The sequence below is a fragment of the Macaca mulatta genome, chromosome 13 (genome assembly GCF_049350105.2).
Source record: "Macaca mulatta isolate MMU2019108-1 chromosome 13, T2T-MMU8v2.0, whole genome shotgun sequence".
NCBI lineage: Eukaryota > Metazoa > Chordata > Mammalia > Primates > Cercopithecidae > Macaca > Macaca mulatta.
Genome location: NC_133418.1, coordinates 69,190,380 through 69,478,737, shown reverse-complemented (window position 1 = coordinate 69,478,737; position 288,358 = coordinate 69,190,380). Strand labels below are relative to the sequence as shown.

Genomic DNA, 288,358 nt, shown 5'->3' with positions numbered 1-288,358 from the left:
ACTAGGGCAAAGTTAACAGCTTCCAGATAAGTGTTATTGCCAGAAAACTGGGCCTTCTGGAAGCAGCAGGACAGAAACCCAATCCTCAATGCCCCCGCCTCTATTCTTCTGAACAAGTGGGTCACATGGCATAAAAGGAGACTTGCTGTATCTTCAAAGTACAAGAGGGGAGAGGGACCTGGGTATGCAGTGAGTCTGCCCCAGACAAAGTCTTTCCTTTTCTAGCCTTGTTGTCCTCTAGGCTGCTGGGAACCAGAAACATTGCAGGTTTCTACACGAAAAAAGGGTGAGTTCAGTTTCAGATGGTATTTCAGTCAAAGGCGGAGGCTAGGAAAGAAAGGGCACTGTGCTGTACTCACCACAACCAGCCTAAGTACACCTTGAGGTTAGTGTTGGTACCAGTGCTCAACACCAAGGGCTCTGCAGCCACCTTTTCTGCTAGGAGCCACCTTCTCTGGGCAGATTCCACTGATTTGCCCTCAGTTATCTGAGACAGGTGGCCAGGAGCCAGTGGAGTTTTGTGAAAGGGAATGGCTTTGGAGCCAGGTGAGCCTGGCTTACAATCTGGCTCTACCACTTATTAGCTAGAGCTTGCCAACGGCCCCAGCTCATCTCCCACAGCACATGCTCTGACACCATCCTCTGTCAATCCTTCCTCTCTTAGTTGTGTCTGGTTCCCATGGGAGTGAGCAGGAGCACAAAAAGACTAAATCCCACAGCACACCTTCCTCCATATGGCCTTCTGAACTCAACCAACAGTGACCCTCCCTGCCCCATGGGGAACTGTGTCCACTCCAAACATCTGTCTATCCCTCAAATCCTGGCTCTTGCATCACCATCGCCAGTTCTGGGGAAAGGTGTGTTACCTTTCTTCTCAGTAGGCTAATTCAGATGAGATTCGCTGAGCCTGGGTCAAGAACAGGCAGAGTGCTCCTGCTTGTTGTGTAAAAGGGACCAGCTTCATCAGAGCTGAGCCAGTTTCCACCACCTTGCAGGACTCCACATTGGGTCTTGTTCTCCACTTTGCGGATTATTCTCCCACCTCTCCTAGTTGAATGCCTCTGGATACCCAGCTCTGGACAAGGGCCTTTTCTTCTGAGACTTGATAGCCTCACAAAGTCCTGAGGGGGATGACGCTGCCAGAAATAACTGAAGAATTTGCTTGTCTCTGTGTCCTTCCCGTATGTGGACAGTTAATACTTCCATTGGAAGATCTAGGGTCTGGAATTCCTTGTTCATTTAGCTGGATAGTGCCTGATGTTGAACGTTAGTAGGATAGTACAAGTGTGGCTTTTGTGAGTAGACATTTGGTTTTGTGCCAGCAGAGCGACTTGAACATAGTAGGGACAAAAGTATGTGTTGAATGAATGTTCATTTTATTGGCACTCCTAACCTCTTATATCATGTCTGGCTGTTTTTAAAATTGTACCTTGAGTGAGAATATACCAACTTTTATAAATACAAGTTCAAATTAAGTTGCTTTAGAAAAGCCATTAGAATTTAGCCATGCTCAGGAGAGCAAATGCAAGGACCAAAATTATCCATCTCATTAGTAACTTTTCCTTGTAAAATAGCACAGAGCTCTGTCAACTGTTATTCCATTTCAGAGACCACAGGCATTCCTCTGTATTCAGGGAGAGGAAACCAAAGCAATTTTTTGGGACAAGTTCAAAAAGCCAAAGAATTTACCAAGCTAGAAAGGTCTCCACAGGCCTATAAGACTTTGCTGCCACAGTCACTAAGACATTAGCAACATAACAAGTATTGGGCGCATCAGCCCAGGATGCAGGATTGCTATTAAAATACATTCATGCTTGAACCCTGATTTCTTTTCTTTCCACTTTTGCTGGCTAATTCTACCGCAGCAATTCAGAAGCTCTGTAACACAGAACTGCTCACTCTCTCTGCACATTCCTCATGCCAATCCTCTTTGTAAATGTTTGCTTTAAACATAATCTGCAGCTTTACTAAGATTATGTCCTGAGCACACATTTTTTTAGTCATCTGAATCTCTGGGATGGGAGAGCTGACACTTTCCTGCACCCTGGAGTTTTGCCTCCAGCTTTATTCCTTAGACTTCTTCCAGGCTTTTCTGCTTTGATGGGGGCATTTCATAGTCAAAGACCTACAGAATTCTTGAGGACAAAGATCACTTGTTACCCTTTCTTCGTGTCTGCTATGTGCCTCGCACATGGAAGGTGCTTGGAAAGTATTTTTAGCAAACCAGTCTACTCGTTGCTTCTTGAATTCATTAAGCACATTCCCGTCTCAGAGCCCTTGCTGAAGCTTTTTCTCCTGCCAAGAATGTACTCACTCCCTGCTCCTTTCCATTTATGCAAATCCTGACTGTCTCTCAGGACCAAAATCAAGCCCTCTGAGATCTTACAGAACACTGTTCTTTTGGCAATTCACATGCTATTTAAAAAAGAAACAAAACATTGGTCCTGTGTCTAGGTCTTGTCTCTTCAATTAGACTGAAGCCCTGTATTCTCAATGTCAGCCCAAGCAATTTGCCAGGAGCCAAACCAGGAGTCTGGCCAAGGTAAGAGAGGGGCCCCAAGCCTAGCCTCAGAGAGTGATATCAGGGGTCTAAGTCAGACACTAAGATAACAAAAGAAAGGCCCATGTGGAGAAGGGATCTGTGAAAATGAGTTGGATTCAAAGGCAGGAACAAAAAAACAGAGCAGGTACAGAAGCTGAGGTTAGGAAGTGGTCAGTCCAGAATGATGCCCTTGGACAAGGTTTATTTGTCCTGATACTGGTATTGAAAGTCCAGTCCCTGCTCCTTCAGGTGGCATAGCTTGAAGGTGCTCCCCAACTCTGGCACTGACAGCCCTGTATAGAAACTGTTGAATCCCTTACTGGAACACATTAATCCCCACCCAGAACCTAGCACAGTGTTATACAAATAGTAGGCTTTCAATTAGGAAGGGAAGCAAGGAGGCAAGAAGAGAGACATGTTGTTAATCTAATCCCTTCTGCTAGTTCGAAGGCCAAAGTGAGCCCAGGGAAAATGCCATCCTCAGAGCCACCCACACACCTAGTTGTTTTGTAACAACTGCCACATCTTTCATGCTTTGGGGATTATTTTAATCTCTGGTAGATCTTCAGGTCCATATGCACAGAGACTCGATCTGCTTTTTTTATATCTGCCACTGAGGAGTGGGTACTGATTCCAGCTTCCAAGCTGGACATGGAGGTCTCACTGCATTGCTCACCAGGGACTCTGGGCAAGATTCTGCTTCCAGTTTAGCAAAGGTGGCTGGGAGCCCTCTCTGGGTTTAGTCATTCTGCTTTGTCTCTTGTTTACCACAGTTATCCCTTTCTCCACCTCCATCCCAAACACCGAAAGCCAACCACGCCAAGAGGGGAGCAGGGTCCCCTCCTACAAGCCTTCTCCCAGCCCCTGCTTATTCTAGTGAGAGTGGGTGGCAACTGTGCCCTCAAGACTATTCCCATAGCCATCAGCAGAGGGATCAGGGCCCATGTTTATGACGCTGTCTGTCCTGCCAAATTCACCACTAATAGAGTGCACCAAAGAACAGGGATGATAGAAGCGTGACTTTGACTGTAAGACTAGGCCTGTCCCTTCCCACTTCTTACTATTTTTCAAGGCAGAAACACACACAGGAGAAGGGAAAGTGTCCTTCATACTGTTGTTCTTACTATGGCCTCTCCCTCTAATTACAAGCAAAGTTGGAAACGCAGAACATCAGGTAAATTCTGAACAGTAAAAACAAAATAAAGATTAAGAAACAAAACCAAACCCACACCTCTCATAAACAAAAGAGTGGGAAATTCTGCTTCGTTAGGTAAAATCCTATTTCAGATCAACCGATTGTGGAAAGAGAGAAAAACCCGTAAGACAGAATGATGAATTAAAGCAGCCAAGCAAAACCCAAACAGCAGAGCAGGGAATTGCATGGTTATTCTTAAAATCAATGTGAAAGAGAGGCAGGGCTTGGGGAAGAGAGGCTGATCCAGTTGGAGCCGCAGAAAGGAAGCTCTATGTGAGGCTGGCCGGGGCTTACCTTTCCGGTTCCAGGCCCTGAGTGCATGTGTTATCTCTGAGCCAGCACAAGCTTATCTCTTATTAGTTTGAGAAGTGTAACGAGGGCACCTCACCCAGCACTGAATGTATGCAAAGGCTACCTCTCTCGACCTACACTATAAACCCGTGAGAAGGCAGGACAAGGGCTGTTGCAGCCATTACACAGATGAAAAAGCCAAGTCTCAGGAAGATTTGCTCCAGGCCCTGCAGACTGGAAATAACATTTGACTCTTCTATTGCCAAGCTTGGAGCTCCCAGCCTTGGGCTGCCGCAAGAAGGGAAGACATCAGCAGGGTAGCCAGTGAAGCTCCTCAGGTTTCTTTCCTCTTGTAATCAGGGACTGCACAGACCCCTGGGCCACCACCACTCCTCTATCACTTCAGTTAACCCCCAGGCGCCATGGCCATACATTCCTTGGCTGCAAACTGGCCCTAGGGCCACAGGTATCCATTCAGCCACACTCTTTTTTATTTTTTAATTTTTTTTGAGATGGAGTTTAACTCTTGTTGCCCAGGCTGGAGTGCAGTGGCGTGATCTCGGCTCACCGCAACCTCCGCTCACTGCAACCTCCGCCTCCCGGGTTCAAGCAATTCTCCTGCCTCAGCCTCCCGAGTAGCTGGGATTACAGGCACCTGCAAGCACGCCCAGCTAAGTTTTGTATTTTTAGTAGAGACGGGATTTCTCCATGTTGGTCAGGCTGGTCTCCAGCTCCCAACCTCAGGTGATCCACCCGCCTCGGCCTCCCAAAGTGCTGGGATTACAGGTGTAAGCCACCATGCCTGGCCAAGCTCCACTCTTTTTTGCCAAAGTTTCTTCTGGTAAAACAAACCTATAAAGAGAGATTTATACTAAGGAGGCCCCCACCCAGCTCAGCCGAATGAAGAGAATGGGTGGGTGCTGAGGCTTCCTATTTGGGAAATCAGTCAGTTCTCTATCAGCAGAGCCTGGCCCTCTGGCTAACAAGTCCTTGGAGAGAGGGAGAGCAATGAGTCAGGGGCAGCTTTAGAGAACTCCAGGGAGAGGGCAGCCTCAGCCCCCTGAGCACAGGCTAAAGTGACACCACTATGACCTTGCCGCCTCCACTTCCACTGGGCAGGGACCTGCTTCCCATGTGTGGCACTGAGCCCACTGGGGAAGGGATTGAGGGGGTACTGCCTCTCCCCACAACAAGGTGGGAGGGAGAACAGGCCCAGATCTATCCTCTGCTCCGATTTCCTCCTCAGACAGGAAGAGGCGGCTCCACGCAGCAGCTGTGTGACCCTCAGCAGTTTGTCATCTGTAAAAAAGTGACAGCAACACCTGCTTCGTAGAATATGGTGCTGATTCATTGAGATGATGTCTGTGAAGCACCTAACATGCACTGGGTACTCAGCTAAGGGAAGAAGTGTCCCTTCCTCCCAGCAGCAATTCATGAATTCTCATGGAGCATCAGCCTCTCATACATCTTGTTCTGCACCATCAGTGACAACCTTCCCTAAACCCCAAATAGAGTTCTCGCTACACCAGCTGCATATTCCTATCTGCAGCTCCTCCAGTCCCATTCTGGCCCTTGTTTCTGCTGTATATTTTATTATACAAAATATATATTATATTATATACTTATATAGTATTTACCACATACCCAGGACTCTTCTAAGACCTTTGTATCTGTTTCTTAAAAGCACAACCTTTTCTTTTTTTTTTTTTTTTTTGAGACAGAGTCTTGCTCTGTCACACAGGCTGGAGTGCGGTGGCCGGATCTCAGCTCACTGCAAGCTCCGCCTCCCGGGTTCACGCCATTCTCCTGCCTCAGCCTCCCGAGTAGCTGGGACTATAGGCGCCCGCCACCTCGCCCGGCTAGTTTTTATATTTTTTAGTAGAGACGGGGTTTCACCGTGTTAGCCAGGATGGAAAGCACAACCTTTTCTTTCTTTCCTTCTTTCTTTCTTTTCTTTCTTTCTTTCCTTCTTTCTTTCTTTCTTTTTTCTTTCTTTCTTTTTCTTTCTTTTCTTTCCTTCCTTCCTTCCTTCTTTCCTTCCTTCCTTCCTTTCTCTCTCTCTCTCTCTCTCTCTCTCTCTCTCTTTGTTTCTTTTTTTTTGTGAAATAAAGTCTCACAGTCACTTGGGCTGGAGTGCAGTAGCACAATCATAGCTCACGGCCATGTGACAGTGAGCCTCAGACTCCTGAGCTCAAGCATTCCTCCTGCCTCAGCCTCCTGAGTAGTTGGGACCACAGGTGTGCGTCACCACACTGGTTAAGCCTGGCTAATTTTTTTTAAGTTTTTAGTAGAGGCAAGGTCTTGTGATGTAGCCCAGGCTGGAACCCCTTTCGCTTAATCATCAAATGCCCCCAACAGTATGGTTGAGGTGCTAATTTTGCAAAGAAAAACTTGGCCACTAATCCTTATTTTTATTTCCAAATACAGTATATTTCTTCTAACCAGGGTATTTTCAAACTCTTACTCTGCAGGTTTCTGATGTAAATGCATGATCTTTCTTTAAGAACTTGCCTCGGCTCAGCCCCTTCTCATTCCAAAACTAAAGCAACTTTAAGAGCTGAAGCCAAGCTGCTGTGCCTAGCAAATCATCAGCATCGATGCCCTTCTCAGACCTTTCCAAATGAGCCAGTAGGAAGAATGTCAGTGACAAGTTGGGAACCCCAGGAGACCTGGCAGGGCCAGTCAAGGAAGAGAGAACCAGCACCTTCCAAAGAACAAACGTTTCAAGTTAAAAGGCCTGCCCAGGCCCTGGGCCAGTGCAGCATAATGCAGTGTGATTACAGGAGCAATCTAAAAATCAATACCGACTGGGCAGCCAACACAGCACCTATGGAAATAGCCAACCAATGGGTCCTCTCCTCCGAGAACCTGGCAGCCACCATCTCCTGCAGCACAAACAAGCAAACTCTCTAAACCCAAGTAGTATCCTGGGTCTGAGAAACTGAAAAGACAAACCCCCCCAGAGCTCTGGGAGGGTCTCTATAAAGTCCTAATGCACCTCTGCAAACAGAAGCTGAAACAAGAGAAATCCCCTGAAGGGCTGTCAGTCGTCATCATCATGTGGCCCCTCTTAGGTAATGATAGTGACGAGAGGGAGGCTATTGTACCTTCCTCCTCAGCCAACATCAGCCCTGCTTAACCACTAGACTTGGCTCCTACACAGCCACCTGGCCTGCCTGCAGGTAGATGAGGCAAATAAAGAGACCAGATGTGTTTAAAGATGTTGCTGTGGGGATGACAAGAATGCAGGATAAAAGGAGAGCAGTGTAGAAGCACGAATTACTAGCAGATAAGGCTCACTCCGAGGTATTTGAGACTCCACAGAGTCCTTGGCCTTCCTCTGGGAAAAATTAGGTGGTGGGGGGGCCCACAGCAAGGACTTTGCTTCTGTCTCCCTCACCAAGTCGCAGGATCCTTGAGTTGGGGCATTTTTTAAAGTACCAAGGCACATCAAGTTCCCAAGACCCTGCCCTACATTTCTTTCCCTTTTCTGTTACAGTAAGGACACTATTTTATGCTTATTTAGTGAAACTTTGCAGACAACTTTCTTCTGGATTAGGGCTACTTTCATCAGATAATCCAGGCATATACTAGGCGCCCACCAACATGTTTTACCAGGATATGAATGAGGTAGGAGGACTGATTTACTGACTAGAGAAAGAAACAGCAAAATATTACCTACCCAGAAGCAATGGGTCTGGGACATGGGGGAAGTGGGTGGTTTATCCAGGACCTGCTCAAACGGGTTCCCCTTCAAGACAAGCAGGATTCCTGAACTGCCCCACCAGGGGAAAGCCATCTACTCCTTTGATTCTTGCTCAAAGACAAACATCCTGACAGGACATCCTGGCATTTCATAACCCAAGCTAGACATGTGTGCCTTTATCCATGCTAGGGCCCGGCATCCCAAGTTCCCAACAAGCAGAGCTGCCATTGAAAGTGACAAGTCCCCACTGAGGAATGCATCCCTACTGACAGCACCCTGTCTGAGCTGTATCCATCACGCTGACCTCCCTTCCCCTTTTCTCCACCTCACAGAGTGGGAAAGGGTTTCTTTCTTTCCTTCTTCTTCTTCTTCTTCTTTTTTTTTTTTTTTTTTTTGCTGAGCCCACAGCTGATGAGCTTCAAGGTACAACCTGACATGAACTCCCTGGTGGCAGACCTGTGTGGTTGCCATGGTGCCCTGCAGTGCCATTCAAGTCCTTGCTCCCTATGCAGACCCAGCCTGCAGCTCCTTAGCAAAAAGGCAGAATGCCAATGAGGCTGGAGGTAATGAGAAGCGGGTGTTGAAATCTCATTTCCGCCAACATATTTCCCGTCACTCCTTGACAAGCATTCTACTTTCTTCTATACTCCCCATCAACCCTAGACAGCAGAGGTTAACATGAAACCTCTAAAGTTCAGGCTGGGTGAGTGGAAAAGAATATACAAAGAACTCTGCCAATCCAATAAGGCAGAAAATAAGCCCTTGGCATATGGCACGTGCTCAATAAATACCTGTTAAATGAATGAATCAAAGAAGCTCAGCTATGGTTTAGACCTCCTGAGGGACATTTTCTGAAAAGACATGGTCAGTTTGTTACGATATTTTCTGCCTTCGAAAATGCTTTCACGTGTTATCGTATTTGATCTTTCTGAAAAGAAAAGAAGTCCTGAAAGGAAAACCCAGCCCCTGTCTCCTGACCCACCCCTTTCCCACCTTCTCTAATGGCTCAGCCCCAGCCCCGCTGGGGTCACTGGACATCGGAGAGGAGGCAGAGGACTCGGGCATGCACCAAAGCCCTGTCCCTGCATCAGCTCAGAGGGGACTTGAATGATAAAATATTTATTTGGTGATAAGACCTTGTGTTCCAGATCAAATGTCCACTCTTGCCTGGATTACCTTACATTAAAGTAGACCTAATGACAGTGTCTGCTGCCTGCTGTCCCCAAATCGCTGGAGGGTCACTCACACCAGCTTGCACAGAAGCCATTCCAGCCTCTCAGTTGTGGAAACAGACCAATCAGCGGAGATCCATGTCTTCGATAAGCCACGCACCCCACGTACCCGGCCCACACGTGCTGTTCAGGACCACCAGGCTTTAGGCCTTTCTGCTTCTCTTTCCTTCCTCAGTGATAACACCAGTGATGGCGGGGTACCTCTCCTCCTCACCCCTATCTTTCTTTGGTGCCCTATCTCTGACAGTCCCTGCATCCCTGCCCTGCATGGTGACAGCTCCCACAGAGTCCCCTTCTCAGAGCTCTAGCTCTTCCTGGTTCTGTTACTGTGATTTCCTTCCTCCTCATGCCCTATCTCCATGGGAGGTAATGGTTCCTGACTGAGGCAGCCTCTGGGTACTCAACATTCCTTAGTGGTTCTCTTAACCTTGCCCAAATCTCTCGTAATGATCTCTTTATTAAAGTCTTTTTATTTGAACCCTTATGGATAAATTCTATTTTCCTGTAAGGCGGGCCCTGACTGATATATATACTCGGAGATACCCATGTCTGCATCTAATCAGCTGAAAAGGCCAGCCATATCCTCATTCGTCAGCAGGAGCAGAGACAGCAGTGCCCGGTGCTGGTTCACTCATCTTCAACACAGAGCTTCCACATTCCAAGCAAGTCAAGCTTGCCCTTCCTTCCTCCCTCATCTCTCTAGAGGCAGTGGCCTAGCTGCACATTCTCATAAAGCAGCTCAGCGTGGGCTGCCAGCAATCTAACATCAGGATGGAAGAAAACAGAGGCCTTAGAGGTTCGGCATTTTCTGGAATCTAATGATTCTGCTGATTCTCCCGCGTTTAGCAATAGCCGTTTCAATTTCAGGATGCTTAAATCACTTCTTTGTTCTTTCTGGCATGTAACTACAGCATTACCGTGAGTCTGGGGGAATTCCTGTCTGGGGGTAGGCCTTTTTTAAGGTGTTATTTTGGTTTTTGCCTTGTTCTGAAGAAGTCAGTCCATGTACTTGGTAGAAGGTCAAGTTTGTTTGTGATTTTCTCCTGCAGCGTGTCTACAGCTGACCTCTACTTCAAATGGTGCCGCTCTGTCCCTCAGGCTCTGATGTAACTCCCTCCTCTCACTTCAGGGTATGTGTCTAAGTCTGGGATCCAAAACCTCTCCTTCTCTTTTGTATTTACCGGTCTCCAACTTCCAGGTTGCTTCCAGGTTCACCGCCAAGTCACTCAGCAGGTTACTCCAATGCTCATTCATTACCCATTTATTTACTGAAGGCCTGCCATATGCCAAGGAAAACAATAGTGACCAAAAACTTATCCCGGCTCTTTAGGACCTCAGAGTCTCGCCAGGAGGGGAAGACAAGCAAACAAGATGTTTCGGATTCTGCTGCTTCTGCAGGTAATTAAAGAGGTGAAATGGAAGGTCTTGGGAGTGGGGTCCCTGCTGGGCTCTGCCTCCTGACCATGAGCATTCTAGGCCAGAGATCAGGTTCACAGGTAGCCTATTTTCCACACCTCATAAGAAATGTGTTTCGTAAATAAGTAACCACACCTGAGTTACTATGCAAATAAGCTCAGCTCTGCCCTCTGAACAGTCAAGTTCACTTTTCCACTAACCTTTTCTCTCCTGCTTCTACCTCCTCTATCTTTAACCTGTGCCGCTCATTTCTCAGTCTGTCACTACTGAATGAGACACCCAGCCTGGAATAGAAAGGACAGTTTGAAGGGGGTCTCTATCCGGTATCTGAGCCGAGTTCCTTCTAAGGGCCAGTGTTTACAATGGCTCCGCCTCATGCCTTAAAAAAAAAAAAAAAAAATTCGCTACAGAAAATACCGACACTGATAGCTAAATTCAGTTAAATTAAGATTAATAAAAGGGGAGGGAGGCCAGTAGAATGAAGCCAGCAGGAAACCTCTCTTGCTGCAGTGTGCTGCTCCGTGCATTTCAAATGCAGCCCAACACAAGTCCTGATTCACCTTCACTTACCCTTCCACAGGAGCCTCCCAGACAGGCTAGGTGCAGCTGCAAGATGAGCTGCTAAGAACTTGCTGATTTCGATACAGACTGGTTTCCAAGACGTTCTGGGGTTTTAAAACTTTCACTCCCCCAAACACTTCAGGCTATGCCATAACTAATCCCACATCTTGCATTTATTTGGGAAAAGAGACTTTGGTATTCTGTGTGGGTGAGATAAGCAGCAAAGAATCTGGCATCTCTTTTGTTGCCATTTCCTGTTGTGAAAATCCTTCAAATCAAAATATTATTGAATGCTGGAGTTAGAAGGAGATCACTTGGTTCTATGGCCTCTGCCTGTTTTGGAGAACTAATGGAGGAAACAGGCCTTGACTGAGCTCCTACAAATGACTGCTTCAGCTAACGCAGGCTGCAGTCCAGCATTCTGTTGACTGCACTACTGCGCTGGGATTCATCCACAAGGTGTTTGCAAAGGACAGAGAGGGAATTCACAGCCATGAAAGGGAGAATGGAAACTCTCCAAAGAGGAATAAATCAGCTTGACATTTAGCTTGCCATCTAGGCTGGCTGTCACAAGGCCATGAATCTGCCTGATGAGAGGTGAAAGAGAGAAATGAAGAAGATGAGAAAAGAGGGAGGGAGGAATACATTTCAGAATAAACAGAATCTGTGGCTCTGCACTCACTCCCTGTACTGGGGTGGCAAAGGGTTTGGTAGGAATGAGGGGAAGGGAAATATGTTCCTGGAGGAAAAGGCTTCTTATGTAAAGAGTGAAGGAAAGACTCAGACCCAAGAAGAAGCCAGGGAAAGCTGCTGTGGTGGACGCTGTGATGCTCCCAGATCCCCTTTCGTGAATGAAGAGTTATTCCCCCACATGGTCAAAAAGCTGCTAGAGCAAGATCCTTGGCCATCAGCACTCTTAGGGACTCCCTGGGCTGAAGGAAACTACCCTGCCCAAGTCATGCCTACTTCCAGTGGCAGCCCCTTATCCAGTGACTCATCCACAGGAGTCTAAAGGCCTGGCTCCACACACCAACTGGGGATACCTCAGAAGAGCCCTCCCAGCTTCAGTGCATTCCAAGTGGTCAGCTGAGCTCTTTGCTGGGACTGCTTCAGAGCTTAGCTTCTCCCTCTGCCCAACCCTGCTTTCTTCTCTTCCCTTCCACAGTGTGGATATGGAGAGCCCTTCCTAATGAACAGCCTGCACACAAACCTCTGTCTCAGAGTCAGCTTTTCGGGGAGCCCTACCCACAACACTGCTTGTGAAGTCAATGTGCAGAGCCCTGCTGAAGGCAGAGAGAAGATTGTCATCTGCTGAGTCTGGTCAGGTAACTCACACCGTGAAGAACAGTGCCCAAGTCCTTATTTAGAGAATTAAGTTTGGTGCCACCTCACGGTCAACCACAACATGTGTATTGGGCCATCAAAACATCAGAGCAGGGGGACTGAAAAGGTGATCCCTTCCCTTACAGGACCTGCCCTTCCTCAACCCATCAGTCAGATATAGGTACAGCCACTTCTTAAAACCTTTAAAGGCCGGGCGCGGTGGCTCAAGCCTGTAATCCCAGCACTTTGGGAGGCCGAGGCGGGTGGATCACGAGGTCAGGAGATCGAGACTATCCTGGCTAACACGGTGAAACCCCGTCTCTACTAAAAATACAAAAAACTAGCTGGGCGTGGTGGCGGGCGCCTGTAGTCTCAGCTACTCAGGAGGCTGAGGCGGGAGAATGGCAGGAACCCGGGAGGCGGAGCTTGCAGTGAGCCGAGATCGTGCCACTGCACTCCAGCCTGGGAGACACAGCGAGACTCCGTCTCAAAAAAAAAAAAAAAAAAAAAAAAAAAACCTTTAAAGAGCGCTCCAAACCCACCCTCGGTACTGTCACCCCTATAAAGTTCATAAACCCTAACTCTCAAAAATGCCTCCCTGCAATAATTTAAAGTTTTAATTTCAATTAAATTCCTGTGTTAATTTCTTTTTGTTGTCTCAAGCAGAAGTAGAAAACATGTATAAGGTTCTCCATTCAGTAATCCTTTATGGTTAATCTTTAATATTTCTTCAAGGTTAATGATCCTATTTCCCACTAGCTTTCTGGCAAAAGGTCATGTTTTCAATCCTATCATCTCTGTAGCTTTCTGTAATAAAGCTTGGTTTGAATGTCAGTCAGTTTAATGGCTATGCCAATTTCTCACCTATTAGAGCCACCTTTATCATCCTCTGTGGCAAATGGCACAAGTGGATGCAATAACAAATCACATTCTAAAGCCACTGAGGGCACTTTGGTTCCCACTCTTCCAAGCAAGCATTTCCACAGCCTGGAGACTCTGACTGGGCTCCTAGCTGAAGACATAAAGGGATCAAGAGGTGGGAAGAAGAAAGGTTAAACCTAGGAACAGAGAAGCCAACGTGCCCCAGAGAACGGAAGAGGCGGTCTGCAGAGTTCGGAAGGCAGGCAGCTCATGCTTGAAGGTGATATGCTTCTGCCTACAAGAGAAATCTGAGCACATCAGTTACTTCTGTCTTAGCAAGAATCCCTGACATACTTAGATTTCTGAGTTGAAAGTGAGATAAGGCCTGTTTTGTTTCGTTTGTTTGTTTGTTTCCACGTACAAAGCTCAAGATGTGGCCGGGCGTAGTGGCTCAAGCCTGTAATCCCAGCACTTTGGGAGGCCAAGGCGGGCGGATCACGAGGTCGGGAGATTGAGACCATCCTGGCTAACACGGTGAAACCCCCCGTCTCTACTAAAAATACAAAAGAATTAGCGGGGCCTGGTGGCGGGCGCCTGTAGTCCCAGCTACTCGGGAGTCTGAGGCAGGAGAATGGCGTGAACCCGGGAGGCGGATCTTGCAGTGAGCTGAGATCCGGCCACTGCACTCCAGCCTGGGTGAAAGAGTGAGACTCCGTCTCAAAAATAAAAAAGAAAAAAAAGCTCAAGATGTTTTCTGGGCCAGGTGCGGTAGCTCACTCCTTTAATCCCAGCACTTTGGGAGGCTGAGGTGGGTGGATCATGAGGTCAGGAGATTGAGACCATCCTGGCCAATATGGTGAAACACTGTCTCTACTAAAAATACAAAAATTAGTAGGGCGCCGTGGTGTGTGCCCCTAATTCCAGCTACTCAAGAGGCTGAGGCAGGAGAATCGCTTGAACCAGGGAGTCGGAGGTTGGGTGAACCCAGATGGCGCCACTGCACTCCAGCCTGGCGACAGAGCAAGACTCCATCTCAAAAAAAAAAAAAAAAAAAAAAAAAAAAAGATGCCTTCTGGATCTGCAATGATAAGTAGTAATTTATGTTGGAGAAAGAAATAATGGAGGTCCAGGCCCTTTGCAATCTCTGACCCTCTTTACAGAAGACCCACCCAGTAATTATGACATTTAACTGTGGAATGGTAGAGTTTTTATACTCATGAGGAAAACTCACACTAGTGGTGCTAAACCACTGGGCATGGCCTCACACCATTTCTGATAGCCAGGGGAACTGGGGTGGGGAAGGGTGATTATTGGCATCTAGTGTCCTGTATCTACAAGGTCACAGGACAACCTCACATAACAAAGAATTATCCCGTCCAAACTATCAATAGTGCTGAGGTTGAGAAACCCTGACTTACAAATAATTCTCTGTCCTCCTAAATGTATTCAACTACTCAGGAATCTTCAGGCCTTGTTTCTCCTTCTCTAGACACTCAGCTGACCTGGGAAAATTACAAGCCGCTTGACCAACAAGCTCATTATCTTGTTTTTGATGGAGACAGAGCTGAGGAACAAAGACAACAAAGAAAACCCCAACTGTGGGGTGAAAGAAGACTTAACCTTGGCTTACAGTCTCCCTTCAAAAGCTATGTGGTATGTGGGGATCCGTGAGCTGGCAGTTCTGGTCAGAAAATAATAAAGAAGTCTCAGAATTACTTCCTAGGCTAGGGTCTGCTTCAGAGGCATACAGAGATGCCTCTTGCTTTCACCTCTGTACTAATCTCACTGCTCCACTTTGAATCAAGGCTTGAGCACTGTGCAAGCAGAATAACCAGGCACTCTCTTCAGTTAGTTTTGAAACCATCTCAATGATTTTGGGAGAACAAACTCCCCACGATCTGGCAACAAGTTGTCCGGCTTGGGTTATTTTCAAGTCTACATTTCTTAGTTTCCTGAAGAATACACTGAGCATGCCAGAAGGTTTCAAAGCTACAGTTACGGCATCAGCAACAACTCTTCAACTAGCCTGTGCTTCAACCCAAAGCAGCACAAACAGAAAAGTCAGCCAAGCCACGAGGGGCCTGGTCAAGCGTCTAACAGTGTAGGATTGCTGCATAACGAGCAGGATCCTACTACAATACAGCCTTTGAAGTGCCTTGAAAATAAATTCTATGTTTAGAAAACAAAGCCCTCTCTCCAGGCCTGGACTCACCCCACTCACCCCACCCTCATCCCTATTTCACTGAAAAGCTAAATATTAAAAAGTGCTTGGATGTTTACATATTTTCTTTTTTTTTTTTTTTTTTTTTTTTTTGAGACGGAGTCTCGCTGTGTCGCCCAGGCTGGAGTGCAGTGGCCGGATCTCAGCTCACTGCAAGCTCCGCCTCCCGGGTTTGCGCCATTCTCCTGCCTCAGCCTCCCGAGTAGCTGGGACTACAGGCGCCCGCCACCTCGCCCGGCTAGTTTTTTTGTATTTTTAGTAGAGACGGGGTTTCACCATGTTAGCCAGGATGGTCTCGATCTCCTGACCTTGTGATCCGCCCGTCTCGGCCTCCCAAAGTGCTGGGATTACAGGCTTGAGCCACCGCGCCCGGCCTGTTTACATATTTTCATATAGAGTAACTTTTTTCTTTAAAGGGCTATCTTCTTAAGAACACAAATCCCCCAAGAATGGTCCTCGAGCTGCTCAAGCTTTCCAACCAGAAAATATGACTGTATTGAAAAATGTGACTAGAAACAATAGGACCAGCCTCACTTCTTCCCCATAGAAACAATTCAAATCACTGAAGGTCTTGCTGGCATCTCTGCTGCCATCTACTGAGTCAAACTGGCACATATTCTAGTAAATCCTAACCAAGAAAGGTCATTGTTCTGTAAATGTTTCCATTTTAACTCTACCATGTTGTATTACAATTGTTTATGTACAACTTTACTTCTAGATTGCAAGTACCCACGAGATAGACAGGATGTCTTATTCATCTTTTAGTAGGTAATCAGGAAATGGTTGTTGGATTAAGTAATTTTGAGTGTTGCACAAGTCTTCTCAAAAAAGATCATCTCAAGAATTTTCTTAAGGACTCCTCCAAAACCCAGAAACTACCATAATTATATCAAACGGAAGAGAGCAACTCATTTATTTTTTAAGACCTTCAGAGTAGCTCCTTCTACAACTTTCTTTATTCACCCAATATCAGCCTTCACGATCTCCACCATCAGCAAATTATTGTGTCAAATAAAAATTGTTTATTATTTAGTTCTGTGGCTCATGTGGCTTAGAGTTGGTTGTCTCCTTAATGTGAAGGCTTTTGGACACTCAAAGGCAGAACTGTTCTTTTCTTCCCAGATTGAATAACCCCATTCCTCCAACTTTTCTTTCTACATCTCCATGATCTATACATGCTCAAAATTAGTAATAGTTTTTTTTCTTTTTCTTTTTTTTTGAGACGGAGTCTTGCTCTGTCGCCCAGGCTGGAGTGCAGTGGCCGGATCTCAGCTCACTGCAAGCTCCGCCTTCCGGGTTTATGCCATTCTCCTGCCTCAGCCTCCCGAGTAGCTGGAACTACAGGCGCCCGCCACCTCGCCCGGCTAGTTTTTTGTATTTTTTAGTAGAGACGAGGTTTCACGGTGTTAGCCAGGATGGTCTCGATCTCCTGACCTCGTGATCCGCCCATCTCGGCCTCCCAAAGTGCTGGGATTACAGGCTTGAGCCACCGCGTCCAGCCCAGTAATAGTTTTCTTAATGTGAAGCCTCAAAACTAGTTTCAATATTCTATTTAGCATTTAAGCAAAGATGATTTTAACAAGTGCTTGTGGTGCCTGCTATTATCCCTATCAATGGGATACCTTGCATTAGGCAAAGCTAACATTTATCAGGCAGATAAATTAGGAATTGGCGATTCATTTAACAGAGCATTCCCAGGAAAATTTCTTCAAAATAACTATTTCAGTCCTATTTCATTTAGGAAATATTCATTTTGTGAGCAATTTTTCATGGATTACAAATCACAGAATAGGAGTAGCTGTAATCTTATTGATATCTAATTTATGTGTCACTTGGGTTTAAGATAACGCACCTTTTTCTGGTATTTGCTACTGGTGTTATGAGCTCTTCAAGACCTCTTGTTCCTTACAGAAATGGTCAGCATGAAAATCATCTCTTAGAAAATATTATCATGTTCATTTGACACCTGAAAAAGCATACCCAGAGGGTAGAGGAATCTTGGAGACTATTTATATACACAAATAGCATAAAGGAGTTTTCCCCATCTCTAAGGGACCAACCTGGGCAAAGGAATAGAAGGAATAGCCTTGGCAATTATTCTCCCTGTCCCTGCACCCTCATGAAAACAGGGAGAGTCACATTCTCTGATGCCAAGATTAAAGCTCTGATGCAAGCAGGGTCTCTGCACTGCAATCTGGAAGGCCACTGGAATCTCTCTGCCAATGCTTTTCCCATCCTTATTATTGATCCTAGTAGCAGCACAAACCTGTTTCTTGATGTTGTGTTCAGAAGCTGATCAATATTAAGTACTCACCTCAGGAAGGCTGGCCAAAAACAGCATGAAGACTTTTCAAGCTGACTTTTTAAACTGACTTTTTAAACTCTTTGGATTGGTCAGGGCCTGCAATCAAAACTCATGATCGTTAATTCATAAACGCCTAACTCTTCAAGCAATTTGGCAAAAATCTTTGACAATTCAGTCCCACTGCTGGGGGCTGCTTCCAAAATGTACATTTTCAAAATGTGTGAGCAGGCCGGGCATGGTGACTCATGCCTGTAATCCCAGCACTTTGGGAGGCCGAGGCGGGCAGATCACCTGAGGTCAGGAGTTTGAGACCAGTCTGGACAACATGGTGAAACTCCATCTCTACTAAAAATACAAAAATTAGCCAGGCATGGTGGGGGGCGCCTGTAGTCTCAGCTACTCAGGAGGCTGAGGCAAGAGAATCACTTGAACCCGGAAGGCGGAGGTTGCAGTGAGCCGAGATCGCGCCACTGCCCTCCAGCCTGAGCGACAGAGGGAAACTCCACCTCAAACAACAACAGCAACAACAACAACATAGTCAAAATGTGTGAGCAGTATGAGGTGAAGGAAGAGTTCCAGGAGAAAATGGATGGGAATGTGTTGTTACACATTCTGATCTGTGTACAACCAAAGTGGTGGAAGGGTGACATGCCCTTCCTGTTAAGCACAAACTCACCTAAAGCTCACTCTATTTATGATAGTATCTTTATTATCTGACCTAATAAAACAAGAAAACAGAATTTAGCCCACACAACTGTTCCTTGAGTGGAAAAGGTGGATCCTTCTCAGTGTGGCCCTAACACATTAATACACATGGGAGTTTAAAGGTAGAGTTTGCACCCAATGGAGAGCTAAAAATGCTTGGTGGTGATTATTGCTGCAGTTTATATACAACATGATAATGGAAACCCCCCCACAGCCACAGTGGAATTTCCACTGAAGAGCTAACTGGATAGAGACAAGGATCCATATAGGCAAATCTTCAAAATGTAATTTTGTAGCCTCTATTTTAAAACTATACTACTACTTCTTAACCAAGCTTATGGCATACAGTAGGGGAAGAATACTATAGATTAATTTTTTAGAGTGGGGTTGGGGGAAGTCAAAATTACTTAAGGACTCTGTACCTTTTTCTCTTTCTACACACAGATTGCATCTATGTTATCTTACACGTTCCTCTGCATTAGAAACCAAAATGGCCTCCATACTGGATTGGCTTCCACATAGTAGCTCTATCCTTTATCCTCCCTTCTGCTTCTGTTACATCAGTAAATTGGGTATTCTGCAGCAGGCTTTTCCAAATGAGAAAAAAAGGTAATTTTTTTTTTTTTTTTTTTTTTTTTTTTGAGACGGAGCTTGCTCTGTCGCCCAGGCTGGAGTACAGTGGCGCAATCTGGGCTCACAGCAAGCTCCACCTCCCGGGTTCATGCCATTCTCCTGCCTCAGCCTCCTGAGTAGCTGGGACTACAGGCACCTGCCACGATGCCCTGCTAATTTTTTGTATTTTTAGTAGAGACAGGGTTTCACCATGTTAGCCAGGATAGTCTCGATCTCCTGATCTCGTGATCCACCTGCTTCAGCCTCCGAAAGTGCTGGGATTACAGGCATGAGCCACCGTGCCCGGCACCAAATGAGAAAATATGGTAATTCTTTACTATCTTTATCCACTCAAAAAGCTTCATTTAAAGTTGATGGAGGCCAGGCATGGCGGCTCACGCCTGTAATCCCAGCACTTTGGAAGGCCGAAGCAGATGGATCACTTGAGGTCAGGAGTTTGAGACCAGCCTGGCCAACATGGTGAAATCCCATTTCTACTAAAAATACAAAAATTATCTGGGTGTGGTGGTGGGCACCTGTAATCTCAGCTACTCAGGAGGCTGAGGCAGGAGAATCGCTTGAACTTAGGAGACGGAGGTTGTAGTGAGCTGAGATTGCGTCACTGTACTCCAGCCTGGGTGACAGAGCAAGACTGTCTCAATAAATAAATAAATAAATAAAAATAAAGTTGATGGAAACAAGAAATCAAATCTAGCCTCAGTTTAGGACAGAGGTTTCAAATGAGTGACCTGCAGGTCAAGTCTGGTCTGCTGATGTGTTTTCTTTGGCCCACACAGTATTCTGAAAAATCAGGACTGCTTACATCAAATCTACATTTCCAGCCTCCCAGAAGGTAACACCGAGTCCACAGTCCTGCATAATAAAAGTTGTGTGGAATTTATCACAATCGTCCCATTCAAAAAGTCCTCAGATCCTCCTTTCCCTGACTGTGATACATTTCAATCATTTACAGTAGTGCCAGACCTCTATAGGTAGACACAGATCCTCTAGGTAGGGAGGGTACCTGTAGATAATTATCAATTTAAAAAAATGAAAAAAATTATATAAAAAATAGTGTCTTTTTTATGTATCCAATATATTTTTATTCAAGAACACAACACATTATAACTACTAGCAAATTGACAGTTTTATATTTTCAGTAGTGCTACACCGAACATTTGTTAAATGCTGTTTTTTTCTGAGAAAGAATGGAAGAAACGTACGAGCTTTCTATGAAATGCACAAAGTTAAAAAAAAAAAATAAGGCCTCTGCTATGATTTTTGACTTAACATATGCTTTAGGAATCCAACAGAATTCCAGGCACCTAAAAAGTATCAGTTTTTCATCTTTTAAAGTTAAAAAAGTGGGCCGGGCGCGGTGGCTCAAGCCTGTAATCCCAGCACTTTGGGAGGCCGAGACGGGCGGATCACGAGGTCAGGAGATCGAGACCATCCTGGCTAACACGGTGAAACCCCGTCTCTATTAAGAAATACAAAAAACTAGCCAGGCGAGGCGGCGGGCGCCTGTAGTCCCAGCTACTCGGGAGGCTGAGGCTGGAGAATGGCGTGAACCCGGGAGGCGGAGCTTGCAGTGAGCTGAGATCCGGCCACTGCACTCCAGCCTGGGTGACAGAGCGAGACTCCGTCTCAAAAAAAAAAAAAAAAAAAAAGTTAAAAAAGTGATTAATTTAATGGTTCATTTCTTAGTTAATTCAGGATTTAGGAAAAGTTCTAAATATTAAGAAAATTTTTTTCATTAGATTAGATTTCTGTTTCAGAACGTCTCTAAACCTTTCCAAATGAATGAATTTAATAGAAATTCATTCTGATACATGCATGACTACAATAAACAAAAATGTAACTAGTTACAATTAAATCTTGGAAAAAATACCTTCCTTTCCTCAATGGTGTGGTAGAAAGAAAACCTAATGTGAAATCAGAGAAACTTACTTCATCATGGCTCTTGCTATGCAACTGCTATGTAAAGCAATCAATGGCAAGAAGAAAAAAAGAGAGAAGACACGCTCAAGACAGCAAGACCTAATGGAACACACGAACGTTGGTTAAATCTTCATTGGAACAATTCAAATGTTAAAAGGCATTTTTAAGCAACTGGTGAAATTTGAATATGGACTATTAGATAATGCTAAGGAATTATTAGTAGTAACTTTTAAAATATGCTGTGTGTTTCCATTGAAGTTGAAATCTTGCTAGCAGAAATTGTATGCAAAATAGGTATTCAGTAGATGTTGTTGATGCTGATTTTGAATTGTAGTATTTCAAATTTAGGCTGAAGGTCAAGAAGCATTGGGAAATAATTTGTACCTTTTCAGAATTACTGAATTTTAGAGGTGGAAATGACAAGAGGAGTTATCTACTCAAAATAAATTTATCTTAAGCATGAGGAAAAGGACACGTAGCTAGACAGTGGTGGGGCTGGTCTAGAATGCAGGTTTCTGTGCTGAGGCCCAGATGATACCTCCTTCAGTGTAGCTTACACGGAGGCTCTGACAGCTTCAAAGCCCTCTGTAGCTCACAACTCAATTCTTTCTCCTTTCTCATTTAACTTTATAATCTTGCTCTTCCTCCCAACTCCATTTTCCATCACCAGGCATTTTAATTTATATTCACTTAACAACTTTCACTTTCCTTGGGAAAGCTGCCAACGGCAATGCTAGCTGAGAAGGAGTAATAATGAGCAAAGGAAAAACAAGGCAAAATTAGAAATGAAGAACAACAACGGCTGTTTAAGCTTTCTCTAGATTTATATACTTACTTCATCCTCCCGGCTTTCATGGAGACATGTTTTTTCTAAGCTCTGTCAACGGACACATAATAGCTTTCTATCAATCATATAGGTCTCAAAGAAAAAAAAAAAAAAAGGTTTTAAGTCATTGGTACACAAAGAACCAGTGCTGCTGAAATACTTCTCCCTTTCCATTCCTTTTTTCCATCCTTTATCTGCTCTTTTCAACAGCTAGCATGAAGGCCAAAAATCAAAATATTATTTTGATAAGTCTTTTAGTAATAAATTGCTTTTTAAACTATGCACATGTATTACTTTAAAAATGCTATGTTTTAGAAAGCTGAATTATAATTATCCAGTACTCTGTTTAGCACCAAATGGAAAAATTAAAAACTCAGCTTGAATGCTTCTGAATTTATAAAATAAGCCAGGCAACCCTAATACGAGTGTGGACAGATAATATCAGCAGTAAGTTGTACCAATATATCAAATACTTTAAAGAAGGATAAACATATAAATACAAATGAATAGACATATGGGATTTAGTAAGTACAAACTAAGTAGAGAAATGTGTGTTTCTGGGGCCTATTACAAAGGAATTATAGCTATCTTTTACTAAGTTCCTCTATCATGTTATACACTTACACTACACATATATTATCACTAATCCTCACAACAAGCCTAAGGGAGGACTGCCCATATTTTATAAATGAGTAAGAGGTAGGACCAGAATTTTAATATGAAGCTGTCTGACTCCCTGTTCATCTTCTTTCCACTATAACATAAAAATACATATGCAATTTAAGTTTAGGAGGGGAAAAGTTATGCTCTTTGCTCTTATTCTAATAGCAGCTCATTTTCATTTTTTACTTGAAAATTTTTTTTCTTTTTTTAATAACAGAGACGGGATCTCAGTGTGTTACCTAGCTGGTCTCAAACTCCTGGGCTCAAGTGATCCTCCTGCGTCAACCTCCCAAAGTGCTGGCATTACAGACATGAGCTACCCCGCCCAGCCAGCAGCTCATTTTAACCATGTTCCATGGTCCAGGCTAACATTTAGCTAGTATGCTCTGGTGTGGCATAAGGGCTAAAGGCTGTTCTGATTAATCAGGTATCTGTTCTGTTCGATTTGTGCCCATGCCATACTAATCATTAAATATTTTAAATATTACAACAGTCCACGGCACAGAACTTTCAGAATTTTCAATCAAATACTTATTCAGATACTTGAAATCATCCAAAACCACTTCTTATGACATATTTTCCATACCTATAGGTATCACAGGTCTACTTCTATGCAAAATTCGACTGGTCCTCTCTTTAAGTAATAATATGCCAAGATTCCCAGCTTTTATACTAGAAGCTTAAGCTTTGCCATATTTATATATATCAAAGCATGGGGCACATCTTTAAATCAGCAATACAAAATTACTGTACTCCAGGTTTTTGCCAGCAAGTCCAACCTTGAAATGATATCCTGCTTTTCTTGTCAAGTCAGGCTTGTAGCATTTCACATTTGGGAAGACAGTCTAATATACAGGATACTACCTGCACCTTCTTTAGTTCTTGCTATCATATTACATCATCAGAAAGTAATATATCTGGACATTAGCTTATGTCCTTAGATAAAAATGCCTACACTGTTTCGCACAAAGTTATAATCTTGGATTTTATCAAGATTCAATATAAGAAATGACCATATGGGAAAAAGGAAGCAATGGTATAAATATTTCAAAGACAAATCCAAATGTCATCATAACAAAAGTGTGATTTATTTCTGAGAGCTTACTCTAAATTTATTTATAAGTTAGTTATGTTAAAATCAGTTTGCCCAACCAGCATACATAAAGTGTTGTACAAGCTCCCTCAGCTGGTTAAGACATAGAACTACCAAAACACATGTTCCATTAGGTTAACTGCGTCATCCTCTTCAGAAATTTCTGTAACTGCAGCCTGAGATCGAAGAATAGACATGATGTCATTAGATAATTTGTCAAAGCCATTCTGTGAACATATATTTGCCACTTCTTGCCACCTTTCTGTGGAGCAAAATGAATCATTTATCATAAGACTTTCTACTGCATCTGTGGGGAAAAAAATACAATATTACAGTATGGCACTTATTTGATAATCCATACTTTAGTGATTTTTCAAAAATAGAAAAGGATATAATCTCAACTCAGTTACTGTTAAACTCTACCTGATTCCCCTAAGACTAATGATATAACATGCAGTGCTCAGTCTAGCTCATGGTAAGTATTCATGTTAGTTCCTTCTCCTCCTCCCTTATCATTAACCTCTTGATGTCTCAATTCAACCCTTTACCACTTCTCACATTGCACGTCTCCACTCATTGCCTTCTTGTTATGGTAGCAGATGTTGAAGGCTATAAGGCAGGAGCTCAGAAAGTGATGAATGTGGGCTCATTCTTATTCAAAGAGTCTATAAGGCACCACTAGAAACTATCAAATAACTGTGGACCTATAGGTGAAGTTTTCATGATTTCAAACACTTATATAAATGCCTTAGTGCTGCTAACCCAAGGACTTAAGAAACTCTTTGACAAACTCTTCATCCTGTCTCTAGATGGAGACCTCTTAATGATGGGGCTTCTATAACAAATATTTTTCTTAAGGAAATAAAATCATTTTGTTAAAGAAATTTAATATTATTTACTTTTAAAAATATCTTAGTGATCTATCAGTTTATGGAACTCATTTCTTATCTATTACCTGCATTACTTATGGTACTTCATAAAAGAGGATCACTTTTTAGAACACTGTCATCACTATAATTTTATTTCTACCATAATTATCATTTTTCTACAAAAATATTTTAGTTGATATTTGTAATGATAATTTCAAAATATAGTTATCTTCCAAAATATGTTTTCAAGTAATTTAAAATCAAGTTGTCTGCTCAACTTCCTATATTAAATTAATGAAAAGAAAATAAAAGTGAGTTTTAATTATTCTCTCTCTCTCTTTTTTTTTTTTGAGGCAGGGAGTACAGTGGCACAATCACGGTTCACTGTAGCCTTGAGCTCCCTGGGCTCAGGCGATCCTTCCACCTCTGCCTCTTGAGTAGCTGGGACTACAGGTGCATGCCACCACACCTGGCTAGTTTTTGTATTTTTTTCATAGAGACAGGGTTTTGCCATGTCACCCAGGCTGGTCTTGAACTCCTGAGCTCAAGCGATCCACCCACCTCAGCCTCCCAAAGTGCTGGGATTACAGGGGTGAGCCACCACACCCAGCCTAATCAGTTATTCTCTAATCCACAGCAGAGTTAGGTTCAGAGTGAATATCATATGTGAACACACAGACATTTGGTTTAGGAATTAAAACATATAGTTTATATCTACATAACATTTAAAATACATATAAAAGATAGCTAAATATACACATGTCAATATATATAAAGTTTTTAGTGTTAGTGATTACAATTATTGTAACATCTCCCTCAGGCTTCATAAAGATTATCTCTTCATTTTAATTCTCTCAAGAAACATATCCTATTGCCAACGGATTATTATTTACATGGCAATCTTTATATTTATAAACTCCTAAAGTTAACTCTTGCTAAGAAGGAACTCTTAGGGAAATTTGAGTTAACTCATGCATAATCATCTTGAAACTCTCCCTAAATAACCCACTACTATTTCTTCCACAACATTTTACTCTACTTACCTATCCCACCTTTATTTATTTCTTGAAGTAGCTTAATGCCAATTTTTTTCTTATCTACAGAGAACAGATGAAGTATGGCAAGACCAAAAGATAAAGATGTTTGTTTCTCATTCAACTCTTTAGTGAGACACTGAATTAATTCAATTTGGGGACATGACATTAATAGCTGCAACAGGTCATCTGAAGGCAAAAATGAAAGAACTTTATCTCAACATCCTAACATGATAAATCAACTAGAAACTAGGACTAGCTAATGTCTATACCTGCCAATCAACAGTTTTTCTAATCCTTTCAAAGCCCTCAATGACCCACTCCAACCTAAACTCAACAGTACTATCCCCTAGCCCCCCCCTAAAAAAAATCATGCTCAGCATAGCAAAAAACAAAGGAAAACTACCCATAAGAGTCTCCAAAATACAATCAAATAATTATAACGAAAAGAAATGTGGTATAATAAAAATATAGATTGGCTATCAGGAAACCTGAATTCTAATCATAGCTCCATCAGTCACTTACTCTTTTGGAACTCAGTTTTCACATCTGAAAAGCGCTAGAATTGGATATAATTTCTTTTTTTTTTTTTTTTTTGAGACAGTCTCACTGTCGCCCAGGCTGGAGTGCAGTGGTGTGATCTTGGCTCACTGCGAACTCCGCCTCCCGGATTCACGCCATTCTCCTGTCTCAGCCTCCCAAGTAGCCGGGACTACAGGTGCCCGCCACCATGCCTGGCTAATATTTTGTATTTTTAGTAGAGACGGGGTTTCACCATGTTAGCCAGGATGGTCTCGATCTCCTGACTTGTGATCTGCCCGCCTCGGCTTCCTGAAGTGCTGGGATTACAGACGTGAGCCACCGTGCCCGGCCGAAGTGGAGATAATTTCGAAGGTTCCATCTAATACTACAGTTTGTTTGTCTATATCTTGTTGCTCATATTTGGACCAAATTCTGGTGAGTATAATGTCTTTCTGTGCCTTGCACAGAAAATGCAATTCAGTAATTTTTTTCCTAAAACTATCAAGTATTTAGAAATTCAAAAATGAAAACTTTAAGAAGCCATTAGCTATTTCAAGTAGCTAGAGGTGGAGCCATATGAAGTTGCCTATATTTGACCACAAAAAAAAAAAAAAAACCAATTCCATATGGGTTAATCTACTAGTTAACCACTGAGGTAATCTAAAGCTACAATTATGAATTGTATTCTTAAATTTTTTCAAAACAAAGTCTCACTGTGCTGCCCAGGCTGGAGTGCATCACTCATCATAGGCATAATGGTTGTGTACTATATCCTCAAACTCCTGGGCTCAAGCAGTCTCCCGCCTCAGCCTTCCCAATAGCTGAGACTACAGGCATGCACCACCGTGCCCCACTCTATTTTTTTTTTTTTTTTTTTTTGAGACGGAGTCTCGCTCTGTCGCCCAGGCCGGAGTGCAGTGGCCAGATCTCAGCTCACTGCAAGCTCCGCCTCCCGGGTTCACGCCATTCTCCTGCCTCAGCCTCCCAAGTAGCTGGGACTACAGGCGCCCGCCACCGCACCCGGCTAGTTTTTTGTACTTTTCAGTAGAGACGGGGTTTCACCGTATTAACCAGGATGGTCTCGATCTCCTGACCTCGTGATTCGCCCGTCTCGGCCTCCCAAAGTGCTGGGATTACAGGCTTGAGCCACCGCGCCCGGCCCGTGCCCCACTCTATAGTCTCAAATTTGTAAACTTTGTATTAACTTCCTAAATTTTTTTAAGTAAAAATATTATTTTGGGGCCACAATAGAGGTAATTTTCAGAATAACTTTGAGAGCCTTTCAAGAACTACCATAAACATAATTTAACTCTGAAAGCCTTGGGTTTTTAAAATGTATTTAATATATAGAGACAGGGTCCCACTATGTTGCCCCAGGCTGGTCTTGAATTCCTCATATCCCTTTCGCTTACTACATTTCAAAATCCATTTTCTTTTTAAAAAATTATTATTATTATTATGGGATAAGGTCTCACTCTTGCCTAGGCAGGAATGCAGTGCCACAATCACAGCTCACTGCAGCCTAGAATGTCTGGGTTCAAGCGATCTTCCCATCTCAGCCTCCTGAGTGGCTGGGACTACAGATCCTATCCCTAAAATTTTTAAATTCTAAAAGTAATTAAAATCTATATCCCATGTCTAAACATTAACTAATATAATTCTTACCTATGGAAAAATAATAGTTAACAACACAGAAACTGAAACTGTATACTTAGGTAATGGAATATTAACTAATACCTACTATGCCAGATTCTGTCCTGTCACTACACAACCAAATCACTTACCTCTAGCTGTGCCTTAGCCTCTGTATGGAAACATACTATTTTTTTCATCTATAAAATGGGACAATAACAAAATCTACCTCATAGAGTCAAAATAAGGATTAAGTGAGATAATCCATGGAAAAAAGCCTAGCTATTATTACAATAATAGTATAGGGCATGCTGCTATTAACGAAGAAATTTGTAACTTAAAAAAAATATAGATTCTAAGAAAAAGTCAATTAATTGCTTGAAAATGACCAGATTCAACAACCACTAAAACTCCTTTTTCCTGGAAGAATGTGACCTAAAACAGCTATGTTTGGTTCCATTTTGCATCTTCTTAGAACTGGGATACACAGCCTGCAAATCAGGACGGGCAGTGGCCTGGGAGATGGGGAGATGTCAGCAATGCCTGTACTCAGAGTTATTGCCAAACTAGATCCAGAGTAAGAGATCTACTCATCCAGCTAGGGTCACCCTAAGGTCCACAGTTCTCTTAGATGACTGCTCAATTGTAATCTCAGATTACTGCTCAATTGTGTTTTAAAATTTTGAACTAAATTAGAAATTCTTCATTTCTAATGCTTATATTACACTTCAAATATATCACAGGCTGGGCGCGGTGGCTCACGCCTGTAATCCCAGCACTTTGGGAGGCCAAGGTGGGCAGATCACGAGGTCAGGAGATAGAGAACATCCTGGCTAACACAATGAAACCCCATCTCTACTAAAAATACAAAATATTAGCCAGGTGTGGTGGCGGGTGCCTGTAGTCCCAGCTACTTGGGAGGCTGAGGCAGGAGAATGGCGTGAACCCAGTAGATGGAGCATGCAGTGAGCCAAGATTACGCCACTGCACTCCAGCCTGGCAACAGAGTGAGACTCTGTCTCAAAAAATAAATAAATAAAAAATAAAATAAAATATTACAAATAAGTTATTTTTAAAAATCACATATGTAGTATTCTACTCTGTATAAATTTATCTTTAAAACTGTATATTTCCAGGACTATCTGGTTTATTAAATGTTTTTATTTTGAGGAAATACATAATATTTTTGAACATCTAGCATGAAAGCCAATCAGCTCCAGCTTACCTGTGTTCATGAAAAATTACAAAACAAATTTCCCACTTACTGGTATATATAAAATTGATTTTATAACGTAAGTTTAAAGTAGTGCCTGCTATCATGGGTAATTTTACAATTAAAGTCCAGAATTCAAATGTATACAAATGGCAGACATTTTAACTTACCGGTAGTAAAGTCCTTGAACTGCTGTATGTACTCCATGACCCTATGAGTCTGACCCTGTTTACACAAGCAAAGAATAGCTTTCTTGTGCAGGCCACATTCACTGTAGATAATCTGAGCTAAAGCCAGGCACTTGGCCTTGTTATAAGTATCCTGCTCCCCATAATCACAAATCACATCCCCAGCCTCCTCAGAAAATGTCAGTCTAGAACAAGCAGATCAATAAGACATACGTTAGAAAATTCCTGATGAGTGGCTGAGGCTGAAATATTTGAAAATTCAGCACAGTAGAACTGGATTTTCTACTGCCTGCAAGAATTCCAAGTTACAATTTAATAGGCCATTGATTATGTAGGAGAAATTAAACATATCTGAGATTTAACAACAACAACAACAAAAAATCAGTGTGTATTCCCTTGGAGGAAGACATTTTGGCTCCTCAAAAGCTCAAGTTTCAAAAAAAACCACAAACAAGATTAAAACTCTCCTAAAAAGACTGATAGGTCTAAAAATTACGAGGTAAACAAAAATGCTCTCATAATTGGGGGTCTTAATATTCTCAAGCAGTTATCGAGATTCTAAACCCTATGGAATATAAAAGCTTATTAAATATTGGTTATAGATAGTGACAGCAATTTCAGCTCATAGAGGTAGATATTGCAAGCATTTTTACCAAAAGTAAAACAGAAAGTGTGACAGCACTGTTATTTTTTAAATTTGTTATAGATTTATAAGAGGCAAGAGGGGAAAATGGACATAATTGTGCCTATTAGGAAAGACCGAAGAAGCAGTTCTTTTGAAATGGGTCAACAGAATAGATTTCACTTGTCCTATTTTAGTGTACCACCTTTATACACAACTGAAGTTAATCATCTGTTGTACTATCAGAGTAAATTCCCTAGAAACTATAAGCATAGCCAAAAGAACATCTGTGCATGATTAAAGATATCACTTCTAATTACTAATGGTATGAAAATTATACTTTATATTTTTAATTAATAGCTACAAAATAACGGCAATCGTATGATATTGGTGTCTGTATACATCTAAAAATGCTGGTAACATTAAAATGAAATCCTGAACCCCCTACACGATGTCTCTTTACTGAAAATTCAGTAAATAAAGCCTTCTGTGTTTATTGGGGTGGGCAGCAGAGGGGGGAGTCTAAATCAAAAGGCAGCTTGAGTACAAATCAATTATTTAATTAAGCAGTTCTCTGATTTCCACACTTTAATACCAAAATAAAGGTTTTAGTAGCTACAGTTGCGACAATTCCTGAGGCTGAACAAGTTAATTATTTCAGTCTATGTAGTGACTGAAATACTGTAGCAAAATCATAACGCCAGTATTTTAGTATTTATTTATCTTACTAATGCCATTTTTTTTAAGGGTCACCACCTCAGAGAAGGCCAGGGCTGGGAAGGGGGCCAGGGAAGTTCCCTCCCCCTTTTTCCCTCCAATCACCTCATCATACCCTCTTTCTGTTTTCCTAAAGTCCCCTTGTTGGGTTTTCTCACCCTTACTCCTAACTCAAAGAGGACTGTTTCTGGGACTTCTGAAAGTGGATCTGAGACCAGGCTAGCTCTGGAGAATATGAACAGCTAATAAATAAAATAAAATATGCTTAACCCCACAGTAATCTAAGACATATTGGATTATAAATTTGGTTTAAAAATTTTTAATGTCGGCCGGGCGCGGTGGCTCAAGCCTGTAATCCCAGCACTTTGGGAGGCCGAGACGGGCGGATCACGAGGTCAGGAGATGGAGACCATCCTGGCTAACACAGTGAAACCCCGTCTCTACTAAAAAATACAAAAAACTAGCCGGGCGCGGTGGCGGGCGCCTGTAGTCCCAGCTACTCCGGAGGCTGAGGCAGGAGAATGGCGTGAACCCGGGAGGCGGAGCTTGCAGTGAGCTGAGATCCGGCCACTGCACTCCAGCCTGGGCGGCAGAGCGAGACTCCGTCTCAAAAAAAAAAAAAAAATAAAATAAAATAAAAATAAAAAAAAATAAAAAATTTAAAAAAAAATAAAAAAAATTTTAATGTAAAAATAAAGGTAATATACAATCTCTAAATCCATGCATAAAATTTATTTACTGTTACTTTCTAGGATTGAGTTTGCAAAGTTAAAATTTCAGAGGATATTTATCTTCTGGGAGCAATGTCTGCAATTAAGAGAAGTAATACCAGTAAAGGATGGTTCCTTAACATTTAGACTTTGTAGACCAAGTGATTAGACTTTTCACAGGTAAGAATGACTAAGAGAGCCATGATTAGCCCATTAGGCAGGCTGCTAAAGGGCTAGCTCTATGCTGAGCTTCTGGGAATGAACTGGAAGGCTTTTTAAGGTAGCTATGTGATAGAGGCCAGATAATCAGAGGCAGAAGCCAGGAAACAGAGACTAAGTATGAAGAATGTGAATTGCCTTTAATATTCCCTGTTATATTATCTCAGGATCCTTAAAACTAGTGGCATTTCCGGCCGGGCGCGGTGGCTCAAGCCTGTAATCCCAGCACTTTGGGAGGCCGAGACGGGCGGATCACGAGGTCAGGAGATCGAGACCATCCTGGCTAACACGGTGAAACCCCGTCTCTACTAAAAAATACAAAAATCTAGCCGGGCGAGGTGGCAGGCGCCTGTAGTCCCAGCTACTCGGGAGGCTGAGGCAGGAGAATGGCGTAAACCCGGGAGGCGGAGCTTGCAGTGAGCTGAGATCCGGCCACTGCAGTCCAGACTGGGCAACAGAGCGAGACTCTGTCTCAAAAAAAAAAAAAAAAAAAAAAAAAAACTAGTGGCATTTCCTCAATGCATGTAGTCACAGAACTGCATAGTTATTAAAGAATTTAAATTCTTACAACTAAGAGGTAGAATGGGTCAAGAACCATCACTATGTGTAAGAAACTTAGTCTTATCTGAAGTGTCTTTGCACTAGAACTTTTTAAAACAGGTTTTGGTAAAGAACATACACTTTCTGATGATGTCATCAAGTCCAAACCATTTCCAGTGCTCCCTGATAAGTACTTTTTGTGGAGGGTGTAGAAACATGATCAGGCAGAGAAAGAGAGAAGGGCGCAAAGAGAGAAAAGAAGGGCATACATATGAAGAAGAAATCTCCTAAAGCAAAATTAACAGGCCAGTCACTGTGGGTCACGCCTGTAATCCCCAGCACTTTGGGAGGCCGAGGCGGGTGGATCACCTGAGGTCGGGAGTTTGAGACCAGCCTGACCAACATGGAGAAACCCCGTTGCTAGTAAAAATACAAAAAATTAGCCAGGCATAGTGGCGCATGCCTGTAATTCCAGCTAATCAGGAGGCTAATACAGGAGAATCGCTTGAAGCCGAGAATCAGAGGTTGCGGTGAGCCGAGATTGCACCACTATGCTCCAGCCTGGACAACAAAAGTGAAATTCCATCTCAAAAAAAAAAAAAAAAGTTAACTATTATGTGGACAGTAAATGAAGGTCATAATAAGAATGGGTGGGAGAAACACTTTGCACTGGTAAATAGTGCCATCAACATAGCTTTATCAAGTTGTAGAGGGGAAATGGTGGATTTGAAATGAGTGGTAGTAGGTAGTAGTATGCAAACCTACCATTTTTATGTTTGGGACATTTCTAAGTCATGACTTTATTTAGGAAGTGCTTGCTTACTAATGTCCATTTATCTCTTTATGATACCCTTCTTAAAGATGAGAGCTCTTCATTATTCCCTAGTATGTGTTCTACATCCCTATGCATTCAGAGCCAAGTAAGCACAGCCCTTATGCTGCCAGCAGCAGGCTATAACTACTAGACAGATGACAGGGAGGCCTTTCCCTACTCTGCCTTCCAATATGCACAGCCCAGCCCATCTTCACAAAGACACAGTACAAGCAGCTGCTATCTATTCTCTGACAGATCTTCGTAAGTTGTTTCGTTGTTATGGTAGACACTGTTCTGGTGCCTCATCCAGGTCCCATTTACTGAACTGGTGCCCCTTCTCCAGCTGACTACTAAGAGCTCACAGTTGCCCCCTTCTCTGAAGAATTGTCCTCAGGTGTCTGTAGCCTCCTCACCTAGAAAATTATGCCTATCCACAACCCCCAGTAGTCTACACTCAACCCCCAGGGACTGACTGATAGGGGTTACAAAAGGCCAGCCTCTTAATAAAAGGAAAGAACTCTGTGTAATGTCTATGCTCTATAACCCTCTCCCTGTGATAATGGCTAATACCAGACTTGAACTGAGTTCACATCCTGCTTGGCTCTTTTCTAAGTCCTATCCTATTTCACTCCCCTTAAAAATTTTCCTGAGGAGTAGTTTATTAGTAAATGATCTGCACCCTAATCTAAGTCTTAAGTTCTCTTCAAGGAAATAGGGGACCTGAGTGCCAAAAATATTCCTTTCTGCTCCATTATATAGCAACAGTCCTACCTGTTTATGATAATCAAGTCAGTCAAAACTTCCTGACTCACAAACACTAAAGTTGCAGACATGGGAAGCACACATTTCCTGGGATGGTTAATTTTATGCGTCAACTTGACTGGGCCAGAGGGTGCCCAAATATTTGGTTGAATATTACTCTGGGTGTGTCTGTGGGGTATTTTGGGATGAGATTAACTTTTTCTTTTTAGTTTGGAAGTATTTGTTTTCAAATTGTAATGTCAATTTTAACAGTACTAAAAAAGAGATTACACTTATTATAATGAGTTACGTAGTTTGTCAATTTTTTTGTTGAGATGACAATGTTAATATATATACTTTTATTCATCTGATAAAGATGTCATTCACACATTCTATAAAGTTTCATTTTAATTAATGGTTTCCTTCTCTGACATTAGTGCTATTACCAGAACAGGAAATTAGAAAGTATGTCAAAAGCAATGCAAGCTTTTACTCTGTGGCAACTGGCTCTGTTGTGTAGGTAATACTTAACATTCCACACTTATTTTATTCTTACACTGGGAAAAACATTCCAGTGTTTTTTGTGAGAAATCAATGAGGGAGGGGCTGAAGACTATATAAAAATCTGATTTATTATAACAGCAATTTTAAATGACCACTCTAACACAGTACATGACCTATAAGTGGTACTAGAAACTACTGATAGACTTTCAAAATAAATTTAACATAATTCGTTTAATAATTTTCTCATTTTCCCTAGTGTATACTTTTGTTGTTGTTGTTTGTTTTTTGAGACAATATCTAATTCTGTTGCCCAGGCTGGAGTGCGGTGGCATGCTCAAGTTCACTGAAGCCTTGATCTCCCAGGTTCAAGTGATTTTCCCACCTCAGCCTCCTAAGTAGCTGGGACTACAGGCATGTGCCACCACGTCTGGGTTATTTTGTTTTATTTTATTTTTTTTATAGAGATGAGGTCTCCTATGTTGCCCAGGTTAATCTTGAACCCCTAAGCTCAAGCAATCCTCCTGCCCTGGCCTCCCAAAGTGTTGAGATTACAGGCATGAGCCACCATGACCAGCCTTCAAATTTTCTTTATAAGCTAACAAAACTGATTTTCTTGTTTTGTTCAAGGCTTAACAAATTCAAAACATTTCTAAATAAAAAGTCAATGTCTGAATAAAGTGTATAATTTTGCCAAACATGGTAATTTTAGGTGCATGGGAATAGGCTCTCAGGCCCTAAGATGGGTTCTTCTTCTTCTTTTCTTTTTTTTTTTTTTTTTTGAGATGGAATTTCGCTCTTGCTGCCCAGTCTGAAGTGCAATGGTACAATCTCGGCTCACCACAACCTCTGAGTTCAAACGATTCTCCTGCCTCAGCCTCCCAAGTAGCTGGGATTACGGGCAGGCGTCACCACATCCAGTTAACTTTGTATTTTTAGTAGAGACAAGGTTTCTCCATGTTGGTCAGGCTGGTCTCCACCTCCCAACCTCAGGTGATCCGTCCGCCTTGGCTTCCCAAAGTGCTGGGATTACAGACCTGGGCTGCTGCAACCAGCCAAGATGTGGTTCTTCTTTGTGTGAAAATTGAAGACTGACTCTGCCCTACCCCAAGGTATTCACACAGGAATGTTCTATGAAAGGTCTTTACTTGCTCCCAAGCTTATAATTGTGATAGATATGTATATGAATATGTATATCCCCAGTGTCAGTGTGTACTTACAATCATTCCTACAATTGCTTTATGGTTTGCTCATAATTATGAAAAGCCAGCAGGCGGCCGGGCGCGGTGGCTCAAGCCTGTAATCCCAGCACTTTGGGAGGCCGAGGCGGGTGGATCACGAGGTCAGGAGATCAAGACCATCCTGGCTAACATGGTGAAACCCCGTCTCTACTAAAAAAATACAAAAAACTAGCCGGGCGTGGTGGCGGGCGCCTGTAGTCCCAGCTACTCGGAGGCTGAGGCAGGAGAATGGCGTGAACCTGGGAGGCGGAGCTTGCAGTGAGCCGAGATCGCGCCACTGCACTCCAGCCTGGGTGACACAGCGCGAGACTCCGTCTCAAAAAAAAAAAAAAAGAAAAGAAAAGCCAGCAGGCATAGCGATTGTTCTACTTATAGCCAGAAGTATCCACGAGGAGAAAAAAAGCTCACAGGAAAACCTAGGATTCATTTCTTAATGACCTGATAGGATTTTCACCCTTTGCAGCTGTGTAACTAGTGAGGAAAGTTCATAGACCAGAAAAGCCAAACATTTGGTTGAAATGATGCTGTTCTGTTCTCTGCTCTAGATGGGAGCCATCTTCCCGCAAATGTTACTTTAAAGGATCTCCTCTCCTTTGCCTATGTCTATTGATAACTCTTGTCAATTTCTATCACCCCGATAATAGTCAATATGAAAATAAAGTTATTTGGAATGTAGTTGTGTATTTGCTAAGAAAATTAGATTTCTACAGGAAACTAAATGCATATATATATATATATTTTAGACTGAGTCTCGCTTTGTCACCCAGGCTGGAGTGCAGTGGCGCGATCTCGTCTCACTGAAACCTCTGCCTCCCTGATTCACATGATTCTCCTACCTCAGCTTCCCGAGTAGCTAGGACTACAGCCGTGTGCCACCATACCTGGCTAATTTTTGTATTTTTAGTAGAGATGGGGTTTCATCATGTTGGCCAGGTTGGTCTTGAACTCCTGACCTCAAGTCATCTGCCCACCTTGGACTCCCAAAATGCTGGGGTTGCAGGCATGAGCTGCTGCACCTGGCCACCATGCCTGGCTAATTTTTGTATTTTCAGTAGAGACAGGGTTTCACCATGTTGGCCAAGCTGGTCTTGAACTCCTGACCTCAAGCCATCCTCCCAAAGTGTTGGGATTAGCGGCATAGGCCACCATGCCCGACCACTAAACACTTTCTGATTAATTGCATAGGGACCTGAAGTAAATGTTCAAGTAACATATTGATAAAACTATTAATATTTTTAGAACAAACAACTTTATTAACCAAATGTCAAAATTAAGTTAAAAGCTTAATTTTGCTTACCTTTGCTGTGTAACCCAATTGATAACTAAATCTAACCGTTTTTCCGATAATCCACATTTGATTCCTTCCAGGGTTAGAGCTGCATCAACAGGACATCGAAAAGCATGACTTGTGATAAAGAGGGCCTCAAAAAATAAGAGTAATGGAAGAGGCTTTCCTCTAATTTTTCCAACAGCTACAGAAAGGAGAAAATTTTCTGAGTCAAATACTTTAAGAAATAGTTTGCTTTTTCTTATTTCATATTACTATTTTCGTGCCTTTGCTTTTCTAAAACTTTAACAATCTAAAATTGCACATTTATAATTTTTAACTCATGCTTATAGATTAAACTTTATATTCTGGATAATGACTAAATATCATGGGCCATGTGAAGATGGAGGCAGAGATTGGAATGATCTGCTACAAGCCAAGGGAGGCTAAAAATCGCTGACAACCACCAGAAGCTAGGAGAGAGGCATGAAATGGAATCTTCCTTAGAGCCTCCAGAAAGAATGAACCCTTGACACCATGATTTCAGACTTCTGGCCTCCAGAACTGTGAGATAATATATTTTTCTTTTAAGTCATAGGGTTCTCCTGTTAATGAGGCCAATTTACCTCATTCTTTGGTCATAACCAAAGAAAACAAAAGGTGCAGCTGCAGATACACTGAGGATAAAATTCCTAATGCAAACTAACCTGCTCTAATGACCAATCACATGAGGCAAATATAAAACTGGACATTTAAAGGTATATACTTAGACTAACATAACCTAACTTGGAAAATAATTCAATGAGAATGACAAATTAGGATCCTGAAATTTACATGTAGATTCAGCCAGTGACCAAATAAAGTATGCCAATCCCAAATCAGCATGACTACAATTCATTTTTTATTAAGCTGTATGTACACTCAGTGTTTGAACTTGCAGGGGAGGAAGACTGTTAATTTGAATTCTTAATCCATTAGATTATTTTCCTTTTTGTGAGCAGAAAATAAATTTACCACCATATCTTATTTCCTAGATTTTTATTTAGTTCTCCTCCTCAAAGTCAAGTGAGACAGTTTAGAGAGAACAACTGGATATGGATGTCTTGGAATTTAGAGAACAAAAAGACCAGAGCCTGATATTTGCCTGGAAAGTGTAAAGGTGAAAGGCTAGAGTGAGTAAAGAGAATTAAAGTACAAGCAAATTCTACTTCCACAAGATTGCATGTTCCTCCAGGGTGAAGGAGATTCCATGAAAGGCAGGTAGGCTGGTTGTCTTGAAAAGGCTCTCTTGGAGAGGTCAGATAACCCCACCTGAGAGTCTTTGGGGGTACACACCACCAGAAGTAGCTAAAGGGGAGTCATAAGCAGCCAGCTAAAGTAATACCTCCTGAATCAATAAAAGGCACCACGGAAAGTCCCCAGTGAGGGAAGGCCCTAAAAAGCAAAGACTAAAGCAGTCAACTAGGAGCCATCATTGGGCATCTACCACACCCAAGAAACATCAAAGCCAAATGACCACTGCACCAGTTGAGTAAGACCTTTCCTGTCCCTTATATAACCCCACTGTAAAGCTGCCTAGTGATTAGAAGAGGAGGGAGCAGCAGAGTAAAGAAGAAGCAAACATGTCTCCTGAGCTTCAACAGGTTCTAGAGCCAAACCAGAGCCAAACCAGGGTAAGGGGAAAATTTTTAGATTAAACAAGAGACTGCAGTTTCTATTTAGTTTAGACTAGACTTTTCGGTACCTAAACATAAAACTATTAATATCTGAAAGTGAGTGAAAAAAAGCTATGTGACATGACCAAGATATTATCCAATAAAATAAATAGGAACGTCAACACAGTCCTTTTAAAGGGCAATGGTGAGGAAGAAAAAAGTTGTTTCTTGCTTTGTACTCTATCAAGTCTAGCTTGAACTTTAGACTCTATCATGTCTAACTGATCTATGATCCAGTTTTATAGATATCAAAGCTGGTAAAACCAGAATAAAAATTGATTCTGCATCTGATTGAGGGTCTACTAATGAAATGTATGGATTTTCACAAGATAATATATAATATCTATTTTTTAATTGTTCACAGACTTTTTAAACTTATTTCTCAACTCTCAGATATACTGTATTGTAAATAAAATTAATTCTGAATAAGTGGTGTGGTGCTAAAAATCCCTAAAGCTTGTATAGTGCTTTGAAATTATCAACTGGTCTTAACCAATAACTCTAATAAGGTGGGTATCATTAAAATTCTTAGTTTTCTTTTCTTTCTTTCTTTCTTTTTTTTTGTCTTTGAGATAGAGTCTCACTCTGTTGCTAGGCGGGAATGCAATGGTGCAATCTCAGCTCAATGCAACCTCTGCCTCCTGGGTTCAAGCGATTCTCCTGCCTCAGCCTCCCATTTAGTTGGTGCATGCTACCACACCTGGCTAATTTTTATATTTTTAGTAGAGACGGAGTTTCACCATGTTGGCCAGGATGGTCTCGATCTCTTGACCTGGTGATCCGCCTTCCTCAGCCTCCCAAAGTGCTGGGATTACAGCCATGAGCTACCACGCTCGGCCTGTTTTCTTTCTTTTCTTTTCTTCTTCTTTTTGTTTTTTCAGACAGGGTCTCACTCTGTCGCCCAGGCTGGAGTGCAGTGGTACGATCATGGCTCACTGTAGTCTTAACTTCTCAGGTTCAGGTGATCCTCCCACTTCAGCCTCCTGGGTAGCTGGGACTATAGTCATGTGCCACCACGGCTGGCTAATTTTTTTGTATTTTTTGCAGTGACAGAGTTTTGCCATGTTGCCCAGGCTGGTCTTGAACTTCTGGGCCAAGCAATCTGCCTACCCCAGCCTCCCAAAGTGTTGCTATTACAGGCACGAGCCACCACACCTGGCCAACATTCCTGTTTTTCAAGTAATAAAACTGAATTTCAAGTAGATAAAGTAGCTTGCTCAAAGAACACAATGCAAGTGTATACTAAAGATAAAATTGAAACAAAGGTATTGTGCCTCCTACCCAACATTTTATAACATTCTATCCTCTTCATGTTTTGTGATAAGTTAAATATATATACATTTACACACACATATGATGGCAGAAGATTTCTTAGGCCAGGCATGGTGGCTCAAACCTGTAATCTCAGCACTCTGGTAGGACGAGGCAGGCAGATCACAAGGTCAGGAGTTCGAGACCGGTCTGACCAACATGGTGAAACCCTATCTCTACTAAAAATACAAAAATTAGCTGGGCGTGGTGGCACGTGCCTTTAATCTCACCTACTCAGAAGGCTGAGGCAGGAGAATCGCTTGAACCCAGGAGGTGGAGGTTGCAGTGAGCTGAGATCGCGCCACTGCACTCCAGCCTGGGCGGCAGAGTGAGATCCGTCTCAAAAAAAAAAAAAAAAAAAAAAAAAAGATTTCCTATACCTACTATAGATTAACAAGATTAAGGGCAATTCAATTAGACTTTCAGGTAAAGATGGCAGACTGAACACACACATTCAATTCTAGTTCATTAAAATCATTAAAATAATAGTAAAGGGATTTCATAAGAACAAATTTAAAAGGAAATAACAAACAAAATTCTGAAAACCAGAAAATAGAGAGTGGAAACTAGCATAGGAGAGCCTTAAAAGTTTGATTCCTGGCTGGGAGCGGTGGCTCACACCTGTATTCCCAACACTCTGGGAGGCCGAGGCCGGCAGATCACAGGGTCAGGAGACGGAGACCATCCTGGCTAACACGGTGAAACCCTGTCTCTACTAAAATTACATAAAATTAGCCTCTACTAAAAATGCATAAAATTAGCCGGGCGTGGTGACAGGCACCTGTAGTCCCAGCTACTTGGGAGGCTGAGGCAGGAAAACTGCATGAATCTGGGAGGCGGAGCTTGCAGTGAGCCAAGATTGCACCACTGCACTCCAGCCTGGACGACAGATGGAGACTCTGTCTCAAAAAAAAAGTTTGATTCTTAAACTACCAATAAGGAAAACCAAGAAGAAGCAATCCAGTTCACACCAAACAACACAGAAAGCCTCAGGAATTGCCAGCACCAGGAACCTCTGTAATGAAATGAGCTGAAACTAGAAATCTTGGCTGAAAGGCTGTTTAAAAAGCTACCCCTCACCCAGTCAGATGATACCCCCTTCCAGTACCTAGAAAAAGCTGAGGATTATTCTCTGAAAAAAATAAAACAAAAGGTGTCTACATGAAGACAGCAGACACAGTTGAGGGTAGAAATGCCAAACTATTAATACGCCTTTTTTGAATTTCCAGAGAACTTTCTTCATATTACTAGAATCACACTACATATAAGCTCCATGATGCAAATCATTTTTGCAGGTTTTATTTTCTGCTACATCCACAGCACCTAGAACAATGCCCAGCGTATATTAGATAATCAATTTTGTTGAATGAAGAGTAAATGAATAAACAAATGAATGAGTTGGTTCCACACTTGTCTGTCTCTTTATCTCTCTTCCCAGTAAGTCCTTTATCTCATTGAAAGGATTAGGTCTTACTAATCTTTGTATCTTAATACCTAGGTCATAACAGTTTAAGCTACAGTTAAAAATAGTCTATTTATTAAAATTTTCTGAAAATGTTATAGGAATGTACTTCTGTGAACATTATTTTATTGGAAGCTCTGCTTCTACCAATGATATCTTTGAGCTTTAATATGTCTTAAAAACTAGGTTTTATACAAACTTTTAAAAACAGAAAGCAACTGTCTAAAAAATAAGTATTTTAAGATTTAAGTAATTTTAATCGATTCTAAGCTATCAAACTTCGGATGGGCCTTTAAAGATCTAAGACTCTGAAAACGTGACAGTGTGGCTCACATGGACTACTATTCCTGGCTATATCTTTCCCTCTCCTTAGATAAAATAAAACAACCTACATCCACATGGGAATGAAGTTTGAATTTCAGTTATGTATGTGATTCAGGAAGCCAAAGCCAAGAAATTAACGAAGATCAGTTTAAGGCTGTGAAACATCAGAGACCAGGCAGAGACAAACATAAAGCCTTTCCAGAGAATACATAGTAATCCCACAGTGGGGGAGAAATTACGTTCACAATATTATCAATGTAAAAAGCTTACAATATTATAAATAAAAATTATCAGTCACACAAATCAAAGCGCATCCATGAGCAAGAGTTAGGATACCCAATAATCTGGATAATTTATATACTTCAGAACTACACACAACTGACTATAAAAGAAAGTATAAAATATCTATGTTTGGCTGAGCACAGTGGTTCACGCCTATAATTCCAACACTTCAGGAGGCCAAGGTGGGAGGAATGCTTGATTGAGCCCAGAAGTTTGAGACCTGCCTGGACAACACTGTGAGATGTCATCTCTACAAAAACAACAACAACAACAACAACAAAACACATTAACCAGGCATGGTGGGAGTGCCTATACTCCCAGCTACTTGGGAGGCTGAGGTGGGAGGATCACTTGAGCCTAGGAGGTCAAGGTTGCAGTGAGCTGTGATCACACCACTGCACTCCCACCTGGATGATAGACTGAGACCCTGTCTCAAAAAAAAATTATATATTTAAAATTATTAGAAATATAAAGGTAGAAATGGAAGCCATAATAAAGAGGAACAGATTTTTAAAACAAGCAGATTTGAAATTTTCTAGAAACAAAAGATATGATCATTGAGGTGGCACTACAAATTAGTGGAGAAAGTACAGACTTTACATAAATAGTACTAAAATAGAGAAACTATATGTTTAAAAAAATAAGGCTGGGGGCAGGGGCTCACGCCTGTAATCTCAATACTTTGGGAGGCTGAGGTGGGCGGATCATCTGAGGTCAGGAGTTTGAGACCAACCTGGCTAACATGGTGAAACCCCGTTTCTACTAAAAACAAAAAAACAATAATAAAAGAAATTAGCCAGGCATGGTGGCATGCTCCTGTACTCCCAACTACTCCTGAGGCAGGAGAATCGCTTGAACCCGGGAAGCGGAGATTGCAATGGGCTGAGATCATGCCATTGCACTCCAGCTTGGGCAACAAGAGTGAAACTCTGTCTCAAATAAAATAAAGTAAAACTGGGCCTGGCACAGTGGCTCACGCTTGTAATCCCAGCACTTTGGGAGGCCAAGGCAGGAAGATCACTTAGACTCAGGAGTTCCGGACTAGCCTGGCCAACATGGCGAAACCCCATCTCTACCAAAAATACAAAAATTAACTGGGTGTGGTGGTGCATGCCTGTAGTCTCAGCTACTCAGTGGTTGGGGCATGACAATCACTTGAACCTGGGAGGAGGACGTTGCAGTGAGCTAAGATCGAGCTACTGCACTCCAGCTCAGGCGACAGAGCAAGACTCTGTCTCAAAAAAAAAAAAAAAAAAAAATTACTATTAAAGAAAACAACTGAACTCCCAAATCATACTGAACACAAAAACAAGTTTCAGGTAGCTTAAAAACCTAAATGTAAACAGCAAAACTATGATATTTTCAGACGAGAAAAAAGAAAAATGAAAAATGACTTAGGGTAGGGAAGGACTTTTACATAATACATAAAAATAATTAACCTAAGAGGAAAAGACTGATAAATTCCACTACATTAAAATTAAAAACTTCTGTTCATCTTAAGATATCATAATAAGAAAAGATTTTTGTAACTCATTTTAACTAACAAAAGATTAATATTTACAATACGTAGGTAACTCCTAAAAATCATTGAGAAAAATATAGACAATTCACTAGCAAAATGGGCAAAAGATCTTAAGTACTTCATAAAACAGGAAATCCAAATACAAAAATATATATGAGCTGAGTGCAGGGGCTCACACCTGTAATCCCAGCACTTTGGGAGGCCAGCATGGGAGGAGGGCTTAAGGCCGGGAGTTTGAGACCAGCCTGGGCAACATAGCAAGTCTCCATCTCTACAAAAGAATTTTAAAAATTAGCCAGGCATGGTGGCTCACAGCTGTAGTCCCAACTACTTGAGACACTGAAGTGGGAGGATCACTTGAGCCCAGGAGGTTGAGGCTGCAGTGAGCCATGTTTGTACCACTGCACTCCAGCCTAGGTGAGAGAGCAAGACCCTGTCTTAACAAAAGGGTATATGCGTACACATATATATGAAAAGATACTCAATTTCACTGGTAATGAGGCAAGTTCATATTAAAACCATAATAAATTTACATGACCACAAGAATGATAAACATTTAAAGGTCTAACACTACCAACTATTATCAAAGATATGGAACATAGTTTCAAAATCGTATACATTACCATTGAGAATATAAATTAATACAGACACTTTGGGAAAATGTTTGTCATTATATTCAAAAGCTGAAGATATGCATACCTTATGACTCAGAAAGTTCAATCTTAGATACATATCCCAGAGAACTTTACATACATGCACCAGGATATATTTTCTTTTTTTTTTTGAGACGGAGTCTGGCTCTGTCGCCCAGGCTGGAGTGCAGTGGCCGGATCTCAGCTCACTGCAAGCTCCGCCTCCCGGGTTTGCGCCATTCTCCTGCCTCAGCCTCCCAAGTAGCTGGGACTACAGGCGCCCGCCACCTCGCCCGGCTATTTTTTTGTATTTTTTAGTAGAGACGGGGTTTCACTGTGTTAGCCAGGATGGTCTCGATCTCCTGACCTCGTGTTCCGCCCGTCTCGGCCTCCCAAAGTGCTGGGATTACAGGCTTGAGCCACCACGCCCGGCCAGGATATATTTTCATAGCAAAACTGTTTATAATAGCCCCAAACTAGAAACCATCTCAATGTCCATCCACCACAGAACAGATAAATACATTGTAGTATATTTCATTCTAGAAGATTTAAAATAAACACAGCTACATGTAGAAACAAGGCTAAATTTCACAACTAATGTTGAGTGAAAAAAAGACATAAAACAATATAATTATAAGCAATAGTACAATTCAGGAACACATGCAGTATTAAAGAACATATACAGTATAATTCAATTCACATTTAAGTGGAGTGGATTACAAGGATGTGATCCAGCTGCCTACCTCAGTAAATATAAAAGACATATTTTTATTTTCATAGTTTCCTTAAGACACAAGTGAATATTTAAGGCAAAAATAGTAACAATGTATATGATAATAGCACAAAAGAAGAAAGATGATGGTAAGGTTCATGCATTATATGTAGAGTAGTAAATTATTAATTCAAGGTAGATTCTGGCAAGCAGTGAATATTATAATCCTTAGAACAACAACTAAAACAATAGTACAAAGAAGTGTAGCCAAAAAGCCAAGATAGGACAAAAGAGGGAATTTTTAAAAACTACTCAATTCACACAATATAAAATTGAAAAGAAGAAACTAAGGAACAAAGAACTGATGAAAATAATTGGAAAAAATATAGCAAAATGATAGGCTTAAGACCAAATATATCAATGCTTTTGTTAAATAGTTATTATGTTAATTATGTTTAGTTACAGCAAATGAACTAAACATTCCATGTTTAGTTGAGGACTAAACTCAATTCATGAGGACTAAACATGAATTGAGGACATGGAGCTGGAAGTCTGGTGAGGTCGATGTAGATAAAGATCACAGGGCAGACTACCAGAAGGAAGAGCGCTGCCTCGGGTAAGAGCTTCAAAGACCTGCACAGAGTCCCCCACAGGTCATCAGCTGAGTACTGATTAGCACATGCAGGTGAGGAAGCTACCTAAGGCCAGGGAAAGAACTATTCAGAAGGATTAGAGGGACTAATCCCTAGAGCTTAGAAAGAGCTGAGAATAACTCTTCCACCAGAATGGGAAACTTCATAATCCTCAAGTATGAGGTAGAATATTCAGAAAGGTTTTGCCTCAAACCAAACACTGCTCCAGTCCTGCCTAACAAAACTTGAAAACAAGCTCCAGAAGGATCACATTGTTTCCAAGTAACTTACCTATATCCCAGAACAAAGGTTAAGAAGAATTTACCAAAATCCAGCACCATTATGGTAAAATTCTTTTTTTTTTTTTTCTTTTTGAGATGGAGTCTCGCTCTGTTGCCCAGGCTGGAGTGCAGTGGCGTGATCTCAGCTCACTGCAAGCTCCGCCTCCCGGGTTCATGCCATTCTGCTGCCTCAGCCTCCCGAGCAGCTGGCACTACAGGCGTCTGCCACCACACCCAGCTAATTTTTTTTGTATTTTTTTAGTAGAGACGGGGTTTCACTGTGTTAGCCAGGAAGGTCTCGATCTCCTGACCTCGTGATCTGCCTGCCTCGACCTCCCAAGTGCTGGGATTACAGGCATGAGCCACCGCTCCTGGCATAAAATTCTTAATGTCTTGCATCCAATCAAAAATGAAACTTGCAAAAAAGCAAGAAAATATTACTCATAATGAGAAAAAATGTAATAAATCAAAATTGACATGATAGAATTTGTAGAAAAGGATATTAAAAGTTATTATAACTATATTATTTCATATTTATGAGGGAGAGAAAAGATGGAATATGTTAAGTAGAACATGAGCTGTATAAGAGAAACTCAAATCAAAGTTACAGAGATGAAAACTACAATGTCGGCCAGGCGCGGTGGCTCAAGCCTGTAATCCCAGCACTTTGGGAGGCCGAGACGGGCGGATCACGAGGTCAGGAGATCGAGACCATCCTGGGTAACACAGTGAAACCCCGTCTCTATTAAAAATACAAAAACTTAGCCGGGCGAGGTGGCAGGCGCCTGTAGTCCCAGCTACTCGGGAGGCTGAGGCAGGAGAATGGCGCAAACCCGGGAGGCGGAGCTTGCAGTGAGCTGAGATCCGGCCACTGCACTCCAGCCTGGGTGACAGAGCGAGACTCCGTCTCAAAAAAAAAAAAAAAAAAAAAAAAAAAAGAAAACTACAATGTCTGAAATGAAAAATACACTGGATGGGATTAACTGCAGATTAGATATTGAAGATTAGTGAATTTAAAGACAGCAATAGAAAATATCCAAAATAAAACATAAAAGACTAAAACTTGGACAAAGAATAAATGAGCTGTAGGACAACTTCAAGCATATAATTGATGTCCCTGAATGGTGAGTGGGGAGAAGGGAGGCGGGGGCAGAAACATATTTGAAAAATAATGGCTATGTATTTTCATATATGAGGAAAATCATAACCCACAGATCCAAGAATCTCAATGGACTCTAAGCATAAGAAGCATGAAAATAAAACTATACTAATGCTCATAATCAAATTGCCAAAAAAAAGTAAAAATGAGAAAATCTTAAAAGTAGTAATAGAGAAAAGATACATATGTACAGAAGAACAAAGATAAAGATGAAATAACATTTCTCAGCAGAAATAATGCAAACCAGAAGACAGTGAAACAAAAATCCTTTAAGTATAGAAAGAAAAAAAAGTCTATCTAGAATTCTTTTTTTTTTTTTTTTTTTTGAGGCGGAGTCTCGCTCTGCCGCCCAGGCTGGAGTGCAGTGGCCGGATCTCGGCTCACTGCAAGCTCTGCCTCCCGGGTTCCCGCCATTCTCCTGCCTCAGCCTCCTGAGTAGCTGGGACTACAGGCGCCCGCCACCTCGCCCGGCTAGTTTTTTGTATTTTTCAGTAGAGACGGGGTATCACCGTGTTAGCCAGGATGGTCTTGATCTCCTGACCTCGTGATCGGCCCGTCTCGGCCTCCCAAAGTGCTGGGATTATAGGCTTGAGCCACCGCGCCCGGCCCTATCTACAATTCTTTTTTTTTTTTTTTTTTTTGAGACGGAGTCTCACGCTGTTGCCCAGGCTGGAGTGCAGTGGCGCGATCTCGGCTCACTGCAAGCTCCGCCTCCTGGGTTCACGCCATTCTCCTGCCTCAGCCTCCTGAGTAGCTAGGACTACAGGCGCCCGCCACCGCGCCCGGCTAATTTTTTGTATTTTTAGTAGAGACGGGGTTTCACTGTGGTCTCGATCTCCTGACCTTGTGATCCGCCCGCCTCGGCCTCCCAAAGTGCTGGGATTACAGGCTTGAGCCACCGCGCCTGGCCGGCCCTATCTAGAATTCTATACCCAGTAAAAATACCTTTCAAAAGTGAAGGTAAAATGCAGAATTTAAAAGCTGAATGAATGTAACACAAGCCAATCTGCACTAAAAGATTAAAGGTAGCTTTTCAAGCAGAAGTAAAATGATACCAGATGGAAATATATATATATATATATATATATATATAATTTATATATAATTTTTTTTTTTTTTTTGAGACAGAGTCTCTCTCTGTCACCCAGTCTGGAAAGCAGTGATCTCAGCTCACTGCACCTCTGCCTCCTGGATTCTGGTGATTCTCCTGCCTCAGCCTCTCAAATAGCTGGGATTACAGGTGCATGCCACCATGCATGGCTAATTTTTGTATTTTTAGTAGAGACAGGGTTTCACCTTGTTGGCCAGGCTGGTCTCAAACTCCTGACCTTGTGATCCGCCCACCTCGGCCTCCCAAAGTGCTGGGATTACAGGCATGAGCCACTGCGCCCGGCCGGAAAAATAGATTTTCACAAAGAAATGAAGACTAGATGTGGTATATGCTATGAATGTAAGTATTTAGATGTGTAGTGTTTTTATTCTATACATCAAGTGGTATAATATCACTTGAGAATAGAATAGGGTAAGTTAAAGATATCATCTATAAAACCTACAGCACAACCAAAATAAGACAATAATGAGTTATACAGCTCCTAAGTCAACAAAGGAGAAAAATATTCAATTAATCCAAAAGAAGCCAGAAAAAGCAGAAAAAAGGTTAAAAAAAAAAAAAGAAGAAGAAGAAGAGACAAGAAAAATGGAAACAAAACACACCAGCAAAGTGTGGTGGTGTGTTGGTGCACACCTGTACTCCCAGTTACTCTAGAGGCTGAGGCAGGAGGACACCTTAAGTCCAGAAGTTTGGGTTGTAATGCACTATGACTGTGCCTGTGAATAGCCACTGCACTCCAGCCTGGGCAACATAGCAAAATCCTGACTCTAAAAACAAATAAATAAAAACAAAACATAACATGTCAACAACAACATTACATGTAAATAATCTAAGCACCCCAACTAAAAGGCAAAGATTGTCAGATTGTTGTTGTTGTTGTTGTTATTTTGAGATGGACTCTTGCTCTGTCACCCAGGCTGGAGTGCAGTAGTGTGATCTTGGCTCACTGCAACCTCTGCCTCCCAGGTTCATGCGATTCTCCTGCCTCAGCCTCCTGAATACCTGGGATTACAGGTACCCATCACCATGCCCAGCTAATTTTTGTATTTTTAGTAGAGACAGGGTTTCACCATGTTGGCCACACTGGTCTCGAATTCCTGACCTCAAGTGATCCACCCACCTTGGCCTAAAGTGCTGGGATTACAGGCGTGAGCCACTGCATCTGGCCTCAAATTGTATTTTTGAAAAGTAGGATCCAAGTACACATTGCTTAGAAGAAACTGACCTTATATATGAAGACACTAATAGATTAAAAGTTAGAGGACTGAAGAAGATAAACCATGCTAATACTAATCTAAAGAAAGAAGGAATCACTCTTCTGATTTCAAAACTTACTACTAAGCTACAGTAATCAAGATAGTATACTACTGGCATGGGGTAGACATCCCATCTTGCAATGGGATAGAACTGAAAGTCAAGAAATAAACTCTAAATATTTATAGTCAATTGATTTTTGACAAAGAGGCCAAAATTCAATGGATTCAAAGTATTTTCCCAACATGGTGCTGGAAAAACCGGATTATTCATAGGCAAAAGAATGAAACTGGACCCCACCTCACACCCTACACAAAAATTAACCAAAAGTAGATCATGTATCTGAATGTGTAAAACTCTTAGAAGAAAACAGGAGTAGATATCTGTGATCTTAAGTTAGGCAAAGATCTCATAGCTACAACACAAAAGGCAAAGCCATAAAAGAGAAAACTCATAAGTGGAACTTATCAAAATTAAAAACTTTTAATTTCAAAAGAAACCAGTGAAACACTTTTTTTTTTATTAAAAAGAGTGAAAAGATAACCCACAGATGGGGAAAAAATTTGCAAATCAAATAGGGTTTTAATTCAGACTATACAAGGAACTCCTAAAACTCAATAATAAAAACACAAAAAACACAATTGACAAATTATTGGGGGAAACCCCACCCCCGATATTCAACGTGTGTTCTTTTCTATTTCCCTATGTGTCAGCTGGTTTGAGAAATAAAGGGAAAGAGTACAAAAGAGAGAAATTTTTAAGCCAGGTGTCTGGGGGAAACATCACATGTCGGCATGTTCCGCGATGCTCCCTGAGCTGTAAAACCAGCAAGTTTTTATTAGTGATTTTCAAAGGGGAGGGAGTGCACAAATAGGGTGTGGGTCACAGAGATCACATGCTTCAAGGGCGACAACAGATCACAAGGCAGAAGATCAGGGCGAAACTAGAATCACTAATGAACCTCCATGTCCCGCTGTGCACAAATTGTCAGGGTTCAAGAGGAGAGAACCAGTCTGACTAGAATTCGCCAGGCTGGAATTTCCTAATCCTAGCAAGCCTGGGGGCGCTGCAGGAGACTAGGGCGTGTTTCATCCCTATCTACATCTGCATGAGGCAGACACTCCCAGGGTGGCCATTTTAGAGGCTCTGCCCTGGGAATGCATTCTTTTCCCAGGGCTGTTAATTATTAATATTCCTTACTGGGGAAAGAATTCAGCGATATTTGTCTTACCCATTTTTGGTAATAAGAGAAATATGGCTCTGCTCCACCCAGCCCACAGACAGTCAGACTTTAAAGTTATCTCCCTTGTTCCCTGAAAATCGCTGTTATTCTGTTCTTAAGGTGCTCAGATTTCATATTGTTCAAATACACATGCTCTACAAACAATTTATGCAGTTAACTCAATCATCACAGGGCCCTGAGGTGACATTCATCCCTAGCTTATGAAGATGATGGGGTTAAGAGATTAAAGTAAAGACAGGCATAGGAAATAACAAGAGTATTGATTGGGGAAGTGATAAATGTTCATGAAATCTTCACAATTTATGTTCAGAGACTGCAGTAAAGACAGGCATAAGAAATTATAAAAGTATTAATTTGAGGAACTAATAAATGTCCATGAAATCTTCACAATTTATGTTCTTCTGCTATGGCTTCAGCCAGTCTCTCCGTTTGGGGTCACTGACTTCCCGCAACACAAATGACCAAAGGATAGACATTTCTCCAAAGAAGATATACAAATGGCCAAGAGACAAGTCAAAAGATGCCCAACATTATTGGTCATTATGGATGTGTAAATAAAAACCACAATGAGATACTGCTTCACACTTTGAGAAAGTCTATAATCAAAAGATAGGTAAAAACACATCCTGTTCATAAGGAACCCTTATACATTGCTAGCAGGAATGGAAAATGGTGCAACCAAACAGATAAGCAGTTCCTCAAAGTGTTAATACAGAGCTACCACATAATTTAGCTCAGCAATTTCACTCCTAAGTCTCTACCTAAAAGAAATAAAAACATGTAACCACACAAAAACTTGTATACAAATGTTCATAGCAGCATTATTCATAATAGCTGAAAAGTGGGAAAAGCCCAATGACCATCAACTGATGAATGTATAGACAAATGCAGTACATTCATACAATGGAATATTATTTAGCCATATAAAGAAATGATACATACTACAGCATGAGCAAACCTCAAAAACATTATGCTAAGTGAAAGAAGCCTGTACTAAAAAGACCACATAGTACATGATCCTATTTACACAAAAGGACCAAAACAGGTAAATCTATACTGACAGCAAATAGATGAGTGGTTCCCTACAGTTTGGAGAGGAAGAAGAGATCAGGGAATGAGGAATTAATGGGTACAAAGTTTATTTTTGTAATGATGAAAATGTTCTAAAATTAGGTTATGGTGATGGTTTCACAACTCTGTATTAGAGTAAAATCACTGAATTTTGTGGAGATTTTCCCACAAAGGCAACATATCCATTATACTAATAGAAAAGAACAAAACTAACATAATCATCTCAATAAATGTAAAAAAGTATTTGACAAATCTAATATCCATTTCTGATTCTCAGCAACCACGAATACAAGATAATTTCTTCAACCTCTTAAAGGGCATCTATGAAAAACCTATAGCTAATAATTAATGATGAAAAACTAAATGCTTTATCCCTAAGATCATGAACAAGGCAGAAATATCTGCTTTTATCACTTCTATTCAAAACTGTATTGGAGGATTTAGCCAGTACAATAAAGCAAGAAAAAAAAAAAAGTGATCCAGATTCAAAAAGAAGTAAAACTGTCTTTATTAGCTGATGACATGATCACTTATATAGAACATTCTAAGAAAGCCACAAAAGTACTAGAACTAACAAAGATTTAGCAAAGTCACAGGATACAAGACCAATATACAAAAGTCAACTGAATTTTTTAAAATTTCTTTTTTAAAAATAAAAACGGTATATCTGTATATATTTAAGGTCTACAACATGAAGTTTGATATACATACTGAAATGATTAATACGTCAAGCTACTCAACATATCCACTACTTCTGTGTGTGTGTGTGCATGTGTGTGTTGAGAACACTTACACTCCACTCTCTTAGCAACTTTTTTTTTTTTTTTTTTTTTTTTTTTTTTTTGAGATGGGGTATCATTCTGTTGCTGGTCTGGAGTACAGTGGTGTGATCATAGCTCACTGCAGCCTCAAATTCCTGGGCTCAAGCAATCCTCCTGCCTCAGCCTTCCAACTAGCTGGTACTACAGGTATGTGCCACCATGCTCAGCTATGCAATTTCAATTTTGCAGTATAGTATTATTAACTGTAGTCAACATGCTGTACATTTATCCTACATAACTCAAACTTTGTATCCTCTGACCAACATTTCCCTATTTCCCCCACCTACCCTGTCCTTAGTTACCACCATTCCACTCTCTGCTTCTATGAATTTGACTTTTTTGGATTCCACATATAAATGAGATCATGTACTATTTGTGTTTCTGTGCCTGGTTTAGTTCACTTAGTGTAATGTGCTCCAGGTTTATCCATATTGTTGTATTTGATGAAAGAAATTAAAGAAGACACAAATAAATGGAGAGATATACCATGCTATGAATTGGAAGAATTAATACTGTTAAAATATCCAGGAAGGCAGAGCAAGATGGCTGAATAGAAGCCTCCACTGATTGCCCTCCCCACAGGAACAACAAATTTAACTGTCCATATGGCTGGGCATGGTGGTTCATGCCTATAATCCCAGCACTTTGGGAGGCAGGCAGATCACTTGAGGTCAGGAATTCGAGACCAGCCTGGCCAACATGGTGAAACCCCATCTCTACTAAAAATACAAAAATTACCTAGGCATGGTGGCAGGCACTTATAATCCCAGCTACTGGGGAGTCTGAGGCAGGAGAATCACTTGAACCTGGGAGGCGGAGGATGCAGTGAGCCATCGCACCACTGCACTCCAGCCTGGGTGACAGAGTGAGACTCTGTCTCAAAAACAAACAAACAAACAAAAAACAAAAACAAAAAAACTATCTACACAAAAAAGCACCTTCATAAGAACCAAAAGTCAGTTGTGTAATCACAGCACCTCATTATACCTTCATGTTACTGAAAGAGGCACTGAAAAGGGTAGGAAAGACAGTACTGAACTGCCAACTCACCACTCCCCCATCCTTTGGCAGTGGTCATGTGCCATGGAGAACCTGTGCTTCGGGGAAGGAGAGTGCAGTGATTGTAGGAGTTTGCATTGGAACTCAGTTCTGCCCTTCCACAGTGGAAAGCGACATCAGGCAGAACTCAGCCAATTCTCATGTGGGAAGCAGTTAGACCAGCCCTAGCCAGAAGAGAATCATCTATCCCAGCAGGTTGGAATTTGAGTTCTGGCAAGCCTCACCACTACACCCTCAACTGCTTTGGGGTCCTAAATAAACTTGAAAGGCAGTCTACACCACAAGGACTGCAACTCCTAGGTAAGTACTAGTGCTGTGCTGGACTCACAGCCAGTGGACTTGGAGGGCATATTACCTAGTAAGAAATCAGATGACGTGACCGAAGGAGTGTTTGTGCCACCACTCCCCCAAACCAGGGAGTACAGCTCACAGCTGTGAAAGAGAGTCCTTCCTTCCACTTGAGAAGAGGAGATGGAAGAGTAGAGGACTTTGTCTTGCAATTTGGATACCAGTTCAGCCATAATAGGATAGGAAACCAGGGAGAGTCATGAGGCCCCTATTCTAGGCCCCCCAAGCTCCTGGACAACATTTCTAGACACACACTGGTCAGAAGGGAAGCCATTGTCTTGAAAGGAAGGACCCAATCCTGGCAGGACTCATTACCTGCTGACTAAACAGCCCTTGGGCCCCGAATAATCAGAAGCAGTAGCCAGGTAGTACATGCTGTGTGCTTTGAGTAAGACTCTGAGATATACTGGCTTCAGGTGTGACCCAGCACATTCCCAGCTGTGATGGCTATGAGGAGAGACTCCTTCTTCTTGAGAAAAGCAGAAGAGTAAAAAAGACTGTCTTGCAGCTTAGGTACCAGCTTGGCCATAGTGAGGTAGGGCACCAAGCAAGCTCTTGGGGTCCCCAGTTCCAGCACTTGGTTCTTGGACAGCATTTATGGACCTACCCTGAACCAGAGGGGAGCCCACTGCCCTGAGGGGTGAGTTTCAGGACTGGTAGCATTCACCACTAGCTGACTGAAGAGCCTTTGGGTGAACATTGGTGGTAGCCTGGCAGTACTTCCTGTGGGCCTGTGGCAGTGGTATCCATAGGGAGAGACTCCTCTGCCTGTGGGAAGGAGAGGAAAAAATGGGAAGGACTTTGTGTTATGGTCTGGGTACAAGCTCAGCCACAATAGCATATAGTGCCAGGTAGATTCCTAAAGTTTCCAACTCTAAGCCCTGGCTCCCGATGGTATCTCTGGAGCCACCCAGGCCCAGGGAACTTGCTACCATGGAGGGAAAAAAACAAGCCTGGATGGCTTCACCACCTGTTGATGTAGAGCCCTAGGCCTTCAGCAAACTAGGAGGTAGCCATGTAGTGGTTACAGTGGGCCTTGGACAAGACCCAGTGCTGTGCTGGCTTCAGGTCTGACCTAGTATACTCCCAGAGCTGGTGACCACAGTGGTGCTAGTGTTCCACCCCTTCTCCAGCTCCAGGGAGCTCAGCACGGATCTGAGGCAGTCTAGCTCACAAGGACCGCAACTTGGAGAGACTCCATTTTGGGGGAGAAAGTAATGGAAAAGAACAAGAATTATCTGGCAATCCAGAGAATTCTTCTGGATCTTATCCAAAACCACAAAGGTGGTACCTCTAATGCAGATATAGTTGCAGTAACCAAAAACTTAGATCACAACACCCAAGTATCCCTGAATATCTGAAAAGCCTTCCCAAAAAGGACAGGTACAAACAAGCTCAGACTGAAGACTACAATAAATACCCAATTCTTCAATGCCCAGAAACAGATAAACATCCACAAGCACCAAGACCAACCAGGAAAACATGATCTTACCAAACGAACTAAATAAGGTAACAGGGACCAATCCCAGAAAGACAAAGTTATGTGACCTTTCAGGCAGAGAATTCAAAATAGCTGTTTTGAGGAAACTCAACAAAATTTAAGATAACACAGACAAGGAATCCAGAATTCTATCAGATAAATTTAACAAAGAGATTGAAATAATTAAAAAGAGACAAGCATAAATTCTGGAGTCGAAAAATGCAATTGACATGCTGAAGAATGCATCAGGCCGGGCGCGGTGGCTCAAGCCTGTAATCCCAGCACTTTGGGAGGCCGAGACGGGCGGATCACGAGGTCGGGAGATCGAGACCATCCTGGCTAACACGGTGAAACCCCGTCTCTACTAAAAAATACAAAAAAAAAAACTAGCCGGGCGAGGTGGCGGGCGCCTGTAGTCCCAGCTACTCGGGAGGCTGAGGCAGGAGAATGGCATAAACCCGGGAGGCGGAGCTTGCAGTGAGCCGAGATCGCGCCACTGCACTCCAGCCTGGGTGACAGAGCCAGACTCCGTCTCAAAACAAAAACAAAAACAAAACAAAACAAAACCAAAAAAAGAATGCATCAAAGTCTCTTAGCAGCAGAATTAATCAAGCAGAAGATTAGTGATCTTGAAGTCAGACTATCTGAAAATACACAGTGAGAGGAGACAAAAGAAAAAAGAATAAATAAGAATAAGGCACATATTCAAGATCTAGAAAATAACCTCAAAAGTGCAAATCAAGGAGGTATTGGTCTTAAAGAGGAGGTAGAAAGAGAGAGATGGGGTAGAAAGTTTATTCAAAGGGATAACACCTGGCCGGGTGCGGTGGCTCACACCTGTAATCCCAACACTTTGGGAGGCCGAGGAGGGCGGATCACCTGAGGTCAGTAGTGTGAGACAAGCTGGGCCAACATGGCAAAACCAAGTCTCTACTAAAAAATACAAAAATCAGCTGGGTGTGGTGGTGCACCTGTAGTTTCAGCTACTCAGGAGGCTGAGCCAGAAGAATTGCTTGAACCCAGGAGGCAGAGGTTGCAGTGAGCTGAGATCATGCCACTGCACTCGAGCCTGGGTGACAGAGCGTGACTCTGTCTCAAAATATTCAAAAGAAACAAAAGGGATAATACCAGAGAACTTTCCAAACCTAGAGAAAGCTATCATTATTCAAGTACAAGAGGTTATAGAACACCAAGCAGATGTAACCCAAAGAAGACTACCTCAAGGCATTTAATAATCAAACTCCCAAAGGTCAAGGATAAAGAAAAGATCCTAAAAGCAGCAAGAGAAAATAAATGACATACAATGGAGTTCCAATATGTCTGGCAGCAGACATTTTAGTGGAAACCTCTCAGGCCAGGAGAGAGTGGCAGGACATGTTTAAAGTGTTGAAGAAAAAAAAAAAACGTTTACCCTAGAATAATATATCTGGCAAAAAATATCCTTCAAACATGAAAGAGAAATAAAGACTACCCCAGACAAACAAGCTGAGAGATTTCATCAACATCATACTTGTCCCTTAAGAAATGCTGAGGTGGCCAGGTGCAGTGGCTCACACCTGTATTCCAGCACTTTGGGAGGCTGAGGCGGGAGCATTGCCTGAGCTCAGTAGTTCGCAACCAGCCTGGGCAACATGGTGAAACCCCCTCTCTACTAAAATACAAAAAAACTAGCTGGATGTGCCAATGTGCACCTGTAGTCCCACCTATTTGGGAGGCTGAAGCAGGAGAACTGCTTGAACCCAGAAGGTGGAGGTTGCAGTGAGCCGAGATCATGCCACTGCACTCCAGCCTGGACAACAGAGCGAGACTCCATCTCAAAAACAAAAGGAAGAAGGAAAAAAAGAAATGCTGAGGGGAGTACTTCAATTAGAAAGAAAAGGATATTAATAAGCAATAAGAAAGTATCTAAAGGTACAAAACTCACTGGTAATAGTAAGTTCACACAAAAAAGACAGTATTATAACACTGTAATTGTGTGTGAATTACTCATATCTTAAGTAGAAAGTCTAAAAGATGAACTGATCAAAAATAATTACTATAAAAACTTTTTAAGACATTGACAGTACAATAAGAAATAAACAGAAACAACAAAAAAATTAAAAAGCTAGGGGACAAAGTTAAAGTGTAGAGTTTTTATTAGTTTTCTCTTTGTTTTTTGTTACTTTTTTGTTTGTTTATGCAATCAGTGTTAAGTTGTCATCAGTTTACAATAATGGGTTATAAGATATTATTTGCAAGTCTCATGATAACCTCAAATCAAAAAACATACAACGGACACTCAAAAAATAAGAAGCAAGAAATTCAAACATACCACCAGAAAAAAATCATCTTCACTAAAAGAAAGTCAGAAAGGAAGAGAAGACCATAAAACAACCAGAAAATAACAAAATGACAGGAGTGAGTCCTTACTTAACAATATCAAGTGAATGTTAACAGACTAAACTTTCCAATCAAAAGACATAGGGTGGGCCAGACACAGTGGCTCACATCTGTAATCTCAGCACTTTGGGAGGCCAAGGCAGGAGGATCACCTGAACCCAGGAGTTCATGGCCAGCCCAGGCAACATGGCGAGATCCTGTCTCCACAAAAATTTTAAAAATTAGCCAAGTGTGGTGGTGCATGCCTGTGGTCCTAGCTACTTGAGAGGGTGAGATGGTAGGATCACTTGAGCCCAGGAGGTTGAGACTGAAGTGTGCTGTGTTTACACCACTGCACTAAAGCCTGGGTGACAGAAAAAGATTGTCTTAAAAAAAAAAAAAAGTGATTGAATGGATAAAAAAAATAAGACCCAATGATCTGTTGCTTACAAGAAACACTTCATCTTTAAAGACACATATAAACTGAAAATAAAGGAATGGAAAAAGATATTCCATGCAAATGGAAACCAAAAAAGAGCAGGAGTAGACAAAATAGATTTCAAGATAAAAACGATAAAAATAGACAAAGAAAGTCATTATATAATGATAAAGGGTTAAATTCAACAAGAGGACCTCTTGTTGAATTGCATATATATTCAACCATTATAAATATATATGCCCCTAACACTGGAGCACCCAGCTACATAAAGCAAATGTTATTACAGCTAAAGAGAGAAATAGACCCCAATACAATACTAGTTGAAGACTTCAACACCCTCACTTTCAGCATTGGACAGATCATCAAGACAGAAAATCAATGCAGAATCATCAGACTTAATCTGCACTATAGACAAAATGGACCTAATAGATATTTACAGAACATATCACCCAACAGCTGAAAAATACACATTCTTCTTCTTAGCACATGGATCATTCTCAAGGAAAGATCATATGTTAGTCCACAAAGCAAGTATTAAAACATTCAAAAAATTGAAATAATATCAAGCATCTTCTCTGATCACAGTGAAATAAAACTAGAAATCAATAATAAGAGGAATTTTTGAAACTATACAAATATGGGAACTAAACAATATGCTCCTGAGTGACCGGTGGCTCAATGAAGAGATTAAGAAAGAAATTTAAAGATTTCTTGAAACAAACAACAATGGAAACACAACCTACCAAAACCTATGGGATAACAATGAAAGCCGTACTAAGAAAAAAGTTTATAGCTATAAGTGCTTACATCAAAAAAGAAGAAAAACTTCAAATAAACACCCTAATGATGCATCTTAAAGAACCAGAAAAGCAAAAGCAAACCAAACCCAAAGTTTTCAGAAGAAAAGAAACAATAAAGATCAGAGCAGAAATAAATGAAATTGAAATGATGAAAACAATTATAAAAATCAATGAAGAGTTTTAAAAAAAAAGTTGACAAGGCCGGGCGCGGTGGCTCAAGCCTGTAATCCCAGCACTTTGGGAGGCCGAGACGGGTGGATCACGAGGTCAGGAGTTCGAGACCATCCTGGCTAACACGGCGAAACCCCGTCTCTACTAAAAAATACAAAAAACTAGCCGGGCGAGGTGGTGGGCGCCTGTAGTCCCAGCTACTCGGGAGGCTGAGCCAGGAGAATGGCGTAAAAACCCAGGAGGTGGAGCTTGCAGTGAGCTGAGATCCGGCCACTGCACTCCAGCCCGGCGACAGAGCGAGACTCCGTCTCAAAAAAAAAAAAAAAAAAAAAAAAAAAGTCGACAAACCCTTAGCCAAACTGAGTAAGATAAAAAGAGAGAAGACCCGAATAAATAAAATCAGAGATGAAAAAGGAGACGTTACAACCAATACCACAGAAATTCAAAGGAGCATTATAGGTTACTATGAGCAACTATATGCCAATAAATTGGAAAACCTAGAAGAAATGAATAAATTCTTAGACACATACAACCCACCAATACTGAACCATGAAGAAATCCAAAACCTGAACAGACCAATAAGTAATGAGACTGAAGCTATAATATAAAGTTTCCCAGAAAAGAAAAGCCCAGGACCTGATGGCTTTACTACTGACTCTACCAAACATCTAAAAAAGAACTAATACGAATCCTACTCAAGCTATTCCAAAAAATAGAGGCAGAGGAAATACTTCTAAACTCATTCTACAAGGCCAGTATTACCCTAATACGAAAACCAGACAAAGATATATCAAAAAAGAAAACTCCATGTCAATAATTCTGATAAACATTGATGCAAAAATCATCAACAAAATACTAGTAAACCAAATCCAGTAACACATTAAAAAAATCATTCATCATGACCAAGTGGGATTTATCCTGGGGATGCAAGGATGGTTCAACATACAGAAATGAATCAATGCAATGTATCATATATCAACAGAATGAAGGACAAAAATTATATGATAATTTCAAGTGATGCTGAAAAAGCATTTAATAAAATTCAACATCCTTCATGATAAAACCCATAAAAATATCTGGGGATAGAAGGAATATATCTCAACATAATAAAAGCCATATATGACAGAACCACAGCTAGAATCATACTGAATGGGAGGAAACTGAAAGCCCTTCCTGTAAGATCTGGAACACAACAAAGATGCCCACTTTCACCACTGGTATTCAACATAGTACTGAAAGTCCTACTTAGAGCAATCAGACAAGAAAAAGAAATAAAGGGCATCCAAATTGGAAAGGAAGAAGTTAAATTATCTTTGTTTTCTGATGACATAACCTTATATTTGAAAAAAAATCTAGCCAGGCAAGGTGGCTCATGCCTGTAATCTCACCACTTTGGAAGGCCAAGGCATGTGAATCACCTGAGGTCAAGAGTTTGAGACCAGCCTGACCAACATGGTGAAACCCTGTCTCTACTAAAAATACAAAAATTAGCTGGGCGTGGTGGCAGGTGCCTGTAATCCCAGTTACTCGGGAGGCTGAGGCAGGTGAATTGCTGGAACCCAGGAGGCGGAGGGTGCAGTGAGCTAAGATTGCACCATTGCACTCCAGCCTGGGGGACAAGAGCAAGACTTCATCTCAAAAAAGAAAAAAAAGTGAAAGAAAAAAATCTAGAGACTCCACCAAAAAACTATTAGAGGCCAAGCATGGTGGCTAATGCATGTAATCCCAACACTTTGGGAGGACACAGCAGGCCAATCACTTGAGGTCAGGAGTTCAAGACCAGACTGGCCAACATGGCTAAACTCCGTCTCTACTAATAATACAAAAAAATTAGTTGGGCCTGGTGGTATGCGCCCATTGTCCCAGTGACTCAGGAGGCTGAGGCAGGAGAATCACTTGAACCTGGAGGCGGAGGTTGCAGTGAGCTGAGATTGCACCACTGCATTCCAGCCTGTGTGATGGAGTGAGACTCTGTCTCCAAAAAAAAACCTATGAGAACTGATAAACTCAGTAAAGTTGAAAGATACAAAATCAACATATAAAAATCATTGCATTTCTATATGCCAACAACAAACAATCTGAAAAGGAAATTTTAAAAAGTAATCCTGCTTATCATAGCCACAAATTAAATACCTAGAATTAACCAAAGCATTGAAAGAGATCTATAATTAAAACTATAAAACATTGATGAAAGAAATTGAAGAGGACACACAAAAAATGGAAAGATATTCCATGTTCATGGATTGGAAGAATCAGTACTGTTAAAATATCTATACTACCCAAAGCAATCTACAGATTTAATGCAATCCCTATCAAAATACCATGAAGTTCTTCGCAGAAATAGAAGAAACAACCCCCAAAATTATATGGAACCACAAAGACCCAGAATAGCCAAAAACCATCCTAAGCAAAAAGAACAAAACTGGAAGAATCACATTAGCTAACTTCAAATTATACTACAGAGCTATAGTAACCAAAACAGCATGGTAATGGAATAAAAACAGATGCACAGACCAATGGAACAGAATAGAGAACCCAGAAACAAATCCACCCACCTATAGTGAACTCACTTTTGACAAACGTGCCAAGAACATACACTGGGGAAAAGACAGTCTTTTCAGTAAATGGTGGCAGGAAAACTGAATATCCATATGCAGAAAAATGAAACTAGGCCCCTATCTCTTGTCATATAAAACAATCAAATCAAAATGGATTAAAGATTTAAATATAAGACCTCAAATTATGAAACCACTACAAGAAAACATTGGGGAAATTCTCTAGGACATTGGTCTGGGTAAAAATTTCTGGCATAATACTCCACAAGCACAGGCAATTGAAGAAAAAAAATGGACAAATGGGATCACATCAAGGTAAAACGCTTCTGCACAGAAAGGATACAATCAACAAAGTGAAGAGACAACCCACAGAATGGGAGAAAATATGTGCAAACTACCCATCTAACAAGGAATTAATAACCAGAATACATAAGGGACTCAAACAATTCCATAGGAAAAAAATCTAATAATCTGATTAAAAATAGGCAAAAGATGGCCAGGCACAGTGGCTCATGCCTGTAATCCCAGCACTTTGGGAGGCCAAGGTGGGTGGATCACCTAAGGTTGGGAGTTCGAGACCAACCTGACCAACATGGTAAAACCCCATCTCCACTAAATATACAAAATTAGCCAGGCGTGGTGGCGCATGCTTGTAATCCCAGTTACTAGGGAGGTTGAGGTAGGAGAACCACTTGAACCTGGGAGGCAGAGGTTGCAGTGAGCTGAGATCGTGCCATTGCATTCCAGCCTGGGCAACAAGAGAGAAACTCTGTCAAAAAAAAAACAAAACAAAACACTTGATCATTAAAAAGTCAGGAAACAACAGGTGCTGGAGAGGATGTGGAGAAATAGGAAGACTTTTACACTGTTGGTGGGACTATAAACTAGTCAACCATTGTGGAAAACAGTGTGGCAATTCCTCAAGGATCTAGAACTAGAAATACCATTTGACCCAGCTATCCTACTGGATATATACCCAAAGGATTATAAATCGTGCTGCTATAAAGACACATGCACAAGTATGTTTACTGCGGCACTATTCACAATAGCAAAGACTTGGAACCAACCCAAATGTTCATCAATGATAGACTGGATTAAGAAAATGTGGCACATATACACCACGGAATACTATGCAGCCATAAAAAAAGATGAATTCATGTCCTTTGTAGGGACATGGATGAAGCTGGAAACCATCATTCTCAGCAAACTATCGCAAGGACAAAAAAACCAAACACTGCATGTTCTCACTCATAGGTGGGAATTGAACAACGAGAACACTTCGACACAGGAAGGGGAATATCACTGTTGTGGGGTCGGGGGAGTGGGGAGGGATAGCATTAGGAGATATACCTAATGTAAATGACGAGTTAATGGGTGCAGCACACCAACATGGCACATATACACATATGTAACAAACCTGCACATTGTGCACATGTACCCTAGAACTTAAAGTATAATAAAAAAAATTTTTTTTTAATTAAAAAAAGGGTAAAATAAATGGCAAAAGATTTGAATAGACATTTCTCAAAAGAAGACATACAAATGGCAAACAGGCATATGAAAAGGTGCTCCACATCATTGATCATTAGAGACATGCAAATCAAAACTACAGTGAGATATCACCTCAGCCCAGTTAAAACAGCTTTTACCCAAGAGTCAGGCAATAAGAAATGCTGGCAACGATGTGGAGCAAAGGGAACCCCTGTACACTGTTGGTGGAAATGTAAAGTAGTACAACCACTATGGAAAACAGTTTGGAGGTTCCTCAAAAAGCGAAAAATTGGGCTACCATACGATCCAGCAATCTTATGATTAATGCAACGCTATTCACAATATCCAAGATTAGGAAGCAACCTAAGTGTCCATCAACAGACAAATGGATAAAGAAAATGTGGTACGTATAGGCAATGGAGTACTATTTAGTCATAAAAAAGAATGAGATCCTATCATTTGCAACAACATGGATGGAACTGGTGGTCATTATGTTAAGTGAAATAAGCCAGGCACTGAAAGACAAACCTCACATGCTCTCATTTATTTGTGGAGTTAAAAATAAAAACAATTGAACTCATGAACATAGTAGATGGATGGTTACCAGAGGCTATGAAGGGTAGTAGGAGAGTTGGGTGGGGGAGGTGGGGCTATTTAATGGGTTAAAAAAAATAGTTAAATTGTTAAAATGGCCATACTGCCCAAAGCAGAGAAATCTACAAAGCAGGGAACTACAAAACCACAATGACATACCATCTTACACCAATCAGAATGGCTATTAATAAAAAGTCAAAAAACAACAGATGTTGGAGAGGATGTGGAGAAAAGGGAATGCTTATACATTTTTAGTGGGAATGTAAATTAGTACAATCTCTATGGAATACAGTATGGAAATTTCTCAAAGAGCTAAAAATAGAACTACCATTCAATCCAGCAATTCCACTACTGGGTATCTACCCAAAGGAAAAGAAACCATTATATGAAAAAGACACCTGCACTCGTTATGTTTATCATAGCACTATTCACAATAGCAAAGTCAGAGAATCAACCTAAGTGTCCATCAAGGGATGACTGGATAAAGAAAACACATACACACACAGAAACACACACACACACACCACCGAACACTACTCAGCCATAAAATAAAACTGAACGCCATTATCCTAAGTAAAATAACTTAGGACAAGAAAAGGATGAGAGAACTAGGAAGTAGTGGGAAGAGAGGGATACTGAGGGGCATGAGGGAACTTTTGAGTGATAATCTCATGGGTGTATGCATATGTCAAAGGTTATCAAATTGAGCCGGGCGCGATGGCTCATGCCTGTAATCCCAGTACTTTGGGAGGCCAAAGTGGGCAGATTGCCTAAGGTCAGGAGTTTGAGACCAGACTGGCCAACGTGGTGAAACCCTGTCTCAACTAAAAGTACAAAACATTTAGCTGGTTGTGGTGGCACACACCTGTAATCCCAGCTATTCGGGAGGCTGAGGCGGGAGAATCACTTGAGCCCGGGAGGCAGAAGTGGCAGTGAGCCAAGATTGCACACTGCACTCCAGCCTGGACGGTAAGAGTGAAACTCTGTCTCACAAAAAAAAAAAAAAAAAAAAAAAAAAAAAAACTTACCAAATTGTGTACTTTAATATGTACAATTTGTTGTATTATGTCAATTTACCACAAGGAAGCTGTGTTTTAAAATAATGTGGAGCAAATTTGACAAAATATTAACATTTATTAAATCTTGACAGTGAGTACGTTGGTGTTAATGTTTCTCCATACTTTTCTATATACTTAAAATCGTTCATAATATAATTTAGAAAATCTAATCAAACCCCTAATGTTACTGCTAAGCAAACTGAGTAAATGGTAGAGAGAGGGCTGGGGCCTAGACCTCTAGACTCCCAGTTTAATGCTTTTTTCATTTTATGAGAGAAAAAGTAGTAAATTTGCATACATATATAAGGTTCAGAGAGAAATGCTTACCCTTAAATGTATTCATTGTGCCAATGTTTCGAAGAATTCTTCTAGGACTGTTTGCTGCATAACAAGCTGCCTTTTCATATTCACCAAGTGAGATTAACTCATTAAATCTATAGGCATCACATTTTATAATGTGTTATAATGACACAAAAAGAGAAAAAACTGATTAGAAATGTTTAATACAGACCAAATATAGTGGCATAAAGATATGGAAAAACAAAAAGGAATTCTAATAAACTGTAACTAGAATCATTCACCCTGTAAGATGTTCTCTGAAATCTTTCTCTAATATTCTGTTGGGTTTTTTTTAAGTCTCAGAATAAAACTCCCACCTGCTAGCTAACTTTGAACATGATCCTAAACTTTATTCCTATAGCACTTACAGCAAGCCATAGAGAATGGAAGAAAGAACTTGAATTTATTATGAACTCAGATTTTTTTCCCCGCATATCATTTCCACATGAAAAAGTACTGGTATCAGAGGAAAGAAGGGCAATCTACTTAGAAATGCCACCTGAAGGAAATACTAATTGAAGACAGAAGCTGCTAAATTGGGCCGGGCGTGGTGGCTCACGCCTGTAATCCCAGCACTTTGGGAGGCCGAGGCGGAGGGGATCATGAGGTCAGGAGATCGAGACCATCCTGGCTAACATGGTGAAACCCCGTCTCTACTAAAAATATTTAAAAAAAAAAAAATTAGCCAGGTATGGTGGCATGTGCCTGTAGTTCCATCTGCTCAGGAGGCTGAGGCAGGAGAATCACTTGAACCCAGGAGGCGGAGCTTGCAGTGAGCCGAGATTGCACCACTGCACTCCAGCCTGGGCCACAGAGCTAGACTCCATCTAAAAAAAAAAAAAAAAAAAAAGAAGCTGCCAAATTGGAGATCAAGAGGTGTCCTTGGTATTCAGAAGCCTATGTTGTTCTGCCAGGCAACAGGCTCCCAGTCAAAGATTAACACAAGAAGGAAAGATAATAGTTAAGATAACTTAAGCCTCTACTCCTCTTCCTATGGCAAAAGGTCTTCAAATCAGTCCTTACCTCACAATTAATAAAACTAGGATAAACAGAAGTTACATAGTGCTGCAAATGAATGTAGAGCCCCAGGCGGAAAACCTACTAAAGTAATATTAAGCAAAATACATAAAACTTTCAATCTCAATGAGGGTTTTTCTCTCATATCAAACTGTCAGACTTAGAGAAGCATTACAGTGTAAGGAAATAACATGAGCTTTTGTGCTCTCCCCAAAATTATCTTTACCCCCTTCTTTTTACCATACCAACCTTCCAATTAACAGTTGAAAACTGTTTAACATATAAAGACCAGGAATATTACATAGGTTCATTACAGATAAGCCTTATAGCCTGTGAATTAACCTCTTAAAGAATATAGTCTTACTATGTATTAAAAATGTTTAAAAATGCACGTGCATGTTAAACACCAAGGGAGCAGCTGTGTGGGGAAAAAAGGAGGGAAAAGGAATTGAAGACAGGAGGAATGATACACAGCGGGATGTTAACTATAACAAACTTCTACAAAAACAGCTGAAGCAAATACTGCAAAATGTTAACTTCTTGCTAAATTGGTACACAGAATAACATTTTGTTAATGTTATTCTCTGTATTTTTATGAATACTTGAAAAGATTTGATAAAAGTAATATTTGATAAAAAGTAAACAAAGTATAAAAAAGGATACAGTCTTAAATCTCTTTAATTTTCTATTATATACTATATATAATAACTTAAGTATTAGGGAGAAATATGCCTTCTTAATAAGTCATGGGATAGAAATAATGAGAAAGAAAGGACTGAATTGGCTAGAATAATCTGAATCAGGAAGACATTCTCAAAAACATTTTGTAACATCAGGTTGATAGCTAGGAAATGTAAGAAAAATACAGGTTGAGATTCCCTTATCCTAAATGCTTGGGACCAGAAATGTTTTGGATTTCAGATTTTTTCATATTTTAGAATATATGCATATACATAATGAGATATCTTGGGGATGAGACCCAAGTCTAAACACAAAATTTATATTTCATATATACCATATACACATAGCCTGAAGGTAATTTTGTGTAATACTTTTTTTTTTTTTTTTTGAGTCTTGCACCATTGCTTGGGCTAGAGTGTGCAGTGGCACAATCTCAGCTCACTGCAACCTCTGCCTCCCAGGTTCAAGCAATTCTCCTGCCTCATTCTCCCTAGTAGCTGGCATTACAGGCATCCGCCACCACGCCCAGCTAATTTTTTGTATTTTTAGTAGAGATGGGGTTTCACCATGTTGGCCAGGCTGGTCTCGAACTCCTGACCTTGTGATTCACCCGCCTCAGCCTCCCAAAGCATTGGGATTACAGGCGTGAGCCACTGTGCCCAGCCGGTAATTTTATATAATACTTCTAATAATTTTGTGCATGAAACAAAGTTTGCATACATTGATTCATCAGAAAACACAGGTATCACTATCTCATGTCAGTGCTCAAAATTTTTTGGATTTTGGAGCATTTCAGATTTCAAATTTTCGGATTAGGAATGCTTAACCTGTATAAATAAAACATATCAACATTATAATCCTCTTATCTCCTCTGAAAAACCTCCTAGATTCCCAATGTGGTATTTTATTCGCAAAGAATCTATGAAAAAATATAATTCTGAAAAATTAAAGCTTTTAAAATAGTTGCCTTTCAATGTAGTGAAGCATAATTTCAGCTTCTTTTGCCCTGTGTGGATCATCTTCCATTAGTTCTTCAACAATGCCTTGGTCACCTGTAAATATTGAAAGTACCACTGGAAGATATTTAAGGTTACTTATCAATAGAAAACAATAAACATACATGTGTTTAATACCAACAACTTATTGCTATAGATCCTAACAGCATCAACCTCTTCCAAAACTTAGTGGCCTCCTCCTCCCTTTCCTCTTTATGTTGATGTACATTTTCAGGCATTCTGTCTTTGGCTCACCAAGTCTATTCTTTACTAATTACCTGTTAGTTAGCTGTTGAAGGAAGGAACCCATAGGGTAACAGAGAACTAGCTGAAGTATGTTTTTGCTTTTTTTTAACTCGGCCTAAGAAAACCCCATTCTAACTTTCTAGGGGAAAAAAATGTCTTCCATTATTGCTACTAATTTAAAAATATAGATAATCTACCTTGTAAATATTTGGTTTTCTGAATTTGCTCCACAAAGTCTTGAAATGGGCTGCTCATATCAGATTTTACCCATGAAGTAAGTGCCTGTGAAATTATCTGCAGTCTTTGATGACTATAAAGATAAAAAACGTCAATAACATACTGAGCCTAAAATCAAATGGTGGAATATTAGAATAAACACAAATAAAACTCCAAACTTCAAAAACCTATGATCAACTTCCATACCAAAACTGTAACTTTCTGTTCAGATTTTCAGCTACATCTCGCCGTTTTAATAACACAATCATTTCTTCATCTAAATCAGACTTCCTCTGAGCTGGCACATATTTTATCAACATAGCTTGTTTAATTTCTGCATATTTATCTTCAAGATGTTTCATATATTTAGTGAGAGCATCTAGATTCATGGATTCTTGGAGAGTCATGCCTATGGGAAAAGGGAACAAATCAAACAGGCCAAGCCATGTGTGGGACGTCTGTGTTCAAAGAGCAAGTCTTAGAAAGACAGTTCACTATGTTAAGAAACAATTTAGAAATGATAGTATGTACTTACAGCTTACTGAACATAGGTAAAATTAGCATAAACTTGTAAATGGCTAGCAGGTTATTATTGATTGATTGATTGATTGTATAGAGACAGTCTAGTCTTAAACTCCTGGGCTCAAGCAATCTGCCCACTTCAGCCTTCCAAAGCGCTGGGATTAAAGGCGTGAGCCACTGTGCCAGGCCAGGCTAGCAGTTTTATTTTAATTTATTTTATTTTTATTTTTTTTGAGACAGAGTCTCACTCTGCTGCCCAGGCTGGAGTGCAGTGATGTAATCTTGGCTCACTGCAATATCCGTCTCCCAGTTCAAGCGATTCTCCTGCCTCAACTTCCTGTAGTAGCTGGGACTATAGGCGCGTGCCACCATGCCCGGCTAATTTTTGTATTTTTAGTAGAGACGGGGTTTCACCATGTTGGCCAGGATGGTCTTGAACTCCTGACCTCAGGTGATTCACTCACCTCGGCCTCCCAAAGTGCTGGGATTACAGGCATGAGCCACCACACCCGGCCTCAGGCTAGCAGTTTTAAACATTATCAATGAAGACTCAGTGAAGACTGAGAACACACAAACCTTAGCATCTGAAAAAAATTTTTTTAGTGATTTCATTAACATACCCTGAAGACCCCTAAATATCACTCTTACTCAGTAACACCAAGAGCTTCTGCCTAACAATTCAGGATTTGTCAACTGATTTCTCTCTAAACAAATCTCTCATTACCCTATTATAGCGAACCCCAGAGTAATCAGTTTATTATTCCCAACACAAATATAAATGCCTGCCAAATCTTCAGTCCTCTCTCTCACTGTCCCCTCTACTTATTATTCCTCTCTCTCTTTCTCTTCAAATGCCTTTGAGAGAGAGAGAGAGAGACTCTCACAGGGTCTACCCAGGCTGGTCTCAAACTCCTGGGCTCAAGAGATCCTCTCACTTCAGCATCCCAAAGTAATTACAGGCATGAGCCACTGTGCCCAGCCCTAAATAATCTTCCTTTCTCATCTGGGCCAATTGTTGACTTCAGTACATATCACAAAATACTCCTCCTCCAAAAACTTACCTGAATTGATTCTACTTGATTTTAACCAGTCCCTTACCCAGAATCTTCTCAGCACTTAGTCGCAATTTGCCAGTTATACCGTACTTATTAATGTGTATCTTATTCATCATTTGCTAGTCACAATTTTATATTTGAAAGTGAATCTAGGCCGGGCACGGTGGCTCACGCCTGTAATCCCAACACTTTGGGAGGGCAAGGCGGGTGGATCACAAGGTCAGGAGATCGAGACCATCCTGGCTAACACAGTGAAACCCCGTCTCTACTAAAAACACAAAGAAATTAGCCAGGTGTGGTGGCAGGCACCTGTAGTCCCAGTTACTCGGGAGGCTGAGGCAGGAGAATGGTGTGAACCCAGGAGGCGGAGCTCGCAGTGAGCCGAGATCGGGCCACTGCACTCCAGCCTGGGTGACAGAGCGAAACTCCGTCTCAAAAAAAAAAGAAAGTGAATCTAGTCCCCACTTTTATGAAACACAAGATGATTATTCAACCTCAGTTGAAATCCTCTAGTATAGAGTAGCTCATTACTTCAAGACATAGCTTCTTCCACCGAGACCAAATCTGGCTTCCTAAAATTCTACCTATTAATCCTGCCTCAGAATAAACACTAGCCAAAATCTTTAAAAGTTTGGAATACCATTATGTATTCTCAAAGTCTTTCTTTTTTCCAGGATGAATATTTGTAATTCCTCTATCCACTCATCGTAAAAACCTCTCCATATCCTAGATGAATTCCAGGATATACTACAATTTCTTAAAATATGGCAACAGTATTATGCTGAAAATGTGGAAGCAGTGAATGCTGACATCAACATGAATCAACAATATCCACCAGAACTTAATACACTACAGTTTACTTTATATTATACCAATGGTTCTCAAACTTTAGAGTGCATCAAAAAAACCTGAAGTGGCTGGGCACAGTGGCTCACGCCTTTAATCCCAGCACTTTGGGAGGCTGAGGCGGGTGGATCGCTTGAGCCCAGGAGTTTGAGACCAGCGTGGACAACATGATGAAACCTCGTCTCTACTAAAAACACAAAAATTAGCTGGGCATAGTGGCACACACCTGTAATCCCAGCTACTTGGGAGGCCAAGGCACAAGAATCGCTTGAACCCTGGAGAGGGAAGTTGCTATGGGCCGAGATCACACCACTGCACGCCCAGCCTGGGTGCCTGAGAGAGACTAGGTGTCAAAAAAAAAAAAAAAAAAAAAAAAGAAAAGAAAAAGAAAAGAAAATCCTGAAGGACTTGTTAAGACACTGCTGAGGCCGGGCGCGGTGGCTCAAGCCTGTAATCCCAGCACTTTGGGAGGCCGAGGCGGGCGGATCACAAGGTCAGGAGATCGAGACCACAGTGAAACCCCGTCTCTACTAAAAATACAAAAAATTAGCCGGGCGCGGTGGCGGGCGCCTGTAGTCCCAGCTACTCAGGAGGCTGAGGCAGGAGAATGGCGGGAACCCGGGAGGCGGAGCTTGCAGTGAGCCGAGATCGCGCCACTGCACTCCAGCCTGGGCAATAGCATGAGACTCCGTCTCAAAAAAAAAAAAAAAAAAAAAAAGACACTGCTGAACTCCACCCATCGAGTTTCTGACACAGTGAAGTCTCTGATCTGATGGGAACCATGAATTTGCATTTCTAAGAGGTCTTTAGGTGATGCTGACATTGATACAGGAACCACACTTCAGGAGCCACTGCATTACACTTTATATAACCCAGCTGACTGAAACTCAATCTTTTACAGTTTGTTTTTCCATTCCCTTGAATCTACCTAGAGTCCTGACTAAAATTGTGTACAACACACATGTGCAAGATGCACATACATCAGCACATTTATAATAATGCGTGGCTTAGGTAAAAAATTGGAAATAATCAGGATTTCTCTCAAATATTTTAAACAAAATACAATACCTGGAATAGGTTTTGAAGGATCTTTGGAGAAAGTACAATATTTTACTTCTTTCGTGTCATACGCTGCCCTAGACTGCTTGATTTGATCTATTTGAGATTGAATCTTCGAGGAATTATTTTCAATAATCCTCATTCTGGAAAACAGAAAGGCTTTATTATGTCTTTCAACTAACTTAATTCTTGAACCACAAAACCTCAAGTAAAACAGTTTAAATCATTACTTTATTTTGAACCATTATGGACTAGGTGAAATGCCCTGAAAAAGTTATCTAGCCTCACAAATGAGGAACAATTTTCTTTCTGAGCATCAATAAAATCTCATACTACGATTCTGAACCCTACTGGAAATTCATAAGTGCTAATCACAATAATATGGCCACAAACTATTCTCTTTAGCAGAAAATTACTTTTATAATTTAAAAATTCTTTTGGTAGGTAATTATATTAATTTCCTGTGGCAACTGTAACAAATTACCACTAACTTGGTGACTTCAAACAACAGAAATTTATTCTCTTACAATTCTGGAAGCCAGAAATTCAAAATCAGTATCACCGGACCAAAATCAAAGTGTTGGCAGAGCCATGCTTCCTTCAGAATCTGTTCCTTACCTTTTCCAGCCTTGGGGCTGCAGGCATTCTGACTTTATCACTTCAGTCTCTGCCTCTGTGGTCATACTGCCTTCTCCTCTGCCTGTGGCAAAGCTCCTATTTCCCTCTTATTAGGACATTTATGATCATATTTAGGGCTTACTTTTATAACCTCCCTGTATCAAAAACTTTAATTACATCTGCAAAGACCCTTTGTCCAAATAAGGTTAACATTTAGGGGTTCTAGAGAGTAGGACCTGATGTCTTTGAGAACTGTTATTCAGCCCACTACAGTAATTTTGACCCTAGAGCTAGAGGAAGGACAGCACTTCCCTGAGATAAAACTAAGTTTACCTAGAAATGAAAATTTTGAATACCAAAAGGTAGTATAAACTTTTCTTAAGCATTATTTGAAGTTTTCTTCCTAGTTACGTTGGCCCAAGGGAGAAATAACATATTAAAATACACACAGAAAAATTATTTTTGACACTTGTTAAAGCATGGTAAGGAAGACTTTTTTCAAGAGGGGCCATGCCAATAGGTACAGGAACCACTGCAACGGAGAATGATTGGATTCAATCTGAATATGACATGGTAAGTGGGAATTTATAGCTAAGGAGCAAGGTGGGGTCAGTGGATGACAAATTACTAAAAGAAAACATGAGATGTGAGGAGAGATTCTGGATCAATGGACCTAAGAGGATTCCTGTTGAAGGCAGGCCACGGTAATTAGACATCACCTGGAGGATGGTTCGGGGATCACATGTCATGGATGGGGAGTTCTGGCTAAACTTACTTTACAGGATTCTTGCTAAAACGGAATGGTGCAGAGATGAATGTAGAAGTCCAAAAGTCGGGCCTAGTTGAAAAGGGTTCAGGGAAGCCTGAGTAAAATTTGATCAGGAAGATAATTTTTGTCAATATATAAATGTCACAGTGTTTTTGGCAAATTAAAAACAAGTTTGGGCCAGGCTCGGTGGTTCACACCTGTAATCCCAACACTTTGGGAGGCCGAGGCAGGCAGATCATGAGGTCAGGAGTTTGAGACCAGCCTGACCGACATGGTGAAACCCCATCTCTACTAAGAATACAACAGTTAGCTGGGTGTGATGGTGGGCACCTGTAATCCGAGCTACTTGAAAGGCTGAGGCAGGAGAATAATTTGAACCTGGAAGGTGGAGGTCGCAGTGAGCTGAGATCATGCCATTGCACTCCAGCCTGGATGACAGGGCAAGACTACGTCTCAAAAATAAAAAATAAAATAAAAAACAAGTTTGTCAGTAGATACTGCTGGCTGCTGCTTCTGATTATTATATAGTGTTCTTGGTAACTATTGATGGCTCAGAGTAAGAGCTTGCAGTATTAATGAAAGGATTGTGGGAATAAAATATCCACTGGCTTTATTCCAAATTGATTTGTGCTTATAAACGAAAGATATGTTAAAAAAAAAAAAAAGGCAGGTTTTCAAAAGAAACTGAAAGCAGATACTTGTACATGAATTTTCAGAGTGGCATTATTCACATAGACAAAAATGGAAACAATCCAAGTGTTGAAAAACAGATGAATGGATAAACAAAATGTAGTACATACATACAATGGAGTATTATTCAGCCATAAAAAGGAATTAAATTCTAATACATGTTATCACATGGATGAGAAAGTATCTAACTGTTGCTCCCTTCTATGCTAATTTTATGATCTCTTTTTTTGACAACTTCACTAAGATGAACCTAGTTGAGTATTTCTTAGTATTTATCATGCTTGGGATTCTTTGGGTTTGTTGAATCTGTGAATCCGTATCTTTCACATATTTTCAGTGTTACATTTGGTAAATGATGGATACATTATTTTTATAGATAATTTTAAGTCAACTTGGAAAACTATGCAAAGTTTGACCTCCATCTCTGGTAATATGACTGGCTAGATGCTGAGATAGATCTTCCTATTGGGAAAAAGTACTACATAATATATTTTTAAAAAATCTTTCCAAAAGAAAGTCAAAATCAGGGCAAAATCTAACAGAAGACAGAAAACTCGTAGCCATTATTTCTTCAAATATTGTCTGTGTCCCATATTCTCTTCATTGTAGAGCTGTGATTAGACATAATAATATGACCTTCTCACTCTGTCCTCCATATCGTTTTATAATAGCTTTATTGAGATATAGTTCACACACCTTAAGAATCATCCTTGTAAAGTATACATAATTCAAGGAATTTTAGTATAGTTGTGCAACCACAACCACTATTTAATTCCAGAACATTTCATTGGCCCAAAATAAACTATATACCCATCAGCAATCAGCTGAGTAAAGGGCAATTTTCCCTGCATTCCCAGGGTTGGAGCAGTTTACCTCTGGTTCACCCTACGATGGTATACCTAGCCTTTTACCATCCAGCTTTATATGGTGAGTGTTTCCCAATAGACTATACCATGTGGAGCGATCCTGGGCTTTGGTTTTTATTCTGCATGCGATAGTAAAAACTGAAAATTATGGTGACTAGTTTTGTAAAAAGTGTTCTCGGGGTCAAAGCAGTTTTAGTGCTCCACTTATCTTTTGTCTTCTGTTAGATTATGCCTTGATTCTGACTTTCTGATGCTTTTGGAAAGATTTTTGAAAAAATATATTATGTAGTGTTTTTCCCCAGTAGAAAGGTCTATCTCAACATCTAGCCAGCCATATTACCAGAAATAGAGGTCAAACTTTGCATAGTTTTCCAAGTTGATTTAAAATTATCTATAAAAGGCTGGGCACAGTGGCTCATGCCTGTAATCCCAGCACTTTGGGAGGCTGAGGTGGGCGGATCACCTGAGGTCAGGAGTTCAAGACCAGCCTGGCCAACATGGTGAAACCCCATCTCTACTAAAAATACAAAAAGAAAAATTAGACGGGCGTGGTGGCGGGAACCTGTAATCCCAGCTACTTGGGACACTGAGGCAGGAGAATCGGTTGAATCTGGGAGACGGAGGTTGCAGTGAGCCATGAGCCAAGATCACGCCATTGCATTCCAGCCTGGACAAGAGCAAAACTCCATCTCAAAAAAAAAAAAAAAAATTATCTATAAAAATAATTTATCCATCATTGACCAAATGTAATACTGAAAATATAAGACTACTCAACAAGATTGAGCATCTTATCCTCTCCCAGTAGGTTATTTACCTTTGTGAATAACAGGATTAAGTGCTCTAATTCAGATAGTAATTATGAAATTATACTATTAAATCTTCCATGGAGGAAATTACCTGGAGCAATTACCTGTATCCCTTATTTATTTTATTTTAGTCCTTTTTTTTTTTTCCCTTGAGATGGGTTCTCACTCTGTCACCCAGGCTGGAGTGCAGTGGTGCAATCGTGGCTCACTTGTCTCCATCTCTCAGGCTTAACCAATCCTCCCACCTCAGCCTTCCAACCAACTGGGACCACACCCAGCTAATTTTTTTTTGAACTTGTAAAGACAGGGACTCACCATGTTGCCCAGGCTGATCTCAAACTCCTGGGCTCAGGCAATCCTCCTACCTCGGCCTCCCAAAGTGCTGGGATTACAGGTGATGAGCCACCCTATGTGGACCCTCATTTTATGATACGACAATGTGCTTTCAATTATACTAAGAGGGGCAGGAGTGGTGGCTCATGCCTGTAATCCCAGCACTTTGGGAGGCCAAGGCATGCAGATCACTTGAGCTCACAAGTTGGAGACCAACCTGGGCAACATGGCAAGACCCCATCTCTACAGAAAATACAAAAATTAGCCTGACATAGCAAAACTCCACCTCTACAGAAAAAAAAAAAATACAAAAATTAGCCAGGTATGGTAGCTTTTGCCTGTACTCCCAGCTACTTGGGAGGCTGAGGTGGGAGGATCACTTGTGCCTGGGAGGCAGAGGTTGCAAGATCAAGCTACTGCATTCCAGCCTGGGCAACAAGAATGAAACCCTGCCTCAAAAAAAAAAAAAAAAAAAAAAAATATATATATATATATATATATACACACTGAGGTACTATAAGTTCTCAAACAAAAGTAATATTTTTAAATTGAAGTAAATAATACAGTAACTTTAAGTTACTAGGAGAAGGTAACATAAAAATGTGTCTTTTAAGTAAAATTGAAAAATAAGACTAAGAGCCACCGGCTAGAGTTACACTGCTAGTTATTATAATCAAGCAAGAACTACTATCTTTTGGGCTAGTTACTAAAATACTTACTTTGCTTCAAGTTGGATTGTTCTTTTCCTGTGATATACCAAAGCTGTAGGCTCTGCTGCCAAACCTTTAAGTTTTCCATGAAGACAAAATGCAGTTCTTCGGCCTTTCTTTATTGTCTCAATAAAGGCATCATATTCTTTTTTGATTGAAGTAAGAATGGATTTGTATGCAGTGACATGCTCTATTACCTGAAATATTATTTTTCTGCCTATGGTATTGATATTTTTTTCTAAAAGACTATGGATTGAAATTCTCACAAATAACATTATAGATTATTTTTAAAATGAAATATGATTAGCAATTAGAAATCTAAACTTTACAGCAAGCTCAAACATAATTGGACACTAAAGGCAATATTTACTAAATATGTGCTCTTTGTGGAACATTATGGTAGATAATGTGGAGTTTAAATATGAGAGGAAAAAATGACCACATTTTTGTTCTACTTGGTATGAACACATACATTATATGATTTCAGTTAAAACTAATACTAGTTCTAATTTTCCCAATTCTGAATCTTTTAAATATAATTCTGTATCTTCTCTTACTCCCTCCAAATCTAGTCTCTAACTTCATTTAAACCTTAAAATCCTAGATTCTCTTCACCTTCTTATTTTTCTAACCCATCAGCTCCTATTGGCTCATCAATATTCTCAATATCTAATTGCATTTCTAATCCCAGGATGTCATGTGCAACTGTGAAAAATCCCTCATCACTATACATTCATGGCTTCAAATGGTGTTTAGGCACAGAAAATCTCTGGAAGGATAACAGAAGAAAACAGAAACAGTGGGTGCCTGCAGAGAAGGACTGGAGAAGTAGAATCTGTGATGAGAAGGGCCAGACTTTCCATTGTACAATCTCCTGTACTGGTTTATTTATTCATTTTTTGTTAATATTATATATGCATTACCCATGCAAAAATAAAGAAATATTTTTAAATAAGTCAAAAAATAAAAATAGAAAAGTTATAAATAATGTATGGTTTCCAAGTTCTGCACATGAGGATTTCAGAGGGATTGATGAATACAGAGAATAGACAGGCTCAATCCCTAATTTTCTCAGAAAGCTGCAATTATGCTTCCTATTCCTTCTACATCTCTAGCCGCTGGTATCCCCCACTGGCTTTCTTTACCTAGGCAATATCTAGAAAAAATTATCTAGGAAGGCATCTGGTCTATCAGCAAATGATACAAGGAGATTATTGATCTCCTGGCAAGTGCCATGGAGATGACTACACTACCTATCCACCCATATCAAGAATCTTTAATAAAACGGAGGTCATCAATCTGTGGCTTTCCAAATTAAGTACCCTGTTGCTCCTGGCCATCTGCTTCATACACTCCTCTGATATGCTCCAACAATCCAAGACAGCTCATATACATTAATGAGTAGATAATAAATATGTAGTGGTATCATGATCAGCTCCCAAGTCTGTTTGCTAGAAGAAACAGATTTCAGAAGAGCACTCATGGGAACCTTTATGAATGCACAGAAAATACACTAAAGTAGAATATGCAAACTGGCACACCACAGGTTGAATACAGCTGGCAATTTTGCTTAACCAACAAAATATTTTAAAATTTAGGAAATTTCACCCCAAAACCACATTTTCAGCTTCTCTTGCAAACTCTGAAAAATCTACCTCCATGGAACCCCTATTCCTTAATGGCAATAATAGCTGGAGTTTTCGATTAGGTTGGTTTTTCATTTTACCACAATCCCCACCACTCCTTATTCTCTTATAGCCAGCCCACTTAACTCTTTTATATTACCTTGGTGGCCTCTGCAGGCATTTAAGTTTGAGAACCCTGCATTAAGGCTGCTACTAAATCCAAGAAAATAACCATAGCTATACTTACCAGTTACAGGGGTCTGAGGGAGAAGAGGTATGGTTTTCATTCCCCCTCAGCTCCTACATACGGATCTGAACTATTTGTACAATATGCTACAGGAACACAAAAGGTCAGCCACTTTACAGAGTCCAGCTACCTCCACAGCCCCGCTCCCCTTTTCTTTTTTGGTAGAGACAGAGTCTTGCTATGTTGCCCAGGCTGGTCTGAAACTCCTGGCCTCAAGCGATGCTCCTACCAATCCTCTCAAAGTTCTAGGATTACAGACACGAGCTCTTGCACCCAGCCGAGTAAGTCATCCATTTCTAAAAAAGCTCATTCTTCCAAGCTTTGGTCTTCTTTGCTTACTAGGTTTTTCATTCACCCTGCAATCCACCCCCAACTCTTGGTATGAGTTTCAAGTCCTCCTTGCTTTGATTCAGGCATGATTCTCCAGGTCAAACCATCTATCTTTGATTTTAAACACAATTTGGTATTTGTTCCCTGGTTCAAAGTACCCAGAGAGGCAAGCTGACACTTTTATCTTCTGCCCAACTAGTTCCTTTTAAGAGGGTAGGAAGATCAAAGAAGACAGTCATTAATAGTTCATTAATAATCAAAGGTGCTAAAATAATGTGAAAATGAAAAAGGTGGCCGGGCGCGGTGGCTCAAGCCTGTAATCCCAGCACTTTGGGAGGCCGAGGCGGGCGGATCACAAGGTCAGGAGATCGAGACCACAGTGAAACCCCGTCTCTACTAAAAATACAAAAAATTAGCCGGGCGCGGTGGCGGGCGCCTGTAGTCCCAGCTACTCAGGAGGCTGAGGCAGGAGAATGGCGGGAACCCGGGAGGCGGAGCTTGCAGTGAGCCGAGATCGCGCCACTGCACTCCAGCCTGGGCAACAGCGTGAGACTCCGTCTCAAAAAAAAAAAAAAAGAAAATGAAAAAGGTAAATTATCTGTTATCAAGAAGCTAGAAGAAAAGTTTCTCAAAGTACCAAATGACTTCCATTTCTAGATCCCCTCTCAGTCCTGAAGAACAGAATTCTTTACAAGGTAAAATTTACAATTATGTAATGTGCAAATAGTACAAATGGAAATCTTTTCTCCTCACTAGGAGAAAAGAAACAGGGACTAGAGACGTCAATATTATTTTCTATTTAACACTGTATGTTTTCTCTAGGAATTAAAGTTACCAACAATACCTCCAAAATGACTTCACTATAACTACATTAATGCAAAGCAAAGAGCTCTTCATGTAAGAAAAATTCTGACAAGTGTTAGCACTCGGGCATGCAAAGATACACGTTACAGTTATGACTTTGCTAATTTCACACAGTAGAGTCGCAGCATGACTCTTGATATTTATAAAACCTATTCAATACGTTATCTTTATTTAAACATCCATTCAATACATTCCTTGATAACTAAAACACCAAGAGCAGTACCATTGATCATAACGCATATAAAATGAAGCTAACCTGCCGATGTACCAATTCTAAAAGATAGATTTTCTGTATGATATAAAAGGAAGGAAAGGCCGGGCACGGTGGCTCACGACTGTAATCCCAGCACTTTGGGAGGCCTAGGCGGGCGGATCACAAGGTCAGGAGATCGAGACCATCCTGGCTAACACGGTGAAACCCGGTCTCTACTAAAAATACAAAAAATTAGCCGGGCGTGGTGGCGGGCGTCTGTAGTCCCAGCTACTTGGGAGGCTGAGGCAGGAGAATGGTGTGAAGCCGGGAGGCGGAGCTTGCAGTGAGCCGAAATCGCCTGATTGCGCCACTGCGCTCTAGCCTGGGCCACAGAGTGAGACTCCGTCTCAAAAAAAAAAAAAAAAAGGAAGGAAGGAAAGACTGTTTCTCTCTATTACTCCTATGATTATGTATCAACTTTCCTTATTCTGGTAGGTATATATCACTATCATATGCTCACTTTCCCTTAGAGTGAGGCACTAGGTTTTTATTTAGAGGAGAAATAAGAGTCATAGTGTATAATGTTTAAAAATTAAAAGACTGAGTTTCTATTTTGCCTGTGGCTGTTTACTCAGAGACCAACACTTTCTGAAGTCTTAAGGTAAGTACTTCCTCTGGCAAAGAGGAAAGATGCTGATTTCACTTATTTCACTGTCAGGGCATCTTCCCGGAATGGGGTGGAAAAAAAAGCGCTGCATAAATAAATTAGGATTGGTGGGCAAACTGCAATTGTTTAGAAGGATAATAGGTATTTCTAAAACCTTAAAAAGCAAAATCAAATATGTTCCACAAAGTGATAGCATTTTCTAAGCTGATCTCCATATTTCCAATATTAAGTCCAGTCTAATTCCTTGTAAACCATGACTAGATAATTCTAGACAGAACTCCAATATACAAGGAACCTCAATTTAATGTTAGATCAAATCTAAATCAAGATTTTAATGATACCACAAACAAACTCAAAATAACAAGGAAGCATCATGCTCCTGCTTGCAGCCTAATTCCTAATAAATCAGATGATACTTTTAGATGAAAAGGTCAAAATTATTATCAGAGAGCAGATACAGCCAGGTAGTTAATCAAAAACTGATAGTCTGGGCTAGGTGCTGGTAGTTCATGCCTGTAATCCCAGCACTTTAGGAGGCCAAGATAGGAAGATTGCTTGAGGCCAGGAGTGCAAGACCAGCCTAGGCAACATAGAGATCTTGTCTCTACAAAAAAATTTAAAAATTAGTCAGGAGTGGCGGCACAAGCCTGTAGTCCCAGCTATACAGGAGGCTGAGGCAGGAGGATCACTTGAACCCAGGATTTTGAGGCTGCAGTGAGATATGAGTGTGCCACTGCACTCCAGCCTGGGTGATACAGTGAGACTCTGTCTTTAAAAATATATATAAAGGAAACTTATAATCTGCTCTCAAGCTAAGATAACTGAAACACTCATTCACAGTCAGGAAATACAAATCCAGAAGTGCATTTTTCCCATTCATGCCTTTCTGAGAAACTGGATGAACGTCTCAAAATCGGCAAATGGAATGTGATCATTCAAACAGTAGTGTTACTAAAGCAGGAATATTGGTTGTCAACAACATAGATCATTGCTATCTTCATGAAAACTTAATTGTTTTAAGAGCATTATGATACCTTATCAAAAACATTTCGGTATATGATGTAATATTCATCAGCAGGTCCTTCCTCATTACAGCCCAGTCTTTCAGTTTCTGTAATTATGTATCTTTGCATACTTTCCAAAAATTCCTTGTCACTTCTACAAATGATAGGTGGGAGAACTGCACGTTTTCTTATTTGATGAACTGACATATTTGACAATCTGCACACTTGCTCACTGAAGAAAAGTTAAATCTTGACCTGCTCTTGCAACAAAGCCAAAACTTCGATAAGCCTGAAAGAAAAAGAGCAACAATTAATATAATAATTTTTAAAATTAAGTCACATATTGATCTGAAAATATATTTTCTTCAGAAAAAAATTTTCCATCTGTCGCTGTGATAAATACTTCAACCTATGTATTAAAAGGTCTATGCTGCCAAGCGTGGTGTCTCATGCCTGTAATCCCAGGTCTTGGGGAGGCTGAGGCAGGTGGATCACCTGAGGTCGGGAGTTCGAGCCCAGCCTGACCAGAACGGAGAAACCCCGTCTCTATTGAAAATACAAAATTAGCCAGGCGTAGTGGCGCATGCCTGTAATCCCAGCTACTCAGGAAGCTGAGGCAGGAGGATCGCTTGAACCCGGGAGGCAGAGGTTGCGGCAAGATCGCGCCATTACACTCTAGCCTGGGCAACAAGAGTGAAACTCAGTCTCAAACAAACAAACAAAAAACTATGCTATTCCACTGCCATATGCTGCTGCTCTGGGACAGAAACACAGAAATACCAAACACCAGTCAATGAAGAGCTCTTCTCTTCCTAACTGTGCACAACTCCTCTCACATGTATCATATAATTGATGGTTTCTCATGTATAATTCACACTTTCTAATAGAAGGTTTGGTATTTTATATTTATTTGTGTCATGTGGGAAAACTAGTTTGTAAGCCTCTTGACACAAACAAGGTCAAATACTTTACGACCCCCGCGCTTATCTGGCCTAGCTTCATCCAGCACACAACAGCTATAAATAATGTATTTATTTTTGGCTCACGCTTGTAATCCCAGCACTTTGGGAGGTCGAGGTGGGCGGATCACGAGGTCAGGAGATCGAGACCACAGTGAAACCCCTTCTCTATAAAAATACAAAAAATTAGTTGGGCGCGGTGGCGGGCGCCTGTAGTCTCAGCTACTCAGGAGGCTGAGGCAGGAGAATGGCGTGAACCCGGGAGGCGGAGCTTGCAATGAGCCGAGATGGTGCCACTGCACTCCAGCCTGGGCTACAGAGGGAGACTCTGTCTCAAAAAAAAAAAAAAAAAAAGTATTTATTTTATAATAAACTTTATTATAATCATCTTTAATATTAAAGTACTAAGCAAAAAGAGGTCAGGATTTCTGCTAAAATCCAACACTCAATTATGTCAAAAATAACAGTATTTTTCAGCGTAGAGCTTTCAAGCAGCCACATAGAGCTTGCAGTGAGCCGAGATTGCGCCACTGCACTCTAGCCTGGGCGACAGAGCAAGACTCCATCTCAGAAAAAAAAAAAAAAAAGAATCATGAGCGGCGGCGGCCTGGTGGGGGCGAGCACGCCGTGGGCCGGTCCAGCGCCGCCTCAGGGCACCTCCTACTCGCCGGGACTGAGTTCCCCACTGGCGTGGCCTGCTGTGCTCTGAGCGCCAGGGGTCGGCGCGGCAGCTCGGCTTTGGGGACCCGATGGAGGAGCGGGGTGTCGGCCTCGCGGGACGGTCCCCCCTGACCTCGGGCGGCGCTGGGGCGAGTGAGGGCGCGCGGAGGCTCGCGGGGACCACTACCGCCCCCGGACCCGCTCAGCGGTCCCTGCTCACAGACGCTGCCCCCAGGAGCCTCGGCAGGGGCCTCGGACGCCCGGGTGTTCAGAAGAGAAGCGGGATCAGGTTCACGCACGCCCGCGATCGGATAGTAACTTTTTTTTTTTTTGAGACGGAGTCTCGCTCTGTCGCCCAGGCTGGAGTGCAGCGGCGCGATCTCGGCTCACTGCAAGCTCCGCCTCCCGGGTTCACGCGATTCTCCCCCTCTCAGCCTCCAGAGTAGCTGGGACTACAGGCGCCCGCCACCACGCCTGGCTAATTTTTGTATTTTTAGTGGAGACGGGGGTTTCACCATGTTGGCCAGGCTGGTCTTGAACTCCTGACCTCGTGATCCACTCGCCTCGGCCTCCCAAAGTGCTGAGATTACAGGCGAGAGCCACCGCGCTCGGCTGATCGAAACTTTAAAGTCATTGATAACCCACGCTTCCCGGAGTTGCATTTGGGGTCACCCAGCGGCGAAGCCCATACAACTCGATACGCCCTTACACACCAAGCTCAGTTCAGGAGAGGGGAGGTCACAACCAGGAGCTAGAGGCCAGCTGATAATGTTGTACTTGATTCCGTAGTCAAAGGAGCTGGATGGCGTCTCATGCAGAGTGCCGCGCTCTGGGAGTGTTTGAGTGTGAACTCTATGCCTTGACAGCTCCCTACACCCAGTCGATAGTCCTGGAGGAAAGCTGTCATGAAGGATCCCTTCATCTCCGACAAGGTCAGATTCCTGGTCCTTGGCTGGCGCTGCAGTTTGTGCATCAGGTTGCGTGGCCAGTGTACTCGGAGTGATCCAGGAGTCTGAGAAGTCCCTGAGCATCTGGCACAGGGCGACATGCACACAGGGGAGCTGTATCAACAGCCAAGGGGGCATGAGATGGGCCAGGGCAGGAGGAGCCTCCTCAGTGCGGGTATGGAGTGTCTGAGGCGCATTGAGGAGCTGGCGGTCCAGGAGAAGCTGAGAAAGGAAGACTAGAAAGGAGTGCAGTTTATTCTACTTCAAGAGATTCTGCCTCCCTTGTGTCCAGGAGAACATCGTGCTTTTCCTCAGGAAATTCAGCAAGGCTTGGAGAAAAGGGAAGCTCCGTCAGAGGCACCCCAGCCAGCCCGGTTCTCGGACGGACTTGAGTACAGCTGGGGCTGAGTCAATGGGCAGCACTCTGCAGGGAGCTCCTGGGCCAGCCTGCGCCAGAGATGCTGCTAAGCTGGGAGCCGCCGTGCCGGGCCTTGTTTCTGGACCATAGGGAGCAGCACTGCAGCCCAGGGGAGCTGGAGTCCAGCTTGGAGCAGCCACAGGCCCAGGGAGCTGTGCTGAAAAGGTAGCCCAAAGGCAGATAGACGCCAGACCAGACACAGCAGGGAACTGGGCCAGGCGCCCCCGCATGACCCTCAGGGCCGAGGCCTGAGTGAGTGCTGCTCAGATGTGACTGAGAGGGATGACCTCCTTCAGCGAGGCAGCTCCTAAGAGGCCACCTGCAGGTCCGTGTGGGGCAAGACGCCATGCTGTGTCGGGGACATGGCACACAGTAGGTGGCTGCAGTGGTTTCTCTGTAAGGAAAATCATTGACAGCAGTTGCCTTCTGGAGCCAGTCTGGAAGGTCTAGAGCAGGATATAATTTTTACTTCCCATCCTTATGTGATGCTTGGAAAATGGTTTTAACATTGACCATGTACTCTGTTTATAATTAAAAACCCAAAGAACCAGCAAATGTTTGGAAAAAGAATCTTCCACTGAAATATGTGTGGATACCTGACGTTCTCCCAGGGCACTCTGGATCCAGCAATGGTTGGGGTCTCCTGGGAAGCTAAGTGCTGGCTTACAGCCTCTCCAGTTCCCTCAGGCTCTGGCTTCAGCTCGGGCCCCTCCAATCTGTCTCTTCCAACCCCAAGTCAGTAATGCTGTGGGCTTCCTGCCCTCACCCCGCACCTCATGACCAACACGCTGCCTGCCTGCTTGCCCCCTGCCATCTTGAATTCAGTCCTGGGTGCCTTCAAAGCCCGACCCCACTGCCTGCCAGGGTTCCTGCAGCATCCCCTCCTCCAGGCTCCCCATCTCCCTGAAGCTTCCAGGTAGCAGTTGGTGTGGCACTGATCTGTGAGCTCTGGAATGTCTGCTTAGAGTTCTGAGAGGCAGGAACTGCTCTTTGTAAATACTCAAGGCCAACTGTCACGCGATGAAGGAATGAATAAAGAGTTTTTACTGAAGGGCCGGGCGCGGGTGGCTCAAGCCTGTAATCCCAGCTTGATTTTGGGAGGCCGAGGCAGGCAGATCACGAGGTCAGGAGATTGAGACCATCCTGGCTAACACGGTGAAACCCCATCTCTAAGAATACAAAAAAATTAGCCGGGCATGGTGGCAGGCGCCTGTAGTCCCAGCTACTCGGGAGGCTGAGGCAGGAGAGTGGCGTGAACCCGGGAGGTGGAGGTTGCAGTGAGCGGAGATCACACCACGGCACTCCAGCCAGGGCAACAGAGTGAGACTCCGTTTCAAAAAAAAAAAAAAGGAGTTTTTACTAAAAAAAAAAAAAAAAAAAAATCATTGTCTGACTGAAGTTGGATACAGAAGTTGGTTCCTAAGATTTAGTCATATTAAGTTCAAACAGAACTCTTGGCTTGCTTAATAATGGCTGGCAAGGCAAAACATTGTAACTTTTTCCCTAATTACAGAAGAATACTCCTGGTATAAAATTTGGAAAATAAAAACCAAACAAAATTAATGAAATAAATATCTATTTAATATTTTGGAATATTTCCTTCCAAACATTATAAAACTTGAAATTAAACTCTATATTCAGTTGTGCATCACATTTTTTTTCACTTACTATTAAAAGCACTTTTTCATGTTGTTAAATCGTTTTCTAAAACATGACTTCTAAAGCTTACACAGTATTTCATGGTATGATGCTCCATTAATTTATTCCCCCATTGTCAGATAGTTTCACTATTTTTGTTTTGATTTGAGACAGTCTTGCTCTGTCGCCCAGGCTGGAGTGCAGTGGCGTGATCTCGGCTCACTGCAACCTTCACTTTCTGAATTCAAGTGATTCTCCTGCCTTAGCCTCCCGAGTAGCTGAAACTAGAGGTGCAGGGCACCATGTCTGGCTAATTTTCTGTAATTTTAGTAGAGATGGGGTTTCACCATGTTGGCCAGGCTGGTCTCGAACTCCTGGCCTCAAGTGATCAGCCTGCTTTGGCCTCAGCAGTTTGAAACCAGTCTGACCAATATGGTGAAACCCCATCTCTACTAAAAATACAAAAATTAGCCAGGCGTGGTGGCACATACCTGTAATCCCAGCTACTCAGGAGGCTGAGGCAGGAGAATCACTTGAACCCTAGAAGCGGAGGTTGCAGTGAGCTGAGATTGCGCCACTGCACTCCAGCTTGGGCAACAGAGGAAGACTCCGTCTCAAAAAAAAAAAAAAAAAAAAAGTAAAAGATAAAAGTCAAAAGAGGAAGAAATGAGTGTTGTCATTAGGGAGGGGGTAGTGACATTTGGACACCAGTGGCTTCCTATAGTATTACCCTTAGGATAAAATCCAAATTCCTTTACTTGGCCTATTAGTGCCCTTCAGGAACCAATTACTCTTGTTCTTTGAACAAATTTACTCTCTTCATGTCCCTGTCCTTTGCCCCATATTCCCATCCCCACTCCCATGAACTTCCTCTCTTACCTTAGGATCTTTCATAATTTTCTCCCCCTCCCTGCAGACCATCCTCCTACATTAGCCCCAACCCCCAAAACACATACATACTATCACTTTGATTCACTTGGCTTTTACTCTTTCCTCAGCTTCCGGAAAGCTGTCCTGGATTCCCTTAAAATTGGTCAGATGCCACTGCTATGTTCTCCCATAACACTGTGCACTTCCTCCATCATGGTAATATTCTTCCACCACACTGCCTTACAGACTTCCTGTTTATATTCTGTCTCATCTGTTAGGCTATAAGCCTGACAAGATTAGGAAACAAAATGTTCTCATTTCCCATTATCCCTCCTCCACCATATGCATGCAAGTGCATAATACAGTTTCTAGCAGAGCAGTACTCAAACATGTTTGCTGAATAATCAATAATCACTGAACAACAATCTAGTCTGTTTATAAGACATTGGACTTGTGGTGCTCTCAAACCATAACACAGCTAAAGTGATTGCTCCTTAGCATCTACAAAATGCCATTGAGTTACATAAACCAACCAAGATTACCATTCATTCATTCATTCATATGAGACATTTAGGGATATGTTGACAAGTCACAAGGGTTCCTAGTCAAGTGTTCCAGGTCTAGTAAATGAGCCACTGCTACAAAGCAGAAAAGGCAGTGCGACAGAGGTGAGCACAATGGGCTACAGAAGGCCAGAGGGGCATCTCATCAGCCTGTGGAAGGGCGCAAGGAAACATGAGGGAAAACATCTAGTAAAACAAAATCTAGGGCAATGCTTAAGTTGTGCTGCATTTATTTACTCAATATTTGGGGGGCACCTATTGTTTGTCTGCCATTATTTTAGACAATGGAGACACAGGATTGAACAAAACGAAGTCCCTAATCTCATAGAGGTTACATTCATGTAGAGACAGACAACACACAAGAAAAAAAAAAGGCCAGGCACGGCGGCTCATGCCTGTAATCCCAGCACTTTGGAAAGCCGAGGCAGGTGGATCACTTGAGGTTAGGAGTTCGAGATCAGCCTGGCCAACATGGCAAAACCCAGTCTCTATTAAAAAACACAAAAATTGGCCGGGCACAGTGGCTCAAGCCTGTAATCCCAGCACTTTGGGAGGCCGAGACGGGCGGATTACGAGGTCAGGAGATCGAGACCATCCTGGCTAACACGGTGAAAGCCTGTCTCTACTAAAAAATACAAAAAACTAGCCGGGCGAGGTGGCGGGCGCCTGTAGTCCCAGCTACTCGGGAGGCTGAGGCAGAATGGCGTAAACCCAGGAGGCGGAGCTTGCAGTGAGCTGAGATCTGGCCACTGCACCCCAGCCTGGGCGACAGAGCGAGACTCCGTCTCCAAAAAAAAAGAGAGAAAAATTAGCTGGGCACAGTGGCTCACACCTGTAATCCCAGCAACTTAGGTGGCTGAGGTATGAGAATCGTTTGAACCAGGGAGGCGGAGGTTGCAGTGGGCTGAACTTATACCACTGTAATACAGCCTGGGTGACAGACGAAGACTCCATCTCAAAAAAAAAAAAAAAAAAGAAAAAAATTATAGATAGATAGATAGATAGATAGATAGATAGATAGATAGATAGAAAGAAAGAAATATAGTATGGCAGATGGGGGTTAAGTTGTATGAAGAAAAATAAAACAAGGTATGGGGCATAGAGAGTAAGGAAGGTGGCAGGATGCTATTTTCTATAAGGGCAGTAAGTCATGACAGACAAAAGACCTCACTGATAAGGTGACATTTCAGAAATCTGAAAACAGCAGGTCATGTAGATTCCTGGGAGATGAGTGGTTGAGGCAAAGACAGTAGCCAGTCCAAAGGCCTCAGGGTGAGAATGAACATTTGAGGAACAGCAAGAGAGCCCGTGGGGCTAGAAGAGAATGAGAAAAGGAGAGAAGAGATGAGGTCAGAGAGGTAACTGCCAGATTATGTAGGATGTAGGGTCTTGAGGGCAGAACTACTATCAGCCCAGGGGGTATCTTTGTGCGGTTTAGAAAAAGAGGTCCCTTCTCTGGGCAGACTTGGCAAGAGGAGCAACACTGGACTGTGGCCTCTACTTGTTCCAGCGCTGGAGCAACAGCCTCAGTTGTAGGAATTTAGGCTTTCCTCTGAGTGAGATGCGAAGCCTTTAGAGGCCTGTGTGCAGAAGAGTGACAGCTGACTTAACATGTTAAATAATTGTTCTTGGCCAGGCATGGTGGCTCATTCCTATAATCCCAGCACTTTGGGAGGCCGAGGCGGGCAGATCACCTAAGTTCAGGAGTTTGAGACCAGCCTGACCAACATGGAGAAACCCTGTCTCTACTAAAAATACACCATTAGCTGGGCATGGTGGTGCATGCCTGTAATCCCAGTTACTGGGGAGGCTGAAGCAGGAGAATCACTTGAACCTGGGAATCGGAGGTTTCGGTGAGCCAAGATTGTGCCATTGCACTCCACCCTGGGCAGCAAGAGTGAAACTCTGTCTCAAAAAAAAAAAAAAGAAAAATTTTGTTCTTGTTGTTCTGTGGAAAACAGATTATAGGACGCAAGGGTCAAAGTTGGAAATACTGTTAGGAGGCTACTGCAATCAATAATCAAGGCAAAAGATGATGGTAGCTTGAATCAGGTTGGTAACAATGGAGGTAGTGGGAAGTGTTCTGCATATATTTTGAAAATAAGGCCAAGATCAGCCAAGGTAGGTAAGATGTGGGATATAAAAGAGCAGTCAAGGATGACCATAAAGTTTTTGGCCTTAGTGACTGGAGAAATGGGAATTGCTATATATAAAGATGGGAAGAGCAATTTCATGAAATTAACCGTTTGGGGCCTGTCCATTAGAGATGTTGAGTACGTAGCTGGATATGTGAATATGAAGTTGAGGTAAGTGGTCTGAGTGACAGATAAGTTTATGAGTCATTTGCATATGATGACTTTAAAAGTTATTAAACAAAATGAGATAACCAAGAAAATGCAGACAAAGCAGAGGTCCAAAGACTGGGTCTTGGGGATACTCCATGGTTAGAGGTCTGGCAGATCAAAAGGAAGCAGCAAATGAGCCTGGAAAAGAGCCTCCAGGGTGGCAGAAAAACACAAAGAGGGGAAGTCAGGTAAAGAAAGGGTTTCAAAAAGAGATGGAATGAGCAACTGTGTCAAATACTGCTGACAGATCAAATAAGATGAAATCACCATTGAATTTAGCAACATGGAGGTCATTAGTGACCATTACAAGAGCTATCCCATCAGAATGGTGGGGACAAAAGCCTGACAGGAGTGGGTTCAGACAACAGAAGGGAAAGATTAGAGACAATGTGTACAAGCAACTCTGGGAAATTTTGTTGTAGAGACTAGTTGGCCGACTGGTATGAAAAATGTTCCAGAAGGCAGGGCGTGGTGGCTCACGCCTGTAATCCCAGCACTTTGGGAGGCCGAGGTGGGTGAATCATTTGAGGTCAGGAGTTAGAGAACAGCCTGGCCAACATGGTGAAACCCCATCTCTACTAAAAATACAAAAAGTAGCCGGGTATGGTGGTGGGTGCCTGTAATCCCAGCTACTCGGGAGACTGAGGCAGGAGAATTGCTTGAACCTGAGAGGCGGAGTTTGCAGTGAGCTGAGACCGCGCCACTGCACTCCAGCCTGGGCGACAGAGCGAAATTCCGTCACACACACACGCCCACACCCACGCACAAAAAAAAAAAAAAAAAAAAAAAAAGGAAAAAGGAAAAACATTCCAGGAAGAAGAAATGATCGGAATCTTCAGAAATGCCAAAACACGGGAGAGCATAAGTCAGGAAATTAAATTAGCTTCATTTACTAAAATGTAGAGTAATGGGTTTAGCAGATTGGGTTGTAAGGAAGGCAGAGGCTGCATGTCATTCTGAGAGATTTGAATTGTATCCTGAAGGTGAGGTATTTTAAGTAGAATAATAACACACATTTACCTTTCAGAATGAATATTTTGGAGGCAATAGTGAAGGGGGGTTAGAAAGGAGAAAAGACTGGAGAGAGATAAAGAGTTACATACGGAACCCCTACAAGAGAAAATGAAAGTCTGAATTTGGGGATGGGGTCGCAGGCGGTAGAGGATGAAGAAATAAATACAGAAGACATTAAGAAGGTTCCTTAGAAAGGACTCTGTGGTTTGTGGAGTGGAGAAAGGACAGGGGGAACTTGCTTCTAATTGGCCTCCTTGCCGGAAGGGCACCAGATACATATCCCCAAAACTTCCTCTCAGATCCAAGACTCCCAAAGTCCAAATTTGGAAATTCTACAACTAAATAACCATTCTGCAGGTTTCTTTTCCGTACGGCTTCACTTTAAAATTTGAAAACTCCTGAGATTTTTAAACATATTAAAGCTTGTCACACTAAGGAGTGACACACAATACTCAGACTCTTCTTCCCTAGGCTGGGAGAGACTTGGCGGTTGAAAGCAGGGAGGGGCTACAGGCGAGAAAGGGCTGAACCCCCGCTTCCGAAGATTTCACCTATTTTTCAGTTTGCCTGGAGCAGGCCATGCAGATTCCCTTCCCTTGGAGGCCCAGGGAGCGGCTGGTAGATCGCTGATTCTCTGCCCCTCACCGCTTCTGCAAGTGGGTGAAGGACACCTTTCGTGCCCCGCACTCTCGGCCCGCCCCTTAACCTTTCTTCCTAGTCACTTCCGGCCCGTTTCCACGCTCCGGAAACCATTATTCCGCTTCATCCTCCCTCCAGTCCTCACCTGAGTCCCTTTCTCCAAACACCGACTTTAGTGCTTAGAGATAGTAACTAGGGAATCTGGGAGGCGGAACTGCATCTTGGGACAAGTAGTCCAAGGTAGAAGAAAGCAGTGGAGAACTACAATTCCCAGAATACACTTCCATTTCCTACCTCTTCCCCAATGAGGCCCCCCTCGACCCACCTCCTTTTAAAAATTCTCTTAGCCACGTTGACTGCACGGGAAAAACCTTTTTAAAACATTTTTTACGTTGCTTAAACCTACCATTTCGAAAGCATTCCGAAGGCTAAAGTGAGAAATAAGCCCCGGTTAGGGAGAGGAGAAACGAGTTTCACGTCCTGGTCTAGCACCGGGTTGGATTGTCGCTGGGATGGCAGTCAGGCATTTGGTGTGGTCGCCTAAGGGGTGGGTCTTTCGGCTGGGGCGCCGGGAAACCCCGTGGGCCTGCGCGGCGTTCTTCCTTTTCGATCCGCCATCTGCGGTGAGTGTCTGCTCTTCGGCTGCTCTGGGGCTAGCGCCCTATGCCGCCTTCTGTTGTGATCCCTGACCTAACCCATCTCTTCCTTTTTCCCAACCTCAGGTGGAGCCGCCACAAAAATGCAGATTTTCGTGAAAACCCTTACGGGGAAGACCATCACCCTCGAGGTACGGGCCAGGTGGTCATGAGGAAGCCAGGGTCCGAATAAGGTCCTGAGGTGGATTTTAGGACCGGCGCTGCTTTCCATGACTTAGACAATGATTCCGAATTTGGATTCTAAAACTTAAGCTTTGAAATGAGTTTTTTTTGCTGAGCAACGGCCTCAAGGTGATTTTCGGTGGCCAAAGGCGGGCCTCTCACCTCTCGAGGGGTGCCAGCTAGTTAAAACGGAGGAGCTGCGCCGGGTAACTACCCCCGCCGGGCGCGAGCACGTGTGGCCCTGTGGCGGCCGCCCGCCCTGGGCTGGGGAGATGAAGGTGCTTTCCGGTAGCCGATTTGGGAGGTTGCCCACTGGGTGGGTAATAGGTCTCTTGAGTAGGTTTCAGCCCTGTCGCCGGTTCGGTTCAGTGGTAATTGTCAAACTAAATGAGTTCTGCTGTAGTTCCGTAATGTGTAAGCAACATACTTTCATTTTAACATTCATAGGTTGAACCCTCGGATACGATAGAAAATGTAAAGGCCAAGATCCAGGATAAGGAAGGCAAGTAATATTTTGTAGTTAAGAAAACTTAACCTGTGGAGACTTCAGCCTACTTGTAGGTGCTACACATATCTGCTCATGGTGAGGGGGGGAAGGGCAGATTGACAAAGCAAAATACTTGGGAAATAACACAATAAATGTTTGTGATCGGGGAGCACAGTCCCTAGATTGGAATCCTTAAGGTGTATTTCACTTGTGTGAATTTGGACACTTACTTATTTTGTGTGAGATGGGAGTCTTCTCTGTCGCCCAGGCTGGAGTGTATTGGCTCGTCCCGGCTCATTGCAGCCTCCGCCTCCCGGGTTCAAGTGATTCTTGTGCTTCAGCCTCCCTAGTAGTGGGGATTACAGGCGTGCAGCACCACGCCCGGCCAATTTATTGTATATTTAGTAGAGACTGCGTTTCACCATGTTGGCCAGGCTGGTCTGGAACTCCTGACCTCAAGTGATCCCCCCACCTCGGCCTCCCAAAGTGTTGGCATTACAGGCGTGAGCCACTGCAGAAGCCCAGTATTGTCCCTAAGATTAAATGCAGTAAAACGTGATGTGTAAAGATTTAGAACCATGCCTAACCTCTAGTAAGGGCTTATGGTCAGCTGTTAGTACCATGTATTTGATTAAGGGTGTTACCTTATAAATCTGGAGCACATCACAGGCTTCGTGTGCTGTGACTTCTTGTTTTTTTCTTATTAGGAATTCCTCCTGATCAGCAAAGACTGATCTTTGCTGGCAAGCAACTGGAAGATGGACGTACTTTGTCTGACTACAATATTCAAAAGGTCTGTCTAGGGGAAGAGCAGCCTCTTAAAAAAATGTTATTTTGGAAATTTTTTATTTTACTTTTTTTGAGACAGGCTCTGACTTTGGCACAGTCACTGAAGCCTCTATCTCTCAGACTCAGGTGGTCCTCTCACCTTAACCTTCTGTAGTTGGACCTATAGGCACACACCACCATGCCCAGGCTGGTCTCAAACTCCTGGGCGCAAGTGATCTTCCCACTGTGGCCTCCCAGCGCTGGGATTACAGACGTGAGCCACTCCATGTGGTGTATTTTGGACATTTTGACACGCAAAAGGGGAGAATGGCATTAGATTAGCAGTAGATTTTTAGGTAACTCCTATACTGATACTTGAGAAGCGCTACTGTAGTTTTTCCCATTATGAATTTTGCAAGTTGCATCCCATGGTGTAATGTAATGCATTCTTTAATCTCCCTATAAATGGTTAAGAATCAGATACTTTATTGGGATGGGGCAGCAAGATTACCTCATAAATGTTACTGTGTACTGCCACTGCTTTCAATTAAGAGATGCATAATGTTGGGTGTGCCCATTCTTAGTGGAATCATGAAAGCTTATGTCATTCTTCCATTAACAGGAGTCTACTCTTCATCTTGTGTTGAGACTTCGTGGTGGTGCTAAGAAAAGGAAGAAGAAGTCTTACACCACTCCCAAGAAGAATAAGCACAAGAGAAAGAAGGTTAAGCTGGCTGTCCTGAAATATTATAAGGTGAGCCAGTTAAAGTGATGGGCAGAATGTCAGCAAAGTCTTGGCTTATTTGGAAAACTTTATAGTAACTTGTCAGTATTTTCTTGGACTTAAGTATCTAGTATTACCCCACTTTGGTTTAAATGAGGTATTCTGGAAATGAGAAATTCAGACTTCCTGGGGTTTTTCCTGTTTGGTTTTTGAAATCACTTACGTAATAGGGTTCTGAGTTTAAAGTCGGGTCTGGGTTCAGGTCTTACATTTGTCTACGACTTGCAAAGCTGACCTTTAGTGTTCAGAAGTCCCAAGACTTCTGAATATTTTCATTGTAGTAATAATAACTGGTGAGAATTTAGGGTGCTTTGGTTTGTAAGCACGAAAACTACCAGTATTACATAGTAAAAGCTTAAATATTTTGAGTCACTTAAATTAGACTTCAGAATGTGTTGTAAAATTATCTTACAGCAGGTTTGTACTTTTCAGGTGGATGAGAATGGCAAAATTAGTCGCCTTCGTCGAGAGTGCCCATCTGATGAATGTGGTGCTGGGGTGTTTATGGCAAGCCACTTTGACAGACATTATTGTGGCAAATGTTGTCTGACTTACTGTTTCAACAAGCCAGAAGACAAGTAACTGTATGAGTTAATAAAAGACACGAACTAACCTTTATTGTTGGATTTCATTGCAGTAAAAAGAATAGTTTTTAAGCACCAAATTGATGGTCACACCATTTCCTTTATTAGTGCTACTGCTATCACTGTATGAATGTTGCTTCTGGGGATTGTGTGACCCAGTGGTTCTGTATACCTGCCAGGTGCCAACCACTTGTAAAGGTCTTTATATTTTCAATTCATAGTAACTTCTTAGAATACCTATACTTTGGCAGAAGTTATACAAGCCAGTTTTTGTTTCTGTCCATCTTGACCTCAACACAATAGACATTTGGGGCCAGGTAAGTCTTTGTTGTGCGGTCTGTCATGTGATGAGCAGCATCCCTTCCCTTTACCCATTCAGTGGCCAGTAGTGCCTATCTCTTGTCTTTGAGAATCACGGTTTGTGTAGGTGTTAAGACCTTGGCTTAAAAGAGACCTTGGCTAAGCATACTTCTGTTAAAGGCTAAAGTTGCCAACTCAAAAATGGATACTGGCTGGGAGTGGTGGCTCAAGCCTGCAATCCCTACACTTTGGGAGGATCACTTTGTGTCTAGGAGTTCAAGACCGGCCTGGGCACCATAGCAAGACCCTGATCTCTGCAAAAAAAAACCATACGCTGACTCCTATGGTCCTGCCTACTGGGGAGGGTGAGACAAAAGGATCCCTTGAGCCCAGGAGCTGTAATCATGCATTGCACTTCATCCTGGACAAGACCTGTTTCAAAAAAAAAAAAATGCATCCACAGTCTCTGGGTGGTTTCAGTGGAATGTTTGCTGTCTGTCATACAACTCTTGGGAATTTAATGTTTGTTCAGGATGGATCCCTATAAAGGAATGATTACTTATTTGTACTGTTAACACTAAAAGACAGTTTAGTTTCAAGCAGGACTTGGGTAGCATATCTTCCTTTGGAGCTCAATTCAGGGAAAGCTGGTTCACTTGATAAGCCTCTTAACTAAAGCATCCACTTTGTTTTGTTTTGTTTTGTTTTGTTTTGAGACGGAGTCTCGCTGTGTCTCCCAGGCTGGAGTGCAGTGGCGTGATCTCGGCTCACTGCAAGCTCCGCCTCCCGGGTTCACGCCATTCTCCCGCCTCAGCCTCCCAAGTAGCTGAGACTACAGGCGCCCGCCACCACGCCCGGCTAGTTTTTTGTATTTTAGTAGAGACGGGGTTTCACCATGTTAGCCAGGATAGTCTCAATCTCCTGACCTCGTGATCCACCCGCCTCGGCCTCCCAAAGTGCTGGGAAAACAGGCTTGAGCCACCGTGCCCGGCCTAAAGCATCCACTTTAAAGAAATCAGTGATGTGTAAGTAATTAACAATTACCTTTTACCATATTGCCAGTCTTTCCATTAAAGGATTTCTAGCTGGAGGCATCCTTAAATAAGATTTCCTATTTCTGAGCACTTCTGACAGTTTGTGCATATGAACACATGGTAGAACAACTTAGATACTTTTTGGCCAGTAGTAGTGCATTTCTACCTTCAAAAAAGCAACACGTTGAGTTATTTACATCTTTAATGTATTTTAAAATCCTGGATCCCAAGAAGTCTTGGCTTGAATTTGTTTTTCTTCGTAACAAACAATTCTATCTCCCACTTTAAATTCCGTATTTTCTTCATCTAAACTGAGACCACAATCCATTCCCGTTTTGACAATTGAAATGTCATCTTTATGGTGTTTCAGTGAGGTTAATGAACCTTAAAAAGATATAATTTAAGGTCAGTATATTCAATAAATGATAAGTACCTACTAAATACTACATTATATGGTGTTACCAGGAAATTACACTGAAATTCTTAAAAATTGCATGGTCCTGTCATGTTAAACAATGGGACTAAATACCAGGGGAACCCCCTGAAAAATGAAGTTTGCTGTAACTAAGACTTAATTTATAGCAAAATACCCTAAATCTCCTATTTCAAAGGTAGACACAAACTTTTTGCTGAGGATAGGATGGTACTTGAGATATAAAACCAACATACATCTCAAGCAAAGGGAACCGATCAACTACAGACAATTTAGGAGTTACAACAGCAATAAGAAATGGCCTGAGCTGAGATTATGGACATGAAAGATGAACAGATTTCAGATGGTTATGTAGTCAACAGGTTTTGGTGACTGGATATGGGATTTTGATGTTGCTTACCCTTCCAAATTACATGTCCATCACGGGTTAATTTAAATTTTTTTTGTTTTTCTAACTGTCCCTTTTGGACTCTGCAGCCAGCCACAGGAACTTTTTTCTTCCCTTCTGTTATAGAGAAGGTAGCTAGTATAGATGCCTCACCTTTAGGAAGAAGAGAGCATTAATGTGCAGAAAACTAAAGATTCTGAGAAATATGCAATTTCTGACATTCTGTGGTATAAGAATTAAAGGTATGACAAAAATCCAAATTCATGCCTAGAAAAAAGTCTAGGTTTCTTTAACTCCAATTTTATTTTCCTGACCAATATTAAGAATAAAAATGCATGAAAATCTTTGGCTATTCTTTTTTTTTTTTTTTTGACACAATCTCACTCTGTCATCCAGGCATGATCTTGGCTCACTGCAACCTCCACCTCCGGGGTTCAAGTGTTTCTCCTGCCTGAGCCTCCCAAGTAGCTGGAATTACAGGCGCCCACAACCACATACAGCTGATTTTTATATTTTTGGTAGAGACGGGGTTTTACCATGTTGGCCAGGTTGGTCTCAAACTCCTGACCTCAAGTGATCCACCCACCTCGGACTCTCAAAGTGCTGAAATTACAGGCGTGAGCCACTGCACCCAGCCATCTTTGCCTATTCTTGTCTGCTCCATGAAAACCTTGTTTTAAGCTTTCCTTCAATATATTTTCAAGAGTAGATCATCTGTCATTACTTTCTCTTTTATCTTTTTAAAAAAATTTTTACAGATGGGTCACCCAGGCTGGAGTGCAGTGGCATGATCATATCTCACTGTAACCTCAAGCTCCTGGGCTCAAGCAATTCTCCTGGATAGCTAAGACTACAGGTGTGTGCCACCATACACAACTAATTATTTTATTTTTACCTTTTTTTTGTGGAGGCTGGTCTTGAATTCTTGGCCTCACGTGATGCTCCTACCTCAGCCTCCCAAAGTCCTGGGATGACACACGTGAGCCACTGCACCTGGTCTCATTATTTTTCATTTTGCCACAGGTAATTTATATCTACTTAGAACTACTAATTGAGTCTTTTTTATTTTCTTTTTTTTGAGATGGAGTTTCGCTCTTGTTGCCCAGGCTGGAGTGCAATGGTGCAATCTTGGCTCACTGCAACCTCTGCCTCCCGGATTCAAGTGATTCTCCTGCCTTATCCTCCCAAGTAGCTGGGATTACAGGCATGCGCCACCACACCTGGCTAATTTTTAATAAAGACGGGGTTTCACCATGTTGGGCACACTGGTCTCAAACTCCCAACCGCAGGTGATCCGCATGCCTCGACCTCCCAAAGTGCTGGGATTATAGGCATGAGCCACCATGCCTGGCTGAGTCTGTTTTTTTTACTGACTAAAAATTAATACAAATTCCAATAATGAAGTAACACGCACTATAATGAACCAGTTTTCTAGGGAGCTATTTTACTGGTGGTGGTAGTGTTATCTGACTGGTGTGTTTGCTTAATCCTAGAAACCCTCATGACTTAGTGTTCCAAATTGCTCTTAGCACAAGAACATAAAAATCTCTGTACGATCATGTTGAGCAGGTCAGAAAAACCTAAAATAATAAATCTGTTATGTAGATTAAAAATGCAAAATCAAATCTCATCATGGGGAAACACTAGACAAATCCAAATCAGGGTACATTCTACAAAACAGCTGGCCAATATGCTTCAAAAATGTCAAGGTCAAAAGAGACAAAAATTGAAGAACTGTTCCAGATTAAATGGAGCCAGAGAGATATGACAACATGGATATATTATAATCCATGATCCCGGACTGGGGAAAAAAAGTACATTGTTGGGACAATGGACAAAATGTGAATATGGACTGTGTATTAGATAACTGCATTGTATAAATAAATGTTAAGTTTCTTGAGTTTGATTAGTTCTATGGTTTTATAAGATAGTCTCTTTTGCTTAGCAGATGTATATATTTAGAGGCAAATAGGCATTATATCTCAAACATTTTCAAATGATCCAGGTAAAAAAAATCGTGTGTATGGAGCAGGACAAAAATGAGGCAAATAGGACAAAATGTAAACAACTGGTGAATTAGGTAAAAGATATATAGGAGTTCCTTGTATTTCTCTTGCAATTTACCTGGAAATTTAAAACTATTATCAAAATTAAAAGTTAACCAAAAAAAAAAATCTACATGGGGAGGGAAAAAAAACAGATGAGGTAATTTAATCAATTTTAAATAAACTCAGTCTACTCTGGCTGATATATGCTAGAAACAGTATTTTTAAATATTTAATATTTCAATGTAAATTTTCTTCTTATGGTAGACTTCTCTGCCAGCCCTACAACAAAGTCAACAGCTCTTTCCATGACACTGTTAATAATCTTTATGCATTCAATAGTAGTATAATTTGTATTATAATTATTTGTTCATATCTAAACTGGAGGGCAAGTTCTTAATTCCTTATTTGCTTTTGTATCCTCAAGGCATAGGCACAATGTGTTACACAGGGCAGGTGTTTACATAAGAAGCTACAATGAATTCTCATGGTAGTCTTTTTTTCTAGAACACAGGATATATCTTTCAACATTGAAAACATTTCCTCTAAGCGCTGAAGTGCTATTTATAGCACCTACTATACTAATTTTTAAAAGTAACACCCAGTGATCACTCACCTACTGGGTGCTCTTCCACAGCACAGGGTAATCTGCTGCTCAGTTCCTCTTGCAAATCTTCAACAAGACGGTAAATTATTTTGTGAAGTTTCATTTTTACACCTTTTTTTGCAGCTGACTCTTGGATAACTTTGCCTACATTCACATTAAAGCCATATATAACACCTAGCAAACAGAAATATGATGAATGAAGTAGCACAAAGATTACATTATAATCATTTATTTGTCTTTCAAGCAGAAACTTGAATCTAAATTGTTTTATTTTCTAAATTAAAATAGCAAAAAAGAGGCCGGGTGCCGTGGCTCACACCTGTAATCCTATCACTTTGGGAAGCTCAGGCAAGTGGATCACCTGAAGTCAGGAGTTCGACACCAGCCTGGCCAACACGGTGAAACCCCGTCTCTACTAAAAATACAAAATTAGCCGGGCGTGGTGGCGGGCACCTGTAATTCCAGCTACTCGGGGGGCTGAGGCAGGAGAATCGCTTGAACCCGGGAGGCAAAGGTTGCAGTGAGCTGAGATCGTGCCACTGCACTCCAGCCTCGGCAAATAGAGCAAAACTCTGTCTCAAAAAAAAAAAAAAATAGCAATTAGAGGAGGTTAGAAGGTCTATGATTTTTTTCTCACCAAAACTAGTAAATTTTCCAATTGATGAAAGAATTTTATAAATTGTATTGTGGCTTAACAAAATTTCTTTATAATTTCAAATCCATTCATTTAAGGACCATTAAGTGCCTATAACGTGTAAAGCAGTATGCTAAACAAAATTTGGTTTTTATACCAGAGAAATAAAAACACAAAAAATGACCAGGGCTAAAATATTATTGCTTCATTTTAATAACACTACATTATTAAATTATAATCTTATTGTCTACAATTTTTGTGGTTTGCACTTAGGTATTCAGACGGCCAAAAGATGCCCAAAAATAGTGACTTAAAGGGTTGGAGGGAAAAATAGTGACTTAATTGGTAAGGGTCAAGAGTTATTTTTAAGAAGCAAGTTTCATGGAGCTGACCATTGCACCAAAAAACAAATAATGTATTTAACTGTAAATACTTGGGAGAAAAAAAAAGCAAAACGCTCTTGTCTTAAAAAAGATGAATGAAAAAAATTAACCTGGACGGGCACGGTGGCTCATGCCTGTAATCCCAGCACTTTGGGAGGCCGAGGCGGGTGGATCACTGGAGGCTGGGAGTTTGAGACCAGCCTGACCAACATGGTGAAACCCTGTCTCTACTAAAAATACAAAAATTAGCTAGGCATGGTGGCAGACGCCTGTAATTGCAGCTACTCAGGAAACTAAGGCAGGAGAATCTCTTAAACCCAGGAGGCGGTGGGTGCGGTGGGCCCAGATTGCACCATTGCACTCCAGCCTGGGCGACAGCGAGACTTTATCTCAAAAAAAAATTAACCCAAAAAGTAAAAAAAAAAAAAAAAAAAGCTTGTCTTAAAAAAAAGCTTTGTTTAAGACACTCTTGTCTTAAACAAAATGAATGAAAAAAGATTAACCCACACAGTTTAAGACGGAGAAAAACACAATCACCTTGAAACTCCTATCATTAAGAAGTCATTCTGGCCAGGCGCAGTGGCTCAAGCCTATAATCCCAGGACTTTGGGAGGCCGAGGTGGGCGGATCACCTGAGGTCAGGAGTTTGAGACAAAACTGGCCAACATGATGAAACCTCATCTATGCTAAAAATAGAAGAATTAGGGCCGGGCGCGGTGGCTCAAGCCTGTAATCCCAGCACTTTGGGAGGCCGAGACGGGCGGATCACGAGGTCAGGAGATCGAGACCATCCTGGCTAACACGGTGAAACCCCTTCTCTACTAAAAAAATACAAAAAAACTAGCCGGGCGAGGTGGCGGGCGCCTGTAGTCCCAGCTACTGAGGAGGCTGAGGCAGGAGAATGGCGTAAACCCGGGAGGCGGAGCTTGCAGTGAGCTGAGATCTGGCCACTGCACTCCAGCCTGGGCGACAGAGCAAGACTCTGTCTCAAAAAAAAAAAAAAAAAAAAAAAAAAGAATTAGACGGGTGTGGTGGTGGGTGCCTATAATCCCAGCTACTCGGGAGACTGGGGCAGGAGAATCACTTGAACCGAGGAGGCAGAGGTGGCAGTGAGCCAAGATTGCACCATTGCATTCCAGCCTGGTTGACAAAAGCAAAACTCCGTCTCAAGAAAAAGAAGTCATTCAATTGGTTGGGCACAATGGCTAATGCCTATAATTCCAGCACTTTGGGAGGCCAAGGCAGGTGGACCACCTAGGTCAGGAGTTCAAGACCAGCCTGGCCAACATGGTGAAACCCTGTCTCTACTAAAAATACAAAATTAGCCAGGTATGGTGGTGCACGCCTGTAATCCCAGCTACTCAGTGGGGGCTGTGGCAGGAGAATCCCTTGAACAAGGGAGACAGAGGTTGCAGTGAGCCGAGACGATGCCACATGTCAGCCTGGGTGACAGAGTGAGGCTCTGTCTCCAAAAAAAAAAAAAAAAAGAAAAAAAGTCATTTCAATATCATTCAATACACTGTCTATATTACAGCACAGTACTAAGCCAGTCAGTGCCTATGAAATACATTTAATTAATCAATTAGATGTTACCTCTATCCTTTTCAGTAGAGGTGACATCTAACTCTAATCAAGTCAGGTTTCAAAGAAATCTCTTTCCTAAATGATTCCTAATAACTCAACAATGTTTTTGCTTTACTAGGTGTTCCACTTATTTAACAGTCATGAGTCCCCCTTTTTGTGTATCATAAATTCAACTAGTAAAGACAGTTCCATGCCTTCTAGGCTTATAAAGCTAAAAAGACCTTTTGCTCTAAAAAGATATGACATATAAAGTTATCAATTACCAAAGATAGGAAGCCAAAAGTAAAAGATGAAGGAAAGACTGAATAGGGTGATTACAGTGCTAGGAACATTCAGAAGTCTGATGAAAGATATGAGAATCAACCGTGGGATAGTAAAGAACTTGGAGGAGTAGGGAGAGGGGGCAGTAAAGGTGCTTTGAAAAAAAAGATAAACGTGACTAGGTCTTGAAATAGTTCCCCAAAATTGCAATACAACCACAACAAATGGAGCTATGGCCACAATACTGCACATCCCATTCAGTTTAAATTGCTAGCTGGGACTGGACTATAGCAGGAAGGGTGATGCTGATGGGAATAAATGTCAGGTGTGACAAGCCAAGCAACAAAAGACAGAAGCAGATGGTTCAGTGTTATTTAGGGAACACAGATTAACAAGAAAAAATGGAATCCTTACCATTAAATGTTTCAGCAAGGTTAACATCATTTGCACTTATATCACCTACTCCAAAATGTACTAATTCTAGTTCACACTCGTGTGAAGCATCATAGGTATCTATAATGTTCAAAATGGCCTCAACAGAACCATCAACATCACCTAAATACAAAAAAAGTTTATAATTGTTGCTTTTACGAGTTAGACATCAGCAGACATAAAAATGACAATAATCTATTTAAAGCCATGATAGGAATGTCATTTACCACTAAATCCACTTTTATGTAGGCTTAGCATTACATATACCTACTTGACTTAATAGCATATAATGAGCCAAAGGTTCATTTACAACAAAATCAGCAAGAAATATGTTGAATAAGAAAATCTCTCCTAAAATACTGAAATAATTTTCATGTAAATGTAAAGGACCAAACTACGAGAATAGTTTATATATATATATATATATATATATTCAGAGAATGTAATGTAAAATCTTTAAAAAGATACCTTTAATAATCACAGGAAGTACATTTGAATCTCTTTCCATTTCCTCTTTTCGCTTTAAGGATGTTTGTTCTTTTATTTCTAAATACTGTAGAAGTGATCTCTTCTTCCACTGCACATTGCTATACTTCTCACGGGCTTTCTGATATGCTTCTTGGTGTTCCTTTCGCTTTTCTTCTATTATTTTCACATCCTCTTTACCTTTCTCCTGTTCTTGTTCATACTTCCTCCAGTCAACAACTTCACGTGCCCTTGGCTTTATAGGGGAAAAACGCGTTATTTAATGAAGTAGACAACAATAACTGCTAGATTAAAGCCTTTGTGTTGTCCCCCATTAGGAAATTAGCGTAACTCATGTATGAAACTGCTACTTTTATAAGTTTCAAGAAACATGTAAAATTTTAATTTGAGAGCTTATATAATTGAAATGATTTAAAAATCTTATCCCCCCAAAATTCTATAGTCTAATGCTATAATAGCACAACTTGCATCCTCACAGCCTCTTATAATCTAGAATTATTTGTTAACAGTAATACACATATTTGGTATAACATTGTAAACTGACATTTAAAATCATTATATTACATCCTACATATAGGAATTAAGCTTGATATACCTCAGATTCTACTTCAAGAATTTCTTCTCCTGCAGAAGGAAGGTCTCTCCAGCCTGTAATTCCCACTGGCATGCTGGGATGGGCCTCATGGATTGTTTTTCCATTTTCATCAAACATTAAGCGTACTTTTGCCCAACAATTTCCAGCAACCAGAACACAGCCTTTTCTTAAAGTTCCTCTTTGAATTATAGCTGTAGTAACAGGACTAAAATGAAAATAAAAGTATATTTTTAATGTCATAATCAGGATGTAATTGTACTTTAAGTAGAGCAAAGATATCTTTATGAAGTTTAAATTACATAAACGTGTATACACAAGATTAATTCTGCCACTTAACTTCTTAAGCAGTTTTTCATACTATAAAAACATTTCAAAGCTGGGTGCAATGGCACACCTGCAATCCCAGCTATTCAGCGGGCTAAGGCAAGAGGATCACTTGAGCCCCCGAGTTCAAAGTCAGCCTATCAAGACCATTTTAAACAAATTTATTTGCAATAGCCAAGAAGTAGAAGCAACCCAAATGTCCATCAAAAGACAAATGGACATTTCTTCCAAAGAAAATGTGGATTTTACATACAAAGGAATATTATACAGTCTTTAAAAAGAAGGACATTGGCCAGGTATAGTGGCTCATGGCTGTAATCCCAGCAGCACTTTTGAAGGCCAAGGTGGGTGGACTACTTGAGCTCATGAGTTTGAGACCAGCCTGGGCAACATAGCAGGACCCCATCTCAATTAAAAAAAAAAATAGGCTGGGTGAAGTGGCTCACACCTGTAATCCCAACACTTTGGGAGGCCGAGGTGGGTACATCAACTGAGGTCAGGAGTTCGAGACCAGCCTGGCCAACATGGTGAAACCCCGTCTCTACTAAAAATACAAAAATTTGCCGAGTGTGGTGGCATGTGCCTACAGTCCCAGCTACTCAGGAGGCTGAGGCAGGAGAATCACTTGAACCTGGGAGGCAGAGGCTGCACTGAGCCGAGATCGCACTACTACACTCCAGCCTGGGTGATAGAGCAAGACTCCATCTCAAAAAAAGAAAAATTAAAAAATAAATAAATATTAAATTTTTTTTAAAAAGGAAATCTTTTCACGGGCTACAACATGAATGAAACTCTAGAACATTATACAAAATGAAATAAGCCAGTTACAAATGGACACATACTGTATGATTCCACTCATATGAGGTATCTATAGTAGTCACAAAATAAAAACAGAAAACAATGCCAGGCGTAGTGGCTCACGCCTGTAATCCCAACACTTTGGGAGGCTGAGGCGGGTGAATCACCTGAGGTCAGGAGTTCAAGACTGGCCTGGCCAACATGGCAAAAACCCTGTCTCTACCAAAAATACAAAAAGTAGCCAGGCGTGGTGGCGGGTGCCTGTAAATCCCAGCTACCTGGGAGGCTGAGGCAAGAGAATTGCTTGAACCCAGGGAGCAGAGGTTGCAGTGAGCTGAGATCATGGCCACTTCACTCCAGCCTGGGCAACAAGAACAAAAGTCTGTCTCAAAAATAAATAAATAAAAGAAAAACAGAAAACAGAAAGGTGGTTGCCAAGGGCTCAGGAGAAGGACTAAGGTAATTTTAAAAGGTATAGACTTTCAGTTTTACAAGATAAAATAGTTCAACAGATCTGTTGTACAACAATGTGAATAAACAACAATACTGAACTGTATATTTAAATATGGTTAACATAATAAATGGGATGTTAGGTGTTTCTTACCACAATTTTAAAAAAATAATTTCTTACAAGGTTATGCTAAGAGAAGAAACAGGAAGCAAAGTGTTCTGACAGAATCTTAACCCACTTTCTATCCCAGTCTCCATCAGCTAAGGGATTACTCACAGTTGTTAGAGAGTGTAAAACAATGAGAAAACCTCTCTTGCTGATACGGAGGAAAATTCAAGCACACCACTTCAAAGATCTTTCTGCGTATTATATTAATGGGTATGGTATAAAGAATTTACAAACCCTAAAATGCAACTATTGGTATTTCATTCTAATTTATGTTATCTGTAAGACTTTACCAATTCAGTCGAGTCAGTGGGGGAAAAAAAATAAAACAAATTGAACTACTTATGTCATCTAAATATGACTACTAGATGTATATGGATAGTTGCTATGGTCTACTGATAATAACCGCATTCTTGTGTTCTTGTGTCAGTACAAACAATAAAATACTTTTTAAAACAAATGCTTTGAAAATATTGTTCATGAACTAACAATAACATGCAACAAGAATAATATATCATCATATAATCAAGTCACAAAAACCACAGAACAAATTAAAAAGGCAAGCAGTTTAAGAGTCCTACCCTCTTCCTTTGTCTGTGAAAGACTCTATTACTGTTCCTTCCACTGGACCATTGGGATCTGCTTTCAATTCTAATATTTCTGCAAGAGCAATTGTTGCTTCTGCCAAAGCCATCAGATTATTGCCCTTTAACAATAACAAAGGTTGTTAATACACGTTAATAAATATTATCAGTAAATATAAATACCAAGGACAGAAAGTCACATAATCCTTGCAAGATATATTATACTTTTCTCTTTAATCATTAAAAGCATGATTACTCAATTTAACAAAGAAAGGAAGGGAGGGAGGGGAAAAGAAAATAAGAAAAAAGAGAATGGGAAGAATGGAAGGGAGGGAGGGATCAGCAAGAAAACCTGAGCCATGGACAGATCTTGCAAGGAATCAGTGGCTATTTTTTTTTAAAGTATGGCCACTGGTGGTACTTGTTACTATCCCTTTCATAAACACATGCAATGCTTCATTCTTTCTCCTCCGTCTGTCCCTACAATTGTGTTTCCTTCCTCTTGCTTTCTTTTTTTAAGTTCTACCCAACTGAACGAGATTTCACATCTATTATTTCATTTGATCAACTCAAGAATCCTATAAAGTAAATCAAGCATTACTTACCCTTATTAAATAAATGATGAGAAAATAAATAAATGAGGAGAAAAAGCACTAACTAGAGATCTAGGCTCTAAGCTGTGCTTTATAACCACCCAGCTGTGCACCCTTTAAAAAAGAAATCACCTCACCTCCCTGGATCTTCTTACCTCAACCATAAAATGAAGAAGCTGGAGTGGGTGATTCTTTTACCTTTCATGGTCTATGTTTACTATGCTCTCTAGGGCTCCAAGATCACACAGCCGATTAACTGGTGATGGAACTGGAACTGATAGGCAAGCTATTTTTCCACTCCTCGTATCAGCTAAGAGATTGCTCACAGTTGTTACCAAATATAAAACAACAGACAAGGGCCGGGCACAGTGGCTCATGCCTGTAATCCCAGCACTTTGGGAAGCTGAAACTGGCACTTAGGAGTTCGAGAGCAGCCAACATGGTAAAACCCTGTCTCTACTAAAAATACAAAAAATTAGTCGGGTGTGGTGGCACGTGCCTGTAATCCCAGCTACTCAGGAGGCTGAGGCAGGAAAATTGCTTGAACCCAGAGGCAGAGGTTGCAGTGAGCCAAGATCATGCCATGCACTCCAGCCTGAGACACACAGCAAGACTTTGTTTCAAAAAATAAAAAATAAAACAATAGACAACTGTAAAACAAAACAAAAAAAATTGACTAAATATTTTGCTTACCCACCCACTTATTCCTAGTATTTATTCCAATTTACAAAATGCTGCTCCAAAAAGCAGAACTAGAGTTGTTAACTTGCATGAAGTAATCCTTTACATACCTTAGAAAATCATCTTACCTCCCTGCCACTCTCTTCCAATGCCCTCTATTCCCTTGGAATCATCTCTGACACACCTCCAAATCTGCCTAAGCAGCTTTATATCTACCTACTCATCTCATGGTATCTGGTCAGAAAAGGTAGTCAACTCTTCAAATATTTTAATTTTTTTTTTTTTTTTAGACAGGGTCTCACTCTGTTATCAAGGCTGGAGTGCAGTGGCATCATCTCAGCTCACTGCAACCTCCACCTCCCTCGCTCAGGTGATCCTCCAGCCTCAGCCTCCCCAGTAGCTAGGACTACAGGCACATGCCACCAAGCCAGGCTAATTTTTGTGTTTATTTGTAGAGACAAGGTCTCACCATGTTGCCCAGGCTGGTCTTGAACTCCTGCCTCAATGGATCCGACCATCTCGGCCTCCCAAAGTGCTAGGATTACAGGCGTAAGTCACTGCGCCTGGCCAAATATTTTAATCTTATTGTAGTAAGCTTAACGTGTGGCTTTTGGAGTGCAATAACAATTGAGATACTGCAGAAGATAACAAAGTCTAAGTCAGCATTTTATAAATTTCAGAGAAAAAGATGCACAGTTTTACTACTAATGGAGGCATAATTTCTAAGTATCTTGGAGGTAACACATTTAGGAAAAGTAAAGATGAAATGAGATTTAATTGGAGGAAGGTGTAGATTAGCCCACCATCCCTTCAGTGAATGATCAGGAGGAAAAAAAAAGACTATATTATATAACAAGGATGGACAAAAAAGGTTACTTAGCAGCAACCTCTACGGGGTAAAAGAATTGGAAAACACTGATATGAGGCAAGTACTGACTTTCCTTGGTGCTTATATTCAAGAAAGAATAGATGGTAATTTTAAAGAAAATGGAATTCATTTAAATAACATTTTAAAACATGTAGTGCCGGGCGCGGTGGCTCACGCCTGTAATCCCAGCACTTTGGGAGGCCGAGGCGGGCGGATCACAAGGTCAGGAGATCGAGACCACAGTGACACCCCGTCTCTACTAAAAATACAAAAAATTAGCCGGGCGCGGTTGTGGGCGCCTGTAGTCCCAGCTACTGGGGAGGCTGAGGCAGGAGAATGGCGTGAACCCGGGAGGCGGAGCTTGCAGTGAGCCGAGATCGCGCCACTGCACTCCAGCCTGGGCGACAGAGCGAGACTCCGTCTCAAAAAAATAAAAAAAAAAAATAAAAAAAAAAAAATAAAACATGTAGCAATTTAATCCACAAAAACATTCAGTCAATCAACAACAAAATCAACTTAATATTTAATCTTGGTATTCATGAACTTTTTGTTTAAATCTCTTAAATGCTGTAAGGCCTGTTTTCCACTTGTAAGAGGCATGAAATATAAGCACTTTTTTGTTAACAACTGGATTTCATTTCTGCTTAAGACAGTCTTTGGTCAGGCACAGTGGCTCACACTTGTAATCTCGGTGCTTTGGGAGGCCAAGGTGGGACAATGGCTTGAGGCCAGGTGTTCAAGACCAGCCTAAGCAACACAGTGACACCCTATGTCTACAAAAAATTTTTAAAATTAGCTAGGCATGGGATGGCACCTGCCTATAACCCAAGCTACTCAAGAGGCTGAGGTGGGAGGACAACTTGAGCTTTGGAGGTGAAGGCTGCAGTGAGCTGTGATCGCACCACGTCTTTATCCTACTATTTCCCTTATTCCCCATTTATTCTCATCCTAAGTATCTCATAATAAAAAACATATTCCATTTAGACTTGACTCCACACTGATCAGCTGGTGACTGACCTCTCTGAGCCTAATTCCTAATGTGCCAAACCGAGATAATACCATCTTTGCCTGACACCCGGAAAATGTTTTAAAAACAACACAAATTATGTACATCAAAATGTTCTTTAGATGTAATATACTGTGTGCATTGTGTACAGCGTTCCCATTCAGGCATATTCATATGAAGTCCCCACATTTACCGTAAGTGCGGAGACAGGCACTGCTTGAACATCACCTCCATAATCTTCACATACCACATCATAAGCCAGCAGCTCTTTTTTCACTCTTTCAGGATCAGCCTCAGCTTTGTCACATTTATTTATGGCAAGGACAATAGGAACTGAAAGAAACGGAGTTAAATAGAGTGAAAATGATGACACCTTCAATTCCAGGTATTCACAGTGAAAGACACCAACTTTCTGTTCCAGTTTTCTCTTTATTCAGTGGATGTTTTTATCTAACAAAAGGCCAAAATGACCCACTTTAGAGTCATATCACCCTACTCTGCTCTCTACACATAAAGAAATCCAGATGCAAGATGTTAAAAGTATAATTATAAGCAGATTTTGAGTGAATAACAGACACCTGAGATTATCCAAAAAAAACAATACAGTTGGGCTGGGTGCAGTGGCTCATGCCTGTAATCCTAGCACTTTTGGAAGCTGAGGCGGGTGGATCACCTGAGGTTAGGAGTTTGAGATCAGCCTGGCCAACATGGAGAAATCCCATGTCTACTAAAAAATACAAAAATTAGCCGGGCGTGGTGGCACACGCCTATAATCCCAGCTACTTGGGAGTCCGAGGCAGGAGAATTGCTTGAACCGGGAAGGTAGAGCTTGCAGTAAGCTGAAATCGTGCCACTGCACTCCAGCGTGGGCAACAGAGAGAGACTCCATCTCAAAAAAAAAAAACACAACAAACAATACAGTCATTCCTGGGTATACTGGTGGATTGGTTCTAGGAACCCCCCACCACTGCCTGTATCAAAATCCCGGCATACTCAAGTCTTGCAGCCAGCTCTACAGAACCGTGTGTACAAAAAGCCATGTAAGGAAGTTTCAAATTCTGTGAATGCTGTTTTATTTATGTTTGGTTGAAAAAAATGTGTGTGTTAAGTAGACTCACACAGTTCAAACTCATGATGTTCAAAGGTCAACTGTATTTTGGGTAGAAAAAGGCCTATCCTTAAACATAAAAGCAAGATCAACAAGTACACTGGAGATAATCTCAAAAAAAAAAAAAAAAAATCATGAGAAGATTCCAATTCAATACTACTAGATCATTTGCCTCTTCTTTCCAGGGTTTATTAACACATTGTTAAAACCCAACATCTCATCCTAGGTTAAAACTAAGTACCAATATCACAAATTTCCTTTTAGGACTTATACTATTTATTCATACACCTAGGTCAGTGACCAACATATAGTCGACTAACACATAGGCTCTCAATAAATGTTTACTTAATGAAAGGACCAAATAATCTTTTAATCTACTTATCACTAGACATATCCTCTCTTTAGAGAAATCACACAAAATTCTATGAGATAATTCTGTGGCTGCATTTCATCATCTCTGTAATTTTCTCAGGTATCAAACAGAAATTTTAAAATATACAAAAAAGTTTTGCAATCCACAACATACTATTACAAAAAAGTACATCCCAGCCGGGCACGGTGGCTCACGCCTGTAATCCCAGCACTTTGGGAGCCAAGGCAGGTAAATCACCTGAGGTCAGGGGTTTGAGACCAGCCTAGCCAACATGGTAAAACACCATCTCTACTAAAAATACAAAAATGAGCTGAGTGTGGTGGCGGTCACCTGTAATCCCAGCTACTCGGGAGGCTGAGGCAGGAGAATCACTTGAACCTGGGAGAAGGAGGTTGAAGTGAGCCTGAGCCAAGATTGCACCACTGCATTCCAGCCTGGATGATAAGAACAAAACTCCGTCTCAAAAAAAAAAAAAAAAAGAAAAAGAAAAAGAAAAAGAAAAGAAAAGAGACAGAAAAAGTACATTCCATGTTGATGAGCTGGAACTTAACAGGTAGGTACCAAGAGAAGAGGTGTACAAAGCATGATCTAATGAATTTATCCTATCTCAGCCAATTGTTTTGTAATGGGATCCCTGGCAAATTTATCCCTCTCTTCTTGCCATGTATTCCCTAGAATCATTAAGAACATAGTACATCACACAAAGGCAGTTTTAAGGAATTAGAAAGGAAAGAGAATAACATTGGAAGCTAGCAGATCTAAATTCCAAATGCAGACATACTGAAAATTAGTTGTATAATTGTATATAATTACGGAGAGTTCTGGCTGCTGTCTGAGTCTTACTTTCCATGCTGTAAAATAAAAGAACTGGACTAGCTCAATAACTCCCAACCTTTTAAAAATCTTGCCAGTAAATCTGGGGGGAATATGACACACTTCATCAAGTATATTTTCTCAGTAAGGGTAGGGGTACAGTCATTTCAGAATAAAAATGAATATATTGAATGTGTAACTTTTTTTTGAGACGGAGTTTTGCTTTCGTTGCCCAGGCTGGAGTGCAATGGCGTGATCTCAGCTCACCACTACCTCTGCCTCCTGGGTTCAAGTGATTCTCCTGCCTCAGCCTCCTGAGTAGCTGGAATTACAGTTATGCGCCACCACACCTGGCTAATTTTGTATTTTTAGTAGAGACAGGGTTTCTCCATGCTGGTCAAGCTGATCTTGAACTCCCAACGACCTCAGGTGATCCACCGGCCTCAGCCTCCCAAAGTGCTGGGATTACAGGTGTGAGCCACCACTCCAGCCTAGAATGTGTAATTACATGTGTGGGTATTTATTATTATAACTTTTAAATGAAGAAATAAGGGAGACGATCATTAAGTGATTTTCCAAAAGTTTCAATTTTATATGTTTGATCAGATAAGAACTTATTTAAAGCAGAAGGGAAAGTTTCTCTTTAGAGAAGAATTCCACATAATAAATTAACAGGAAATAACAGAATATAACCACTATGCAACTTGTAATGAATTTAGGTGATGGGTACATAGAATTTCATTATTATCTTCTTACTTTTGTATCTGCTTAAAATTTCCATGATAAAAAGTTGAAAACAAAACAAAAAAAAGCATAGGAAAGACTGTACCTGTGGTATGTACTTATGGTCACAAGTCCCAAGTTGAATCCTGCTATACTCTTCCTATTAGTTATAAGTCTGTGGGAAAACAATTTATCTTTGAGGCTTATCTACAATACAGGTATAACTCTGGGATTGTTGTGAAGACTAAATGAGCTATATGTAAATGGCCCCAGAACTTTGACTTTATGTAGTACATCCATTAAGTCAGCCACACAGTACCTTGTGCATCTTTGGCATGCTGAATAGATTCTACAGTTTGTTTCATCACCCCATCATCTGCAGCTACAACCAAGATGACAATGTCAGTGACCTGAGCCCCTCTGGCTCTCATTGCTGAGAAAGCAGCATGTCCTGGAGTATCAAGAAAAGTTATCTTTTCCCCAGAAGGCAGAGAAACTGTGGAAACAGAAATTCAAGAACATCAAGGACTCAAACATGTACTTCCTTAATACCAAAGAATATATGTGACATTATCTGAAACCATCAATAATTCTTTAAAATAATTTTATTCCTTCCATTAATCTTAATCAGAACACAGATCATAATAATTTCACAATGCAAAGTGATAAAATGCCAGTGAAACTTTTATGGGTTTTTTTCCACGTAAAAATTTTAAACTAAAGTCTCCATATTTCTAGAACATAACTACTTTCATAAATGTATCAATGATAAATCTATTTTAGAGATAGAACAGACCAACTGTTGTACAGGGAGCCACCCTTACATTAGCAAATCAGAATTGCACAACCCCCTGAGCCACAGAAAGGCGATTTAGTAGGCAGTAGCTCAGGATTTGAGTCCAGTGACCTTGGGTTTAAATCCTGGCTATGCTACTTACAGGCTATATACTGTGGGAAAGTTACTTAACTCAAAGAAGTATCAGCTTCCTTATTTGTAAGTGCAACTATTAATACCTACCTTATGATGTTGTTGTAAGATAAAAAAGACAAAACATATAAGGTGCTTAGCATAGTTCTGGACACATGCTAGGTGCTCATAATTGGGACTATTATTTAATTATTATCAGCAACATTATCACAACCTAGCAAAGGAGGTTATATAAACATAATTAATTAACAAAAAATTGTAGGCTCATTAAATCAAACTAAGAATGAGCTAGAATTAGAAGTTAACACAATTTTCAGCCAGGTGCAGTGGCTCACACCTGTAATCCTAGCACTTTGGGAGGTCAAGATGGGCAGATCACTTGAGGTTAAGGGTTCGACACCAGCCTGGCCAACATGGCAAAACCCTGTCTCTACTAAAAATACAAAAAAATTAGGCCAGGCAGGATGGTTCACATCTGTAATCCCAACACTTTGGGAGGCCGAGACGGGCGATCACAAGGTCAGGAGTTTGAGACCAGCCTGGCCAACACGGGGAAACCCTGCCTCAACTAAAACTACAAAAATCAGCCAGGCACAGTGGTGCACACCTGTAGTCCCAGCTACTTGGGAGGCTGAGGCAGGAGCACTGCTTGAACCGGGAAGGCAGAGGTTGCAGTGAGCCAAGATTGCACCACTGCACTCCAGCCTGGGTGACAGAGTAATACTCTGTCTCAAAAAAAAAAAAAAAAAAAAAAAAAACAGTTAACACAATTTTCTTCTCATAGAAAGTTAAAAAATAGCTTTACTAATCACTTGCTCTACATTTCATCAAACCAACGACTGTAAGCTTTAGCCTTCTCTTTTACTTTGAATTTGTATACTTCACACTATGACATTTGGTTTAAGAAAATAGTAAGTGGGGTTCCCAAGCACATTGTAAGGTAATTTGTGTTCATACCAAGAAAGGCACCAATGTGCTGAGTGATGCCTCCAACTTCCATTGCTGCCACTTGAGTTTTTCGAAGTTTGTCAAGTAATGTCGTTTTCCCGTGATCAACATGGCCCATTATAGTAACAATCGGGGACCTTGGGGTTAATAAAGCTGGATCTGCCTGGGGCCTACAATTAACAGCAGAAGAGTTTCATTTCTTAAATATCAGAAATACTTTATAGCCTGTGAATTGGTTCACATTTATCCCTGTGAGCTACCATTAACAATAAAACCCAATATTCAGTGTGGATTAGGCCTATTTCCCCTTCTTATACATATAATGACTTATGACAGACTATTTCATAACTGCCTACCTACCTGTGGTTTACATTTTCATAAGAATGAGAATTAATCAAATCTGAAAATTCAGACCAATGTATACATTCAGCAAATTAAAAAAAACCTTACAGTTTTATAATAACTTGAATATATTAATATACTTTCTAATGCTTTAAGTACTTTGAAGAAAAGTTTATACACACGTATCTTTATTACAAAAGAAATTTTAAAGCAAATCTTTCCATTAAAAAGTGTGAATATAACTATGTAGTCTCTCCCAAACCCCACCAGTCTATACAGTTAAGTTTTACCTTCTTACAGCATCTTTATTTTTTTTGACTTTGTCCTGTTTCAATTTACTCCACTTTAACTTCATCCCTGCCTTCATTATCACTTCCTTGATCCAGACTTCATCTAAATGTGAGTCTGCTTCCAGTGAATCTATGTCAATAGCAGTGTTCAATAAAGCTTCATATATATAATCTGGTTGGAATAAAATAAAACCTTTTAGGATCATTAATCAAATGCTCAAGAAAGTAATCTCTATTAATAAATGTTTATATGAATAATACACTCAATGAGAGGAATAACTATGCAAACTGGTTCTCTAATTAATAAATCACAAGGAAGCTAAAAAATGTTTTTAAATTATTCAAAATATGATACATTTCTATTTACTGACTTTTCTGCATATTCATAAATATTTGAATTTATGTATTCTAAGCCATCTGAATCATCAGTAAAATGTTAAGATAGATTTAGTATTTATAATAATTGACTGTAGTCTACTTCTCTAAAAATTAGTCACAAATGTCATGTATATATGAATGTGTGTGTGTATACAATCAATTCCCATTATTTGCAATAATTATGTTCTATAAAGTCACCAAAACTATTGAATTAGCAAATATTGAACCACTGTTCTGAGGGGAACTACACAGTTGGGTTCCTGCAAGCCTTCAGTGACATTTCATTAACTGATCAATACATAATTTTGTTTTATGCATTTCTGTTTAAAGATACTATATATATATTTGATTCATTAACATTGAACTCATAGCCAATTGCACTATAACTCATGCTGGAACAAGCTTATTTGAGATGCATATTTTCTCTGTAAGGCATATCACAGCCTTCTTGAGCTTAGGAACACTAGATAGGACTTCAGTACCACATTTAGGAGCCATTTTAAACAGCAAAATTACCAACAAAAAGTATAAAAATGTGAAAAAAAATGTGGCACTAAATAGAATACAAAAAGGACACTTGTTTGCAGTACAACAGCTGAAACAGAGTGTCACCTCATTCAACCTCAGCTTCAGAACATGCAAAATGCACAACTCACATTTTTCACTGTTCTGCACATGTCCAATAATAACTGCAAGAGAACCTGAGTACTGATTTTTTTTTTTCTTTCTGGGACAGAGTTTTGCTGTTGTCACCCAGGCTGAAGTGCAGTGGGGCAATCTCAGCTAGCTGCAGCCTCTGCTTCCCAGGTTCAAACAATTCTTCTGCCTCAGCCTCCTAAGTAGCTGAGACTACAAGTGCATGCCACCATCCCTGGCTAATTTTTGTATTTTTAGTAGACAGGGTTTCACCATGTTGGTTAGGCTGGTCTCAAATTCCTGACCTCAGATGATCTGCCTGTCTGGGCCTCCCAAAGTGCTGGGATCACAGGCGTGAGCCACTGCACCCAGCAAGTACTGATTTTTGAGCTGCAAATACATTTTGTTGAGTAGGTGAATTTTCAAATACAGAATCCACACCTAAAATAAATAATCCACGCATAATGAGAACTGACAGTACGTACAGACACACACACTATATATATATCTCTCTCTCTCTGAATACATGTATCCTCAATTCATTTACCTGTTTATGTATCTAGGGTGTCCAAAAAGTCTTTATTTTTTATTTAAAAAAATTTTTTGGCCAGGCATGGTGGCTCATGCCTGTAATCCCAGCACTTTGGGAGGCCGAGGCGGGCAGATCATGAGGTCAGGAGTTCAAGACCAGCCTGGCCAATATAGTGAAACCCCATTTCTACTAAAAATACAAAAATTAGCCAGGCATGGTGGCAGCGCCTGTAGTCCCAGCTACATGGGCAGTTGGGGCAGGAGAATCGCTTGAACCCGGGAGACAGATGTTGCAGTGAGCCAAGAATGTGCCACTGCACTCCAGCCTGGATGACAGAGTGAGACTCCATCACAAAAAAAGAAACAAAAAAAAAACAAAAAACTTTTTTTTGAGATAGGGTCTTGCACTGTCGTCCAGGCTAGAGTACAGTGGCACAATCCTAACTCACTGCTGTAGCCTCAAATTCCCAGGCTCAAGCAACCCTCCTGCCTCGGTCTCCATTGTAGCTGGAACCACAGGTGCCACCACCACATCCTACTAATTTTTTGTAGAGAAGGGGTCTTGCCATGTTGCCCAGGTTGGTTTTGAACTCCTGGTCAAGCAATTCTCCCACCTTGGCCTCCCAAAGTTCTGGAATTACAGGTGTTACTGCACCTAACCCAAAAACTCTTGAAATATAGGAAAAATATTTACCTATTCTCTTTTTCATTTTATTTAATGTGCTTTGTTTTAATCTCAGTCATGTTTCCCTGTGGATGATAAACAAATGTATCTGTGATGATAATGAAACAAGTAGTTTTATGTTCCAGACTTGTAGTCACCCTATAAAAATATATTTAAAGCCGGGCGTGGTGGCTCAAGCCTGTAATCCCAGCACTTTGGGAGGCCGAGGTGGGCAGATCACCTGAGATCAGGAGTTCAAAACCAGCCTGCCCAACATGGTGAAACCCCATCTCCATTAAAAATACAAAAAATTAGCTGGGCATGGTGGCACACACCTGTAATCCCAGCTGCTCCAGAGGTTAAAGCAGGAGAATCTCTTGAACCCAGGAGGCGGAGGTTGTAGTGAGCCAAGACTGAGCCACTGCGCTCCAGTCTGGGCAAGAGTGAGACCCCGTCTCAAGAAAAAAAAAAGGAAGAAAGCCATCCTCAGATAAGCAGAACATTACACTAAAAGAACATCCTATTCACTGGTGTGCTGGCAAATGTTTAATAACTATGCTGTCAAAAATAAACCTCTAATTTACAGCATTCCCCAATTTCCATGGTGCAAATATGCCCACCATGGTTGATTACAAGCTACCAACATAAAGTCACTGAATACAGAGTTGGGAAGAGATGCACAGTAGTAGACTACTATATAGTCTTTCTACCATACAGATATGATAGGCATAAATAACCTTGAGAACACAAATAATTGTAAAATGCAATAAAATAATTGGGAAGTGAAGAGTTGGTTTTGTTTGTTTGTTTGTTTGGGGTTTTTTGAGGCAGGGTCTCACTCTGTCGCCCTGGCTGGAATGCAGCGGCACAATCTCGGCTCACTGCAACCTCTGCTTCCCAGGCAATCCTCCCACCTCAGCCTCCTCAAAAGCAGGAACTACAGGCTTGCGTCACCATACCCAGCTAATTTTTGTATTTCTTTTGTAAAGATGAGGCTTCACCATGTTGCCCAGGCTGATCTCAAACTCTTGGGCTCAAGCGATATGTTTGCCTCAGCCTCTGAAAGTGCTGGGATTATAGACATGAGCCACCACACCCAGCCAGTAAAAGAGTTTTTGAGTTTTTACTACCTTTATGACTTAATTTTTTAAAATGGTTGTGTTTAACAACCAATAATGCCAAGAAACCATTTCCTATTTATCTTTCTACCACATGCTTTCCCAAGGAAACACATTTTAAGAATGATACAACTCAAATTTACTATGTGAATATGCTCTCAGAGAACTGTAAAACTATTTCAAAACAAAAATTATTAGTTGGCTGGGCATGGTGGCTCACACCTGTAATCCCACCACTTTGGGAAGCTGAGGTGGGTGGATCAGCTGAGGTCAGGAGTTTGAGACCAGCCTGACCAACATGGTGAAATCCCATCTCTACTTAAAACACAAAAATTAGCAAGGAGGCTGGGCAGTGGCTCACGCCTGTAATCCCAGCACTTTGGGAGGCTAAGGTGGGCGGATCACCTGAGGTCAGGAGTTAGAGACCAGCCAGGCCAACATGCTGAAACCTCGTCTCTACTAAAAATACAGAAATTAGCCAGGCGTGGTGGCGCATGCCTGTAGTCCCAGCTACTTAGGAAGCTGAGGCAGGAGAATCGCTTGAACCTGGGAGACAGAAGTTGCAGTGAGCTGAGATCGTTACCGCTGCACTCCAGACTGGGTGAGAGAGCAAGACTCCGTCTCAAAAAAAAAACTTAGCCAGGCATGTTAGGCATCTGTAATCCCAGCTACTCGCAAGGCTGAGACAGGAGAATTGCTTGAACCTGAGAGGTGGAGGTTGCAGTAAGCCAAGATCACGCCATTGCATTCCAGCCTGCACAACAAGAGTGAAACTCTGTTCAAAAAAATATATATATACAGGCCGGGCGCGGTGGCTCAAGCCTGTAATCCCAGCACTTTGGGAGGCTGAGGCGGGTGGATCACGAGGTCAGGAGATCGAGACCATCCTGGCTAACATGGTGAAACCCCGTCTCTACTAAAAATACAAAAAACTAGCAGGGCGTGGTGGTGGGCGCCTGTAGTCCCAGCTACTTGGGAGGCTGAGGCGGGAGAATGGCGTGAACCCGGGAGGCGGAGCTTGCAGTGAGCCGAGATCACGCCACTGCACTCCAGCCTGGGAGACACAGTGAGACTCCGTCTCAAAAAAAAAAAAAATATATATATATATATACACACACATATATATGAGTACAATTCTATTTCTAATAATGCTAAAAATACCTAATACTCTAGTTTTCCAATACATTATATCGAACTTTTGGGAAGTAGCTTACATAAAGAGATAATCATTTCCCCTCTGTATTAAATGCATATGGTATTAACATACTATTTTATTTTTACCAAAGACTTAAATATTTACATGTAGAAAAGTATCCAACATATTGCAACATTAAATATTACATCAAGCTACTTAAATTACCCAGGAGAAGAGGGAAAAAAAGTACTCATATCGCTAATATATATAGTAGTTAAAAAGAATCACCTCATGAAAACTATCTTTAATTCAGAAGAGATTTGAATATGAAATAAGCTTCAAATAGACACCCTTTATTTTCATCATAAACAATCAGTTTGGGGTTTAGAGTACTGCTCCATGAGACTAAATTTGTATTTTAATCATTCTATTTATTAGTCATACTAAAGAATTATGGTTATGGGTTCCTCTATGTGTATAGGGGTAGGGGGTAATGTTTGAAAAAAAAAAAAAAAAGGAGTACTCATCTTTTAGAGATATATACTGAAGTACTAATGGATAAAATAAAATATCTGTTGTCACTGACTTATGCATAAATTTAAGCTTTTTCCATTCTTTCTGCTACCATATTTGTCTGATAATTGCTAATAATAAAAAGTTTTGCCAGGCACAGTGGCTCATCCCTGTAATCCTAGCATTTGGAAGGCTAAGGTGTGCAGATCACTTGAGGTCAGGAGTTTGAGACCAGCCTGGCCCACATAATGAAACTCTGTCTCTACTAAAAATACAAATATTAGCTGGGTGTGGTGGCATATGCCTGTAATCTCAGCTACTTGGGAGGCTCAGGCACAAGAATCACTTGAACCGGGGAGTCAGAAGTTGCAGTGAGCCAAGATCCTGCCACTGGACTCCAGCCTGAGTGACACAGCAAGACTGTGCCTCAAAAAAAAGTTCTAAAAATCAAGCCTATCATCCATACTATTTATAAAACCACACCAATACAATTTTCTGTAGAAAAAATTCTGAATGATATAGCCATATTCATTTATTTTCATAGTTTTCTAGCTGTAAAATGACTGAATAATCCATCTGCAAAATTATTAAAAATGCCAAACAGGCCAGGCACGGTGGCTCACGCCTGTAATCCCAGTACTTTGGGAAGCCGAGGCGGGCGGATCACCTGAGGTCGGGAGTTCAAGACCAGTCTGATCAACATACAGAAACTTCATCTCTACTACAAACACAAAATTAGTCAGGCGTGGTGGTGCACGCCTGTAATCTCAGCTACTCGGGAGGCTGAGACAGGAGAACTGCTTGAACCCAGGAGGCAGAGGTTGTGATGAGCCGAGATCGCGCCATTGCACTCTAGCCTGGCTAACAAGAGCGAAACTCTGTCTCAAAAAAAAAAAAAAAAAAAAAAAAAAAGCCAAACAGTGTGCTAACAATTTTGTACTCTTTGTAAGGATGTACATGCACAAAAAGTAGTAACACGTTCAGGCAGGAAATACATTGAAGTTTAGCATTGCTGTGATTTACAAAATAATTCTTGAGAGATAATTTGGTTGATGAGTAACAGCATGTGCTCTGGAGCCATAATTCATAAGATCAAATATTCCCCATATTTCCGAGGTTCAAATCCTGGTTCTCCCACAACTAGCTGGAAAGAGTGGGTAATTACTTATCCTCTCTAAACCTCACTTTCCCAGCCTGTAAATAAGGATACCTAACTTTAGGGCATTGTGAGAAGAAGTACAAGAGTTAAAAAAGTACTGGTACATATTAATGGCTTAACATATATGAGTTACTATTAATTCTTTTTTTCCCCAAGAGTCTGTTACACTTTGTTACAATAACAGGGTATATCTCTCATATACTGAATTTTAATGTCACTTTATAATGAAAACTCAAATTTTGTTTCAAAAATCCTAAACTGGTAATAAGCACATCACAATGAAGGAATATAAAAATGGCAATAATATGCTCCATTTATAAATAAAAATAATATTATGACAAATTGTAGTTATTATTATCAGTATATATATTTTTTAAAGACAGATTCTCACTCTGTCGCCCTGGCTGGAGTGCAGTGGTGCGATCTCGGCTCATCCTGGGTTCACGCCATTCTCCTGCCTCAGCCTCCCGAGTAGCTGGGACTACAGGCGCCTGCCACTATGCCTGGCTTATTTTTTTGGTATTTTTAGTAGAGACGGGTTTCACTGTGTTAGCCAGGATGGTCTCGATCTCCTGACCTAGTGATCCGCCCGCCTCAGCCTCCCAAAGTGCTGGGATTATAGGAGTGAGCCACCGTGCCTGGCTACTATCAGTATTTCTCATATTGTCAAAATGAGTGAAAAGGCTGGGCGTGGGAGTTCACGCCTGTAATCCCATCACTTTGGGAGGCCGAGGCTGGCGGATCACTTGAGGTCAGGAATTTGAGACCAGCCTGGCCAACATGGTGAAACGCTGTACTACTAAAAATACAAAAATTAGCCAGGCGTGGTTGTGGGCACCTATAATCCCAGCTCCTCAGGAGGCTGAGGCAGTAGAATCACTTGAATCTGGGAGGCGGAGGTTGCAGCGAGCCAAGATTGTGCCACTGCACTCCATCCTGGGTGACAAGAGTGAAACTCTATCTCAAAAAATAATAATAATAATAATAATGAGTGAAAAAAAGGAAACCAGAAAATTATAGGGCCAGACATGGTGGCTCATACCTATAATCCCAGCACTTTGGGAAGCTGAGGCAGAAGGATTACTTGCACCCAGGAGTTCAAGACCAGGCTAGACAACATAGTAAGACTCTGTCTCTACAAAAAATAAAAAATTAGCTGGGCATAGTGGCACATGCCTGTAGTCCCAGCTACTCAGGAGGCTGAGGCTGAAGGACTGTTTGGGCCCAGGAGGCCAAGGCTGCAGCAGTGAGCCATGATTGTGCCACTATACTGGACAAAGCAAGACCCTTTCTCAAAAAAAAACTGAAAAAAAAAAAAAAGGAAGAAGATATAGAAAATTATAGAAAAACAAAGAGAAAGTATGTAAGTATAGACCCTCAGTCTAAAAACATTCTTTGGATTTATTCTAATAGCCCACAAAACTTCCAAGAAACAAAAATTAATTCATACAAGAAAATCTTTTCCACTTTAATTAAAAGCAAAATCTTAGAGAACTACATTTGGCAGAGTCAAGAAACTAGGGATTATGACTTAAAATGAAGAATATTACGATGACTTTATATATATATATGTATTTTTTTTTTTTTTTTTTGAGACGGAGTCTCGCTCTGTCACCCAGGCTGGAGTGCGGTGGCCGGATCTCAGCTCACTGCAAGCTCCGCCTCCCGGGTTCACGCCATTCTCCTGCCTCAGCCTCCCAAGTAGCTGGGACTATAGGCGCCCGCCACCTCGCCCGGCTAGTTTTTTGTATTTTTTTAGTAGAGACGGGGTTTCACCGTGTTAGCCAGGATGGTCTCGATCTCCTGACCTCGTGATCCGCCCGTCTTGGCCTCCCAAAGTGCTGGGATTACAGGCGTGAGCCACCGCGCCCGGCCGACTTAATATATTTTTTAAGTGCCAGTCTAGTTTTTAATCTTTAAATGCCTTAATCTCATTGCAAATAAAATGCCTGGTCTTCCAACATTCCCATATTTTGCTTTGTAAAAATATCTGACTCACCTGTGTTTTTTTCCATTGCCCTGGCCAGTTCCTCAACAGTCATTCCAATCCATACTTCTACCACCTTTTTAGATTTTGTTGAAGATAACTGAGATTTCTGTGGTCTTTCTTCCTATTAAAAAAATCAGAACATATAAACAAAAAGGAAGAAAAAACTTAAGTGACAATTTAGATTTATTCTGAAATATCTACCACAATCATAGCTACTATTTCTTTTTTTTGAGACAGAGTCTTGCTCTGTCATCCAGATCTCATCCGATCTCAGCTCACTACAACCTCCACCTCCTGGGTTCAAGCCATTCTCCTGCCTCAGCCTCCCCAGTAGCTGGGATTACCGGTGTGCACCACCATGCCCAACTAGTTTTTGTATTTTTTTTGTTTTTTGGTTTTTTTTTGAGATGGAGTCTCTCACTCTGTTGCCCAGGCTGGAATGCATGGTGTGGTCTCGGCTCACTGCAACCTACAACTCTCAGGTTCAAGCGATTCTCCTGCCTCAGCCTCCTGAGTAGCTGGGACTACAGGCATGCGCCACCACGCCTGGCTAATTTTTGTATTTTTAGTAGAGACAGGGTTTCACCATGTTGGCCAGGCTGGTCTCAAACTCTTGACCTTGTGATCTGCTTACCTTGGCCTCCCGAAGTGCTAGGATTACAGGCGTGAGCCACTGTGTCTGACCATAGCTACTATTTCTACCAACAAACACTCCCATAAGTAGTTAAAACTTAGGCTAAAATTAAATTCCTACATCCTTAATTCACTGTTGTACACTGATTCCCAAGGAACCAAATTCATCAGCACCACACAATTAACCAGAACTTCCCTTTCTCACAAAGCGCTATTGCTTGGAATATAGCATTAAGTAATAAATATTCTGTAAATGATAAAATACTCAAAATGGATTTCTACTCATGGTTCTAGGCACTTTCATTTTAGATCAAATAATAAAATAACTTACAGAAATCTGTAACTATGCCGGGCGCGGTGGCTCATGCCTGTAATCCCAGCTACTCAGGAGGCTGAGGCAGGAGAACCACTTAAACCCAGGAGGCGTAGGTTGCAGTGAGCCGAGATCGCACCTGTGCACTCCAGCCTGGGTGACAGGTTGAGACTCCGTCTCAAAAAAAAAAAAAAAAAAAAAGAAAACTGTAACTACCTTTTTTGTTACTAGAAACCTATACTGAGATAAAGCAGCCCCAGTGAGCATTTCTGTTGGCCAGGGCCAGGCATACAGCTGAGCTGTCCACACAGGGTACGCAGATGAAAACCCATGGCTCCACTGTCTTAATGCTCTTCTTTGACACAGACTGTGCAGTTGCCTATAAACAGTGTGAAATCGTAGCAAGTTCTCCAATTTCAATAGCTTCTGGTTCATGTTTCTCCTAGGAAAAAAAAAAAGGTTTTAAAATAATATTCAAATCAAGTTAGCAAATATTAATTGGATATTTACTATATGCATAGCACTGGGCTACACTTAACTCACTAGACTTACAACAACGAGTAAAACTGGGTTCCTGCCCTGAAAAAACTCAGTCTCATCAAGAGATGGGATTCCATACCAAGTACTCTCTAGATACTAGCTATTATTATTACTGTTAATGTTACTACTATGATAGAATTGAAATACAATAACAACTTGTAAAAGGCACTTTTTTCACTCTCGAAATATCAACTAACCAAATCACAACTAGAGTAATTTTTCTAAAGTACAAATTTGAAATGATCACCTTTCTGTTAAACACCCTGAAACTTCTTTTTTGAAACTGGGTCTCACTATATTGTCCAAGCTGGAGGCTGGAATGCACTGATGTGGTCACAGCTCATTGCAGCCTCGACCTCCTAGGCTTAGGTGATCCTCTCACCTCAGCCTCCCTAATAGCTGGGACTAGAGGTGCCCACCACTATGCCCAGATAATTTTTTGTTTGTTTTTTTGGTATAGATGGTGTTTCACCATGTTGTCTAGGCTGGTCTCAAACTCCTGGGATCCAGTGATCCACCCTGGTCTCCCAAAGTGCTGGGATTACAGGCATGAGCCACCATGCCCAGCCTTACTTTATTTCTTACACTCTTAGAGTCTCTACACTCCTACCTCTCAAGCTTTTGTTATTATAACCCACCTATAATCTCTGATGGCTTGTCATCTCATCTCTGAAACTTTGCACACACTTCATCTAGTTGGAACTGTCTTTCAATTCTTAACACTTTTCCATCTTCCCATCTCACCCCCTAAAAAAAGATGCTTTATAGTAGGAAGAAGACACCCAATATTTATTGAATAATGCCTTTTGAGTTATTATTCTTAGAATGAAAGAAGAGTTTTTTGAGAGAAAACTGTAACAGAACTCATTAGTAATAGTTCTTTTCCTCCCAGTGGCCTCTACTGCCTCTGCTCTCAAGACTGCATTTCTATGGCTTTGCTTTTCAGTTTTTAGGGGCAGGAACGACAAAAACAATGTAAAAAGAACACGTTTTCCGGCCGGGTATGGTGGCTCATACCTGTAATTCCAGCACTTTGGGAGGCCAACGTGGGCAGATCACCTGACATCAGGAGTTTGAGACTGCCTGGCCAACGTGGTGAAACCCCGTCTCTAATAAAAATACATATAAAGCTATCTTGAACAAAATTATAAACTTTTACAAAGTTTTAAAATTTTTGGCCAGGCACAGTGGCTCATGCCTGTAATCTCAGCACTTTGGGAGACCAGGGTGGACCAGGGTGACCAAGGCAGGCAGGTCATTTGAGGTCAGGAGTTCGACACCAGGCTGACTGATGTGGTGAAACCCCATCTCTGTTAAAAATTCAAAAAAATTACCTGGACGTGGTGGCACATGCCTGTAGTCCCAGCTACTCGGGAGGCTGAGGCAGGAGAATCGCTTGAACCTGGGAGACAGAGGTTGCAGTGAGCCGAGATTGCACCACTGTACTCCAGCCTGGGAGACAGAGCGTGACTCTGCCTCAAAAAAAAAATTTTTTTTAAATGATTTCTCTTATAATATGGCATTTCTACAGTATGCTTATATTTTATATTTATATACAACATATATATTATATATTTATATTTTCTACTAGATATTCTTTAAAATTGTTCACAAATGATAATAGTTATTTGATGTGACCAAAGAAATCAAGGCTCTGGACGGGTGATCTTTGCTAGATAACTAGACATTAAATGTTACATTTCTTTCTTTCTTTTTTTTTTTTTTTGAGATGGAGTCTCCCTCTGTTGCCCATGCTGGAGTTCAGTGGTGTGATCTCAGCCCACTGCAACCTCTGACTCCCGGGTTGAGCGATTCTCCAGCCTTAGCCTCCCAAGTAGCTTGAACTACAGGTGTGCGCCACTGTGTCCAGCTAATTTTTGTATTTTTAGTGGATGCCAGGTTTTACCGTGTTAGCCAGGCTAGTCTCAAACTCCTGACCTCAGGTGATCCACCTGCCTCAGCCTCCCAAAATGCTGGGATTACAGGTGTGAGCCACCATGCCTAGCCTAAATGTTACATTTCAACCAATCTTTCCAAAGTGTATTTTATGGTTCTAACATAGTAAATTTATGGTTCTGACATGGTAAATAGAATATACTGAAATTTTTTTTTTGAGATGGAGTTTTGCTCGTCGCCCAGGCTGGAGTGCAATGGTGCAATCTCGGCTCACTGCAACCTCCACCTCCTGGGTTCAAGGGATGCTCCTGCCTCAGCCTCCCAAGTAGCTGGGATTACAGGCGCCTGCCAGCACAGCCGGCTAATTTTTTTGTATTTTTAGTAGAGACAGGGTTTCACCATGTTGGTCAGGCTGGTCTTGAACTCCTGACCTCAGGTGATCCACCCACCTTGGCCTCCCAAAGTGCTGAGATTACAGGCGTAAGCCACCGCGCCTGGCCTATATTGAATACTTTTTAAAAGAAAGAAAATAAATGGTAACTGAAACAAGCACAGTATAGTGAAGAAATTATCTTATTGGGCAACAAAGGAAACTTAGCTGGACACTCACTCTGATAGTAAGTGTTATCTGGACTCAGCAAGTCACTTGTTTCCTATGGGCCTCATTTTCTGGATCTCTGTTAATAAATAAATAAATAAATAAGTGTTTGAATATCTGTCCTTCCTATTACAAGACTATGAGGACAAAATGGGATGATGTAAAGACTTTATCATCAGCTATTTTAAAACCATATCACACGTTTCAGTATTGGCTTATAAGCTTTGAGGATTCATTGCTTATAAGTTAAAAATATTCACAAGTCATTAACTTGTTTACCTTCGGACAATTAAGAGGTTATGTATGTGTGTGTAATCGAGCAAGCATTTTACCTTAAAAGGCTTACTCAAGTAAAGATCAAGGAAAAATCTGACTTAATGCCAACGAAATAAACACATTAAGATTTAGAAATTCAGGCCGGGCGTGGTGGCTCATGCCTGTAATCCTAGCACTTTGGGAGGCCGAGGCGGGCGGATCACCTGAGGTCATGAGTTCAAGAGCCTGGCCAACGTGGTGAAACCCCATCTCTACTAAAAGTACAAAAATTAGCCGGGCGTGGTGGTGGGCGCCTGTAATCTCAGCGACTTGGGAGACAGAGGCAGGAGAATCGCTTGAACCCAGGAGGCAGATTGCAGTGAGCCGAGATCGCGCCACTGCACTCCAGCCTGGGCGACAGAGTGAGACTCTGTCCAAAGGAAAAAAAAAAAAATTTGGAAATTCATTCAATAGTATTTACACACATTAAATACTTTTAAGAATGGCACATACTTACTGTTGTGCCCCTGGACCAAAAGTAGAGTGCTCGGGAAACACAGGATTCCTTGAGAAAATAATTTTTAAACGAGTATGAAACCAGATTCGAGAAGAGCACAGATTAAGGGAATGGGAGGAAGGACACTACAAGATATTAACCAAAGCACAGATATGTAATTGAGGCAGAAACTGGAAAGACATATTGGAGGCAATAACCCAAATGTCAAAACTGGAAGGAAATTTGTCACTTATTCCAAGCTCCTCATTTTACAGAAAAGGAAACGTAAATCCATAGTGGTCAAAAAGGCGTCTCCAGTGTCATACCGCTAGTTAATGGCAGTCAAGACTAGAACCCAGACGTTCTGACTCCCAGTAAGGTGGTGTTTGGTCACTAGGATATTCTTGTCAAGGAATCTGAAAAAAGTATGTTGCAAATACGTAGTTACGTTAGTGGAAATATCTGAAAGTGAGCTGGAAGCTTTCGAACTTACCTGAAAGGTAAAAATAAATCACTGCAGAAAAATTACGAAACTGGGGTGGCTTCGCCTCAAATTGGAGCCCAGAAGGCCTTGGGCCCATGGGAGGCTGGGACTTGAGGACCTGCGCCCGCAGCGGCGCCCGAAGAGGGGAAGCCGGCCGGCCGCTTCCGAGAGAACAGAGCACATGCCTTCGTGAATGCTTAACGTGGGCTTACGCAGGGATTAAACGCATCTTGAAAAGCCTTCCGAACGCACAATGTTTATGAGTTCGCGTGATTTGTGCCACTGACACGTTAGGCGAAACAACACACACCACCCACACCGGACAACCCTGGTTAAGGGACCCTACCCACTTAACTCCTACCTACTGTCCCGGGCCCCTGGGTTCTGAGCACGGGTGGAGCTCACCTTCCGCACCCGGAAGAATGGTCGGTAAGTCAGTCCGTCCCCGCTACGGTCCCCGCCGGGCTTCCGGTCCCGCTGGAAAAGGTTCTTTCCGGAATTCAGAAGAGTCGCGGTAGCCGCCCGGGGTGGGACTGTTTGCGGTGTTCGCAGCGGGCGTCCAGCCTGGGAGGCGCTCGTTCAACCTGTGGCTCCTCCCAGGGTCAGCCGTGCGTGGTGAATCGTTTCTGCAGGTCCCTTCCATTTCTTGTTTTCCTTTCCTTTCTTTCTCTCTTTCCTTTTTCTCTTTCTGTCCCTCTCGTTTCTTTCCTTACTTCCTTCATTTCTTCCTTCCTTTCTTTCCTCTTCCTTCCTTTCCGTTTTTCGCTTTTTTTTTTTTTTTAAGAAAACTGCCTTTATTCAATTAGAAGTTGGAAAAATTAACTGATACAGAAAAAAAGTGTAATCAGCTGGAGAAAAAAGTGCCACCCATGAGAACTGATGGCTCCTCTGGGAGGGAATCTGGATACAATGAGGGTTTCTAGGAAGCAAATTACTTCTACTCTGGGGCTCTGTGTGGCCTCGGTGGTGCTTGCACTCGAGGAAACGTTAAATGGAGAACTGTGGGAGAAATGATACCTCCTTCAAAGATACGTGTTCCTAACAAGAAGGAAAAAAGAAATGCAAGGAAACAGTGGCCGTAGAACCAGTTAGTATTGTGCGAACAGTACTTTCTCTTTTTTCGGAAGTCAGCTTGTATGTATGGCATTTGGAGTAATAGAGTCAGAGTGTCTGATTTCCTATCCCAGCTCATTTCTAGTGTGTGGTTGGGGATGTCTTGTCAACTGTCCATGTCCCAGTTTGTTCATCTACATTATAGTAATGACAGTAGCTAGTTCACAGGATTGTAATACGGTTTTTGTTTTGTTTTTGTTTCTTTTTGTTTTTGAGACGGAGTTTCTCTCTTGTTGCCCAAGCTGGAGTGCAATGGCGCGAACTCAGCTCACCGCAACCTCTGCCTCCTGCGTTCAAGCAATTGTCCTGCCTCAGCCTCCCGAGTAGCTGGGATTACAGGCATGCGCCACCACGTCTGGCTAATTTTGTGTTTTTAGTAAAGACGGAGTTTCTCCATGTTGGTCAGGCTGGTCTCGAACTCCGTATCTCAGGTGATCCGCCCACATCGGCCTCCCAAAGTGCTGGGATTACAGGCGTGAGCCCCCGCTCCCAGACTGTTTTTTGTTTTTTTGAGACAGTCTCACTGTGTCGCCCAAGCTGGAGCTCAATGGCGCGATCTCGGCTCATTGCAACCAACCTCCGCCTCCTGGGTTCAAGTGATTCTCCCCCCTCAGCCTCTTGCTTGGCTGAGATTACAGGCGCACACCACCACACCCTGCTAATTCACCATGTTGGCCAGGCTGGTCTGGAACTCCTGGCCTCAGGTGACTGCCCACCTCAGCCTCCTAAAGTGCTGGGATTACAGGCATGAGCTGCTGCGCCCGGCTGTAATAAGCTTTTAATGGGTTGATAAACTGTTGATAAATAGTGCCTGGTTCATAGTAAGTGTTTGCTGTTATGGTTATTACAGCCTGCCCCCAGAGCTTTCCCTCACCTTGCTTGGACATTATGTCTTTCAGCTGGTCCTTTTGACCACAACCATCACCACCTCTCAAATATAAATATTGTTTTATTATCTGTGTCTTTTGGTAAAAGGAATTTGAGAAGAAAACAAAATCAATCAATTAATCTTTGTCTTTAAGATCTACCACTCCCCTAGGTAATTGGTATTGTACAGAAGTTCATTACTCAAAAGCATACTTGCCATCATCTTACCTCCTAACTCATGCCCCCATCCCAACCTACCACCCTCTTTTTTTCCCCCACCTTCCCAATGCCTACTACAAAGGTGTGCAATCGGTGTTACTGAATGATTTAATGCAAACTTCTCTCCTGGACATTTTTTTTTTTCTTTTTTTGAGATAGGATCTCACTCTGTGGCGCAGGTTGAATGGCACAATCTCAGCCCACTGCAGCCTCCGCCTCCCACGTTCAAGCGATTCTCCTGCCTCAGCTTCCAGGTAGCTGGGATTACAGGTGTCTGCCACCATGCCCGGCTAATTTTTTTGTATTTTTAGTACAATTGGCCTGCCCAGTTTTGAACTCCTGACCTCAAGTGATCCGCCCGCCTCGGCCTCCCAAAGTGCTAGAATTCCAGGTGTGAGCCACTGCACTGGGCCTGGAAATTTTTTTTAAGTGAACCTAACAACACTTGAAAACTATTGAAGTTTATTCCAATCGCTATCATTTTACCTACCGCTCTCAGATATCTACTGAAGTTTAATTTGTGTGAGAAGTAATTCTTTGCTGTCTTACTTGCCTTGCAAGGCAGTTGAGAAACAACCAGAAATCAGTTGGTAAACCATCAAAGTAGTTGCCAGGTCATTTTTCCACAATATTAAGGTGAAAATAACCATCTATGCCTCTATGTTCCTCTAATGTTCTAATCATTAAGATTTTCTAATCATGCTAATGCAGAAAATTAAAGCAATATACCAAAATATAGAAAGTGGCAAAAAAAAAAAAAAAGAGACAGAGAGAGAATAAAAACAGTTCAAGGAACAGAGAAGCCAACCTGAAAGAGCTCCCAATGGCCAACGCTGGAAATATTTGAGCAGCAAAATAACAGTACTAGATTATAACCAAAAGTATCAACTAAGTATACATATGTTCATACTAATATAAATAAATAATAGAATAAATACATAAATAGAGAAGGAACAAATCTTCCTTACAGAAGATGCCAACTTTTATATATATATGCATATATATAAAACCTTCACTAGGAAGTGAAGATTAATTCATCTCCACCTTAGTGTGGGCTGGACTTACTAACTTGCTTCCAAAGAATACAGTATGGAGGCCGGGCGCAGTGGCTCACACCTGTAATCCTAGCACTTTGGGAGGCTGAGGCGGATGGATCATGAGGTCAGGAGTTCGAGACCAGCCTGACCAACATGGTGAAACGCTGTCTCTCCTAAAAATTAGCCAGGCATGGTGGCATGCACCTGTAATCCCAGCTACTCAGGAGGCTGAGGCAGGAGAATCGCTTGAACCCAGGAGGTGGAGGTTGTGGTGAGCCGAGTGCCACTGCACTGTAGCCTGGGCGACAAAGCAAGACTCCGTCTCAGAAGAAAAAAAAAAAGAACACAGTATGGAAAGGGGAAATTAATAACTTTACAGTGGAGAAACTTGGCAGACAATGCATTGACCAAGTGATCAAGGTGAACATCACCTGCAATGTCGTGTTAATATCATGGACACCCCCACACGAAATGATGTGATGAGGACACTTTACCCCTGTAATATCCTTTTCAAAAACCCACAACCCTACTCTAATCATGGGGAAAGCATCAGATAAACCGAATTAAAGAGCCTTCTACAAAATACCTGACCAGTACTCTTCAAAGCTGTCAAGGTTAGGAAAAGCAAGAAAGGACTCAGAAACTGTTACAGATCAGAAGAGACTAAGGAGACATAACAACTCAATGCAATATGGTATCCTGGATAGAATCCTGTAACAGAAAAGCACATTAGTGGGAAAACTGGTAAAATCTGAATAATGTCTGTAGTTTAGTTAACAGTAATACCTCAATGTTAATTTCTTAATTCTCACAAGTGTATCATGGTTAATGTAAGATGTTAACAAAATTGGGTAAAGGGCACATGGGAACTCTCCACTATCTCAGCAACTTTTCTGCAATCTAAAATTATTCTAAAATTAAAAGGTTGATTGCTGGGTGCAGTGCCTCACGCCTGTAATCCCAACACTTTGGGAGGCCAAGGTGGGCGGATCACCTGAGGTCAGGAGTTCAAGACCAGCCTGGCCAACATGGAGAAACCCCATCTCTACTACAAATACAAAATTAGCCTGGCATTGTGGCACATGCCTGTAATCCCAGCTACTCGGGAGGCTGAGGCAGGAGAATCGCTTGAACCTGAGAGGCAGAGGTTTCAGTGAGCTGAGATCGCGCCACTGCACTCCAGCCTGGGCAACAAGAGTGAAACTCTGTCTCAAACAAACAAAAAAAAGTTGATTTAAAAAAGAAAGGACCAGACGCAGTGGCTCACACCTGTAATACCAGCACTTTGGGAGGCTGAGGCCACAGGATTGCTTGAGACCAGGAGTTTGAGACCTGGGCAACATGGGAAGACCCTTCTCTACAAAAAAAAAAAAAAAAAATTAACTGGGCATGGTGGTATGCACCTGCAGTTCTATGCTACTCTGGAGGCCAAGGTGGGAGAATCACTTGAAGCCAGGATTTCGAGCTTGCAATGAGCTATGATCATGCCACTGCACTCCAGCCTGAGTGACAGAGTGAGACCCTGACTCTAAAAGGAAGGAAGGAAGGAAAGGAGAGAGGGAGGAAGGAAGGAAAAAATATGGAGGGAGGGAGGGAGGAAAGAAGGAAGGAAGGAAGGAAGGAAGGAAGGAAGGAAGGAAGGAAGGAAGGAAGGAAGGAAGGATATCCTAAAACATGCATAAATATACCTACAGATACAATGTATATTTGTTGGCTCAAGCCTGTAATCCCAGCACTTTGGAAAGCTAAGGCAGGCGGATCACCTGAGGTCAGGAGTTCAAGACCAGCCTGGCCAACACGGTGAAACCCCGTCTCTACTAAAAATACAAAAATTAGCCAGGTGCGGTGGCTGCCTGTAATCCCAGCCACTCAGAAGGCTGAGGCAGAATTGCTTGAACCCACGAGGCAGAGGTTGCAGTGAGCCGAGATTGTGCCACTGCCCTCCAGCCTGGGCAATAGGGCAAGACTTTGCCTAAAATAATTATAATAATAATAAATATATATATATATGCATACAATCTTATATAAATGGGATTCATACAGTAAATGCTGCCTTTTGCCTTTTCAACAATATATAATGGAAATTGGCCAGGTGCAGTGGCTCATGCCTATAATCCCAGCACTTTGGAAGGCCAAGGCAGAAGGATCACTTGAAGCCAGGAGTTCAAGACTAGCCTGGCCAAAATGGCGAAACCCTGTCTCTACTAAAAATAAAATTAGCTGGGTATAGTGGTGTGTACCTGTAGTCCCAGCTACTTGGGAGGCTGAGGTGAGAGGATTGTGTGGGAGGCTGAGGTTGCAGTGAGCCGAGATCACGCCACTGCAATCCAGCCTGGGTGACAGAGGGAGACCCTGTCTCACAAAACAAAACAAAACAACCAAAAAAATGTGTAAACTGTGTAACTTTGCAGATTATTGGTATTCTAAGGAATACATGAAACAGTTATGCATATATGTGTGTATATATATGTGCATATATGTGCATATATATGTGTGTGTGTATATGTGTGTGTGTGTATATATATATACACATACGCTGAGAAAGAGAAATACACTTATCATAGCCTTATTTGTAATTATATTGAAAATTTGGAAATGACTAACATTTAGGTCATTGGACATTGGATATTTCCAAATTTGGAGTTGGATATGTAAATGGAATATTATATAGCCATTATAAGTAATAAAGTAGATCTGTTGACATGGACTCTTAGATGAAAACAGAAAAGCAGATTATAAAATATATAATTCTGTCTTGATTAGAAAAATTAGAAATAAATAGCATTACCAGCCTGAGCAACATAGGGAGACCCCCATCTCTACAAAAACTAAAAATATACAAAATTAGTTGAGTGCAGTGGTGTGTGCCTGTAGTCCCATATACTTGGAAGGCTGAGGTGGGAGAATTGCTTGAGCCCAGGAGGTCAAGGCTGCAGTAAGCTATGATCACACCACTGCATTCCAGCCTGGGCATCACAGAGCAAGACCTTGTCTCAAAACAAAACAAAACAAAACAAAACACTCTTTTAGAAATAAACAGCATTGGCCGGGCGCGGTGGCTCAAGCCTGTAATCCCAGCACATTGGGAGGCGGAGATGGGCGGATCACGAGGTCAGGAGATCGAAACCATCCTGGCTAACACGGTGAAACCCCGTCTCTACTAAGAAATACAAAAAATAGCCGGGCGAGGTGGCAGCGCCTGTAGTCCCAGCTACTCGGGAGGCTGAGGCCGGAGAATGGCGTGAAGCCGGGAGGCGGAGCTTGCAGTGAGCTGAGATCTGGCCACTGCACTCCAGCCTGGGCTACAGAGCGAGACTCCATCTCAAAAAAAAAAAGAAATAAACAGCATTAGAGTATGTACATTATGTGTGCAATGTGAATATTTTTATACACCTGTGATTTAAATTTTTGTATCTTCATATGTGGTCTAATTTTTTTAACTATATATATGTTGTTAACTTGTCTTTATTTTTAAAGTGTAATATTAAAACATTTATTTAAAAAAATAGGGGGCTGGGCGCAATGACTCACACCTGTAATCCCAACACTTTGGGAGACTGAGGCGGGTGGATCACGAGGTCAGGAGATCAAGATCATCCTGGCTAACACGGTGAAATCCCGTCTCTACTAAAAATACAAAAATTAGCTAGGTGGCGCAATGGCAGGCGCCTGTAATCCCAGCTACTCAGGAGGCTGAGGCAGGAGAATCACTTGAACCCAGGAGGCAGAGGTTGCAGCGAGCCCAGATTGCATTACTGCACTACAGCCTGAGCAACAGAGTGAGACTCCGTCTCAAAAAAAAAAAAAAAAAAAAAAAATGCATGCAACTTGTTAGAAAAGACACTTATTTTATGTTTGGTAAAAATACTGAATATGAGTTTGTTTTTAATTGAACTGGCCCTTTTTGTTCTTAAAGCCAACACATTCCAAAATATATTTATTGACATTTACTCAAATCAGCATTTACCATCAGTAGGTAAATCCATCCAGCAGGGATAGAGGAATAATATGTGATTTCTGATCTCAACTTAATATTTTTATTAAAATTTATGCAAATATATTTCACTTGCAAGTTAATTAAAGCATTAAAATCACAGGAAATTTCTCTTGGCCAGTAAGACTAGGACAGAAATTCCAATGTAGTTCCCACAAACCTAATCCAGTCGAACCAGTCACTGAAATCCACAACTTAAAATATCCGTAGTCCATACATGCAAAGCAGGAAAAATATCTCTGTTTTAGTACTTTTGTGTGGAAGTCAGTTTTCTTGGGTTGCTGCAGAACCACCTGCAGACCCTGTAATAATATTGAATATATGGCCAGGTGCAGTGGCTCACGCCTGTAATCCCAGCACTTTGGGAGGCCGAGGCGGGTGGATCACCTGAGGTCAGGAGTTTGAGACCAGCCTCACTAACATGGTGAAACCCCATCTCTACTAAATACAAAAATTAGCCAGGCGTGGTGGCGGGCACCTGTAATTCCAGCTACTTGGAAGGCTGAGGTGGGAGAATCACTTGAACCAGTGAGGTGGAGGTTGCTGTGAGCTGAGATTGCATCACTGCACTCCAGCCTGGGTGACAAGACTCCATCTCAAAACAAAAACAAAAAATGAAAAACAAATGAAAAAACCCCTGAATATATGACTCTATTCATTAATTTAGTGGTCTAGGTAGACCCAGAAAATTAAGTGTGATTTAAAGAACAACTCAGGGCAGGTCTTGCTCACCTGACCTCCTTCTGCACGCTTCCTGAATTGCAGTAATTGTGGCTCTAAGGAGTTACACATTGGGAGTTTATAGCACAGCCTGGGGCTCAGCTGTGTCTTCTGTAAACAGTGCTTGTCCAAGGTAAAGCTTCCTTATAACCACAGAATTTTAAATGGGTGTTTTAAAGTCAATGGAAAAGAAAAAAAACATGCTCCTTCTCTGCTTAACCCAGTTGTCGTCTACTGTGTAGGTTTTGTTCACATTGCGTGAAACTAGTGTTTTCCCAGGCAGGCAAGCAATGTGTTTACCTATTTTATGGTTTAATTAGAAGGAAACTGGGGCCGGGTACGGTGGCTCACGCCTGTAATCCCAGCACTTTGGGAGGCCGAGGCGGGCGGATCATGAGGTCAGGGGTCTAGATCATCCTGGCTAACACGGTGAAACCCCATCTCTACTAAATAATATAAAAAATTTGCCGGGCGTGGTGGCGGGCGCCTGTAATCCCAGCTACTTGGGAGGCTTAGGCAGAAGAATGGCGTGAACCCAGGAGGCGGAACTTGTAGTGAGCTGAGATTGTGCCACTGCACTCTAGCCTGGGTGACAGAGCGAGACTCCATCTCAAAAAAAGAAGGAAATTGTATTATGTATGACCAGTTAACTAGTTATTGCCTTTTTTTTTTTTTTTGAGACAGGTTTCACTTTTTCCTCCCTTCCTTTCTTCTTTCCTTTCCTCCTTCCTTCCTTCCTTCCCTCCCTTTTTCCTTTTTTTTTCTTTCTTTCCTTTTTATTTTTTGACAGCGTCTCCATCTGTCGCCCAGGATGGAGTGTAGTGGTGTGATCTCGGCTCACTGCAACCTCTGCCTCCCTGGTTCAAGCGATTCTCCTGCCTCAGCCTCCCGAGAAGAGAGACTATGGGTATGCGCCACCACGCCCAGCTATTTTTTGTATTTTTAATAGAGACAAGAGTTCACCATGTTGGCCAGGCGGGTCTCAAACTCCTGACCTCAGGTGATTCGCCTGAGGTGGCGTGAACCCGGGAGGTGGAGCTTGCAGTGAGCCGAGATCACCCTACTGCATTCCAGCATGGGTGGCAGAGAGAGACTGCATCTCAAAAAAAAAAAAGAAAAGAAAAGAAAAGAAAATTTGTCTATTAAATTTGAAAATTAAAAATTATATTCTGCAAATTTGGGCAAAAATATAGTAAAGTAGATTAATTCATACATTGCTAATTATACATTAGAATAATTTTTGGAAAGCAATTTAGAACATCATGATTCATTAACAACAAGGATGTCCACCATATGGTAATGGTTAAGAAAATTATTAGATTGGTGCAAAAGTAATCGCGGTTTTTGCCCTTGAAAGTAATGGCTAATATCAGCAGGGCTCAGTGGCTCTGGGCACTTTGGGAGGCCGAGGTGGGCGGATCACTTGAGGTAAGGAGTTCAAGACCAGCCTGGCCAACATGGTGAAACCCCATCTCTACTAAAAATAGAAAAATTAGCCAGGCATGGTGGTGTGCGCCTGTAATCCCAGATACTTGGGAAGCTGAGGCAGGAGAATCGCTTGAATCTGGGAGGCAGAGGTTGCAGTGAGTGGAGATCATGCCACTGTACTCCAGCCTGGGTGACAGAGAGCAACCCTGTCTCAAAACAAAAACAAAACATAATAGCTAATATGATCCAGCTACACAATATATATTAAAGAAAGACACTGTGGTAACAGAGGAAAATGCTTATAAGTAATAAAAAGGCAGGACACAAAATTTAATATGTAGGAAGTTTCAACTATCTGAAAAAATCATTATGTATAGCCAAAATAGCAAGAATAAAGGAAACAAGACTGGAAAGATTGCCACCAAAATGGCAATAACATTGCATGAACACCATGAAAGTCTGAATGATCTTTCCCCACTTTCCTGTTTTCTAAATCCTCTGTAATGTGATATGTCGCTTTTGTTGTTGATCTGAATTTAGTAGACCATGGGAAGTGTGGCCTGTTGATTCTATAATCAGAGATCACAGAATTAGATGGAGTTTTTGAAGGGAAACCATGATTTAATAATTAAAGAGGTAGGTTAAACTGAGACATTTTAATATTGTGCTATCCAAGGCCAATTTTGGGTGAAACTGTGAGGTTGACTTTGAATTCCTCCTCTTTTGTAGCTTCCTCCAGGGCTGCGGGTAAGGACTAAGACATTTTACTGTGTCTTAAGAGGGTTCCTTCTCCCCCCGTTCAGTTTGCACCCCAGAAATGACCCATTCACACTAAGGTTAAATGTCCCTAGGTATATCTACCTGTTATCTGGGATTTGAGCCTTAATCTAAATTCATAAATGAACTCCTAAGGTGGAATTCCAGGACTCACACATGTGGGGAGTGTGTCCCAGGATAGCTGTGTTTGAAATGCTTGTTCCCCGCTGCCATAAAGAAACAGCACTTGAACATTAATTTATTTAGTAAGGCTATTTTTACTTCTGCAGAAAGGGTACACTCACCAGCAGTTTTGCCAGAAGAGTACACCCAGCAAAGGTGACAGCGTCATTTATAACCTGACACATCCACTCTACTGGTGTGTCCAGTTTCCATTGGCTGGAAAGGGAGGTCACATTCTGTATTTGCCCCAATTGGCTAGCAACTTAGAACTTTTTAAAAGAGGCAAAGGTAGAGGAGAACAAAGGAAGGAGGAAGTAACTTATGGAATGCTGAGAAAGATAAGAACACTTTTAAATAGGGAAGAGGAATACGCTATGACCTAATGCTTGCTTGGACCAATATAAGCATGCCAGGGCAAATATTTAGGCTAAATTGTGGAAGTTAAGAACTTAAAGCACATTGATTTCTTTATTACGGCTAGCAGATATTTAAAAATGTTAGCACGGGTCTTTGAATAAATTTTGCATCTAAGATATGTTACTATTTATTCCTAAGGAAAGTCTTTGAAGAGGAACTGCTACTTTACTTTTTATAGCTGAAAACACCAAGATAGCTTAAAACTACCTGGAGGTAGTCAAACTACCTTGGAAAAAGGTGAGTCATAGTGGCACAGTCAATTATTCTTAGATCAATAATAAGAACTGTCAGAAAGGGTAAAATGTAAAATTATAATTTACAATAAAAGTTGAAAAGCCTTAGAACAATGTGGATCTGGGCCCCCTCCACACTCCCTAATCTGGGAGTTACTATGTGGGTGTGATTGACTAATGATTATTTATTTATTTTTAGAGACAGGGTCTCATGTTGCCTAGGCGGGTCTCAAACTATGGGCTCTGAGCGATCCACCTGCCTCAGCCTCCCAAAGTGTTGCTATTACAGACGTCAGCCACCGTGCACTGCCTACCTGCGGTTTAAACAATAAAAGCGGCCGGAAGCGGTGGTTCAGGCCTGTAACCCCAACACTTTGGGAGGTTGGAGGATCGCTTGAGCCCAGGAGTTCGTGACCAACCTGGACAACAAGGCGAGACCCTGTCCCTACAAAAAGTACAAAAATTAGACGGGCGTAGTTGCTGGCGCCAGTAATCCCAGCTACTTGGGAGGCTGAGGCGGGAGAATCACTTGAGCCCGGCAGGCGGAGGTTGCAGTGAGTCGCGATCGCGCCACTGCACTCCAGCCTGGGTGACAAAGCGAGGCTACGTCCCGAAAAACAAAAAAAACCCCAAAACTCCCAAACCCTCAACAGAAGATACGGCGATCTGGGAAACGTGAAGTGGGATCAGGGAGGGCTGTGAGATCGCAGGCCCCGCCGCAGCAAGGCGCCTGATGAGAGCTCCCGCAGGCCTTAGCAAGCCGGTGCCCTCAGCGGACGATGTTCAGGGACCAGTGGGCGAGGCGCTCGGACAGGGCGGACCCGCCTCCAGCAGGCACCAGCACCACGCTGCCGGCATCGGCCGAGATCCCTCCTGGCAGTTCCGCCTCAGGCTCCGGTCTGCGCAGCCGCGGGAAGCAGTGCCCAGTTTTTCCGCCCATCGCCACGACAGCGACTGCATGGCGGGCGCAGAGTTGCGGGCGGCGCTGGAGCAGCGGCTCGGTGCCCTGGCCATCCACACCGAAGTCGTGGAGCACCCTGAGGTGAGACCCCTAAAAGTGACCGCCGAGACAGGCCCAGCGGGGTGGGCTGTGCTGCACGTCCGTCGGGCTAAGATCAGGTGTCTCAAGGTCAATGTACCGTGAGAACGTCGCTCCTGGAATATTTCCCCGGTCTCAAAATACGAAGGTAACCCTGCAGGGACAGCAGAGGACTTACGTCTTGGGACCATGAGGTTACTGCAAGGAAATCTTTCCTCTTGGGAGTGATTTGCTTACATTCCGTGTTAAGAACTAGCACAACATACGGAGGACTGTGCATCTTAAATCGGTCTGGGGTGTTGGGTCAGTCTGTCCACTTTTTGTGTAGATAAAATAAGCAAGTGGTTAACACTGTGTTCAGTAGGTACGACGTATCGGGCACCATACATAGAGCAGGACACTGAGGTTCAGAGTGATATTTTTCTACCGTGGTCAGGGTTGATCACAAAGCATGCAGCATGGCAGAAACCACAACCCCTAAAAGTGCTTACCAAAACTGACAGGCCTGTATTTTCATAAATTGTAACATTTGTTGTGTTTTGATAGGAAATCTTCCTTGCATTTATTTATTTATTTGTGACGGAATCTCTCTCTGTGGCCCAGGCTGGAGTGCAGTGGCACGATCTCGGCTCACTGCAACCTCTGCTTCCTGGGTTCAAGTGTTTCTTCTGCCTTAGCCTCCGAATAGCTGGGACTACAAGCGTGCTGGCTAATTTTTGCATTTTTAGTAGATACGGGGTTTCACCATGTTGGCCTGGCTGGTCTCGAACTCCTGACCTCAGGTGATTCTCCCACCTGGGCTTCCCAAAGAGCTAGGATTACAGGCGTGAGCCACCGCACCTGCCCGGCCACTTGCAGATATTTCACAGAACGAATGTGTAACTTGAGTGGTGCAAGGACATGAAGTTTACCCAAGGCTTAAGTTAATAATGGCTAAATATGGTGATCTTCAACGAGTAGAGAAATATAACGTTGGTATTCCTCACCTTCACAAATACAACATCAAAACCATAATCATTTTCTCTGACTTTCCTCCCTCCCATATAGTCCTATATTCTCCCCCTTCTTTATGTGTGCGTATGCCAGCTTTTCTGATGTTGTTAGTCTGGGTTCTTATTGCCTCCCCACTCACCTTCTTTGTGGTTACATATTTGTAGAATGGAGGTTGTCACATGGTCTGGACATAAGGGAATGCTAAGGAATAGGAGTCTAGAACTGCTGTAAACTTTCCGTACTGAAAGCTTAAATTCAGAAATAACAAAAAGCTGCTGAGGAGGACTTGGCCAGTACACTGGAATAGAAAATTGACCAAAGAAACTGCCTGAGGTCCTGAGATGAGGAAATGAGATGGCATGGGCTTATAAGTAATTATTTGGTAATGGGGTGAAGATGGGTCTTTAACAGTCAAATTCAGGGCGATGAGCACTCCCTAACCTTGCTGTTTTCACCCAGCAAGCAAAATAGGTATAAATGTGTGCATATATAAACATGCATATTACTTTATTTTAAAACTTATTATGTGATATTTTATAGGTGTTTACAGTTGAAGAAATGATGCCTCATATCCAACATTTGAAAGGAGCACATAGTAAGAACCTATTTCTTAAAGACAAAAAGAAAAAGAATTATTGGCTGGTGACAGTTCTTCATGATAGACAAATTAATTTAAATGAGCTTGCCAAACAGTTAGGTGTTGGGAGTGGAAATCTGCGATTTGCTGATGAAACAGCCATGCTAGAAAAACTAAAAGTTGGTCAAGGCTGTGCCACACCCTTGGCACTTTTCTGTGATGATGGAGATGTGAAGTTTGTTCTGGATTCTGCTATTCTCGAAGGTGGACATGAAAAGGTGTACTTTCATCCAATGACCAATGCTGCAACCATGGGATTGAGCCCTGAAGACTTTCTCACATTTGTGAAGACGACAGGACATGATCCCATAATACTAAATTTTGATAAAAACAACTAAATGGGCCAATGTTTAGAATAAATTTCTTTCTGAAAGCTGTTTTTCTTATTTGTAATTTATAAAAAGCATTGAAAGCGTAAGAATATTTGGTATACTTAGTTTGGTGACTATCTAAACCACTTCAGGAGGAATATAGTATTTCATCTTAAAAGAGCTTTTTTTTTTTTTTTTTTTTTTTTTTTTTTTTTTTTTTTTTTTTGTGAGACGAAGTTTCGCTCTTGTCGCCCAGGCTGGAGTGCAGTGGTGTGGTGTGATCTTGGCTCCCTGCAACCTCTGCCTCCCGGGTTCAAGCGATTCTGCTGCCCCAGCCTCCGAAGTAGCTGGGGTTACAGGCGCACACCACCACTCCCAGCTAATTTTGTAATTTTAGTAGAAATGGGGTTTCACCATGTTGGCCAGGCTGGTTTCAAACTCCTAACTTCAGATGATCCACCCGCCTCGGCCTCCCAAAGTGCTGGGATTACAGGCGTGAGCCACTGTGACTGGCCCTATAAAAGAGCTCTTTTTAAAAAGATGTATGGAGGTACTTTTAGTCAGCTCCGAGATACGGTTTTCCATCTCCCATGATAACTACTTATTACAGGAATGCCTCCAACAATTAAAAACACTTCTAAGATTAACTAGCTTACATCTTTAGGGTGCTTATTGTACTTGAAAAAAACAAGTTGTAAAACAGTATGTATAAAAGTATGATAGTGTGCATAATACAGGGAAAAAATCAAAAGGAATATAGGAATTATTGTTGAGGCCAGGTGTGGTGGCTCCCACCTGTAATCTCTGCTTTCGGAGGCTGAGGCAGTAGGATCAGTTGAGGCCAAGAGTTCCAGACCAGGCTGGGCAACAAAGTGAGAGAACCCCCTCTCTACAAAAAATTGAAAAATAAAACAAGTGTGGTGGTTCACACATGTAGTCTTAGCATATTGGGAGGCTGGATCACTTGAGCCCACCAAGTCAAGGCTATAGTGAGCTATGATCACAGCACTGCACTGCACCCTGGGTGACAGAGTGAGACTGTCTTTAAAAAAAAAAATTGTTGATAGTGGCTATTTTTGGGAAATGGGGATTAAAGAATAAGAACTCCCTAGCAAGATAATTAAAACAAACATGAAGGCAAAGGTAAACACTTTCCATTATTGGGGTTTGTTTATAAACCAGTGATTTTTTTTTCCAGTGAAAAATAAGCTTTCTATGAAAATATATCTTTACAAAATTTTAATCCAGAAAAACAGCTAGGGGTGGAATATATTATGTCATAATCATTGTACTATTAAAGTTACAGGCCGGGTACAGTGGCTCACGCCTGTAATACTAGCACTTTGGGAGGCTGAGCTGGGTGGGTCACCTGAGGTCAGGAGTTCGAGACCAGCCTGGCCAACATACTGAAACCCCGTCTCTACTTAAAATACAAAAATTAGCTGGGCATGGTGGTGTGTGCCTGTACTCCCAGCTTACTTGGGAGGCTGAGGCAGGAGAATCGCTTGAACCCAGGAGGCAGAGGGTGCAGTAAGCCAAGAATACGCCACTGCACTCCAGCCTGGGTGACAGAGTGAGACTCTTGTCTCAAAAGAAAAAAGAAAAAAAGTTATAGGCTGGCTTGATGGTATTAAGTTATCTCAACTGATTGTTCAGTCAGTTACAGATGGAACTCCTTGTTCCACTCTTTCCTCCCCTTCTACTACTACACTTGACTAGTCTTAACAAAGTATTACGTTTAAAAATGTGGTAATGGAATATACATTGTTATTAAAAAGGATTTGGGGCTAGGCGTGGTGGCTTATGCCTGTAATCCTAGCACTTTGGGAGGCCAAAGGTGGGGTCAGATTGCTTGGGCCCAGGAGACTGGTTTGGGCAACATGGGGAAACCCTGTCTCTACAACACACATAACAACAACCGCGCCTGTAGTCCCGGCTACTGTAGTCCCGGCTACTTGACAGGCTGAAGTGGGAGGATTACCAGGAAATCCAGGCTGCAGTGAGCAGTGATCCTGCCACTACACTCCAGCCAGGGTGACAGGGTAAAACCCTGTCCCCCACCCCCAAAACAAGGATGTGTTTAGTCTTTGTTCAGAGGTTGGAAATGTGAACATACAATTAGCCAGGCGTGGTGGCGCATCCCTGTGATCCCAGCTACTTGGGACGCTAAGACAGTAGAACTGAAAGAAATGTGAACACATGTGTCCAAATTTCTTCTGTCTTCCAGTCTGTACTAAAGTTTTGCTCGTCCCCTTTCAGTTTTTTTGTTTTTGTTTAAGACGGAGTCTTGCTCTGTTGCCAGGCTGGAGTGCAATGGCGCGATCTCAGTTCACTGCAACCTCCGCCTCCCGGGTTCAAGCGATTCTCCTGCCTTAGCCTCCTGAGTAGCTGGGACTACAGGCGTGCGCCACCACACCCAGCTAATTTTTGTACTTTTAGTACAGACGGGGTTTCAGCATGTTGGCCAGGATGGTCTCGATCTCTTGACCACATGTTCTGCCTGCGTCGGCCTCCCAAAGTGCTGGGGTTACAGGCATGAGCCACCATGCCCAGCCTACTCATCCCCTTTCAGTTATGGCATCTGAGACAATATAAAATTTCAGGAAAATCTGGAGTCATCTGTTATATAAAAGCTAGCTCTAAAACAGAAAAGTTGACATTTTTAAAATTTCACTTAAATGTAAACAAAATCCTTCATTAGTGGAGGGAGGATCTGATGTAGGCTATTCCTGTTCTTGTTTGGTCATGAAAATTCTAGTATTTCCTTCTAGTACAACCAAATGGGATGGTCTTTTGTTTCAGTTTTTTTTTTTTTTTTTCTGAAATGGGATATTCTTAAAAGAACCACATTTTCCTAAGTTTGATCACTCAAAAAGTAGTTTCCATCTGGTAGAAATATTGTACTTAATCTGTACCAAGTTGTGTTACTAAAAGGCAAAATAAAAGGACTTTATTCTAAGGTTCCTCTTATTTTTACATACTCTGTATTCTATCTCTAACACAAAGTAGCTGTTTTAGGTTGCTCTGCATATGAAATGAAGGTACTAATGAATACACATAAATTAAGTACCTTAGGTGTTTGGTCTAATTGCCCTCCCCACTTTATGGTTAAAACAGGGCCAGAAAAACTGACTTGCCCAAGGATGAGGCCAGTTGCTTTGTCTCCTAAAGTCTAAGTGAAAATGAGAGATTTATTTGTGCAATCTATTAGATCACACTTAAACCTATTTTGGGACTGATAAAACTGACAGACGCTCTTTCTCTCCAAACCCCTAATACTTATCACAAAATGTTATGACAGAATCAATTAAACAAGGTCATCGGTTATGTCTGACAATAGTTCTCTAGGGAAAACGGAAAGAAATAAAATAACACTTGGTGAAATGATACCATTTTTAAATGATTACTAACCCGTTGTTACAAAAATCACCTCTTGGTTTTATTTCTTTTTATATTAGTTTGATACGTGAATGTTAGTCCAACTTAATTTTTGAAGGAGTATCAAAATGAAAAATGTTTTTTAAAAAACAAACAGTGGTATCTCTTGTCATGAGCTGGATGCCTGTGACTGACATCAGGTATTGCCAAGTAATAAACATTTTGCCATTCAATTCTAAATCCCTTATTAGCATTAGTTTTAAAGGAAATGTTACAGCTTTTATATTATTTGATTTGGTATTTAATAACAGTTATAAGTACAATGGTAGACACTGAAAAAGAAAACCCTTAATAGAAAAGAAAAAGACAATTTAAAATCAGATTTTGTTGAAGGGTGTTATAAGTGCAACTTTATCCATATGCATTCCTTTTAAGGCATTTTCATTGTCCAAATATCTCAACATGTACATCAAGGTTTATATTATAAAATGGGCTCCTTTTGTATTCATTCAAGACTTAAAGAAAAAATACATCTCAGGACTAAATGTAGCTGAAAAGAAAAACACAAAAATTCACCACTCGCAAAAAGTAACTTAAAATACAAAAGTCATTTAGCATACATTATTACTCCCATTGTAATTCCAGATTTGGTACAGTATCTTTTTCATTTCCTGACATAAACCATTAAGACAGCACAGGCTGTAGTACTTCATTGGGAGGTGGCTACAATTCTATAATATGCAGTGATTTTAAAATAGGCTTTTAGCATGCCTTGCATGAAAGGTGCTACATACAAACCTGTTTTGTGAACTCTTTGGTAACCACCAATTTAAAAATTTGGATGAAAGCATTTCCACATGGACAGATCTGAAGCACATTATTGGAGCTCTGAACCAAAGCTATTACCCTGTATATTGATTCTGCAGTTTCCTTGGGGGTTTAGGTGTTGATTTAGAATAGAGCCAGATAATTTAAAGCATGTCAGGCCCCAGTTAAAACGGCTCCAATTAGTTTCCAGTTGACTTTATTATTGTTTGGCAGAAGTTTAAGGGAGAAGAGTGGCTTCCTACAAAGTTTGCTTCTCAAGGTATACTGAAGAAAGTAAAATATTCATGTGGTTACTCTTATCTAGTCTTTTCTTGAAATGGTATGAAAAAAGTGTGATGAATATAATTGAGATTATTCATATTTTTGTAGTCTCAATGTGTTCCCTTGGTTGTCTCTTTAATTGTCCCTTCTCAGGGTCAGCCTACTCAGATTCAGTACTTTACAGGCTGTTTTTCAGCATTTTCTGCTTGAAGCACTAATGCACTTAACGCAGCATGTTCTCTATTTTAAGATATTAGTGTTCTGGAGAGGTCAAGCTGTGATGTCATTCGCCCTCATTGGGCTACCTCACCACTCATTTCAGCTTTTCAGTAATTGTTCTGGGATGTGTTCTAGTTGTGCAAATTAGATGCTAGCTAATATAAATCTAAGTTACCCACTTACTGTATTTAGCCATAACATAATTTCTATGTTTACTTTTATCCACCTAAAAATGAATGTACATTTTTTGACATGCAAGTGTCTCTAGACTGCTCTGACACCTATTACCAATGTGCTACTTGAATCCAGGGAGTTATGACAGAGAGAGATGTGTCAAAGTCTACAGAATAGGTTTTAAATATTTCTGTTGTGCATTATTTGTATGTTAGTAAGAATCCTTTGTATTTACATTTACATAGCACCTTTCATCCAAGAGTTTCAAAATGATTTAATGTTAACAGCATTTGGTGGTAAAACCTAAGTTATCGGTGGCACTGAAGTATGTAAGTAAGTTCAAGTTCTCTTAAGTTCCATTTCAATTGAAACATGCTCTCTTTTTTATTGATGGTCTTTTGGAAAGTAGACTGTGAACACAACATTGCTACTGGCCTATGAAAGAAAGAGACAGAGAGAAAGAGAGACAGAGGGAGAGAGACTTTTCTCATGGTTACTGTGTTAGTGATGAAACCCACAACTCATAAACCACACACTACGGAATATGGAATTATTCCAAAAAGTTCTTTAGAGCTGGTAATGAAAGCCTAAGAAGTACACTGTTAAAATTTTAAAAAGTCAGTATCTTTCTCATTTCAGACCTTGAAGATTACTCTGATATTGATGTTAAATAATGAATTTGCATTAATATCAATGCATTTTTTGATTTCATAAGAAAATAAAACTGTGATATAAAATTGGAACTACTAAAAAAATTGATGTTTCCTGGGTTAACTAAATCTATTTTTTTGTGCTTCTTCCAAATGTTTAAAGGTAACAAATGCATACAAATATTTCAAAAGTACCAATAACAATTATCAACTTTAATGTAATATTATAAAGGAGAAAAAAAGTCATTAATAAATGATAGCCTTAATTATAAATGAGTTTCTGGCAAAATGCAGATCATAGTAAGTTATTTACATTCTTTTTGCCATAAGAAAACTTCTTAAGCAACAGTCAGCTCTCAAGTTAAAAAAATGCACACACATACATAACCCAATACCAAAGAAAAGAAATGAGTTAAAGCACAACAGCTTTATCTTGGGAATGCCATTTGCTGGAAAACCATCTTACTAAAAAAAGTTTCAGAAAAACACTCTTTACCGTGGATTAACGCATGTATGCTTAGTGTTGCTTAATGGGAAATATGTAAAGATTAATATCACTATAAATTTTTTATAACTCCTATTTCGTTATGGATTTTTCAGATTTATCTTATAAACTGAATTTCTTTTGCATCAAAATAATTGGCTTTAAGAAAAAAAAGTACCAACACATGCAGTCTGCTAACCAAATAAGGCTCTGACATGCCAAAACAACTTTCTCTGTATCTTGCTATATAGTACATTCCACAAAATACTACAGCATTTAATTTAGGTTTACACAACTAAATATAAATGGCTAGATTTTGGCTAACACTTAGCAGAAGCATTAAGCAAACATGGATAAATTCATAAAACAAATGATGAAAAAAGCAGATTGTTCTTGGAGTACTTCTTTAAACACTTAACCTTAAAACACTTGGTCCTTAGCGAGAGAACGTCCTTTATTCAGTAGATCTTAACAGTACAAGGTATAGTAAGTCCTAAAACCTTTAAAAAATTTTGGCAGTTGAATCCAGTAGTGCTCCTTGATTCAAGGAATGAAGGTTTGTATTTCTTGCCTGCTCTATTCACGAAGGACTGTTAAAAGTCTCCTTAAAGATTTTAAAAAATGATTCCTATAGTTGCTAGGTGTCTTGTTACTTCAGAAATAAAGGCTTCATACTGAGAAACTGAAGGACACTTTTCTCTCTGTATTTAGTTGGAAGGTAGAAAGAAGAAAGAAAATATAAGAAAAGCTTGAAGAGAGATACAAAATACAGAGCAGCCACTATAAGAACAGCATGCACCAGATATTTCTATAAGAATGAGAATGACAGAAAATCAGAGATAATTTTTGAGTGGCTCATCATAGAATAGGCATTTAGTTTATTCTCATTAATTTTCAAGAAAACTGTGGGGAAGTTGTATTCCTACCACAAAAGGCTTCAAACTAAAAAAGTAATTCCTAGAACACAATTCACTAGTAAAATTAAATTTAAAGTGAGAAAAAGTCTTAAAAAAAAAAAAACAAAACTTGTTCCTTGCGCTGACAAGTAAAAACCTATGGCAGCCAACTTATCTTGCTTCACTAGTAAGTAGAACAGAAAGTCAATGAATTAAGCAAGCAATATTTACATCTGTTAATGCAATGTGCTCGTTTCACACTTAATTTGGTTAGTTTGTATAAATGAGACTAATCTCATTTACATGTTAAGCAGGAAACTCACCACTTGGCCCACATGTCATGTAGTGGGTAATAGAATTAGGAGCTTTGTTGCTCCCTAGACCTGCTTTTTGAATTTCTGCTTTCTTGTACTTTGTCCACATCTGCAGGAGAAAAGCATTTCATATTATTTAGTCAAAGATGAAACAAAATACAATTCAGAAGATAAGAAATGCACTTTCACTGAGTAGGGCAAGGAGAAGGAATCTATAACTGTCTGGGAAAATTATTAATCGCATAGGCATCTCAATACTTAAAGATTGATTTTTATATTTTAAAGCTGTAAGTAATATTCCTAGGAAAGCTATACTTTTTTAAAAAACTATAACAATTACATTTTCCCCCCTCTTAGTGCCAGATAGCCTTACTATGTTTATTTACTAAATGGTCACCTATAGTTTTAAACATAATCTTGCATGTAGTAGCAAAACCATCTGGAATGAAATATTTGTATTATTTACTAAGAAAACCAGGGCTTGATGCATATTTTATAGGCAAATAATGTTCCTCCTTACAATGGTTATAGCTAAAATTGCTTTGGTCAAACGGGATGCAGTGCATAAGAATATGTTTAAAATTTCTAGAAAGGTAGGCCAGGAATACTGAAAGCTATCCAGTTTCATCATTAATAAAATTAGGATACTGAATCTTCGAATAGTTTTACAAATAATCCTTTGGAAAACTGGAGGTGTCTTAGAGAAAATAAGTGCAACTGCTCAATTGAGTCAGAGTTGCTTCACTTTCACTTTAAATGAAATTAGTTTTTTAAAATTTGGGGCATCCATGTAAGATTTCACTTACAGAAAGTATTGTTTTTCTTAAATGTTTGGGACACATTGGTTCCATATGATTTCTAAGGTATTTCCACCACTAAAAATTTGATTCCAAATGTTATGATAAAACATTGTGCAGTCGTGGTGGCTCACACCTGTAATCCCAGGACTTTGGGAAGCTGGTCAGGAATTGGAGATTAGCCTGGCCAACATGGTGAAACTCCATCTCTGCTAAAAATACAAAAATTTGCTGGGCGTCGTGGCATGCTCCTGTAATCCCAGTTGCTCGGGAGGCTGAGGCAGAAGAATCGCCTGAACCCAGGAGGCAGAGGTTTCAGTGAGCTGATATCATGCCACTGTACTCCAGCCTAGGCAACAGAGTGAGATTCCATCTTAAAAAAAAAAAAAAAAAAGAACTAGTGTTGTTTTGGGGAAATTTTATGACGCCACAGCAGGTGATGATTTCTGAAGTCTAGACTGTATTTTCCAACAGTCCTCAGGACACATGGACATGATACATATTTCTCTTACATGCACAGTGTATTTTTTTTTTTTTTTGAAAACATGCTGCATATATACATATAGCTATTTGGGTAGTAAACAGTTCTTTCCTATAGGTCTAATTTTGTAAAATAATCACATAATTTTAATATCATAGCATGTGATTTTTCAATGAATTTTGAATTAATAAATATATTTTAAAGTGTTATGGTCAGAATTATGATATCTAAACAGTTGAAATAGCTGTGAAATAATCTGACTCAGTGTGGAAAAGAAATAACACTAATTATAACATTTGTGTCATATATTGCCCCCATTTAATTTCAGCTATGTTTACCATTAAGTTTTATTACTGGCTTATGAAAAAGCAAAAGGGAAAATATTAGCGCCAAATACATTTGAAATGTTAGACTGACCGGGAGGTAACTGACAATAAAATAGAAGGATGCAAAAAGTATATTAGGTGGTACTAAAATATGACAATCCTTTGATTGTGTTCATTTGATTACCTGCACCAGAACCATTTTTTTCTTTTTTCTGTAATAGCTATCAGAAAAAAAGTATGATTATAAAGGAGACAAATTTCATTAGGCAAATATTCTCTACATATTTTTTCTTTGGTCCAGTTAATAACAACTTAATACAATAACAACAAGTATAATATAATTTCATCCCCACATGGTCACATTTCAAGGCGTTCCTTCCAGGTGCCAGGCTGAGTCATTATCAGTAATATATAGGCTAAATCCAAATGGCAAAAAACATTCCAGAGAGAACGCTAACATGTATTCCTCTGGAAGTAAACGGATCAGGGTTATGGGTTTTTTTGTTTTTAGCCATTTTGGGAGTTAGAGATTCAAATGTAACTAATTTGCTTTAAAAGTGCTGTGAACACAAAAATAAAACTTCTTTGCACTGGAGTCAAAGTTAACAAATATTTTCTCTCTCTTTTTTTTTTAAGCTAAAGAGTTTGTATTCATTCTTAGTTCTAAAATTTGTTCTACTAGAAACATACTTGTTTAAGTGGTTACAAGATCTCTAATTTTACATTTTAGTGTGATTATTCATTTTTAAAAATTGTTTTAAGGACATACATGTATAATTTAATAATAGATTAATTATAGAAGTAACAATTTTTACCACTTTGTAAACTTGCTACCCTTTTTGATTAGAAGTAAAAATACAGATTTCCAACACAATCAGTATAATTTGGTTTATTTCTCTTTGACTCTATATAAAAAAAAAGAACTAGAAAAACTATTGTATTAACTGATTTCAAGTATAGAAGCCATCTTGAAAAAAAGACAGTTACTTGAGCTCTTGTATTTATCAGATGATGAAAAGTGCAGAGAAGAAACAATAAATCCAAATGTTCCTAGTCACTGTGTAAATCACATTTAAATTTGATGGGGTTTTCTAAGAATAACACTAAGTTTATAAGTATTAACAATCTTTTAAATCTGAAAAGTGTTTTATAAATATGGGTATTAGTTACTATTTGTTATATAATGTATTGAATTATTAACTCTTTCTTTAAAACAGGACAGATGGCCTAATTAAATGACAAAAGAAAACATCTTTTTACATGTTCCCTCCCGATATTGTACATGTACAATATAAAGTACACATTCTGGAAGAAAAAAAGGAGTGAGAGGAAGAGCAAGTGAGGGGTGGGAAGAGGAGAAAGGGAGGGAGAAAATGAACTTTTTTTTTCCAGAAGCAACAAAGCAAATATGACTTGAAAATGTCTTCTTGGTAAGACAGCATGCAACTGTTTTAACATGCTTCTGGATATCAAAGTAACAACCTTATCAGGCAACAAAAAATGTGAAGGAGGAGCATGTATGGTTAAGGTTTTTAAAGGCATGCAGCAAATGGACAAAGCAATTAATATTTCATGCAGACTTTGGTGTAGTTACACATTCACATTAATATACATGCCATCATGTACAGCTGAACACTGTGCAACAATTTTAAATAAAAAATATAAACCTAGCCAAATGATATTTTGTTAACAGCAACTTTTCAAATAATATTAGAGAAGTAGTGTATATCAAATAACATCAATATATTATATTGTGCAATTTTGATCATATACAACCATATTCATACCAAACAGTTTGATTATCCTCAGAAACCAACAATGCAGCTTCTGTGTCATCAGGACAGAGGCATGCAGGAGTGACAAGATTGTTGCTATTTATAGAAAACTGTAGGTTACTGTTACTAGGGTTCTGATGATCAGAAAACTGTTCATTTTCTTTCTGTGCAGGTTTATCCAAAAAGGCAGAAGCCTGGTCAGTTATTCTGGTGACTGGCCTAGGAGGTAACCCACTTATGTTACTAACTAATTCTGTATTGAGGGATAAGAACGGCTGAGATGAATGGGCCACAGTAAATGGCCCTATGCTATCTTTTGCCAACATTCCGAATGCACCACTAGGCATCTTAATAGTGGCAAAAGTTTGGTTTAGAAAATGTGACCTTTCTGTTCTTGAATTTCTAGCCTGCACATATAGAGACTCAGGCATGTCTATAGCTAAATCATTTTGGGCACAAGAACCTATAGTATGTGTTGGGCTGTCAAGTATATCAGAGGACCACTGGTGTAAATGGTACTCACTAGATGCTGCAGTAGTGTTGCTGTCAGCAGCAGCTGGTGATGAATCAACTGATATAGGCAGTCTACTGTCCTTGGTCAAAAAATCATGGATGCTTGTCCTTCGTGTAGTTCCTTCAGCAGTTGAGATCACGCTGCTTGCACGAGGTAAAGTGGCATAAGGGTTACTATCTTTTGATTGTCGTGACAGAGAAGATTCTTTTACTAATTTTATCTTTCCTTGAGTGCCTGGTGTAGGTTTTCCTGCAGAACTAATGAAGTAGGTATCTTCAGTTTTTCGAGGACCAGGTCTCAAAAACTCAGGCTTAGTTGTCCATCTATCATAGAAGTCCCCTGGGGTTTTTCCACTTACTGACCTGGCCAGACCACAGCTAACTGGTTTGTCTTTTCCCAAAAAGTCAGAAGAGACAGACAGACTTTTCATTACTTCATCTAAAAGATTTTCTTGACTTGAGGACTTTATCTGTTTTAAAAAAAATTCAAAGCAGATTAGTGAATATAGTACCATGTTTTTACTTTCCTGATTTAGCAGACTGTACAATATATAATTGTGGGTATCTCTTAATACTCCTTAACTTTAAAAAAAAAAAGGCTCTGAAGTTCAATTATAGAAATTTAACTTGTGGTATTCATCTAAATTAAGGTCATCATAGATAAAACTAACCTGTATTGAGGTAAGCTTATTGCTTTCTTCCAAAAACTGTTGTAGAGTAACAACTTCACTTCCAGGGGAACCAGTTTTTATTTTGTGATGTCGACTCTCCAGTGTTTCAGATATTTTGTGTTGGAGCACTGGACTTGATCTGGTCTGTCTTTTCAAGTACTGGATTGGACTGCTACCACTGCTGGACCAAGCCTCATGGTCATGAAGCAGGCTAAATTCTCCACTGCTGTGGCTTTGTGGCCTGCTTTGGTTATTAACTGCACCTGCTTTTGGAGTAAATGGGGTGTTGAGATTTCAATAATAGAAATGAGATTAATACTTTATGAGTAATAACATTTGTTGACTATGTCCTAATTATATGAACAGCCAAATTTACTTTCAAGCTTTATTTAGAAATGCTTAGTAAACAATGTCAATCTTTTATCAGTGTAACAATTGTCTGCCATAGCCTGCTTCCTTATTTTGTCAAACTGACAACTATTGTAAACTCCACAAGGGCAAAGATATGCTTTTACTACCACACACAGAGCCTAAACAGAGCCTCATACAAAGCATTCAATACATTTGATGAGTAAATGAATGAATAAATAAGTAAGTGAATAATACATTTTTTTTAAAAAGTTAGGTTCAAATAGTTATAAAATGCCTCACAGGCCAGGCGCAGTAGCTCATGCCTGTAATCCCAGCACTTTGGGAGGCTGAAGCAGGCGGATCACGAGGTCAGGAGTTGGAGACCAGCCTGGCCAATATGGTGAAACCCCGCCTCTACTAAAAATACAAAAAATTAGCCAGGTGTGGTGGTACACGCCTGTAGTCCCAGCTACTCAGGAGGCTGAGGCAGGAGAATCGCTTGATCCTGGAAGGCAGAGGTTGCAGTGAACAGAGATCATACCACTGCACTCTGGCCTGAGACTGTCTCAAAAATAAATAAATAAAAGTAAATAAAATAAAATGCCTCACAATTTAGGATAAGAACATGATTAGATGAAATATATATATATATATACACACACACACGCACACACACACTTTTTTTTTTTTTTTTTGAGATGGGATCTCACTCTGTTGCCCATGCTGGAATGCAGTGGCACGATCACAGGTCACTACAACCTTCGCCTCCTGGGTTCAAGTGATTTTCTTGCCTCTGCCTCCCAAGTGGCTGGGATTACAGGCATGCGCCACCATGCCAGGCTAATTTTTGTATTTTAGTAGAGACGGGGTTTCACCATGTTGGCCAGGTTGGTCTCTAACTCCTGACCTCAAGTGATCTGCCCACCTCGGCCTCCCAAAGTGCTGGGCTTACAGGCATGAGCCACCATACCTGGCTCATTAGGTGAATTTTATATTATTTCAGTATGTTAAGACCAAAAACTGTTCTAAATGCAGAAAATTCTAATTTAATTCTTTGCTTATCTAAGAAGTCCTCATTACTACTTTAAAGCTTCTCTGTTCATCCTACATGAATAACTTTAAACATTTAAAAAAATTTAAATAGCATACATATAAGAAAAGTTAAAGACATGAAGCAATTACTTACAACATTTCAGTAAAAGTATAAAATCAAATATGTAGTGCTTTATTCTTTTTTAAAAGTCTTGATCATCTTGCTGTCCACTGTTGATATGGTACCTATATAACCTTAAAAGACTCAGTTGACATTAGCAACTATATAAAATGCAAATTAGCTAGTTCTAGAATAAAACTCCCTCAAATCTTGGTGTTCCTTAAGAGTACTGATTTGATCACTAACAAACTGTACATCAAAACAGAAAATGCAACTTTCCATGGTTTCCCAGTCACAGAGAGTAAAGTGGGCCACGAAAGAATTTGGCTCAAGTTATGCAATATTTTACAAAAGTAAGAGTTTCTCAAATTTTCAAATCAGAAAAAAAATCATATTTTCAGACTACATTTTTCTACTGGATGTAAAAACATTTTTAATTAAATAATTTATTTCTTTTAAGGCTAGTCAAATGAAGTAGTGGGAGTGGGGAAGGAACAAATAAATCTGAAAAACATGATAAAAATTTTTTAAACATCCCACCTCAAAATTAGGTATTTCAGATCACTGTACTAATGTCATAGCATTAACTGATAAAATAAAATTACAACTGAGACAAAATAATTTTATAATACAAAAAGGAACAAAACAAATGCATTCTTTGTAACCTGACAATTCTGGAGTACAGAGAATAACTATGATATGTTGGTTAAATAATTCAGAGGCTGGATGAGGTGACTCACTTGAGCTCAGGAGTTCGAGACAAGCCTGGGCAACATGTTAGAAACCCTGTCTCTAACAAAAATACAAAAAAACTAGCTGGGCATGGTAGCATGGGTCTCTGCAGTCCCAGTTACTCGGGAGGCTGAGGTGGTAGGATCGCTTGAGTCTGGGAGGTGGAAGTTGCAATGATTTGAGATAGTACCACTGCACTCTAAGCCTGGGTGACACGGTGAGAACCCATCTCAAAAAAAAAAAAAAAAAAAAGAAAACCTTCCAGGCCAGGCGTGGTGGCTCACACCTGTAATCCCAGTGCTTTGGGAGGCCGAGGCAGGTGGATCACCTGAGGTCAGGAGTTCAAGACCAGCCTTGTCAGCATGGTGAAACCCTGTCTCCACTAAAAATACAAAAAATTAGCTGGGTGTGGTGGTGGTTGGCACCTGTAGTTCCAGCCACTTGGGAGGCTGAGACAGGAGAATGGCTTGAACCTGGGAGGTGGAGGTTACAGTGAGCTGAGATCACACCACTGCACTCCAGCCTAGGCGACACAGTAAGACTCCATCTCAAAACAAACAAACAACTTCCAGAATCTTAGTAGACAGAATATCTTTGAGGAAAAAGTTATCAGTCAAGGTTTCCAGACATTTACTTAAATACCTCACCTTGGAATGCATATGTAAACATTAAGAAAACAAATCTTGAAATAATTCCTTACATGAGCCAAATGCATTCATATAGTTCTTGTTTTATACACACACACACACACACACACACACACACACACACACACACACACACAAATAGTTGTTTCTCAAATTAAACACAAAATCCGTCCCTTATTTTGTGGATAAATTAAGTCAAACATATTTCTAAAATATGAGTAATGTGAGTTCAATGTCCATGCATCATAAGAAAATGAAGGACAATCATTTTCACGTCAAAGAAAAAATGTCAGTAAAATAAGGACCTATAGATAATTTTGAAGTATAAATATTACCATAAGACTTTTATCTGTGAAGACGAAAAACTGAAACTAAATAACTGCTCCTGTTTTTACATTTGTATACATTGAAATACATTTGTATTACAATGTGAAAAGTATAAAATGTTCCAAACAACTATGTTCCAAACATAGATGATTTGGATTTCATGCTTTACCCCAGAAACTTCATCCCATCTCCCACCTTTAAATACTGGAAATGGATGGAGTGCATTAATAAATTTACCTACAGCATACCTTTGACTTCATGTAGTGAAGCATTATTATTGCTATTGCTAGTGGATGTTCTGCCACTATCAAGGCTGGCTGGTCTTGAAGCTAAATGAAAAAACCAGGAGACGGTGTGATAAAACTTCTAGCTGATGATGCTGATGAGCTTTTACATTCTGATTACAGAATGCTTTGAGGAAGCAATCATGCATACTTTCACAAGATGAGCATGCCCACAGATTAGAAAGCAAATTTCCAGATAGTTCATTGAGACATGTTAGAACAGGACACTTCTGAAACAATAGTTGAGATTCAAAGAGGAGGATAAAGTGCATATTTAGATTTGAAAATGAGTTCTAAATGGATATGCCAGGAGTGTTTTAGTTGAATAGAATGACATATCCCCCCAGATCCCCCAAAATGCTACTGATTGGGTCACTTACAAAAGATCAGACAAGGAACTCTGCACATTGCAGAGATGTCAAGAAGAGGAGGAATACAAGCATCTATACAGTTAATGTCCTGTATTCCTATCTGTAACAAGGGAAACAACTGTATAGTTAACACTGCCCTATGCTAACTCTTAAAACCCTGCTTACATTAAAATTCCTTTAACATGTTATCCACTTATTGCTAATAGTTTGTAATCCCAGCTACTTGGGAGGCTGGGATTTTCCAGACAGAAATGGAAAAATCTGAAATACTCAACATTGCCCAAAAATTGGTTTATTTTTGAGTCAGAGTCTCACTCTGTCACCCAGGCTGGAGTGCAATGGCACAATCTTGGCTCACTGCAACCTCTGCCTCCTGGGTTCAAGCAATTCTCCTGCCTCAGCCTCCCAAGTAGGTGGGATTACAGGTGCCTGCCACCACACCTTACTAATTTTTATATTTGTAGTAGAGATGGGGTTTCTCCATGTTGGCCAGGCTGGTCTTGAACTCCTGACCTCAGGTGATCTGCATGCCTCTGCCTCCCAAAGTGCTGGGATTACAGGCGTGAGCCACTGTCCCTGGCCCAAAAATTGGTTTCTTAAAGTTCATCCTTTAAAACAAATATTTTTAATATTTTAAACTAGTATTTTAAATTGGCATTTTAAACCAATGGCAAAATACAACTCTTATAACTTTAACCTTATACAAAAATGGTAACAAAATTACCTTTGAAGACTGTGCAGGCATACTTTATAAATGACCTTGACTAAAATAGAGAATATTTAGATGAAGCAATTATCTTAAAAGAGGCAGAAGGGAGTATTAGGTTTGAAGAAATGGTAGAGGTAACTAAGAGATGCAGGATAGAGAAAACATGCTTGCTGGCAATGCCACATTCACCTATTAAGTGCAAGAGTCCTAGCATTCCCATTCTGTATTTAATGTGTACTCTCTAAATAAAGTTCATTATCTTACCATGAACTCTTGATCCCGTACTAGAATCATCACTAACACCTTGTGGACTTATGTCTTCAAAGGACGTAGTATCTATATAAAATAGCAAAATGGATATAAAGATATTTTTGCAATAAAAAACCATTATAAAATTTTATTTACACAGAATATGGAAATTGTTTTTCAATCATGTATAATACAGCTTGACTTAACGTATTTCATAGACTCAACCAGAAACTGGAACTAGGAATAAGAAAAATGGCAACTCTAATGAGAGTTGACTTGCTCAGGGAAAACACCAAAAGCAATGAAACAATCTCCCCTCTGACCCTGCAAAGCAAAACAAGAGCCTGGGTGGTTCTAGGTAGTTCTGTTGGAAGTTGTAGTGCTTTTAGTTTTTAGAAAACTAGCATTGCCTTCTTTTATTACTCTTTACCTGGTTTACTTCTCCTTTTCTTGTGAATTCATTAGCTGTTTATTATGAAAGGAGGCCTGGAAAAGATTTTAGTTATTTGTATAATGTTTAAAATTTTTAAAATGATTTGAAAGTTCCTCCAAATCCAATACAAATCATGTTTTGATAATTATTTCAGGTTGTTGCTTTTTAAAAAGTACACAGGGAAAAGTCAAATTAAAATTCTTGTTGCCAACAGTGACACCACAGTGCAAATAGCAGACGGCCTATACCTTTATTATTAACCAACTGCTTGGATCTGAAGCCTGCAGAAGAGTTGACAGTTGAAAAGTTGATGGCTGTAGTAGAGAAGGCCATAGCTCCCAATTCTTTTCTCCTTTTACCCGTTGAAATATCATCAGGAACCTCCAAATTCTCAGTACTACCTGTCCACTGTCCTGCTAGGACCATGGACTGCACCAGGTCATTCATGGCTGGGATGCAAATGAAAGCAAATGAATCAGCATGGTTAATGTATTTGTTTGTATTTCTATTTTGTATTATAAATACTGTGGTTTTTGTCTATGAATTAATGCCAATGGACATAAAAAATTATAACCAAATGTTCATTTAAATTATGACATGCATTCAGCTGAATGAAATGAGTAGGCCAAAGGCTGATAAATTTCAATAAATACTTTTATCCCACCTCCACCCCCTTTAAAAGACAGAGGAAAGGAATTTTACTAAGTACGACTGCCATGCTATTGCGCAGCAATGTGCTAAAACTTTAATTAGCAGCCTTCACAATGTGGTTTTGTGGTGACAAAAATGGAATAGATAAAGGTAAGATGAAGAGCAGTTCTTATATAGCATCATTATTGAAAATGAAAGTCCTTGGTCAGAGCAGGTTACTGAAGAAATTACTCATTTTATGACTCAATAAGTATACCATTCAATAAAAACCTGAAAGAGATGATATCCAAAGTGACAGACACTTAATGTGATTATGTAATTACCCATGCCACATAAAAAAAGAAAATCCAGAATATTATTATTTAAAGAATGACAAGCATTTTCAAGGGTTTTTGGCCATTTTATTTATTTAATCTGGTTCATTAAAGGAAATTAATTTCTAATACTAAAAGTTTTGTTATATTCTCCTTAAGTAAACTTCTTTGGGAAAAAAATCTCTATGGCATAAAGAGGGTTTTTTTCTGCCAATTTTTAGAAAGCACTGGAAATTTACAAGTAAGTTACATGTATGACTAGAAATATGCATGTATATGTATAAGTGGACATATACATAATACAAATTCAGTGCCACTTGAAAAAAAAATTCTTCCAGCTCCTTATAGTAGAGGAAGACTGACCTCTGCAAAATAAGGAAATTGGCACAGTCCAGAGAAAGGTTAGTGAAAAATTAGTAATGAAAGCCAGTGTAGTCAGTTGAAAGAAGCTGAACTGTCATAAAGTCTTACACATGGAACGACGGTAGCAGGCCTTCATTTTGTCTTTATCCTTCGGTCTGTTCCTCAAAAAGGGCAGTCTTTTCAGTGCAACCACTTTAATGTCAGAGCATGAGGAAAAACAGAAACAGGGAAATGAAAGAAAAAAGGGAGAAGAACAGATGGGAGTTAAATGTTGAAATTAAGGACAGAAATGAATGTTTGAGTTTTAGCTATGTATGCTATATTAAGGCTATTATTCTCATGCTGCTGAGTGATAATGAAATATGAAATATGTACTCTGATATTTTAAAATACTTGGAAAAGCACTGAAGACAATGATGAGGAACATATACTTTTTTTTTTTTTTTTTTTTTTTTGAGACGGAGTTTCACTCTTGTTGCCCAGGCTGGAGTGCAATGGCGCGATCTTGGCTCACCGCAACCTCCGCCTGCGATTCTCCTGCCTCAGCCTCCCTAGTAGCTGGAATTACAGGCATGCGCCACCATGCCCGGCTAATTTTGTATTTTTAGTAGAGACGGGGTTTCTCCATGTTGGTCAGGCTGGTCTCGAACTCCCGACCTCAGGTGATCCACCCACCTCTGCCTCCCAAAGTGCTGGGATTACAGGCGTGAGCCACCACGCCCAGCCTGAGGAACATATACTTTTAAAGTTTGGATTGGTTACAGTCCTATAAAAACAGGAACTGACTAGAATTATTTATGCAGGGATCAATTTTCCTAGTTAAGTTGTAAAGGTAAACCTTTAAAATGAAGGCTATTGGTGGTTCACAGAGTCTACATGATGAAAATGTACAAGGCTTTTGAAGTCTCTATTTTAGCTACTTTAACTTTTTAAACATTAAAATATTTATTTTGGAAAACAAAAATAACTTAGGAAAATGCACCTTCTACTACAGTATTTTATTATTATAAAGCAACAAAAATTAGGGTGCCCAGGAGATATTTAAAACAATCTTAAAAAACTTTAAGATTTCGAGGCATGGCGACTTCTGCCTGTAATCCCAGCATTTTGGGAGGCCAAGGCAGGAGGATCGCTCGAGCCTAGGAGTTCAAGACCAGCCTGGGCAACAGAGCGAGAACCCATCTCTACAAAAAATTAGCCATGTGGTGGTGAGCACCAGCTATTCTGGAGGGTGAGGCAGGAGGATCGCTTGAGCCCAGGAGTTCAGCCTGGGTGACAGAAGGAGACCCTCTCTCAAAACAAAACAAAACAAAAACACTCGAAAAAACCTTTCATTAGTTTATTACACCTTAATAAAGAAAATAAATTCCTTCTTGGTTTAAACTGGATTCTGATGCATTATTTAGCAGCACCACTGAAATAAACATTCTTTTGACCAAAGTATTTCTAAAGATTAAATAAACAATCACATTAAGTTCATTTTACAAAACATTGGTTGAGGGAAAGGGGAAAAAAAGAGTATTTAGATAGTAGAAATAAGCATTAGCAATAAGCTCCAATAAACCTAAAAAATAAGGAGGTACCCCAAAGCAAGAAAAAACGAGAGAAAAGTATAACATTTTTTAGATATTTTGAAGAGCTTTTGAAGAAATTTGATTTTGTGAATAAAAGGATTATCACTAAAATATAGGAGTCATTAGGACAAAAATAAAAACGTTCACTAGAGTCACTAACCATTCTTAAGCCACATTTTAGTAATATTTAACTATAAAAAATTATTGTATCATTTTAGAAATGTAATTTAGGAATTAGGAAAAACAATTTGCATAAAGACCTAAAAACATATTATACACTGTTAACTATAAAAAATTATTGTATCTTTTTAGAAATGTAATTTAGGAATTAGGAAAAACAATTTGCATAAAGACCTAAAAACATATTATACACTGTCTATTTAATAACTACATTCTTTGTCAGTGTTTGCTGTCATCGTGTAAATAATCAAAGTTCTTCTGACAAACTGACAAGTATCATTCATTAAAGAGAGTGCAATGGACATATAGCTCTTTAACCTGTTTGATTGCTATTAGGAGCAGTCATGATTCACTTAAGCTTTTAGTTTGACCTATTTCTTTTCAAGCTTAGTAAACACAGCTGTTTTCAATGATTAAAAAGAAATGAACTGAAAGCAATATAAAAATGGACACTTAGATAAAACAAAGCTGAGTGGTTGCAGCATGCATATGTTGTCTTGTTTACTTTTAAATTATTTCTTTTTCTGTTTTTAATTTTTTTTCTAAGGACTGCTTTACTGACAGATACTCTTCCAAAATGAACAGTATAAAAGGAGTTTTATATTTGTCAGGAAGAAATGATTCTTCTTATAGTAATGAGTTTGTACATATACAATGTTCATTTCCCAAAGCATACTGAAATTAAGGGAACATTAGTATTTGTTGGGTTTTGGGTTTATTTTAAAAATTCTAAAACTGAACAATTGTAGGAAAGGAGAATATCACTTCCTTCTGATTCTTATTCTGGATGTTTCAGCAGAGAATATGAAATGATGACAGATTTATACTTAAAACAGACAAGATGACTTCAAAAAAGACTTTTGTGCCTTTCTTGTGTATGCTTATATCTGAACTGACATTTCTTTCCTTTAAAGCCAGGCACAGTGGTTCATGCCTGTAATCCCAGCACTTTGGGAGACCAAGGCTGGAGGTTCGCTTGAGGCCAGGAGTTTGAGACCAGTCTGGGCATAATAAGTGAGACCCTGTCTCTAAAAAACAATTAAATAAAACAACAATTGCCAGTGCAGTGCTGTTTTCCTGTAGTCCCAGCTATTTGGGAGGATGATGCTGAAGCAAGAGGATCCCTTGAATCCAGAAGTTCAAGACTGCGGTGAGCTATCATTACACCACTGCACTCCACCTTGCGCAACAGAGTAAGACCCCATCTCTTAAAAAAAATCTTCCTTAAAAAAAAAATAAGTATACCTATTACCATTTCTTTTTTTTTTGAGATGGAGTCTCGCTCCTGTCGTGCAGGCTGGAGTGCAGTGGCACAGGGTTGGGGGTGCAGTGGCACAATCTTGGCTCACTGCAACCTCCACCTCCTGGGTTCAAGCGATTCTTTTGCCTCAGCCTCCTGAGTAGCTGGGACTACAGGAGCACACCACAATGCCTAGCTAATTTTTGTATTTTTAGTAGAGGTGGGGTTTTACCATGTTGGCCAGGATGGTCTCGATCTCTTGACCTCGTAATCTGCCCGCCTCAACCTCCCAAAGTGCTGGAATTACAGGCATGAGCCATCACGCCCTGCCCCATTTCTTATTAAGTAAGATGTCAGATATTTTATATCCAAAAATAACAGATAAAATTAACTTATCTGCCACCTTTTAAAGAAAACTTGATCTCTCTAAAACAGTGATTACTTGGAGGATTTATGTAGATTTACTTGGTGGACAAAACCAGACAGCAAAAGACCCAGGGTAACCATAATTTTATGTGGGGATATAGAATTATAAAACTGCTTTCTTGAGACATATATGTGTGTATATATATACACTCATACACATATGTATATATACATACACATATATGTACATATATATACGTGTGTGTGTTTATATATAGATACACATACACACAAATGTACGTGTATGACTTTTTCTGTTGCTTACCTATGGATTCTACTTTTTAGACTGCTATACTTGCATTCTGAAATACATCCCATAATTTTATTTTATTTTTTGAGAGGAAGTCTCGCTCTGTCACTCAGGCTGGAGTGCGGTGGTGCAATATTGGCTTACTGCAATCTTCACCTCCCAGGTTCAAGCGATTCTCCTGCTTCAGCCTCCTGAGTAGCTGGTGCACGCCACCATGCCAGACTAATTTTGGATTTTTAGAAGAGATGAGGTTGTCACCATGTTCGCCAGACTGGTCCTCAACTCCTGACCTCAAGTGATCTACCTGCCTCAGCCTCCCAAAGTGCTGGGATTACAGGCGTGAGTCATTGCGCCCGTCCTATAGCCCATAATTAATGCCTAATATCCTATACCCTAAAATACTATGTTTTCAGAGATAATTCACCTGAGGCCAAAACACTGTGAATAGTTTTTTCAGTGTTTTGAGAACTGCCCATTTGGAGAGTCTACCTCTGGGAGAAGCAGCAGTTGCATTTACCTGCTATTTCAAAAGAATGGAGTGTGAGTGTGTGAGTGTGTGTGTGTGTGTGTGTTCAATTAGTGACATTGGCGATAGTGTGAGAGGATTAAAAGTATCCTGTTCACATATTTTGTAAGAACTTTGATAGTAGTCAACTTCTTAAGACATCTTTAAATAAATTTTCTCATTTTCTTGGAATATACTTCCAAAGCTTTTACTTTGCTTTTACTGTTTAAGCATACTAGTAATGAAATTAAAAGGTTATAATTGTATAGCGCATATTATAATGTGGTACTTCTACATTTGTTTTTTGTTTGTTTGTTTTTCGTTTTTTTTTTTTTTTGAGACGGAGTCTCGCTCTGTCGCCCAGGCTGGAGTGCAGTGGCCGGATCTCAGCTCATCGCAAGCTCCGCCTCCCGGGTTCACGCCATTCTCCTGCCTCAGCCTCCCGAGTAGCTGGGACTACAGGCGCCCGCCACCTCGCCCGGCTAGTTTTTTGTATTTTTTAGTGGAGACGGGGTTTCACCATGTTAGCCCATGTTGGGATGGTCTCGATCTCCTGACCTCGTGATCCGCCCGTCTCGGCCTCCCAAAGTGCTGGGATTACAGGCTTGAGCCACCGCGCCCGGCCTACATTTGTAATAAAAAATTACATCACAAGTTTATATACAAATGTTTATCTCTTCAACTATTTTTTTTTTTTTTTGAGACAGAGTTTCACTCTTGTTGCCCAGGCTGGAATGCAATGGCACAATCTCAGCCTCAGTCTCCGCCTCCCGGGTTCAAACGATTCTCCTAACTCAGCCTCCCGAGTAGCTGGGATTACAGGCATGCGCCACCACGCCCGACTAATTTTGCATTTTTAGTAGAGACAGGTTTCTCCATGTTGGTCAGGCTGGTCTCCAATTCTGACCTCAGGTGATCCGCCCACCTCGGCCACCCAAAGTGCTGGGATTAACAGGTATGAGCCACTGGGCCCGGCCTAATTTTTTTAAATAATAGAGACAGTGTCTCACTATGTTGCCCAGGCTGGTCTTGAACTCCTGGCCTCATGTGATCCTCCTGCGTTGGCCTCCCAAAGTGCTGGGATTACGTGCGTGAGCCACTGTGACTGGCCCCCACGTCTCTATTTTTATTTTGAGATGGAGTCTTGCTCTGTCACCCAGGCTGGAGTGCAGTGTGCAATCTTGACCCACTGCAACCTTCGCCTCCCAGGTTCAAGTGATTCTCCTGCTTCAACCTCCTGAGTAGCTGGGATTATAGGTGCAGAACACCACACCAGGCTAATTTTGTACTTTCTTTCCTTTTTTTATTTTGTTTTTGAGACGGAGTTTCGCTCTTGTTGCCCAGGCTGGAGTGCAATGGTGCAATCTCGGCCTCAGCCTCCCAAGTAGCTGGGATTACAGGCATAAGCCACCACGCCTGGCTAATTTTGTATTTTTAGTAGAGATGGGGTTTCTCCATGTTGGTTAGGCTGGTCTCGAACTCCCGACCTCAGGTGATCCACCCACCTTAGCCCCCCAAAGTGCTGGGATTACAGGTGTGAGCCACCGTGCCCGCCAGCACCTCTCTATTTTAGTAGATCCCTTACCAAGCAATCCTTCAATAATTTTCTTAACCTGTAATTTCTAAATCATTGAGTAACACCCCTTCAAATTCATACCTATTTTTCTTTGCTTCCCCAAATGTAACTGTGTTCCAATGTGACACCATCAAAGTATATGAGCAGAAACTTCATTATAAAATGCCTTATTATTCTGATTAAGTTATACATAATTATGAAAATGACATCTCATATTTCTCACTTGCTCCTTGCAACTGTTCTGTGAAGTATGAAGCAAAGGTAAAAGGCTTGCCCATATTAACAGAAATAGCAAGTGGCAGAGGTATTCCAGCTCTTATTTCAACTTTCTTTCTGCAATATTTTACCCCTCTGGCCAAATGATAGTATATCTGTGTATGATTTACCTCAGAAAATTGTGTGGCTGTATAATAATGCAGTACACAATTAATTTTATAATATGAAATTAAAAATAAATGCCACTCATCCGACTATTCCCCCAAAGGACTATTGAAGTTTTAAAAAACTAAATCTAAAGATTAAAAAATCTTTAGAAAGGATTCTAAATCAATACCATGTTTAAAGAGTTTAAGCACTCACTGCTGCTTTTCTTGGTCCCCAAGGTCTGGCCATCTTCTAAAGAGTTTGAACCTACTGAAGAACTATCTTGACTGTCTTGATGAGGGAGCTGAAGAAATCCTTCACTGGAGTCTGAGCGGGTAGGTGTTAATGTTAGAGATTTCTGGCGTTCCCGATTAATATCTTTCTTAGACTTTATCAATTTTCTCATTTTTAGAGTAATCCAGTTGCCTCTCCTAACAGAATTTTAAAAATTGTTATCAGTTTAAAATTCAACATACAAATCCTTCACAAAATTAGAAGTCATCACAATATTAGAAATAACGTACAGTTTTTTTTCAAAACAAGAATTCATAAAATTTGGTTAATGGTACCTTCTAGGAGGAGATGGGTCATAAAATTTGTATTGATCCATAATTTTCTCTTCTAATTTCTCCTTCTGACGTCTTAATTCATTTAACTTATCACTATAAAAATAAAAATTACCTTTTAGGACAGGCATCATATTTTGTAAAGCTATGAATATTAAATTATTTTGTGACTGTGATCTAACTTCTCCCCAAAACATAAAAAAAAAACAGATACTATGGTTGGCAACTAAGATTTTATCAGGTAGTTAACAATGGGAATTTTTCCATGTTTCTCCTTTTTAAAAAATTTACAACTTCTTTTTTCCTTTTTGGAAGAAAGGTGATCTATTACAATTTATACTAGCAAAAAATAAAAATATTTGGATAGTTTGCTTATAATTATAGATATAATGACTAATCCTGCAAACACATGTTCATGCAAATAGATTTTTTTCTTTTCGGCAGAATTACTTAGGCTTGATTTACTTGTAGAGAATCATTTCCTGACTCCAGCAATGCATGAGTCATCACATCCTAGTCTCATTTTTATATTCTCAGTAGTATTTACTATATAAACATCAAAGATCACCAAAATAATGTCTCTAAGAAAACCCCACAATGCTAAAGAATACTATTTACTTAAGAAACATTAGTGATCATTTACAATGAGGAAGGCAATGAGGTATATATGAAGATGAATAATAAATAGCTTTGTTTATAATATAGGAGAAAGAAGATATATCCATAAATATAACATATAATATCGTTTGTATGCATACATATATATACACACACACACACACACAAATATATATATATAAAATGACTATATAATCCAAGGAAGTAGCAGTACCAAAATAAAATACTGTGCAAGTACAACAGGAAGGTAAATATATCCATCTTAGATCATGAAATAAATCCCCATGAAGAAAAAGGCCATTATTAGATAGGCTGAAAAGGAAAGATAAGAATGCTAAATTATATGTTGGTGTAGTGTAGGAAGTTAAAAAAATGCTAAGTTATGTTTAGCTTGAACATTATAGGCTGAGACGAAGTAGTGAGGGAGAGTTTTGGTTTTAGATTCTGCTCAGTAGGAAATCAGAAGTATTCCAAGTTTCATTACAAAGTGGTAAGAAATCTTTGTTTAAAGTACTTTAACCCAATGATGGAATAGGATATATCAGAAAGATTGGAGATAAGGCAGGGCGCAGTGGCTCAGGCCTATAATTCCAGTGCTTTGGGAGGTGGAGGCAGGTGGATCACTTGAGCTCAGGAGTTTGAGACCAGCCTGGCCAATGTGGCAAAACCTTGTTTTTACAAAAAATACAAAAATTAGCAGTGTGCAGCAGCGTTTGCCTGTAGTCCCAGCTACTCGGGAGGCTGAGGCAGGAGAATCGCCTGAACTCGGGAGGGGGAGTTTGCAGTGAGCTGAGATTGCGCTACTGCACTCTAGCCTGGCTGACAGAGCAAGACCGGAAAAAAAAAAAAAAAGGATTGGAGATAAGAAAACATTCAGGAAGCTAATGGGGTAGTCTATTTGAGAGGGAAGGCTGAATTACAGTGGTGGAGACTAGGAGGAACTAACTCGAGAGATTCTGTAGAAGATGCCTTGTGAACAGATATTGCCAACAGTTATACCACGGCACAAACAGCACACAGCCTACATTTATTATTCACCAACTGCTTGGATCTGAGGCCCGCAGAAGAGTTGACATTTGAAAAGTTGTAAACAAGGCCATAGTTCCCAGTTGGTTTTTCCTTTTACTGGTTGAAATATCATTAAGAACCTCCAAAATCTCAGTACTACACTGCCATCCTGCTAGGACCATATGACAGAGGCATTTAGCTAGAAATGTCTGACATGCAAGATGGATATTTGTAATTTAAATTCAGTAAGTCATAATAGATAAAAATCTTTGGAAGTCAACTATTTAGACACAAGCACTTTCACCTGGAAATGTATTAGTCACCAACGGTCAGAATAGTTAAGACAACAAAGCTTTGGATAATGCCTCTGCTTAAGGGACAGGAGACTCAAATGTCAAAAGTTTTATATATACTCAAAGCTTCTTAACCTAAAACAAGGCTTCTTTTGAAAGCAAGTAAAGGAATATATACCCCAGAAAGGACTAAAAGGACTAAAGGTGGAGCCCAAGGTGTCCAGCCACAAATGTGAAATTTCTTTGAGGTTTTACATTTACTTTGAAAGTTTACACAATTTCTGCCTTTGTTCCATGATACACCTGTGTATTAATAAAGAAATAATGTTCCCTGCCTGAAATTTTTTGGTAAGACTGGTGCTTCAGAAAAATGTATGATGTATCCTGGTTTCACATGTGCCCTGGCTATTTATGTACATCAAGTCTGAAAGGCACAGACATACTACTTCATGTACTCCTTGAATAATCTGGAAAGTAAGTGTCATCTCTATTTTAGAGAAGAAACTAATGATCAAAGAAATGAAGTGACTTGTCTATGGTCACATAGCTAGTGAGTGGATGAATTGGGACATGAATTAGAAGCTGTCTGATTTCAACATCTGTGCTATTTCTATTATACTGTGGTGCTTCTCATTTGTGGGGCAAAGAGATCTATTGAGTAAAGATGAATCATCGTGTAGTAATACAAAGACTACCCACTGGGCCGCACAGGCCCAAATCTGAGTGTTAATAGATTGTTTAATTCTCTGGAGACACAATTTACCAATAATTAAGCCTTGCCAATTCTCTTTCACACGTCTTGCAGCCTGATCTCAACTCCTTTGTATGGCATAGAACAACCTTTGTAAACTGGGTCCTGACTGTTTAGCCACTTCTCTATTGCACCACTCCTTTCCTCAGTTTTGCTCCAGAAAGAACAATTAATTTTTAGGTCCTATACCACACCACAACATACTTTCATCACACCTCCATGACTTTGTATTGCAGCTCTCCTGGGCTGGTATGCCTCCTCAAGCAAACTCCTATTGAATCCATAAGTCTCTGCTCAAGTCTCATCTTTGGAAAGTTCACCTTGCCTCTCCCAGACTAAGATACTCCTGCCCCTATATGTGCTGTTTCTATGGCCTCCTACATATACTTCCATTATAGAATTACTGTATTTAAATGTTTATTTGTATTTCTCACTTTATATTACTAATTTCTTAAGAGCAAGATTCATGTGTTTTCATGAGAGTATTTCTGATTATTAGGAGAGTGCCTGGAATTTAAGCACTCAAAAATATTTGTTGAAATAATAATGTTGAAAATCAATAAAAATTAGCATGAATTTTCTCTGCCACTGGGTATGGCAATGATAAAATCATGAGTAACATATTTCAGAGTGCAAAATTATTTGGTACCTACATGTACTGTCTTTGTTCAACATGAAAAAGATCCTTGCTTTCCATATTCTGCTCCAAAAGTGTTCTGTTCTGTAGCATTAATGTCTGAATTTGATCTAGTAGATGTCGATTTTCTTCTTCTAAATTTCCTTTAAGTTGGCTTAGCAACTGTTTAAACACAAACATTTTTTTTAAAAAAACATTTACATTTAACATAAATCAACTGAAAAATATGAAGTACTACACAAAGATTTAAGTGTTCCACTGTTTGAACAATTAGATGATTGTACTTTTATCAGAGCATGATTATTTTAGTGACAATGATACCTACAGCACTGGGTTACATGATATATATGTGTGTGTATGTATATATATACACATATGTACATACGTATATACGTACACATGTGTATATATACATATGTACATACGTATATACGTACACGTGTATATATACATACACACACACACACACATATTAATTCTCACAAACACTGGGTCTAATATATAATAAATTATCTAACTCCCCAGACACTGCTTTCTGTCTTTAAAATGGTTTAACTTACAGTCCAAAAGCTAGATTCAAATATCTAATATTTTATTTCTATGAAATGTTAGACAAGTTAGTTCTCAGATTTATGAAATGAGGATAGCTCCACGCAACAAGACTGTTGCAAGGATTAATTAATATATGTAAAGTATCTAGTAGCATGTGTATAGCACACACTAAGTACTTAGTATGTCTCATAATTTCCCCATCTACTGTTTTCTTTCTTGTGAGACAGAATTTCGCTCTTGTTGCCCAGGCTGGAGTGCAATAGCCCGATCTCGGCTCACTGCAACCTCCGCCTCCCGGTTTCTAGCTATTCTGTCTCACCTTCCCGAGTACCTGGGATTACAGGCATGTGCCACAATGCCCAGCTAGTTTTGTACTTTTAGTAGAGATACGGTTTCTCCATGTTGGTCAGGCTGGTCTTGAACTCCCAACCTCAGGTGATCCACCCACCTCAGCCTCCCAAAGTGCTGGGATTACAGGCGTGAGCCACCGTGCCCGGCATCCATCCACTGTTCTCAAGAAACCTTAAAAGTCTGTGTGTAGTTTTTGTGGCTTGATCAAGGGAAATCAGGTAATTTAGTCAACAGTTGGTATTAACAGCTGGCATTCCTAGTAGTTGGGCTGCCAGCAGCATTGGGCCTTTTGTACGCAGTTAGTAGAAACTGGAAATATGCCTTAGCTAGGCCAGAGGTTCAAACAGAAGTTCAGAAGGCCCAAAGTAGTGATTCTAAAAGTTTGGCATCTCTTGTAGATTTCTGGGCCCGAGCATTCAAATTTGGCAGGTCTCGAGTAGAGCCCAGAGATCTGTATTAAAAAAGCAAAAGCAAATAACACATACCTGCCCTGCCTACACCACCCACCCCACCTCCCCCCAAAAAAAAACATTTTGAAAAATTTCAAAAGGTAGAGAGAAAATCAGAGAGAATGATACTATAATCATAAACAACCATCTAGATCTGTAACTGTGAATATCATACTATATTTATCTGTATGTTGTTAAATTGAAACATAACATACATGGTAGATTTATTTGAATGAATTTATTTTCTTCCCTGTACCTATGCCCTCTTGCAATGTGACTTCTCACTTTTTCCATAAAGAAGTGGAATCTATTTCCCTTCTTCTTGAATTTGGAATGCTTTTGGCCAAGAGAAAGTGGTGGAAGTGATGGTGTAACAGTTCCAAGCCTAGGCCTCAAGTTGCCTGTGGACTTCCACTCACACTCTCAGAGCCCCGCTGGAGGATGGAGAGACCACATGGAACAGAGAAGGGTTATCCCGGTGAGGCCACCATAGACCAGCCAGCCCTCAGCATACATGCCAGCTAATTACAGATGCAGGAGCAAACCCCTGGCAGTGAGTAGATTAGTATAGATGCTCAGCAAACTCAGACTCATTAGGCAAAAAGAAGTGTTTACTGTCCATTACCACTAAGGTTCTCCCATTGTTAAAGAGCATTATCGGTGTCAATAGACAACAGATAAAGCATATATAAAGAAAATAGAACAATTTTTTTGTTGTTGTTAGATGGAGTTTCGCTCTTTTGCCCAGGCTAGAGGGAAGTGGCGTGATCTCAGCTCACTGCAACCTCTGTCCCCCAAGTTCAAGCGATTCTCCTGCCTCAGCCTCCCGAGTAGCTGGGACAACAGGCGCCCGCCACCTCGCCCGGCTAATTTTTTTGTATTTTTTAGTAGAGACGGGGTTTCACCGTGTTAGCCAGGATGGTCTCGATCTCCTGACCTAGTGATCCGCCCGTCTCGGCCTCCCAAAGTGCTGGGATTACAGGCTTGAGCCACCGCGCCCGGCCCCAAGAACAAATTTTAAGTGTATATAGAGCTCAATGAATTATCACAAAGTGAACACTACGTTAAACCAGCACCTGGACCAAGAAACAGATCATTAATTGTATTCTAGAAACACCTGTGCTATCTTCCAACCACTATCCCTTCCCACCAAGGTTAACTACTACCTCAACCTTTTACACTATAGTTTTTTCCACCTCCACTAAATCATGTCATTATATGACTTAGCCCTCAGCCAATAATTAACATTTGACCCAAGTTGTGAGAATTAGCCAGGGATGCATAGATAGCTAGGGCCCTCTCTGGTCTCTCTCGAACAGTTTTCTGGACCACCAGTGACATGTGGGAGATCTTATGAAGACCCACTGAGGCTGACTCATTTCTTGAAAATCCTTTAATTTTTGACTAGTTCACTGGTCTGTTACTTGCCCCAACCAATATTTCAACCTCAAGCTATCTAAGAGTTGACCTTTGACAACTCTCCCAGGCATGGGGCTTTGCTATGCTCTGTTCCAAATCAAGTCAGTTTCCTCCAGTAGAAAGGCTGCTGGTTTTCACAGCCTGCCCTATGCTCTGTCAAAACTACCAGGTATAGGAACCAGGGAAGGAGAAGAGGAATGGGAGAAGCCCCAAGATAAAATGCCTCAGACAATCACAGTTCCTTCCCAGGGTTGAATAGTTTTGCTTTAATAAATGCTTCTCAATTTGTTATATGCCCTTGTTGGGTTCCACAGTCCCAACATTGTTGTTTTTGACAGTTCTGTCCAATTGTATTGTTTCTTAAGGAGTTGATTTGCTGCATTCCTCACTCTACCATTCTAGAGGTATACCATCCTAACTACAATTTATTTAGACTTTTATAAACCATAGGTAGAATGAACTACTTTCTGAGCTTTGTTGGGTAATTAATTGTATGTTGTTTCCAACTAATTTCTCTATTGGTTTATAATTTCATGCCAGGTGTGAACATTTTTTCATTAAATGAATAATTTTACAATTTTCAAAGAATCTGGACATAAGTTTAAGCTAATACTTTTTAAAAAGATTGTAATTAATGATATGGGAAGTTGTTCTGAATCACGTGTAGGTTTCAATGATCCTTGACCAAATTCTTTTAGATATACACCACTAAATATATACTAGTATTGTCATTGTAATATAGTCATTTATTTCTTAGGCATGTCTTGGTGCCTAAATGAAGGAAACAGCGATTAAACTTATTAAAGCTCACCTCACACTGGTTATTCAGCTTGGTTGATGTAATATCCAGTTGTTGGTATTGTTCCTTTAGCTTTGAAAATTCAGCTTCTAATCTTGTTTGTTCCAGTTTGGAATTATTCAGAAGACTTTTCAAATTTTTATGGTCAGTTTGTAAAACTTCTGTCTCTTTTAAAAGTTGACTATAGGTATGATTCAACCTATAATTAGAAATCACAGAAATATAATTAGATTATCTTAATAGCTTTTGGTATAATTTATACAATATGAAATGACATAAATAACATTAAGACATACTTAGAATAAAAGACTGTTTTACAAGTTACTAAACTTATCAAAAATCAGTTTCTATTCTGTAAAAACCAGATTTTTAAAAATCCTGAGTACCTTTCCCTTGAAAATAATTTTTAATTTCCCTTTTCCATCCACCCATCTCCACACTTGGAAAAGAATTTTTTAGTCTTTAAATATGTTCAAGTATAGGTACTGAAAGTTTCAAGTATTAATAAGAAAGTACTGGCTGGTTACTGATGGTCCATGTTTGTAATCCCAGCATTTTGGGAGGTAGAAACAGAAGGATCACCTGAGGCCAGGAGTTTGAGAGCAGCCTTGGGGATCACAGGAGACCCTATTTCTACCAAAACTAAAAATTAAAATAAAATTTTAAAAAATTAGCCAGGCGTGTTGGTGTGTGCTAGCAGTCTCAGCTACCTGAGGGGCTGAGGTAGGAGGATTGCTTAAGCATAGGAGTTTGAGGTTGCAGTAAGCTATGATCGAGCTACTGAACTTCCGCTTGGGCAACAGAGTAAGATCCTATCTCTCTCTCTCTCTCTCTTTTTTTTTTTTTAGGAGATGGGAGTCTTACTCTGTCACCCAGGCTGGAGTGCAGTGGCACGATCTCGACTCACTGCAACTTCCACCTCTCAGGTTCAAGCAATTCTCCTGTTTCACCCACCCAAGTAGCTCGGGCTACAGGTGCATGCCACCATGCCTGGCTAATTTTTGCATTTTTAGTAGAGATAGGGTTTCACCATGTTGGTCAGGCTGGTCTCGAACTCCTGACCTCAGGTGATCTACCTGCCTCGGCCTCCCAAAGTGCTGGGATTACAGGTGTGAGCCACGCACCCTGCCTATTCTATTTTTTAAAATTCTAAATTCAAACTATGCTTGGTACTACAAAGGGACAGTATGTATTTTGGATGTAAGAAATAATACATAATAAAAATATATATATATACACACACATATATATGTATATACTTTCTACATAAAATGTTTGTTATATATAATATGTATTTATTACCTATCATTTTCACCACAAAGTTTCTTGTATTCTGCAGCTACCGTTTCATGGTTTTTATTTTCAAGCAGCATTTTTTCCTGTTCTACTTTGAGCATTTTTTCCAAATCTTCCAATTGTCCTTTCTGTTTTAATAACTGATTGTAACTGGGGGAAAAAAGGCATTTGGTTTATAATATTAACAAAAAAGAAACTTTAGAAATGAAGGAAATGAGTAATTATCATTTAAAACACAGGTAAATGTATATACATTTCCTACATAAACTAACATTAGATGTGTTTAACATATAAAATTTATTATACTACTTGAAGAAAATTCATTTTAAATTCACAGTACAACAAAATATAACAAATTACCGGTCTTCAAGGTCTCTATGTTCCACCTCAAGATTTTTGTGGGCAGACTTCAGAGTTCCATGTTTAGAGATAAGAGATTCATACTCTGAAGCCTGACGTTCATGAAGAAGTTCCAGCTTTTCATGATCTTTGATCAGAGAATCATAGAGAGATTTTAGGTCTTCTCGCTCTTTGATTACCGATTCATTTTCATTTTCTAAGGAAGACTGCTGGATTAGGAGTTGTGCATTCTGGTTCATAAGTGAGGTACTTTGGGAATTAAGGGTAGAATTTTCAACCTATGAGAATATGTATTGTTATCAGACATAAGAAAAATAGTTCACGTTCTTTTTTCAAAGTACAAGATTACAATGTTAAATAAAGCAAGCTCTAAATGAATCACAGCAGATATATTTACATTATACTGGGAAGATTTTGATTTTAGTTTCCCAAAGAATAACGCTACCATTTAATTTTGATTTTTGGGAGTATTATAATACACACATACATACATATATGTGTGTGTGTATATTAGACATATATATATTTTATGTTTTGGGTTGAATTTATTTTAAATGAAGGTGATTAGCAACCATTTTATTATATTACAAATGAAAATGTATAGAATTTGAAGTGCTAGTTTATCATTTCTAGAATTTGGTGATAGAAGTTGATAGAAGTGAAAAATTACTTGTGGAAATTTTTCAAGAGTCCAAATTAAATAAATATTTTCTTTATCAAACAAAGTGTTGATGCTGATCAAAGAAAAGGGTTACAGAAAGAAGAATTCTTAGATTCAGAGAGGGAACTTGTTTCTGTTCTTTAAGAGGTTTCAGCGTTGAACTTTCCCCCACCTGATTGTTCTGTCTGGAAAGACACTGGCGGTGTTAAGTATGGATCCTTTGAACTTAGGACAGGTCTAAAGACAAAATTCTCATGTTGTCCTGCTTTCCAGTAACTAAACTGATAAAAAAAGCTATACAAATGAAATAAGGAATAGTATGCTGCAACCATACTCTCAAACAAGGATTTCTACCTAATTTATTACAATCAACTTAATGAAATGGTAGAAAGACCACAAATATAATTTATCTCTATTTAGATGTATTGACTGAATTTATTAATATTTAAAGCCTTTGACATTTAAAAAATTGATGTGTGAAAGTTTAGGCATGGCACTAAATAAAAACATTTTCATTTATCTTTAAGTTCATTCGCTAAGAAACAATGTTTCCATGTTTACCCTCCCTTATTTTAATAGCATAATTCAAGAGTTTGGTTGCATATTCCCAAAATATTATATTACAACCTGAAGCTTGGCATTCTGTGTTTGAAGAGTGGTATTCTGTTCCTGTAATGATACTGTCTGCCTCTGAAGTGCAAGAATCTGAGCCTGCAAATTATTGTTTTGTGTCTCAAGCTGCTTCAGTTGAGTTTTCAACGCTTGCTTCTCTGCTTGCAGTGTAGCATTCTTAAAAAACAAAAACCGAAACCAAACATATTAATAACAATAGCAATACTAAACATATTTCTATAATATACTGAATTTTATACTATGAGTATTTATTAGCAGTACAATCCATAAAACCCCAACAATCTTAAAAGAGAAAAAAAAAAAACATTTTCCCCATCCCAAATTGTAAACAGACATTCATCAGAAAGAAGGCAATAATACTAAAACCTTAATATTGTGCCTGTGTCTTGTCTGCACTATAATATCCTAAAAATAAAATATCCTATTCTAAATATATTTATTAACACAAAAACTAGAAAGGAATTGTCAGTTGTATGGTTTTAATACTGCTTGAAGGTTCCCAGAATGACCAGAATAAATGGGGCTGTGTCCAACCATGGAGATCTATCTTTTCTAATTTACCCAAAGGCAAATATATACCTAAGTGAGTGGTGGTCCCAGAGATAGTGCAAAACTAAGTAATTTCCAAACACAAATATTTCAAAGGGAAGCAGGTTTACAGGAACAATCTTAACCATCTGTTTGAAATTTGCAGTCCACAACAGACCTAACGCAGATATTTTCTTATTTTTCTCACGATATAAAATGCTAATTAAAACTCTACTTCAACTATAAGACTCCTGGAGCATTTCCAAACAAAACATAACATTTTCCGTTTTTCCGTAAGGCCATATTTCAATGTTATAACAAATGAACTACTATGCGAATCAATGATTATTATATTTTAAAATACTTGTCATTAATCTTTTCAGGATTATTTCTAAATTAAATTTCATAAAAAATCAGCAACAGCAAAGTACAAAGAACCCTCCAGAAAACAGAAATAAAACTTTAATATACTAAAGGTCATAATTGGTCTACCCTGCAGTATGCATAAAAAGTTAACAACTGAATCACAACAGATCACTCTTAACATATCTATATGTAAATATAACATTCACTTTATTGGCTTTATGTTATATACACTGCATGTCACTGTGTAAAAGGCAGGTCAGGATTTGACCCACATATTATACTATAAAATTGAAGCTGAGGAAACAAAATGCTTTAAGATGCGTTATGATTTTGTATTTCTCTTTTGTTCATTTGTTCAAATAAAAAGGATGAAAAAATGTATACTAGAAAAAATAAAATGGAATACTGACAGTACTGACGTATTTATATACCATCTCAGCACAAAGAGGTGAACCATTTTTCACATATATATGTGAAATACTATTGTAGTTTAGCACTTTAGAAACTAAATTGTACAAGCTCTACCGATTATTCCAGGTGTCTCTAGGAATAAAAAAAATTCCTATAGTCTATAATGAAGAGAAGAGATAGCTGAGAGGGTATCTTAGAGCAGGAAAAAATTTACAATGGAAAAGAAAGAAGTTAGCAAATATAATACTGGCAAACACAAAAATTACCAGCCTATTATATGGCTGACCGTCTTTATAACCCCATTATCTAAAATATGAAACGAAGTAATTTTTTTCCAATGGAAATTTATAAAGGAAGTCTACAAGAAAAAAAAAAGATTCACCTTACAGAACTTCATATGCCAGCTCAATTTTCTAAAATGTAATTATGAATCCAGGCAATATAGGTATATATATCACTGATTAAAAATAGGTATTTATAAATGGCCAACAAATACATGAAAAATGTGTAATGCCTAACTCATAATTTTAAATGTACACATTAAAATATTTTCTCCTATTGCTTTAACAAAAATTAAAGCACTAGGTACTATCCAGTGTTAATATGGAAAGATAGGTATACTCTTTTAGTGGGATTGAAAGTTGATGTGATTTTTAGGCTGGGTGTGCTGACTCACACCTGCAATCCCAGCACTTTGGGAGGCCGAGGAGAGCGGATCACTTGAGGCCAGGAGTTCGAGACCAGTCTGGGCAGCATAGTAAGACGCCACCTCAACAAAAAATACAAAAATTCGCTGGGTGTGGTGGTGTGCACCTGTGCTCCCAGCTACTTGGGAGGCTGAGGCAAGAGGATCACTTGAGCCTTGGAGGATGAGGCTTCAGTGAGCTATGATCTTGCCACTGCATTCCAGCCTGGGAGATGAGTAAGACCCTGTCTCAGAAAAGAAAAAAAAAAAGAAAGAAAGAAAATTGATGGGATTTTTAAAGACTAATAGAAAATATCAATTAAACACACACACACACACACACACACACACGCACATATATATCCTTTGGCCTTGCAATTTCACTGTCAGCAATTTAGCATTCTATGAACATGTTTAAAAATAACCTAAATGGGCCAGGCGCAGTGGCTCACACCTGTAATCCCAGCACTTTGGGAGGCCGAGGCAGGTGGATCACGAGGTCAGGAGATCAAGACCATCCTGGCTAACACAGTGAAACCCTATCTCTACTAAAAATACAAAAATTAGCCGGGCGGGCGTGGTGGCGGGCTGAGGCAGGAGAATGGCGTGAACCTGGGAGGCGGAGCTGGCAGTGAGCCGAGATCACACCACTGCACTCTAGCCTGGGCAACAAAGTGAGACTCCATCTCAAAAACAAAACAAAACAAAACAAAACAAAAAACCTAACTGTAGAGAAATGTGAGATTTATTTAAGTAAATTATGGTAACATTCACACTATGGAATAATAGGTAGTCATTAAACAAAATGAAATACGCATACATCTGCTAAAATTGAGAGATCTCCAAGATAATATTAACAGAAAATGCAAATAGGAATTTTGTATAGCATGATCCCGCAGGTATAAATTTGTAAAAGAAATATACTTCTATATACAGATAAATGACAAAAAAATTTTCTAGGAAGATCAACTGTTCATAGTGATTCTTTTTGAATGAGAAAGCAGAAATCAATGGTGTGGGGATTATTTTTTGGTTTTATTGCTTAGTTTTTAATTAAAGGTACTATTTTTGTGTTAAATTAAAAAAAACACCACCACAACTATTTTACTTGCTATTGTGTAAGTTCCTTAAGTTTATTCATCTTTTGAAGGGTAACTATTTGTTGTTCAGCTTGTTTGCTTGTTGTTTACTGTCAAGTATATATTGAACTAATTTAGCAAATATTTGTTAAGGGTCTACTACATACCGGGCACTATTCTAGATATTAAAGGCACGGTGGTAAAAAAAAAAAAAAAAAAAAAAAGAAAGACAAATTACCTGCTTTCATAAATGAATATGAAATTTAATTTCACTGTGAAAAGTGCTATGAAAAAACTAAAGCAATGGAACAATAGTGAATAGTTTAAGTTGGGGATAACAACTTCACTGGGGTAAGGAGTCAGGGAAGACCTTCTGCAGGACATATGATATGGCACCCAAATGCTGAGGGAAGCCAGTCATATGTTCCAGGCAGGAGAAGCAAAAAGAAAGGCCCCTGAGGTACGAACAAATAGAAAAAGGACTATATGACCAGAATTTTCTTATTAAGTGCCATCAATTGTTTAAATATTAGACAATATATCTAAGATAAATTTCTCCAGTGATCCTCTATTTCTAAAAAAAAAGATTCCTACTAAAATTAAAAAATACTTACATTTCTTTCTACTTCAATTAATCTGTCTTTAACTTTCAGAAGTTCTCTAGTTGTTTCTTGACTTTCTCGCTCCCATTTATTGTCTTCACCAGATATTGGAGGAGAGCTCTGTACCATCCTTTCCTCATCTTGTCTCTGTTTGAGAGCTTCATAATTTTTTTTCACCTAAAATTTTATTTAAAATATTTTAATGGGGAGAAAAAAATCACCACAGTTACATTTCTCACAATTAATTTGACTCTGAGCTGATCTGGTAAATATGAGAGGCAATATACTTTTAAATGTGATGAATAACATGTATGATTTGTGCTTTTTAAAATGCAAATCGTTTCCTCCTAGAAATATAAAACCTACTCTGTTTATGTGCCAGAGTAATGTCAAATCCTATTGTTTGTCGTGCAAATGCCCCTGGATAAGAGTGGATATAGATATGTTGCTAATGACTAACAATTCTTTTTAGAGCTATCTGTAACCAATTTAGAAATTTCACAGAGATGTCTATGTAAAGCACAAAGATTTGACACTTTATTAATTTTAAGGACATATCGTATTCAGGATTTTTTAGTTTTGAGTTGGCTCTCTTAAAGTAGATTATAATCACACTAGAAAATCCTAGAGAAGATATATCCTTGGATTGCGAACAATCCAAGGATTGTTAACTCATCATACATGACCAACTTGCTCATCATATATGACCAAATTTGCCAGATTTAACTTAATAACTCTTTCTCTTCAACTCAAATTTACTATTATTATACTTATCTTGAATTATTAAACTATCTTGAAGCACTAGTTTATCCTAGGAGATTCTTATAATAAATTTCAAGTTAACCCCAACCTTTGCATTAAAGCAAGGATAGAAATGTTTTATAGTTCAACATCTAATGCGCAACTTAAGAAAGCCTACAACTCAACAATTAATAATGCTACCGCTGAGTTAGAAAATAATGAGGTGAGACTAAAAAGATGCCAAGATAGAATGTAATGTCAAGTTTCGCAAGCCATCTAATGGGTACCCTATGATCCTAGTTTCCGGGTTTTGTTTGTTTTGTTTTTACTTTTAACACCCTAATAACAATAGATAAGTGGCATCATTTCCAGTCTCTATTTTACATGAATTTCCCACAAGGTCTTTGTTCTAGGCTTAGAAAGGCTATAAACATATGCAGTTATTAAGAAGGGGAGCTGAGAATAAAACTCAAGTCCTCTCATTTTATATTATTTTTTTGAGACATAGTCTCACTTTGTCACCCAGGCTGGAGTGCAGTGGTGCGATCTTGGCACTCTGCAACCTCCACCACCCAGGTTCAAACCATTCTCTTGCCTCAGTCTCCCGAGTAGCTGGGATTACAGGCATGTGCCACCATGCCTGGCTAAGTTTTGTATTTTCAGCAGAGACGAGATTTCACCATGTTGCCCAGGCTGGTCTCGAACTCCTGACCTCAAGCGATCCACCCACCTTGGCCTCCCAAAGTGCTGGGATTACAGGCGTGAGCCACCGCATCCGGCCGAAGGCTTCTCAGTTTAAAGCCATTGTTCTTTCAAGTAAGTATTAAAAATGATTATGTATCATTAATCAAAATATTTATATTCAGAGAGGAAATGAATACACAGTCTAGATAAAAATAAATCACTGTAACAAAGTAATTTAGAGCTAATTAAAATATTGTGAATTATGTTATGAATTCAAATTTAAAATTTTCAACAGTTCCCAAAGATAATGTAATCTTTAAAAATAGAGTTATAATTTGCATGAAGTTGCTAATGTACAGATTTTAAGTGTAATTCGGTAATTTTGAGAATGGCAAGCACCTATATAACCCATATATCAACATGACAGAACACTTCCATTACTCTAGAAAGATCACTGCACCAGGCAACCACTGTTTTCATTTCTTTCATAAAAGTTCTGCTTATACTAAAATTTCACACAAATACAATCAGTGTATATAATCTCTGTGTGTGTGTGTGTGTGTGTATGTGTGTGTTTCTGAGTATATTTCTAAGCTTTATCCATGTGTTGAGTACATCAGTAATTTTTTTCTTTTGGTCATTATATCCAGTTTTTTGATTATGATGAAGCTGCTAAAAAAATTCATTTATCTATGTTTTCATTTTCCTTGAGTAAAGAGAAGTAGCATTATCACCTTCTTTTTCTTTTCTTTTTCTTTCTTTTTTGAGATAGTCTCACACTGTTGCCCAGGCTGGAATGCAGTGGTGCAATTGTGGCTCACTGCAACCTCCACCTCCTGGGTTCAAGTGATTCTCGTGGCTCAGCCTCCTGAGTAGCTGGGACTACAGGTGTGCACCACCACACCCAGCTAATTTTTGTATTTTTAGTAGAGACAGTGTTTCGCCATGTTGGCCAGGCTCGTCTTGAACTCCTGGCCTCAAGTGATCCTCCTGCCTCAGCCTCCCAAAGTGCTGGGATTACAGGCATGAGCTACCATGCTGGGCCACGGGCTAGGACTTTTTGAGATACTGCCATACTGCCTGCTAAATTAGTTATAACATCTTATATTTGCATCAGTATGCATGACAGTTCCAGTTGCTCCCAATTTTCACTAATATTTGATCAATATTTCCATATACATTTTAGAATCATCTTGTAAATCTGCCTGTTGGGATTTTAATTGGGATTATGTTGAATCAAGAGATCAATATGGGGAATCTGCCATTTTAACAATATTGAGTCTTCTAATTCCTGAACATGGTTCTTATTTCCATTTACTGAGGTATTCCTTTGGTGTTTCTAGTAGAGTTCTTGCACACATTTCCTTAAATTCATCCATAAGTATTTCATAGTATTATAAATGGTGTTTTTTTATATTTCATTTTCCAATCTTTCATTGCTAATATAGAGAAATAAAATAGACTTTTATATATTGACTTTTATCCTGTGACATTGATTAGTCCACCTTAGCTGTAGACATTTTTCTGTAAATTCCTCAGGGTTTTCTGTAAATATAGTCATGTCACATGTGAAGAAAGACATTTTTACTTCTTCCTTTCAAATCTGTATGCCTTTCATTTCTTCTTATCTTAGTATACTGGTTAGGATCATCGGTACAGCATTTAATAGTAACAGTGAGAGCAAAATCTTTGTATTCTTCCTGATCAAAAGGGGAAAGTGATTAGTCTATAGGCTGTTTATAGAAGCCCTTTATCTGGTAGATGAAGTTTTTTCTACTTATTCTCCAATTATTGAGAGATGAGTATTAAACCCTCTAACTGTAATTGTGGATTTGTCTTTCTCCATGTAGTTCTACAGATATTTGCTTCATCTATTTTGCAGCTCTGTTACTAGGTGTACCTCTGTTATTAGATGCATAAACATTTAACCTTGTTAATCTTTGTGCTGGAATGACCCCTTTGTAATTATGTAATGAACTACTCAGCTCTGGTGCTATTTATTGCACTAAAATTTACTTTGCCTAGCATTAATATAGCCAATCTAGCAATTTTTTGATTAGCGCTAGAATGATATATCGTTTTCCATCAAGATTTCTGATAGGTAGCATATAGATGGGTCTTGCCTTTTTGTCTAATTTATTAATCTCTGCTTTTTAACTGGGGTGTTTAGACTTTTTATATCTAATATAGTTATTGCCATACTTTAGTTTAAAGCTGCCATCCTACTATTTGTTTTCTATTTGTCCAATCTGTACTTTGTTCTCTGTTTCTTCTTTCTTTTTGCCTTTTGGATTTTTTTAACAGACAGGATCTCCCCTATGTTGCCCAGGCTGGTCTCAAACCCCTGCGCTCAAGCGATCTTGCTGACCTCAGCCTTCCAAAGTGCTGGGATTACAGGAATGAGCCTCTGTGCCTAACCTGGATTTATTTTTTATGAGTCCATTTTATCTCCCTTTTTTGGTCATATTACCTATATCTCTTTGTCATACGAATTTAGTGGTTACTTTAACCCTTATACTATTCGTATTTAACTTTCACAGTCTATCTTAAAGAGAATACTTCTTCACATATAGTATTAAAAGTTTATAACAATATAAATTCAGTTGAATACATAGCAAAAAGCTAGTCCATAACAGTTATGTCTAAACAGCTGAAAGTGGAAGTCAGCGATGGCTTTTGAGACCGGGTCTTACTCTGTCACCCAGACTGGAGTGCAGTGGCACGATCTCGGCTCACCGCAACCTCTGCCACCTGGGTTCAAGTGATTCTCCTGCCTCAGCCTCCTGGGTAGCTAGCTGGGATTACAGATGCCCACCACCACGCCTGTCTAATTTTTGCATTTTTAGTGGAGACAGGGTTTCACCATGTTGGCAAGGCTGGTCTTGAACTCCCAACCTAAAATGATCTGCCTGCCTCGGCCTCCCAAAGTGCTGGGATTACAGGTATGCCACTGCACCCGGCCCAGTGATGGCATTTTAAATATCTACTTGAAACACACGTACACAACTCATACCCAAACCCACTAATTTTCTGGTTGAGTAGCTTCATGAAGTTGATTTTATTTGCAACTCAGTGATACAGCTAATGGGGTAAAAAATTCAGGACAAAAAGCAGGTTAATGTGTTGTGTGTGTGTGTGTGCGCGCTTTTTTTTTTTTTTTTTTTTTAAATAATCCCTTTGGTTAACTAGACACAGTTCTAAAATTTACTCTCTGGCTCTGAGAATGTCTGGATGAAAAATAAGTAAAACTTATTCTGTAACAATGTATGTTCCATGGCAATGTCTGTGACAAACAGCAGCAATGGTGTCAGCAAATAGTGAAAAAAAATTGGAACATTCTATGTTACTAGATAATATTGCTTATTGAAAAAAATGACTAGGAGAAGTTTAAAGACCAATAGGCAGCCCTATCTCTGAACTTCTCTGAGTACAGCACCTCCTATAATTGGCATGTGCACTGTGGGGATCTTAAATCTATACCTTTGGAGTTGCTGCAAGAGGTAATCACTACTATGAGCATGAGGATTCAAAGCCAGGAAAGCTCCTGCACACACCCAACGTGAATCTTATCTTATACGTAAACCATCTGGTGGAAAGATTATTCTCAGACAACTACGTGAAGAGGATGGACTGACACGGCCCTGCTGTCTATTTATATTTCTTTTTTTTTTTTTTTTTTTTTTTTTTTTTTGGAGACGGAGTCTCGCTCTGTCGCCCAGGCTGGAGTGCAGTGCCCGGATCTCAGCTCACTGCAAGCTCCGCCTCCCGGGTCTACGCCATTCTCCTGCCTCAGCCTCCCGAGTAGCTGGGACTACAGGCGCCCGCCACCTCGCCCGGCTAGTTTTTTGTATTTTTTAGTAGAGACGGGGTTTCACTGTGTTAGCCAGGATGGTCTCGATCTCCTGACCTCGTGATCCGCCCGTCTCGGCCTCCCAAAGTGCTGGGATTACAGGCTTGAGCCACCGCGCCCGGCCTATTTATATTTCTTATAGTGTTCTGAGTAGAATGATTCTAAATGTAGCCTATAGTAATCTTGTCAGTCTAAGTATTCAGTTAACCTTGAGACCACTCCTGGGGCACTGCAGAGATAATAAAAGGGTGAATAAACCAGAACATGACTCTACCAATCTACCATCTACCAACCCTGTGGAATGGGAAAGTCCCTTATATTTTGATTTGCTTCCTTAGGGAAAATAAACAGTTATCTCTGCCTTGCTTGCTTACTTCACTGAATACTTCCAAATATCAAAAGAAAACAGATCTAGAAAAGACCTCAAATTTATGAGATCAGGTGCTGTCATATTTTGCTTAGCAGAATTTTCCCTGGATCCTCAATAGGAAAGAGTGACAGAGTAAAATGTCAATATCACAATGAGAGCTTTTCCTAATAATATAAGCCTGCCTCTTCCTCATTCCACCCACACACTTCTGATATATCCCTAACAGCATGCAGGATATCACACACATGAAATAGCACTGAATAAGCTATACCATATTCATATGACAGAGATCTGTTTAAGAATACTCTCAAGTGGCCGGGCGCAGTGGCTCACGCCTGTGATCCCAGCACTTTGGGAGGCCGAGGTGGGCGGATCACAAGGTCAGGAGATCGAGACCATCCTGGCTAACACGGTGAAACCCCATCTCTACTAAAAATACAAAAAATTAGCCGGGCTTGGTGGCATGCGCCTGTAGTCCCAGCTACTCAAGAGGCTGAGGCAGGAAAATGGCGTGAACCCGGGAGGCGGAGCTTGCAGTGAGCCGACATCACGCCACTGCACTCCAGTCTGGGCGACAGAGCGAGACTCCGTCTCAAAAAAAAAAAAAAAAAAAAGAAAACTCTCAAGTTTATGAAAAAGGAATAGACTAAATATCAATAAAATGTTTTATATTTTTATTTTCTACTTTATATTTTTCTGTCCAAATATTTATATAATAAATGATCCTTAAAATTCTTTCCAAGAAAATCACTTACTGTTTTAAGTTCTTGGCGCAATTGCTGGTTATAATTCGTGGATTCTTCTAATCGAGCTTCTAAAGCAGCAATTTTTTCTTCTTTTATTTCAAGAGACTTCTTAAGAGTGGATTCTAATTTTGATTCCAAAAGTTTATACCTACTATCCAAGTACAAAGTAATATAGTTCATTATTGGAGGTCAGAAAATTATTTTTAAAGATAATTTATGACCACAAATATTCATGCCATAAATGGGTCTTATAAAAACCTTGTTGTTAAAGAGGCAAAAGAACTCATCCTCTTCTTACTGCCCCATTCTCCCTTTAAAACTAATCCTGGTAATGAAGCAACAAAATCATCGAGTGAATAGAGCTCCAGATTATGGCTTAGATTATCAAAAGCAATAATTAATTCTCAAGGAATCTGGAAGATCAAAGTCCCAAAATAGCCCCTTTCAGTAATTAAGACTCTTATTTTTTTTTTTTGAGATGGAGTTTAGCTCTTGTAGCCCAGGCTGGAGTGCAATGACATGATCTGGGCTTACTGCAACCTCTGCCTGCTGGGTTCAAGTGATTCTCCTGCCTCAGCCTCCCTAATAGCTGGGGTTATAGGCATGTGCCACCACGCCCAGCTAATTTTGTATTTTTAGTAGAGACAGGGTTTCACCATGTTAATCAGGCTGGTCTTCAACTCCTGACCTCAGGTGATCCGCCTGCCTCGGCCTCCCAAAGTGCTGGGATTACAGGCATGAGCCACCACACCCGGCAATGAAGACTCTTTATCTCAGAGTACAGAGTAGTTACAGTTAAAAAATGATGTATTTGTGGCACAGGATACTGGTGACAGAGTGGCAAGAGGGAGATGGATGTGACTTAGTGTTGCAATTATCTTTCTGAATGGCAGATAATTATTAATAAATACTTTTTTTCCACAAAAAGGATGGTATATGAACACAATTCAGAGTGTATCATAAACCAGTATTTATGATCCATTTCTTAAACCCAAAGACCCTGAAGACAAAACCAAATAAAAACCTAAAGTGTGTATATGAGAGTTTCACCACATTCTTTTACTGGAATTAATTTTTATGTAAATATTTTCTTCTCAATCAGATTTTAATTTCATTGAATACAGAGAACAAATCTCATTCATTTTGGTATTGGCTCAAGTCAACAAACATTTAAAAATCATTTACTGAGTCCGATTTTGGGTATGCCGAATTGGTGACGTCTGAGTTGCTTCTGGTCTATCCTGGTAGAAACATACAGTAAACAGAGAAAAAAAAAAAAGGATCTCAGGTGAGACGATGTATGGGAAGGCTCAGCATACAGAATGAATGGATAAGAGGCCTGAAAACATATGAAAACATAATCCTGTGAGCAACCAGATTGAAAGAGAAGACAGAAGACAGAGAGGTAAAGGAGAAAAGACAAGAGTGATCACCTTTGTATACAACTCTATCACTTTATTTATTTAGAGACAGAGTCTCACTCTGTTGCCCAGGCTGGAGTGCAGTGGCGCGATCTCAGCTCACTGCAACCTCTGCCTCTCAGGCTCAAGTGATTCTTGTTCCTTGGCCTCCTGAGTAGCTGGGATTACAGGCGTGCACCACGACACCTGGCTAATTTTTCGTATTTGTAGTAGAGGCAGGGTTTCACCATGATGGCCAGGCTGGTCTTGAACTCCTAACCTCAAGTGATCCGTCCCCCTCGGCCTCCCAAAGTGCTGGGATTACAGGCATGAGCCATTGTGCCCGGCCTACTAAATTTATTTTGTTGCATTTAAATTTATCTACTTATACATTCAATTCAAAAACTACACTATATATTCCTTGATGGCAAGAATAAGTATCGTAATAATAACTGTACCGTCAAAAAAATTCAGAAAGAATAACATGAATTAGAAAGATGGGAAAGTTAGGCCGGGCGCGGTGGCTCATGCCTATAATCCCAGCACTTTGGGAGGCCAAGGTGGGTGGATCCTGGGGTCAGGAGTTCGAGACCAGCCTGGCCAGTAAAAATACAAAATTAGCCAGGCGTGGTGGTGCATGCCTGTAATCCCAGCTACTTGGGAAGCTGAGGCAGGAGAATCACTTGAACCTGGGAGGTGGAGGTTGCAGTGAGCCGAGATTGTGCCACCGTACTCCAACCTGGGTGACAAGAGCAAAACTCTGGCTCAAAAAGAGAAAGATGAGAAAGTTAGACTAATAAAGGAATTAGGGACATCATTTGAGACTGATATACCTAAATCCCAAGGTGGAGGGAATGGCACATTAAAGGAATATATGTCTGTGAGCTTCTGGGTTTTTTTTTGTGACATAAAGACTAACTCCCTGGCTGAGAAAGAAGCTGGTTTAGTAGTTCAAGCCACTTTCTATTTCCAAAAAGCTTTAGTTCAACATATACCCTTACCTCCATGCCTAATATGTAAATAAATATGTGGAAATAATGAATGCCATCACATGTTGCCTAGACTATTATAATCACTTCCTAGCCTGTCTCTGTGCTTACAAATTCATCCTTTTTGTAATCCATCTTTTATATACTCTAAAAATTGCTCAGCACATTTTTGTGCTTTTATACAAATGCTTTTGTCTACATGGAATGCCCTTCCCCACTGTTCCCACCTTGTAAACCTCTGTCATTTTTTAAGATTCAGTTGAAACATTATCACTACTTCGATGCTAGATGATCAGCAGATAAGAAGAGCTCAATTAACATTGGCTAACTGTATGAATTAAGGTTTGGGACGAGGAGCCAAACTGTATAAAGGGTCCACCCAGAGCTGGGTTCATAAATTTATATGAACCTAGGGTCACTTAGCACTATAGGGTGTACTCTACTTTTTCTTTTGCAAAGAACATGCAGTATAGTGTCTTACATATAGTAGATAATAAATCTGTTTGAATAAAGAGGGGATGCATATTCAGTATCTATATTAAAAGACAGTCAATGAAATCTGCACTTAAAACTATCTGATTAATTCAAATAAAAATATTTCCTCATGAAATATCTGTATAATTAATTCAATAATCATTGCTTGACTTGAACTGATTGCTAGAATATATGCCTCAAATTATATCTCTGTTATTACACAACTAACTTTTTAAGTATCAATCTATCCTATTTACTTTGAACATTCTCAAAACTACATGAACAAATCACCATTAATTTTTCCAATATACATTTAATATAGAATATAAATACTGGAACAGTAATAATGAGTAGATAAAATATAAGTTATATAATTACAGAAATGGAATGAAAATCTAGTCTACATAAAATAATGTTCTTAACAATATACAACCTCTATTCCAGCTGGATTCATGGAGCTGACTGGATGCTAAACAATAGACTACTTGAAAATCAGATTAACTCTATTTGATAGACTGTAATTACCATGAGAGAATATATATTTTCTTTAAACCTATACTGATCATTTTTAAAATTAAAAGGCATATGAGTTAATTTTTTAACTCATATCCAGCTTTTAACGCTTTAGTTTTCCACATTATTTTTATACCTCAGTTGCTTTTCTTTTCCTTTGTTTCATACTTTTCCTCCATTTATCTTTAAGTCAACATTGTGGCAAATAAACGAAAGAACAGAGGTATTTAAGCACATGATTCAGATAAAAAATAACTTGCTTAATTGACTGTGTTTGATGAGCCGGAGGTTGGTTTGTTGTTAATGTCTTATTGTTTTCACAGTCAATTATAGCCTCTGATCTTCTGCTACCTGGGTAGCATCCTGTTTTCCTATTTTATAACTGTATTTATATAGTAACATTTTAGGTTTTTATTTTCTTATATCTATATTAGATTGTCTATGATTCCTCTTTTCTCCTTAAGAACTTTTTTTTTTTTTTTTTTTGAGATGGAGTTTCACTCCTGTTGCCCAGGCTGGAGTGCAATGGCACGATCTCAGCTCACCGCAACCTCTGCCTCCCAAGTTCAAGCGATTCTCCTGCCTCAGCCTCCCGAGTAGCTAGAATTACAGGCATGCACCACCATGCCCGGCTAATTTTTTTGTATTTTTAGTAGAGATGGGGTTTCTCCATGTTGGTCAGGCTGATCTCGAACTCCCGACCTCAGGTGATCTGCCCGCCTCAGCCTCCCAAAGTGCTGGGATTACAGGCGTGAGCCACCGCACCCGGCCACACAACTTTCTTTAAGGGAAGAAAGGAACCAGAAATAGGGTGAAATATATAAATGTTTTCTATAGCTAATACAGACAATAATTAATGTATGAGCAAAAAAAAAAAAAAAATTTTTTTCAACTGTTTGCCAAGTAGACTTAGTACTCACCTGTCATCAGTACTTTGCTCATCATGTAAGAGTCTCTCCTTATTCAACCCTATCTTCTCAAGCTCATGAGTTAATTTTTCAAGATCATTGTTCATCTGTTGGGTCTTCAATTTTTCACTCACCAAATCCTTATTTTAAAAGAAATACAAAACTCACGTGTCAAGGGCATAAACATCTAAGAAAGTCAGCTAAGATTCTAATTACCACCATCTAGGAATACATGTAATTTGAACCAGGAAATGTCGTTAAACCATTCCTTCATTATTAAAATGTAGCTGAAGTTATAACCTAGTTGAAATAACTTTTTTCCTTTTTTTTTATGCTAATGCGTTAAACAAAACCTTAAAAGGGAGTAGTAACTCTTTACTTGTGAATACACATTTAGGTTTGAAAACTGTGGGGGAAAAACATATCCATTTACTTTTTAATAACGAGCCTGAACTTTAGTGCACCTTTCTTCTTATAAATATATGTTGACTATAACACTTCTCTCCCACAAGATCCCTTCTCCCAGTGAAAGAGGTCTTATGATACTGATCTGAAGAACTAGAGGATGTTCTTAGAAGTTTAGGCACAAGGAACCTGTTGTTCATGTGTATAAGTCTACAGAAGAGAAAAATAAAAGGTCCCTCTCAATGCCTCTTTAGCAGAAATGCAGACTGCCCAATGTGACCTTCTGCCAGAATGCTAATATACTTTTAAATTGAACTTAAACGGTTATCACATATTATAATGCTTAGAGATGGGGAAAAAGAGCCAAACACACACCTTCTGACTTGCACCAACCATGTTTCACAGAACATACTGCCAATTTACTCCTGGAAGTTTCAGAATTCTTCTTGATACATAGATTCAAGCAAATACTAGTTGCTCAGTGTTGAACAGTTGAACCTGATTTGCATTCTCTGGCTTTGAGGTCAAAATTCATGGGGCTTTGGAGTCTGAAAAATCTGGATTTGAATCCAGTAATCCAACTCTGCTATTTATTAGCCGTGTGATCCTGAGTAAATTATTTAATGTTTCTGAACCTGTTTTCTCATCTAAAAAATGGATATAATACTTATAAAGGATTAGTTGTAAAGATTATGTGCATGTATATATATGTATATATATTTGTGTGTGTGTATATATATATTATTTATATATATACAACTTACATGAAGATTTTAGCCCAGTACTTGGCACATAGCACTCAATAAAAAGTAGCTATCATGCTTATTATACTTAGAATTTAATAAGAGTTTTGATCAAGCATTTTATCATTATATTGAAATAAAGGTTTAAAATTATAATGTAATAAGTCAGATACCACTAGGAAACTTTATTACTACAAATTCTTTTAAAAATACAATGTATAGGTATTTCTTAGTTTAACAAAAGTAGGAAACTTGGAAGGTATTTCTAGTTCTAATTCCAAAATTCTACTGAACCATAAAATAGATGATGCAAATTACTGATAGATTCCAATAAAACTTAAAGAAACCTTGAGTTAAAAATATTAACAAGGATGCAAATTAATGATAGGTTCCAATAAAACTTAATAGAAACCTTGAGTTAAAAATATAAAATATATTTGCCTTAATTTAGGTAAACATATTTACCTCACGTAGTGTAACCAACGTTTTTATATCAATAGTTGCTCTTTTCACAAGCTCCTTATTTTCTTTTTCTAGTTCTTTTAGACGGATACAAGATTCTTTATATACACCAATTTCTTTGGATAGAGTTTTGTTTTCTTTTTCCAAATTTCCAATCTTCACATTATTTTCTTCTAATGTGGTATCTTTAATTTCTGCTTGCTGTCGGAGTCTCTTATTTTCCTTCTCCAATTGTTTCTTATCCTTTTCCAGTTGAGAAGTCTCTTGCTCTAATGATTTATTTTCTTTTTCCAGTTGTTCTAGTCTTTTGCTAGATATTTTTAGTTCTTCTAGGTTTTTTTGCAATGTTTGATTTTCCATCTCTAAGTCTTGTAGTTCACTCTCTAATTGCTGGATTTTTTTATTGCTGTTCTCTAAAGCTTTTTGCAGTCTTTGATTTTCTATATCTAAACCCTGGTAGCTAACTTCCAAGCGTTCTGTTTTCTTGAAAGATGCTTTCAGGAGCTCCAAACCTTTTTTAAGTTGCTCTTTTTCACTTTCCAGTTCTTTGTTTTCTAGCTGTAGCTGAGCCATTTTCATGCTTGCACACTTCAAAGATTCTACATTCCTTCGCAGCTCTAAGTTTTCCTCATCAAGTTGGGAATTCTCTTTCTCTAGGGATTCTAACTGAAAGGTCAGATTTTTAAAGCTATCCAATGTTTTTTTTAATTTTCTATTTTCTCTTTCTAGCTCTGAATTTTCTTGTTCTAACGCCTCAATTTTTTCACAAGTAATTTTTAAATTAGTTATTTTTTTCTGTAACAATTCATTTTCTTTTTCAAGATGATGCAATTCATTTTCAAGTTCTTCTGCTCGTTCTCCTTTTTCTTTATAATGTTCCAGTTCTTTTTTAATTTGTCTTTTTTCAAATTCAATCTTGCTTAGCTTGCTACTTGTTTCTTTGATAGATTCATGGAGAATTTTGTTTTCTTTTTCAATGTCTTTCACTCTTGCTTCTGCACTTATCTGGGACCGCTGCCTTAAAGAAGACACTGTTTGATTCAGATGTTCATTTTCCTGTTCCAATATCTTAATCTAATTTGAAAAAGAAAATAATCAAAAGCTGTAATCGAGGAAAAACTAACTATGGTTTATCTCTTCCAAAAACTACCAAGAAAAGGGGAACAAAAAAAAAAAAGGGTACTAGAATGCCTGTCTTACTTTTAATTCTGACAAGTATTTACTGAAGACCACTGTGTACACACGCTGTCAGGTCATTAAAGTTCATGTCTTTAGGAAGTTCACAGTTTAAAGGAACAATTGAGAAATGTATTTTCTATTAATCATAATGGTCTTCAGATTATTTATAGTTACATGCTTCAAATACAAATAGGAATACCGGTGTCACACACACACATACCTCCTTGAGAACATAAGGTTTTACTTTTACTGAGTAACTTTTGCAATGCCTACAGTGGGTCCTCAGTAAATACTTGCTGTATTGTATGTGTATATATCGGTTTGTATGTGTGTGTATTCATTCCCAAAAAGAATTCTAAGTAGGAAGCATCAAAATCACAAAAATTACTGGGTACATTTGAGAACTAATTCATCCAATTTATACCATGACCTAATACAATGATTCTCAAAATTTAGTGTGTTAAATAATCTCAAGAAGCTTGGAAAAGTGAAGATTGAAGCTTAGTCTAGAATTTCTGTTCTGTATCTCTAAAGAAACCTTCATTTTTATGGCTGGTCTGAGGACTATACCTGGATGATATAAACAAATAATCTTACTTCTAAAAAAAATTAATGCTCAGGCATGGTGGCTGACACCTATAATCCTAGCACTTCGGGAGGCTGAGGCCGGAATATCTCTTGAGCTCAGGGGTTTGAGACCAGCCTGGGGAGCATAGCGATACTTTGTCTCTACCAAAAAATAAAAATTAAAAAATTAAAAAATTATCTGGGCATGGTGGTGCATGCCTAGTAGTCCCAGCTGAGGTGAAAGGATTGCTTGAGCCTAGGTGTTCGAGGTTGCAGTGAGCTATGATTGTGCCACTGCACTCCAGCATGAGTGACAGAGCTGGACCCTGTCTCAAATACATAAATATTTCAAAAACAAATCAATTAATCTATCCAGTTCTCAGTTTCCTCAAACATAAAATAAGAATGAACATTAAACACTTGAAAACAAATTTCATAATATCCAAGACAGTGTGGTTGCCACCGCATTTCTCCCTCTTCGGTAGGTCAGAGGACAGCTGCATTTCCTGGCCAACTCCACTCAGGGACTCTAGAATCTGCAGCCCTATTCCATAGACACTTGAAAGCACAAGAACTGCAAATGCTTATACTAGATGATTATCAAGCACACTAGCAGTTTAAAAAACTCTAAGCTTTCTCTTCAACTTTCCTAAGATACATAGGTTAGAAAATGAGGTAAAATTATAATTACTTTGAAATAAAAAAATTCTAAAATATTTCCCTTTAATGTTTATATCAACGTTTTGTTTGCATATATTTTAAATAACTTTTGCTAATAAATTTTAAAATACATTGTTTACTTAGTAAAAAAATGTACGAACCTGTCTCTCTGAATTTTCTCTCAGTGTTTCAATTGTTTTTTCAAGCTGAGCTTTCTCCTTCATTAGATCCTTGCTTAAATTCTGACAATTCTGAAGACTTTGCTTTTCTTGAACAATCTCATTTTCAAGAATTTCAACCTAGAGAAAATTAAATCACAAAACAATATGTTAAATATTCTACAATAGTGAAAACATGTCAAAACAAAAGATAATCACTGAATAAAGGATAAAATAGTGTTAATATCCAAATGCTAAAATTTAAGAACTCAGTATAGAAATTCAAGCAGCATTCCATGCTAATTTCTGTAGCTGTATAAAATCTGCAGACATGATTTCTTATCCTATGCATCTTTTGGGGTAAGTTTCATTTTCTAAACACAAAGACAAATCCAGCTGAATAAATGATAATGTGCTATATGAGAACTATACAAACTTTTTAAAAAGATTCTCTTGGCTTCAGTGGATTTGTAAAGTAAAATTTTACTTATACTCAGAGAATTTCAGTGAGCAAGAAGGGAGAAGATATAAAAAGCATGAAGGAAAAGATGAGAAATAGTACAGTATAAGTTCAATGAGGAAAAAAGAAAGGACTTGGTTTAAAATAAAAAAGAGGGAGAAAAAGAATACTACTATAAAAAAGGACTAAGGAAAACAGCAGCAAATATTTATATTTCAGGTTCAAATTTCTTTTCAATTACACATTTTAGAGATAAAAAATACTGGTAGTTAATATGTACAAAATAGCAAATTAAAGTTAAAAATATGCTAAGACTATTGATTTTTCCATTATCATATATTCAAACTAGGCAATTAAAAAAATCGAGAAGACTTTATAAAATATTCTACTGCAAGTTAAATGTTAAATTCTTATGTCAATAGTGAAGCACTCTAAAGCAATTTTAATTTTTCTATTTTAACATTAATGGAAATAACTACACATGGAAACAATCTTCCAATAATATTTCTAGCCTGGGCAACATGGTGAAACCATGTCTCTACCAAAAACAAACAAACAAAAAAACCACAAAAAAACAAAAAACTGAGCCAGGCATAGTGGCCTGTGCCTGTAGTCCTAGCTACTTGAGAGGCTGAGGTGGGAGGACTGCTTAAGCCTGAGAAGCGGAGGTTGCAGCAAGCTAGGATTGCGCCACTGCACTCCAGCCTGGGTGGCATAGTGAGACCCTAGCTCAAAATACTACTGCCAATAATAATGATAATAATAATAATATGAAAAGCACCAGGTCAAAAAACTTATCCAATAACTCAATTCAACATTAATTTACAGTTCAGGAAGCTTTCAGTTATGAATAATTAATCTGGTTCTCATATTACATATACGGAAATATATGAATGACAGTTATTGAAACTCATTTGTTGTTTTGTATCAATGGGATTAAAGTGAAACATTCAGTTTATAAAAAATCATTTTTACAATTAATTGATCAAAAATTGCTTGAATCACTAAGAATTTACAAATCAAACTTCAAAGCTAATTTCAAAAAGAAACCGTACTCTACAGGCCCAATTTTAACGACAACCAAAATAAAACTGTTCTAAATTCTAAATGGCCATCCTACTTTAACAGTATATTGTCAAACACTTACTAAGATTATTTAGTTAATGGATTAAAGACAATGCAAAAACATTTTAAAACAGTAAAAATCTTACAAGAATACCAAGGAGCCTCTGAATAATCTAAGGCAGTGGTTCTCAAAGCATGATTCCAGGACAGCATGATGAGCATCACTTAGGAACTTCTTAGAAACAATTCTTAGTCATGCATGTTTTTATGATGGGATTCTATTTATGTAGAATTATGTGCACAGAAAGATATGCAAAAACAAAACACTTGTTCTTCCACAGCTAAGTATTTCTGTTCAACCAGAGTCTGATTAAGATTCAAGTTTCATAATACCTAAATTGTGGTCTCTAAATATTATTTCCCACTAAAAGGAATAAAGGCTAATTTTAGAGAAATGGCTGTCTCCAGATCTGGGACAGAAAATATTCAAGATGAGCCTAGAATATTTTGTCATGGCAGAAAGTAAGACAGCTCTCAAGGAGTGCTAAGGCCATGTAATAAGGATTCAGAACCAAAGCAGCTTTTAAAGAGGCTTCCACTAGCCCGAGTTGAGACAGTAAGAAAAACAAATGGAGTGGATTGAAACAATACAAATATTTTTAAATTCATGGGTTCATAATGATACTGAAACAACAAACTCACTCACTGTTCTCTCAAGAAGACATGAGAGAACCAATTCATTATTTGGAAACTGGCAAATATAACTCCTCTAGCCCTGCTGCCTCTTTTTTTTTTTTTTTTTTTTTTTTTTTTTGAGACCGAGTCTTGCTCTATGGCCCAGACTGGAGAGCAGTGGCGCATCTCGACTCACTTCAACCTCCACCTCCCAGGTTCAAGAGATTCTCCTGCCTCATCTTCCTGAGTAGCTGGGATCACCAGCACCCACCACCACATCCGGCTAATTTTTGTACTTTTAGTGGAGACAGGGTTTCACCATGTTGGCTAGGCTGGTCTCAAACTCCCGACCTCAGGTGATCCGTCCGCCTTGGCCTCCCAAAGTGCTGGGATTACAGGTGTGAGCCACCACACCTGGCCAAGATCAGCTAGTAAGTTCTTAATTGTTGAAGCTGAATAATGAGTATAGGATTCATTTACACCATATTTGTGTATATTTGAAAAATTTCATAACAAGTTAAAATAACAGTGAGGGGGCATTTAAAAAGTGGAAAATAAATGTGCCATTTATTTACACTTTTACAAGTATTTTTTAACATTAAAATAAACATTACATTTTAATTTACCTTTTTACTGAGTCTTTGATTTTCTTTTTCAATTTTCAGGATTTTGGAAGCATTGCCTTCTACAGAATCCACAGTAGTCCGAAGCTCTTCTACAGTTTTTGTCAAACTTTGATTTTCCATCTCTAACTTCAATAATCTACTTGATGTCAACTCATTCACCTCATGGCCCAGGGATTTCTGTGGTGCTATAATATTGAAAAATACACCATTGTATTTACTCTTTACCATTTTTACTATGTTTACTCTTTACTATTTAAAAAGTTCAGTATATATGCATTGCATCATTTGATCCTTAACTTTATTAAAAATTCAATGAGGTTATATAAGATAAACATGATAAGAGAGGTAAATCTTTTTCTCCTTTTCTTTTTTTCTTTTTTTAAAGAGATGGGATCTCTCTCTGTCATCCAGGCTGGAGTGCAGTGATGCGTTCCTAGCTCACTGCAGCCTCAAACTCCTGGTCTGAAGGGATCCTCCCAGTTCAGTCTCCCAAGCGGCTGGGACTACAGGTACAGCCAGTTAATTTTTTTATTTTTTAGTAAAGACTGGGTCTCTTGTTACTTAGGCTGGTCTGGGACTCCTGAGCTCAAGCAATCCTCCTGCCTTAGCCTCCCAAAGTGCTGGGATTACAGGCATGAGCTGCTGCACCCAGCCAAGAGATGAATCTTTAACTTTTAATGCATCCACAGCATTCTAGTGAAAAAAAGCATAAAATTTAGATTGAAGAAACTGGCGTTCAAGCAGACCCATTAAATATTTTGCTGATACAAGAACATTAGGATTTACAAATGAAAGATGAGACCTACTATTTCAAGAAAGGAAATGAATAAAGGCACTGGAGGGAATTTCCAGTGTATGCTTTTGTGTATGTTTCAAATTCTTCTTCATAAAAACCAAAGAAACACATGCACATCCAACATATCCCCCACCATGTATAAAATCTCTTCAAAATTAGGTAAGTAAATAACCTCCATATTTAAGTAAGGAAAACCTCAATTTTTATTTCCAGCTTTTCTAGTCATCATGTTGTTAATCTTTCACTGAAAGCTGGTATACTGAATAGTTACTGACTTTTAACATTCCATTAGTTGCCCAAGTCTTTTTTTAAATTAAAAGATTATTTAAATTTAACTATAAACTTACAGGATACATTATTCTAAGTAGCAACTAATGAAGGATTAAACGAATTTTGAAAATACAATACTACTTATTTTGGCTAAAAGTTCAAAATGAATATTCTGAGCATGCTGAAATTATTTTAAAATCTTTAATCCACTTCCATTCATTATCCCTTTATAAATCTGATTCTGTCTTAAGATATCTATTAAAACACAGTATAGAGTTTAAATATATAATATTCCCCAAGAGTAGCATTACTGTTAATCTACCTGGATTAGGTGTTTTTAAATAGTCACCATGATAAACAATAGATCTCTTGAAATTATTCCCATCTAAGTGAAATCTTGTGTCCTTTGACTAACATCTTCCCTATACCCTCAACCCCTCAGCCTCTGCTAACAACCATTTTACTCTGTTTCTATGAGTTTGAATTTTTTTGATACCACATATAAATGAGATCATGCACTATTGTCTTTCTGTACCTAGCTTATGTCACTTAACATAATGCCCTTCAAGTTCATCCATATTGTTGCAAATGACAGATTTTTTTTTTTTTTTTTTTTTTGAGACGGAGTCTCGCTCTGTCACCCAGGCTGGAGTGCAGTGGCGTGATAGTGGCTCACTGCAACCCCACCTCCCAAGTTGAAGAGATTCTCCTTCCTCAGCTTCCCGAGTAGCTGGGATTACAGGAACCTGCCAGAACGCTTGGCTAATTTTTGTATTTTTAATAGAGATGGGGTTTCACCACATTGGCCAGGCTGGTCTCAAACTCCGGTCTCAGGTGATCTACCATCTCAGCCTCCCAAAGTGCTGGGATTACAGGCGTGAGCCACCATGCCCGGCCAAACATTTTTTTTTTTTTTTTTTTTTTTGAGACAGAGTCTCACTGTGTCGCCAGGCTGGAATGCAGTGGCACAATCTTGGCTCACTGCAACCTCCGCCTCTTGGGTTCAAGTGATTTTCCTGCCTCCGCCTCCCAAGTAGCTGGGATTACAGGTGTGCGCCACCATACTCAGTTAATTTTTTTTTTTTTTGATATTTTAAGTAGAGACAGGGTTTCACCGTGTTGGCCAGGATGGTCTTGATCTCTTGACCTCGGGAACTGCCTGCCTCGGCCTCCCAGAAGTGCCGGGATTACAGCCATGAGCCACCACACCCGGCACCCCCCCTTTTTTTCTTCCTGGGACAGAGTCTCACTGTGTCACCTAGGCTGGAGTGCAATAGGATGATCTCAGCTCACTGCAACCTCTGCCTCCCAGATTCAAGAGGTTCTCCTGCCTCAGCCTCCCAAGTAGCTGGGATTACAGGTGCACACCACCATGCCTGGCTAATTTTTGTATTTTTAGTAGAGACGGGGTTTCACCATATTGGTCAGGCTGGTCTTGAACTCCTGACCTCGTGATTCATCTACCTCAGCCTACCAAAGTGCTGGGATTACAGGTGTGAGACACTGCACCTGGCCAGAATTTCATTCTTTTTATGACTAATATTCCATTATGTATATAAAACACGTTTTCTTTATCCATCATTTCATTGACACAGATTGATTCCATATCTTGACATTTGTGAATAATGCTGCAACAAGCATGGGAATACAGATATCTCTTTGATATACTGATTTAATATCCTTTAGATATACACCCAGGAGCAAAACTGCTGAATGCTATGAGAGTTCTATTTTTAATTTTTTGAGGAACCTGCACACTGTTTTCCAGAATGGCCGAACCAGTTTACATTCCCACCTATTCCATAGAAACTTGAAAGCACAACTACTGCAAACTTTTATACTAGGTGATTATTAAACACACTGGCGTTTAAAAAACTTCTAAGATACTTTTAACTTTCCTAAGACACATGGGTTAGAAAATAAGATAGAAAAGTTCTGAAGCAAATTTTCTGAAATTCTGTAAATTTTCTAGAAAGTCCCTTGTATAATTTAAAAAATAAAAACTACACCATAGTAAAGCAAATATTCAGTTCTACAACCCCAGCTAAGATCAATTACAAAACAACAGTGACAGAATAATAATGATATTTAATACTTGAATGCTTACTATTTACCAGGCACTATTTAAGGGCCTCACAAATACCAACAATTTAATCCTCAGAAGTCTAGACTAACAGAGTAGTAATTCTTAATTAACAGAGTAATTCTAACTACCTTTAGTAGAAAATATTTAAGTCTGAATTGCTTTCTTTGTAACTCAATTCACAAGGAATATAATTTTTAAAGTTTCACAAATATTTTAAGTAACATAGGTTCAATGATTGAATATCATCACTTACTCTATAGTCGGTACATGGGGCCCCAGAATTTGGTATTCGATTCTCAAGTGTAAAATAGGAAGAACCTAATTGGTAATCAATAGGTGGAATCATCTATAGAGGTAATTATTCTGTAAGCACCACATTATAAAATCTCAAGAGTTTATGTCTACCTCAACAGTACATCCTCGGTGTCTGGCATAGTATTTTACACACGATAGGTGCTTAGTAAGTATTTGCTGAAGAAACGCAAGTAGAACAATCTAACACTGGGCAAAACTGACGAGTTTTGAAACTAGTCTAATTTGAATAAATGTGACCTAACTGGTGAATTTTTTTGTAATTTCAAAAATTCATATTGCACATCCAAAGCTATAATCCAAACAACTGTATAAAATTACGCCCAGCTTTGAGAAAGAGGACAAGTCAATGTGAAGCCCAGGAAAAAAGAGCCAAAAGTTAAAAATTTACCTGGGGGAATCTTTCATTAGGTCCATGGTATAACTAGGCTGGGCTGGTTGGCAGGTATTATCTTATAATGGAGACTATACATATTACAAGTAGTCATGAAGATCCTTAAATTAACTAATTCTAACTATATATTCACCTGAAAATTTGCCCATTATGCTTTGACTCCCTATTTGGGTTTACCTAAAGTCAAAGAACATGCTGACCACTAATATGACTTTTCTATTCTATTTACTAGATGACCATATTTCTTAAAATAAATTAATATACTGGTATTGCAGCCTCTTAGGATACTAACATGAAATAGTGGATAAGAAACCAATCAAATCTGTTATTGCATTCATAAAATTCAGTTGTAAGACATGCAAAGCTAGGGACCAGACCCAAGAAAATGCAAACAATGTATTACTGTGTGAAATCATATCTATGGAGACAGGTAGTCTTCTGAGATATCTCCCACTGCAGAAAATAAAGAACTGAAAGTAAACATAAATACAACTTCATGATTCAATTATCTATTTAAATTTTTAAAAAATTGAGAATACCTTCGGAAAGTTCACTAGTTCTGGATATCTGTTCCAGCTCCCAGCCAAGATGTAATGATTCATCCATACTTTGTTTCTGTGCCATTTCCAAAGTCATATTTTCTTCCATTAATTCTTCAATCTTTTTTCTATCCATATCTCGTTCCTTTTTTATTGGCAAGGATTAGGGAGAGAAAAAAGGCTAAGAAACAGTACAATTTCAAGCAAAAACTTTATTACTCAACTTTTATTTATCAGAAACTTAGTCATAATCATGAGTTCCTTAAATTGTTCAGTTTTGAAGGCACTTACAATTATCACTGGCAATTATACTGATTAAGTGTCTGACATCCTTTTAAGCTGATCTTTGGGGACACAATGAAAATTCTTCTTCATAGTCAACATACTGTTTTGGTGATCTAACAAAAGAATTATGAACCAACGCTAAATTTTAGCAAACAGATTTCTGTATTTTTAAAGACATGTTTACACAATAGCTTATTTATTGTGGTATTGAAAGGTTGAAGACAAAATTAGTAAGTAACATGCTTCTGTAACAAAAGCAGAAATTTCTACTACTTTTATATTTATATAAAGTTGGAGGCATCTAACTTATTTAGCTCTCTCTTCTCTGTTAAAGCCTCAAGGACACTAGCCATCCTTGCCAATACAAGGAAATCAGTCGAATCTTGAAAAGTTTTCCTTAGAGGCCATGTAACTGATCTATCTCTTAAAACTTACCATTTCCATATCATGAAGTTTAGCTTTTAGTTGTAAGTTCTCTTTTTCTAATTCATGTAATTTATCAGAACGAGCACGAGTTCCTTCTAGTTGGTCTTCCAACATGGTTTTTGTTTCTAATAAAACTTGATTGTCTTCTTTTAACTCCTATAAACATTTATCACAAATGTGTTAATATCTGTTAATTTTTTAAAGTTATGGAACATAAAGATTATCACAAAACATTAAGCCATCTTTATCAACAGTTCTATGCATGAGTAAACCTACTAATAGAAATACAATTAATGTTTTCTTGGCTTTTTACCCCAGAATGCAAACAAAACACTCAGTACTTAAGATATGTAATACTACTGTAACTTCACATTAAATTGTCGGGGCATATTTAACTTCCTCAGTCACAAAGATAAGGAATTAACTAAGTAGAAGTAGTCTTCCAGATATTTAAGATACAACTCTCCATGGAATCCAGGCTTAATGTATTGACTGAAATAGATTTAAATATTTCTCTGTACTTTGGGCTATAACTTGGAAGTGAAGGGCTTGAGGTTTTTGCAGTAAAATACCAAGACTTGAATCAGAACTCACATAAATCATAAACCAAGGCTCTATTAATAAATATTTTACATAAATATACCTTGAGGAAATCCTTAAAAGTCCCTGCATATGTTTTGCAGATAAAAGAGTTCATAATTCTATCTTGCTAAGTTATATACCTATGGTTTCTAAACTAAAGTCTAGAAAAAGTATACTAAGACAGTGATATTCATGAGAATCCCTTAACAGTGTCATGCATACACACGCCTTTAAATAACTGACAAATAATTAATATGTACTTTATCTCTACAGTCCTATTGGGTCTACTTACTGGTAACCTTCAAGTTAAAATGTTCTAACCACTTTCTCTTACATTTTCATTTCTTGATTTTGTATACTCTCTCCTTCTTATCCTACTACTGAAATTGACCAAAATCTCCTGTTTACAGATAATGAGGAAATTAGCTGAGAAAGAAGAAAAAGACACAAGACCTGTCAAAGTCTTTTTTTTTGTTTTGTTTGAGACAGAGTCTCACTCTGTCACCCAGGCTGGAGTGTAGTGGCGTGATCTCGACTCACTGTAACCTCCACCTCCTGGGTTCAAGCGATTCTCCTGCCTCAGCCTCCTGAGTAGCTGGGCTTACAGGCATGTGCCACCATGCCCGGCTAATTTTTTTATTTTTAGTTGAGACGGGGTTTTGACATGTTGGTCAGGCTGGTCTCGAACCCCTGACCTCAGGTGATCTGCCCTCCTTGGCCTCCCAAGTGCTGCGATTACAGACATGAGCCACTGTGCCCAGCCTGACTTGTCAAATTCTTGTCAAACTCAACTTCACGTAACACTGAACTGTAACTATCAAGTTAGAAAAAAATTTTTTCATTTGTTTGCATATATAGAGGCTTCATTAATCTTAATTTAGTGATCTCAATTAAGAAGCAATCTGAAATATGTTTTGCTTTCACTTTTGGGAAAAAGTTTAAAATTAATAGAAATAAATATTTTGACTATAAGAAGGACTTCAAAGGTCTGCTCTATATATGATGCTAAGAAAAGGAATAAAAGAAGAGCCCCAAAGAGTTCAATTAAACTAGTAATATCCACAGGTCCCTTTTGTAGAAGTCTAACTAAAAGCAATATGCTAATCTATCATAAAATAAACATACCCAAATGTATTTACTGTTTGTTCACCATTTCAAGAGTTTCTCATGTTTATTAACTGCATTTTAAATATGTTAAAATTCTAACACAGAAAAAAAAATCATGGTTAATTATGCAACATACCTCAACTCTTGCCTTATAAAATTCAATATCATGTAGTCTCTCTTTATATCTGCTGACTTCACTTTCAAGCTTATCAACTCTGATTGCTTTCTCTCGAAGTGCATCTAATTCATCTCGGTACATTCTGGCAGAGCGAGCATCCGAAAGCAAATTCATGTTCTAAATAAAAATTTTAAAATATATTTTAATTATTATTTTCCGTTATCAACTTGTTATTCTTTGTTGCACAATTTGATACATTTATTTATTTACTGAGACAGAGTTTCACTCTTGTTGCCCAGGCTGGAGTGCAATGGTGTGATCTCAGCTCACGGCAACCTCCGTCTCCCAGGTTCAAGCGCTTCTTCTCCCTCAGCTTCCCAAGTAGCTGGGATTACAAGTTCCCACCGCCATGCCCGGCTAATTTTTGTATTTTTAGTAGAGATGGAGTTTCGTTATGTTGGCCAGGCTGGTCTCAAAACTCCTGACCTCGGGTGATCCACTCACCGCAGCCTCCCAAAGTGCTGGGATTACAGGCGTGAGACACTGCACTTGGCTAATAAATTTACTTTAAAAATCAATGAATTACATACTTTAAAAAGGTGAATTTTATGGTATGTAAATTATATCTAATTTTTTTTTTAATGGGGAGATATAAACTTTTTTTTTCATTATCTTGGATACATTACTAAAATTTTTTAAAGCCTTTTTTAAAAAAACGAAGTATTTTAAACATATATATATATACACATTTATGCTCATATTTTTAAAATATGTTCTCTGTCAGGAATGTAAACAATATTCAGGATATTTTAAAATAAGTTAACATCCATGTAACACAACCATTTGCAATTAATTTATGGTGAAAAAGTTAATTTTAAAATAAAAGATGGTAAAAATACAGAAAAGGCAAACAATATTACTAAAATAAATCATTAATTACTGTATAGAAGTTTCTATAGATATGTTGTGACATACCAAAATCTTGCTGACATTTTTTTAAAGCTTCCAAGTAAAATCATTAGTGCATATATTAATATCATTTGAGACAAATATTAAAATCCAACCTTTTAAAAGCCTTATTGTAATCTTTTAGGATAGTAGTTCTTAAAGTATAATCCAGGGTCTTCTGTGGGCCCTGAAACCTTTTCAGGGAGTTCAGAAGGTCAAAACTATTTTCATAATAACACTAAAACATTATTTGTCTTTTTCATTTTCATTCTCTCATGAGGGCACAGTAAAGTTTTCCAGAGGCTACATGGTGTGTGACATCTTAACAGACTAAATGCAGAAACAGCTATGAGAATCTAGTAGTAGTCATCTATTAAGCAAGGTATTAAAGAGATCTGCAAAAATGTAAAATAGTATCATTCTTTTCATTATTCTTTGTTTTGGAAAATAATGGTTATTTCATTAAAATACCTATGTATTCATCTACCTATTTTTTTTTTTTTTGAGACAGAGTCTCACTCTGTCACCCAGGCTGGAGTGCAGCAGTGACACCATCTCAACTCACTGCCACCTCCACCTCCCAGGTTCAAGAGATTCTTGTGCCTGTCTCCCAAGTAGCTGGGATTATAGGTGTGCACCACCACACTCACTTAATTTTTGTATTTTCAGTAGAGACAGGGTTTTGCCATGTTGCCCAGGCTGGTCTTGAATTCCTGGCCTCAAGTGATCTGCCTGCCTTGGCCTTCCAAAGTGCTGGGATTACAGGTATGAGCCACCATGCCCAGTTGGAGTCTAACATGAAATGGGGCATTTTTTTAATGATTTTTTTTTTTTTTTTTTTTTTTTTTGAGACAGCGTCTCACTCGGTTACCCAGGCTGATCACTGGCATATTCACAGCTCACTGCAGCCTCGACCTCCCAGGCTCAAGTGATCTTCCCACCTCAGTCTCCCAAGTAGCTAGGACTACCAGCGTGTGCCCAACTACGTGCAGCTAATTTTTTCTTTTTTTTTGCAGCGATGAGGTTTTGTCATGTTGCCCTGGCTGGTCTTTAACTCCTGGGCTCAAGCAACCTACCTGCCTTGGCCTCCCAAAGTGCTACAATTATGGGCATGAGCCACTGCACCCAACCCAAGTGACTTAATTTTTTTTTTTTTTCTGAGACGGAGTCTCGCACTGTTGCCTGGGCTGGAGTGCAATGGCGCAATCTTGGCTCACTGCAACCTCCACCTCCTGGGTTCAAGCAATTCTCCTGCCGCAGTCTACTGAGTAGCTGGGATTACAGGTGCCCACAAACACGCCTGGCTAATTTTTTGTATTTTTAGTAGAGACAGGGTTTCACTATGTTGGCCAGGCTGGTCTTGAACTCCTGACCTCTTGATCCACCTGCCTCAGCCTCCCAAAGTGCTGGGATTACAGGCGTGTGCCACTGCACTTGCCCAGACTTAAGTTTTTAAAAATTCATAGTTTTAGTTTTTAATATGATAAATACCAATAGATATAATCCATATTCAACCAATCCTCATTAATTTTTAAGAGTGGTGAGGAGGCTTGAGACCAAAAAGACTGAAAACTACTGCTTTAGAGAGAACCAACATACATTAAAAAAAAAAAAAAAAAAAAAAAAAACCCTGCTGCCAACAAGTAGAAAAGCAGCCACAGCATGTCTAGAAATAAAGACTATGAAGACTAGTCTCATTTATCTATGAAGGTCCCAGTTTATGATCCGGCAATTACAGTATTCCCTGCATCTAAAATGGCAGGTATGGGGAAGTTAAGGGAAAAAAACAACTATCCAGCCTTATCCTAATCCTTAGCACTTATGGATTAAAGAGCTCACACACTAATCTCAAATAAAAATGAAACATTAGAGTGACTGTAAAAGTGAGCTATTAATTACTCTTGGTTTAAGGTGAAAAAAGAAGAAGCTGCTGTAAAATAAAGATACTTTTAAAATTTTTAAAATCTTATTTAATAGGAAAAGAGTGAAAAAAATCAAAAAGCATTCTGTCATATATAAATTCGTATAAAACACTATCAGGCAGCAGAGACACAGAGAGATACACATAAAGAGCATAGTTTACAGTAGAGGTGTTCTAGCTTCCAAGGCCACAGAAACCAAACACATCAAAAAGAAAAATCTGGAACTACCCCAGTCCTAAGTAGCTCTTTTGAATCTTAGCAGAGTTTGAACAGCATTAACATGGAAGAAAGTTTGGCTCTGGCATTTTTGAAGAGAGAGACTCTGAAAAAATCATCCAATCTCTGGAAGCCTCAGTAACCTCATTTATTTATATAAGCATTGAAGGAAAGGTTATAAATTACAATGAAGAAAATCAATTTCCAATTACTTGGTGGTCCTAAATAATAGATATTCCAGGTACCAACCTCTTGTTGCAGCCTTTTGAGTTCTATTTCCATTTGCTCAAGTTCTTGTTTACAATCCAACAACTGTTCAGTCTTTTCCTCCCTTAAATGCAAAAATACATTCATTAAGCATATTATTTTTGAAAACTGTGATCATCATCTGCATTAATATAAATGTATTATCAGTACTAAATAACTAGTTGAACATAGTATTAGCCATAACCCTAATCTAGAAGAGAAAAAAAGATAGGTATTAGGAATTTATACAATTAGATGCCATTAATCAAACCTCTTCCCTTTTTCCAAAGGCTAACCTCAATGGCTGATGTTCTCATAGTATGTAATACAGTTTTTCTCTTCCTCTCTTTTCATCTTTCCTGCCCTCCACCCCTTCCATTTCCACTCTTCTTTCTCTCTTCCTCACTCTCTGCAGTTACAGACAGTTAAGCTAAGAATTTTTTTTGAGACAGAGTCTTGCTCTGTCGCCCAGGCTGGAGTGCAATGGCAGGAACTTGACTCACTGCAACCTCTGCCTCCCAGGTTCCAGCAATTCTCCTGCCTCAGTAGCTGGGATTACAGGCGCCCGCCACTATGCAGGCTAATTTTTTTTATTTTTAGTAGAGACGGGGTTTCACCATGTTACTCAGGCTGGTCTCGAACTCCTGACCTCAGGTGCTACCTGCCGTGGACTCCCAAAGTGCTGGGATTACAGGCATGCGCCACTGCGCCCGGCCTAAGCTAAGAATTTTTATGCAAGGCAGTTCTACCTGTGTCTGAGACTTATAAGGGTCTCCAACTATTTTCAACATTTACAGTGGCTGAAAGGAAATTATTACTTCCAATTGCCGTAAGATACTAAAATCTTTACTTCTCTATTGGTTTCAGCCTATAAACATCCTCGAATTTCTTCTATTAGTTTTTCTCTTAGAATTGCTTTACTTCTAATCTCCATTTTCTCTCTCTCCTTCACAATCAAGCTCCTTAAAATAAGCCTCCACTACTATCTCTACTTTTCTACCCTCTGTTCTTTAATAATAAAGTAAATGTTCACTGTATAAAACAATTTATTGTTCTAATCTCCTCATGCCCTTACATTTTTCAAAACCATTATATATTAACACATATTATAAAATATAATGTTTATATTATTTAAAATATATTATTAAAAATATATATACTTATATATTTTAAGAGACAAGATTTCACTCTGATGCCCAAGCTGGAGTGCAGTGGCATGATCACAGCTCACTGCAACCCTGAACTCCTGGACTCAAGTGATTCTCCTGCCTCAGCATCTGGAATAGCTGGGACTATAGGCATGTGCCACCACTTCTGGCTAATTTTTTGTAGAGATGAGGTCTCACTCTGTTGTCCAGGGTGGTCTTGAGCTGCTGGCCTCAAGCAATCTTCCTGCCTCAGCCTCCCACAGCACTGGGATTACAGGCATGAGCCATGGTGCCCAGCCCAAAACCATAATTTTTAACGGTAGAAAAATATTCCCTTTGCTAGAGAAACCATACCATATTAAATGGATTCCATTTTTCACTGTACTATATAATCTTTTAGTAAATAAGCTCATTACTATATATAAAATCCTGTGTATTTCGGGACAGTTTTCTTCTTCTTTTGTTTTTTAAGAGACAGGGTGTCACTATGTTGCCCAGCCTTGCTTTGAACTCTTGGGCCCAAGAATTCCACCCAGCCTGCTAAGTAACTGGGACTACAAGCGCGCACTGCTGTGCCTGGCTTTTGGGACAGATTTCTAAAAGTGCATTACAAGTTAAAAGGCATTTGAAACAGGTTAAGTATCCCTTATCTGAACTGCTTTGGACCCAGAAGTATTCAGAATTTTTTCAAGTTTTTTTTTTTCCCCCTTTGAGACAAGGTCTCACTCTGCTACCCAGGCTGGAGTGCAGTGGTGCAATCCCAGCTCACTGCAGCCTTGACCTCCTGGTTCAGGTGATCCTCCTGCCTCAAGCTCCCACATAGGTGGGACCACAGGCACGTGCCACCACACTGCAGCCTTGACCTCCGGTTCAGGTGATCCTCCTGCCTCAAGCTCCCACGTAGCTGGGACCACAGGCACGTGCCACCACACTCCTAATTTTAAAAAATTATTTGCAGAGACAGGTCTCCCTGTGTTGCCCAGGCTGGTCTCAAACTCCTGAGCTCAAGCAATCCTCTTGCCTCAGCCTCCCAAAGTGCTGGAATTACAGGCGTAAGCCACCATGCCCTGCCTCATTTTAACCATTTTAAACATATAATTCAGTGGCATTAATTATGTTCACAATGTTGAATGTTGGCCATTCCTTATGTATGTTAACACACAGAATTCAAAACAGATGTCTACACAAAAATATGCACCTGAATGTTTATAGCAGCATTATTCATAATAGCCAAAAACTGGATTCAAATGCCCATCAACCAAAAAACGGTTAATCAAAATGTGGTATATCCATTCAGTGGAATATTATTCAACTCTAAAAATAATAAAGTATTGATACATGCTACAACATGGATGAACCTGGAAAACATTATGCTAAGTAAATGACGCCAGTCACAAAAGGCACGTACTGTATGATTTCGTTTATACAATAAAATGTCCAGAATAGGCAAATTCATGAAAACAGAAAGTAGATTAGTGATTGCCAGGAGCTGACAGCAAAGGGGGATGGATAGTGACAGTTACTAAACATGGGGTTTCTTTTTGCAGTGATGAAAACGTCGTGAAATTGGTGTGTGGGCTGGCGCAGTGGCTCATGCCTGTAATCCCAGCACTTTGGGAGGCTGAGGCAGTGAATCACAAGGTCAGGAGCTCAAGACCAGCCTAACTAACATAGTGAAACCCCATCTCCACTAAAAGTAAAAAAATTAGCCAGGTGTGGTGGTGCACACCTGTAAATCCCGGCTACCCAGGAGGCTGAGGCAGAATTGCTTGAACCCAAGAGGCAGAGGCTGCAGTGAGCCAAGATCACGCCATTGCACTCCAGCCTGGGTAACAGAGCGAGACTCCATCTCAAATAACAACAAAAACAAAACAAAAAAAAAACACAAGAAATTGCTGTGTGATGACTGCACAACTCTTTGAATAGACTAAAACCACTGAATTGTTCACTTTAAAAGGATTAATTTTCTGACCTGCGAATTATATCTCAATAAGGCTTTTATTTTTTTGAAAAATAACAAATAGTTAATATTAGAAACATTCTTTCAAAACATGGGATTTATGGAGGCAGACTTAAAGGGACTCTTTGGTAGTATTAACTACTGCATAAAAGTGAAATTACTATTTTAAATAAAAAAATTACTTCTTTTACCCATATCACAAATTATACTTTTACACTATATGTTTATAAATCAAAAGCAATTATATCATAATGTACTACCCCATAAATGAGTATGCTGTTAATTTGCACTTTCTGGTTGTAATTACTTATTGTATAGTTTCCATTCGGTATAAGGCAACCTGCCGTTTTTGTCGACCATGATTTCTGCACTTCATTCACTTTAGTAGAGATTTGTCCCAATAAAAAGAACTAATATGAGATTTATTGCTTTTTAATAGAAGAAATCCATAAAGAAACACATTTTCAAAGGGCAACGAAGATATTAGATGGTATTTGTTGAAAAGCTAGTTACTGAGAAAACTTGTTACAATACTGGCACATTTATTTACCCATTAAAAATATCCATTTACATTTTCTAATCAGTATTAGAAAACCAAATTTCATCAATCTCCTCAAGTTGTTTGGAATTTTAATATACTCTACGTACAAGTAAATTTTATTTAAAAATTAAATTCGAACATAGTGCAAAACCTTAAACGAATTCACAGCCATCATTACGGTTCTAATTGCATGCTTTATCTAAAGACAGGAGAAATTGTGCTAAATTATATGGAACAAACTAGTGTTCACTATTTAGACTATCCATTAACTGCCAGTCAAACTAATAACAGCAATCTCTTCCCTAATTTTCCTGGTGCAGCTGTTTATAGAATATCCTGGGCGTGTTCATTTCAATAGATACATAATAATGCAGACATCCACAAATGAAAGCTGTTATTTTTTATTTTCAAATTTTCCTATGGACTGTAATATTTTTTCTACCTTGCATATTCAGTCACTTTCTTTAACTACTTTAAATAATCAGTAAATAAATTTAATTGCTACATTGTGGTTTTAAACTTAAAATCTATATTCTGAAGCTCAAATTCCAAGAAACCAAACCAAAAAAAAAAAAAAAAAACCGGCCGCCACAACAAAAATCCTTTGTTCTTTTAAAAGTACAAAATAAAAACAAATCTCCAGCAGAGACTGATCACATTTTTACTTGTGGTTCACCAAGGAATGCCTATGTAACATTTATACTTAGTTTTCTGTAATAGTCTTTTAAAATTGAGAAAATACAATTTCATCAGCACTATCCAAATCTGAATGCAGTCATGCATCGTTTAAATATGGGAATACACTCTAACGAGTTAGGTGATTTCATCAATGGGCAAACATCACCGAGCATGTATAGTACTTACACAAATCTAGATGGTAATACCCTACTATACACCTAGGCTATGTGGTATAGCCCAGTGCTTCTAGACTACAAACTTATACAGCATGTGACAGTACTGAATACCATAGGCAACCATAACATAATGGTATTTGTGTTTTTAAACATATCTGAACATAGAAAAGGTACAGTAAAAATACGATATAAAATATTTAAAATGGTACACTTTTTTTTTTTTTTTGAGACAGAGTCTCGCTCTGTCCACCAGGCTGGAGTGCAGTGGTGTGCTTTTAACTCACTTCAACCTCCACCTCCTGGGTTCAAGCGATTCTCCTGCCTCAGCCTCCCAGGTAACTGGGACTACATACAGGTGCCTACCACCATGCCTGGCTAATTTTTGTATTTTTAGTAGACACAGGGTTTCACCATGTTGGCCAGGTTGGTCTTGAACTCCTGACCTCAAGTGATCCACCTGCCTCGGTCTCCCAAAGTGTTGGAATTACAGGCATGAGCCACAGCATCAGCCATGTTTTTAATAAACTTTAAAATTTTTAAACTTAATTCTTTTATAATAATGTTTAGTAATGTTTAGTTTAAAATGTAAACACATTGTACAACTGTACAAAAATATTTTCTTTCTTTATATCCTTATTCTTTTTTTTTTTTTGAGACAGTGTCTCGCTCTGTCACCCAGGCTGGAGTGCAGTGTCATCATCTCGGCTCACTGCAGCCTCCTGGTTCAAGCAATTCCCCTGCCTCAGCCCCCCGAGTAGCTGGGATTACAGGTGCACCTCACCATGCCCGGATAATTTTTTTGTATTTTCTAGTAGAGACAGGGTTTCACCATGTTGGCCAGACTGGTCCTGAACTCCTGACCTCAGGCAATCTGCCCACCTCAGCCTCCCAAAGTGCTGGGATTACAGGTGTGAACCACCGCGCCTGGCCTATATCCTTATTCTATCAGCATTTTTCTTTTCTGCTTTTACTTTTAAACTTTTTTGTTAAAAACTAAGACACACATTAGCCTAGGCCTACACAGGGTCAGGCACATCAAGGCATTACTAGATGATAGGGATTTTTCAGCTCCATTGTAGTCTTACAGGACCACCTACCATCATATACGTGGCCCATTGTTAAATAAAATGTCGTTACGTGGCACATGACTGTATTTACCTTTACTAAGTACATGACTGAGGCATTTCAATGCAAGACACATACACGAAACTATCTTTTGGTAATAGTATAATGCCAAGAACCCAGTCTTTTAAAACATTAAGTTTTGGGGGGGGAGAATAGGTGCAAAACATTAATTTTAAAAGAGTTAGACTTACTGGTCTCCATCAGTAGTTCCTAGTAATTTGGATTTCAAGGAAAGGAAGACAAAAATTTAAGAGCTCCAATTTGCCAAAGGAGGACCTTATTTTAATAAAAAAATACATTAACACTAGAAAGCTAGAAAGGCCATAAATCCAGAATAACAGGTATCCTTTAAATTGGTAAGATTTAACATAGGAAAACCTTATGCCAACCTCCTTATTTTTCTCATTTTGACACATACTTGTGAAAACACTGACACAAGCTAGAAATATTTCCATAAACTTAAAAATATTGTTTAGGTCACCTTTGGGACCACATAAATTCAATGAACCTTGAAAATCAGCAACTTACAATTCCTGCCTAAGCCTTCGTATCTTGGCTTTAGCATCTGCCAGTTCCACCGACAGATGTTGTCGACTTTCTGTTCGCTTCATGCCTGGAGAACCACAGGGTGACTGTGCAGATGAAGAGGCATGGGGTAGAGAATGAAGACCATCTCGCTCTTCAGAGAGTTCTATGATAGTCTAGAAATACACACAGAATCACTTTCAGTATTCTACGTATTAGCAAACTAAACACATCAACAAGATCCACTAGGTCTAAGAATTGTACTACAATATCAAAAACAATTCATTGGTCAAAAACATCTTAACTATCATATTTAGTTGTCATTCTTAAAAGTTCCATTCAACAGTTCATGCATGAGCTACTTAGTAAATGATACTAAAGAAGATAATGTTTTTCCCTTCCTAGTTTTTTTCTTTTCATACCTATTTATTTATTTATTTATTTATTTATTTATTTATTTTATTTTATTTTATTTTTTTAAGTTCCGAGGTACATGTGGTAGGGTATGCGTATTTGTTACATAGGTAAATGTGTGCCATAGTAGTCTGCTGCACCTGACAACCCATCACCTAGGTATTAAGCCCAGCATGCATTAGCTCTTTTCTCTAATGTTTCCCCACCTGGCCTCCCCCGACAGGCTCCAGTGAGTGTTGTTCACCTCCCCGTGTCCATGTGCTCTCATTGTTCAGCTCCCACTGAAAAGTGAGAACGTGTGGTGTTTGCTTTTCTGTTCCTACATTAGTTTGCTGAGGATAAAGGTGTCAAGCTTCATCCATGTCCCTGCAAAGGACATGATCTCATTCCTTTTTAAGGCTGCACAGTATCCCATGGTTTATATGTAACACACTTTCTTTATCCAGTCTATCATTGAGGGGCATTTGGGTTCATTCCATGTCTTTGCTATTTTTTCCCTTCCTAGTTTTTTTAACAAAAGAAATCAATTATGATGAAAATGATTAGATTAGACAGCCAATGGTGGAAAGGCATAAAAGACCTGCTGACATAGAAAGGAAATAGTGATTTGGCTGGCACTATGTTGTCCAATATAATAGACAGTAGCATAGGTGGCTATTTAATTAAAAATTTTTTAAGTTAAAAATTCAGTTCTGGGCCGGGCACAGTGGCTCACACCTATAATCCCAGCACTTAGGGAGGCCAAGGAGAGCAGATCATTTGAGGTCAGGAGTTCAAGACCAGCCTAACCAACATGGTGAAATCCCATATGAACTAAAAATACAAAAAAAGTAGCTGGGCATGGTGGTGCACACCTGTAATCTCAGCTACCCGGGAGGCTGAGGCAAGAGATTACAATAAGCCAAGATTGCTTCACTGCATTCCAGCCTGGGTGACAGAGTGAGAGTCTCAAAAATATAAAATAAAATAAAATTCAGTTCCTTAGTCACACTAGCCACATTTCAAGTGCACACAGCCATTACTGTATGCACTGGGACAGCCCAGAAACACAATCTTGGACAGCCCAGAAATACAATCTTGCCATCACAGCAGAATTGGACAGCACTGCTCTTGAATTATGAACAGGGTTCTTGGAGGGTCCTAACAATACCTCAAAGGTTTAGCTTAATCTCTTTACTCTGCAGTAAGTAACTGAGGAACAGTGATTGATTTCTCCATAATCACACAGCTAGCTAACATGCCATGACTTCAGGCCAGCCTAACTCCACATCTTCTGATCTCTCTAATAGCAGTCCCAATCTGCTTCCCATCTCAAAGATAGATTCCTTCCTTCCTTCCTTCCGCTTCCAGATTCCTTCCTTCCTTCTGCTTCCCATCTCAAAGACAGATTCCTTCCTTCCTTCCTTCTTTCCTTCCTTCCTTCCTTCCTTCCTCCTTCTCCCCTCCCCTCCCCTCCCCTCTTCTCTCCTCTCTGCCCCCCTCCTCTCTCTCTCTCTTTCCCCTCCATGGGACACAAACCTCCCTTTCATTTTCCTAAATCTAAACTTTAAGGGCTATATGTACCTATTCCTCCATTCCCCTAATTTTCCTTTTGTTCTCTGTAAATTATCTTACTCTAAACCAATTTCTCAGGTTTTCTTTCAAACTTCTCAGGCAAATAAACTGTCTTATATAGAAATTTCAGCTGTACTACTATTCCAGAAAGAATGGTGGGGTTACCATCTTGGGATCATGAAATAAGCATCCTTGCTTTATTTTTCATCACCAAGTCTTATCTGCCTTCCCTGAATCATTACTTTCTTTTTTCTCAACATCTACCACAATTCATTTATTTATCCTCAGGATACATTTCACCTGTATCAAGGTCTGTCTTACCTTCCTGCCTGTAACTATTGCTTTCCGATTCCATATGTCTGTTGATGAATCTCAGAATGTTACTTTCCATTTCTTTTTCTCCCTACTAATTTCATGTCCACTCCTTATTCAATACATAGTTTTCTCTAGCAAAGGAAGCAATTTTTCTATTGTAGCATGCCTCCTTTACTGTCATTTTCCTATGTCACCATACCTACTCCTGAATCTTTAATCACTCAACTCCTCCCCGCTTTTACTCAGTCCAGAATATTATTCCTGGCTACTTTAGAGTTCCTACTCAGTCTGGAATTATAATTAGGCCCTTAAATGTCATCCTTACTGTGCTGTTACTGACTCACTCTTTGCAGAAAAAGAAAAAGGAATTAACATTTATAGAACTTGTGAGGGATTTTCCAACAAGATCTCATCCAATACTACAATTTGCAATAGAGGTATTATGCCAGTTTTAGACATGAGAAAACTTAGGTTCATATAGATTAAATAACTTAACCGAAGTCACCCAACCAATAATACAGATAGCAGAGATTCAAATTCAAGTTTGACTCTAACACTGTTATCTTCCTGACCCACCATCAGTTTTCTCTATTTTTACTCCAAGATGATAAAGCTCTAGCAGAAAAACAAGAAGTTACGCAGTCCTACTACAGATCTTGCCATCCATTTTCAATTAAACTCTTTCCACTGCCCATCTATCCTTTTATTGAAATATTGCTGATCTCTCAAATTTCCCTATGATGACTCTGTAAATGTATTACCTTTTCTCTACTTAAGCCTCCAACTGCAAACTGCTATCATTACTTCCAATAAATGACCTCTCCTCCAATTTGCCAAAGAAACAAAACCACCTGGGATTAACTCCTTTCTTCTTATGCATTTTTTTTGCTCCTAATACATATTCCTTACTTAAACATTTCAATTTCTTTCTTCTTATTGGCTTTTTTCTCTGTGTTCTTCAAAGATATACAAGTTTCTTTTACTCAGGAAAAAAAAATCATATTCCCTTCTTGGCACTTTTTGAAGGATGGTTCCTATGTCCAATGACACTATTCAGTTCTATCCCTCTATCAGCGTGCTCATCCCAACTTCCCTATCTCTCTGTGAATAGTGTTATTAATTTTCATAGTTGACTGCATGTACTTGGAGTCAACTTTTATTTGTATATTTTCTTACTGTCTCAATTACCTTTAATCTTGCTTTCTAATATCTCCTGACTCTAACAAAGCTGACAGATAGTAGTAAGTATATAATATTTGTCTCATACACAAACAAACTAGCACTTAATTATATGCTAGCTCATATTTTGTACTTACAAATAATGTAGTTTTCTCAATAAACCAGACGCAATCTTTCTTACACCTCCTTTGTATCTCTCAATCTCTAATTTTATCTAGCATAGTATTTTACATAAAAATGGGTGCTCAAAAATATTCAATTAAGCAATTCACAAAACTAAGAACAGGAGAAAATATAGAAGACAGACACTACATGTGAACTTAGTAGGTGGTGAAATGGTGATATCTATCAAGAACTTCCAAAAGTCAATGAATTACATATTACAAAATATTAAAAAGAAAGAAAGAAACCTGGTATTTTAAAAGTTAAGAGTTCCCAGAGTATTTTCCATTAAAGATTATTTAGATATTTTGACTTTTCTCTAATAGCAGTAACTTCTTGAGCTCATGGTTTCCCATACATTTTCAAAATAGTCTGATGCAAAAACAAACAAAACAAAATAATCTGATGGCAAATGTTTTTAAAGCATAACTAATTTCATATACCCTCCCACTCCTGTAGCATATATGTAAGAATATATATAGGAATATATACTATATGCTACAAGAATATATATAAAAATGATATATATTATTTTTTGTACTTATCACTTTCACAATTTTATTATTGTTAATTATTTTAATAAAATAACTTCCTTATTAGACTATAACAATTTTTGGTTCTTTTTTGAAATAGTTTGTCAATTTTTTTGCTCCCAAGCACAAGACCTTGCAAAAACCAGTTGTTTCTTAATATATGGTGAAGAATGAACATAAAAAGACACATCAATGCTAAAGACAAAAAAAAAAAAACAAAACACAAAAACAGGTGACCTATTAATTCTACTTGTAGAACTCATTATTAAGGAAAAGAAATTAGTGATGTGCCCAGTACAATCATGGATTTAAGCAAAGGTATTACAGTATTATGTTTCTAACCACAGGCAGTGGAGTTAGATCTGGCAAATTACTTAACTACTTGGGGCTCAAGTATCTTTACCTACAAAATGGGGTTTTCATGCAGATTTAAAAAAACAGTATGTGTTAAACTTACAGCACAAAGTCTAGCATAAAATAAACAGTGATAATAAAGAGGTCTTAAATTCATTAAAAATCTCCTATTTGGTTTTTAGTAAAAGGAGAGGACTGAAGACATACTTTTTCTATAGCATTAAGAATACGAAAGAGAAATGTTAAAAAGGGTGACCAAATATATACTTTTTAGGCTGAAGTGAAATAATTATAACAAAAGCTAATCAAAATAAAAAGTTAAAGGGAAACTCTAAATAAGAACTTGTTTCAATCTAATATATGACACAGAGTTACATTTACATACTACCTTTACATTTGTCTAACATTTTTCACAATTTTTTTAATGACCTTTTCAAGTTAGTCTACTGGTAGCCCAAATTGAGGGAAAAAAACTTCCCAGATGATTGGATATCTCTCGCCTACCCTATCCCAGATAGCAAGTTGCTTCCCAAGTATCTGAGACAGAAGAGTACGACTTTTTCTTCCTTATTTGAAAAACAAATTCAACAAAAATGCTTAATTGGCAGGATAACATATTTTAAAAGGTTTTTCAAACAATCATTCTATACAGTATTTCATATTCCTTTTAGTTTACCAGAGTCATGTAATGATAAGTATTCTGTTCACCCCACATTAATCAATTCACTTAAATGGGATCAAACTTTTTTTTTTTTTTTGAGACGCCCAGCCCAAGATCTAACATTTTATATGCACCCATCAGTCATATAAAACCAAAGTACAGGCTGGGTGCAGTGGCTCACACCTGTAATTCCAGCACTTTGGAAGACCGAGGTAGGAGGATCACCTGAGATCAGGAGTTAGAGACCAGCCTGGCCAACATGGCAAAACCCTGTCTCTACTGAAAATACAAAAATTAGCCGTGCATGGTGGTGCATGCCTGAAACCCCAGCTACTTGGGAGGCTTAGGCAGGAGAATTGCTTGAACCTGGGAGGCGGAGGTTGCAGTGAGCTGAGATTGCGTCACTGCACTCCAGCCTGTGCGACAGAGCCAGACTCCATCTCAAAAAAATTTAAAAAATAAAATAAAATAAAACCAAAGTACAGATTCCTAGAAATAATTCCTCAGAAACTGGAGGATACCTTACTGCAATACCTTTAACAACTTGAAATACAAATAAATATTCTAGAAAATGCATAAATCAGTAAAAAGACACTAAAAAATGATAGCATATAGCTAAATAATCTGATTGAAAATGAAATGATCTGAGTATCTCAAGATAAATTTGATGCATAGTAGGAATGTTTTCCAATTTATTCTTTCCTTCCTTTGGTCTCAATGTCCTAGCTTTTTAAAAAATTTAATTGTTGCTTTAAAATGTTTATCTCCTATATTTTCTTTTTGTTTAATGCCTGAAGAAAAATTGAAAATTCACATCAGAACTGACTAACCCCTACAGAGACAAGAAAGTTTTATTCTGAAAAAAATGTTTAGGAATTTTCTCTATGTAGTCTTTCACTGGTCTCAAGAGTATTGATACAAATTCTCTATAAATAAGCTCAAAACTGTCTCTCGCATGTAAATGAAACTGATAAAAGCTATACATTCTGCAGAATGGCAGAGTACTTTGCTCTGCTATTAAGAAAATATTACCCACCATCACATGCATTAAAAGTCTAGACTCTTTAAAATTATAAACTGCTTTCAGACACTGCAGATAGAAAACTTGGTACACTTTTACTCTTTTTAAAAAGCAAAGTTCTGTTTTAACAGACTTAAAATAATTCTCTTTTTAAAAATCACACCTCATTTGAGATCTTTTGTGGGACATTTTATTCAGAACACCTGTTATTCTCCTTTTATTAAAACTTACTTTTCCAACCTCAAAATGTGGCAATAAAACTAAGAAATTAGCCTTAAGCAAATTCTTAAGCTTCACGGCAATGATTTTTCCAGTTACATCAACTATATTTTCAGTTTCACACTTTTGTATTGTTGCCAAAGCTGTGGGGATGACTTGAAAAACACACAGGAACAAAAGAATAATGTTAATTTAAAAGAAAAGGAGAAGAGAGGCGGGGCGCGGCGGCTCACGCTTGTAATTCCAGCACTTTGGGAGGCCAAGGCGGGCGGATCATGAGGTCAGGAGATAGAGACCACAGTGAAACCCCGTCTCTACTAAAAATACAAAAAATTAGCCGAGCGTGGTGGTGGGCGCCTGTAGTCCCAGCTACTCAGAGAGGCTGAGACAGGAGAATGGCGTGAGCCCGGGAGGCGGAGCTTGCAGTGAGCCCAGATCGCACCACTGCACTTCAGCCTGGGCACAGAGCGAGACTCCGTCTGAAAAAAAAAAAAAAAAAGAAAAGAAGAAGAGAAAACCTAACTGCAATCTGTTTACTAGCAATTTGGGGTTCTTACACATCCTTTCAGGTTCCTGTGTTCCACACAAAAAAAGACACTCCTGTATTACCCGCCTCTAAGAAATAGTATCGTTTCTGAAAACTGCCTAAAGCTACTATTTTCTTTTTTGGAAAGCAGACTTTCACAATATACTGAAAGAAATTTACAAACCTCTGAATGTTCATCTCTCTCATCTATAAGTCTTTTTAGATGCAATGCCATATTTTTCAAGAGTGGTTCTATGTCCTCCTGCGACATATCGGTCACTTCCATCCATTGCAGGTCAAACACATTTTCCTGATTATGAGTTACCTTTAGAAAAGTAACCGAAATAAACAACCAAAAAAGGGGTTAATACTTAAAAACCTATTCCACTATAGTACAATATTAGCTCAAGTATTATATAACCCATATAAAATATGAAAAGCCTGTATGATGTTACAAGGAGAACATTTGAAATTAATGATGAAAACACTACAAATAAAAATTATTTTTAACTAAATATAATCCTTAAATGAATTAATATTCATTTTCTAGTCAACAAAAATAAAATACTAATATTTAACTCAAGGCATTCTTAAAGGAAAGTAATGTTGATATATCCTGACAACTTCTTTAACAAAATCAACTGAATTTTGTAGATAAGACTTTTAATTTATTGTACTTGAATTCAAGAGCAAAAAGTTTTTAATCTTGTAGGATATATGTTATTGCATTGTTGTTATTGAATATCTAGGTCTTTATAGATTCTGAAGATGACACTGTCACAGAAGGTTAGGAGAAAGGATTACCAATATAAAGATTTTTAAAAGAATGGAAAAGTTATATAAGTGCCTTCCATTTCTCACTATAATTCTAATAATTTGCTTTAACTTTCATAATAGCAAAAATAATTACACTTCCAAGGATGGTGGCAAATTCCATAACTTGCAATACTTAGCATTTATTCAGAATAAAATAAAACCATATAACTAGCGTAAAGCAAATATGTCTCTATAATGGGAGACTACCAATAAAACTACATCTTGTAAAGTACTAATATGCTTATGGTTGATAATAATGTTACTGATAAGAAATCTGGGCTTTACAAATGCTAAATAAGAGAAAAGATTACCTATGGAACACAAAAATCTTCTAAATAAAGAATATTTTAAATACTACCAATTTTCACCATTTTAAAATTTTCTTTTCCCTTTTCTAATCAACATGTAAAATTTAACATACTCTAATTCTAAAGTGTCTTTATAAGATTAAAAGCCCAAGAATAGACAGATACAGAAATAGCTTTTAAAATGAATCTTAACAAATTTTAATTTCAATTATTTGACACTGCACAATATGCCCTAGACTTAAGTTTTTATATGAATGCTACAAATCATTAATGGGTTTATAATTCAAGTAGTATCTTTAATAAAAATTATGCTGTCTATTCATTCAAAAGAAAATCATTAGAATGACAATACTAAGCTTGTCATCTTACCTCACTATCGCTTTGAATTACAAGCAGTGTTCCACTTTCTGCTGTTTCCATTTACTGCTTTGTAATCTATTCTAACAAAGACATATACCTCATTCCTCAAATAACACTTTCTGCCCATGTCACTATAGAATAAAGGCAACAGTATATTTATAGTTAACACTGTGCCATGTGTAAGGAACTATCTCTAAAGACAAGACAATTTGTATAAAAGCAGGCTTCATATCTATGTGATCTTGATTTGTTCTTGTGTATACTATGACTTTTTAACACTTTCTGCCTATGTCACTATAGAATAAGGGCAACAGTATATTTGTAGTTAACACTGTGCCAAACTTAAGGAACTATCTCTAAAGAGAAGACAATTTGTATAAAAGCAGGGTTCATCTATATTTGATCTTGATTTGTTCTTGCTTATTATATTACTTTTAGGTATTTTAGGAGATAGACAAATAAGTACACCACAAGCTTCATAAATAGCACATAAAATTGTATATATTACCTCTTGAATATGTGCGGCAACTGCTGCTTTTGTATCAAAATCTAAACCTTGAATTCTTTCAATAAATTCTTCTTTTTTCTGACACTAAAATAAATGAATAAAATAGTTATTCATACTTTATAGGGTATGGTCCTTAAAATGTTGTATATAACTAAAATTTATGAGGTTTGCTATATTTTGAAAAGTATAGTAAGAGTTTTGTTTTGCATTTAAATTGTCTAACATACTTACCTAATAAACAACAACTTAGAAATAATTATTTTAAAAAGCAAGGCACTGAAAATCCATACTATTTTTATGCTGGAAAGTTCTAAAGTGGGAAACCATTACACAACCCATCTGAGGTTAGCACAATATTATTATGCTAACTTTACACACAGAGAAGTAAAGAATCAAGAACTTGTTTCAGTGAGGATAAGTTACTTGCCAAAAAACACAGTGAGTCAGTGGCAGAATTCGGAATACAGCCAAAATGCTCAGTCAGTCCCTGACTATCACCAAACAACACGGCCTTTCTTCTTGGAAAAAAAATTTAAGCAATTTTTACTTCAAGCTTACAATTCATTCTCACATCTTCATTCTATCAATCTTAATAAAAGAAACCCACTTTTGTGGCCCAGTTCAACATTTATAATGTAATCTAATAAATATTTGATTTGTTTCTAACATAGCAAAGTTACCGGGGCAAAACTTTAAAATATATATACGAGTACACATGTAACCAAATGGAATAAAGGGGGTAATTCTTTATTGTGTAACTTTTAGAAAGCTTTATATAAATTACAAATATTAAAATGCAAAACAATCTTTTTCTTTCCAGTCAGCATTAACAATTTAACATGCATTTTAATCTCTGCCTTCACTTACATCTCTAATGCTGCAAACCAACTGCTAGTATCACTGTATTCTTACCGCTAACAAATGAGAAGTGCCTACAAAATAGACAGCACTGCCTTGTCTCACTTAGATGCATCTCCTGGACCAATTACTGAACTACTAGTGAGGACAATATAGTCACAAAATTTAAAACTAGCTCTTTGATCATGAAACTTACAAGGCTCTGATTTATGCTTTACATGTTTATTTTATCAAATTGTAATGCTCTATTTTCTACTACTATACAATTTAAACACATTTCCATCAATGCAGAAAGTTCTGTATCTTGCAAACACAGAATTATTAGGATAATAAAATGGTTAAAACTAAATTACCAGAAATGTATAATTCCTAGTTGTGATTAGGAAGTCAGAGTTTTGGGTGGATGGAATACAAATTAGTGGGTTTAAACACAAGAATTTTTGTCTAGCAAACAATACTTGACAGGCCTTGTAAGAACAATTAAGAATTATGTTCTAATAATAAATTCGTAGCATATATAAAATAATTAACATTTCAGGTATAGTAACATCAATTTTAAAATTTAACACTACCAAAATTGCTGACCTATGCAGTTTCTGAGCCTAGCAGAACACAAAACAGCATAATTATTATCAAAGGTATTGACTATGACTCACCAGAGTCCCTTAATTCAACTGCCATATCTTTCTCTGCCTTCAGTTTAGACTAAATAGATACACTTTCCTTTTCTAAGCCAGAGCCACTTGTATTTTACTTGTATTATCTTTAGGAACTCATCCATCAATGAAAATTTTTCCTTTACCCTTGTAACACACACAATTTCTACTAAATCTCACACCTTAATTTAACTCTTAAAGTTAAGCATTCTCAAAATGTTTTATAAACAGGTTAGGCTTCCCTAAAGATACAGAATAAATTTCATAGGCTTTTGAAGGATAGAAAAGAGAAAGACTGTCAAGATGGAAAAAAGAATAAAAGATTCCAACTTTGAAGCTGAATAATCAGATCAAATTTCTGTATCAGAGCTGCCCAATAAATATGGTGATCATTAGGTATATGCATATATGCAGCTATTGAGTACCTGATATGTAGCTAGTGCAACTGAGAAACTGAAATTTTAATTTAATTGTAATTAATTTTAATTCAAATAGCCACATGCGGCTAGTGTCTACTGTATTGAATAGCCCAGGTCTACAGCGTGAGAAAGTCTGGTGTTAAAAACAGATATATAGCTTAATACCAGCTGTGAAGACTAAATAATATCAGCAAACTGTTTTTTCCAATTAAAATTAAGCTCTCTTATCTTTATGTAAAGTTCTTAAACTATCATGGACACTAAAATTAATTGTTTAACTCTGAGTTAAACAATTGTATTATAGTAACTGATTACTAAGCCAGTAGATTACCATGATATTCTAAGAATATGGTACGGAGGCCAGGCGTAGTGGCTCATGCCTGTAATCCCAACACTTTGGGAGGCCAAGACAGCTGGATCACCTAAGGTCAGGAGTTCAAGACCAGCCTGGTCAACATGGTGAAACCCTGTCTCTACTAAAAATACAAAGAATTAGCCAGGCGTGGCGGCAGGCGCCTGTAATCCCAGCTACTTGGGAGGCTAAGGCAGAAGAATTGCTTGAACCCAGGAGGCGGAGGTTGCAGTGAGCCGAGATCGCACCACTACACTCCAGCCTGGGCAACAGAGTAAGACTCTCTCTCTCTCTCTCTCTCTCTCTCTCTCTCTCTCTCTCTCACACACACACACACACACACACACACACGCACACACACACACACACAAGAATATGATGTGGAAACTGGGACATGGCAAAAAAGCAAAAAAAGTGATTAGGGTGGGAGGTGGGTGGGAGAGAGAAATGCATAAACCCTAAAGTTGTACATCTTCTACCAGAGAACTTAAGCCCTTAATACATTATTCCTCAAATTCCTCATATTTTCAATACATGCTCTATGATCTTAAAGAAATAAGACAGGTTTATGTGGAAAAACTATACTAAAATAGAGGAAATGGCACCCAAAACAAGATATTGAACAAGAAAATAATAAAACAAGGAGCACATTACAGTGTTTTCAATAAGAAAACTGATAATATAGGTGTAAACAAATCATAGTTATACCAAAGAGCAATAAGCAGGGCTTCCAACAGACATTTGTACACTCATGTTCATAGCAACATTGTTTACAAAGGCCAAAAAACGGAGGCAACTCAAGTGTTCAATGATGAATGGATAAACAAAATTTGGTATATATAAACAATGGAATATTATTCAGCCTTAATAAGGAAGGAAACTGAGACATGCTATAGCATGAAAAAACCTTAAAGACATTACGCTACGTGAAATAAGCCCATCAAAAGGACAAATACCGTATGATTCCATTTGTATGAGGTACCTAGAGCAATCGAATTCACAGAGACATAAAGTAAAATGGTGGTTACCGAGGGCTGGTAACAAAGGGAGTCATTATTTAATGGGTACAGAGTTTTAGTTTCGGAAGATGAGAAAAGTTCTTCAGATGGATGGCGGTAATGGTTATACAACAATGTGAATGTACAGCAATCAGAGTACCACTGAACTATGTATTTCAAAAATTGTTAAAATTGTAAATTTCCAATTACGTATTTGAAAACAACACTCGTATCAACAAAAGTCTCCCTCTTTGAGCTATATTTGTATTTTTAAATATTCTCAGAAAAACAAATGCCTTGCTAGAAATTGTTTTATTTCCTTTTTTTTTTTCCTTAAGAGACTGGGCCTTGCTACGTTACCAGGCTGGAGCACAGTGGTTATTCACAGGCATGATCATAGCATACGGCTGCCCTGAACTCCTGGCCTCAAGTGATCCTCCCAAGTAGCTGAGACTAAAGACGCATCACTGAACCAAGCAGAAATTTGTTTTATTTCCTTAAAAAGTGATATGATAAAGTTCTAAAATGCTAACTTTTAAGATGCTTTACAGATCAGTGATAAGAAAACAACAGATTGTAGCCGTCAAACTGAACAAGTTCAAAACTGGTTTTCAGAATCAAATACTAATGTTAGATTCCCTCTGAGGTACATAAAAGGGTCAAATTTTTAATTCTAACCACACTTGACACTCAGTTACTTTCGGCACTACCCAACCTGGCCAAAGTCCAAAATAAGTAATATTTCTGGATACTAAGTAGCCTGCACTGATAGGTTTTAAGTTCTGCTAAAAAGGGTGAATTTCACATAGTCTTAGAACAAAGAAATTTCCAAACAAAACACTGCAAAAATTTTTCTTCTGCATAGGATGGTTTCACCTAGAACTCTCTCAACTACTTCAGGGCTAGGATGAAGAGTCACAGATGTGTGAAAATTCTAGGTGATGCTCAGAACTGGTTCAGAAGACTTGCGTTACCCATTGAAAAAGATTCTGGAGGAACCTGACTGAGTTGGACAGTCAATAACAAAAATACCCAAGCCCTGGCCTTGGATGGTTTTCTTCATATTTAAAGTTATTTCTGTGGCTTTTACTTAAATATAATCAAGGATTAAAAGTTGTAATTTATTTTGTCAGGTAAGATCTTTGGATGGTGGTTAACTTTACCGTTTTTGAATGCTGCTTCCTCTTAAGAAATTCATTTTTTTTCTTCAAAAGAAGAAAATATTTTTCAATTTCCCAATGCTTATTTCTCTCTCCCCCCTCCCCTCTTTAACTTAATTTTTTTTTCTTTTCTTTCTTTTTTCTTTTTTTTGTACAGATAGAGTCTCCTTATGTTGCCCAGGTTGCTCTCAAACTCCTGGGCTCAAGCAATCCTCCCCCCTCGACCTCCCATAGTGCTGGGATTACAGGCATGACCCACTGCACCCAGCCCTATTTCTTTCCATTCATATAGTATCTCTTGAAACCTGTGGTCCACTGATTTCCTAAACTCTGGTACCATATCAGCAAATTTTACCTTGCTATTTCTACTTACAAATAACAATTGTAACAGATAAAATTGATTGACCTAGATGTGGGAAAACATGCTATTTACATATTGTACTAATCATCAGAATTTTAATCTGTCCAACTACAAGATGAACAAAATTTCTGTAATAGAGGGGACATTTTACAAAGTATTCCAACAATACTTGTTGGCTGATTGGTTTACTCAATAGCTTCTCGTCCAGAAGCACAGTCTGGCTATTAAGTATCAACAAAGACTTCTAACTGTTTATATGGTCATGGTGAAGGCTGACAGATTTTGGTCACACACTTTATATTATTATTAGCAGTGACTCCAAAACACCTACAGAATAATTTTTTTTTTTTTTTTTTTTTTTTAGATGGAGTCTTGCTCTGTCACCCAGGCTAGAGTTCAGTGGCACGATCTTGGCTCACTGCAACCTCCGCCTCCCGGGTTCAAGCAATTCTCCTGCCTCAGCCTCCCAAGTAGCTGGGACTACAGGTGCCCGCTACCACATCTGGCTAATTTTTGTATTTTTAGTAGAGACAGGGTTTTGCCATGTCAGTCAGGCTGGTCTGGAAGTCCTGACCTCAGGTGATCCACTGTTCCAGCCTCCCAATTGCTGGGATTACAGGTGTGAACTACCGCGTCTGGCCTGAAATCTGAACTCTATCTTAAAGTGGCAAACCCAATCCTTCATAACTCAATTCGTGTAAACTCTCCAGTCTAATATCTTGCCATTCATCCCCATAAATCCTACATTTCAACCACATTTTTTTTTTTTTTTTTTTTTTGAGATGAAGTCTTGCTCTGTCGCCCAGGCTGGAGTGCAGTGAAGCCACCTCGGCTCATTGCGACCTTCATCTCCCAGGTTCAAACAACTCTCCCTACAAGCACAAGCCACTATGCCCGGCTAATTTTTTGTATTTTTCTTTTAGCAGAGACAACGTTTCACCACGTAGCCAGACTGGTCTTGAATGCCTCATTTCAAGTGATCCACCCACCACCACCCCTGGTCCAACCACACTTTATGTTCCCTGAATAGGCTGTTGCTCTCATTTCAAATATTACCTTGTCAGAGGGCTTTCCTAATACCACAAGTAAACTTAAGAAAATACTTCTTCTATGCACCAATGTATATTACATTATGGTAATTATTACCTCAAATTCGTACTGTTTACTCTGTCTTCTCTAAAATTCAATCTCTTTGAGCTTTACATCTTTTTTCTAAAATCCCTGTCTCTGTCCTTTACTATAGCACCCATAAGCATTAAAAAAAAAAAAAAAAAAAAAAAAAAAAAAATTTAGGTCACTAACATTTTTAAAATACAGAATGATAACAACATTTTTCAAAATTGGATCTTTCCTCCTTTCTTGGTAGGTAAGTCATGCTGGCACCAAAATAGATCCAAGTCTTAAGGGCTCTCAAGTAAAAACATAATTCTGCTATGACTACATGGACATCAAATATATAAAAAGATGGGTCTCCAAGTTTCTTGACAAGCTGATATCACATCAAAGACCAAGGTCTGACACCCTTTCCATCTCCTCATTTCTAAAAAAACCTTGAATGATGTTAACATAGGTTAGAATGACAGTCTCCTTGAGCCTTTGCTTTGTTTTCTACAGTTGATAAAACTTATTCTCTTTTAATATGAAAAAAATTAGGCCGGGCACGATGGCTCAAGCCTGTAATCCCAGAACATTGGGAGGCTGAGGCGGGTGGATCACCTGAGGTCAGGAGTTCGAGACCAGCCTGGCCAACATGGTAAAACCCTGTCTCTACTAAAAATAAAAAATTAGCCAGGTGTGGTGGTGCACGCCTGTAATCCCAGCTACTAGGGAGGCTGAGGCAGGATAACCACTTGAACCCGGGAGGCAGAGGTTGTAGTGAGCCAAGATAATACCATTGTACAAAAAGAATGAAACGCCATCTCAAAAAAAAAAAAAAAAAAAAAAAGAATTAACTTGAGTATAATTAGTTTTTCTTTATTTTCAGATAAATTTACCCTTTGGGGCCAGGCAGGGTGGCTCATGCCTGTAATCCCAGGACTTTGGGAGGCCGAGGCAGGAAGATCACTTGAGGACAAGAGTTTGAGACGAGCCTGGGCAACACAGTGAGACCCTATTTCTTTAAAAAAAAAAAAAATTAGCCAGGCATGACAGCACATGTCTGTAGTTCCAGCTGCTTGGGAGCCTGAAACGGGAAGATCATTTGACCCCTGGAGGTCAAGGCTGCAGTGAGAGTCATGATCATGTTACTACACTCCTGCCTGAGTGACAAGAGTGAGACCCTGTCTCAAAAAAAGGTCCTTGGTTCTGTTCCATTCCTACTGTCAATTTTAGTAATCAGCAATAACGACCAAGCAGTAACCAGCAATAAAAACCATATTTATGCCATTGCTATGTAATCTAAATTTACACAACATTCACCAACACAGGGTATTTTTTAAAGCAAATATAGTACATAAAGGCTGTAAATAAGAGTTGTACTTCTGACTCAAAATCTGATGACCAAATTAGAAGACTACAAACACCATATTCAACTTAATGTTTAATCAGTTGTGAAGTAAACACCTGTACATTACACAGCATGAAATTTTAATAACATACATTATGTAAGATTATTGCTTCCAAGCAGTCAGCTCTAAAAGCCAACACTCTCTGGGACATATAATTTCTGTTGTACGTATGTAAAAAAAATTACTAGTAATCATATTATTTGTTTATAAATAATCTCATTTCACAAAGAAGACAGTTTAGAATGACACTATAATAATTCATCCAAAAAATGGCTGAAATGAAAAACTAACATAGTATAATAGAATTTTGAAGTCCAGAGCAGAGTTGACTCTCAGTTCTTTGGCCTACTAGCAATATGACCTAAATTTAAACTTACAGTAACCATCCTGGTTTGCCTGGGACAGTCCCAGTTTACACATGCCATTCCACTGTAATTACTACATGTATTTAAAACAGAAATGGGATTTCATTATGTTGCCCAAACTGGTCTCAAACTCCTGGCCTCAAGTGATCCTCCCATTTTAGCCTCTCAAAGTGCTGGGATTACAGGCGTGAGCCACCATGCCTAGCCCACTATAATTATTAACAGTACCTTCTTTGATTTTCGCAAGTGTCCCAATTTGGATAATAACTTAAATATTACCCTACCCGATCTCCTGACCTGAAAGAAGATATTATGAGAAAATATATATAAGGGATAATAGCTGATCAAAAGCAGGCATTCTATAAATCATAGCTATTATTATAGCCATTGATCAAAGAGCAATATAATAATAACTAAGATTCCTAAAACACTTTTCATAAATTCTGCCTCCTTTTTACCTTATTTTTTCTTTTAAATAAATTCTGCCTCCTCCCTTCCCTTCTCTTTTCCCTTCCCTTCTCCTAAAATATACACAAGTACAACAAATCACAAGGATGTTTTGGGAGAGATTTTTAAGGGCACCTCTGGAAAAAAAACCTCAAAAATTTAGGGACACTATAAGCTTCAGAATAAGGAAAAGAGTAATTAAATATTTTAAATGATATGACTATGATAATGTAACTAAATTCTAAAATAAAGTAAGTATTTTTCTTCAACATAATCTCCTTAGGAGGTTATATAGTTATTGAAAATTTTCTAAGATGGACTTTGAAAACCAATGGTCCATCCTTAAGTCTTTCAGAAATGAGAGCCTGATAAAAATACATAAAGAGGTTGTTAAAATGAAAATATGAAAAAATATTTTAACTTACCTGAACTGCACAACCCAATAAAAGTAAAAGCAGTTTTTTAACTTCTTCTGTGCCTTGTTCTAAAATAGAAACAATTATTAAGGACAACATTTTGCTACATTTTCAACTCTATTTGGAGAATCATTTCTAGAGGTAATTATGCACAGTAACTTGACTGAAGGATTCAGTGTAAGCATATATAGTGGAGAATTCAAAATAGCAGCTCTGTGTATGTACAAGGCGGTAACAGCAGAAGAAATGGGCAAGAATATCAATTTTGAAGGGCTAATGGATAAAGAGGTTTCAAGGCTCTGTGCAACAAGTATGCTAACCATGAATTTACTCCTTTTCCATAAATGATTGTACTATCCCAGCCTGAAAAATCAAGAACCTACCAAATCAGGTTGATATAGGGACATGCCACAAAGGCAGCCAAAATGACTCCTAATAGGTCTGGCTCCTCCTAGGCCTATTAGTGTTTTCTTACTTAAAACACAGATCTTATGATTCATCTCCTTATAAAATTTAAATGGTTTTCCACTGTGCACGCTCATGAAGACCAGAATCTTAAATGTCTGTTATAGTGAGGCTGTTAAATGTATATAACAAGCCAGGTAAAACTTAACAATCTATAACAGAAATGGAGAGAATATTCCCTGTCCAACAGCATTCAATTAAGATTTTCTTAAAATATTCAACTGGAAAAAAATTACTTCTTTGGGCCAGATTTTCACCACCGGGCCAAACTGTCTATGAAAAAGTCCAAATCTTCTTATCAGACATTTCCTTCTACTCTCCATGAAACAACCTACTTTCTAGCTATGCTGAGCCATTAATCACCATTCCTCCCAAATATGCATATATACACACTCCTCTGCCTTAATACTACTCCCTCTATCCCTCTATCTGTCCTCCTTCCCCAACCTCCTCATCCCCCTAGTGAACTACTTGCTAATCAGAATCCTAGGCACGGTTCTTATCATCTCTGTGTAGTCTTCCCTGACCCAATCATCAATGGTCCCCAACTCTCACTTATATGTCAACTTTAAGAATAATTAATGGCTCCATATTTTATATGCCAGAACATTTGGTACATATTTCTACTTCATACCATTACATGATTTCTCCATAATCTGTGTATCCTTTACCAAACCATAAGAGCTTCTAGAACATAGACCATTTATTTCCACTCCTGGTCCCTATAACTTGGTAGGTACTTACCAAAGGTAAGTTTTTTCATTTTTAAATTTATATAATCAAACATCCCATTGGATCTCTAAAAACTATCTAAGCTGCTAATTCACCACATCTAATTAATAGTTTCCTCTATAAAAATAGCTATTTGATTTTAGTTTTTATTTTGGTTTTGTTTGTTTTGACTGAGGGGGGTATGGGCTGAAGAAATACACTAATTTGGATAACATGTAGACTGTAAGGATAAGCCCATTGTTGAAACTGTTAGGTAGCTGCTAATTTCCCCAACTGTTCAAAAATTACAATTCTAAAATATCACATTTAAAATGTGATAAAGGGCAGAACATTTTGAAGAAAAAATCTGAATGATCTAAAACTGCCTCTCATCTTTCCATTCAGACTAAGTTTAATATAAATTAAAACATATCAGACCGGGCGTGGTGGCTCACGCCTGTAATCCCAGCACTTCGGGAGGCCAAGGCGGGCAGATCACCTGAGGTCAGGAGTTCGAGACCAGCCTGGCCAACATGGTAAAACCCTGTCTCTACTAAAAATACAGAAATTAGCGTGGTGGCCACGCCTGTAATTCCAGCTACTCAGGAGGCCGAGGCAGGAGAATCGCTTGAACCCAGGAGGTTGAGGTTGCAGTGAGCCGAGATTGTGCCATTGCACTCTAGCCTGGGCAACAAGAGCGAAACTGCATCTCAAAATAAATAAATAAACAAACAAACAAAAAATCAATCAGTAAAACTTAAGATTCAAACAATTTTGGCAATGGTAGATAATAGATATATGAATAGAAACCTGGAAATTATTTCAAAATCATTTCTTTTCTAAGGTAGTATCTTTTAAGTTTGTAACTACATCATCTTCTATACTTCTTTATAACAAGACACTAAAAATCATCACAGAAAAGTATCTGTTTGGTATAGTAGAAAAAATACTGAACTTAATGTAAAATTTATGTCTGGTCTTACCTATAACTTACAAATATTCTAAGCTTGCGTCTTTCTAGAAAATGGAACGTCACCTCCAACTTCTACAGTTATGAAAAATCTAGTGAGTTAATGTAAATAAGCTCTTAGTAAAAAATAAACATCATATTATTACACAAAGGTTAGACATTACTTTCACATTATGTTAATTTTAATACTTACCAGAAAAGGGATTTTTGCCAATGATTAAGACATTTGGCAACGACATCATGATCAATTGCTGCAAAGTCTCCTGTAAAAAAAATATCCAATACTTGTTATATGGGTAATGCTAACTAGGTAATTATTCACCAAGCTATAACATATGATTTGTACATTCTTCTATAGGTGTGCTATACTGCAATTACACAAATATGGAAAAAGTTATATAAGGTCTTAAATCTTTTGTAACTTTAATGAATTAAATAACTAAAGTTATAATACCAGATAGACTTCAATTAATAATATATCAGGCTGGGTGCGGTAGCTTATGCCTGTAATCCTTGCACTTTGGAAGGCCAGAGAGTGAGGATCACTTGAGACCAGCCTGGGAAACAGAGTGAGACCTTCGTCTCTACACACACACATATAATAATAAAAAAGTTTTTAAAATATCAGCTGTCCCCAGATTAAAGCATTTAAGTCAAAATGGTCTAATTATTATTTGGAACTCTGAAGTTTTAGGTGCTAGAAAATTAAGAAACATTCCTCAACAAAAGATTGAGCAAAATTAAGAAACATTCCTCAATAAAAGTTCGAGCATGTGTGCTCTTTTTGTTCTTGTTATTTCTCCCTGAGGAAACTAAAAATACATCATACAAATGTATGAGTACTGTCACTGTACATATATATATCTATATATAGATATAGATATAATATGTGGTTTTATTTTTTGAGATGGAGTCTCGCTCTGTCGGCCAGGCTGTAGTGCAGTGGTGTGATCTTAACTCACTGCAACCTCTGCCTCCTGGGTTCAAGCTATTCTCCCGCCTCAGCCTCCCAGGTAACTGGGACTACAGGCACCTACCACCACACCTGGCTAATTTTTGTATTTTTAGTGGAGACGGGATTTCACCACGTTGACCAGGTTGGTCTTGAACTTCTAACCTCCCCAGGCGGAGTTCAGGAACTCCAAGTGATCCACCCCCCTCAGCTTCCCAAAGTGTTGAGATTACAGGTATGAGCCACCACACCTGGCCATATTTTTAATATAATAAATAAGAGCTATATTTTTAAAATGTCAACTGATATTAAAATTAAGAAACCTAATTGCTTTATTAAAAACGCTGTCTAATGATCATTTCATGAAAGTCAGTTCCTCCTCAGTGAACCATTATTTCTCTCCTCTACTATAGATGTTTAACTTCTGTAAAACTTTAGTGACAAGAATATATGTAGATTCTGAACATACAAGGTGATTGAGAAAGAACTGAATGCTTTCAAATTTTTCAATTTAGGTAATACATCAAGTATGCACCTTCGGTTTATAACACCTCTTCCTTGAAGAAATGAAGAAATACATTGTGTCTGCCATTACAACCACTGACACTGATGATACGAAAAGGGTCTGGGATGAATTAGACTATAGGATGGATGGGTGCCATGTGATAATTACTGAATCATTGCAATATTAAGGAATAACTATGACAGATTCTTCATAAATTGACTACATGTTCAGATATAACTAGTTACTAAGGAATAAGTTTTTAAAGGTATTCAACTCTTTTTGAATCCATTATTTAACTTAATACTATGATGAGAAAGCAAATAACCATGAAAAACAACTATTAAAAGTTAACTTGTGCTGTTTTTTTAAAATTTCTAATTCTAGATTCACTAGAGCACTTACCCATGGTCAGAGGCTGGCATGACACCAGATGTTAATTAGAATTCATCTCTTATCTGTAATTCTTTATAGATATAAACCAGAAAGTTTCAAAAAGTTTTCCTCAGTATTATATTAGCACTTTAAAAAACTATTGCCAAAATATGCCTGCATTTAAAGGAAAGTACATACTTGATATATGTATCATGTTAGAATAAGTATCAAAACTTGCTAAAATCACTTATTCTAGGAATGATATGGAGTTTGGATATTTAATGAATTAGTTTTCCAATTAAAAGCAAGTTATCTCAAGAGAGAATATGCTATAGCTATGTGTGCAACAGCTAAATGGGCTTAAAGGAATAAATTTCTGCTTCATTCTTTTTTTTTTTTTTTTTTAGATGGTGTCTCACTCTGTTGCCCAGGCTGGAGTGCAGTGGCACGATCTTGGCTTACTGCAACCTCCACCTCCCAGGTGCAAGCAATTCTCTGCCTCAGCCTCCCGAGCAGCTGGGATTACAGGCACCTGCCACCATGCCTGGCTAATTTTTTTTGTATTTTTAGCAGAGACGAGGTTTCACCATCTTGGCCAAGCTGGTCTTCAACTCCTGACCTCATGATCTACCTGCCTTGGCCTCCCAAAGTGCTGAGATTACAGGCTTGAGTCACCGCGCCCAATCACTTCATTCGAATTTTTAGTTTCCTTGCCTTGAAGCAAAATTATGAGGACTGTCATTATAGATTTTTTTTTTTTTGAGACAGGGTCTTACTCTTGTCACCCAGGTGGGAGTGCATTGGTGCAATCACAGCTCATTGCAGCCTTGACCTCACAGGCTCAAGCGATCCTCCTGCCTCATTTGTTTTTATTTTTTATTTTTTATGGAGACAAGGTGTCACTATGTTGCCCAAGCTGATCTTGAACTCCTGGACTCAAGCGATCCTCCTGTCTTGGCCTCACAAAGTGCTGGGATTACAGGCATAAGCCACCGTGCCCAGCCAGATTTTTTTAAAATCATAAATAAGAGAGCTGCATTTTTTAAAATCACTGTTTTGTCTATATCCTACTTTGTGAAGATAACCTAAGTCAGATGCAAGAGGCTTCAAATTCACCTTCGTAAAGAGAAGCTTTAAATTTTTTATTTACTTTTATTTTAATTAATTAATTTATTTATTTATTTAGAGACAGAGTCTCTCTGTCGCCTCGGCTGGAGAGAAATGGCATGATCTCAGTTCACTGCAACCTCCCCTTCCCAGGTTCAAGAGATTCTCCTGCTTCGGCCTCCTGAGTATCTGGGATTACAAGCGCATGCCACCATGCCTGGCTAATTTTTGTTTTAGTAGAGACAGGGTTTCACTACATTGGATCTCTTGATCTGCCCACCTCGGCCTCCCAAAGTGCTGAGATTACAGGTGTGAGCCACCACACCTGGCCGAGAAGCTTTAAATTTTAACAGACACTGAATTTTTTTTTTAAGTTTTATCTTAAAGATGTTAGAGATAAAACTCATTTACATCACTTACTTTTGCGTGTATATATATTTGAGTGTGTATATATATATATATTTTTATATATATATATATATATATTTTTTTTTTTTTTTTTTTTTTTGAGACAGAGTCTCGCTCTGTCGCCCAGGCTGGAGTGCAGTGGCGCATTCTCGGTTCACTGCAACCTCTGCCTCCCAGGTTCCTGCGATCCTCCTGCCTCAGCCTCCCAAATAGCTGGAATTACAGGTGCACGCCACCACGTCCAGCTAATTTTTGTATTTTTTACTACAGACGGGGTTTCATCATGTTGGCCAGGCTGGTCTCAAACTCCTGACACTGAGTGATCTGCTTGCCTTGGCCTCCCAAAGTGCAAGGATTACAGGCATGAACTACTGCACCTGGCCTGGATTCTAGCTATATTTTTGTAAAAAGTCTTTTTATTTCCCCATTTCAATTTTATGAATAATATTAAAAAATATACAAGACATAAAACAGAGATGCTTAAAAACTGACTGCTATTGTTAAGATTTATTATATCATCACAGCCTGCCCAGACTTAACTTAGCTCTAAAGAAATTCACCATTAAAGTATTAAAGAAATGGAAAAAGAATATATAAATGAGCCCAAGATGAGTTCACTAAAAGGAGGAACAAATTAACGAACAGGTCAAAGTTGATAACATATGTATATAAACTAGTGAAGATACTTCAATTTGTTAACTCAAGTTATAAGAAACCTATAAAAATAAATGGAGAAATAAATTATTTTAGCAATTCAACTGAAAAAGAAAAAGGTTTCGAGACAATCAGGGCAGTCACCTATTCAACAAATATTTATTGAATATCAATTATCTGCCAGATGTTCTAGACACTGAAAATGCAGCAGTGAATAAACAGAAATCCTTGTTCTCATGGAATTTATGTTTTAGTAAGAGAAGACAGACAATAAAACAAGTAAGTGTTTTGGTGATAAGTGCTAGTAACAAAAATAAAGCAGAGGGGCCAGGCACAGTGGCTTACGCCTGAAATCCCAGCACTTTGGGAGGCCGAGGCAGGTGGATCACCTTCGACCAGCCTGATCAACACGGAGAAACCTCGTCTCTACTGAAAATACAAAATTAGCCAGGCATGGTGGTGCATGACTATAATCGCAGCTACTCAGGAGGCTGAGGCAGAAGAATTGCTTGAACCCAGGAGGCGGGGGTTGCGGTGAGCCAAGATTGTGCCATTGCACTTCAGCCTAGTCAACAAGAGCGAAACTCTGTCTCCAAATAAATAAATAAATAAATAAGCAGAGGCCAGGTGAGGTGGCTCATGCCTGAAATCCTAGCGCTTAGGGAAGCCAAGGTGGGTGGATCACTTGAGGCCAGGAGTTCGAGACCAGCCTGACCAAGATGGCAAAGCCCTGTCTCTACTAAAAAAACAACAAAAAAAAAAATAGCTGTGTGTGCTGGCACATGCCTGTCATCCCAGATACTCGGCAGGCTAAGGCACAAGAATCACTTGAACCCGGGAGATGGAGGCTGCAGTGAGCCGAGACTGCACCACTGCACTCCAGCCTGGGCAAGAGAGTGAGACTCCATCTCAACAATAAATAAATAAATAAATAAATAAATAAAAATAAAGCAGAGAATGGGAAAGAGTATTATAGGTGGAGGTGGAGAAGAGGAGAATGTTAAAATTTTTAAAGATATGTAAGTATTCAAATATAGAGATTTTCAATGTTTTCAGGGTCATTAAAGCAAAGTTTCACTAAATAAGTGGAAATTCTATTCTGGCATGAAGACATTTCAGAAAGATTTGGAGAACTACAATCATCAGGAAAAGACAGAAAAAAGAAAGAACTGGCAGAGATTATGGTAATAGGAAAATAATAAGCAGATGTTCCTTGAAAGATATTACAATTTCATTTCCACCACATTAGCTGGCTTTGTATAACTTTTTTCATTTAAAAACTGGTATACTAACCATTTTTTAAAATTTTTTAATTTTTTGAGACAGAGTCTTGCTCTGTCACCCAGGCTGGAGTGCAGTGGCATGATCTCGGCTCATTGCAACCTCCACCTCCTGGGTTCAAGCAATTCTCCTGCCTCACCCTCCCAAGTAGTTGAGACTACAGGTGCGTGTCATCATGACCAGCTAATTTTTGTATTTTTATTGGAGACAGGGTTTCACCATGTGGGCCAGGCTGGTCTCAAACTCCTGACCTCAAGTGATTGCTTGCCTTGGCCTCCCAAAATGCTGGGATTACAGGCATGAGCCACTGCGCCCAGCCAACCACAGTTTTTAGCTGACCATCTAAAACCCCTTTTTATTGATATATAGGCATGCAACATGTAATGACATTTTTGGTCAACAATAAACCATATATACGATGGTGGCCACATAAGATTATAAAAACATATTTTTACTGTACCTTTTCTATGTTTGGATGCACAAATACCATTGTGTTACAACTGCCTACAGTATTCACTACAGTAACATGCTATACAGGTTTAGAGCCTAGGCACTATAGGCTACACCATATACCATAGGTGTGTAGTAGACTATACCATCTACATTTGTGTAAGTACACTCTATGATGTTCGTACAATGACAAAATTGCCTAATGACACATTTTGCAGAACATATATTCGTTGTTAAGGTACACAAGACTGGCTGGGCATAGAGGGAGGCCGAAGTGGGTGGATCACTTGAGCTCAGGAGTTTGAGACCAGCCCAGGCAACATAGCGACACCCTGTCTCAACAACAAAATTAGCCAGGTGTAGTGGCACGTGCCTGTATTCCCAGCTACTAGGGAGGCTGAGGTGGGAGGATAGCTTGAGCCCAGGAGGCAGAGGTTGCAGTCAGCCAATATTGTGCCACTGCACTCCAGCCTGGGCAACAGAGTGAGACCCTGTCTTGAAAAAAAAAAAAAGGTACACATAACTACACAGACTATGCATTACAAATTTTTGTGAATTAAAGCTTACGCTGCTAATGCATCATAAGAAAGACTACTTCACGAATATGCCACATATAAACATGATTTAGTTACTATTCAAAGATAATTTAAATTAGCCTTTCCTTCTTCCTAGAAATTATCCATAATTCTTTCTTCACAGTAAGAAGTTAACACTTCTGGCAAAGGTCAGGCTTCACTTCGCTTTCCTGAATCACCACACAGAGTAAAACACTGTTACTAAAACTGCATAATTCTATAGAATTAAAAATAGTTTCAAAGAACTCTAAAATACACTGAAATGACAGTCCCGCTTTTGAGACTTTTATAATCTACTTTTGAAATTCAGTACATGACAACATTTATCATACTATTACGTATCTGTCATTTTATCCATGTTTACTAGTGAAGAGAATACTAGATACTAAAATACTTAAAATACTTCGCCTCAAATACATCTTCTCAGGGGCATATGACATACAAAAAATTTAATAGTTTTCTATAGTCATTCCCCAAAAATCTGATTTTTGGGGGGAAAAGGTAATTTAAGGGCTGATGAGAACTCCATTGATTTGGAAAATATTAACTTGCAATGTGTCATATATTAAACCAGACCCTCTCTAATATAACAAGAACAAAAAAATTATTTCAATAAGTCAATTAACTGTATATATAAAATGTCTGACCTATTTCTGAAGACAAGTTAAAGTACTGGTTGGTGCAAAAGTAACTGCATTCAAGACTGCAGTGAGCTATGAGCTATGATTGTGCTACTGCACTCTAGTATGGGTGACAATACCAGACCCCATCTCAAAAAATTAAAAAATATAGCATAGTGACACACATGTATAGTCCCAGCTACTTGGGAGGCTGAGGCAGAAGGACTGCTTGAGCCCAGAAGGTCTTGGCTACAGCGAGCTGTGACCTAGGCAACAAAGTGAGACCTTGTTTCAATCAATCAATCAATAAAAAATGTAAACACATAAAAACATAATTGATAAACACATAAAGAAAAAAAAAAAATCCAGGCGGAGGCAGAGATTGCAGTGAGCTGAGATTGCACCACCGCACTCTAGCCTGGGTGACAGAGCGAAACTCCATCTCAAAAAAGAAAAAAAATATCCAGAAATGTATACATATTCAGGTGACAACAGTGGTAATTTCCTGGCACTAGAACTATGTCTGTATTATCTATTTTTTTTCTAATTTTCTATAGTACAACAATACTGCTTCTATATGAACTTGCTTAAATATACATATTTAATTATAAATATAAGTACATAAATATACTTAATTATATATTTAATAATATTTTTATATATATATATATTTTTTTTAAGACAGAGTCTCGCTCTGTTGCCCAGGCTGGAGTGCAGTGGCGTGATCTCCACTCACTGTAAACTCTACCTCCCTGGTTCAAGCAATTCATGTGCCTCAGCCTCCCAAGTTGCTAGGATTACAGGCACGCACCACCACACCCAGCTAATTTTTGTATTTTTAGTACAGGCAGGGTTTCACCATGTTGGCCAGGCTGGTTTGGAACTCCAGACCTCAAGTGATCCACCCATCTCGGCCTCCCAAAGTGCTAGAATTACAGGTGTGAGCTACCGCGCCTGGCCAAACTTGCTTAAAATAAAGGTGATTCAGGGTTGGTTGCACAACAGGTAACAAATCCTCTCTGAAGCAATGCATCCTTGACTTGAACACAAAGAATCCACACAGATAAAGGCCCCCAAAAAATGAGTTCACAATTAAAACACACACATATCACTGCCACCCCCGCCACTGCCACTACTACTATCACCACCACTACCACAAGAAACAGCAAGCAGAAAACAAAGGACAGATTCAGATCTGTACATATTTCAGATTTTTGAATAATCAGATATGAAATCTAAAACAGAAAAAATTTAAATATCTGAAAAAGTAAAGAAAATGACTAATGAAAAAAATGAAAAGGCAATGTAAAAAGAACCAAATCTTCCAGAAATGAAAGATATAATCAAGGGGTTAAACAGAAGATTTGACACAAATAAGGAGTGAATTAGTAAATTAGAGAGTTCTGAAAACAAGACTCAGAATGCAGCACAAGCTTAATAAATAAAAGTTTAATAAGCAAGAAACAGAGTAAGAAAGTCTAATATATATAAATAGAAATATTTGAAAGAGATCAGATTAGCAGAATAGAAAAGAGCAAATATTAGAAGAATAAATACTAAAAGCAGCTTGGAAAGAAAAAAGACAGCTTAGCCAGGTGTGGTGGCTCACGGCTGTAATCTCAGTACTTTGGGAGGCTGAGGCGAGTGGATCATCTGAGGTCAGGAGTTCGAGACAAGCCTGGCCAACATGGTGAAACCCCATCTCTACTAAAAAATACGAAAATTAGCCGGGCGTGGTGGCACATGCCTGTAGTCTCGGCCACTCGGAAGCCTAAGACAGGAGAATCCCTTGAATCAGGGAGGCAGAGGCTGCAGTAAGCCAAAATTGCGCCATTGCACTCCAACCTGGGAACAGAGTGAAACTTCACCTCAAAAAAAAAAAAAAAAAAAAAATACAAAGACAGCTTAAATAACAAAAATTAGAGAGTTAATTTCTCCAGAGCAAAAAGAAACCACAGAGGCCAGGTGTGTTGGCTCACGCCTGTAATCCCAGCACTTTGGGAGGCCGAGGCAGGCGGATAACTTGAGGTCAGGAGTTCGAGACCAGCCTGACGAGTATGATGAAACCTGTCTCTACTGAAAATACAAAAATTAGCCAGGCGTGGTGGCATGCGCCTGTAATTCCAGCTACTCAGGAGGCTGAGACAGCAGAATCACTCGAACCCAGGAGGCAGAGGTTGCAGTGAGCTGAGATCGTGCCATTGCACTCCAGCCTGGGCAACAAGAGTGAAACTCTGTCTCAAAAAAAAAAAAATCCAGAAACAGAAGAATTAAGTCTGCAAAGTACTGAGAGAAAAATAATTGTCAACCTAAAACTGCATACTTAAAACTATTTCATCCTAGTGCAATCACTCATGCCTGTAATCCTAACACTTTGAGAGGTTAAGGAGAGAGGACTGCTTGAGCCCAGGGGTTCAAGACCAGCCTGGGCAACATAGTGAGACCCTATCACTTTTATTTTATTTTATTTTATTTTATTTTATTTATTTATTTATTTATTTTGAGATGGAGTCTCACTCTGTCGCCCAGGCTGGAGTGCAGTGGCCGGATCTCAGCTCACTGCAAGCTCCACCTCCCGGGCTTATGCCATTCTCCTGCCACAGCCTCCCGAGTAGCTGGGACTATAGGCGCCCGCCACCTCGCCTGGCTAGTATTTTGTATTTTTTTTAGTAACGACGGGGTTTCACCGGGTTAGCCAGGATGGTCTCGATCTCCTGACCTTGTGATCCGCCCGTCTCGGCCTCCCAAAGTGCTGGGATTACAGGCTTGAGACACCGCGCCCGGCCTATTTTATTTTTTGTAGATGGAGTTTTGCTCTTGTTGCCAAGGCTGGAGTGCAACAGCATGATCTTGGCTCACTACTGTAACCCCCGCTTCCTGGGTTCAAGTGATTCTCATGCCTCAGCCTCCTGAGTAGCTGAGATTACAGGTGCCCACCACCAAGACTGGCTAATTTTTGTATTTTTAGTAGAGACAGGGTTTTGCCATTTTGGACAGGCTAGTCTAGAACTCCCGACCTCAAGTGATCTGCCCACCTCGGCCTCCCAAAGTGCTGGGATTACAGATGTGAGCCACTGCGCCCAGCCTTCCGACTCTATTTAAAAACTAAAACAAAGAAACTATCTTCCAAAAACAAGACTGAAATAAAGGCATTTTCAGACAAATATTCTCAAAGAAAAACATGCAGCTTGAGCTAAAGAAAAAGGGCTGGGCACATGGCTCATGCCTATAATCCTAGCATTTTGGGAGGCTGAGACAGGCGGATCACACGAGGTCAGTAGTTCGAGACCAGCCTGGCCAACATGGCGAAACCCAGTCTCTACTAAAGATACAAAAAAATTAGCCAGGTGTGGTAGTGGGCACCTGTAATCCCAGCTACTCAGGTGACTGAGGCAGGAGAATTGCTGGAACCCAGGAGGCAGAAGTTGCAGTGACCTGAGATCATGCCATTGCACTCTAGCCAGGGCGACAGATCGAGATTCCATCAAAAAAAAAAAAAGAAACATTGGTTTTATTTATTTGACAGTACTTCTCAATATTTAATTTGTAGGGTAAAGAAAAAACCCTAAAATACAAGACAAGAAGAGCTTAAAAGTCATAAAAGAGAATGACTAGAATTAAAATATTCTAACGTCATAGCACTATTCCATAAAAGGATAAAGATACTCATTAATTTTGGCCTTTCCTGTGTTTAGGTATAAAATGTATAATTTCGAAAGTCACCTCTGAAAAAACAGGAAGAGTGAAAAAATTTTAAACCAGTAGAAAGGAAAAACATGCAGAAACAATTATTGATAGGCTGGGCATGGGGTCTCAAGCCTGTAATCCCAGCACTTTGGGAGGCTGAGGGTTGCAGATCACTTGAGGTCAGGAGTTTGAGACCAGCCTAGCCAACATAGTGAAACCCTGTCTCTACTGAAAACATAAAAATTAACTGGACACGGTGGCACGCACCTGTAGTCCCAGCTACTTAGGAGTCTGAGGCAGGAGAATCGCTTGAACCCAGGAGGCAGAGGTTGCAGTGAGATGAGATCGCGCCACTGCACTCCAGCCTGGGCAACAAAGTGAAGCTCCATCTCAAAAAAAAAAAAAAAAAAAGAAAAGAAAAGAAAAAAGAAAAAAATAGGAAAAGGAAAAATTACTGATAAATAATCAAATTCTTCAGGCAGATTTAACAATTTTAAATTTATTTGCAACTAATAACAGCTTTAAAGCCTATAAAGGAAAATTTGATAAATTCATCATATGGGATATTTCAACTCCTCTTTCTCAATAATCGCTCAAAAGACAAATCAATAAGGCTGTAGAAGATTTGAACAATACAGTTAACAAACAAGGCTGCTCTCACTCTGTGTCCAAACAATAGGAGAATACACACTTTTTCAAGCACACAAAGAACTTTAAAGAAAACTGACAACAACATACTAGGCCAAAATAAGTAATTCTTAACAAATACCAAAGAATCAGTATTATACAAACCACATCCTTTGACCAAAAATCAAAACCAAAAAGGATACTTGAAAAATACCATGTTCAAAAATTTAAAAGCACACTTATAAGTAACTCATAAGTGAAATAAATCGTAGCAGAAATTAGAAAATGCATAGAAATAATCTTTTAAAATATGCCAAACCAAAATTTATGCGACGCAGATATAACAATTCTGAGAGGCATACTGAAAGCCTCAACAATGTTCATGTTTAAAAACTAAAATATGCATCCAATTCAGTTTTCTTTTCTAAATGGAAGTACACTTTTCAAAGGCATAATTCAAGAAGTCTAACAACAAAATGTTACACTATGCAAGTTCTCAGGAAACCGGGACCTGATTTTTAAAGCATAAAATACAGTAGTCATTTGTAACATTAGAAAATTATTAAGTGCTTGCTTAAACCTTTAACATTCATAAGAAATAAACTATCTTATTTACTACTCTAACTCTAGCAAACAGATCAGAACCTGGCATATAATAAGCATTTAAATATTTGTTAGATGACTAATACTAAATAATACAAAAATGTAAGTAGTTATTAAAACCCCAAATTTTAAAAAGGGCACTTACCTGGTAATAAAATTTTATCTGTCTCACCAAAATGGATAGATTGTGCATTCTAAGTGAGGCATCATTATTGACTTTTTTATTTACTCTCTGACTCTCCAATTTAGGATTACTGTAAGAAATACAAAAATACTTTAAAATTACATAAAATACTACTATCAACCTATATATAATTAAAATTAATCATATAATACTTTTTTACTTAAATAAATTGTGTGCTCACCTGCATTAACAGAGATGGTCCAAAAGGGCAGATTATTACTTTGACATGTATTCAGTGCTTCTAATTAATATAAATGCAACTGATTTCCCAAAGCAAGAACAAAATTAATTTCAAGCCTAAGTCAAATGTTGCCTTTCACTGTCACGTTGCCACTCCACATTCCTGGGATGAATAACTATTTCCTTTGAATATATAGTTCTATCACAAAATAAATCCATTTAAAATATGGGCTAATAACCAATAAATGTTATTTCTCCTCACTGGGTAATAGGGATTATATTTGAACAGGCAATGTCCCAGAGAAGTTCAAGGATAAAGTGGATGACACAGGTTAGTTAGTACTTTTATCTTGGGTAAAACTGTAGAGTCAATGAAAGCAAAGGGCTCAATAATCCTGAGGCAGCAGAAACTGCAGAAGAAAAACAGTCAAGCCATCCATGGTTTAGAATGGGAAATTGTGGCACCTCCACACAAGGATGCAGAAAAGTCAACAAATTGACACCCATCCAACAGGAAATAGAAACTGAATAGAAATGCCTCATTCTTTAATCTGTTCCCTTTTTACACAGTCCATTGCATTCCTAATGCCTTTAGTTCCTTCCCTAAACAGATTAGACTCTATGGTGCTTTCTTTCCATAATTCTCAAACTTTTAGGTCTCAAGACCTCTTTGTAATCTTAATTGATGACTCCAAACAATTTTTGATGTTGCGGGCTATCTTTAATTAATACTTAGTGTGTTAGGAATAAAGACTGAGTCTTTATTCCTAGGGCATGGTGGCTCATGCCTGTAATCCCAGCACTTTGGGAGCCCCAGACTGGTGGATCACCAGATGTCAGGAGTTCAGGACCAGCCTGGCCAACATGGTGAAACCCCATCTCTACTAAAAATACAAAAATTAGCCAGGTGTGGTGGCGTGCAACTGTAGTCCCAGCTACTTGGGAGGCTGAGGGAGGAGAATCGCTTGAACCCAGGAGGCAGAGGTTGCAGTGAGCCAGGATCACACCACTGTACTCCAACCTGGGCTACAGAGCGAGCCTGGAAAAAAAAAAAAAAAAAAAAGAACTAAAGACAGAACATTTCAAAGTTATGTATGCATTAACTCACTTTAACAAAATAATATACCCATTACATGCTAACAAAAATCAAACAAAAAGAACTTAGAAAACTGAGTGGCATTGTTTTACTATTTTGTGTATCTCTTTAATGTGTGGTTTAACTTTTAAAAAACAGATTCTTATCTTTGCTTCTGCACTGAATCCATTGTTTATTATTTTGGTTCAAGCATATGAAGACATTTCACCCTCACATGTAGTTAGAAGTGGGAAGACCCTATGGATCCCCAAAAGGATCCTCCATCCATACTCTGAGAACCACTGCTTCAAAACCACTGTTTGCTTGCCACCACTCCCAACATCTTGATTCTTTTGTCCTTTGACCACATTCTTAATCCCCAACCTTGGATCAATTCAACCACTTATGCTGAGATTACTCAAGGGACTAGTTGAGAAAATAATGCAATCAAACTAAGCTATTAATAAAATAGGAAGGGGTAGCTATTACAGAAAGGAGGAAGATGCCTTCTTGCCATAAAAAACTAGAAAACTGGACAAAGCACGAGAAAACTGTTTTCAGACTTTGGACAGCAGGTAATGCAAGACTAGGTTCTCTCTAGTAAGGCAGAGAGGTGCTTTCCAGAATGAGGTATGGGAAAATGGGTAAACCAAGTCTTGTTGAATTTGAGGAGACAAAGCTGGAGTTCATGGATGCTGAACTGACTGACACATTCAGAAAAGAATACCAAAGAAAAGGGAGCTACACTAACAAAGAGCTCCAAAAATCTGCCTTTAAGATTTTGGCTGTGGCTTCACACAAGCATGGATGTAGTGGCTCATGCCTGTAATCCCAACACTTTGGGAAGCTAAGGTGGGAGGAATGCCTGCAGCCAGGAATTCAAGACCAGCCTGGGCAACACAGTGGGAGCCTGTCTCAAAAACAAAACAAACCAAAAAACCAACAAAATTTTGGCTAAATACTAAATTGTGCATGTATAACCTAAAACTCCACAAGGCTAAGCAGAGATCAAATATAAGAAAGCTGTAAGCTAAACAATTCTCAGAGCTCACAATGTAAAGAGAGAAATTTGAGTTCTGACAAGCAGAGTTGAGTAGACTTAATGAACGTCCAGAACATACAGCAGAGACCGCACAAGAGTCATGTCTTAGAAGGAGGACTAAATCAGCAGATGAGTAAAAGCTATTCAAGAACCCCACCCCCAACAAAACAAGTCTTGAAAGGATCATGCTGATTGCAAGTAACCTGACAACCTGCCAAAACAAAGTTCGTCACTCTAAAAGGACAAGGTCCAGACACTCCAAAATATAATCATTACAATATCCAGCATAAAATTAAAAAAAATGAATAGACACAAAATATCAGGAAAATGTGATCTATAACCAGGAAAGAAAATGGAAACAGTCAACAGAAACAGACCCAGAAATGAAAAAGATCACAGAAATAACAGACAAGGACTTTAAAACAGTTATTATAAACCTACAAAAGGATTTAAAGAAAGACATGAATATTAGGCAGGAAGAAACGTAAATCATGTTTTGAAAAACTCAAATGGGACTTCTAAAGCTGCAAAATACAACTACTGGAAATGAAAAATTCACCACACGAGCTTAACAACGGATTAGAAACTGTATAGCAAACGATTAGTGAACTTGAAGACATTACAATAAAAACAATCCAAAGAAGCAAGGAGAGAGGGGGGAAAAAAGCTGAAATGAATGAACGGAGCCTAATGAGCTATGGGGCAGTATTAAACATACATTACTACATAGTCCAATCTTAAGAATCCATTCACGTTTCCCTACTTGTCCCAATAATGAATGGATGTTCTTTACAGGAAATAGATCCAGTTCAGAATCACACTTGGCATGTGGTAGTCTGAACTGCAATCTTTGATCTCTTTCTGGCTGGAGATTTCTCAGCCTTTTGTTGATGTACATGAACTAGACACTTTAGAAGGGTTACAGGCCACATACTTGATAGAATGACTTTCAGTTGGGTTTGTCTGATAAGACTGTGCTGACTCATAATTAAGTTCAGGATATATATCCTTAACAGGAAAAACACAGAAGAGATGCTGTGTTCTTCTCAATGCATCCTATTAATATATGGGCCTGGCTTGTTTCCGTGTTCTCCTTTATGTTTCACTGGTCTACCTATATATTCCCACGTCAACAGCACCACCTTAACAACTATAGTTATTTACATCTTGATGTGTAGGTAGGGCAAGATGCCCTGACTAAACTGTTTTTTCAAATTTATCTTAACTATTCATTCATGGTCCTTGATGATTTTTAGGATCAGCTTGTCATATTCTGCATAAACAAAAAACAAAACCTATTAAGATTTTGACTGAAATTGCACTCAATCTACAAATTTATTAAGAATGAACTGACAACTCTACAGCATTGAGTCCTCCCACTGATAAGCATGGTGTATCTCTCTACATTCATTCAGCTCTTCTTCAAAACCATTTTATAATCTTCTTCAGGAAGGCCTTTTATTAGATTTATTCCTAGATGCTTATAGTTTTTGCCATTAAAGTTAATGTAATATTTTAAAAATGTATTTGCTGATAGGTTAATGCTGATATGTGAACATCAAATGACATGCTATCATTTTTTGTTTATTCTTCTCAATTTTAGCAACAATGCTAACCTTTTTTACTCTAATAGGTTGTCTACTGGTGCTTTTGAAGGTCCTCTTGAATTTAATTTGTAGCTTTTCCATACTGATAATCAATTATGCCAACACCATTTTCTAAAGAGCTTACATTTCTCACTGATTTCAGATTCCCACATTAAGTGTATGTCTACTTTTGGAGTCTATTCTGTCCCACTAAGCCATTTGTCTATCTCTGTGTCATTAAAACCTTGTTATACTATATAGTTTATTATTATAGCTTTATTATGATCTCAATTCTACTAAGACAAGTCCCTTTCTTTTGTTGTTGTTTTTTCTATACTGTCTTCATCAATTGAACATAGTGACCTTTTCTATCATTTTAGGATATTTATAAGGTTCTATGAAAAACCTTGTTGGGATTTATTGACATTAGTAATATTAATTTGATTAAAAACTGGCGTTTCATTTCCATCAGTAAAAATTTAAAATTTCCCCACGGAAGTCTTACATATTTAAGTTTTTTTTCTTACTTGGGTAAAGAAGCTTTTGTTGCTTTGTGAAATGGATTTTTTTTTCTATTACATTGTCTACTGGTGCTATTGTGTAACAGTTGAAAACTATAGGGTTTTGTTTTTGGTTTTTTGGGTTGTTTTTTTTTTTTTTTGCCACAGAGTCTCACTCTGCCAGGCCGAAGTATAGTGGCACGGTCTCAGCTTACTGCAACCTCTGCCTGCAGGGTTCAGGCGATTCTCATGTCTCAGCCTCCCGAGTAGCTGGGACTACAGGCACGCGCCACCACGCCCGGCTAAGTGTTATTGTATTTTTAGTAGTGATGGGGTTTCACTATGTTGGCCAGGGTGATCTCAGCCTCCTGACCTCAAGTGATCCACCTACCTCTGCCTCCTAAAGTGTTGGGATTACAGGCGTGAGCCACCGTGCCCAGCCAAAACTATAGAGTTTTTGAATGCTGAATGTCTAATTAACCACCTTTCAAAACTTAGTTTACTAGGTTCACGTTCTTGGGTTTTCTAGGTTAAAAAAAAAAAATCACACCATCAGTAAATGACAGTTTATTTCCACCTTTTCAATCTTGCATTACATTTCTATTTCTTTACTTGGTGCATTAACAAATAGAAATGGAGACAACAGATATCCTTCTCTTGTTGTTCTCTAAGAGAACTGCATTTAATGTTTCACCATTAATGCATGATGTTTGCTGTAATTTTCTGATAGATACCATCTATCAGGCATTCCCTTCCATTTCTATTCACTGTCTGAATGGGTGCTGAACTTTATCCAGTATTATTTATTTTTTATTTTTTTGAAGACAGAGTCTCCCTCTGTTACCCAGGCTGAGATGCAATGCCATGATCATAGCTCACTGCAGCCTTTAACTTGTAAGCTCAAGAAATCTTTCTCAGTCTCTCAAGTACTTGGAACTACAGATGTGCACTACCACACCTAGCTAACTTTAAAATAAAAAGTTTTGATTTTTGGTTTTTTTTTTTTTTGAGACAGAGTCTCGCTCTGTTGCCCAGGCTGAAATGCAATAGCACAACCTCCGCTCACTGCAACCTCCACCTTCCGGGTTCAAGTGATTCTCCTGCCTCGGCCTCCTGAGTAGCTGGGATTAGAGGTGTGTGCCACCACACTTGGCTAATTTTAGTATTTTTAGTAGAGATGGGGTTTCACCATGTTGGCCAGGCTGGTCTCAAACTCCTGACCTCAAGTGATCTGCCCGCCTTGGCCTCCCAAAGTGCTGGGATTACAAGCATGAGCCACCGTGCCCTGCCTAAAAAATGTTTTATAGATGAGATCTCTCACTATGTTGCTCAGGCTTGCCTCAAACTCCTGGCCTCAAGTGATCCTCCTGCCTCAGTCTTCTAGTTAGCTAGGATTTCAGGCACAAGCCACAGCACACCTGGCATATCCAATTTTTCCTACATCTACTCCCACCTGATCCTTCTCCATTAATATGTTAATGTAGTGAGTTACACTGTTACATCACCCTCAAAGTCCTAGACTACATACTCTCTCAGCTCCAGTCTATGGTATAACTATTCCCCTTTATTTGTACATAACTCTGTCATGGGTCTTCCAATACTTGGTCTTTTTGACTCCCACTTTCTCACTAGATTCTAAGCTCCTTGAAAAGAGGGACCGTATCTTCTTATTCATGTTTTTGTTTCTAAAAATTAGCATATTTCCTAACACAAATATTGTTTGAATAAATAAAAATAAGAATAAACAAAGACTAAGCATAGTGTTTTTTAAACCATTGCTTTCTATTGAGAGTTACAAGCTGACAATCTCCAAGCTAACAACTCACTTGGCAGCCTGGAATAGGTTCTCTTACTAAGGTGCGTATCAAAAATCAGTTGAATAATAGAGTCCTAAACTACAATTTGAGATCTGCAGAACAAGTAAGACTATTAGCAAGGCAAGCTAAATCTGACCTGTGACTGATTTATGCTTATTGCAAGACAAATAGTGAAAAAATCAGAACAGCCCAAGGCAAATGAGAGTTTAAATGGAAAAGTGAGTCTCTCAAATAAAAGCATCAACTAGAACTAGTTACTTACAAAAAACAAGGAGACTATATTGTAGAAGTCAGATCACGTGTCATGGCAAACAAAGACAAATAGCAGCATGGTCAAGAAGTCATGGTAAAACTGAAGGAAAAACCCTGTTTTATTTAGGCAATCAACTCTGGTATCTTTTTTTTTCTTTTTTCCTTTTTTCTTGTCTGGTATCTTTTTTAGTCAGTAAGTTAAACAAATACTCACTGAGTACCTACTGTACTGGCCACATTACTTAATGCATAAAAGCTGGGTCTAGTCAAGCTATCATTGTGGAGAAAACTATACTTGTAATTGGGAGAACAGAGTAAGAACAACACCAGTAACAAAAATTTCAGGTATATTTACACTTATATAAATTTCATTTGCAAACACTAAATACCTTTCCTTTCTAGCCTTCTTCTATCTTTTATTTCTATTTTCTTTATTCTACATTTGAATCCCTTACATACCTCTCATCTATGACTGCCTCCTACTCATACACTGACCACATTTAGACCTAGAAACACTTTAGAGATACCTGGTTTCACCATAAATCAGAAAACCAAACTAGTAATCTGCCTAGGATCCTAGAACTCCTTTACTCTCTCCTAGTTTTTCCTTTTTAGGATCATTCAAGAAAACAAAGAAAAGACTGACTTTAAAAAAAAAGGTTTCAGCAATGTTTTTTCTAAAACCCAAGTGTACATCATACATCACTGTTTTATTGTATTGTTTGAGCATATTCCCAATTCTGTTTTCACAGTGAGTAATCAAACTAAAGATGATTAATTTCCTTCCCTCCTCCAGTTCACTGTGGTGATATTTTATTATAAACCTGGGTATTTAAATCTAACAATAAGTACTCAAGAAAAAAAAATTTTTTTTTTGAGATGGAGTCTCGCTCTGTCACCCAGGCTGGAGTGCTGTGGCATGATCTCAGCTCAATGCTCCTGGGTTCATGCAATTATCCTGCTTCAGTCTCCCAAGTAGCTAGGATTACAGGCACCCACCACCACACCTGACTCATTTTTGTTATTTTTAGGAGAGATGGGGTTTCAGCATGTAGACCAGGCTGGTCTTGAACTCCTGGCCTCAAGTGATCCTCTCACTTTGGCCTCCCAAAGTGCTGGGATAGCAAGCGTAAGTAACCGCGCCCAGCCTAAGAAAAATTTAATATTAGAACTAAAAATATATATAAATTTTAAAACTGTATTATTTGTAGTGCAAGCTCATTACTACATGACCATATACAATTTGGATTATACTAATTTGGATTATCCAAATACATAATTTGGATATTATACTTTGGATGTGCAATATTCTAATGAACACATGGTGATATCATTCCTTTAATAAATTTTATAATGTAAATGCTACCTTTGTCCTTGACAGAGTTGTTATCAAGATCTGTTTCCTTTAAAGTGTTTTTTCAAAAAAAGTGTTAATGCTTCTTCTTAAATTTTGTGTCCAATATTCCTCACATGATATCTTGAAATTTATTCAGTTGTCAGGAAATTCTACAGTCTTTGCATAAAGCTCTTTCAAGAATTAGCAAGTTTTCCGAATTTAGAATTTTGGTTTAATCAAAATCTTTTAAAATTTTTTTGTAAAAAAAAAAAAATTGATGTTTTATATTAAGTTTTTTTCAGACTTTGCGAAAGACTGCTTTTAACAATTAAAATAATTCTGGGTATAAAAGGAAGGAATTATATAGTTATATACTAATGATACCAGATGAAATTTTAGAAATCTGAGGAAAAATGAAAAACGCAATTTAAATATTTGAGAGAAAAGTACTTCAACACCTAAAATTAACCTCACAATCAAAAGGGATCTTAAAGATAGGTGAATGAAAACTTTCTACATCCCTTCATAAAACTGTGCTGCTTTGTGTCTACAAATCTATGAAATGAGCCCATGGGCTGTGAAGGGATTTCTATGCTCTGATTTGACTCTAGGAAAACCAACAGAATAGTGGAGTTCTTGAACAGGCTAATACCCTAAGCACTCCAAGTCTCTATCTATAACTTCTATTCTATACTGTACCTATTCGAGAGTTATTTTAGTATGAAAACAGAACTGAAAAGTTCCTATTTTTTTATAACCATCAGATGTTATATCACAGTCTATTATTATAAACTTTCTGTACTTAGAGCCCAGGATAACCATTAAGCACTCTCGGCATGGATCTAGAAAGCAATAAACTTCCCCTTATAAGGCTTGAGTTTCCCATTTGATGCAGGCCCAATATGAGTAAGGGTCATACTGACATATGTTAGGATCACAGAAAACAGGCCCTTTCACCCTAAGGATGTGATCGCTTTATTATCCCTATATATGGGCTAAATAACAGAAGAAATTGCTTTAAAAAAAGTTTAAAAAGTTGTCACTCTGGGCCAGGCGCGGTGGCTCATGCCTGTAATCCCAGCACTTTGGGAGGCCAAGGTGGGTGGATCATGAGGTCAGGAGTTCGAGACCAGCCTGGCCAAGATGGTGAAACCCCATCTCTACTAAAAATAAAAATAAAAATAAATTAGCTGGGCATGGTGGTGGGTGCTTGTAATCCCAGCTATTCGGGAGGCTGAGGCAGAGAATTGCTTGAGCCGGGAGGCGGAGGTTGCAGTGAGCCAAGATCGCGCCATTGCACTCCATCCAGGGCAACAGAAGGAGACTCCGTTCCCCACCAAAAAAAAAAAAAAAAGAAAGAAAAAAAAGCCGTAAGAAAAGAAAACAGTATTAAAAATTTCTTCTATAAAAATAATGCATCCAGTATAAAGACAGAAAAAAACACTCATTCCTGTGTGTGTGTGTGCTTTTATCAGCTTCCTCAGGTTGAATCCTGTATTCCAATACTTTTAATATAATAAAAATCACAATACAGTAATTTAAACAAACAGTATGGTATGACTCCAGAATGCTCTAAAAAGAAATGTAGTCTATTAAGTATGACTCACAGAATTCTCTAAAGAGAAAATGTAGTCTATTAAATATTCCAAATATTCTGCCTTTCATTTTGTTTAATACTTAAAATGCAAAACAAAAATTAATTCAGAATAAATAATCACAATAAAGTTTTCATCAGGCTCTTTTTGAAAGTGTTACTATACCATTTTTTTCTACAGAATGTATCTTTGGAAAGGCCGTTTTCTAAAATACAAGATGAGCTATTGAACAAGATACACGTGGCATGTGAAATGTGAGCAAGTACCTTTCCAATCACACACAGCTATTTCCAAGGCAGCACAATTTCAAGTCAACCATCTTCCTTTATAAGATGAAAAGTAAAAAAATGCTTTAGTGACAAATAGCCTAATACAGCTCAAATCTGTTCAACCAGGAGTTAAATGCAACATGGCAGTAAAAGACGGCCTCAAGCAATTTCACATTTATAAATGACCTACTTATGACAAGTTGCGTTAATTTCAATTAAAATAATAAACGGACAGTAGTATTATCAACCATTGTATATAAAAATTTATAAATCAGGAAAAAATATGAAGTTAAAGTTAGCAATTTTGCAACACTAATACTCTAAGATTTGGTCCCTGTATGACCAAGGATTATTTCTTTACTTATTCATTAACTAATATATATAAGAAACAGAAATCTGATAGTTTTAATGGCTCTATGCTTTTCTCCTCCAGACTGTAAACCTGTTGTACGTCCTCTTGGACCATCTGTTCTGTGTTGGTGCTTAACTGATGGGGGTTTTTGATCATGGCACTGTAATTTAAAACTACGGTTGTAGTGTGGTCTTTTAAAATTTTTGAGATAAATTATATAATAACATAACTATGTAATATTTGCATGTCACCATGATACATCTGAAATAACTAATTTACGTATCTAACTTTAAGTGTGAATAAACCAGAATGTTTGCTTGATGAAAAATAATTAACTGGGTAAACAGCACCACCATTAAGGGTTATCCAAGTATCGAAGTAGTAAGGTATTTCAGGAAAATTAGTGGCTTTCTTATTTTGCAGCACTGTTTGGAGGGTACATTACAGAAAATTAGTGGCTTTAAGGGAAAAAATGTATTGGCTAGAGGAGGTGGCTCATACCCATAATCCCAGCACTTTGGGAGGCTAAGGCCAGAGAATCACTTCAGGCCAGGAGTTTGAGACCAACCTGTACAACATAACATAGCAAGACTCCCTGTCTACAAAATAACAATTTTTAATTAGCTGAGGATAGTGGTGTGTGCCTGTAGACCTAGCTACGCAGGAGGCTAAAGCAGGAGGATCACTTGAGGCCAGGAGTTAGAAGCTGCAGTGAACTATGATCTCACCACTGCATTCCTGGATGAGAGAGCAAGACTCTGTCTCAAAAAAAAAAAAAAAAATATATATATATATATATATATTCCTTCAACTCAATTTCTTCCCACTTTCATAAATTCAATTACTTTGCATGACAGCCAACAAGTCTAATATTAATATAAGCTTTTACCTATCTACAGAATATTTTCACATATATTAACTATCTTGATCTTCACACTGACTGAACAGGTCATTCTTGGAGAGGTACGTGACATATAATTACCATACAGAGATTACAGACACAGTCTTTCATGTTTTTGTTCGCATAATTTTGGACACATTAAGTTACCTTTTCAAAAGTTGGAAAATCTATGACATTTTCTCGTTAGTCCAAGATTAAGCTAGCAGTAAAGCATGATATTCACTGATTTAGCAAACAGAAGTAATGCTTTAATTTAAAAACTGCAAATGGACACAAAAATAATTAAAATCCAGTACTATACATATACTTTACCTTGGTTTCATCTAAACTTAATAAAATGGCTGAACCCACCCTTTATTTATTAGAATGTCAACTTAGCCCTTCAAATATTAAGTTAGCAGTTTTTTAACTTTTGGTTTCAGAACCCCTTTTTACTCTTAAAAAATTACTGCAGATTCCCAAAGAGCTTTTGTTTATGTGCATTATATCTATCTATATTTACTATATTAAAATTTAAAATAAAGAATTTTTTAAAATATTAATTCACCTAAACATAACAGTGTTTGTTAACATAAGGAACATTTTTATAACTTTTTCAAAACATAACATTTTAGTGGGAAATAACATTCTTTCACTTCTTTGCAAATCTCAGTGTTTGGCTTAATAGAATACAGCTGTATTCTTAAACCTGCTTCTGCATTCAGTGTGCTGTGATACATTGTTTTTGCTTTAAGTATAAGAAATAATGACTTCACACAAGTATGTAATTAGAAAAAGGAAAATTATGATTGGCACATTCACACAATTATTGATAATCTTCTTTGATATTACCAATATCCAGTAAAGGTTATTTCTTAAAGGTTAAGTGCAATGTGGAATCTGAATATCAATGAACTTTTCTTTCTCTGTTTTACATTAAAATCCATTGGTCTATCTGGCACGTTCAACGGATCTTTTAACTATGTATGCATAACTTCTTAACATTATTCATTGGCCATTTAGAAATTATTGGTTCTCTGAATTATACAGATCTTCCAAATGTCAGCACATTTTATTACTTTAAAAAAAAAAACAGCCAGGCACGGTGGCTCACGCCTGTAATCCCAACACTTTGGGAGGCCGAGGGGGGTGGATCACGAGGTCAGGAGATGGAGACCATCCAGGCTAACACGGTGAAACCCTGTCTCTACGAAAAATGCAAAAAATTAGCTGGGCATGGTGGCAGGCACCTGTAATCCCAGCTACTCGGGAGGCTGATGCAAGAGAATGGTGTGAACCGGGAGGCGGAGCTTGCAGTGAGCTGAGATCAAGCCATGGCACTCCAGTCTGGGCGACAGAGCAAGACTCCGTCTTAAAAAAACAAACAAACAAAAAACAAAACACATTCATTAATATCATCTCCAATCTCATCAGAAAAGTCTTTAAATATTGAGTAGCTGTCAAGTCCATGTTTTCTGTAAATCAAATTTCATCACTGAGAACAATCAGTTGTTTTCCCTGAAGTGACAGGCTCACTTTATTCATTTCTGAGGAACTGTCTGCCCAGTACTCAAGTATTAACAACCAGTTTGTCTGTCATTCTTTCAAATAAAAATGGTGTTCCAAAAAACAGGGACTACTTCAACCTTGCAACTCAAAAATCATGAATACCTTTTCTTGAGATAATCATTGAGCAAGAACATTATATATGGTTCCCATTTTGCCCACAGAAGGTTAAATAGATTCAAGGGTCAAGACCCAACAAAATAACTTTCACTGCTTCATCAAGGACATGGTGAAACTGGGTTTATTTATATATATCTTACAAGTATATAATGAGAAAAATACAATGATTGCCCATACAGTTCGGTACAATTCCTTGATTCATACTAAAATGTCAGCAGTTTTACTAACCTTTGCTTTTGCACCATCAGTGCTTTAGCAACACACAAAAAAAGGCAAAGGACATCTTAGTAGTATTATGAAAATAATTCTGACCTGACAGACAAACCTTGAAGGAATCTCTGTGCTAGCAGGGGTCTGATCTCATTTGAGAACTACTGTATTAGGTAATTCAATTCCTGTTGTTGGTATAGAGACCTGGGGACTTAATAATATGCTAATCTAGAACATTCACTTATATGGTTGCCAACCTCATGACCAGTAACTGAAACAAAAGAAGGCTGTTTATAGATTCAATGGACAGCACTGATCTGTGATGGAACATTTTACCCATCATCCCTAAGCCCTAAGATTGGGTCACAGAAGTTGGTTTTAATCAGTATTCTAGAGTAGTAATTGCTCCAGATCTACTTAGGCCTAGAGACTCAAAAAATTCCAAAGTGAGCTGATATACAGTCAGGTATTTCCCTTGATCAGTGACAGACTTACCTACTATAGCTTTCACTCCCATACTATCAATTCAGTATAGTAAGGCTTCTTAATCTGTACTCCCCACCTAAGGTAATTTAAATAGTTCACTTGATTAATTATGGGTGACAAGTATCACTTTCATTTTTGAGAAGAAAGCCCTTTAAAATGAGAAAAAAATCCCAAAGAACAATCTCTTCTAATTAATGAATTAAATTTAGTCATGGAAACTTACCTTAAGTAAGCAGTTTTTAAATTTGGTAAGAAAATCTTTTTTCCAATCACCAATTTCTCTGATTTTTTTTTTAAAGTCCCCATACAGGACAACTCTAAGTATATGAATAAGATTACCACAATATTCGTTTGTCTTTTTCAGTGTACCAGAAAAGTGCTCCAAATGGATCAACGCTAACTTCATTATAAACCCACCAATTAAAGGCAAAATAATAGATACCTATTACAAAAGCACTAAGACAAACAAAAATTAAATTAGAAATATAATAAAAAGTAAAATAGAAGACAAAAAATAGCCACACATACATTCAAGATGCGATGAACCAAGTTAGAGGAAAGATACACATACAGAAAGGTAAGGAATTATTAATAGACAAGTTAACAAAACTTGCAGTCATGTTCTACAAATGGTCCATGAGAAAGAAACTGTTTTGGGGACCTCCAATTTAGCAAAAGAGTCGTTTTTTCGAGACAGAGTCTCGCTCTGTCGGCCAGGCTGGAGTGCAGTGGCACGATCTCGGCTCACTGCAACCTCTGCCTCCCGGGTTCAAGCAACTCTCCTGCCTCAGCCTCCTGAGTAGCTGGGGTTACAAGCATGTGCCACCACACCCAGCTAATCTTTGTATTTTTAGTAGAGATGGGGTTTCACCATGTTGGCAAAGCTGGTCTCAAACTGATCTCAGGTAATCCGCCCACCTCGGCCTCCCAAAGTTCTGGGATTACAGGCATGAGCCACCACGCCCGGCCACTAAATAGGTTTTAAAAGGCAAAGGAACAAATGACCTAAGATTTTAAAATACTGTATTGTACTATTCCTCAACTTGGTTCCTCCCCTAAGGCAAGTCTCCTCACCATTTCCCAAATCATACATGCAGTATGCTTTCCCCCCAAAATGCTTCCTTGGCCTAAAATACCCTCTCCTCATGGATAGCTATCCAAGTCCAGTCACCTTTCAAGGTTTAAATCAAATCTAACTTCCTTCACAGATAGGTTTCCCTGACTAACCATACCTTCGGGGCCAAACCTAACTTCTAGACATCGGGGCTCCCTAATTTATTCCAGTTCACACGCCCGCACAACTCACTCTCTCAGCACACTCACTCTCTCAAAAGAAACATGAAACCCATACAGATTAATGAAAAAAAAGAAGAAAAAAAAAAAGCAACCTAATAACCAGAGATTTGTTTTCAAATACCTGCTTGGGATCATTCACTATTAACTACAGGTTTGTCTTAGTCAGTACACACATTCAGTACTATGCTTCGGGGTCCCCAACCCCTGGGCCGAGGACTAGTCTAGGGCCGTGGCCTGTTTGGAACCAGTCTGCACGGCAGGAGGTGAACGGTGGGCAGGTGAGCTTTACCACCTGAGCTCCGCCTCCTGTCAGACTGGCGGCAGCATTAGATTCTCTTATGAGCACGAACCCTATTGTGAACTGCCATACGAGAGATCTAGGTTGCCCATTCCTTATGAGAATCTAATGCCCCCCGCCCTGGTCCATGGAAAAAATTGTCCTCCATGAAAATGATCCCTACTGCCAAAAAGGTTGGGGGCTGCTGCTATACTTAATACTTAAGTTAAAAAAAAAAAAAAAAAGATACAGGCCAGGTGCGGCGGCTCACGCCTGTAATCCCAGCACTTTGGGAGGCTGAGGCAGGTGGATCACGAGGTCAGGAGATCGAGACCATCCTGGCTAACACGGTGAAACCCCGTCTCTACTAAAAATACAAAAAATTAGCCAGGCGTGGTGGCACGCCCTGTAGTCCCAGCAACTCAGAAGGCTGAGGCAGGAGAATCACTTGAATCAAAGAGGCGGAGGTTACAGTGAGCCAAGATCAGGCCACTGCACTCCAGTAGCCTGGGCAACAGAGCGAGACTCTGTCTCAGGAAAAAAAAAAAAAAAATATATATATATATATATATATATATATATAAATTCTGAATCATTACATGTACATTCTATTTGCAAAGGTGGAAATATAGTCTAATTCATTTGCAAACATATGAAATAAGGAGCTGGAAAAAATTAAGTTAACCTTCAAATATAAGAAAACTCACCCCATTTTCCCTAATTATTCAAGTTAACTGGGATATTACTACAGTTCACCTTTTAAACCATGGATTAGGGGTTTTGTCTTTCCATTGGTATTTCCCTGTAAATTCTCATCCTCCACTACTTTGTAGTAGTTCAGGTCTTAATCAAGGACTAGTGGCCGGGCACGGTGGCTCACACCTGTAATCCCAGCACTTGGGAGGCTGAGGCAGGCTGATCACTTGAGGTGAAGAGTTGGAGAGCAGCCTGGCCAACATGGAAAAACCCCATCTCTACTAAAAATACCAAAGAATAATTAGCCAGGTGTGGTGGTGCACAACTGTAATCCCAGCTACTCGTAAGGCTTAGGCATGAGAATCGCTTGATCCCAGGAGGTAGAGGCTGCAGTGAGCTGTGATCACACCACTGCACTCCAGCTTGGGTGACAGAGCGAGACCCTGTCTCAAAAAAAAAAAAAAAAATCAAAGACTAGTATCCAACATCTAAAACTAAACCAACTTCCTTGGTCCTTCACCACCCAGGGAAAGGAGGCATTAATAGTTATGTTATTGATGATAATGTGAAGTTCAACTTTTTTTCTAGCCTTCACTAGGAAAATCAGTCACATTAAGAATACAGGCCAGGCACAGTGGCCAATGCCTATAACCCCAGGACTCTGGGAGACCAAGGCAGGAGGATTGCTTGAGCCCAGGAGTTCAAGACCAACCTAGGGAACAAAGTAGGACTCCATCTCCACAAAAAAAAAAATCTTCATTAGCCAGGCATGGTGACACACACCTATAGTCCCAGCTATTCAGGAAGCTGAGGTGGGAGGATCATCTGAGACTGGGAGGTCAAGGATGAAGTGAGCTGTGATCATCCCACTGCATTCCAGCCTGGGCAACACAGCAAGACCCCGTCTAAAAAAAAAAAAAAAAAAAAAAAGAATACACTATCTAAAAATTTTTCATGAAGGACTACTGAGATACCTCACAAAGTTTGATTTTTAACGTAAGGACTATGTTAATATAAAAAGTTATGGGCTAGGCACGATGGCTCATGCCTGTAATCCCAGCACTTTGGGAGGCCGAGACAGGTGGATCACCTGATGTCAGGAGTTTGAGATCAGCCTGGCCAACATGGTGAAATCCCGTCTCTATTAAAAATACAAAAATTAGCCGGGCATGGTGGTGGGTGTCTATAATCCCAGCTACCAGGAAGGTTGACGCAGGAGAATTGCTTGAATCCGGGAGGCAGAGGTTGCAGTGAGCCGAGATCGCACCACTGTACTCCAGCCTGGGTGACAGAGGAAGACTCTGTCTCAAACAATAAATAAATAAAATAAAATAAAATGTTATAAACAATTACCTTTTTTTTTCTTCCCCACTAATTATACTGCCCAGCTTTCTAGTTCAATTTTTTTTTTTTTTGAGACAGAGTCTTGCTCTATCTTCCAGGCTGTAGTGCAGTGGCATGATCTCAGCTCACTACAGCCTCCACCTCCCAGGTTCAAGCAATTCTCCTGCCTCAGTCTCCCGAGTAGCTGGGATTACAGGCACTCACCACCATGCCCAGCTAATTTTTGTATTTTTAGTAGAGATGGGGTTTCAACATGTTGGCGTGGTTGGTCTCAAACTCTTCACCTCAAGTGATCCACCTGCGTCAGCCTCCCAAAGTGCTGGGATTACAGGTGTGAGCCACCGCACCTGGCCCCAGCTTTCTACTTTAATTCAAAATACTAACTTCCACCTGTAGTGTGAAATCAAGAGATCACAGTCTCATAAAAAAAAAAAAAGGAAGAAAATTCCTACTCAACTTTACTTATCTTCATTTTATTCTATTTTATCCACCCATTAGTATTGTCTAATCATAGTCCTAATCACTATTCAGAACTGCAACCTCCAAAATCTCAAATTCTGAAAATCTACTTTGACCTCGACCTTCTATCTTTTCACCTTCTCTCATGCCCTCACTTCTAACCTACTCTTCCTTCATTCTTATTACAACTCTCAGAGGCGTCTGAACCACAGCAATTCCATCTTGAATAGGGGCTAGGTAAAATAAAGCTAAGACCTGCTGGGCTTCATTCCCAGCCAGTGAGGCATTCTAAGTCACAGGATGAGATAGGAGGTTGGCACAAGATACAAGTCATAAAGACCCCGCTGGCAAAACAGGTTGCAGTAAAGAAACTGGCCAGAACCCACCAAAACCAAGATGCTGACAAGAGTGTCCTCTGGTCGTTCCTCACTGCTACACTCCCACCAGTGCCATGACAGTTTACAAATGCCACGGCAATGGCAGGAAGTTACCCTATATGGTCTAAAAAGGGGAGGCATGAATAATCCACCCCTTGTTTTGCATATCATCAAGAAATAACCACAAAAATGGGCAATCAGCAGCCCTCATGGCTGCTCTGCCTGTGGAACAGCCATACTTATATTCCTCTACTTTCTTAATAAACTTGCTTTCACTTTATAGACTCGCCCTAAATTCTTTCTTGCCCGAGAGAACCCTCTCTTGGGGTCTGGACTGGGACCCCTTTCCAGCAACACAATCCTTAATCTCTAAGCTTCCTCCTAATCTTTGCTTTCTTCCTCACTTTAATGCTCACACATTATTATTCAACTATTCAGCTAAGAATCTGTAGTCTGTTTTTTCTCTCATCCCACGTCTGTTTATTCAGAATTCTGAATAAATTCTACAGGTATTTTTGTCAGTTTCCGAGCAGCTAAGCATTACTGGCTAGTCAACCATGCTCACTGGCTCAACTACAAATGTGTGGTTTCCAAATCTCAAATAAGCCATCAACCCTGCATGACAATACTTGTATTCATCTTTAACTGACACTCTTTGTGATTTCCTCTTAGCAGCTTTGTAAAATGTTTCCACTTTTCTCAAACCTAATTCCTCCACCGTTATTTACATCTTCATGCCTCTTTTTCATGCTATTTTCTTTGCTTAAAATGTTCTTCCTTCCACTCTCCCACTGCTTATGACTCCTGTTCAGTCTGATTTCTCCTACGGAGCTCTCATGTCCAGCTCAAACAGCTCCTCCAAGAAGCCTTTCCTCCATGTAAATCATCACTTCCCTTTCTGTGCGAACACTGTCTCATGGCACGGATACCACATTGCAATTTGTTTACATGCACCTCCCCCTTATCGTGGGCAAAGCATCCTATTCCTAGCATCTAGCAGTTTGTTACACAGTAAGCACTTAGAAACTATTCCCATATTAATTGATCTTTGAAGGAACTAGCCCTTCATCCCTTTCACCGAGTATTACACTTAGATCCTGACAAGAAAGAGCTCTGCCCTGAGTCCCACTCTGGCCCTCCTCGGCCCACATGCCTCCACTGGGAAAGGAGCCCACGTAAACAGGGGTATGTGCCTATATACCTCTTTTTTTTTTTTTTTTTGAGACAGAGTCTCACTGTCACCCAAGCTGGAGTGCATTGGCGCAGTCTTGGCTCACTGCAACCTCCGCCTCCCAGCTTCAAGCGATTCTTCTGCCTCAGCCTCCCGAGTAGCTGGGATTACAGGGGCCCGCCAACATGCCCGGCTAATTTTTGTATTTTTAGTAGAGACGGGGTTTCACCATGTTGGCCTGGCTGATCTTGAACTCCTGATCTCAAGTGATCCACCGGCCTCGGCCACCCAAGATGCTGGGATTACAGGCGTGAGCCCCCATGCCTGGCCTACCTACCCACTTTTAAATGACACTCCAGGTACCCAGAACTTTGCAATTTCTTGCCCAAACACTTTTAACTCAATTTCAGGGCTCACACAGGCCTCTTTCCTAGGTCTGTCCTTAGAATAGACTGTGCCACACTTGTGTACACCCTTGGGCCAAGGAGTACTTGTTTGGGGATGGGAGTACAAGAGCTTAGACCTTGTGCATGCATGCAAGGTGTTCACAGCATGTACATGAGACCTCTTTGTGGTGCCAGAAAGAGCCAGGGATGGGGGGAGGAGGTTGGGCTTAACCACATTCTGCTGCAAAACTGTGAATTTATGAATTCTAAATTCCACAGATTTTAAATTTGAACCTTTCAAGTCATTATGAAGGTATATTTATCAAGAGAAAAGACTAGAATATAGTTAATGATTTGCTGGCCTGGTTTATAAGCTTTAAATATTTAGGCCTATTGTGGTAAATGAATGCTTATCCTGGATCTTACAAATGTTAGGGGGAGATCTCCTCTCACTCAGAGTGAAGTTAATCAGTTTTATCCACCAATTTTTATTAAACTAGGCCAGGTACAGTGGCTCACGCCTCTAATCTCTGCATTTTGGGAGGCTGAGGTGGTGGACTGCTTGAGCCCAGGAGATTGAGACCAGTGTGGACAACATGGCAAAACTCTGCCTCTACAAAAAAAAAAACCAAAGAAAAGAAAATTCGCCAGGCATGGTAGTAGTCCTAGCTACTCAGGAGGCTGAGATGAGAGGATCGCTTGAGCCCAGGATGCATAAGTTGCAGTGAACCAAGATTTTGCCACTACATTCCAGCCTGGGCAACAGACAGAGACCCTGTCTCAAAGAAAAAAAAAAAAAAGAAAGATTATTAAACTAGCAAAATAGATCTAAGAAGCCATAAAAATAGAATCAGGAATAAAGAGAACATTTAAAGTAATTTTCCTTTTTTTTTTTTTTTTTTTTGAGACAGAGTCTCGCTCTGTCGCCCAGGCTGGAGTACAGTGGCGCAATCTCGGCTCACTGCAAGCTCCGCCTCCCGGGTTCACGCCATTCTCCTGCCTCAGCCTCCTGAGTAGCTGGGACTACAGGCGCCCGCCACCGCGCCCGGCTAATTTTTTGTATTTTTAGTAGAAACGGGGTTTCACCGTGGTCTCGATCTCCTGACCTTGTGATCCGCCCGCCTCGGCCTCCCAAAGTGCTGGGATTACAGGCGTGAGCCACCGCGCCCGGCAAGTAATTTTCCAATTTCAATAACTAGCTAAATATTAAATGACTGATTGAGGATTTAAACTTTCAGGTCCATGTTTTTGTTTTTGCCCTCCTACCACTCTGACTCTCCAAAAGCAGCCAGTTTACTAATTAATAAATTAAGTATTATACAGATGTCCCAATACCAAGTATAATCTCAAATACTATTTCTAAATATTGAAAACTTCATACCTAGAATGGTATCAAACTGTTTCGTGGATCCTAAAAGTCAACTGGTGTCCTATTGAAAGAGTTGGTCTTCCTTTCCATTTATCCTGTGAGAACTAGTTTCCCATAATATATATTAAGAGAAAATTTTCAGTTAAAAAATTTAAAAATACTCTCATGTATAACATCTAGTTCACCTGTTCTTCTCTAGGTTCTCATCATTTCTGTAGTTTAACTAAATATGAATCATACTGAGAACAAGGCAATCATGAAGGACTTTTCTTGAAGACAGTCCAATACAAAGCTGTGGACAAAAAAATCTCAACATGGCCCAGGTGCGGTGGCTCACGCCTGTAATCCCAGCATGAGATTTTGGCAGGCTGAGGCGGGCAGATCACTTGAGGTCAGGAGTTTGAGACCAGCCTGGCCAACATGGTGAAATCCTGTCTCTATTAAAAATACAAAACTTAGCCAGGTATGGTGGTGGGCACCTGTAATCCCAACTACTCAGGAGGCTGAGGCAGGAGAATCAGTTGAACCTGGGAGGAGGAGGTTGCAGAGAGCCGAGATCATGCCACTGTACTCCAACCAAGGTGACAGAGTAAGACTCTGTCTCAAAAAACAAACAAACAACCAACAACAAAAAACACAACATATTGGACAGGAAAGTTATTGGAAACCAAACTGAAAGCACTCTATACTCTAATACTATAAAAAACTATGGACCATGAAATCTTGTTCCAATCACCTTGCCTCAAAGGAGATACAACATAGGTGGGAAAAATATACAATAAAGGTAATTAAAACAAATACGGGGACAGAGAGAGAACCAATGAAAAGGAGAAATAGAAGAAAAACTAAAAAAATAAACTAAATTCTACAGTACTAAAACTAGAAGGTATTCTCAAAATTTTGAAAATTAATACAATTATAGCTATCTTCACTTAGTTCTTCAACATTTACTTACAACTTACGACATGCTAACTTCTATGCTAGGTGCTGGTGATACATGCTAAGTACTAGGTTAGGTGCTAGCAATATATGAGACAAAACATCTAGCCCCTAAACAGTAATAAAGCAGAGCAATAGCTACTCAGGTGAAGGTACTTCAGAATCATAAGCAAGAAAACAACTCTGCCTGGGGACTTCACAAGGTTTTAAAGGAAGAGCAGGAATTGGTTAGTCAAAGAAAAGGGTAAGGATAGTCTAGAACAGGAGAGCCTAATCCCTGGGCCATGGATTGGGTCCATGGCTTGTTTGGAAAGCCACACAGCAGGAGATGAGTGGTGGGCGGGCAAGCATTACTGCCTGAGCTCCGCCTCCTGTCAGATCAGCGAAGACATTAGATTCTCACAGGAACACAAACCCTATTGTGAACTGCGCATGCAAGGGATCTAGGCTGCATGCTCCTCATGAGAATATAAAGGCTGATGATCTGAGGTGAAACAGTTTCATCCTGAAACCATCTCCCCTCAGCCTGGGTCCATGTAAAAATTGTCTTCCATGAAACCAGTCCCTGGTGCCAAAAAGGTTGGGGACTGCTGCTCTAGAGGAAAATAATTCTAATGATAATAATATAAATAAAACAATCAAGAGCTAACATTTATTGGACACTTTCTATATGTTAAGCATTGTACATACATTATTCTATTTGATTCTCATAATAATCCTGTGACTTTTATCCCACTTACAAATTAAGTAACTTACTAAAGATCATACAGCTATATAGAGGTGACACTAACAGATCATACAAAACTAAGCTATAGGCCAGGCACAGTGGCTCATGCCTGTAATGCCAGCCACTTTGGGAAGCTGAGGTACGAGGATCACTTGAGCCCAGGAATTCAAGACCAGCCTGGGCAAAAAAGTGATACCTGTTCTCTACAAAAAAATTTTTAAAAATTAGCCAAGTGCAGTAGCACATGCCTGCAGTCCCAGCTGCTTGGGAAGCTGAGGTGGGAGGATTGCTTGATCCCAGGAGTTTGAGGTTGCAGTGGGCTGCGATTGTGCCACTGCAGTCTAGCCTGGGTGACAGAGTGAGATCCTGCCTCAAAAACAAACGAACAAAAAACTAAGCTGTGAACTATCATGATTTACTTGAGGAACTATAAGTAGCTAGATATAGTATAGCACAAGATAATAATAATGACAGCAACCAGGACTGGGGATATAGTGGGTCAACAAAACAGAAAATAGACATATCTGTCCCTGTCTTAGTAGAGATAATCCTTCCCCACCAGGAAGGAAACATTATCTCCCATCTTATAAATGTAGGAACTGTAATTTGGAGATGTTACGTTCACATACCAGTAATTAGCACAGCTAGAACTGAACTCAAGTCTATCTAACATAAGGCCCAAATTCATTCTACTTTACTACACATGGCTCTATTATTCAATCATTCAACAGAAATATAGCAAGAACCTACTGTTTGTCAAGCACTGCCCTAGGAATACAGAGACAAAAGATAGAGTCCCTGGCTTCAGGAAACCCACAGGCTAGTCAATAGAGTCAAGCAAAGAGTCAGGCTGGTTCGCACCTGTAATCCCAGCACTTTGGGAGGCTGAGGTGGGTGGATCGCTTGAGACGAGCCTGGGCAACATAGTGAAACTCCATCGCTACAAAAAATACAAAAACTAGGCCGGGCACGGTGGCTCAAGCCTGTAATCTCAGCACTTTGGGAGGCCGAGACGGGCGGATCACAAGGTCAAGAGATCGAGACCATCCTGGCTAACACGGTGAAACCCTGTCTCTACTAAAAAAATACAAAAAATTAGCCAGGCAAGGTGGCGGCGCCTGTAGTCCCAGCTACTCGGGAGGCTGAGGCAGGAGAATGGCGTGAACCCGGGAGGCGGAGCTTGCAGTGAGCTGAGATCCGGCCACTGCACTCCAGGCTGGGCGACTGAGACAGACTCCGTCTCAAAAAAAAAACAAAAAACAAAAAATACAAAAACTAGTCAGGCGTGGTAGTGCGTGTCTGTGGTCCCAGGTACTTGGGAGGGAGAACAGCTTGAGCACGGGAGGTGAAGGCTGCAGTGAGCAGTGATCATGCCCCTGCACTCCAGCCTGGGCAACAGAGCAAGACCCTGTCTCCAAAAAAAAAAAACCAAAAAAACAAAACAAAAAAAACAGGAGATGACTTCTGAAGTCCCTTCAAACCCAAGATTCTAAAGGAAAAGAAAGGCTATAACAAGTATATCACAATTACCAAGTGTTCCAAGTACAGTTCTCTTTAACTATCTAACGGGTTTGGATCATAAATAATAATTCCAAATACTGTTCTGATACTATTAACAATTTTCTCAGTACTTAAAACCCTAAGACATCCATATTTTCAACCATTCGAGTAATATGAATTGCACATTTTTAAAATTTTAGGAGTATGAAATTAACTACAATGTCACAAATTCCTTAAAAACTCACAGCAAGTAATATTCAAAACTGGCTCCAGAACTAAATGACATCTTAAACAGGAAAATGATTATTTCTACTTCACTGTCACCACGCCCTACAACTGATAAGTAACAATAAAGAAAAAAGATTTCAATCCACTGAAGTAGGAAAATGCCCTATAGTGTACAGAAGAGCTGGCCCATCATTCCAGATCTCTAAATAGCTTCCCTCTTCCTTCCCATTAGGTAAAGAGGATTGATGTCATGTTACAAGTTCTTACGAGATTATTTGATTCAAAAAGCTACTCAATGAAATTCAGGATTCATCTCTGAATACAGTAAATCCCAAGTCAGTGAACAGACTTCAAAATTGTGAGGCAGAGACAGTAAACAGTGTCGTGAAGAAGTCAGCTCTTCACTTTCAGAGTCTGGGTGCAAAACGGCAACACCAGAGTCATTAAATTAATCAATTTTCTTAGTCTTAATAAACATTTAAGATGAAAAACTTAGGTGCGGTGGCTCACGCCTATAATCCCAACACTTTGGGAGGCCGAGGTGGGCGGATCATGAGGTCAGGAGATCGAGACCATCCTGGCTAACATGGTGAAACCCCGTCTCTACTAAAAAAATACAAAAAATTAGCCAGGCGTAGTGGTGGGTGCCCATAGCCCCAGCTACCCAGGAGCCTGAGGCAGGAGAATGGCATGAACCCAGGAGGTGGAGCTTGCAGTCAGCTGAGATCAAGCCACTGTACTCCAGTTTGGGCGCAGAGCGAGATGCTTTCAAAAAAAAAAGTTTCTATAACAAAAGTCCATGTCACATCTAAAAGCAATAATATAAGACTAGCAGAGCAAAAATGTAATTAAAAGTATATAAACAGCCAGGCATTGTGGTGCACGTGCCTGTGGTCCCAGCTACTCAGGTGTCTAGGGTGGGAGGATGGCCTGAGCCCAGGAGTTTGAGGCCACAGTGCACTATGATCACATATTCCAGCCTGGTAACATAGCAAGACCCCATCTTGAAAAAAAAAAGTATATAAACATATTTTTACTGGTGGCCAGAGACCAAATTTGCCCTCCTCCCTGAAACAACTGGGGGGGAAAAAAAGACAAAATACATAACATTTTTCAAGACATTGGACATCAGGCAACAAAAGACAGTGATCCCCAATAGATGGGAAACAAGCATGAATCCAACAACTGCTCCAGCATTACAGCCTTGAAAGAGTTTCCAGGCCACAGAACAGGAAGAGGGGAATCCAGGCAGAGCACAATGGTCTGAGCTGAAGAGACAGAACTGAGTCTGGAGACAGCAAGGTAGCTAAAGGTGACAGCAAGGTAGCTAAAGTACACAGGGCAGAGTACTTAAGAGAGCTGCACAGTGAGAAAGATCTGCAAAGGGTATCCCTCAAGTCTGAGTACTTATCAGAATGTAAGTGTGAGGAAACTACCCAAAGATAGTGAAAGAAACACCAAAAAGATTGAGAGCGAACACCACCAAGTAGGTCCTGTTCCCACCAGCTAGAGTATTCGGAGGGGTTTTGCCTCAACAGTGTGACAGAGTGGTACTGCCTAACAAATCTTAAAAAGCATGTCCCCAAAAGATCAAACTGTTTTCAGGTAACTTAATGCATCCCAGAACAAAGCTCAAGATTTTTGTATTTAATGGAATACAAAAATATCCAGCACCAAACAAGTTAAAATTTCAAATGTCTGGCATCAAATAAAAAAAAAATCACCAGGTATGCAAAAGCAAGAAAACAGAATCCATAATGGGGAGAAATATCAATCAACCAAAACCAACCCCAAAATGACACAGACAGAATTAGTAGACATAGACATTAAGCCAATTATAACTATATTCCATATGTTCAAGGATCTAGAGAAAAGACAGAGCAGGAAAAACATAGACATGGAAGATATAAGACAATTTCTAGAGATGAAGCTATAATATCTGGAATGAAAAATACGGTGGGTGGGATCAAGAGCAGAATAAACATTGTAGAAGAAAAGATTAATAAGTTTGGAGACATCACAACAGACTATTCAAAATGAAACAAAGAAGACTGAAAGAAAATTGAATTAAACATCAGTAAGTTTTAAGACAACATCAAAGCGACTAGTATATATGTAATTGGACTTTCAAAAGGGTGAAGAGATAAAAAAATATATATATATATATAGTAGCAATAATGACTGAAACTTTTCTAAATTTGATAAAAACTACAAACCCACAGATCCAAGACACTCATCGAATTCCAAGCACAAGAAACATGGAAAATATATAAATAGTTTCACTTACAAAGGGTTCTTGCCCACAATTTAATTCTGTAATTAAATGTACTGTAGAAATTAGACTAGGCCTAACTTTTACATTTACTAGGTACAGAGTTACAACTACAACTGACACTTTATAATAAAGTACATTAAAGCATACATTAATCTAAGTGCTTAACAGAAATCCTAATGACTTCAAAATTAACAAAATACAGCTTTTAAAACAATGTATATTTTGTTGCCCTATCAGTTAAATAATTAAAATAAATGTGTTGATCTTCTTTTAGCAAATTATTCAAACAAAGCAAAAGTATACTTTTTTTCTTTTCTTTTCTTTTAATTTATATAGGTCATTTACAACAGAATTAGGACACCAAAAAAAAAAAAAAATCTAAAGAAACTGAGAGGTGGAACTGAAAATACAGAAGCAGAGTTGTGGTTTGGAAAGGAGCTACCCCTCATGAAAAACAGCAACCTGGCAACCACTATTTTGGAATACCATCATTTTCAAAATATACATGTATTTTTTAGCATAAAACTGCATTCGAAGTGGAAACAAACTAATGTATTTGTTTTTAGCACCTCAGTTAAGTATTTAGGATGCAAAAAAAAAAAACCAAATTTTTTTGGAAAAAGAATCGTTCAAATAAAATTAAAGTGGAAAACTAAAGTAATCTATTTCCCTATTTTTGTGAACACACATTTTTTTTTAGCACACAAATTCAAAATTTTCTGTCTAAAAATAAGCACATAAAGAGACATAGGGGAACAAGTTCTGAATATCTAGTGTAATGGCTACCCTTTCTGTCATGTAGTTTCCCCAAAACAGAAGTCAGTTTATTATCCTACCATTTTGCTTAGGAAATAGTTAGATATTTTGAGGATAAAAAATAATTCCATTACACAGCTGTCAAAAATATATTTACTAACCCTGGAAATAATGTCTACGCTCTTTTTTCCTTTCTTAAGGAAAACATATATACATATTCAGATAACATACATATTTCTTTGGGTGCCTATGAAAATAAAACACTGGTTGAAAATGTGTAATAGTATAATACTTCCCTGTAGGATCAACACGTACATGAAAAACAGCCCACAAATATCTTTGAGCACATAGAGAAGTTAACGAGAGCAATTTTTTATAGATTTGACTTCTACCGTCTTAAACATAAAAATCTAAATCAATAAAATACAAACGATAAGGTTATCAGAGCAGTAAGGTAGACTTATTCTCTAGTAACAACTATTCATTAATAACACACCGATTTCCCATACATATAAAAGTTCCAAACTACCTCTTCTAATCAGATTTTATTAAAGAGAAATAAGCCTAAGTACGCATTACTTTGAGCACAACTGAAAAATTCAGTTTGATAAACTACATTAGCGTACTTAGAATGCACGTATGCTACAATATCTGTAATTGGATAAAAACTGAGTTTTAATTTTACTAATCCAGCTACCAATATACTTTCACTATTCAATTCCCATCTCAAAAGCATACTTTCCTACTTAGTACAAACCCAATATTATAAACACAAAAGACAAAGATTTGCCCACTAAGTCGTTATCTAATTGTTATTAAGACTTGATACTTGCATTTCAAAACCTGTAAGAATACCTTAAAATGATCCCTAAAATATTAAGCAACCTAATAATTCACACAATAAATCATCTCATCAAGCTTTAGTTATTACAGGCATTTAAATTACTTACTACAGCAAGAGTCCTCACCAATCAGAACCGTTTGAAATTTTCCCTTCTGAAATCTGCTATTACTTAACGAGTTTCAAATTTTGAGCCACTTATTTCTAGATATAGAGGTTAATAAGAAACATTTCTGCATCAAATGCACATAACTTCACAGTAAAGTCTTTTTTCCTATCTTAAGAAACCAGATTCTCATTCTCTCTTTTATTTTACCAAATTATCAAAGAAGACACAATGTGGCTTGGATTTCAGTACTGAAGACAAGTGACGATACATGGTTGACAGAATGAAAAATTAAAGTTTCACAATTTTAACAGGTAGAATTACTAGGTTGTGATAATGGGCTGAGCGCATAACATTATCATTCCTTTCAAGATCTAATTCTTAAACCACCTGAATTTTTCTGGCCAATGAAGCAAATTAGGGGCTTAAAACATCGTGTCTCAAAGTTCACCGTATGCTATTTCTCAAAGAAAACAAGTTACCTAGGAAAGAAGGAAGAACTTACATTTGGAGCATGACCTGGTTCAGGAACACCCCATCCACCAAAGCCACATATTCATCAAGGTTGGTCCCATTTCCTGCAGTCAGAGGTCCAAACGTTTTAACCTAGAACAGAAGGATCACCACGACATGAACGCCCACCTCCATCTCTGCAGCCACAAATAACGCAGCAAAATATACAATAAAGGACACCCCACTTACCCAAGTGACCAAGGGGCTGGTCATGAACTGCTCCAGAAGGGGAGTAAAAATTTCGTTCTCCATTTTACAGAGTATGTATTTGAAAAAAGGAACTACCACAAAAATACGCCTAGGGAATTGGTCACTAAACGTGGAAGTAAGTATAAATCAATGAAAGTCCATTTCGGCAAGGGAGGAAAATCCCATCGTGGAGGAGGGGGGCACTCTCCCTCCTCAAAAAACACCCCAGAGGGAAACAAGCCGAAATCCCAAGAAGTGGCTTCGACGACGGACACCACGAGCAGCAGCCTGCGCTGGAAATGTCTGTACCGGGCGAGGAGGGGCAGAGAAAAGGCATCTGGAGGAGGAGGAAGGGAAAGGGGGCTGGAGCCCAAGACAAAAAGCCCGTCAAGGTTGTCCAGCTCCTGGAGGAGCCAGACCAGCGAAACTGCTCCCAATGAATTAATCCCAACGTGGGCTAAATGAAATACGTTAGACAGAGACCACGTTAAGGATTCCGAGGGGCCGCCAGACTCGACCTCGGCGTTCCGACCTCTACACGTTCCACCCACCGATGGGCATGGAGCCGCTTTCGACCCGCGGAGCCTCCACTGCCCGCAGCCCCTCAGCACCAACAGGCAGGGCTCACCCCTTCCCCCCGAACAGACACCATCCCTCCGCCGCCCTCAAGCCTTGCCTCCAGCCCCCTTCCCCTCCCGGGGGTGGGGGCTTGAATGCGTGTCCCTAACCCCCCAGCTTCCTAAGCCCTGCCAGCCTTTTCAGCGCTTCTCTGGGAATCCCTGGCACAAAATCACCGCCGCGCTCCAGCCTCCTCCGCCCTCTATGGAGAAGCCGGAGTAACGGCCTCAGAACCGCAGTGCCGCATCACACCCCACCCCTCGCCGCCCGCCAGAGCCGCCCGCCAATGTCGGGGACGGCCGTCAAAGGGAGCGCGTAGCTTCCTCCGCGCCGATATCCTTCCGCCGACTCCCCGCCCCTCCCGCGCAGCTGCCTCTGGATTGTGGGAGAAGAAAACCGCTGCATGAGCGCGCTCCCGAGCGAGCGCGCCCCCGGGCTAGCCCCGCCGCCGCCCAGATCCTGGCGGCGGGCGCGGGCGTGGACGCGCGTTCGCTGCAGCTGCTGGGGAGACACCCCGCTCCTCGCTTGCGCCCAGGCTTGGGGGGCGGGGACAGGGAAGGCAGAGCAAGGGGTCTGTCTGCTCCCTCGCTCGCTCATGCGTAATTATGGTTTATTTCCTCCCCGAGTGCCTTCTTTGATATGTGAAGGAAAGGGAAAGAAATCCTTCTCTTTTAAACGTGAGGGTTGCAGACAACCTTTTTCGGACAGTTTGATGTGTTCTGTAAAGCATGCCTTCCCCCCAGCAAAATGGAATAGGAAAACTCACTGCAGCAAATGGCAGAGGGACTTGAGCCGCAACTTGGTGGGTTTTTTCTGCTTCTTTTTTTTTTCTTCCAAATCCAGTCCACTAACGCATGAATATTCTTCAGAGTTGCAAGTGACATACAGTAAGATTTTTTAAAAACCAGAGCTGTCTGTCAGCACGTTGGTATTCCCTGACTGGAGCAAACGTGACTCAGACATTGTTTTTTGGTTTTGTTTTGTTTTTTGCTATTTGGCCATTGAGGGGTCGGGGTGGGGGGGAATCCCAAGCAAAATCAAGAACTACAAAGAAGAAACATTTGGAAGTCATCCAAGTTGGGTGACAAACAGATTACATATTTGTCATAAATCTCCATGCCATGCACGACTGGAACCTCGACATAATTTTAAGTTCCCTGGCAAAATCAAATGTTACTCCTCATTTAAAAGGAAAATAAAGACTTTTTTCCTGGGGTAAAATGGGCATGTAGAATGCAATCTTTTTTGAGAAAAGATAATATAGTTTTATAATGTGTGCTATGTTTACATTACATAAATATTTACATAGAGTATATATTTTAAATTAGCAGTAAAAATGTCTCTGTCATCACACAATTAAGAAACAGCACAATTTCTTAATTGGGTAGTTGGGAACCTGGACTCTGAAGTCTTCCTGCCTAGTTCCAATATGCACCAGCTGTGTGAGCCTAGGCACGTTATTGAGGCTCTCTGTGCTTTGGTTCCTTCACGTGTAAAGCAGGGCTAATAATAGGGGTAAGTGAAATGGCAGCTTATAGTAAGTGTTCTATAAATGTCATTAATGTTGTTTTTAACATTATTCCTTCAAAATAAAGAACCTTTATGAAAAAACTTGAAATGTAACCTTTCTACTTCAGTTACAGGAGAAAGGATCTTGCTTTGAGGAGTAGGGAACTGAATGCCCTTTGAAAATCATCTTAATTAAAATTAGGATGCATTCATGTGGCACTTTGCTAGGTAGTGTACAAGTAGAACCTTGAATTTCCCTAGTCAGTACACAAGCCTTCAGACATCCTTATTGCTAGCAATCTTTTCCATCTGCTCTTGATGACTTTTAAAAAAGTCTTTTAGATATGGGAGTCTCACTATGTTGCCCAGGCTAGCCTCAAACTCCTGGCCTCAAGTGACCCTCTCACCTCAGCCTCCCTAGCAGTTGGGACTAGACGTGTGAGCCACCACGCCTGGCTTGGTGACTCCTTTTTTTATTTGTTTTGTTTTTTGAGACGGAGTCTCACTCTATTACCCAGGCTGGAGTGCAGTGGCACGATCTCAGCTCACTGCAACCTCTGCCTCCAGGGTCCAAGTGATTCTCCTGCCTCAGCCTCCCGAGTAACTGGGATTACAGGTGCCCGCCACCACCCCCTAGCTAATTTTTGTATTTTTAGTAGGGACGGGGTTTCACCATGTTGGCCAGGCTGGTCTTGAACTCCTGACTTCAAGTGATCTGCCTGCCTCGACCTCCCTAAGTGCTGGGATTACAGGTGAGAGCCACTGCTCTTGGCCTGATGACTGTTTCTTAATAGTGGTCCTTTATTTGGCAAATGAAATGCAGACAGAAGGAGAGTAGGCACCAAGAAGACAGCATTGCTTTCAGGAGCAGCCCAGTGCTTGACATATCCACTTTTCTTTGTAATCCCCCAGATGCTTGACAAAACAATATGGAAGTAATTATGCCTATACTGGGTTTATCCTAGGACAAATCAATCTGCTTCATTCATAGACAAAAAAACAAAAAGTATTAATACCAAATACAGCAGGTTAGGGGCATTTCGAAGTGGTGACTGAAGAGTTAGCACAGGAGTCATACATTAAGGTAGTATTGTTTATGCAATTTAGTACCCATCCCTCACAGAAATCTGGATTCTCCTGTAGAGCCAGATGGCCCCAGATGCTTTCTGGTCTATCTTTAGGTTTTACGCGCGCGCGCACACACACACACACACACACACACACACTCAACAAAGAAACATGAGGAGTTAATTGTAAAAACAGGAAACTTTAGACCAGACTGAGGTCTGGAGGAACTTATTTGAAAACCTACCAATTCACAATTCCCTAGTTTAACAGCAGCCTTAAAAATGCTTTATAATATCTCAAGAGTACAACCAGTAATTTCTCTGTCTGGTTAAAGAGGGATTGTATATTATACCCAGTTTAATGGTCTTTGAATTGCAACATCCTATAAAATTAAATTCAAAAGTTTCCTATCCACATTTCACTGAGGAAGAAATTTCTCAAGATTTCTTCAAAGTACTTTTGTTTTGTACTTTGTAGTCGTTTATGTGTCCTGAATGCATTCTTTCTTGGAATGTTAAATCCAGCACGAAAGGGGTTTGGAAAAATCATACCCATCTGGTTAGGATGTAAGTTGTTTGCTTAGCTCTCTTCTAATCCAAAACTAAACGGTTAGAATGGACCATGGTCCCATTTAGAAATCACTAGAGAAAGACTCTCCCCTGTGTATTATAATTGAGGCTTTCTCCTTCAGGTTGCATATGAATAACACAACCCATGTATCAAAAGCACCCATATGAACTTCTACCCGTGTCTATCTTGATCTACACTATAGGAAGTGATAGACTCACCCAGAACCAGGTTCCTTGGTGACAAATATTTTTAAGTACGGATTTGCAAAGCTAATCACATTCATAAGCTAGTGCAGCAGCAGAATGGCACCGTTGTTTATAATAGACAATAAGTGGAAACAACCCACATGTCCATGGACTGAAGAAGGAATAAATACAATGTGGTATATCCATATAATAGGATACTATCTGGCAATACAAAATAATGAAGTACTAATACATGCTACAACATGGATGAAAGCATTATGCTAAGTGAAAGTCATAAAGAACAATATATTGTATTATTCCATTTATGTGAAATGTCCAGATAAGACAGATCTATAGAGACAGAAAGTAGATTAGCCTAGGGCTGGGGAAGTTGGGGGAGAATAGGAGTGATGGTTTAGGGATGTGAAGTTTCTTTTGAGAAAATGAAAATATTCTAAAATGATCATGGTGATGGTTGCACAACTCTGTGAATACACTAAAAGCCATTGAGTTGTGTACCTTAAATGGCTGAATTGTATGGAATGTGAATTACGTCTCAATAAAGCTTTACAAAAAAGAATGGCACCATTCCCTCATGAAATTTTTTTTAAGTCATCAAGAAATCTAGTCTCTAATAGCCTTTTTAAAAGGGCCCCTTGATCTAATAAAAGATTTTTAAATCACCTAAGAACACAGAACGCTTATATTTTAATTACCCAACATAGTTTTAAGAGGAAATATACAGAGAGAGAAAGAGAAATTAGGCAGGTTGCTTAACTTTTTTGAGCATCAGTTTCCTCGGTAGTTAATGAGCACACTGGTTTCATTCTCTTCTGGACTTCTGCTTTGACCAGTGGACTTGTTCTGTCCTGTACCTCAACTGAGGAGAGGAAAGGTAGAAAGATATGACAGGGAAGAGAGAAGGGGTCCTCCTTTCAGGCCAGTATCAATTGGTCTTCTCAAACATCCTACTTCCGTGTTCCAAAGTGAACCTTCTCAAATTCACAGTAATATCCCATATGCCTGTGCCTCTGCATATGCTTCCATCCCTGTCCAGAATACCCTTTTCTGCTTGCTAGCTAGGCCAACTCCCACTCATCACTTGGGATTCAAGCGTTACCTCTCTGTGAAGCATTCCTCTACATCAGACTCAGGTGACACTCCTTTTTGTATCTGCATAGTATCAAATCTTCCCTTCATTTCTGCAACTTGCTCTAAATGGCATGTATTTGCCTACAATTACTTCTCCTTTATTCATCTTTGTGTCCCTGGGTCTAGGGCAGTGCCGTGCAATGGAGGGCACTCTCAGTCAATGGATCAGAGTCTTCCTCGCACCACGATGATTAGTGTAAAATCCTAACAATAGGCAAGAGCTCACAGCAGAGTGACTTCTGAGAACGATTTCATTAACAAATGACCTTGAGGAGCCTTTAGCTAGATTCTTGCTTGCCAGTGAATTTGAAGAATCAAAGGTTTTGCCCAGGACGTTGAGGTCATAAAATAAATAGCTTTCAAGAGAGCTTTTTTCCAAGTAATTTTTTTTTCCAGAGAAAAGCTTAGAGGAATACATAAACATCGTATAATCTTTTATTTCTCAGTCAGCATGTAATGGCATATATCCTTCTCAACACCTAAACTATTTTTTATTTTTTGTCATGTTGATGGAAATTTTGTAAAAATGTATCTAAGCTTTGTTGAACAGTATATTCTGAACAGAAATTGGTCTCTTAATTGTTTCACTACATTTGACCTAATTGTGTGGTGCTTTTAATGTTGTGATAAATTCAGAGGTTCTTAAAAGTGCAAGAGTGCGGCCAGGTGTGGTGGCTCACGCCTGTAATCCCAGCACTTTGGGAGGCCAAGGCAGGCGGATCATGAGGTCAGGAGTTTGAGACCAGTCTGGCCAGTATGGCAAAAACCCATCTCTACTAAAAATACAAATATTAGCCAGGTGTGCTGGCGGGCACCTGTAGTCCCAACTACTTGGGAGGCTGAGGCAGGAGAATCACTTGAACACGGGAGATGGAGAAAAAAAAGTGCAAGGGTGCATTCACAGTCTCCAGATAACTAAGTTTTGAGTTTTATTTTACTTTGAATTTACTTTGAATAGTTTTCCTATCTTCTTTTGCGGCTTTCAGTATCTCCACCTACCTATAGTCCCCAGTCAAATGTGCTGCTTCTAATTTTCTGGATGCTAGGAATACACAGACTGTTAAAACACTCTGAAAGAATTAACAGTCTTTGAGTGAAGTCCTGATAGGCTCTTCAGTGAGTGGAATTGATGGATTTCTGATAGGCCTGGAGTGTCTCTTGGTATAATATTTTTGCTTGCGTTCAGTCTCCTGGTCTTTATTTAGGTAAGTGTGGTGCTACTCAGTTTATTTAACTAGTTTGCTATGGTGTGATGCAAAAGTTCTGAATGTTAATCATCACTTACAAAGTATTTCCAGGGTATGACTGTCCTATCATATAGTCAGTCCTTGCATTGGCATTGTTCGTTCTTTAATTCTTCAAACCTAAGCAATAGGCAGTGACTCATTTCCTCTTAAGATGCTACTTGGGCAATATATATAGTGAGACCTTATCTCTAGAAAAAAATTAAAAATTAGCAGAGCGTGTTGGAGCACAGTGGTGGTCCCAGCTAGCATAATGGAGGATTGCTTGAGCCCAGGAGATGCAGACTGCAGTGAGCCTGAGATGCACCACTGCACTCCAGCCTGGGCGACACAGTGAGTGTCTCAAACAAAAAAATACGCTGCTACCAGAAAGATACTAAGCAAATGAAAACCTTATAGAGCCGTGGTCCCCAACCTTTTTAGCAACAGCAACCAGTTTTGTGAAAGACCGTTTTTCCCTGGGCAGGGAGGGGGGATCTTTTCAGGATGAAACTGTTCCATCTCAGATCGAGGTATTGTATTCTCACAAGGAGCACGCAACCTGGATCCCTTGCATGTGCAGTTCATCACAATCGGGTTCCCGCTCCTGTGAGAATCTAATGCTGCCGCTGATGGACAGGAGGCAGGGCTCAGGCAGTAATGCTGGCTCGCCACTCAACTCCTGCTATGTGGCACAGTTCCTAACAGGCCATGGACCAGTACTGGTCTACAGCCCAGGGGCTGGGGACCCCTGTTATAGAGGAGAAAATAAAAATGTGCAGAAAAGGACAAATACTGTAAAATAAACTTTTAGAAGTTGAAAAAAAATTAACTCTCCTATTCTGATCATAAGCCTATTCCCAACCTCTACTATTCAACTATTTACATCTTAGAGACAGACAGACATTAGCAATACCTAGTTGAAAGAGAACCGAGGCAGAACACCTGATGGATCATTAATAAAATACATAAATATTCCATGTAATGGGCCCTTTCCTCATGGTGAAGATCACAGTTATAACTGATGGGTAGCACGACACAAGAGCTTAAGATGTTCTAATAAAAGAAACACAAACTGGGCATTCTTGGGTATAATAATACCATCTTTAGAACGTGACTTAAATTTTTCACACAGCATTCCTTTTAAGATAAATGAGCAAAAAGATTTCCACATAAAGAACCATAGGTAGTTTTAAGGGTACTGAAAATAAGCGTGAGTTAAAACAATTAAATACTTTGAACCATAGGAAAAGCAAAGATCTGCTTCCATTTTAAAAGTACAAATTACAGATTATAATAAACATTACAAGTGAGGATATCTGAAGATATTTTATTTCCTTCTAGTGAATGGTAGTAGGAAGATATTAAGAAATGCATACATTCTTAAGCGACTATGTAATTGATGTTCTGCTGTTGAAAAGTTAAAATTCACATGAAACGTTTTAAAAATTTACAATTTGAATGTGATTTCCTAATTTTCAATCAATACATGCTAATTGATTATTTTCTTAAAATATTAGTTTGAGAAGAGTTCTCAGACTCAATTTTATTTCAACAATTTTTTTAAACTAAAGATCTGTCTTTGGTTTCTTCAACTAAAATAGCGATATAAAATATTCAGTTACATTAGGTTTATTATTTTGCATATTTTGTAAACTATTTTATTTTCTCATCATAAAAATAATACATTTCATTGTCATATTTGGAAAAAAAAATTCACAACACATAAAGAAAACACTTAAAAAAGAATAGGCCAGGTGTGGTGGTTCATGCCTGTAATCCCAGCACTTTGGGAAGCCAAAGCAGGTGGATCACCTGAGGTCAGGAGTTCAAGACCAGCCTGGCCAACATGGTGAAACGCCTTCTCTACTAAAAATACAAAACATTAGCCGGTTGTGGTGGCAGGTCCCTGTAGTCCCAGCTACTTGAGAGGCTGACGCAGGAGAATCGCTTGAACCCAGGAGATGGAGGTTGCAATGAGCCGAGATCACGCCACTGCACTCCAGCCTGGGCGACAGAGTGCCTGTCTCTATAAAATAATTTTAAAATTAGCCAGATGTGGTGACTCATGTCTATAATCCCAGCTACTCAGGGGGCTGAGGTGGAAGGATAGCTTGAGCCAGAGGGTCAAGGCTGCAGTGAGCCATGATTGTGCCACTGCACTCCAGCCTGAGTGACCCAATGAGACCCTATCTCTAAAGAAAAACAAAAACAAGCCTGAACATGCCTCTCAGTTTGAATTAAACGATAAATAGAATTCAAATGCATTTTTAGTAATGATGTTTATCATATACTAAATGTGTAGTATTGCCAGATCAACAATTTTTTTTTTTTTTTTAAGACAGACTCTTGTTCTGTCAACCAGGCTGCAGTGGCACAATCTTGGCTCACTGCATCCTCCACCTCCCAGGCTCAAGTGATTCTCATGCCTCAGCCTCCCAAGTAGCTGGGATAACAGGTATGGGCCACTGTGCCTGGCTAATTTTTGAATTTTTAATAGGAGATGAGGTTTTGCCATGTTGGCCAGGCTGGTCTCAAATTCCTGGCCTCAAGTGATCTGCCTGCCTTCACCTCCCAAAGTGCTGGGATTACAGGTGTGAGTCACTACACCCAACCCAGGTTAACAATTTTTACAACATCAGAGTCCAAATTCCTATAATCACATATACGATTTGGCTAATAAATCTTATAAAACAATTAAAATAGATTCTCCATGTTTATCACAAAACTGAGGGTCATGAGTCCTAAGTTTGTCAGTGCATTCTCAATTTCTTCACTAATCAATATTTATTGAACCACCATATGTATAAGATAAGCATATTGAGCACAAAAGGTTGTGTCTAAATGAGGCCAAAAGAAATAAAACTACAACTATATATTATTCAATCAGTTAGTTCAGAGGTTGGCAAACTTTTTCTGTAAAAGGCCAGATAGTAGATATTTTAGGCTCTGTGAGCCATAAGGTCTCTGTCACAATGACTCAACTCTGCCATTGTAGCAAGAAGCAGCCACACACTATAGGCAAAGAAATAGGCGTGGCTCTATCCTTGTTGAATACACAGGATGCAAAAAAAAAAAAACAAACAAACAAAATAAAAAACAGGAACGACTTTCTTCCCAGTGAATTAACTGACTACAGATAATTAAATAAACTATCCAACTATATTGTATATAGTTACCTTCTGGAATTGCAGAAATTGTCTACGAGCTCCTTGGAAGCTGAATTTCATTGCTCTGTTGATTCAGATGTAGTTCAAATTGCTTTCATTCTTTCAGCATGTTACCATTGAGAACTTTTCTTCTGGATATAAAACTTTTTGTTTGTTTCTAATCTTCTTGAGTTCTAGCAGGAAGCAGAGGGCACATTAACATGTTTAACTTTAGGCTGGTTCAGACAAAAAAAAAAGCGTTTAAGTGAAAAGAAAGTAATGAAGGGATGATTTAGAGGGGCATGAGAAGGTAAGTGAACCAATACGGGGGCAGGGAACCACCCAAGGATGAACAATAGCAGTGAGCACTTCTCACCCCTAGGCCTGAAGGGGCAAGAGGAGGAAACTGTGCTGCCAGAACCCTGAAAGACCTGGAGTCTTGGAAGAGGAGTCACTAAGTAGGAACTGTGTCCATAGAGTGTAGAGCCACTGCCATAATCATGATGCAGAAGAAAGGCAAATAAATATCCCAATCTCTCTGTACTCCTCACTTATATTTCAGGCCAGTTCTTCCCTTCTGGCTGAACCTCCTGGAAGCAAAGAATAAGAAACCCCATATGATGGTGTCCACAGAGGTCAACCTTCAGGGCACAGAGGACAGAGTGGGACCAGAAGCCCCAGCAGAAGACTGTGTAGTACAGAGCTGCCTGTGAAAGGTATGGAGAACACCTAGAACCATTTCTGTAGATTTTCTGAAAGTCATATAGGAAGGCAATTATTTCCAATTTAACAGAAGCTTAAGCTTTTGGTAAAATGTCATGAAGAGATAGAGGCAGCTGATAAGTATGTTAACAAACTGCCATAAAATGTATGGCATATAGGTCAACATCTATGATCTATTGCTGCAAGGTATTAATTTTTTTTTGACAGTGTCTTGCTCTGTCACCCAGGTTGGAGTGTAGTGGCATGATCACAGCTCACTGCAGCCTTGATCTTTCAGGCTTAAGCAATCCTCCTATCTCAGCCTCCTGAGTAGCTGGTGCTATAGGTGTGTGCCACCATGCCTGGCTAATTTTTTTTTTTGAGAGATGGGGTTTCACTATGTTGCTCAGGCTGGTCTTCAACACATAGAGTCAAGTGATCCTCCTGCCCTTGAATCCCAAAGTGCTGGGATTACAGGTGTGAGCCACTGTGCCTGGCCAACAATTTTATTTTAACTGACAAATATATAGTATCAGTGTCCTGCAGTGTCTTGCATATAGTGTGTGCTCTGTATTAGCAGAATATGTAAATTTGTTGAATTAATTAATTTTCAATCATTATGAAATTAACATAGTAGGCCGGGAAGAGTGGCTCACACTTATAATCCTAGCACGTTGGGACGTGAAGGCGGGATGATTGCTTGAGCCCAAGAACTTGAGACCAGCCTGGGCAACATGGTGAAACCCCCTCTCTATAAAAAGTACAAAAATTAGCCAGGCATGGTGGCGTGCACCTGTAGTCCTAGCTACTGGGGACACTGGGGTGAGATGATCACCTGAGTCCAGAAGTTCAAGGCTGCAGTGAGCCGTGATCACACCACTGCACTCCAGCCTGAGCCACAGAGGGAGACCTTGTCTCAAAAAAAAAAAAAACAAAGAACAAACAACAACAACAAAAAAAAAACACAAAGGGGCCAAAAAGTCTCCTAACAAATCTTTTTTTTTCTAATCATCAGCTAGATTGCCTATATTTTGCAATACATTCATCATGTGAGGATTTCAACTCTGAATTGGGAAGAAATTATTTGTGTCATGGATCACAAACTCCTACACTCTTTTTACGGAAATTTACTAGTAGACAGACCTCCAAGCTCTGGATTGGATTTATTTTGATCCCAGAAGGCAGCCTACTCTTAGTTTTAGATCTCAACCTCCTCACTCTGTTTAGTTTAAGACATTGCAGTAGTATATCTATTTTATTATGGTAGCTACAAACAGTTTTGATTTAGTCACAATTTTGAATTCCTCAGCTGTCTCAGTCTTTTTTATTTTCGCTTTTATTTACTATAACCCTATCTAACTCATGATTGAATATTTTTTAACAAGGGTCATAAGGACAATGGCCATATTTTTCCTGCAGTGCAATGTGAAAGCATTTTTCTCTTACTCAATTAGCAAGAGTATATCAAATTACGTAGAATTGGCAAAACTCAACATGATTTTGCGAAGAGCAAATCCTGCTGAACTAATTTCTTTCTTTCTTTTTTTTTTAACCAACTGCAAAACCTGGCAGATGGTTTAGCAATGATCACCTCTGCAAAACATCAGCTGTGTCTACTTACTGGTATATACATCATGTGTTTTTAAATGTACTGCAGTTTACAAGTCTGAGGTAGAATCATGAGAGGAATACCTTCTTCTGTCACTGTGTGAATGCTAATCTCAGCAAACAGGCATCAATGAGACTGGAATTGGTTATTGAGTATGCCACGTACACACAGACCATAGATCATCCCTTGTCTCCAGAGAAGCAGAAAGTAGAATTCCACCTGGCTTAGAAATAGGTGACCTCGTGCAACCAGGATTTCTCCAAATTGTAAGTGACATAATATCTCCATACTTCTGCACCAAAGAACCTTCATCTTAACTATACTACAAAAAAATCTGGCTGCTAAGAAGCAACAGGGAAATTAAAATTCGCCAAAAACATCTATATATTTCAAAAATAATCTTTTAGTCACATCTGATGCTTCCTGAACTTGTGAGAAGCACCATCCACAAGCCTTAGCTGCAATGTCTGTCTAAAATTTTACACAAGGTGTTTTGTTCAGTATGAGAACTCTCCATTTAGTTCCTTTTCTTTGTTCATTCAACAAACACACATTATGAGTATTTACTGCATACTAGGCACTGGAGACATGAAGATGAATAAGACGTTTTCTTTTGACACATGAACCCTCAGAGACCTGGTAGTCTGCTAAGGAATACAAACTGATTATTCTAAAACAATTCTATCTGTAATATATGCTATTTGTGGGAGAAACAAGGTTCAACAATGGGGAGTCAAGAAAGTCTCCACAGAAAGATGACTTTTGAGCCAGGCCTTGAATGAAAAGTAAGTGTTTAATGGGGAGTGGAAGTACAGGGAATTTCAGGTGGAAGAACCACCAAAGCAAAGCATCATCAAGGTATAGAAGAGTATATTGTGTTTGGGGAACCATGAGTAGCTTGGCGTGGCTAAAGAAGTTTCCAAATGTGGACAATGGTGAGAAATGAAAGTTGAAGTCATATTGAGAACAAACCCAAATATCACACTAAAGAATTTGGCCTTTTATCCTGTGGATCATAGAGTACAACTGAGCTTTTAAAAAAAAAAAAAAATCAAGGGAATGATATCAGATTTCTCTTTTAGAAAGGAATTTCTAGCAGCACTATAGTAGGGGAATTGGAAAGAGGTGAGACTCTAGGCAGAGAAACCAGACAGAAGCTCCTCCTACTAACATTTTGTAGTTCAACTTGTACTGCTTTTGTTTGTCACAAGTTTAATACTGTCTGTTTTGAACTTTGCTGAGACAGGAGGTTTGAACACTACCATCAAGTCAGCAACTTGTTCTTGTTGCCCTCTATTGGTAGAAGGGAAAAGAAATTACTATCAAGGGCATTATTTCACATTTCATTTGTTGATGGTATTTCGATTTTCCTGAAATAAGGTTTGTTATGTTTGGTAACATTAAAAAAATATGCTGGCATTATATTACAATTACAGGAATACCTCTGAAATTACACTTTGAGTAGCAAGGGGATAGTGTAAACAGTAACAACCACAGTAGTTCAAAGAGAGAAATAAATATGGTCTAGTATGGAGACCTCTCTCTAAACTTCACTTGCCTCTAATAATATGAATAATCATGTCCTGATTTATCTGCTTAGGATACACATACAGATATATTTTAAGAAAACAAATTAAGACATCATGATTTGAAGTACAGGCACACCTTGGAGTAGTTTCGTTCTAGACCACTGCAATAAAGCGAATATCGCAGTAATGCAGGAGATACAAATTTTTTGGTTTCCCAGTGCA

The 288,358-nt window shown here is 39.4% G+C and overlaps 5 protein-coding genes, 1 long non-coding RNA gene and 1 pseudogene across 80 annotated transcripts; 4 read left to right on the top strand and 3 right to left on the bottom strand.

Moving 5' to 3' along the window:
* The first annotated feature begins 9,742 nt into the window (after nt 1-9,742).
* LOC114671707 (uncharacterized) lies at nt 9,743-12,235 on the top strand. The gene is made up of 4 exons (XR_013402773.1): nt 9,743-9,884; nt 10,016-10,096; nt 10,297-10,364; nt 12,109-12,235. It is a non-coding gene; the product is annotated as an uncharacterized LOC114671707 (long non-coding RNA).
* An 11,229-nt stretch (nt 12,236-23,464) lies between these two features.
* Nucleotides 23,465-91,497, bottom strand: CLHC1 (clathrin heavy chain linker domain containing 1). Of its 10 annotated transcripts, none has more exons than XM_077959610.1 (13): nt 91,366-91,497; nt 83,239-84,284; nt 80,937-81,195; nt 75,986-76,173; nt 71,194-71,327; nt 67,910-68,111; nt 67,684-67,796; nt 67,213-67,297; nt 64,536-64,642; nt 36,354-36,528; nt 28,934-29,136; nt 25,406-25,585; nt 23,465-23,800 (listed from the first exon to the last, which is right to left on the bottom strand). In XM_077959610.1, exons 3-13 carry the CDS (start codon nt 81,111-81,113, stop codon nt 23,604-23,606), a joined length of 1,761 nt encoding a protein of 586 aa, XP_077815736.1. In that variant the 5' UTR covers nt 81,114-81,195; nt 83,239-84,284; nt 91,366-91,497; the 3' UTR covers nt 23,465-23,603. The 10 variants fall into 10 exon arrangements, with proteins under 10 accessions (XP_077815736.1, XP_028687505.1, XP_077815739.1 ...); XM_028831672.2 differs by lacking the exon at nt 91,366-91,497 and adding an exon at nt 90,872-91,028; XM_077959613.1 differs by lacking the exon at nt 75,986-76,173.
* Nucleotides 83,328-83,980, top strand: LOC100430711 (cysteine-rich DPF motif domain-containing protein 1 pseudogene; annotated as a pseudogene).
* A 57-nt stretch (nt 91,498-91,554) lies between the features above and the next one.
* RPS27A (ribosomal protein S27a) lies at nt 91,555-94,480 on the top strand. Its single transcript, XM_015112376.2, has 6 exons — nt 91,555-91,582; nt 91,682-91,746; nt 92,225-92,279; nt 92,972-93,057; nt 93,655-93,786; nt 94,249-94,480. Exons 2-6 carry the CDS (start codon nt 91,699-91,701, stop codon nt 94,396-94,398), a joined length of 471 nt encoding a protein of 156 aa, XP_014967862.1. The 5' UTR covers nt 91,555-91,582; nt 91,682-91,698; the 3' UTR covers nt 94,399-94,480.
* Nucleotides 94,481-95,918: 1,438 nt separating this feature from the next.
* Nucleotides 95,919-128,352, bottom strand: MTIF2 (mitochondrial translational initiation factor 2). Of its 50 annotated transcripts, none has more exons than XM_077959573.1 (18): nt 128,322-128,352; nt 127,759-127,848; nt 127,450-127,501; nt 126,694-126,760; nt 125,522-125,589; nt 123,864-124,089; nt 122,711-122,822; nt 114,578-114,749; nt 113,955-114,115; nt 112,389-112,565; nt 109,246-109,385; nt 105,902-106,026; nt 103,583-103,787; nt 102,970-103,222; nt 102,484-102,624; nt 99,217-99,381; nt 96,568-96,708; nt 95,919-96,118 (listed from the first exon to the last, which is right to left on the bottom strand). In XM_077959573.1, exons 6-18 carry the CDS (start codon nt 124,080-124,082, stop codon nt 95,946-95,948), a joined length of 2,184 nt encoding a protein of 727 aa, XP_077815699.1. In that variant the 5' UTR covers nt 124,083-124,089; nt 125,522-125,589; nt 126,694-126,760; nt 127,450-127,501; nt 127,759-127,848; nt 128,322-128,352; the 3' UTR covers nt 95,919-95,945. The 50 variants fall into 50 exon arrangements, with proteins under 50 accessions (XP_077815699.1, XP_077815722.1, XP_077815709.1 ...); XM_077959596.1 differs by lacking the exon at nt 125,522-125,589 and adding an exon at nt 125,205-125,296; XM_077959583.1 differs by having other exon boundaries at nt 125,522-125,659; nt 127,454-127,501.
* Nucleotides 128,353-138,789: 10,437 nt separating this feature from the next.
* LOC718926 (putative prolyl-tRNA synthetase associated domain-containing protein 1) lies at nt 138,790-141,925 on the top strand. The gene is made up of 3 exons (XM_028831671.2): nt 138,790-138,887; nt 139,537-139,925; nt 141,456-141,925. Exons 2-3 carry the CDS (start codon nt 139,617-139,619, stop codon nt 141,888-141,890), a joined length of 744 nt encoding a protein of 247 aa, XP_028687504.2. The 5' UTR covers nt 138,790-138,887; nt 139,537-139,616; the 3' UTR covers nt 141,891-141,925.
* Nucleotides 141,926-145,242: 3,317 nt separating this feature from the next.
* On the bottom strand, nt 145,243-275,663 carry CCDC88A (coiled-coil domain containing 88A). 17 transcript variants are annotated; one of them, XM_015112389.3, is made up of 34 exons: nt 274,823-275,663; nt 274,626-274,726; nt 246,069-246,177; nt 234,276-234,345; nt 231,946-232,004; nt 223,398-223,481; nt 221,590-221,730; nt 214,471-214,643; nt 208,318-208,399; nt 205,001-205,159; nt 203,185-203,331; nt 202,465-202,609; nt 198,068-198,252; nt 195,245-195,382; nt 192,681-193,751; nt 191,080-191,207; nt 186,793-186,934; nt 180,405-180,569; nt 176,716-176,877; nt 175,428-175,705; nt 175,074-175,217; nt 173,784-173,970; nt 170,218-170,363; nt 166,898-166,990; nt 166,545-166,759; nt 160,323-160,406; nt 159,135-159,335; nt 158,469-158,540; nt 157,089-157,169; nt 153,631-153,896; nt 153,323-153,429; nt 152,970-153,217; nt 149,077-149,176; nt 145,243-148,558 (listed from the first exon to the last, which is right to left on the bottom strand). In XM_015112389.3, exons 1-33 carry the CDS (start codon nt 274,883-274,885, stop codon nt 149,112-149,114), a joined length of 5,511 nt encoding a protein of 1,836 aa, XP_014967875.1. In that variant the 5' UTR covers nt 274,886-275,663; the 3' UTR covers nt 145,243-148,558; nt 149,077-149,111. The 17 variants fall into 17 exon arrangements, with proteins under 17 accessions (XP_014967875.1, XP_077815682.1, XP_014967876.1 ...); XM_077959556.1 differs by having other exon boundaries at nt 145,243-145,791; XM_015112390.3 differs by having other exon boundaries at nt 152,970-153,100.
* Between the last annotated feature and the right edge of the window lie 12,695 nt (nt 275,664-288,358).

Excerpts from the sequence above, each read along its gene's own strand:
- CLHC1 (XM_077959610.1), bottom strand. The coding sequence starts at position 81,113 with ATGTCAGTTCATCAAATAAGAAAACGTGCAGTTCTCCCACCTATCATT. Across the intron at positions 76,174-80,936 it reads ACCGAAATGTTTTTGATAAG|GTAATAGAGCATGTCACTGC; the intron begins GTATCATAATGC and ends ATAATATTTCAG. Across the intron at positions 71,328-75,985 it reads ACAATCCAACTTGAAGCAAA|AATGAGGATTATTGAAAATA; the intron begins GTAAGTATTTTA and ends TCTGTTTTCCAG.
- CCDC88A (XM_015112380.3), bottom strand. The coding sequence starts at position 274,885 with ATGGAGAACGAAATTTTTACTCCCCTTCTGGAGCAGTTCATGACCAGC. Across the intron at positions 232,005-234,275 it reads TGGCAAAAATCCCTTTTCTG|AACAAGGCACAGAAGAAGTT; the intron begins GTAAGTATTAAA and ends TTTCTATTTTAG. Across the intron at positions 175,218-175,427 it reads CATAGAGACCTTGAAGACCG|TTACAATCAGTTATTAAAAC; the intron begins GTAATTTGTTAT and ends TTTTTCCCCCAG.
- RPS27A (XM_015112376.2), top strand. The coding sequence starts at position 91,699 with ATGCAGATTTTCGTGAAAACCCTTACGGGGAAGACCATCACCCTCGAG. Across the intron at positions 91,747-92,224 it reads GGAAGACCATCACCCTCGAG|GTTGAACCCTCGGATACGAT; the intron begins GTACGGGCCAGG and ends TAACATTCATAG. Across the intron at positions 93,787-94,248 it reads CTGTCCTGAAATATTATAAG|GTGGATGAGAATGGCAAAAT; the intron begins GTGAGCCAGTTA and ends TGTACTTTTCAG.
- MTIF2 (XM_077959572.1), bottom strand. The coding sequence starts at position 124,082 with ATGAACCAGAAGCTATTGAAATTGGAGAACTTGCTACGATTTCACACT. Across the intron at positions 112,566-113,954 it reads GCACATTGGTGCCTTTCTTG|TTTCTCTGCCTTCTGGGGAA; the intron begins GTATGAACACAA and ends CTGTTTCCACAG. Across the intron at positions 106,027-109,245 it reads TGCCTGTCTCCGCACTTACG|GGCAATAATCTGATGGCTTT; the intron begins GTAAATGTGGGG and ends TTATTGTTAAAG.
- LOC718926 (XM_028831671.2), top strand. The coding sequence starts at position 139,617 with ATGAGAGCTCCCGCAGGCCTTAGCAAGCCGGTGCCCTCAGCGGACGAT. Across the intron at positions 139,926-141,455 it reads AAGTCGTGGAGCACCCTGAG|GTGTTTACAGTTGAAGAAAT; the intron begins GTGAGACCCCTA and ends GATATTTTATAG.